Genomic DNA, 288,358 nt, shown 5'->3' with positions numbered 1-288,358 from the left:
GGCTTTGGATTGTTTGATTAGATGTTAAAGCATGTCCTCAGGCAAGCTGTTTATTATCTCTAAGAATTAACTAACCCTAGGAGGGGCATCCTCTCCTCAGTCAGCAAGGTTCCCAAGACAGCAATCTATAATAATATACAGAAAATTTAAAAAAAATGATTAATACAAGGGCCATAGATATCATCTTAGAATTCCATCTACCAGAATTTCAGATCAAATTTACAGTAGCTTGTTATGATAATTGAAGCAAAGCAATATTGTTCACTGGAAAGATTATGAACAAGAACATTTAGCAGGGTGTACTCCTGAACAACAGTCTTTATTAAACTGAGCTTTAATTTCTTTATCTGTAGAATAAGTCTAATTGAACATGTATCATAAATTTGCTGGCATAGAATGAAAAACAATGTTTCAAGCATTTACCATAGTATTTGGCACATAGTTTGGCTACAAGATTATAAATATCATTATCATTATACTTATTTTATTTTGTAAATTTGGTGATTTTAAACAGATCTTTTTTTTTCTTACTATCCATAAATTCCTATATTAAGAAAACAGTTGGTTTTATTACATAGATGCCTGGACTTGTACTCTTTCTGATTTATGAAGTCAATATTGTGGTTTCCTGACATTCACACTAAGCAATATTATTTTCAAAAACACCTAAAATATGTGATGTTGCTTTATCAGGAGGGCAGCAGGCACCAGAAGACAGACCAGACAGGAAGAGTAGAGATTCATATGCTGGGCAAAAATTCTGGATTTGCATATGGCAAGATAATAGAGGAAGGATTTGGGCAGAGGAAAGAAATGTCTGTTTTCCAGGCTAGAATGAAAGGGAACAGAGTTCAGAATTCATGGCTTTGAAGAGTTGAAAAGGCTACCTGATTTTGGTAACCTCCATTAAACTGAGAAGGAGGGAGAAACAGAAAATGCCACACACTGAGGTAAAGAATAAAAGGGTAAAATCATGGACTGTAATTATGTCTTCAAAGAACATGGTTATGTTTACCAACACCAGTAGTAAATATGGAGTTAAATATGACAAGAGAGTTAACCCACAGAGATAAACCCACGCACCTATGGTACAGGTTAGGGTACGACAACGGTTTAGGGTGAGTGTACGTGTTAGGGTAAGCGTTAGTGTTAGCGTACGGGTTAGGATTAGGGGACGGATTAAGGTAAGACTTCGGGTAAGGGTTAGGGTTAGGGTTAGGGTTAGGGGACGGGGACGGGGACGCTTTAGGGTACAGGTTAGGGTACGACAAAGGTTTAGGGTGAGCATACGGGTTAGGGTACGGGTTAGTGTTAGCGTACGGGTTACGATTAGGGGATGGGTTAGGGTAAGGCTTCGGGTAAGGGTTAGGGTTAGGGTTAGGGTTAAGGTTAGAGTTAGGGGATGGGGACGGTTTAGGGTACAGGTTAGGGTACGACAGCAGTTTAGGGTGAGCATACGTGTTAGGGTACAGATTAGTGTTAGCGTACGGGTTAGGATTAGGGGACGGATTAGGGTAAGGCTTCAGGTAAGGGTTAACGTTAGGGTTAGGGTTAGGGGACGGGGACGGGGACGCTTTAGGGTACAGGTTAGGGTACGACAACGGCTTAGGGTGAGCATACGTGCTAGGGTACGGGTTAGTGTTAGCGTACAGGTTAGGATTAGGGGACGGGTTAGGGTAAGGCTTCGGGTAAGGGTTAGGGTTAGGGTTACGGTTAGGGTTAGGGTTAGGGGACAGGGATGGTTTAAGGTACAGGTTAGGGTACGACAACAGTTTAGGGTGAGCACACGTGTTAGGGTATAGGTTAGTGTTAACGTACGGGTTAGGATTAGGGGACGGGTTAGGGTAAGTCTTCGGGTAAGTTTTAGGGTTAGGGTTAGGTTTAGGGTTAGGGGACGGGGACAGTTTAGGGTACAGGTAAGTGTACGACAATGGTTTAGGGTGAGTGTATATGTTAGGGTATGGGTTAAAGTTAGCGTACGGCTTAGGATTAGGGGACGGGTTAGGGTAAGGCTTTGGGTAAGGGTTAGGGTTAGGGTTAGGGATAGGGTTAGGGTTAGGGTTAGGGGACAGGGACAGTTTAGGGTACAGGTTAGTGTACGACAACGGTTTAGGGTGAGCGTACGTGTTTGGATACGGGTTAGTGTTAGCGTACGGGTTAGGATTAGGGGACGGGTTAGGGTAAGGCTTCGGGTAAAGGTTAGGGTTAGCGTTAGGGTTAGGGTTAGGGGACGGGGACAGGGACGGTTTAGGGTACAGGTTAGAGTACGACTACGGTTTAGGGTGAGCTTACGGGTTCGGGTACGGGTTAGTGTTAGCGTACGGCTTAGGTTTAGGGGACGGGTTAGGGTACTGCTTCAGGTAAGGGTTAGGGTTAGGGTTAGGGTTAGCAGACGGGGACGGTTTAGGGTACAGGTTAGGGTACGACAACGTTTTAGGGTGAGCGTACGTGTTAGTATACAGGTTAGTGTTAGCGTACGGGTTAGGATTAGGGGTCAGGTTAGGGTAAGGCTTCGGGTAAGTGTTAGGGTTAGGGTTAGGGTTAGGGTTAGGGGTCGGGGACAGTTTAGGGTACAGGTTAGGTTACGACAATGGTTTAGGGTGAGCGTATGTGTTAGGGTATGGGTTAGAGTTAGCGTACGGTTTAGGATTAGGGGACGGGTTAGGGTAAGGCGTCGTGTAAGGGTTAGGGTTAGGGTTAGGGGACGGGGCCGGGGACGGTTCAGGGTAAAGGTTAGGGTACGACAAAGGTTTAGGGTTAGGGTTAGGGTTAGGGTTAGGGGCCAGGGATGGTTAAGGGTACAGGTTAGCATACGACAATGGTTTAGGGTGAGCGTACGTGTTAGTATACAGGTTAGTTTTAGCATGCGGGTTAGGATTAGGGGATGGGTTAGTGTAAGGCTTCTGGTAAGGGTTAGGGTTAGGGTAAGGGGACGGGGACTGGGACGGTTTAGGATACAGGTTAGGGTACGACAACGGTTTAGGGTGAGCGTACGTGTTAGGGTACGGGTTAGTGTTAGTGTACGGGTTAGGATTAGGGGACAGGTTAGGGTAAGGCTTCGGGTAAGGGTTAGGGTTAGGGTTAGGGATAGGGTTAGGGTTAGGGTTAGGGGGTGGTTTAGGGTACAGGTTAGGTTACGACAACGGTTTAAGGTGAGCGTACATGTTAGGGTACGGGTTAGTGTTAGCATACTGGGTAGGATTAGGGGACGGATAGGGTAAGGCTTCGGGTAAGGGTTAGGTTTAGGGTTAGGGTTAGGGTTAGGGGACGGGGACGGTTTAGGGTACAGGTTAGGGTACAACAATGGTTTAGGGTGAGCATACGTGTTAGGGTATGGGTTAGTGTTAGCGTACGGGTTAGGATTAGGGGACGGGTTAGGGTAAAGCTTCAGGTGAGGGTTAGGTTTAGGGTTAGGGTTAGGGTTAGGGTTAGGTGACGGGGACGCTTTAGGGTACAGGTTAGGGTACGACAACAGTTTAGGGTGAGCGTACGTGTTAGGGTAAGTGTTACTGTTTGCATACAGGTTAGGTTTAGGGGACGGGTTAAGGTAAGGCTTCGGGTAAGGGTTAGGGTTAGGGTTAGGGTTAGGGTTAGGGTTAGGGTTAGGGGACGGGGACGGGGACGGTTTAGGATACAGTTTAGGGTACAACCACGGTTTAGGGTGAGCGTACGTGTTAGGGTATGGATTAGTGTTAGCGTATGGGTTAAGATTAGGGGACGGGTTAGGGTAAGGCTTCGGGTAAGGGTTAGGGTTATGGTTAGGGTTAGGTTTAGGGTTAGGGGACAGGGATGGTTTAGGGTACAGTTTAGGGTACGACAACGGTTTAGGGTGAGCGTAGGTGTTAGGGTACAGGTTAGTGTTAGCGTACGGGTTAGGATTAGGGGACGGGTTAGGGTAAGGCTTTGGGTAAGGGTTAGGGTTAGGCTTAGGGTTAGGGTTAGGGTTAAGGTTAGGGTTAGGGTTAGCGTTGACCATAGGTGCGTGGGTTTATCTCTGGACTTTCTATCCTGTTGCATTGATGTACAGTTCAGTTTTGGGGCCAGTACCATAGGGTCCTGATTACTGTTTCTTTGTAGTATAGTCTGATGTTGGGGAGCCTCATTCCTCCAGCTCTGTTTTTCTTTCTCAATATTGCTTTGGCTATTCAGGGTCTTTTATGTCTCCATACAAATTGTAGAAGATTTTTTCTAATTCTGTGAAAAATGCCATTGGTAATTTGATAGGGATTGCATTGAATCTGTAGGTTGTTTTGGGTAATATTGTCATTTTCACATTATTGATTCTTCCAATCCAAGAACATGATATATCTCTCCGTCTGTGTCATCCTGAATTTCTTTCATGAGTGTCTTATAGTTTTCTGAGTACAAGCCTTTTACCTCCTTAGGTAGATTTATTCCTAGGTATTTTATTCTTTTTGTTACAATGGTGTATGGGATTGTTTCCTTAATTTCTCTTTCTGATCTTTCTTTGTTAGAGTATAGGAATGCAAGAGATTTCTGTGCATTAATTTTGTATCCTGCAACTTTACCAAATTCATTGGTAAGCTCTAGTAGTTTTCTGGTGATATCTTTTGGATTATCTATGGATAGTATCATATCATCTGCAAACAGTGACAGTTTTACTTCTTCTTTTCCAATTTGTATCCCTTTTATCTCTTTTCCTTTTCTGGTTGCCATGGCTAAGACTTCCAAAACTGTTCTTAATTATAGTGGCAAGAGTGGACATCCTTGTCTTGTTCCTGATCTTAGAGGAAATGCTTTCAGTTTTTCACCTTTGAGAATGATGTTTGCTGTGGGTTTGTCATATATGGCCTTTATTATGTTGAAGTAGCTTCACTCTATGCTCACTTTCTGGAGAGTTTTTTATCATAAATTGGTGTTGAATTTTGTCAAAAGCTTTTTCTGCATCTATTGAGATGATCATATGGTTTTCCTCCTTCAGTTTGTTAATATGGTGTATCACATTGATTGATTTGTGTATATTGAGGAATACTTGCATCCCTGGGGTAAATCCCACTCTATCATGGTGTATGATGCTTTTAATGTGTTGTTGGATTCTGTTTGCTAGTATTTTGTTGAGGATATTTGCATCTATATTCATCAGTGATATTTGTCTGTAATTTTCTTTTTTTGTAGTATCTTTGTCTGGTTTTGGTGTCAGGGTGATGGTTGCCTTGTAGAATGAGTTTGAGCGTGTTCCTTCCTTCGCAAATTTTTGGAAGAGTTTGAGAAGGATGGGTGTTAGCTCTTCTCTAAATGTTTGGTAGAATTCACCTGTGAAGTCATCTGATCCTGGATTTGTTTGTTGGAAGATTTTTAATCACAGTTTCTATTTCATTATTTGTGATTCGTGTGTTCATATTTTCTATTTGTTCCTGGTTCAGAATTGGAAGGTTATACCTTTCTATGAATTTGACAATTTCTTCCAGGTTTTCCATTTTATTGGCATAGACAATAAAATGTATTGCTTTTAGTAGTCTCTTAGGATGCTTTGTATTTCGTTGGTGTCCATTGTAATGTCTCCTTTTTAATTTTTAATTTTATTGATTTGAGTCCTTTCCCTCTTTTTCTTGATGGGTCTGGCTAAAGGTTTATCAATTTTGTTTATCTTTTTAAAGAACCAGCTTTTAGTTTTAATGATCTTTGCTATTGTTTTCAGTTTCTATTTATTTCTGCTCTGATCTTTATGATTTCTTTCCTTCTACTACCTTTGGGTTTTGTTTGCTCTTCTTTCTCTAGTTCCTTTAGGTGTAAGGTTAGATTGTTTATTTGAGATTTTTCTTGTTTTCTGAGGTAGGATTGCATTGCTATAAACTTCCATCTTAGAAATGCTTTTTCTGCATCCCATAGGTTTTGGATTGTCATGTTTTCATTGTCATTTGTCTCTAGGTGTTTTTTGATTTCTTCCTTGATTTCTTCAGTGATCTCTTGGTTATTTAGTAATGTATTGTTTAGCTTCCATGTGTTTGTGTTTTTTTTATATTTTTTCCCCTGTAACTCCTTTCCAGGTAGAGTAATCTTGTTTGTAGTTTTTTCCCTTTCATCACTTTAAATATATCATGTCACTCCCTTCTGGCTTGTTGAGTTTGTGCTGAGAAATCAGTTGTTAAACTTATGGGAGTCCCCTTTTATGTTATTTGTCATTTTTCCCTTGTTGCTTTTTTCTTTGTCTTTAATTTTTGTCAATTTGATTACTGTGTGTTTTGGCATGTTGCTCCTTGGGTTTATCTTGCCTGGAACTCTCTGCACTTCCTGGACTTGGGTGGCTATTTACTTTCCAATGTTAGGGAATTTTCGATTCTTCAAAAATCTCCTTGGGTCCTTTCTCTCTCTCTTCTCCTTCTGGGACCCCTAGAATGTGAATGTTGGTGCATTTAATGTTGCCCCAGATGTCTCTTAGGCTGTCTACATTTCTTTTCATTCTTTTTTCTTTATTCTGTTCTGCAGCAGTGAATGCCACCTTTCTGTCTTCCAGGTCACTTATCCTTTCCTCTGCCTCAGTTATTCTGCTATTGATTCCTTCTAGTATATTTTTCATTTCCATTATTGTATTGTTCATCTCTGTTTGTTTGTTCTTTAATTCTTCTAAGTCTTTGTTAAATACTTCCTGCATCTTCTCAATCTTTGCCTCCATTCTTTTCCAAAGTCCTGGTTCATCTTCACTATCATTATTCTGAATTATTTTTTCTGGAAGGTTGCCTATCTCCACTCATTTAGTTGCATTTCTGGGATTTTATCTTGTTCCTTTATCTGGTACATAGCCCTCTCCATTTTCATTTTGTCTGTCTTTCTGTAAATGTGTTTATCTTTCCACAGGCTGCAGGATTGCAGTTCTTCTTGCTTTTGTTGTCTGCCCTCTGGTGGATGAGGCTATCTAAGAGGCTTGTGCAAGTTTCCTTATGGGAAGTACTGGTGGTGGGTAGAGCTGGTTGTTGCTCTGTTGGGCAGAGCTCAGTAAAACTTTAATCTGCTTGACTGCTGATGGGTGGGCTGAGTTCCCTCCCTGTTGGTTGTTTGGCCTGAGGTGATGCAGCACTGGAGCCTACAGGCTCTTTGATGAGACTAATGGTGAACTCCAGGAGGGCTCATGCCAAGGAGTACTTCCAACCAAATTTATTAGCTCATCTGTAGTGTATATTGTGATCTGCAGTTTTTAATATTCACCCCAAAGGTCTCCTCTAGTCACATCCCCACCTCAGACTTAAATACATTTGCATATAGGGAAGAGAGTATACTCAGCTGAAAAAAATATATACATATTTTGATCTGATTTTTAAACTATTGCAAAGCCTAAGCAAATGTACCACAGGACTCAAAATATTCTGAATTCAGCAGAACACTCTCAACTTTTGACAATCAGTTCTGTTACTTTTAATCCTTGATCAGAGTAGTGAGGAATATTTATATCTTAGACGGAGCAGTCAAAGCAATTTATAGGCCATAGGAAATTAAATAAAATCATAATTGCTAATATTTAAATACTGGTTAGATCCTGGCCTTAGGGATTTATGTGTTTCATTTTCCCTGATACATACAATATTCCTCTATATTGTACCAGGAAGTACTGGTATTGCTTTAATTTTTTATATAACAGCACTGAGGTTGAGAGAGTTTAAACAACTTGCTAAATTCCCACTTATCTTAATCTAAAGCTCAGGATTATAATCACCATATTATGCTGACTCCCTTTGCTTAAGTTTTAAATTTAAGTAATAATCTTATTCAATAGCTTATTTATTTATTCATTGAGTTTAGGATCATTGGGCATATATGGCATCTCTGTTATTGAACCCATGTTCATTCTTATGATTTTTCAGCCACATCCCTGCACATGTAAAATCTATCAGGAGTAATTCTTTGGCAATAGAGAAGCATAGAGAACACAAAGGTGAAGAAATACAGACACGGCCCTTAAGTGTCCAAAAACCAGTGGAAGAGACAGAAAAGCAATAACATGGCACAATGTGGTTCGTGTTGTAACAGGGGAAAGAAAGACTGAGGAACAGCAAAGAGTGAGAAGGTGAGCAGTGCCAGAAGCGGGTAGATAGACAGTCCCAGTGGAGCGGGTGGGAGAGTCTGCCTGCTGCAACTGCATTGTATATAATCAATATGCTTTTCAAAGATCTAGGGTGGGAACTGAGAAGGGGCTTGTTTAAAGGGAGCCATTCATTTCTGTGAGAAAAAAAAATATCCCTCAAATACAGCTGTGTTGACAAATGCATTCTGTGAATGGTCATTTTGATTACCAAGAGCTGAGGGAAAATAAAACAAGAATATTTGCACAGAAACTGAAAGCCTATGGATTTCCAAGCCTTGCCTCTGCTGCTTACTTGGCTCCATTTTTTTTTTTTTTTAATCTAACTGTCATCCTCTTTTTGAATAGCAGCCTGTCTCACCTTTCCAATATTCATTGTGACCTGGACAAGTTTCCTTTAGTGGCAGTGTATTAGTCAGATTCTCTAGGGAAGCAGAACTAATAGTGTGTGTGTGTGTGTGTGTGTGTGTGTGTGTGTGTGTGTACACACACACACACACACACATATATATATATATATATATATATATATATATATATATATATATATATATATATATATGGAGGCTAACACATCCCAAGAACTGAAAGGTAAGTCAACAAGCTGGACACCCAAGAGAGTTGATGGTGTCATTCCAGTCCAAGTGTGAGAGCAAGAAAAAGCCATTGTCCTAGTTTCAAGCAGCCAGACAGGAGGAATTCTCTCTAAAGCAGGGCAGGATCCGACTTTTTGTTCTATTACAGCCTTCACATGATTGCGTGAGGGCCACCCACATCAGGGAGAATGATCTGTTTTACTCTTTAGATGTTAATCTCATCCAGAAATACCTTCACCTTAGAATAATGTCTGAGCAAATATCTGGGCACCATGGCCCAGTCAAGTTAACACATAACCAATATTAACAAAGAATTTCTCAAAGTGTGGTCCTGGGACTAACACATCTGGGGACCTGATAGCCACCTTTTGAAGCCCCACCCTAGACTTATTGACTTTGAAACTCTGGGGGTGGGACAGAGCAACCTGCCTTTTAACCAGCACTCCAAGTGATTCTGATGCAAGCTAATGATGGAGAGCAAATATTAGTGATTCTCTCAGATGTAATTCACTCCCATGGAAACTCAGCTGGTCAGAGAAGAGATTGTAAGAGCATTCCCTTCAGCTTGTGTCTGCACTAGGACAATGGCATGGCTTTTCAGCTCAAGGAGTTGAAGTAGTTATACCTCAGAAGGAATAATTTTCAAGGTGTGTATTTAATATTGCCACTAATAGGAAGTTTTGAGGATGGTCAGTAAGCCACAGTGTTAGTACAATTTGTGGTAGAGCACATGGATTCTGAATTAGGAAACAGGGTACAGAATTCTCATCCCAGGACCACCACACATCCAGCTATGCTGCCTTGGGACATCTGTTAAACACTTTGAGCTTTGACGTCTTCCACAATCACTTCTACAAATAATGCCAGGCCTTTCTGCCTCAGATATTTGTTTGAGAATAAAATGAAAGAAAAGTAAATAAGCCAAAGCTTTTGACACCAAACAAACACCTAAGGAGAGACAGGCTAAGTTCAATGCTGTGGTATTTTGAAGAAGCAATGTCTCGAGAATTAGTGGAAAAGAAAGTGTTGGTGTTATACAAAGCAGCAGAAGAGGAATTGAGTGGCTTATTATTAATATTCCCCACATTTTGAACCATTCATCCTTGGGAAATTGAAGTAACAAAGGAACAAATAAGGAGATCTCCAAGTGGTCTTTAGTTCTGGTTATTTATGCATGACCAGAAGCAAAGAGATAGGAAGCCAGTTGATTCTTAAGAAAATGAATTAGGAGATTAAAAATAATCACACAGGCACACACAAAGGTCTGTAGTCAATGATGTTCAAACTTAGAAAAGCCGATTGCAGTTGAAGCCATGCAAGTAGAACTTGGTGTGAAAGCTGGACAGCCTCAGAGAAGGATATTTAGCTCCAAGGTCCAATAAAGATGTGGTTGTAGATTGTGAACATAAACTGTGGACAGGGTGCTCTTCCCAGAAAGCCAGAGTCTCCCAGCCTTCATCCTGAGGCACTGGGTCTCCTTTCAGAAATGAACATTTTCTCTCTTCCTGACCAGGAGAATTTACATCAGCCACAGATTCCTGTTTTCCACTCTTTTTTCTGAACAAGAGTTTTGTTGAGATTATTCTTTTCATGCTTCACCATTGTGGGGTTGATTGTCTATCGTTAAGCTCGTGAGACTGTATAATTATAGATATTAGACTTCACACTGGTGGCAAACTATATAGACTTCAGGGTTATCTTCTCCTTGGAGCTGTGAGAATATTCCATGTCAAGGGACAAAGGTTATGGAGAACTCTGACTACTTCAGATTTTTTATACTGAGAGTGATTCTAGAGGAAGAGAATGTTGAATTTTCTGAATTAGTTCCTGAATTTCTGGAATACATCCTCTAATCTGATTAGGTTTAAAGATGCTAAGGACTCTATTTCCAGTAGAAGAGAGAGCACTGATAATCCATGGATGTGTTCTAGCAATACAGATGCACAAAATATCTGCATTTTCTCCTAACCAACAACTTATAAGAAGCACGGAGCTGAGTGACTCTGGATCTGATATATCTGAACATTTTTTGAAAACTAACAAATACAATAATGTTGGCTGGTTACTCGTCATGTCTCTGGACAAAGTGGTGCGAGAAGAAGGTGAGCTCAGGGATTCAATTTCCCAGCTCAGGGACCACAGAGACGACCTCAAAACTTCTCTCTGACTCCTAGGAGACTTCGTATCTCTTGAAGTTTCAGGGCTTGCAATTACTGAAAATCAAATGCGAACTGTCACCCTGTGAATGGCTGAATTACGCAAAAGTTGAACTCCCAGCCTTTCAAGGCATCCACTGATAAAGTGAGGGCATTGTCTGGGAAAGACTCTGATCCTACAAATCGGGATGGTAATTTGCAGGAAGACCAGAATGAAGCTCAGGACACTGAGCCCCTGAATTCTGGTAAATCTTCTTTGCCAGTGGAAGAAGTCTCCCAACCCCCATTCCGTGATACTTGCTTCTCCATCTCCATCTGAAGGGATTAAGCTTGTGCTGTCTGAGGAAACTGTAGCGGCCGCCCCTGAGGCAGCTGTCTTGCAAGACACGGCTGATTCTCCTCAGGATCCCGCCCCCAACACCACCCCTCTGCTGTTACACATTCAACCAAACTCAGTCCCTACAGACATCTAAAGGTGAAGAACAATGAGGAATTGTGTTATACTCCAAAAGAACTATTTGAATTCTCTGATTTCTACAGACAGAAATCTGGGGAACCCGTGTGAGATGGATATTTAGGAATGGAATATTTCCTGCCATGTGAGTAAACAAAGGATGTCACAGTCATCAGCATCACAGCCCTCCAACATGAGCCCTGGGGAAACTCAGGAAGGAAAGAACACCTGCCATCTAGCAGCCATCAGACTGCAGCTACTCCCCATGGTGAGCCCTGAGGAAACTCAGGTTGAGAAAATACAAGATGCTGGCCCCAGATAGCTGAGGTGCATATCAAAGGAATGATTTCACTGATCCCAGACTCTTGTACTGGGTTGGCCAAAAAGTTTGTTTGGGTTTTTACATAAGATGTTGCCATACATAGAAAAGCACTAAATTCCTTAACCTGGGATATCTGGTTTTCTTTAGTTTACAATAATCTTCTGGTGTTCAGACGACCTGCCCTTTGTTGAAAAACTCCTATATATCCTGGCTTCCCCCTCGCCTACTTGGAGCAGTTCTCTCAGGGTTACTTGAGATGCTGCCTCCTGGGCTTGACATCTTAAAAATTCCCATCAAATAAAGCATAACTCTCAGCTTTTAGATTGCAAATATTTTTTTAAATAAATTTATTTATTTACTTATTTATTTTTGTCTGCGTTGGGTCTTTGTTGCAGTGCACGGTTTTCTCTAGTCATGGAGAGCGGGGGCTGCTCTTCATTGCAGTGCACAGGCTTCTATTGTGGTGACTTCTCTTGTTGTGGAGCACAGCCTCTAGGCACATGGACTTCAGTAGTTGTGGCACACGGGCTCAGTAGTTGTGGCTTGTGAGCTCTAGAGAACAGGCTCAGTTGTTGTGGCACGTGGGGTTATTTGTTCCGTGGCATGTTGGATCTTCCCAGACCAGGGCTCAAACTTGTGCCCCCTGCATTGGCAGACAGATTCTTAACCACTGCTCCACCAGGGAAGTCCATAGGTTGTGAATATTTTTTAAGTCAACAATACTAACAGTGTGGATTAATTGTGAAAGGAACATAAATTCGGATCAGGCCAAATTTATGAACATGGGCCCACTAAGCAGAGATTCTGAATTTAGCATTCAGCTTAGAAAGGGCTCTAAGAGTTTAGTTTGTTGGTTAACTGAAACATGGCCAAAAGGTGACCCTCGGTGAATTGGAAATGCCAGAGCTGCCTTCGTTTACTGTGGAAGAAGGGATTCAGATTCAGGGGCTTAGGGAGATGGAATTTGTCATGGGAGACATGCTCACCCACCCTGGGAGGGTCCAAAAGACATACCTTTCACCACAATTGTGAGAAAGAAATTTGGGAGGAGAACCTCAGCATCCCTGAATAGCTCCGGGATTGTTTTTCTCTGTAGAACAGACCTCAGTGAGAACTACTGTGAATTAATTGGGCAACATAAATGCAGTGGATGTAATTGGCTCCCAACGTGGCAGGGGTCAATTGTGGCACTGAACCACCAAAGGCAAGGCAGGTATGGTTATCATAATGGATTGCAGAGTTGAAGCAGCAATCAGAATAGTCTGAGTTCCAGAAACCTATGGTGCCTAGTTGATTATGGTGTTCCTAGTAGTGAAATAGATGGGGAGCTTACTAAATTATTAACTTGATCTGTATAAGCAGAGAAATTCTAGGTCAAGTGAGCAAAAGTCTAACCTGAATAAATCATAAAACAGAGAGTCATGATCTTTCAATTAATTCTTAGACTGGAGTCAGTTTATAGACCCAGAGCCTCATGAATAAAAGGGAGGCCAAGTCCCCCTGAGGAAGGAATCAAGCACACTCCTGAAAATGTATACGGTTAATATTTTCCCATCCTTCCCCAAATAGACCTATGACCTTTTACAGAGTACTTGTGTATTGGGGAAAAGGAAATAATCAGACTTATCAGGACTACTGGATACTGGCTCTGAATTGACACTCACTCCAGGAGATCAAAAAAGTCACTCTGGTCCTCCAATCAAAGTAGGGGCTTATGGAAGTCAGATGATCAATGAAGTTTTAGTTCAAGTCTGTCTCACAGTGGGTCCATTGGGTCCCAGAATCCATCCTGTGGATGATGTTTGGAGCCTTTGTCAGGTGTCTGTATGTGAATCACCACAGGGCCCATAAGATTTTGGAGTTAAGCCCCACCATCCTCCACAGATAACTACTCTCCGTTTGAGAACTAGCTCTTGGCCTGCTACTGAGTCTTAGTAGAGCCTGAATGCTTAACTGTGGGCCACCAGGTTACCATATATATATGACTCAGTTGCCCACCATGAGCTGAGTGTTACGTGACCCAACAAGCCATAAAGTTGGGTGTGCTCAGCAGCCCTCCATCACCAGATAGAAGTGGTGTGTATGAGATCAAGCTTGAGTAGACCCTGAAGGCACAAGTAAATTACATTAAAAAGTGGCCCAAAGGCCCATGGTCCCCACTCCTGCTACACTGCTTTTTCTCTTCCAGCCTCACCTAGGGTTTTATGGGGAGCTCCCTATGACCATTTGACAGAGGATGAAAAGACTTGGGTCTGGATTATGGATGGTTCTGCATGATACACAGGCACCACCTGATAGTGGACCAGCACTACTGCCCCTTTCTGGGCCATCCCTGTACAGTGGTGAAGGGAAATGTTCCCAGGGGGCAGGACTTGGAGCAGTGGACCTGGGTGTGCACTTTATTTGGAAAGAGAAATGATCAGACATGCCATTATATACAAATTCTTGGGTTGTGGCCAATAATTTGACTGAATGATCAGGGACTTGGAAGAAACACAGTTGGAAAATTGGTGACAAAGAAATTTGGGAAAAGGTATATGGATAGACCTGTCTAAATGGGCAAAAATATGTAAAGATACTTGTGTCCCATGTGAATGCTCATCAAAAGGTGACCCTGGCAGAGAAAGATTACAGTAGGCAAGTGGATAGAATGACCCATTCTATGGACCAGTAAGTCTCTTTCCTCTGCCACCCCTGTCATCACCCAGTGGGATCATGATCAAAGTGGCCAATAGCCAAGACATGGATGCACTTAGACACCCATCAACCGATGAATGGATAAAGAAGATATGGTACATATATACAATAATGGAATATTACTCAGTCATAGAAAAAGAATGAAATAATGCCATTTGCAACAGCATGGATGGGCCTAGAGATGATCATACTAAGTGAAGTAAGTCAGACAAAGACAAATATCACATGATATCACATATATGTGAAATCTAAAAAATGGTACAAATGAACTTATTTATAAAACAGAAACAGACTCACAGACATAGAAAACACACTTACGGTTACCAGGGGGAAAGGGGGGAAGGGATAAATTGGAATTTGGGATTAGCAGATACAAACAACTATATATAAAATTGATAAATGACAAGGTAACAAGGTCTTACTGTACAACACAGAGAACTATATTCAATATCTCGTAATAAACTTTAATGGAAAAAATATGAGAATGGATATATCTATGTCTATATCTATGTATATTTATATATATCTATATATCAATCTATTTATCTAGCATCTATCATCTTTTTTATCTATCTATGTATCTATGTATGTATGTATCTATCTATATTTGAATCACTTTGCTATACACCAGAAACTAACACAACATTTTAAGTCAGCCATACTTCAATTTAAAAAATGTAAAAAAAAATTACATGGCCATATGGTAGGTATGGAAGCTATCTGTGGCTCAGTGGAATAAACTTCCATTCAGCAAGGCTAACCTGGGAAGGGCCACCACTAAGTGTGCAACCTCCCAGTGGCAGAGACCAACACTGAGTGCGTGATATGGGGGCATCACAGCCCAGGGTCAATAACCAGCTAAATGGTGTCAGGTAGTCCACATAGGACTGCTTCCATTATCAAAGGGACAGCACTTTGTTCTTTCTGGAATAGACACCTATCCAGGATATAGATTTGTCATCCTTGCATGCAATGCTGCAGCCAAAACTACACTCTGTAAACTTACAGCACACTGTTAAAACTAGCCTAAAACTTTTAGTCATGTACATTTTTTTTTTTTTTTTGCGGTACACGGGCCTCTCACTGTTGTGGCCTCTCCCGTTGTGGAGCACAGGCTCCAGATGCGCAGGCTCAGCGGCCATGGCTCACGGGCCCAGCTGCTCCACGGCATGTGGGATTCTCCTGGACCGGGGCATGAACCCATGTCCCCTGCATCGGCAGGCGGATTCTCAACCACTGCGCCACCAGGAAAGCCCTTTATTTTTTTAAATGAAGTTATTTTCACTGCATTGACTAGGAACTTCAGTAACATATTTTAAAAAGATGTGTTTGTTGACATCCTCATCTTTCTCCTGATTTGTTAAAGATTGCTTCTCACATTTAATCCATGAGGATATGTGTTCCATAGGGTTGGGTAGATGTTCACATTTATAGAACTTGTTTTCAAGTAAGAAGTTCCTTTCAAATTATTTAATTTTTTTAAAAAATTACCATGAATTGGTGTTGAATTTCATTTAATAGTTAATTACATATGACAAAGTAGTTATATTAAGTCAACAAAGGTTAAATATATCAATTTTATTCAAACCTATTTTTTTAATATGCACATTTGATCATAGTATACAACTAACTATATACAAAGATGATATACTCTATATGCTAATATACTTGGTTTGATAATATTGTATTTAGAATTTTTTGCATTTATGCTAATGACTAAAATTGAAATACATGTTCTTTTCTTATACGATCCATACCAAGTTTTGATATTTAGGTTACACTATCTTCATAGAAAGAAATGGTATATATAAATCTTCAAAATTTTAAAATGTTCTGAGATTAGTGAGATATTCATGAATCAATTGTGATAAGTTACAATGTGCTAGATGATTTATTTATTATAGGTTTTTAAATTTATCAATTTAATGTAATTAGAATTATTTTATCTTTATAATCTCTGTTGTGTCCTTAACAATGCTCTTATTTTCATTCTTAATTTTGTTTAATTGAGCCTTCTCCTTTTAAATTTTTTCTTCTTCTTTTTAAATGTGGCACAGATTTCTCTTTTTTCATTCCTTCATTTTTATTCATTCATTCATTTGTTTATTTATATGAATATATTTAAATTAGTTATACAAAAACCAACTTCTGTCTTTTGATTCTTTTATAGATTAGTTTTCCATTTTATTAATTTCTGCTGTTATTTTATTTATATTCTTTCTTCTATTTTCTCCAGTCCATTTCTTTGTTCTTACATAGGTTGCTGAACTCATTTATTTCCAGTTTGTTGTTTTTTGATAAAACTATCAGCTATACTTTTCCTTTTAAATACCATTTTCACTGCATTCTTCTGTAATTGATGCAATGTGTTTTGATTATTATTCATTTCTAAGTATTATTTAGGTTTCAATTATGAGATCTTCTTTGATTCATGAGTTATTTACAAGTATGCTTTTAAATCTTCAATTTACACTTTAAATCTTCACTATATATGTACTTATTTATAAATTATATTAATTATTCACTATATATAAAGCTTATATATGAATAAGAGTATACTTATATCTCTTAAAAAATGCTCACTAAAAATGTTATTTTTTTCAGATTCTGCAACTCATCATTGTTTCATTTTTGTCCTATATCCTTCTCTAATACATGAGAAAACCTCTCATTTAAGGAAAATTAGTTTCTAAAATTTTCTGATTTTCATTATGTTAATCCACTTGGATTAATATTCTTCTAGGTCCTTAATATTTTACTCCTTTTAAACTTAATTTTCAGTCCACTGTGGCTATTAAAATGAGTCTAATCATTCTGGAATTTATCTGGTAAAGGGTGAAACCCCTCAGAAAGTTATCGTCACCAAATTTGATAACAAATGATTTATCATACCTTACTGTGGAACAAAGTGGATAATGAACTCAAAATAGCAATCTTTATATCTCTTCTCAATCAAATGATCATTCATACTACACAAAGGCCTGCTTTATGTACTACTACAAACAGAAATATTATAATTTTATTTATTTATTTATTTATTTTGAAATTAAACACTTTTGTGGGTGTACTCAAATACCCAGAGAGGTAGTTCACTTTCAGTCCCACAGAATTTATACCATGTGGATGATTTGGTCCTGGATTATATTTAGGACAAGTGCCACTCATTGCTCCTCTATACCAAAATAAATACTTATTTTTGTTTTTCAGTGCTATGTGGGTCCACCAAGATATGTCATCAATAAAACAGAATTCCAAATATAACATTGAGTTAACCTGCTGGATGAAGTTATTTCGTGTTGTACACGTTGATATACAATATATATTTCAATTCAAAGTAACTTTGATTTTGGAACAGTAAAATTTAGTTTTTCCTTCTAATGATAATGAAATAACAAATATAGAAGCTGTTTCAGTCTATGTTTAGTTCCTTATGTTAAAATAAGTTATTTACATTGAAAACTCTTCCCTGTTGACATGACAGGACACCAGATATCCATTTATCATTTACTGCAGAAGGATACAAATTTGCTCATATATATCCAGGTTGATTTTATTTTATTTTCAACATTTATAAAATAAATTTTAAGAATATTTAAAATAGGGTCTTGGCTTTGGATTTTTGTTAAAATTCATAATGCAAAGCAAAGTTAGGTTGCTAACCACAGGACATAATAATAAAAATTCTCACTTCATTCTCAATACAATGTTTGATAAAATATGAAGGTGAGGAAAGAAAAGCAATTCACACCATGATCTCATTCTTTCTGTCAGGGGCTTTACACACTTCATTTTACTTAATCTTTACTTTAACCATTTTATACTTGTAATATCGTTATTATATCCCAAATTAGAAAAATAAGCAATAAGAGTTGATCATTTCATCCAAATTACAGAATTAGAAGTGGTAGAACTGGTATCTGAATTAATAAACACTGTGTTTCAAGGCTGTGTTCCTCTTTTAAAATACTGCTTTCCCTTCACTGAGTCTGAGAATGTATCTTTTTATTGCTCTTAATGTATGTTAATGTTAATTCTAAAACCATCATGAGATTCTTGTCTTTCACAGAAAAATCTAATGGAGTTTAGAACAATCAGCTTTCCTCCCAAGAGAACTGACTGTGGGTCACCTTCCTTGAGGAAGATTTCTTACTGACTGTTCTCCTAAAATAGTTCAATAGCTTCTCAGAAGCTTTGAGAATATAGCTTTAAAATCACCAATTGCCCATTGAAGGAATTAGTGGCTCTGGAAATGGCATGATAGCATTTTTACAACAATTCTTGGTAATATTTCATGAGTTGGAATTCTTTGGAAAAAAAAATGAGCTTGTGCTCCTACTGAATTAATAAGAACAATTATTTTTCAGGTATAGGTGCGCACATACACACGCACACACATACACATACTCATATACATCATGGCTTTGATTTTCCTATCTAGTGATCATTTGATAAAAGAAAATTAGTCTAACGTATCTGGACTTTTATTTAGACAGCTTAGCTTCTTTCCATATCAGGGCATTTCTCTAAAAATACTCAAAATATTGATAATTGCTTTAGACTTTTGCCTAAGAATCACTTTAAGCTAACTTATAGATTTATGGCACATATATTTTTTTAATTAGAGCACTATTTTCATTCTCCTGTAATCTAACATATCACAAATTATCTTTACTTCCTTAAAATCCATCAATCTCACATCATATGATAGGAAAGTGATTTATCCTGATCCAAAGGCATTGCCTTATTTAAAGTAGAATAATTCTCTCAAGTTTTCTGAAAATCAGAGACATTCAAGGTTTGAAGACACCTTCAAGATCAACTGTCAACAACGTTTGAAGTCCTTCCATAGGAAAATATGGGATCTAGGTTTGATCCACTTCAGTTACAGGCAGCTCACTACTTTTATTCATGGACGCAAATTTGTGGAAGAATCGTCCTTATGCAGAAATCTGTCTCCAGGGCCACCCAAAGAGTGGCATTGTTGTTACTTTTAGCTCTAGTCTGAATAAAGCCATCTCTACATCTCCATAACTGTCTTTTTATATTTGAATCCAATATTATTTGTTCCCTGAATATTGTATCTCCAAAAATAAAATAACTTTTTAAAATCTTGTTTCTGAAATCATGACTTTATTTCCTCAATTCCTTTCTTCCCTCTGTCTTTATATGCACTCCATGCTACCTGTATGTTTTTTTCTGGATTTCTGAGTTTCAGCATTTTCAACTGAGGCAATATTTCTTGTATAGTAATATTTTATACTAACACATGTCATTTGAGATATTTTTCTAATCATTTATGTTTATTTACTATAATTTATTAACATTAATAATATAATATTGCTTATTTAATAACACTATGCAATTATGTATGTATAATATATGTAATATATAATAACTACTTTAATTTTTACAGCAACCATATGGGTAATGTTTTCTTATTATTACTATTGTATATAACTGATACAACTAAAATGGGGAAATTAAAAAATGAGTCAAAATAATCTGCAACATATAAGGCAAATTTATCTTCATAATAATCCAGAGGATGAGGTAACAATTTAATGTGGACTCCCTGCAGTGTCACAGCCAGCACGCCTTCTCCGGGTATCATGGGTTGGTCACACGCATGTCAGGACCCAGCAGCACACATGAACCAGCTCTGTCCACGCCCCACGTGAACAACTCCCCTGACGCTGTAGGAGGGTTAATGTGGTCTACCCTGGGGGAAAGTTCATATAGTCCCTGGGTAGACTTGAAGTCTTTTAGTCCTGGCATATTGAGTTCATGTAGACAGGGGAATATACTTTTTACATATGTGAAAATTACTTAGAAAGTGTCTATATTTCCTAAATTCAGAAGGCATAGTCTTGTCTATTTAACAATGAAAGTCTTTAACATAGTTTAATGTTTAGTGTTCATAGTACAACAATTTAGCTAACTTCAGAAGATATTTGGGTATTGTTTCATCTGATTAAGAACGGGTGTTCTGAAAAATAAGGTTTTATGAAGTTTGTCATTTTAGGACTGAATTTTAATACAATGGAAAGTATGAATTCTTACACTTTATTCAAATGAAAATTTGAAATTACTCTTGGGTTCAAAATAATTTCCTGGAGAAAAAATCTGTGATAATTCTTGTAAGTTAGGGCATAGCTTTACCATTTTTAAAGTAAAGCTACAAGGGTTTTGTGGGCAGGATAGGGCAACAAAGTTCAGGGCTCTGGCATTTACAACAGAAAACATTGTCTCTTCGATATTTTTTTACAAAGATGAGTATAGAACTGCTCTAACGTTTTCATCAAACACTATTGAGGACCCACTGGGTGAGACCTGAGTATGCAGATATTTCATAGCACTGATTCCTCCTCCAGAGCTGAGCTCTGAGGATGGGTAATTCAAGTCAACTTCTTCTCCTTTGCTTTCTCAATTGTGCCTCTGTTATTCCTCACTTCAAGTTTAGCTCTCCTGAATGATGGGAATGTTCTGGTGAAGGCATCACACTACAAGACACCACTAGTCATGGATATTTTCAAATCATGCAGAACACACACAGGTTTGCAGATAAAATAATCTTGTCTCTTGTATCCCATAAACCCAGGTTTATTGGTTTCCCATGTATTGTAACATTAAAAGAATAGTTGTCAAAGGCAGTAGGGGTATGTTTTCCAAGAGTTGAATTTGTTGTGCAACTGATCAGCAGGTAAGTTTCACCTGAGGCTCCGTCTCTTAAGACACGTCTGGTGCAGATGGCTGGGTCCACTGTCCATGCTATAGCTCTGTGTTGACTGGAAGCCAAAGCCCAGCTACAGCCATGATCCAAGCCTGGAGAAAAGTAAGAAAATATTTGTGAACACCAAAGCATTTAGAAAACATGGCTACAGCCTAAAAAACTAGAAACTTAGTTAAAACGTGAAGAGATACTAATAGGTGAGAGAAGTCTTTGGTATCTCAGGCATGCAAAACATAAACAAGAATACAGAGCTGCAATTCTCAGACTTTTAGTTTCCAAACAATAAAGTCAGGGTGCCTGGAAATAATACAGGCTCTTGAGCTCCATCCAAAGAGACCATGACTCAGTAGGTATGGGATCAATCCAGGACCTCCATTTCTGAAAGCATCTCCGGTCACCCTGACACACGTGGTCCAGATCACACCTTGAGAAACAATGAGGAAACAAAGAGATTGGAGTCTGGTGATGAGAGATAAGATCAGCAGATATATGGATGTCATCTCAGCTACTTTGCTCACTCAGGCTATTTCAAGTGAGTATTTCTTCTTATAAGTAATCTATATTTTGGTATTTCTTCTCTTCTACACATGCCTGGATGGTTATTTTGTGGAGGTGGAAAAGAGTGGGCATCAGATATATGTACATATATTCTTCTCCATTTCTTGAGCTTGGTGGACAGGTGTTGGTCTGGTCTGTTCTCTGGGTCTCTGTGAAGTGTGACCCAAGCGTCCCGAAATCCTGAGCCAGGCTTCTTTGTCTCTCACCCTGATAGTGCTGGTTCAAGACATGTTGCCTCCTATTGTGGAGAACCTGGCCATATGCTCTGGGGCTATTATAATATTCAGAGGAATTTCCTCTAACCCAGGCTAAATTGAGGCATTATAAAAATTGATATGCACTATTGACTTTATAATTATTTTCTAGATATTCTGTAATTTGGGTATCAATTTACTCTTTGAAACACAATTTTTTAAGGTGACTATGACTTGCCAATCTCTTTTATTCTTACCTTCTATTTTTATTTTAAGTATTATTACATGGACATAAACCAAATGTAATTTGTATCATAAATACTTTGGGAAATGCATCTTAGTTTTCCTAGCAATCTGATTTGGTCTTTGTAAAAAAAGGAAAACAAAATAGTATTGCAAGTGCTCTTGAAGTAAGACATTTTTACCATAAGTAAGATATTTTTACCATTTTTACCATTGTAGAATTTTATTAACAGAAATACCCCATACAGTGTCTCCCATGGTAATGTTTTCTCAGGATAGGGTCTCTTGGGTTCTTAATTCAACCATGCCAGTACATTAAAAACTCTCAATATGTGTTTCAGCCAGTGTCAATATAGGGAGACTTTTAAGTTTTATACAATTTTAAAATGTTTCATACCAAAACCATGTGTAATATGCAGAAGAATGAAGTTAGACCTTTACTTTACATCATATATGAGAATTAATTCAAAATGGAACGAAAACCTAAATATAAGAGTTAAAACTATAAAATTTTCAAAGAAAACATAGGGGAAAATCTTTATGACATTGAATTTGGTGATGTTTTCTTGGATATGGCACCAAAATACAGGCAAAAAAGAAAGAAAATAGATAAACTGGACTTTATCAAAATTAAAAAAGAGAAGTTTTGCATCAAAGAACACTACCAAGAGAGTGAAAGACATGCCCCAGAATAGATAAAATATTTGTATATTGTATAACCAACAAGTGATTAATACTCAGAATATATAAATAATTACTACAATTCAAGAGCAGCAACAAAAACGCAACCAATTTAAAAGTGGGCAAAGGATTGAATGAACTTTTTTCAAAGAAGACATACAAATGTCCAATAAGCACATGAAAAAATGCTCAACATCAGTAGTGATTAAGGAAATGTGAATCAAAACCACAATGAGAACCACTTTATATCCATTAGGATGCCTATTAACGAAAAAAAAAAAAAGGAAAATAAGTATTGGTCAGATGTGGAGAAACTGCAACATGCTGCATTGCTAGTGGCAAAGTAAGATGGTGAGCTGCTGTAGAAAACAGGTGATTCCTCAAAAATTTAAACTTAAAATTGCTATGTGAATGAGCAATTCCACTTTTAGGCATATAACCAAAGGAATTGAAAGCAGGGACTTAAAAGAGTCCATGGCAGCATAATTTACAGTAGCCAAAGGCTGGAGGTGACCCAGGTGTCCACCAATGGTTGAATGAGTAGACAAAGTGCAATGAAATATATTTCAGTCTTTAAAAGGAGTGAGGTTCTGATACACACTAAAACATGGATGCATCTTGGGAACATTGTGCTGTGTGAAAATAGGCAGGCAACAAAGGGCAGATATTGTGTGGTTCGATTTGTGTGGGGTAGGTACTTAGGGTGGGTGGAATCATGGAGACAGATAGTAGAATAGAGGTTTCCTGAGGTTGGTAGAGGGGGAAATGGGGAGGTGGGAAGTGTTCCTTGAGTAGAGGATTTCTGTTTGGGATGATGAAAGGGCTCTAGACATGGATGAGGTGGTGTTGCTCAATTATACAATTAAAATGGTTAAAATAGTGAATTTTATGTTGTATCTGTTTCAGCATAATAAAAAATACTGTAGGAAAAGGGTTGCATTAACATTCTGAATATGATTCGCGGAATGGCAAAATCCCTCACAGACGTGAAAGATGTGAATCGAGTGCACGTGGAAACAACCTACATGTCTATCAGTAGACAAAGGGATAGAGAAGTTATAATATACACATACACATCTGTAAACAATGAGGAACTCCTGCCATTTGCAGCAACATGGAGGGATCTACAGGGCATTTTGCTAAGTTAAAGTCAGACAGAGAAAGATAAATACTGCATGATCTCACTGATATGTGGACTCTAAAAATACACTTCCAGTTTTAAGATAAGTAAGTCCTGAGGACGCCATGCACAACATGATGACTACAGTCAACACTGCTGTATGATATATAGGAAAGTTACTAAAATACTAAATCCTAAGATTTCTCTTCACAAGGAGAAAACATTTTTCTTCTTTGTAAATTTTTATTGTAACTGTATCAGATTATGAATGTTAACTAAGCTTATTGACATATCATTTCATAATATGTGTAAGTCAAGCAAGTATGCTGTCCATATTAAACTTATAGAGTGGTATATGTTAATGATATTTCAATAAAACTGGGAGAAAAAAAGAAAAAAGACAAGAAAAAAGAAAAGAAAAGAAGAGAAGAGAAAAGAAGAAAAAAGAAAATGTCTCTAAGCAGTGGCTGCCACTAGAAAAAGCTTAAAGGAGCCGCTCATTGAGAACAGTCTCAGCTGTTTTGTGTGCTGGTCCTGAAGTGGCTTTCATACAGAGCTCTTGTTTTTGCCTCGTGTTATAAAATGAGTGATAGTAAGATCAGCAAGTGCTAAAGACAACTGTGCAGGAGGAAGGACAGTAAGTGAGAAAAGAGTTTACAATTGCAGAGGCCGTGTTATTGCAGGCAAGTACCTGCCTAGACCTATATGTTAGGTGACAAGGAGAGCATTGATTAAGCATCTTTTACCTCAACAGGGCAACTTGCTACTACTGTTATGTCATGGTTAACTGTTGTGTGTTTTCTAACTTCTTCCCGTTGAAATTATGGAAAATACGGCTCATATAGCAATTGTATGCATAATATTTGATTATCAAGAACAAATTATCAACATTTAGCATGCATATGTATTAATTTTAATCAGATACTTATATTATTTAGATTTCTACATCCTGATTCCTTTATGTGTCTATTTGATATAGTATGGAACATGATGTTTTAAAATTTATTTTTCAATTTATGGCATTTTTTCTTTATATATAAGATGCTTTTTTTGTACTGTTCAGTAAGATACATAAAAGTATCATTTAATTTATAGTCAGGAATTTTCTGTATTTTTACTTTCAAGTTGTTATTATATCTGGCTCTCATCACAAACATATTGCTGTATTTAAAAAGAAATAAAATCTGACTTTTTAAACATACGCAGTTAGGCATTTTAATCTTTTTTAATAGACTAGTTATGCTTGATCTAATTTTTCCTCATTTAATTTTTTTTCTTAAATCCTCATTTTTTCCCCTTTTATAGTATAGTTTGGGTTTCTTTCTTTTCATTCCTAAAATTTCTTCCCTTGGGCCCATTGCCTATGAAAGATTTTTTTAATCCTTATAGTGGTTTTGCCCTTAAGTTTCTTTTCTTTTTTTATTAAGAACTGTAAAAATAAACTAATATCTATTGGCGTTCTCTTTTAAAGATGAAGAGATTAACATTCTCTCCATTTCTTGCAAATCCTCCTCCGTGTCTTCATTGTCCGCAAGTCTTCATCATGCAGTTAATTCAAAAAAGGAGTCTCAAAAAACTGACTCCTGAATTTTGCATATTTGTGAACACCAGAGGGTTACCTTATTATGTGAGTGAGGACACAATTTGGCCTTAAGCAGTGCTGGGAAGAGTCTGATAGTGAACTGATTTTGTTCCTTAGGTTCTGCTTTTCTTGTCACCCTTTTTTTTAAACCAAATATATTTGTTTTTTAATCTGTAATGTTTTATAGCTTCAGTCTAACATAGATACATATTGGTTCCAAAATTGTTTTGAAATGTGTAGGAGTTTTCAATATGCAAGGTGAGATTTTCACTAATCTAATGACAGCTTTATGTATTTTTGCCTATTTGTTACTTTCTGTCTCATTTGTAATGGCCACTGCCTAGGGTACACCATCACTTGGTCTGGGGGCCTTCTTATATGCCCTCTATTATATTCTCCTTAATTGTGTTCAGCCCATAGGTAGTCACGACATAACTGTTAGGTGGTTAGGCATTAGCAGCGAGGAGGTGACAGAGGCGAAAAGACAAAAGGGGAATAATCAAGTCACATCCCAACCACCTGGGGACCCTCCCCTGACCCCACCCAGAATGGGTGAAACTATGGTCGTGTAGTGGGCAAATTATCTTGATAAAGAGAGGCACAATAACACAAGGGGACTTCCATGGGCTGCGCATGCTTAGACTAGACAGGCACCCAAACTCATTATACCACCATTATAATAAAATTTATATGTGGTTTTGCTCCCCCTCCCCATGGACGTTTCTTAGCCCATGGCTAAGAGGGACTGGAACCATGCCCAAGAGCTATTTAAGGTTCCACAGGCAAGACTGAGGTCTACAGATCCAGCTCTGCAGGCATGAATGACATGTCTCCTACTAGACCCCTAGGTGGGTTGGACTGGTACCTGACTGTGATTGGAGGGGCTGGAGCAGGATCTCCAGGAGAACAGATGACAGTGTCTCTCACTGGTTCTCTGGGCCAGTGGTATTGATCAGGGACTGTGGCTACGAGGGGCTGGACATGAGTATAGGACTCTTTCAGCATCTTAGGGAGCACAGACGGGAGTGTTTCCTACAGGATCCCAGGGCTAGCAGGTCTGATGGCAGACTGTGCTTTTGATGTGTTTGTAGCCAAATACAGGGCCCTTCAGGATCTACAGTGGTACAGCCAGAAGTGTCTCCTGCTGAATTTTTGTGCCAGCAGGGCTGTTCACAGACTGCAGTTGGGAGAATCTATAGGGCTCTTTCAGAATCTCTGGGGTTACCAGTGGACATGTCTCCCACTGGGACCCTGAACTTCAGGACTTATGTCAGATTGTGGCTGTCAGGAGTCTAAAGCCACTTATAGGGTTTTTTCAGGATCTCTGGAGACATAGGCGTTTCTCCAGCCTGGTCCCTGTTCCAGCAGGGCTGCTTGAGGACAGTGACTGAGAGGGGGCTGGAGTCATGTACAGGACCCTCTCAGGGTCTCTGGGGGCACAAATGGGCATGTCTCCTGCTGGTTCCTTGCTCCAGCAGACTGTTCACAGACTGTGGCTGTAATGGGCTGGGGCCCAGTTAAAGGCCCCATTCAGGATCTACAGTCTGACTGAGTTTGGTGAACTTACCTCCAAGGCTCTCAGACCATGGTTGAGAGTGACTGGAGCTTGTTCCCAGGCCATTTCAGAGACCACAGCCCAGACAGAGTTCTGGAAGTCTGTTACCTGATACATGTTGGGCATGAATCCTCCAGGTCTCTTGGTATATGTCGCTGGTGACAGGACCAAAGCCACATGGGGCTGTAGCTGATTCCTCAGGGGTTTGAAGCTGTTTCAAGCTCTCCAGTGAGGACCATGGTTTGTGGGTCTGTACTTTGGTGTGAACCTGCCCTCCCAAGATGTCTCTCCTTGGTCTTGAGATGCACCTGGGTTTCACAGTCTCTTACCTGAATCCCAAAGCTCCCACATCAGGACTTTTGCCTGTGGATGGATGCCAAATTGTTGTTATAAAGAATTCTCCCAATCATCCAACCACTCATTCTTTCTTCAGAAGAGCTTGCTTTCAGGAGTATGAATTGCTCAAACATTTACGAACAATGGATCCACAAAATTTTTCACTCAACCCCTTGTTTTCTCTCGGGAAAAAGTAAAAGATTTTCCAGAGTATAAATGGGACTGGGAAATTAGGAGAATTTTTCCAAAAAAACTTTTCACACGAATAAATGGGTATCATAAAATTTGCTTAGTTTATATTTTTATCCTCATTGCTTAGCATCACTATGGAAAAATATATAGTAATTAAGGAATTGTTCATTGATCACCTACTATGTACAGGTGCCTTTCTAAGGGCTGTGACATAAAATGAGATAGATCTCCACTCTTGTGGTTTACTTTCTAGCAGGGGGAGTTGGACAGCAGCAATAAAATAAATACATGGTATGAATAAATAAACAAACAAGTAAAACTATATAGTATATTTTAAAGAGACAAATGTGATGGAATAGGAAAATAAAAGCATAGAGCAGGGAAAAGGCATGAAAAGCCCAACTGAACTTTTAAATAAAGTGGTTGGTTACTGTTAGCCTCCCAGGGAAGATGAAACTTGATGATTAACTTGAGGAAGGTGAAGGAGCAAGTCATGATGATATCTGGGGAGAGAGTTTTCCCAGTGGAGCAACTATCCAGTGCAAAAGCCTTAAGGCAGAAGTGTGCCTGGCACTTTCCAGGAACAATAAGGAAGGATGCATGACCAGCGGAAGCGCCACTAGAATGGCAGAGGATGTCAAAGAGTTGATGGGTGCCCAGGTAACACGTGACTCTTAAACCAAAGTGAGGAATTTGGTCCCTACTCTGAGTTAAATGGGAAGCCATTGCAGAGTTTTGAAAGAGGAGTGGTGATCTGTATATTTAAGTTTTAAAAGTATCACTGTGGCCGCTGTGTTGGAAATGCTTTGTGTGTGATATGGCGGGAGTGGTAGGAGAGTGGAGACCAGTTAGGAGGTCAAGGTGGTGATCCAGGTGAGACAGTGATAGCCATGATCATAGGAGGGACCCGGGTCACAGACTAGGTAGAGCAGGGGAAATCAATTCTGGATGTATTTTGATGAAAGAAGTGACATTTCCTATCAGTCTTGGATTTGGAGGGCCAGAGAAAATGATGGGTGAAAAGCTGTGAGCATGAACAATTACATGAATGAAGGAATCGGGCACAGGCTTGGGGAAAGCTGGTGGGGGAAGCAGTGTTGGGATAAGATCAGAGTGACTCTTTGCACATGTTGTGTTTGAGACATCACACAGACATCTGAATGGCAGTTTCAAGCAAACAGATAGACCCAGGGCAGCATTTCAGGTAGATGTCTGGAACTGAGGTACAGATTTGTCAGACAGTAAATATCTCTTCAATATGACTTTGGTATTGGGAAGAGAAGGAAAAAAATCTAGATTAGTAGATTCAGGGGGAGATCCACATTTAAGCTCCATCATGTCTCAAAACAAAAGTTCATAAGAGTAAATGTATGTGGGAAGTAAAGTAGATTAAGAAACATTCTTCTTGATTTCACAGTTGGTTCCTATCTTCTTATACTTACCTTAAAAATATTTAAGATATATTTATAGTAATACATTCGATAGTACATGCCTTAATATATTTATTGAAATATTTCAAGAAAAAAATTTAATAAATGAGTGACCACTTGCTTTTCAGAACTTCCAAATGACAGTTATTTTCACCCATGAATAACCTGGATATATAAGTGGATTTGAGTTTGGTTTTTATTATCATATTACTTCCTTCAACAGTAACTTTCTAATTCAAACTATATTTTGTCCTCTATTAATTATATATTATGAGACCATAAATACAGAGTTTATTTCTTTAGAAAAAGTAATCTAATATGAAGTGTCTCCTGCCACTAAATCTGGTAAGAAATGTTGCACATGGTGAGCTTAAAGGAACTGAGAGGAAGTGAGAAAACATGGTAGACACAGGCTTGTGGCACTGTACAATTTTTAATCTGCTGGTATATCATTGGATTGCAAAAGTGGAAAACTAAAAACTGAAAGTGTTTTTCCTGTTATAGTGCTGCCAATTCTGTACTTCAATCTGGATATATCCGTGAACATAGAGGATTGAAGATTTGCACAACTGGAAAACGTGGACCCTCAGGAAGCAGAAACTCCTTTTGAAATCATAAACCTTCATTTTCCTTACAGTGGTGAGGGTGAGGTTACAGTGCCATATGCCACTGTTAGGTAGTTTCCAAGTCAGAGAAGTAAGAGGACTTCTAATCGCAGCTCCAATCATTCCCTAGAATGTGCCTCAGTGACCCCAGAGCTGAGTGATGGTAAGTAGCTAAAGCCAGGAAAGAACAAAAGAGCTGAGCACATTTTGTCATGAAAGGCAAACTCATCCAAGGAAAACTCTTGCTGGTGGTGACATTCCTGTCTATGCAGAGCAGGTGTGCCTGATTTCTGAAAAGGGCTTAGTGCTTGAAATTTTCTTTGAGCAGAATGTTTGAAATCTTGCAAGTTGGAGTGGCAAGTAAGGCAAAACCATTCCCCACATGTAGAAAAATCAGCAGAAGCTTTCAGACATATAACCACACAGCTGGGATTCTTTTTAATCAGTGTGTCAAGCTATTACTTAGAACACTGAAGATGTGGTTTTGCTTCCTGCTATGTTTCTCTGAAAAGCAGTTGAAAAGAATTGACTGGCTGCATTCAAAATATGGAGAGAAACATGAAAACTGGTACATACTATTCAATCAGGAATTTCTCTACTTTTGTTAAAACTTCAGACTTTATCATTAGCTAAATTACAGTTAAAACACTGTCACTTAAGTAAATCACTGAGGTTGTTAAGGCCCTTATGTGACACAAAGACATTGGAGACACTGCAAAATAGCATGGTGGACAGAATACAGTGTTTTGGGTCACAGAAGTTGGATAGTAGAACTTGCTGCACGACTTTCTAGATAAAAGAAATGAATTTCACCAACTTTAAATGGCCATAATGAGAATACAGACAAAAGAGTATAGATATATTATAATGAGTGAGAAAAAGTTTGTGAATATTGCTTTTCTGAATATTGAGAAAATGTAATTTCTCACACCCATTAGGATGACTTCTAAAATAAATGTCAGTAAGGATGTGGAAAAATTGGAAGCTTGTGCTCTGTTGATGGGAATGTAAACTGGTGCAGTTTCTGTGGAAAACAGTATGGATATTCCTTAAAAGATTAAAAATAGAACTACCATATGATTTAGCAATCCCACTTACTTCTGAGTATATTGCCGAAAATAATTGATAGAAGGGTCTTATAAAGGCATTTTTACACACCCATTTTCATAGTAGCATTGTCAGAGTAGCTAAAATGCAGAAGCAACCCAGGTGTCCAATGATGGATAAATGGATGAGCAAAATGTGACATCTACATACAATGGAATATGATTCAGCCTTAAAAAGGAAGGGAATTTTGCCATATGCTACATGGATGAACTTTGAGGACATTATGCTAAGTGAAATAAGCCAGTGACAAAAAGACAAATATTGTACAATTCCACTTACATGAGCGGCAAATACATAGAGAAAAAAATAGACTGAAGAGCCAAAATAGAATGATGGTTGCCAGGCACTGGAAGGATGGGTTCATGAGGAGTTATTGTTTAATGAGTATAGAGTTTCAGTTTGGCAAGAAGAACAGTACTGAAGATGGACGGTGATGGTGGTTACAAAATAATATGCATGTACTTAGTACCACTGAGGACTACACTTGAAATGGCTAAGATGGTAAATTTTAAGTTATGTGTATTTTACCACAATAAAAATTGGAAACCTTTGTAATATTTTATTAACATCACAGTTATTATTGCGGGTCATTCTGAAGAAAGTCATGGAGTTTATCACTGAAAATCGGAACCAACACATTGTTGTCAGAAAGTATTAAGAAAGGTCACAGGGTTTGAGGCATACACCAGCAGGATTCAAAAAACCAAAGATAAGTGGATGGAGAATTAATTGATGACTGTGGTCCCAACTATATTTGCTGGGACAAGATCAAGGTCAGGGAAAAAGAAACATAGTGAACATTTTTTTTTTTTTTTTTTTTTTTTTTTGTGGTACGTGGGCCTCTCACTGTTGTGGCCTCTCCCTTTGCGGAGCCCAGGCTCCTGATGCGCAGGCTCAGCGGCCATGGCTCACGGGCCCAGCCGCTCCGCGGCATGTGGGATCTTCCCAGACCGGGGCACAAACCCACGTCCCCTGCATCGGCAGGCGGACTCTCAACCACTGTGCCACTAGGGAAGTCCGGTGGACATTTTTTATCCATACAAAAGATAAACTAAAAGATTGAACCTATGAATAAGGAATTCCTAGTATGTTTATTTTAGAAATAGTTGCACACTCTCTACTAAGTAAATTTAATTTTCTTTTAATCTATTGTGCAGAATAGTATAACATATACATGGTAAAAAATTAAGTAGATATACAGTAAAATAGAGGGAAAAGTATGCTTTCCTCTTCATTTCTTCCAAAAAAAAAAAAAAAAAACTGTTACAGCTAAATGGATTTTAAAATATAGTTATTACTTTATATTTTGTTTGTCATAACCTGTTAAAAATATTTGAAAAGAATTTCATTCATAGATAACATAATGTATAAAGCATATAAAAGAGCCATGATAGCTCTACATAAAAAACAAAACAATAACAACAAATATTCAAACCAAAATACTACAAAACTCTACTAAACTTTAGTAAATAACTAATACATAGAGATGAATAGAAAGTTATTCCACATACTTTAATTGAAATGATAATTAAAACTATAAGATGTAAATATGTAAATGCTATATTCTATTGAATAGAATAGAAACAAGACCCATGGCTGCCCACATTCTACTCAGGGAGATTACACAATTGTGTGGATCACTGGGAATCACCTTGGGGTGCATCCGCCACACCTGGAAGGACATATACTATGAAAGTAAATGAAACAAACAATACAACTTGTGCATATGGAATAATGTCAACCATAAACACATACTTATCAGACAATATCTTGGGCTGAAATAAATCCACTACCAAATTTTAAGAAATGGTAATACATAATTTTTGACTTAAAAATTCCTTAAAACAGAAAGGAGCACATTCTAGAAGTAGTGAGGTGAGTTTTAGCTAAAACAAACAAAGGAATAGCTAATTGCTATTAAATGTAACCAGAAAACTTAAATGCACCATATTTTTATTTTATCCTCATATACTTAGCACAGCCTCCAGACCTTGATTTCAGGATTCTGTATTATATAATGAGATTTTCACTTACCACATATTAAATCCAGTTTCAGAGACAACTTAATATCAGAGGAATTTACATATGTCCAAGGTTTTCCAGTGACCTGATTCCCCTTTTAAATTTAAATTCCCATAACTAAAGAAATGGACGTTTCAAATCCAAGGTGAGTTATCAGAATACTTGAAAATTTTCCTGACTACCCTTCTTCTTTGCTAAATATTTCTTTTGGTATCAGCTATCATACCAGATGTGAATGTAAAACAATTTTTTTAAAATAGATCTTTATTGGAATATAATTGCTTCTCAATACTGTCTTAGTTTCTGTTGTACAAAAGACTGAATCAGGCAAAATGTTAAATGATCTTCAGACTCTAGCAATAAGATCATCCAAATAAGCAGCAGAAGTAAAGCAAGAAACAAACAAGCAAAACATTGCCATTTTATTTTGGGGGGTGGGGCAGGGGAAGTATTCCATGGGAAGTTTCTATGAGTTCTGCCCAGGAACACACCATGTGAGGCAGTGAAGCTGTTCTCATCAATCTTGAATCAACCTTTTTATTAATTCCAATCATTGCAGATAATATTTTTGAAAAATGCAATGAAAATTAAAATGTCAAAGACATATAAAAGTCCTGTTTTTAATATTACAACAAACATAAAATTACTTGGCCATAATTTCTAAGTTTCTATAAAATTTTCTAAATGGTTACTCTGAATTTTGTTCTTTCTCTAATCATGAACTGGTTACAAAATTTGGTGGATCTAAACCCCTGTGCAGACAAAATTATGAAGAGCAATGATACTGGAAAAATCTTCTTGATATAATTGCTAAAATTTATATAATAGAGATTTTATAGAGCTATTTATTGTAATGTTCCTTAAGGTAGGTATAGAATAATGCCAAATTAAATTTTAATAGCATACATTCTGTGAAGGACTAAATGTCCAAAGAAACAACTCTTTAATGGTATAGATTTAATCTAAGGATAAACTTTAGAATAGTTGAGAAAATGTTTCACTATACATTTATGTCAGAAAATTGTCTACAAGTGCTTCCCTAGTGGCGCAGTGGTTGAGAGTCCGCCTGCCGATGCAGGGGACATGAGTTCGTGCTCCGGTCTGGGAAGATCCCACATGCCGCGGAGCGGCTGGGCCCGTGAGCCATGGCCTCTGAGCCAGCGCGTCCGGAGCCTGTGCTCCGCAACAGGAGAGGCCACAACAGTGAGAGGCCCGTGTACTGCAAAAACAAACAAAAAAACAAAAAAAAAAAAAGAAAATTGTCCACAAATATTATTTCTCCAAACATATTATAATAATGATTGAGGAGCAGGCAGATAGTTTAAAGTTATGCTTTCTCTAAAGATCTTGCTTCAGGTAGATCAATATGTATTTTCAAACAATCACAGTCGGAAGTTCTAACATTCTTTTGAAAATCAAGCTACATTAATAAGCATATTCCTAAACAGAGAGCTACTTTACTTTAAAGAATGGATTTAAGGGAAAGAATATGATTTCATTCTAAGGATACAGTACAAGTTTGTCTCTAATAATTTGAAAATAATGATTGAAGGACTGAAATTCTGCATTATTGAATTTTCAATATTGCAATTGATAACTTTTGATTAAGATTGCCCATTGCAGTCAAACGCACATAAAGAAAACTGAATTAAACCTGTAGACATTGTCGCTAAGTAATTTCACTTTCCGGTGAACCCCAAGATGAATTATTTGATACATTTACTCTCAGATAACTTATAGATTTTATATAGTTTATGCACTTGTTGGAAAAATGCCAATTAAATATTGGATGACATCTGCCAAAATAAGTAATATGGTTTAAATATACTTGACATTGTGCCATTTTGCCATTCTGTTTGCAACTGATGAGGCTGTAGAGCTAATTGTCTGTTGAGTCCACTTTGACAGTATGAAAATAAAACCTTATACTTAGCACTGAAGAAAATCCATTTAATTTTCTACCTCACAGCAGGAAGGGGTGCTTTAAGTTCATTCAAAACTGAGTTTAAATAATTAAGGTAGGTTTAAGCCATTAAAATATGTAGAAATAATAAAGTAGGGTACAATGAACTATGTTAAAAATATTAACTGATGTATTTTGAAACTATTAATTTTGACCCTTTTTATTAAATACAGGTTCTATATCTATATAAAAATAATTTAAGGATCATGTTGACTTATTACATCTTTCCCTGTATCAATCTGTGTCCACAGAATTAAAGTTTGAATGATGAATGCATATTTTGATCTTACAAAATTCTAGGATTAGATCCTGAAAAATGATGGGAAGTATAACTATGTTCCATTAAAGAATAGCCATGCCCTGGTCCTCCTGCTCTATGTGATTAATGGTGACCTCAAAACCCACACATGCAAGCTGTGGAGGATTAGACTGGCATACATTTTAGTGTGAGTAAAATAATGGGTGCTCAACTGGGAGTGAAATTTGTAAGTTTTCTATTTCAAAAATGGGATAGATACCATTTTATGTCCAGCTAGTTGTGACAATGCCCTTGGTGTACTAAGGCCACACCAATATGAAATTAAAGGACTCTGCCAGTCGGGCTTCCCTGGTGGCACAGTGGTTAAGAATCTGCCTGCCAATGCAGGGGACACGGATTTGAGCCCTGGTCTGGGAAGATCCCACATGCCGCGGAGCAACTAAGCCCGTGCGCCACAACTACTGAGCCTGCGCTTTAGAGCCCGTGAGCCACAACTACTGAGCCTGCCTGCCTCAACTACTGAAGTCCACCCACCTAGAGCCTGTGCTCCACAACAAGAGAAGCCACTGCAGTGAGAAGCCCGCACACCGCAACGAAGACCCAACACAGCCAAAAATAAATAAATAAATAAATAAATAAATAAATAAATAAATAAATTTATTAAATAAAAAAAGAGAGAAGGACTCTGCCAGTCATAATAGACTTTTGGATGGGAGAAAGTGCTTCATGAACTCTATTTTAGAGGAGTGGCTTTCATTTATTTGTGTGCGTATTTATTTACTTGATTAAGTGATTAGTGATATGCAACAGGAGAATTAAAGGCATCTGAATTTCCCTTAAATTTTAAAGTTGAGAAACAATGTTTCCCATGTCTTAATCAGCATCTATTTTACATGCTACCTTTGCATTTGGTTAGATTCAACAATCTGGCCTTGGGAAGGAGCAGGTGACATTAGGTATCCCTAATGTTTCCTTAGGGATAATTACTACTATTTTTGCAAAGCTATCATCTGGGACTTGACTTAGTTAAGACTAGGTTGTCAACAAAGCAGAGACCGAGGTTATCATTGAGAACTACACTCCCAGGTAGCAGGAAAGAGGGACAGATTGAGGCAGGAAAGGAGAGAACCCATCCTGGAACGTATTATCCAGCTACTAACTGCTAAGTGAAACTGATCATTGGTTCCACAGCACATTTCCAGAGACACCTCATTAAAGGCATCCTGAGATCTTGTATGGTGGTAGGAAAAAAGGAGAATTTATTCACCTCTCCCATCTCCCGTTGATCAAATATTTTCCCCATGGGCTAACTCCAGTCACAAATGCATGAAAACATAGCAGAGAGTTCCTAGCATTCACACCAAAAAAGAAGCCACTGCTGGAGCTGGTCACTAGAGCAATGGCTGGAACTAGAAACTTGAAAGGAGATAATTTTAGGTTTTCATGAGAAGCCGTTCATTCAACCATACAAGAGTTATCAAATGTCAAACTAGCAATAAAAGATAAAATACAAAGTTCCCGTTAATAAATTATTTCATTTTAAATATGTTTTTAGTTTTAGTTATGCTACAGTTTTCTGTAAGTATAGTGCCTTCTTATTAGTTTATAAGGAAAAAACTAAAACTATCATTTTCACATGTGACATTTTATAGGTTAAAGAAAGTCCCAAAGAATCTTCAAATAACCCCTGGCACTAATAAGTCAGTATAGCTTGGTCAAGGGTAAAGTATTAATATACCCATATATCAGTAATAACAACTGGAATTTGAATTTGAAAGAAAATAAAAACACTTATAATAGTATAAAAAAAGGAGGAAGACTTAGTTCTTCACTAATTTTAACAAATCCACCACACTAATGTTAGATGTTAATACTAGGGAAAACTGTGTGTGGGGAATATGTGAACTCATTATCTTTCCAATTATTCCATAAAAATGTTCTAAAATTTATATATATATATATATATATATATGATAATGGTAGAAAATATATCCATTATGTGAAGTGGGCCAGGATTTCCAGGTGGTAGAGCGGGAATTATTGCCAGTTTGGGAGCATTTAGCCAACGTTATGAAACTTTATAAGATGCTTGATTCCTCATCTCTAAAAGGATGTGATTATCTATAAAACCTGAATTACTGCTTCTATCTTTAATGTGTGAAAATGTTTTACAGTCTCAACAAGTCCTGTTATTATTCAGTTTACTAGATAAACAATAATCTTAGTGTAGAGCTTTGAAATACTAGAATATACTTTTGAACATATGGTAAATTCTTAGTGGATGGATTGTCTGGGAGTTGAAGATTAGCAGAGGAAGGTCATGGATTAAGCAAAAAAATAATTGAAACAAAACTAAGCCTACACAAAATAATTTCCCCCTTGGCTATGTCTTCGTTCTATTTTCTATATAATACAGCACATACATATTCAATGCTGCACACATTTGTTTTTATTTTTCCCAGTTAGCCACCATCTTTTCTTCTTTTTATAAATGCCCTTCCTTGACTTGGTTTCATTCTATTTTGTGCAAGGAAATGTTAAATATTAACATTATTTAAAGTTCAAGCTGAGTTTCTTAAATCCCACTCCATTGTTTGAATTTGATTCACCACCCAGAAGTCCCACTCAAGCACTGTTCCATTCAGACAGCTTGAAAGGAAACATTGCTCCTTCAGTTCAGATGTGAGGACAAATGGGCTTTTCCTCTTCAGGTGCCAGCTGGACACAACTGGACAGCTTGAAGTTGTCTGTCAAGTTTATTTTATGCAGAGATTTTATTTCTTATTGTCCCCAGTTTCAGTGGGCTGTACTCTCTTGTATATAAACATTAATACAGAACACCATTTTTATAGCTGTCATGATTTACCTTCATGCCTCAGTTTGAAAGGCAAGCTGTTTGAAATCCCTACTCCCCCTAACACTCCACATTCTACCAACACTCCAGCTCACACATATTTCTTCTAGACAGTCAACTTTTGATATTATTTTTAAATTAATTTTGATTATCACAGATTTTGCTTTTATTTGGGCATTGTAATGTTAGGTGTATTGTAACTAAATATCTCTTCACTTCTGCCTTACAATGTGTGCACAGACAGGTAAATACTCACCATTGCCAGAGAATGATACAAATCATTTTTCTCACTGATCTGCTTTCTGGTTCATAAAAAAGCAGCCTCAGGTGGGCATGGGGTAACCCAGTCTCTTCCTTTGATCTTCCTCCCGGCTCTCCTGTTTGCTCCTCTGGCCTCCACTCCAATCTCCTGGAGGTCATGTGGGCTATGGCCTAAAATATTAGCCTTTTAAAGCTCCACCATGGGAAGAATCATACCATCTTGCATAAGGATTAATCACAGGTATTTGGACACTTTAAAGTTCAGATCTATTAGTCAAACTTATTTCTTTTTGGTACTTATTAAACAAAAACCCATCAAACATAAATTTTGATTCAAGTTGATGTTTACTGGTCAACTCTCTCATTAGGCATAAAGAAAAAAAAAAAAAAACAAGGTCAATGTGTACCCCTGCTCATGGAATATATTATAGTGTACATATACTTAAATGCTTAAACATGATTTAAGCATTTAGAAATTCATAAAATATATCGGTTATTTTACATCATAACATTGATCAGGAATAAAGCAGCTCAAGAAAACTCCTGAATATGTCATGGGGCTGTCACTTCAAACACATCAGTATTACTGTCAGATGCTCCATCTCAGTTGCTCAAGGATGACTGAATGGCTCTGCCACAGAGTTTACAAAACGTACAAGCTCACCCACCTGCTAGCTAATTCACGTCCACCCCTGTGATTCTTGAGGATACATCTGATTGTTATAATCTAGATGAAGTGTAAAACCCTGACCATTATGGAATCAGGAAAACTTGGCTTTTATTTTCAGATTCTTAAAGCAGAATATCATTCCAATGCTTCACAAGGGTCTCGTCAAATCTAACTCCTAATACGGTGGGTGTGGGAGCCTGACTTTTGCTGGAATTTTGGTAGATGAGTGTATGTAAATTAACATAATTATTATGATTTCTCACAATTTTGAATTGTTTTTATTCATATAACTTAATTCATTTCTTATGTCAAGTATATTTAAAAGCTGCAGTAGGCTTTGTTATTGGTTATTACAAGTAGAGAAGAAAAAAGACATGACAAACAAAAAGACATGCATTCACAAAATGTGTGAAATGGTAGATATAGTTGTTAGGAGAATAATATCTATTGTACGTATAGACTGTTACATATTTTGAAAATTGATCGAGAAAAAAAGGGCTTTTCGAAATAGCTTGAAGCTCTTTTCTGTCAGCTGCTCTAAGTGATTACAAGTGGTACCACTCATTGTGATGCCCAGAGGAGATTGTTTTGGGAAATGGGAATTGATATGATGAAATGGGATAAAATGTATTGTACTCAATTTTCATTTCATAGCCGTTATCCAAGCTGGGTAACAGAGGTTCTAAAAAGGTGGAGAGGAGAAGTCTGGGCTATGACAAATGGGTCCAATTTTTTTAAAACACACTGTGCTCCTGAAGCCAGCAGCCAGGAAGACCAGTGCCTCCCTCACAGATAACATACCATCAATTTCATTATGTTGGATGAAGTTTTAATCAGTATTTGAAGTCTTTCTGGAAAAGTTTCTACCCGACCAAAGAAATAGCTAACTGTGAAAATCTGATGCAATAATTAAGTTTCTGATCAAAAATGATACATTGGTTCTCCACATAGATGACTATGGGTGAGCCTTAAGGAATGGTAGAATTTGGATGAAGACAATATATATAACCCTTGAAGAAAACATCTCTGATCATGGACTAGGAGAAAGGAGTCTGTATTTCTCAATATTGCCAGAGGTATTGTCACAATTTTAAAAATAAATCTATGTATTTAAGAGTTCTATCAATGCTATGGATTTAAGAAAAAAGTTGTGTTGCAGATTGCAAAGGGCTTACTCAAATGAATAGTGTAAGAGTTGAACCCGGAAGCATTTTATTAACCCCCTCACAAGTACCACCACCACCACCACCACTACCACCACACATACACACACAAAACTATTTTCTTTTTTACTAAAACGGTAGGATTTAAAAGCATTTATATTTTTAAAACTAATACTCTTTCTTTTATTTTTTCATCAATAGTAAAAAGATGTCTTGGCCCATCTAAAAATAAGAACAGCACAGGAACAAAGCTCCAATGCTTGAGCCAATAGATCACATGCTGACCTGACCACCATGTGTTCTCCATAAAAATCCTGTGTCTTAGTTTAGGGATGCAATTGAGCTATGTAATTTACCTGCAAGGTCAGAAATGCAAATGAGATAACAGAGATTAAAGTGTTACCTAAGGACAACAAAAGATAAAATATTGCTATGTTAAAGCAAACACAAACTTATTGATGAAACGATCCTCAAAAAACTCTTGTACATTAATCAATCCTATCCCACCATCAATATGTACAAAAGAGTAAGTATTCCTTAGCATACTGTATTCTACATTATATGTGTTTGATTTGAGTAGGAAAGTATAGCAGAAAGTGCTGGAAAAAACAGATTACTCCATTTACATATTAGGCATTTCTGAACATCTTCCATGTGTCAAATATTTGGGAGAAAATCATGGAAAATAAGACATGATCATTTCTATGAGACTGTTATCTCCTGTAGGTGGTGGCAGAAATTTTAAAATTTCAATTAAAATGTGATAAAGTTTTGCCCACTTGCAGAAAATAAATTGTGTAAAATTATTCAAGTTTTTACACGAAGTTCTCACCAGTATGATGGAAATTCAGCATTCAGGCCTTCTTGTGATGGAGGGATGAGTGTGCACTCAGGTTACACACCTGCCACACACACATACACAGAGCTTCATGGGGTTCCATATTATTACAACACATGGTTTAACATTTAAAATAACAAACTTCCTGAGAATTCTGCTGGTTGTTGTTGTCTAAGAAGATGATAACCTAGCAGTGTTTATCAACTCATTGTCAGAACTTTTTCAAAAAGTAAGATCACCAAATTGTTATATTGAATAAAGAATTAGATTTATGAATTATAATTATATTTATAAAATGTTGATATGATAGGAAGTTAATAAAGAAAAACTACTAATTAGTTATAATCAAATTTTAAATTTTATCCAATTCTCATAAAGATGCAAATTAGGAAAAGTTTAATCAATGTATAACAAAGTCGTGTCAAGATATTTCATATATCAGATATGCGTTAAGCGCCTATTTTTTGTTTTGCAAAATTCAGAGGCTGTGGATAGATAGTAATTGTGTCATAGGAACTAGTCTCAAGAAATGCACAGTATAACAGGGAAGAGAAGATGAAAAATCTAAGATTACACTGTGTTATAATATCCCTATAGTAAATGATTATCAGGGAGGCTTTTTTATTTTTATATTTTTTCCTCAGAGGAAGAGTATCCAAATCCAGTAGAACTTGTGATTCAGGGAATGACAAAAGGGCTAATGTTTGAGAAAGGTCCTGAAAGTATTTTGGAATTGGAAAAATGGAAAAGAATGGAAAGAATAGAATAAAAATCAATTGAAATTTGAAGAGTAAAACTAATTGATAAGCATGGAGTAATAACTCAATGAAAGGTCATGATAAAGGTGCAGATGGTGAAGATGTCAAAGGCATGGAGTCACTGTATAGTAAGTAAAATAATCAGAATTTACTCTAGAAGATAATTTGATAATATTGAAGGATTTGATCAGGGATGTGACATTATTAGCTAGATATTAGAAAATTCATTCTAGTTGAAGCATGAAGTATGGGCTAGAGACAATACTTGTTATCTATGGGTTTTTTTTGATGACAAGCATTCTGATGTGTGAGGTGATATCTCATTGCAATTTTAATTTGTATTGGTCTGATGATTAATGATATTGAGTATCTTTCCAGGTACCTGTTAGCCATCTGCATGTCTTCTTTGGAAAATTGTTTATTAAAAACTTCTGCCCAATTTTTTTAACTGGGTTGTTTGTTTTTATGATGTTGACTTGCATGAGCTGTTTATATATTGTGGATATTAACCTTTTATTAGTCATATTATTTGCAAATATTTTCTCCCATTCAGTAGGTTGACTTTTTGTTTTGTGGATGGTTTCCTTTGCTGTGCAAAAACTTTTACATTTAATTAGACCCCGTTTGTTTACTTTTGATTTTATTTTCTTTGCTTTAGGAGAAGATCCAAAAATATTGCTATGATTTATGTCAAAGTGTGTTCTGCCTATGTTTTCCTCTAGGAGTTTTATGATTTTGAGTTGAAGGAGCAGCCAAAAACACCCATCTCCCAGATTCTTCCTGAAAGGAGATTGACTGCATAGTTTACCAACTTTGTCTGGGGGCCTGGCTTCCAATCAGCCTGTATTCAGGTGCTCACTGGGATCTTCCTGGGAGCCCAGCAAAACTGGTGGATACTTCCCCCACATTTTCCCTCTGGTTATCTCCAACAAGAAAACCAGGTCTACAGCTTTTCACTGGAAGGAGCTTGTCCACACAGCTAATTGACTTTTGAAACTGCCCCCTGAGAGGTAAGCCCCTGAGTCTCCTGGCTCTTATAACCCATGGGACTTGGCATTTACAAGTTCCACAGGACCATATTAAACAAAAAAGTCATTTTTTAAATGGGTGTGCAAGCACTTCTTAAAGGCTCAGGATGGAGGAAACAGGCAAAAATTACCCATTTCCCAGTTTCTCCCTAGAAAGGATTTGACTACACACTTCTCTCCTGCTGCCAGAGGGTCTGGCTTCTAATCATCCTGAATGTGATTTTGACAAGGATCCTCCAAGGAGCGTAAAAGAGCTGGTTGAATAAGTCTCTTGCCATTTCCCCATGGCTCATTTCAACAGGCAAGTCTCCAGCTACTCCTTGCAAGGAACTTGTCCAAATATTTAGCACCCCAGCTACTGTGGCTGCCACCAGGGGGACCAGCTCCCAAATCAGTCCCAACTGAGTAACTGACAGGACTCAGCATTCATGAGTTCACTGGGATAACACAAAACAACAAGGTAGTTCTATTTGGTTCATAAGCATTTGCAGAGACAATATCTCCATGACTCAACAGAGTGAGTAGGTAAAAACAAAAACAAAACAAAAACACCCTTCCTAAGAGGGCCCTTAGAGGGACCAATACTTCATACCTAACATCCTGACTTTCTCAGCTGTGGCCAAAATGGCAAGTTCTAATTAGCCTGCCTCAGGGAGCTGAATGGGCAGGCAATTAGTAATCTTCTGGGAGCCTGAACAGGCAAATGTGCCTTTGGGACACTGATGGGTACACTCTCACTTACTGGGAACCAATAAGAACAAAGATGGCAGCTTGAAAAATCACAAAGATTTCAATGGTAAATAGGAGCTCAGGCTAGCCTGGTTGAAGAGGTTCTTCTCTTGTATAGGGTAAATCTTTCAAAGCTGGGAGAGGAGGCTATTTTATCTTATTCCCAGAAAGGAAGACAAGAGTCAAGGAAAATGAAGAAACAGGGAAATATGTCCCAAACAAAAGAACAAGATAAATCTCCAGAAGCTAACCTTAATGAAATGGAGTTAAGTGATTTACCTGATAGAGAGTTCAAAATAATGTTCATAAAGTTGCTCATCAAGGTCAGGGGAGAAATTTATGGACAAAATGATTCTTCAGCAAATATAGAGAATATTAAAACATACAAAAGAGATATTATAGAGTGGAAGAATACAATAACTGATCTGAAAACTTCAATAAAGGAGTTCAATAACAGACTATATCAAGCAGAAGAAAGTGTCAGCAAACTTGAAAACAGGGTATTGGAAATTGTCCAGTCAGAGTAGTAAAAAGAAAAAGGAAAAGAGTGAAGATAGATTAAAGGACCTTTGGGACATCAAGAAGATCAATAAACAAATTATAGGGGTCTCAGAAGGAGAAGAGAGAGAGAAAGGGGCAGAAAGCTAGTTCAAAGAAATAATGGCTGGACAGTTTCTTAACCTGGGGGAAAGAAACAGACATCCAGATTCAGGGAACCCAAAAATACCAAATAAAAGGAATACAAAGAGGTCCACACTGAGACATGTTGCAGTTAAAGATGAAGAAGGAATCTTTAAAGCAGAAAGAGAAAAGCAACTTGTTACAAAAGGAAACCCCCACAAGACTATCAGTAGAATTTTCTGCAGAAACTGTACAGGACAGAAAGGAGTGGGATGTTATATTCAAAATGTTGAAAGAAAAAAACAAACAAACAAAAAGCCTCAACTGAAAACACTCTACCCAGCAAAGTTGTCCTTCAGAATTGAGGGAGAGATAAACAGATTCCCAGATTAAAAACAGCTAAAGGATTTCATCACTAGACCTGCCTTACAAGAAATGTTAAAGGGAGTTCTTTAAGCTGAAATGAAAAAATGTTAATTAGTAACATGAAAATATATGAAAGTATAAAACTTGCTGGTATAAATAAATATATAGTTAATTTCAGCATACACTAATATTGTAATATTGGTGGATAAATCACTTATAACTCTAATGTAAAGGAAAAAGGACAAAAGTATTAAAAATAACTATGAGTACAATAATTTGTTAAATGATACACAGTATAAAATGATGTAAGTTGTGACATAAAAAACATAAAATATGGAGCTTTTGTATATGTTTGAATGTTTGAATCTGAGCTGTTATCAGTTAAAAATAAACTGTTATAGCCATAAGATGTTCTAGATAAACCATATGGTAACTAAAACAAAAATCTACAGGAGGTACACAGAAGATAAAGGGAAAGGAATCAAAGCACCCCACTGCAGAAAATCATCAAATAACAAAGGAGGCAGGAAGAGAGGAAGAAAGGAACTACAAAATAACAAGAAAATATTGAATAAAATGGCAATGGTAAACTCATGTCTATCTATAATATTTTTTAATATATGGAGATTAAATTCTCCAATCAAAAGACATAGAGTGGCTGAATGGATTAAAAACAAAAATAAACAAACAAGCCAAGAACCAACTCTATGATGCCTACAAGAGACTTAATTCAGCTTTAATGACACACATAGAATCAAAATCAAAGGATGGGAAGGATATTTCATGTAAAAAAAAAAAGAGAGAAAGAGAGTAGACATAGCTATATTTCCATCAGAAAAAAATGTATACTATAAGATAAAAACTATAACAAGAGAAAAACAGCAATATTTTATTATATAATAGTAAAGGGGTTAATTCATCAAGAAGATATAGCAATTATATGTATTTCTTGACCCAACATCAGAGCACCTAAATATATAAAACAAATATTAACAGATCAGAAGAGAGAAACAGACAGCAATTCAATCATAGCAGGGAGTTTAATATCCAGCTTCCAAAAATGGACAGATTAACCAGACAGGAAATCAATAAGGAAATATTAGACTTAGACTACATGTTAATTTAGTAGTAAATGGACATAGCAGACATATAGGATATTTCATCCAACAGCAGCAGAATACTATTATTCTCAAGCACATGTGGAACATTCTCTGGGATATATCATACGTTAGGCCACAAAAGAAGTCTTAATAAATTTAAGGCTATTGAAATTATATAAGCATATTTTCCAATTACAATAGAATGAAGCTAAAAATCAATTACAAAGGAACAGGAAAATTTACAAATATATGGAGATAAAGCACATACTCCTGAACAACCAATGGGTCAAAGAAGAAATAAAAAGAGAAATCAAAAACATCTTGAGACAAATGAAAACAGAAACACAACATATCAAAACTTAAGAGATGCCACATCAGTAGTTCTAAGAGGGAATTTTATAGCAATAAATATCTACATTAAAAAAGGAATATCTCATAGAAACAACTCAGTTAGTAGAAGGAAGGAAATAACAAAGGTCAGAGCAGAAATAAATGAAATAGATGTTAAAAAACAATAGAAAAGATCAATGAAACTAAGAGCTGGTTTTCTGAAAAGATAAACAGAACTGACAAACCTTTAGCTAGACTAACAGAGAATAAAAGAAAATTCAAATAAATAATAACATAAATGAAAAAGGAGATACGAGAACTCATAACACAGAAATACTAAGGATCATAAGAGCCTACTATGAACAACTATATGCCAACAAATTGGATATCCTGGAAGAAACAGATAAATTCCTAGAAACAGACAACCTACAAGGACTGAATTATGATAAAACAGAGCATCTGAACAGACCAATTATTTGTAAGGAGATCAAATTATTAACCAAATTCCTCCCAACTAAGACAATTCCAGAACTAGATGGCTTAACTGGTGAATTCTATCAAACATTAAAAAAAATCCAATCTTTCTTAAATTCTTCCAAAAAATTGAAGAGGAGAGAACAGTTCCAAGCTTATTTTATGAGGCATGCATTACCCTGATACCAAAGGCAGACAAGGACACTAGAAGAAAAGAGAACTATAGGCCAGTATCTCTAATGAACATAGATGTAGAAATTCTCAACAAATATTAGCAAACTGAATTCAAAAGTACATTCAGAAAATCATACACCATGACCTAGTGAGATTGATTCCAGAACGCAAGATGGTTCAACATAGGCAAATCCATAAATATGATATGCCACATTAATGGAATGAAGGATAAAAAATTATATGATCATTTCAAAAGATGCTGGAAAAAAGAAAGACATTTAACGATATCCAACATACTTCCATGATAAAAACTCTCAGTAATGTGATTATTCCTTGTATAATTTGGATATTAGCCCTTATCAGATATATGGGTTGTAAATATTTTTTTCCTATTCCATAGGTTCCCTTTTCTTTTGGTTCATAATTTTCTTTGCAATGCAGAAAACTTTTAGTTCACTGTAGTCTTACAGGTACATTTTTGCATTTGTTGGTTTTGCTTTCAGTATAATATCCAAAAAAAAATGCCAAGAACAATGTCAAGGAGCTTACCCCCTATGGTTTCTGCTAAGAGTTTTGTGGTTTCAAGTCTTGCATTCAAGTCTTTCATCCATTTTGATTTGATTTGTGTGTATTGTATAACATAGGGGTCTGATTTTATTTGTTTGCATGTATATATCCATTTTTCCCAACACCATTTAATGAAGAGATTATCCTTTCACCATTGCATATTTTTGGTGTTTTTGTCAAAAAATAATTGACCATATATGCATGAGTTTAATCCTGGGCTTTCTATTTTGTTAACCTATATATCAGTTTTTATATCAATACCATATTGTTTTGCTTAGTATATCAAACTACATGTAATATAGTTTGAAATCAGGAAGCATAATGTCTACTGCTTTGTTGGTCTTTCTTAAGTTTGCTTTGGTTATTTGGAGTCGTTTATAGTTCCATACCAACCTGTGGATTTGTTTTGATCTATTTCTATGAAAAATGTCATTGGAATTTTATAGATATTGCATTAAACCTGTAGATCACAATGGGTAACAAGGACATTTTAGCGATATTAATTATTCCAATCCATGAACATGGGTGATCTTTGTATTTGTCTGTGTCTTCCTTAATAAATTAAAAACAGAAATACTATATGATCCAGCATTTCCACTTCTGAGTGTGTATCAAAGAAATAAAATCACTATCTGAAAGACATATCTATACTCCAATGTTTATTACAGAGTTTATTTGCAATAGCTAATGAATGTAAGCAACCTAACTGTATGTGGATGGATGACTTAATAAAGGAAACGTGGTATATGTGTATACACAAAGAATATTATTCAGCTATACAAAAAAGGAAACACTGTCATTTGCAACAACATGGATGGACCTGGAAGGCATTATGGTAAGCGAAATTAGCCAGGTAGAGAAAGACAAATACTACAAGGTATCATTTATATGTGGAATCTAAAAAAAAAAAAAAAATTATTTTTAAAGTTGAATTCATAGAAACTGAGAGTAGAATGGTGGTTTCAAGAGGCTGGGCATGAGAAAAATGAGGTGAGGTTGGTACAAAGTATAAAAATCTTTCATTTATAACATGACTAGTTTGAGAATCTGATGTATAGCATGGTGACTATAGTTGAAGTACTATACTGTACAACTGAAATTTTCTAAGAGAGTAGAACTTAAATGTTATTACATGCAAAATTAGTAAATATGTGAGGTGATAGATGTGTTAATTAACCTGATTGTGTCAATCCCTTCACAATGTGCATATGTATCAAATCATCAAGTTGTTGCACTTTAAATATATTACAGGGGTTTTGTTGTTGTTATTGTTGTTGTTAATTAGACCTTAATAAAGCTGAAAGGAAAAAAAATTGAAATTATAGTGAAAATTGACTATAATGAATTAACCCTACTAATATAACTTTATACATGTGAAATGACACATTTATTAAATTGTAATGTGTGATACTAATTGTAAGGTAGCAAAGCATGAAAATCTTAATTAATGGAACACACATAACTACCTGATGGTGCATCTATACAACAGATTCCTAAACATTTCTAAAGAAATACAATAAGTAAGCTCCAAGAAGAGAAAAGCATATAGGACTAATCATTGCAAATATACTGAGAAACTAATAAAGCCAGTTACCTACAGGTGGTAGGCATGGATGCTGGGAAATTGAGGCAAAAGAGAAATTTAATACATTTATTAACATATAATATATATAGAATATATGACACACATATATCTTCATGTCTATATTATGTATGTATGCATCTCTAAAATACTGGTAATTGAAAATTCAAAACTTGCTGGAAGTGAATGCAGATCTATAGTTTTCCTCATGCATTTTGTCAATCCTTATCTGCTCTGTTAAGTTACGAGTAACATAACCTAAACCAAAAGAGAGGGCAGAAACAGAAAAAGAGGAGGGGGAGTTATATTAAACTTATTTTACAAAATTAACATTGATATTAGTATATTATTTCAAATTTGGTTAAAGGGCCTTATGTTTTTCTAATTTATTAGTTTTAATCTCTTTATCTTCCTTTAAATAAAGATTTTTAATGGATTTTAAGGTGTTTTCAATTTAAAGAAAAAAATAAATAAAAACTTTTAACAAGTCAAAACAAGAGGAGTTGGAAAGATCTAAAATCCTGATATTAAAGAATATATATTTGGGGCTTCCCTGGTGGCGCAGTGGTTGACAGTCCGCCTGCCGATGCAGGGGACATGGGTTCGTGCCCCGGTCTGGGAAGATCCCACATGCCGTGGAGCAGCTAGGCCCATGAGCCATGGCCGCTGAGCCTATGCATCTGGAGCCTGTGCTCTGCAACGGGAGAGGCCACAACACTGAGAGGCCCGTGTACCGCAAAAAAACAACAACAACAACAACAACAAAAAAACTATATATATTGAAAAAAAGTCATAATTACTTACATCATGTAACTACAAGGTGTAATTCTAAGTGTTTTTCACTTATTTAAGCTTAAAAGTACACAGGTATATAGGTTAGTTTTGATAAAATATATATCTTTAATAATGAAATTATTCTTTTCATTGCATGTGAACACAATAAAAAGTTACATATCTAACCAATAATAGCTGCATAGATGATATTTCCTCTTTAAAAATATTTTGTTTCACAGCTCTATGTGCTTCTTAAAATATGTTTTGAAAGAAACTTATACCAAAAGGAAAACTTGTAGCATAATTAGAGTAAGAGAGCATATTACTTTTGTTGTGTAAATTAAGTGTATTCTATTGGTAAAATAGGGATAAAATTGGAAATGGATAGATAATTGGCAATGTCTACATAAGTAAATGTGTTAGTGCTGAGTTGCGTGTATGTGTGTGCGTGTGCACACACATAAATATATGACTCTACGAGATTTTTATTGAACTGGACAATGAGAAAACTCTCATTTGTTTATATCTCCATTTCCTTAGTTACAGAAAAGAATGAAAAACAAGACTATTTTATTCTAAAGTTTATTAATGATGAAGAAAGCTGCTGCTCCTAAAACATGAGAGATTGACATCAAATTACTTTAGTTACAGTAAGATCCCTTTGTTGTACATTGTATGACTTTACCAACAATACTGAAATACTATAAAGATATTATCACAAATCTTTTATTTTTGTTTTAGTATATGTTTCCCTCAATAAATAGATAAAATATGTATAACTCCATCTAATATTGGTTAGATATGTAATTTATTTTAGCCCTAACATCCAGTTAAATAAATAATTTTTATCACTAAAGATATATTTTTTAATCAAACTTAAATAATTTTGTTGACCTGGGTATATTTTTGAAGCCTAAATATGTAAAGGAATATGAATAGAACTATGTTTTGAGCCAGGAAGATCAGAAAGCCATCCCACAGGATAAATATTAACTCCACCTAGGCATTCAATATTCAGACTTCAGAAAACCAAAGACAAAGAGAAAATTTTGAAAGAAACTAGATGTAGGTGAAAACAAAAATGGAAACAAAAACAACTTACCTATAGAGGAACATGGGTAAGAATTAAGAATTATAGCACCTTCTCTTCAGAAATCATGCAAACTGAATGAGAACAGAGTAACATGTTTAATGTGATGCGAGGAAAATAAACACACCAATACAGGATTCTGTATCTATTCAAATATGAAGAATAAATACAGCTTTTCTCATATTTAGAAATGCATATTGCAAACTCTAGAAAAAGACCAACATATATTTTAAAGATCTGTGTAATCAATGTGCAAAAAGAGGAGGTAAAATAAGTAGAATTATACAAATAATGATTAGTTAAAAACAGAAGGCAGAATAAGAAGGAGGAAAATAAAAAAGAATACATGAAATAAATATAACACATTTACAAATATGGTAAATATTAACAAACTCTATACTCACTTTGTATGTGAACAGCCTACAGATCAATTAAAAGACCAGTGATTGTTAGTGTGAACAAAACACAAGAAGAAGTTATATGCAGCATGTAAGAAATGCCCTTTAAATATAAATTTAGGATACATTAAATAAAATGATAGAAAAAGATATGGAGTATTAATACTAATCAAAATAAAACTGGAGCATATACATTAATTTCCATAAAAAAAGATTTTAGAGCATGGAAATTTACCAGGGATAAGGAGAGGAACTGTATAATGATAAAGAGGTTAATTTTCCAAGAAAACATAACAATCCTAAATATTTATGTAGCTAACAATAGATCATCCAAATATGTGAGGCAAAAGCTGAAAAAAACTGCAAGAAGAAATAGACAAATATACCACTGGACACTTCAATACCTCTCTTTCAGTACTAATAGATCAAGTAAGTAGAAAATCAGTAAGGATATAGTTGGTATCAATTTGCTAAAATATCTTTCAGAAAATAGAAGCAGAAGGAATACTTCCTAACTCAACCAAAAAAGCTGGTATTATTCTAATTCCAAAACAAGATATGTAAGGCCAGCAGGTCCGGGGAAGGGCCTAGGGAGCCAGACGAAACCCCCGCCAAAGTGGCTGATGCAACTGACACCTGACATTACCACACCACTCGGCGGCACCCGTCTTCCCGCTCCCCAAGGGGCGGAACCAATGGCTCTGAGGCTGATGCAACCAACACCTGACATTGCCACAACACCCGAGAGATTACAAAAAAAAGGTTGCTTCACACAGTAAGCGCCTCCCCTGCGTCCACCCCTATAAATTTTGTTCATGCCCGCACCCGGGCGTGACTTCTCTGGCCCTTTTCTCTCGGACCAGTGAACCTCGCCCGGGAGCGTTCCCAAATAAAGCTTGTTTAAACTCTCCTCCATCTTTGGTGCCGTTCCTTACAAGATAAAGACATCATAAGAAAAGAAAAATACAGACCACTGTCTTTCATGAATATAATTGCAAAAATCTTCAAAAATATTAGCAAATCAAATTCAACAGTGTATAAAAAGAATTATGCACCACAACCAAATGGGATATGCAACATCCATTATTTCAATGGATGTTTCAACATCCACTATTTCAACTTTGGAAGTTCAGTTAGTGCAACACACTACATCAACAGGTTAAAGGAGAAAATCATATGATAATATCAGTTGATGTTGAGCAAGCATCAGTGGATACTTGGCAAAATCTAAAGTGCAATCCGGATAAAAACTGTCAGCAAATTGTGAAGAGTCTCAAATTCACAAAGAATATCGGCCAAAAAAAGAAAGAAAGAAAGAAAGAAGAGAAATCTAATGTGATAATATCATATTAATGATAAGAGCATGGAAACCTTCCCTTTCAACTGAAACACAGAAATAATGTCCTTTTCACAATTACACATTTATTCAAAGATCAGCAGTTTCCAGGGTGAAGAAGTGAGGGTTGATTAGAGGAAGCACAGGAGATTATTAGAAGGGGATGAATGATATTGTAATAGTGGATACATGGCACTATGTATTTGTGAAAATCTGTAGAACTTTACAGAACAAAGAGTAGACCTTGACAAATGTAGATTAGAAAACTAATTTAGAAACTTCAGGCATATTGGGTTGAAATGCAGACCTGACATAAGAGTGTAACTGTATTAAAAATATAGGCAGTAAACCTCACTGAAAGGGGTGGGGGAAAATGATGGTGATCTCAGTAACTTTGGAAATTGCTGGAGACTGTAAGACTAAATGCAAGAGAACCTGTACATAAGCACTATGCTCTACTACATAGAATGGTTTCCCAGAGGGAAATTTGTTAATTGTGAAACAACTGTACAAGCATACTGGTTTAAAACAGTTAAGTAAATTGTTGATTGAAGGTGCAAACTAGGCTTGCTGTAACTGGAATAAGATACAGATAAGAAAGGGGAAGAGGCTAGAACAATCCATGTGCTACTGGATTAGAGTTGGAGGGGTAAGAATGAGATCATATTTAGATTAATATAGATATAGATGGTTAAAGATAGAAATATTTATAAATACAATATGTGCAAATATATGTGTTAATATAAACCTGTTCTGGCATTTCAGTTGACAATAAAAACAACAGGATTCCATGAAGAAATGACTAAATCTAGGGTCATGGCAAGAAGTATGCATGATAAGCCTGGGGCATCTTACAGGCAAGTAAAAAATTGTTAAAAATAAAACAAACAGAAGAAACAAACAAAAAACAACAAAAAACCAAAATGGTTGGGAGAAATCAAAGGGACACAGGAACCAAGTGAACAAATTGCTAATGGTCAAAGCTGGACCATTTGAGCAACAAAATTAATAAATAGTATTTGATTATAATACAATATATGAAATATATATCTATGAAACTATACTGATAAAATTAAATGACTGAGTGAATAAACAAATCTGGGAGAATAGACAAATTTCTTGTGAAAAAGAATTCCAAATAATTTTTGCAGATACTCCAACTTGAAGGAGATGAATATAACCTATAACTCCCCACTTCTTAGGGGTGGATTGCACGTAGTGATGAAAATAAATGTGTATTTAAAACAAACAAACAAAAACTTCATTGAGTAACAATAATAAAACCACAACTGTAATAGAAAATCAGAAATTTTACTTTCTGACAATCAAAACAGAGAAAAAGTATCCTTTAATATGAATTTGGATAGGATATAAATTAATAGTATGATGGACAACATTAATTGATAAAATTTGAAAAAGAGTAAATGGAAGCATAAAATACATATCTCCAGTTTAGTTTCAAACCTCTTTTTCACTGAGAAGATGCATTATACATGTTTAAAATGATCTTCCCAAAATTCTCTATAACATTTTAAAGAATAATATAGATATTAATCTAGAGAATATTATAGATGGGAGGAACGCAGTGGATCAGAAACTATGAATGTCCGAAACATTAGGAACTGAACCACAGAGAAGGATTGATTTCAAATGTGGGTAAAAGGAAGCAAATCACTTAGATGCATAGAGAATAAGAAAGAATTTTCTTTCAAATAAAGGTATGGTTGTTGTGCAGGGGCAAATTTATGGACATGCACTTTCCCTAGTGTTTGTCTTAATTCTGGAAGTTCCTGGGACTTCTACAGCAGTGCTGGGCTGAAGGAAGAAAAGCACAGGCATTTGATGAATGATTAGTATGTGGGAGGACTTCTCACATTTGTAACTTTAACTAATAACCCCAAAGACTTTGTGAAGAAAGTATTATTCTTTTTTGCTACTGGTAACTTTATAACTAATACTACCAATAATGAAATGGTTAACAGCTCAGTTAAATTTAAGTTATACCAAAGCAGTCAGTTATTCTGAGATGTTAAACACTGGTTCAGGGAAGATTTGACAAGAGTTTGACAGTTTTAGTTATAGCAGGTTTTAATTTATTTTAAGGAAGATATTCTATTCCATTTACAAATTTCTACTTTTAGTGAAAGAGTACTTTTTGTTAAATTTACTGTCTATTATGCCATTAATGCAAGTCTGTTTTTGAAAAATAGGTAAACAAGGGCTTAGTAAAGGAATCTCTGAAAGATTCATAATAGGTTGGGGAAGGTCCTTTTCTTCAATTGACCTTCAGAAATTATATTTTAGAATAGTAAACTGTCTTCCAGTAAAGGCAAGTCTCATTATGTCTGTAGCAGTTTCTTTCCTCTTAGGCCAGGAGGAGGTTATTAGCATCCAAAGCATGGAACAGTCATGAGAGATGGTCATGTTAATATAGACTGGTTCAAGCCTCTTTTTGTCGTGAAATAATTACTGTTGCAAAATACCAGCAGGTGTTGAAAGAGCAGGATTAATTTGTAAGGGTTGAATGACATCATTTCAAATGGCTTATTAAACACTAATTAGATTTCAAATTGTGTGATTCTCCATATACTTAGGTTGGGAAAGTTTAAACATCTGCTTTCTCTATGATGGAGGTGAATAAGGTTACAGTTTAATTTTCCTAGGTGACAGTTTATCAAATGAAATCAAAATGGAGATGTTCTGCATCACATTTTATAGAATGAAGTGTATATCAAAATCTTCCTTGCTATTCTCTGAGTTCTTAGCCAATTAAGCAATCGTACAATTCCTTGATCTGCTCTTTGTGATTCCAGGTGTTTATGTAATGATATTACTTCAGATGTATTGTTGAATAAGAACAAGATGCTCCCGGATTGAAAAAAAACTTTCCAAGAGTGGTCAAACCCAATGCTCAATAATTCCACATTTTATCTTTATAAGTTCAGGCAACAAAATGTTTTGTTTATGCATTAATTTTTAAAAGCTGAAGTATAAATATAAAAAAAATATTTTAACAAATAACACTATCAGAGGGCATGGTATTAAACTGATGTAATGATTTTTAAAAATAACAAGAATGATTATAACCATATACATCATCTTTTAAAAAGATTTATTAGACTTCTACCTACTGGACACAAGATTATGCACTTGAATTCAAGTCAAAGATAATAGCAGATATATAGCAAAATATGTTACATTCTGAACTTACAGATAAGCTGTTGCTATAATCTTAAAATATGAAACAAAATAAAATAGCAGAAGAACACTGAATGTCAACTGACTTAGCATCACTCCTAGAGAAATCTCATTTCATCTTTACCCTCTAAATGTACTGGGGAAAATCACAAAGAGTAAGATCCCCCTGAACTCGTAACAGTGCCTGTCAGGACCCCTGTGTCTCCACCTTCTTTCTTGTGGCCTTTCACCTCAGCTGTGATGCTCCAGTGAGCTGCTGAGCCACACTGGACCCAGAGGCAAAGGGAAATGTGCGTGGTCACATACACCTATCAAAATATCCTTCCATATCTTGAACCAAGTGGAAGAATTCATAAAAGCTCTATGATCAAATCCCTCTGTTGCCCAATCTACTGTCCTGTCATCATCAGCCTTCATAAACCTACATGTAGAGGACAGTACAGTCATGCAGCTGGAGACCATGTCTGATGGGAATGCATCTACTTTGCACCATAACAAGGGTTATGAGACAAATAATAACAGCCTGTCTTTATAACATTTTAAAATTCTGTTCATCATAGATATTTAACATTAATGTTCTCTTTATGTTTTAAAATATTGCACAAAAATATCTATCTGGATTACTGAGTTTTTTGAATCTCCTTAAATTTTGCTCCCGAGGCAAGTAAGCACCTCAGTTTCCTCAGCCTTATCACAGCCCTGACTTTGACATTCCATAAATATTCCAAGTTTGACCTCACACAAGGTGGGCCTTTTTTTTGCATTTGTTTTCACATTCATTCCCAGATTATCCTGTAAAATCTCCTTCTTTTCGGTCAAGAGTCAGCAAAGATATAACATCTGAAATTACATTATTGATTTGCTGCTTTATTATCTGTGTCCGTTCCTTCCCATCAGTTTGTCCACTGAAAAAGCAAGTTCCATCAAAATAGGAACGTATCTATCCACTTCCATCAGCTTTCCTGGCACATCATAGATGCTCAATGCTTATGTGCTGAATGAACGATTGTATAAGGTCTTACAGGGGGGTGGGGCATGTAGTTTTTGGGAAAAAAATATAGTTATTTCCCTGGCAATTTATCAGTTATCGTTACTGATATCATTACTATCATGATATTTAGTTGTCATTTCCCTGAACTTTTATCAATTATCATTCTATTTATTCAACCAAAGACAGAAAATGGAAATTATATTTGTCCATAATCACTTATAAAACTCTGTTGGCCATTTGATAAAAGAGTGGAGGGAAGAAATTCCATGCTGAAATTAGCTTAAGCACATAAGACCCCCACTGGATGCTATAAACGGTAGGGGACCCAGCGTGCCTTAGGTAGAGGCTTTGTTTTGGAGTCATGGTGGAGGTGGAGTCCTACCTCTCTGGCCTCAGAGGTGAAATGTGTTGTCCGCCACAGTCAGAAGTTTGTCATGTAAGCAGAGAGATTAGTGAAGATTTTAAAGTCCAGTATCTTTGTATGAAAGGTAATTTACCTGCTGTGCAGAGGACTTGTGGAAAAGGTCTTCTCTGGTAGTGAGGACAGTAAGGCCGTGAGTCAGCAAGGGTTTCCGGTTGCTTCTCAGATGGAATATGAACAACAGAGACTGGTCTAGCACAAAAGCAGCTTGAAAAGATTAGATGGGAGAAATCTCATCCTTTCCATCATGATAGATCTAAAATTGGTTCACTGTTAGACCATATACTTATTTGAAATATTGTGTCATTTTGTAACAAGTCCTCTTGCATTTATTGACTGATGATTTACTCATTCACTCATTTTGAAAATATGCATTTCACAACTTCTATGGGCATGACATTGTCCTAGACAGTGGGGACATAAAATGAATGTGATATTTTTAAAATGACCAAAGATATGAATAAACAAACTTTGAATAATGAGCAATAACCTAGTTCAAAAGATAATTGAAATGTGACTAGAACTCAGCTAAGGACTAAGCCACTGTTAATATGGAGTGGAAGTTTTCAGAGGATGAAAGCAAAGGATCACTCATTGTGACATATTTCTAAGAGAATAAGTGGGTGGCAAAAGGACAGAACAGCTACATTTCTGTCTCTAATAAAAATAGAACATTGGATGACAGAATGTTGCTGTGACTCTTTTGTCTATTGCCCAGACTAAATTTTATTAACTGCATGATCTATTCAATTGGCTGTGAAAAAATCAATTGTTAAGGACTGATGAAAGCACTGATTGAATGAAAAATTGTCCCGTAGCAACAAGTAGCAGCGACCAATGTCTTAGTCCACATAAGCAAAATAAAGATGTAAAATTGAAAGATTTTACAGATCTAATGGAAAGATAAAAATAATTTAATAATGAAATATGTGCAGCCAAAATGTCTTATATTTTGGCTTCATTTTTCAATTCAATTTTTATGGTAAAATAGACAATGTTCCTTATAAGAATACTAACCAAGCATTTTCAAATTTCTATTTAAAACCCTGTTTGGTGAATCAGTATTATCTGTTGACACTGACTCAGAAACAGCATTAAACTCATGGCAGGGCACCACTAAGATTAGTGTAGTGGTTCTGATTCCCGACATTTTACTTATGTCACAATCCTTAAACACTCCAGGTCATGAATAGTAGTGACCTTCTCAACATAAATTTATGCTCTTGGTTAAGTTGTAGTTGTCTTTATCTTATGTAACTTTGATGGCATGATATTTAATAATAGTGGTTAAATATGCAACTCAAATTCTTGACTGTTAAATTTCTATATTCAGGTTAGTGAGAGCATTAGTTACTGAAAATACTAGTATAATTGAATGACAATAAAGTGATTCTGCATTAATCTATTGAATAGCCTCTTGTACAGTGTTTTGCTGGCCTCAGGTGTTTTATTATATGTTTATTTTCATTTTACAGTAGTTGAGAAAAGTTTTATCTTGGAATTTTCACTATTTCAATTGCTACCCAAATCCTTTTATGGAATGTCAGCCTTATGAAAATTGTGCTCTATCTAAAAAAATTATATTAAGTTGTCCATTCCATTTATCTATCTACATAGAAAAACTTGTAAGTTACAAAAAGGTACAAAACATTAAACTTACTATCACTATCATTTTAGAGGTAAGCATTGTTTGTATGTTGATGTGTCTAACCCAGGCCTGAAATATTAATCAAGTAATTCTATGTTAATAAATTGTATAAACTTACAAATCCCTTTAAATTTCACCTACAACCCTAGCATAATTTCATTAAACAATATTTCTACTACTGGGCAAAATGATTATAACTTTCCTCTTTAATATACAGTGTTGAACTGCACTTTCTAATATAGTAACAGCTAGCTCCCTGTGGCTATTGAGCAATTGAAATGTGGCTAGTCTGAATATTCACACACACACACACACACACACACACACACAACTGTAGATATAGTAAGTGTAAAATACACTCCAGATTTCAAAGTCTTGTATGGAAAAAAAAATAGCTCATTAAAAATTTTATATTGATTATACATTGGAATACAAATTTAATAGTAGATAGAATAGCATTAACATTAAATTTCATATACCTTTTTACCTTTATAAATGTGACTAGTACAAAATTTAAAACTGCATATGTGGCTTAGATTATATATTTATGGGACAGCACTGCTCTAGATTGATTGCAGATAATAGAAATGGACTTGAACCTTCATCTATTAAAACAGATGATAAGGTAACAACATGAAATGATGTGGAAATGGCAGAATAGTTTGTTCAGCTGATTAAAACAATAACCCAGGACAAACTCTAGTGTGTATATGAGAAAGTCTTATTTTAATATAATAGGATAGTATATCAAGAATAACAATTATATCACAATGGGGTAGCAATTTATTAATGGTTTAGCAATATACCCATTTCATCGTTATTAATCTTTTGATTAATAACATAACATAAATAGTAGAAAATAACATAAATAGTAGAAAATAATATATTGATAAATTAAAACACATGAAAATTACCAGCTGTCTTAATCTGCTACCCTGCCAGAGTTTGTATGGCTTATACCACATAAATTTATTTTCTTACCATGCTGGAGATTGGGTTCAAGATTAAGGTCCAACAGGATTTAATTTCTAGTGAGAGCTCTCTTCCTGGCTTGCAGGGAGTTGCCTTCTTGCTGTGTCATCACAGGTGGGAAAAGAGAAAGAGAGAGAGAGAGAATAGAGAGACAGGAAGCTCTCTGGTATCTCTTCTTATAAGGACACTAATCCCATCAGATCAGGATATCACCCTTGTAACCTCATCTAACCTTACTTATCTTCCTATAGGCCCTGTCTCCAAATAGTCACATTGGGCATTGGGGCTTTATATGAACCTGGGGACAGTGGGGCACAATTCAGTCCACAGCACCAACTTTATGAAAAATTGGTACAATAATAAAAAGGCAAATGGGAAATCATAGACAAAGTAATTTCTAGCAGTAGTATAGAAAAAAAAATCAAAGAAAAACTACCCCTAATATACTAGCTAATTAATAAGTAAAAGGTAACGAGGGAAATAAAAATGTTCAGAAACTGCTGTTGGCGCTCACATTAGTATAATCAATCTGTTGAGTAATTTAGAATACATGTGAAATCTAAAAATGTGTGTTTAAAAGTTTCTGCATGTAAAATAATTTCTAGACATGACAATGATTTTCCCCTTGACCAAACTCTAGCTGGGCTTTTCTCCACAAGGCCTGCCTCTTGGCTTTTGAGAACAAACACTGACATAGTTTCTACCAGCTCAAGGCTGCATCCCTAGGGTGGCCCCAGCCCCTCTGAAAGTGCCTGCCTGAGAAAACTCAAGGCTGGCAGAGAATGTACTAGTTCAGTGTTTGTTCCAGTCAACACCTGAAGAGTGGACCCCTTATCCTAACCTCAGGGGAGGGAGCAACCTAACTTCCATGCTCCCCTTAGCAACCTGGGTGGGTTTCACATGGACCAACCTTCTCTTACCACACTTGGTAATCTTTTTAACTCCCTGACTGCGCATCCCCACCAATCCCCCTCTCACTTCTCCCTTTAAAACAACCAGCCGCCTCTGCACAAATCAGAATGAAACTCAGATTTTTCTCCTACTGTCAGTAATTTCTGAATAAAATCTGTTTGTACTGCTTTAACTATTTTCTGCTCTTACCTATGACAGGCATATGATAAAATATGTTACACATATATGTGTATGTGTGTGTCTAGCCATCATATGTGTGCATTATATATATATAAAACACCTAAGTACACCTATGTGAGAGGCAGGCCCTACACACATCACCTTGGTGTGATGACATTTATAAAGGGGCCATGGGGGTGGTAATGGAGATGCAGTGATACTGTACAGATTCACTACCAACCACACATGGGGTGATTAACAGTGAATGATGGAAATACACCCATGTGAGACACAGTTCCTGTACACATCACCCCGGTGTGGTGACATTTATAAAGAGGCCATGGGGTTGGTTATGGAGACAGAGGGATACTTTATAGATTAACTACCAACCACACATGTGGGTAATGAACAGTGAATGATGGAAATACATGTGATTTTTTTTCTCCCATCTCCATTATGTATTTTATTAAAGATATTTCTCTTGTAAATTCAAGAAAATGGAGAAGAATAAAAACTAAATCAATCAAGCCCTCCAGAACTATGGGTAACTCTTCAGTGATTGAAGTTTTCTTTCATGTTCTTCATTTTATCATCACTTTCACTGAGTTGCATAAACAGACTTCCGGTTAAAATGTTATTTGCACGCAAGTATTTGGTGATGTGATAGCTTTTCTACAGGCAAGTTTGTTATGATTCCTGCATTATTAGAAGAACACAGACTCTGAAGACTGTCTGGTCTTAAATTATAGCCCTCAGGTGTTGGCTCTGTGACCATGAACAAGGGTGTGGCACAACATGACTTTTCTAATAAAGAGAAAAACAGAACCTAAAAGCAAATTCAGATTTAGGATGAAAACAAATCAGAAAATGTAATTTAAAGGAGGAGAATGACATGACTTTGTCATTCAGTAATGTCAGTTTAAATTAAACATGCAACACAGACAAAAGTACAAAACTGCTAGTATAAAGAATAACTGTCCTTCAGTATAAGTGTGGATATGAAAACATCGTGGTGATTGAAAAAGAGTAGACAATGGGAGACTGATCCATTGTCTCAAGAAGCAGAGGTACAAGACAAGCCCATGGCTTTGGAATCAAAGACACTGACTGAAACAGCACCATGCGGAGAAGAGTGTTATAGGACACAGTTGATTCACTACATTAAGAGCAATTATGTGAAAACAGTTAAGTATAACTACATGGTAATATTATAAATCCCAATAGTCTATTCACTGGAGTTTTCTGAATGCAGCACAGACTAGAGAAATGGCTAGTTGGTTCCTCTGGGTGGCCAGAGCTGCATGTTCCTTTTGATGGCAGGAAGGTAATACCTGACTGTAAAGGAGTGGATTGCAACTGAGAGAATGGGAGAGAAAATGGAGAAATACTATAGTTGAAAGTAGTAGTAGCTGCAAGAATAATTATATCCAGTAAAGACAGAGAGAGACTGATGAAAGAGTTCTGATAAGAAGGAAATAGGCAACCAAATTTATGGTAGGAGAAAACTCGAGAAGCACAGGATCAAAGGAAAGAGTCTGTGTGTCCTGGGCTATAACTTCTTTGAGGGCAAGGACTAAATTGTTGGTGTATCTCCATCATAATAGGGGACGCTCAATCAATAAATAATGAATGAATGAAAAAATGCCATTGAGATAAACTATACATCATTTTTAAAAAGAAAAAAAATATTTCTTAGATTGGTTTGTATTGGCATTATTTTAAAATATAGATTTCTTTTAAAGTGTCATTAATTATAAATTGAGTAAGTCATTATATGACAAAATGTATATTAACATACAATTGTAACTGATTTTTCTAGAATAATGTCAGTCTTCCTTGCTTTTTTTTTTTGTGTGTGTGTGTAACTTCTCTATTTCCTCCCATTCTTTACATTTAAATTATCCACAATGTACATTCCTAGCAAATATATTTTAAGTCTCACCTAATTTATTTTAAATGAATCTTCTGCCCTGGAGAGTCTAGACATACACTTATATAATTAAATTCAGATCCTGTTTCAAATGGGAAAGATAGAGTTTTACTTACAAGAATGTGAAATTACCTAATATCTTTCAATTCTTAAATGTGGTGAATTTTCTAGAGTGTTTTAATTGCCTTCACAAGATGAGATTTTAAGCTTTATTTCCATGGAAAAGTTCAAAATAATCATGTTATAATTGCTGAAAGTGGGATTCATGGTGAAAATGTCTCTCTCCCCTTATGTTCCAGATAATACATTAATGCCCCAATTTCTGCCAAAGCAGGCAATGCTCCTAATACTAAATCCCAAAATAAATGATAATGAAATTGAAGTAATTAGTTTCAAATGTCTTCAGTAAATAATAATTATTTCTAAAATGTTAAGAGTTGACCTTTTAGAAGTAGAAGGTGCTCAATGAAAGGAAGTTAATTAAAATATTATTATTATTGAAATAGTTGTTTCTCTTTTGAAGCATGATCAATACAGAAAAAGACATTACGAGTCCAGTCACTGTGTTGCATATAAGTCTGATTAACTTTAATCAAAAACCAAGTATAAAACATTAAAAAAATTATATCTACCTGTAACGCAGAAGAGATTGTATTTAATTACATATTTCCTGAGGGAAAATAGCACTGTATGTGAACAACATTGTCCAGTAAAGTATGTGAAATAAATTTATACAAGCGCCCCAGCAAAATATATTGTTGTTTTGTTTTCATTTTTTTATAACTATTTAACTTGTCAAAGCAGGATAGTCTATAACATTTGATTAGCAAACCTTGCTATAAATTTTTGATTTTATTTCTCCATATGCTGGTAATTTAGAGATTTTAGTAATTTGCATAATGTATTGCACTCAGTAAGTGTTCAATAAATATTTTTCAATTTTATCTGAATGTAAATTTCAAAGGACAATACCAAAGTTCAGTGTAGAAATTGAAAATCTAAAATTCACTGAAAATAGTCTGCAGTGTGAAATAAACTTCACTATCCTGCCATATCCTTTCCTGGGTGCCTCACTAAATTGGTGTGTCTTTTGATTCATTAATTGATGGATGTATAATCCTGCTTGCTGTATAATTCCTGGTTGCTTTTTATTTGAAATAACTACTTTGACTCAAAAAATGTCCAGGGGTCCAGGGCCAATATGTCAACCATATTAGAGTTAGACCATGTATGTATACCATACATATCTTTCTCAACATAGCCAATCAGAATAAGAACTTTTTAAGTAAAAATGACTTTAAGTAAAAAATTTCAAATAGATAGCTGCACGATACATTTAGTTAATGTTCTGAACAAATTCTAGTGTTATAACCAACACGTCAGAACTTCTTCAAGAAAGAGCCTTTCAGATTCAGTGCATCCATGCTGAAATTCTTCTCTGGCATTTTCAGGATTAAAGGGTCCTGGGCAGACTGTCTTGAAAATCACAGCCTCTTTAATGATAGAATATCAGATTACTTCATCAATATGCCTTTCTCAATATATATATATATATATATTTATCTCCGTGTAACTTTGAATAATTCTTTGCTATTAATGTCACATTATGAGCTATTTCTCACATGTGTTATAGTGTGGTGGAAATAATATACAACTGGGAATTCAAAACAATTGCACTTTACTCCTAGCTCTATTGGGATCTCTGTGACATCAGTGAAGTTACTTTGCTCCTTTAAAATGTGGTTGTGATTAAATGGTCCTTTATAGTTCTGTTTCCCAACATTCAGAAGAAGATTACATTTATTTATTAGGTTCTTTCTCATGGTTTCTACCTTTGATTTCTCCAAAAAAGTGAAATTCCTTCATAACTCTATTTTTTCCCAATATTTAATATGAACATTTATATTAACATCAACTCATCTATAACAGATCTATGTGAACCGATTATCAGGTGACAATAGAGTGAACTGGTAAACAGCAATGAGTTGTGAACTGACATCCCCTGGTTTCACATGAAGTTCTACATTCACTAGTGACAACAGGTAGGCTTCTCAATTCCTCAATGACTTAGTTTCTTTGCATATAAAATCACAAGCATGATTTTACCTAATCAGAAAGATATGATAAGGAATAACTTACCACTATATTCATTACAATTACTGTTAAAATTATCATCAGTATTATAAAGGTATTCCTCAAAATGAAATTTTATCATCTAAGGAGGACATTTAACTCTGTTTCATTTATACACTGGAAAACTAAGTGTTCTTAAGGCTATTAAAATTTAAGAACTGTGAAGATATTACACATACAAGCACACAGCAACATGCAACATATCCAAAGGAAGAGAAGAAAATCTTCATATTTCAACTATTAAAATTATATTTATATGGGAAGATATATTCATTAATTTATGGAATTAGAAGTTAAGAATGTCTTCCCTGGCACAGTATGATGTGACATATTCATGGTGGCTGTAGCTAATTGAGAGGGAGGAGAAAGGAGAAATAGTATAAGTACTAGAAGAAGAAGTTAAATTTTATCTTAATGAAAAATATTGTATCTGAAACAGACACAATAACCAAAATATGATGAAGGAAATATAATATAAATAGTTCTGAAAGTTGGGCAATGTAAACCTAAACTAGTAGTTTCCTTATCAGACATACCCAGCTAGGAAAATAGAACTCAACCATCAATTACTTTGTGAAAATAAAACTTTGTAAAATAAAACAATTGTCAAAGTAAAATAATTACAAATGAATGAAACATTCAAAGTATGTATACAACTGTAAAATTATCATAACATTCAGCATAATGAGCACATCTATCACCTTTAAAATTTAGGGTCACGTAAGTAACTTATAATTACATTGGAATCACTGGCTTTTACCCTGTTTCTCTCCTGATACCAGGCAACCCGTAATCTGTCATTAAGAGTGAATTGCAGTTTCTACAGTTTCCACTCAGCATAACTATTTTGAGATTCATCCATCATGTAGCATGTGTTAATAAGTCATTCATTTTTATTGCTGAGCAATATTTATTCTGTGGATATACTGCATTGTGTTCATCTGTACACCTGTAACGGACATGTGGGTTGGTTTCAGTTTTTGTTTACTAATGAAACTGCCATGAACCATCTTGTACAGGTATTTCTATAAACATTTGCTTTTATTTCTCTTGGGTAAATACCTAGGACTGGAACATCTGGAACATATAGTAGGTGCACATTTCCCTTTTTAAGAAAATGCCAAACTATTTTCCAAAGTACTTGTGCTACCATATTACCCTGTGTTCCGTAGTGTAAGAGATTTCTAGTTGCTCCACATCTTTGATAACCCTTGGTTTGCTCAGTCTTTGTAATTTTAGCTCTCCAATTGGTATATGAATGTTTTTAATTTGCATTTCCATACTTACTCATGATGAGCAAGTTTGTATGTTCTTATTTTCCATATGTACATCTACTTTGATGAAGTGTCTGTTCAAATTCTCTGTCCATTTCCTTATTAGTTTTGTCTTTCCTTATTTCTGTGTACTGAGAATTTTTGTATATTCTACATGGAAGTCCTTTATCAGATGATTTGCAAGATTTTCTCTCAGTCTGTGTCTTATCTTTTAAATTTTTTTAGATATATCTTTTGAATGAAAATAGTTTAATTTTGATGAATTCCAATTGGATGTTAATTTTTTAATGGGTCATACTCTTGGTATCACATAAGTAATCTTTGACCTAAAGTTGCAAGTATTTGTTGCTAGACCTTCTTATAGGTGTTTCATAGTTTTAGCTCATATTAGCTTTATGTTCTATTTTGTGTACAATCTCTTAAGAAAATATCACATTTACATATCAAAATGAATAGCATATGATACTATAGTTTGATGGGCCTCATATGTGCCAAAAAATTAACTGTGATATAGAAATGAGGAAAATATTATGGATAAGATAATTTATAACATTAGAGATCATAGCAATTTACACAGTTTTCTGTATTTGACGTATGTAGGTCATCTAAAAAAAGTAAATTAAAACTCAAAAGCTAAAAACTTTCGTTATAAGATGCATTGGTAAACTGTGCAATGTTGCTTGGTATAGATTAGCAATAAGTGTAAATTTTTTTCACATGCACTTTGTTTGCACTTTCTGGTTCTTTTGGCCAAACTCTTTTAAAAACATGTATTTTTTTGAATAAATAGATTTACAAAGACTCATAAAAATAGTAGAAAGTACCATTCGTCCAATTCCTCTAAAGCTAACATCTTACATAAGTATAGTACTTTTGTTCAAAACATTAATAAATAAACTACTGGCTTTATTTTGATTCCACTAGTCTTCCCACTGATTTATTTTATTCAGTTCCAGGATCCAATCCAGGATATCACATCATTACATCCAATCAGCATTTCTCTTTAATCTCCTCTAATGGCTGGTTCTCAGTCTCTGTTTATCAGGCACCGAATATTTTCAGGAGTGCTGGTCAGATATTATGTAATATGTCCCTAAATTTGGTCTGTCTGCTATTTCCTCATAATTGCACTGGGGGCATGGGTTTGTGGGGAGAATAACACATAGGTGAAGTACCCTTTTCATCACATCATGTCAGGGGAACATATCAATATGATTTATTTCTGACAACGTTCAGCCTGATTACTTGGTTAAGGTGGAGTATACCATGTTCCTCCTCTATGAAGTCACAATTTTTCCCCTTCCATAATTTTATTATTTGGAGGTGAGTTACTAAGCCCAGCCAACATCTAAAGGGACTGATTTATTTATTCAGTTATTTCTATCAGTATGGATGTGCACATATTTATGTTATACTTTGGTTGCTTCATCCAAACTTCCGTAGCCTGAATTATTGTTATAAGCCAATACCACATTGATTATTTTTTTGCTCAAATTGTTTTAGTTTTTCCATTGTGAGATCTTTCTGGATGGGCTGTATTTTCCTTTGGTATATCTCCATCATTTTGTTTATTTAACACTTCCTCTTCCCTGATTCATGGCCTTAAAAATATCTTTTAAACTCATATTTTCCCTAGAATAATAGAATAAACCAGTTCTCCAGGGAACACTGATTACTTTTATTGGTGAATGACATTTAGAAACCAGGATCTGGTATGGGGTGCACTCATTCCTACTGGGGTGTCACTACTTCCAGGCTGTCTCAATAAACAGAGCTGGGTATTGTACGTATTATACTAGCCCAGGTATACAAATATATCTATAATTGTTTCTGCCCCTATTGATACATACACACATATATATCATCACATATGTATATATGTCATATATAATGTGACACATATATATCACATATATATGTGATCTGTATATCACATATGTGTATATGTCACATATAACCAGTTCATGTTCATTTTCCTGACTCTAATATAGTAGCACAGGGTTTATTCTAGCCCTCCTTCCCTTGCTTATATATTACTTCACTCTCTCCTACAGTGAGAAATTTGCTTTCTACCATTGTCTATGCATACACTTATTTTTTCAATCCCAGTATACAGGCACAGCCATTTTAAAACTGCTAACCCATAGCTCTATAAGAAGCCCCTGTTTCCATGCAGGCTGCTCATTAGGGTCCACCCTGAGCTGCTAGAGGCCTCTCTCCAGTACTTACATATGGGACTGACGTCTGTGAGTCAGCAAAGGCGTGTTGCTTGGGGGGTTGGGGATTGATGGGAATCTGGCTGCTTCTGCCACATTTCTCTTGCCTCCAGCCAGAAAATTTTCTGCTATTTAAGGGCTCATGTGATTAGATTGAATCCACCTATATAATCCAGGATATTCTTCCTATTTTAGGATCTATAATCTAAGTACATCTGAAAAGTTCCTTTTTCCATATAACATAACATAACATAATATAACATAACATAATGTAATATAATATATTCATAGATTTCAGGTTCTAAGTCATGGACATCTGTGACAGAGGGCATTATTCTGACTAACACACTAGCTAAATCTTCTTAACGGTTTATATGGTGTGTATATAGTTTCCAAACAAGCAAATACCCAGGACCTTACCTGTTTCTCTTTGTAGATTCCTGTCTAGATTTTGAGTTGATTTTTTTTTTAATCTTGTAACAACATTTCTCTGAAGAGTTCAAGAAAAATTGCTACTTTGTATTTGTCCAGCCTTTTTTGTTATAACTGTGAGAGTGATGCCCATTTCTATTCTGTGAATCAGAGCTGAAACTAAAAGTCTAGGTCATTTCTCATTAATATTGATGTTTTAACTATATTCAGATATCCTATGAATTTACATTAAAGTTTACATCACAGTCTCAAACTGGTATCACTTATATCTGCCCTGTGAATAAAGATGAATTTTAAAATTATAATTATACCTGGGGGGTTAATTATATGAGTAGAGATTTTCATAATGTCCTTCTGGCTCTCAGAGTGATATTATGGGTAGTGTAGTATATCTTCACTAATGTTTTCACAATTCCATTATCCCAGTATGTTTCTAATATAATTATAGTATCCACTCTAAAACTTTATCAGTGAATTAAGTTGGATACTCATACATAAACCCTGATATTTAAACTGTGTAATATTTCATCTCTAAAAGCTAGGCATTCAAGATACAATACACATTTCAGCTTTTTCAGATGTTTCAGGAGTCGCAAAATGCCATTGATTATGAAATGTTTGTTTGACAAAGTGATCCAATTTCAAAAATTTTTTCTCTGCAAAGAAATTAAGATTGGTTAATTTTTTCACCTTTCTTTGTAATGTTCATTTTAAGGTATTGTTGCTCAAAATTTATATTTGCTTTAGGTTCAAGAAATTCTGGTAAAATACATAAATTAATTCCTTTTCTTAAAATGTAAAATATGTGATATGAAAAGGCCTGCTAATACTCCTCAATGAAGAAAGTCTAAAACTGTGAGAACTAGATAGGACTTTAAATCTGGGAAATATTATGGTTAATTTCTGACCTGAAATATACTGTATAAGTACCTGGAAACCTTCAAACAATAAAACTCCTGGTGCAGTGCCCAAATCTTGGCAATTAAGGGAAGCCTTTCTTGAAAGACCACAGAAACTTATTCCTAAGTGTGGGACCTTGAGAGATGAAATTCTGGGATAAAGAAATGAGGAGAAATAATTACTGTCTGGTAGTGTGAGTGATAAAGAGGGAAAAATCTATGCTTGCCAGGAAGAAACACATGCTCATAAGAATTTTCAAATATCAGTAGTGTCAACAGATAAATAATTATACATTGCTCACATTTCTTGCCTTTATTCCTCACTAGAAAGGTAGAATCCAAATGGTTACCAACCCCCTCTCCTGCTTCCTGTTAGGAGTGCAGAATGGCTAAAGTCGAGAGTATTTGATTTTGACAAAGACTGTCTCCTTGACCCAACTTGAGTGAACCTTCTAGCAGTCTAAAATCTAGTCCCTGGGAAAACCCAGCTCCCCTTCACCTCCTGTCTGGAAAAGCCCAAGGCTCCCCAGTAAATTACCTTTTGTGCTGGTCAGCACTCTGAAAATAGGTCTGTGACCTCCCTTTCTTAGAGCATCATGAATCCTATGATAAATGATAAATGTGTCCTCTGTCTCTTCCAGGTGATATGTATCTCTTTGAATCCAAGGACCCAAAAACCATGTCTCTGAAGTTTCTCCATCAGGAAGGATAGTTTCCCTGTCTCCCAGTCTCTGTGGGAGAGGAGGACTCTAACTTTGATAAATGCCAGTGACCAGACCTGGTTGGCTTAATTGCAGTGACATTGACAAGCCCTCTTAGCTGTCTTTTATCGTTTTTCACTTCCCTGATTCTACTTGAGCCCCCACCCTCTCCTCTCATATTCCCTCATTCTCCCTTTAAAATGCCCTTTCACCTCTATGCAAATTGAGGTTGAGCTGAGTTCATGTGAACCCTCTTCTTTGCTTCAGTAGTTACTGCCTTTGACTAGGATCTCACTGTGTTTATCTCTGACAGTGTCAGCTTCCTAATGAGTCTGACCTTGGACTGGATAAAATAAATATTCTGTGAAAGAATAATGAGTGGATAGTGTTGAGGAAAATAAGAGAAATGGGAAAAGTCGGGGGAAGGCTATGGGTTTTCTGAGAAAATTAAAAGATTTTACAAGGCAGAAGAAGTGAGGAGCCTGAAGAATCTGGATGAGGCATGGTGGCTGACTACTTGAGGAACTTGTAGAGGAAGCTGAGGGCCAGAGAGGGTGGGGCATTAAGGGACCCGGGTGTGTTGTTGGTACCTGATCAGGGTCCCACCTGTCTCCTGGCTCACTCCCAAGACTCTCTTGGTGGGTAAGATCCCAGTCCCTTGGATTCACCTGAAGCTAAATGTCTCACCAGCCTGGTGGGATGGGGATATTAGTTAAAATTAAGATTATTTATATAAAGTAAAGGAGTAATTTTTTTTTATGTTTTGGTTGAAGATAGTAATTTATCCCTGTCTAAATAGTAAATTACATTTGTGAATTTACTAGGAAAAAAGAGAGAGAAGGTTGAGGAACTAAGTTACTTTTATATTTTGAAAACTAGCCATAAACTATGCATTGCTGTATCTATGATACTAAACTTGATAAAAATATGTTTTAATTAATTGGCTTTAGTTGAGTGCATACAACCTGGTGCTAAATGAAACAAAACAGGCCCAAAATAGTCACTTGTGCTAAGCCCACATCACAAAACTAAGATTTAATACCCATCCTAGCAGCAGTCTCAACCCCTCCCTCAGGAATGTAACCTTTAATGAGTCAACTTGGATTACCTGGTCAACACCAAGTGAGGTAACCTGCCCATAGGTCCCTTCCATTCCACCTTGCCTAAAACAACACCTGTTTGCTAATAATTTCCCTTTATCACCGCTTCCCACCTTTAAGAATATATTCTACAGTTTGGTGGAGCTCTTTTCTATTTGCTAGATGGGATACTGTCCAATTCATAAATAATTTATGAAGCCAATTAAGTCTTTAAATTGTACTTGTTGAATTTAGTTTTTTAACAGATTTTGTGGCAGTGATGGGATTAAAAGAGGTTTCCTATGGCTTCAAGGACAATGAGAAATATGGGCGTGGTCCTTACAAACCCCTCATGGACTTTGCTGTTTCTGACCACCTGCTGTGGTAACTTCCCTCAGTTCTGAGCTCCAGTCACTTTGCATTGAGCTCTCAATCTAATTGGCTTCAAGGGCCAAATGGTCAGCTTGAGCTGGCAGACGATTAATCTGGAATCCAAGTTCCTAGACCTTGGTTCAGTGTACCATTCCCCAGTCTTTTAGAATCCCTTCCCAGTTCCAGTTCACAGTCCCCATGTACTGGGTCTGCTGGCTTAGTTCATGCTGGGAGTTGCTGGTGGTATTCATGGCCTTATCTTGGCCAATTCACAGTAATACCTATTGGTTATTGCTGGTATGTTAAAGTGCATGTTTGTGTGTCTTGTTTTATGTAAATAAGCATAGTGGGCACATCTTACACACCCAAAGGCAGTTGGAGTGCTTGCCACCTAACTCAAAGACTCTTGTGTTAGGATAAGATGGTCATCAAATGGGGTAGACTGACATTAGGTCACCCGCCCCAACCTCAAAAAAATTTCTGTGCAATGAAGTACACTGTTAAAATGCACAATCCCCAAACTAGTGGCACAACCATTTGGGGTATTAATTCAACTCTGAGAAACCCATAGGCTTAGCTAATGGGATCCTTAATTTCTAGAGTCAAGCGTGCCACCTTCTGTGTAAAAACTATGGTCTCAGAAGCTAAAAATATCTACCAAAAATGGCCAAAATTTTACTAAAGACAACAGAAATTTGGCTTGGTACTGGTTAGGTTGGGGACCCAAAATTAACTAGGAAGAGAAGTATTTGTTTAGGCTAATTCCACCAAGACACCATATCAAGAGTTCATATTTTAACTAACATGAAAGGCTTCCTTCTTCTATTTCTTTCCATTACTCTGGCATTGGCCTAGAAAGACAACATCCTCATCTGTACCTCCTAATACATTACTAAGGGGAATAACCTCTAGAATTTAGAACAAGTATGTATTTCAAGCCAGAATAAAACTTAGATGACCCCTGGCTTAAACAGACAAGTGCAACAATCCCTTTGAATGAATCCATTAGTGACACTACCTCAGTGGAAATGGTTTGTGCCCCAACAGGACTTTTCTCTATCTGTGGTGATTATCATTTCCCTGGGCCTTCAAACACATAGATGGCTGGCGCATAACTTGCCACTGTCATGTCCTTAAGTTTCCACAAATGAACTAAGACACCTCATTAGTTTCCTCCCCTGAATTTACATCACCAAATAAAAAAGTAATTATGAGGAGGTATTCATGATTCAGGAATTTCATCCTTTGGCAGGGCCCTATATCTCTAGTTAGAAGTAAACACAAATGAGGTTATAATCAGGATCCTTTCTTTAATTCTTGAAAATATTACAGAATCTGCTGCTAAAACAACAGTTGCTCAACAAAATTCTTAGACTCCCTGGTCAAGGTTGTTCGATAATAAGACAGCTCTTGCTATCTTCTAGCTGAGCAAGGAGGTGTTGTGCAGCGGCCAACACAACCTGCTGCACTTGGATTGACATTTCTGGGGAAGTTGAGACTCAATTACATAAGATTTCTGAGAAAGCCACTTGGCTTAAAAGGTGATTCCTTCAGCAGGTCTTTCTTTGACTTATTTGTTTTGATTGGTTTGGGTCCTGGGGTCCATGGCTCTCAAGTATACCCCAATATTGGGAGTTATCTTGTTGATAATGTGATAGTCATAGTGATCTCCCTGGCATGTTGTATTTTCTCAAAGGCTTTAAATGCATGCTCATAGCTGCTAACCACCAAACAAATGATCTCCCTAAGACAGATGTCAGAAAAGGGTCAAAGAGAGAAATGGAACAAAGAGACCAACTTAAAAACTTGCGAGCCTGAAGTTGTGGCTTATGAATATCACAGAGATTATGCAAAAACGTTATGACCTGTGCTGTGTGAACTACAGAGCAGTATCTGGGAGAGGCACTAATGCCCTAAATTTTGAGCACATCTTTCACTTAAGCTGAGAGTCTGATCAAAAGCTGGAATTATTAAAAAAGAGACACACACTCAAAATGGAGTCACTTTACTAAGCCCTCGTCACCAAACCAAGTCTTAATACCTGGTTAATTAGACAAATTAAGGCGACCTTGCCTGAAACAATACATTCTTTACTAATAATTTCCTTTTCTGCCTCTTTTCTGCCTTTAAAAACCTTTCCTTGTCTACATCTCAGCAGTGTTCCTTTCTATCTGCTGAATGGGATGTTGCTTGATTCAGGAATCATTTAATAAAGCCAATTAAATCTTTAATTTTACTAGGATTAATTTAATTTTTTAAGCACTGGGCATGGGTGAAATACTGTACTCATTTGATTTCTGCTACGATCTCTGTACAATCTATTTTGGGATTCTTGGATTATCATCATCTTGTCTAATTGAGACCATTTAGCAATTATCAGAAATTATTTCTTTTATAAAGCAGAGAGGAAAAAAAAAAGTAGGTTAAATCATCAATGTGTATAATAAAAAAATTGGCTGAAACTGAGAACTAAGATTTTGGAATCTTATCAAAATGGTAAAAGCCAGGAAGTATTTGATTAGATATCTGAATTTTTCTGTTCTGGATAGGATTGAAGAGTTGGGTTCAACATAAACATTGTTCCTTTGCTCTGGGAAAACCATGAACATTTGCCATTGAGTTATTCAACTGCAAAGCAAAGACCCATTCTAGCATGAGAACATTTGAAAAGTTCAATGGGAGTTTCTCTGATGCTCAGAACAACTGAATTATTTCATGTTATAAAGGTTATCTGTTTTTAGAAGTGTCAAAACTCTTTGAAATAACTTTTTTCTAAACATAAATTTAGGCCAAGCTCTGATTGCAAACCACTGTTGATCCTAGCAAAGGTGATGTTACTATTCAAGCACTTGTTCCTGAGACCAGGAATTAAGTCAAGACTATGGAAAGAAGGAGCCTCACAGCAGATCTTCATTCCTTTCCAGAGAAGGACATTAAACTTTGAGGAATGGAAGAGTAGAAATGGACAAAAATGGGTAGTAATCAGAAGGTTATAAATTCTCTGTAAATATAAGTTTTAAATGAATACAGGAAAAAGAAAGATAACATATGGATGTACTGTATTTAACTTAATTCAGACATTGTGATATACAGTACTTGGTACATGTATGCCACTTCTTGCACAAGTTGTAGGCTTCCAGAATAAAAAAGAAATGTGTAGATAACTAAACTTTCTCCTGAATGATAGAGAAGTTGTACATGGGTCTTAGTCCATTTGGGCTGCTTTAACAAAATGTAGATTAGGTGGCTTATAAGTAAGAGACATTTATTTCTCACAGTTCTAGAGGTTGGAAGTCCAAGATCAGGGCACCAGCCTGGTTAGGTTCTGATGAGGGCACTCACAGACTGCCAACTTCTTACTGTGCCCTCACCTGGTAGAAGGGGCAATGGAGCTCTCTCAGACCTCTAATATGTCAGTAACCATGTTAACTTCATTCATGAAGTTAACTCATGATCTAATCACCTCCCTAAACTCCCACCCCATATCCTAATCCCATCACACTGGATGTTAGGATTTCAACATATGACTTTGGGGAATCACAAACATTCAGACCATAGCAGCATGGTATCCAATTAGAGCCAGAGTGACAGACAATGTCCTGGACAGTGTAGGTTTTTAAACCTTTCTCCATGGTCTCAGTTAAGTGGCTGCACTTTCTTATGACCCTCAGCAACCTGGACATCCTCTGTGGGTAACTCAGCAATATCTAAACAGATGTGCAATAGAACAAAGGTCGATATGACTGTATATTGATGTTTTACATCTGGTGTAACCTAAGTAACCCGCCTCTGAAGGACATATCCATGTTGGGGTAATGAACTTTGCTGTGATTATCTGCCTCTGTCTGTGTGGCAAAGATAATGGGATTGTGGTTATGGAGAATGGGTGTTTTCACCTGAAGGGAATATACATCCCTCACCTTAATCAATAGAAAAGACTGATAATTAGAAATCAAATGAGGACTCTGACAACAGCCATTTTATTGGGTTAAAGAGCTTTTCTTTGTTAACCTTTTGCATCTTGGTGCTTCCTTATAGACAAAAAAAAGTAAAATAAAACAAAATAAATAAATAAAATAAAAGAAGCTTCGAGGTACTCTGCTGTTGGGGGTTAGTGAGCCTCTCTTTGTTCACCTAAGCCAGATACTAAGTAGGAAAAGCCTCCAGGTCCATGCATGTCACAGTAGGATCAACGATAAGTTTCTTTTATTATAAAATGTCTTCTTAGCATTTCTAAGGTTTTGAATTTCTTGGTAAAATGTTGCAGACTTTCTTAAGGCATGTAGCAGAGAGTTAAAAGTGAGTTTTGGAGAAAATCCTACATGAAGCTCTGTTTCTTCCCTTCTTGTGAAAAGGTGTTGACAGCTTTTGTTACAGGCATTCATGTCAGTGATATATAGCAAACGTCTTACAAGAAAATGTCTCCCTCCTAGGCAGAAGACAAATTGTTTCCTGACCAGGATAAGGAAGATAATACTTCCCTCTAAACTGAAGGTTAGGCAGATTTGCCAGCAGCTCCATTATAAGATTGCGGGTTTCCTAAGTTCTGGTTTCCTAAGTCTGTATGTAGGCAACATCTACCTGGGCCACTCAGCATCTCCCAGAAGGGACTGATGCAAGGAAACCAGTGTAAACATGAAGCTTAGACTGCCTGTTGGGCCAGGCATAATAGAGTCTTTTGTCTCTGACTAAGATTCTCAGGTCTTCTGCCAGCATCTATGAAACTGTGGCAGACTCACTTGTTAGTTTATAAGTAGGGAAAAATCTCAGAGACTCCACAATTCTGGAGAGTCGGGTACTTGACAAAACTTTGGAGAATAGTGAAAATGGAGAGTCCTGTTCACATCTGAAGAACCCACAGTGATGCTGGCAACACAAGGGAGGCCTCTACATCTGATCTGGGAGAGAGGGTTGTGCAAGATTTTATCTTTGATGAGAGCAACCCCTGTTTCCAACACACACATACATTATTCAAAATAAAAGTCATAAATTATAAACTACATGAAGTATAATAATGTCCAGCAAGATCTGGTTTGTCCCATGATGACAACTTTGATGCTTTCCAAAAACTAATTGTCAATATGTACAAATATATATTTTCTCACCGTATTGATGACAATGCTTCGGGCTTATAATCAGTGTCTATTCTGACAGCAAGATGTGTGGGCTATACTAGCTGTAGTTGGAACATCATCCCTGATTGTCATCAAAATATCTGTAAATTGGTGAGTGACTTAATTGTTATAATATATTATTCACATTTCCATTTCTTTCTTCCTCAGTTGCAGGCAAATATTAATAAAACATCCTATTAAAATATTTTGGCACTGTGTTTCTAATGTTACCCCTTTGTTGATGACCTTCTAATTTAACTTTATTTGTATCAAATATCTTCTGTTTTCTCTCATATTATTCACATTTTATATTAATTTGCTCTTCAAGCTCAAAATGTCCCAAATGAACACTTACTTCACCTATAAATCTCCTTTTGTGATTCATTCCAATCTACCCAATTCAATTATATATATATATATCCTTGACCTGTTGCAACTCACTATAAAATGTCCTTTAGAACCCTTACTATTTTCTTATTTAACTAGTACAATAGCCTGGTGCCTAACTTCAGGCTTAATCGCTGACTATGCTCTTGCCTCTCAGGTAGCATTTTCCATGTTGTAGCTTCTATCACTCACCATAATCCTCAGCAAAAGGTTCAGGTTTTGTCCTGGGGTAGCCCGGCACTGACTCTAACTTCAGTATACTTCATGGGCCTTTGCTTTAGCTGCACCTACACACAGATCCCTGACACACATATACCTTGAAAGCATGACACGTGAGCTTTTCTTTTGCCTGGAAAGCACTTTGCTCCATCGTCAATTTGGCTAATGCCAATATGTCATTCAAACCTAGCTTCTTCCTGTGAGTGTTTTCAAATTTATCCCACCACCTGGAGGGGATCCCTGTTCCAGATCCCATGTCAATTATTGTATATGTCACAGTTTGTAGGCTCTTTGAATTGTGGTAGGCTTTTTTGTTGGGTGGCTGACAAGTGACGGGATGAGGGCCTTGGAAGTACTTCAATGTTATTTATTTTTCATATTTCTACTACATCCTAAATGAAACTCCAATCACATTTTATTCATCATTCATCATCTTAACATGCTCTACTTCTCAATTGTGTTTGTGGGTGGGTAGATGGGATAGGGGCCCACTATGGATGGTAAAATTTTGTTTTGAAATTTCATTAGTATTTAATATTATTAAAATATAAACATTATCAACATGGAATTCTGATGGAAAAAATCCTGAGTATATTTGGTTTAAATTGTGAATACCTGATCATTTTATGTTATCTAGGAAGTAGCTTATTGGAGAGACACCACTTCCTTTTGGTAATGGTGCAGCACTGTAACCAGAGGAAGTGATTTCTCTAACAAAAAGATGTTTAATACATAAGGCTGTCAAAGAATGAATACACAAGGCAATAGACACAATGATGTATTGACACATTCCTTAATGCTTATTTCCTGTTTTTCCACTTCTGGAACTTACTTTCTGGCAGAGGATTTTTTTGTTTTCTTTTGTTTTTCTCTTATAAGTAGAGAAAAATAACATATTTAGCTTCCTCCACAGAACCAAGGAACAAAGAAATCAGGAGTTAGTATCGTGGTAATTATAGCTGAGTCAAAGCAGTGACAGGAAGAATTTGTGGAGACTTTCATTTACTTTTCTGGAAGTGTAACATTCCATGTAAACACCACTTTACAGATTGATTTGATATATCATATTTGTGTTTATCAGGGAAACAGAGATATTTATTTTTCCACTGGAAGTTTTCCTAGTTTACCAAAAGAAATGTAATTAATCAAATTAGTATGTTTACTTATTTGTCAGCACCTTGTTACAAATATAATCTTTATTTTTCCATCTCTTACCATAGTGTGATTACCTAGGAGATTGCTATTAAAGAAATTTCCACTCTGCTGAGTTAGTCTATATTGAATAGCTTAATGTTCCATACTGCTAACCTTTTAAGTATTCTTATAACATAATTGAAGGTGATTAAAATATCAGAGACTATGTACAAAATAATAAATATGCATCCATGTACCATATCTGATAATTGAAAAGAAAAAACAAAGCAAAGCAATTCCTTTTCTTACCTGCTTATGATTACATCCGCATGTGTGTGTGTGTGTGTGTGTGTGTGTGTGTGTGTGTGTGTATGTGTTTTCATAAGTCTTATGGTCAGAACTGAGAGTATATTCCTATGCTAAGAGAACTATGATAATTTCTAGTGAACTATCTGTAATGATGCTTAATCCTATGATAAATTAGAGCTATTTTTTCGGAACACTCTTTATCATCCTACATTTTATTCTTTCACTTCATATTTTACTGGACATTCAATTAACTTTTGGTTTGGCAAACATTTGTGCTATACATAGGGGATACATTATAAATATTGGAAAAATAAGTAAAATTCAGGACCCTCAAGAAATGCATTGTTTCCTATGAAAGGTAAGCAAATAACTTAAGTACATAGTATATGTACTTATATGTAGTGTTTTGGATACAAAGAAAAAGTTTCATCTGATGAAAAGTTATTGTTGGAATTAAACAATCAAAAAAAAAAAAAAAACAACAACAACTGCAGAGCAGAGATGATGGCCATGCTAAGAGTTGAAAAGTAATTGCAATTACTGGGTAAGTGAAGGAACTAATAAGAAAATAAGTACAAATACACGGAGGTATGAGATAGTGTGTTATAGTTCAAGAATGGCAAATAACTTTATATACAAAGAAAAAGAGAAATGGATAATCAATGCATCTTGGAGGAGAATTAGAGGTCAAATTAAGAACAAGTATGTCATGGTAAGAAGTTTAGGGATACCAGCAAAAAGAGTTGTTAAGTATAATAAATACAGTATTTTTATTTTACTAAAAATCGGTTTACTTCAGTGTGAAATCAAATTTAGAAAAAGTGAGGAAAGTTTGGTGCCAGTAAGACCAGTTATGAAAGCGACATAAGAATATAATGGTTTTGAATATAGGCATCAACAGTGGGAAGGTATCTATAGAAAGTAAACCTGTATTTTTAAATGTTTTTAAAAACATATTGGTTTATTATATTTTACCAGCTGTGTGTCTGTTTTATAACCACACACTCATGTATTCTGTGAAATAACCATATTATCATTGTCAACCATTTTCAGATGAAGACACATACAAAGAGAGCTTAAACCGTTTTCTTAATGGTACAGACCTTGTGAAAGGTAGAGTTAGGATTTGGATCCTGGTAGCATAGATCCAGAATCCATGCTCTTAACCACAAACCATTCTGTTTCTTATGTTTAATCTTGTTTATAAGTGGAGGTATAGCACAAGAGGAGAGAAGGAAGATCTTAGGTTAAACCTCTGGTATCTGATTGAGCAAACAGACACCAGATAGCTATTATTAACTGTGATAGAGAATCCAACACATAAACTAGGTTCAGGATAAACTTCATATATACATAAGAATCTATAACAGCACTATCATGTCTCTTTTTTATTGAGATAAAATTGACAGCATATAACATTGTATTAGCTTCAGATGTACAACATCAGTCCATATACGTATATGTTGCTAAGTGATCATTGCAATAAGTCTAGTTATCATCTATCATCACACATAGTTAGTTTTTTTTTTCTTGTGTTAACAACTTTTAAGATCTATTCTCTTTGCAAGTTTCAAATATACAATACAGTATTTTTAACTAGAATCTCCACACCGTACATTATATCCTTGGGGCTTATTTTTTTAAAAACCAGAAGCTTGCCCTTTCTGACCACCTTCACCCATTTTACTATGCCCACCTCCCCAACAAGTTAGACCTTATAGTTGGTCATAAATTTGGAAGAAAATTTAGAAAAGTAAAAGTTTGATCAGGGTATACAGTTTCAAAAGTTGCAATTTTATTCAATTTAAAAAGCCCCAAAGAAACAGTATTAATACTAGGGGAAATAAGTATATGTTAGAACATATGCTTCTAGCCAAGATGGAGTAACAAACTGAATTTACCCTCTAGCCATAAAAAAATTAAAAATCTTGACAAAATATTTGAAACAATTCTTTGTACAATGAATAAAATTGTTTTGTCTAGAGCCATCCTCAAGTTCATGGAGTAGGAGAGAGAATCTAAGTAAAGCACAGTGGCTGAGTGATTTTAGGGGCTGGAGCTGAGCTGTGTGGGAGATCAAAATGGCTGCAATTTGTGGACAGGGCACCAGAAGAGGAAGCTAGATAGAGAATAATTCTAAACATCTGCTTGGGAGTCCTCTTAAATATGTGATTGAGTAAAAGCTACTCATGCATGAACTGAAACTCCAAAGCCTGGGCAACATGGATGGCAGAGATTTAAGCTAAAATTTCCCCAGTTCACACAAGGCTGGAAGACATTCATGACCCTACCAACCAGAAAATAATTTACCTGGTTGAACACTTGCATTTAGCAGAGAAGCAAGAAAGGTTATGTCTTAAGAGTAGGACAAAACTACCTTAGAATAAATATTAACACAAAATGACCACGATAATCAGAAAGCAAATCAACTGCCTGTTAGAACAAACTTTAACACCCTTTAAAAGAAGACAAAAAATGCAGCATATTCAAAGTATTTGGCATCCAATCAAAATTTTCTAAACTTACAAAGAAGCTCCAAGATGTAATCCATAATTAGGAGAAAAATTAGTCCATACAAACAGACTCAAAAATAAAAAAGATGAGACAAGATTTTTTTAATAATTATTATAAATAGACACCAGGATTTATAAACAAATGTAAACATAGTAAGGATGTGAAAATGGAATTTCTAGATCAGAAAAAAATTACTGAATGTGAATAACAGTTGATTGGAAAATACAAAAGAAAATAATCATGTTCTGGAAGAAATAGTAATAAAAAGATACAAGATGAAGCAAGGAGAGGGAAACAGACTAGAAATAAGAAAAACAGAGTCACAGTAGCCTGTGGAAATATATCAAGAGATTCAACATCACTAACATTTTATTAGCACAACAAATGATATATAAAAATTTATGTACCATGACAAAGTGGAGTTTATTCTAGGAATGAGATTGGTTTGACACTCAGAAATCAATAAATGAAATTCACCATTAACAAAGTAAAAACAGGAAAATCATGTGATCATCTCAATAGACTCAGATAAAGAATCTGATAAAATTAAATGTCCATTTATGACAAAAATCTCAGCATGTCAGGAGTACAAGGAAACTTATGCAATGTGATAAAAAGCATCGGCAAGATACCAATAGTTATCATCATATATAGTGACAAAGACTGAACATTATTCTTATAAGACAGGGAAACGGCAAGGATGTTTGCTCTTACCTCTTCTAATCATAGTGTTCCAAAGTCCTATGTAGTGTGATAGGGAAAAAAAATAATAACAACATACTGATCAGTAAGTAGGAAGTAAAAATGGCTTATTTACAAATGGCATGATTTCATACATAGAAATTTCTAATTGCCTATAAAGGAGGCATTAGAAAATTTAAGTTAATTTGTCAAGAAAAAATAATACAAGTTCAATAATCAAAAAGTAATTATAGTTCCATATTTTAGTAAAAAACTTAGAAAATTGAAATGAAATAAAACAATAAACATTACAAAAGCAACAAAACATGAAATACTTAGGGTGAAAATCAAATACGTATTTGACCTGTTTATTGAAAACAAAAAAAAACAGTTGTTGAGAGATTAGAGAGAAGTAAAATTGCCTTTATCCTTAGATAAAATAATCCTTTGCATAGAAAATCTCATGGATTCCTCAGAGTGATTTCTGGGATTAATCACTGAGTTTTTCAAAGCTAAACATTATAAGAATCATATAAATAACCAACATCCTTTAAAAAAAGTTGAAGCTTTTCTGTCAGTCAATTGATTTACCAAACAATTACAAATTGTTTTGGGCTGGCCAAAAAGTTCATTCAGTTTTATTCTGTAATGTCTTACATTTTTCAATACTTTGAAAAATTTCTATTTAGGATGAATAGATGGAATATAGACATTTTTAGGGCAGAAAAGTTGCTCTGTACAATACTATAACAGTGGACACATGTCACTATACATTTCCAAAACCAGTAGAACATGCAACACCAAATAAACTCATGTAAACTATGGACTTTGGGTGAATATTAGGTGTCAATGCAGGCTCACTGATGGTAGCAAATGCAGACTCTGGTGCAGGAATGATGATAGTGTGGGAAAGTCCTGCATGTTTGGGGACAGAAGGTACATGAGAATTTTCTGTACTATCTGCTTGATTTTGCTGTGAACATAAAATTACTCAAAAAAGATTATTAATTTTAAAAAATTAATAAAATTGCCATTTATAATATCACTAAAAAACAATACATCTAGGGACTAATTTATACAATAAAGGCAAGATTAGGACATGGCTGACTATAAAACATGGCTAAGAGAAATTGAAGAAACCCTAACTAAATGAAGAGAGATACTATTTTCATGAATGGGGGAAATCAATATTTCTAAGATTCTTCCCAAATTTATTTTCAGAAATCAATGCAATGAAATGCAAATCAAAATCCCATCAGATTCTTTTTTTTTTTTAGGAAAAAAAGAAAACAGATTATAAAGCTATTTAGAAATACAAATGAGTTAAAATAGCTAAAACAATTTTGAAAATAACAGAGTGTTATGACTTAAAATACCTGATTCTGATTTACTATACAGCTACAATAATCAAGACAGTATGTTACTGGCAAAAGGATAGACACAGAGATCAGTGGAGTAGAATAAAAAGCCTTGAAATAAATCCACATTTATATATGGCCAATTGATTTTTGACAAATTTATTCAATGGGGAAAGGCTAATCTTTTCAATAACTTGTGTTGGGAAAACTGGATATCCATAAGAAAAAATAAACCTCAATCTTTGCCTCTCACCATGTACAAACTTGACTTGAAAAGGATCAAAAACTTAAATCTATAAGTAGAAAACTTCTACAAAAAAAATTCACTAAAATTTTTTGTCGTGAGGGTAGCTGAATTTTTCTTAGATATAATGCACTCCATAAAACTAAAGCACAAACGTTCCCCAAGTGTTCATAGACACATATTGATAACACTAAACTGATGATTTTTAAAGTGTAGACTAAATATATGACATTTTTAGATAAAGAAATTAATAAAATTAACCCACCAATGATAGAAATCTATACCAAACAATGAAACAAAGTGGAATAATTAATGTAAAAATGTTTAAATAACAACAGGTAATATCCAGAATATTCTGAGAAAACTCTTTAAGGAACCATAAAATTCTCAGGTTATAAGCAAAATGTTCTGTATCATTGAAATAGTTGGAAAACTTCCTAGTTCATTAAGGAATACCAGAATAACCTTGATATCAAAAACTGACAGGATGAACAATGAAACTCCAGATATATCTCACAGCCAAATATAGTTGCCAACATCTTAATTTAATTCTAGCAAATCAAATTCAGCAGTATATTAAAAATTATGACAAAGTACAATTTATTCTAGGAACCAATGCCTGATTCCACATTAAATTTTTTTTGTAATTTACAGTTGCAACTTTCAGCACTTTCTAAAGTCCTTGCACTCACAAAAGAGCATTTATATAAGTGAGATGTATACACTGACTAAATTTCTTTATATTTTAAAAACTCATAAAGTAAAAGAGGCCTAAGAATAAGAACTAAGTAGAAAAACCTTTTCATTTCTTCTGGGTTTTCCTGCATCTTTCTTGCAGGTGCAATTATATCCCCTTATTTTGGATTACCAGGTAAACATCACCTTATAATCTTTGGTGCACAATTTCTCCATTTCCAGAGTTCCTCCAGTTAAAGAAATAGCTGTACATCCCCCAGTTAAACTAATATTAAAAAAATAACCTATGACTACATTGTCCTCTGTCTATTCTGTACAAATTCTAATGGCTTCATTGTGTAGTGCACTCATGTCTCATGGGCCCAGCAAGAATGCAGATTAAGGATGAAGAGCACTGCTGTTGAAATTATTTTAATTATTTCCCAATGATTATATTTTCCAGTAATCTTCTTTAGAAATAAAATTCAATTTTAACCCTGAATTCATTTTTAAGAGTTTGCCTATTGTATTTTTAAACTGCTTCTTTTAAAAACAGATTATGAAATAATTCAAACATAGCAAAAAATTTGAATGCCCAATTTAAGACAGATCACACATATTTGTATCCCTTTGTCTCTTCCTCATCAGATTCTCCAATCTACCTCAGTTCTCCCCTAAAGAATCAATAGTTCACTCTTGTGGGCATTCTTTTTTTTAAATTTTTTCACTCCTTTGAATACATTACAATCACATATAGAATTATTTTACATAATTTTAAAATTTATATGAATACCATTGTATTGCATGTTTCATTTTGCAATTTGCTTTACTTTATCCCACGGGGCTTTTACTTTGAGATTTTTCTATATTGATACTTATAGCTTTACTAATTCATTTTCACATTACATAGTACTTCATCATATAAACATTTAAAAATATTGACTCACTATCAACAGTGTAGGGCATGTAGACTTTTAGCTACTATGGGAAATGCTACAAGTGATCATCCATGTATATGTTGCCCTGGACACACATGAAAGAATGTTTTAGCAGTTTCATTGCTCAACCGGTGGGAATCTGCATCTTCAGCTTTGATAGATATTGATGAATTTCTTTCCGTAGAAGTCGTGTAATTTTTATAATCATCAGGTGTATTTGCGACGAGATTTCTCTTGACAGTATTTCTCTTTATGGAATACAAACTGCCAGTCATTCGTCACTCCCAGGAATTCTTTCCTTCCAGTGAGGGCCATCCCAGGCTCGTCCTGGTAAGATGCTGCACCATGATGGGAGCAGGGTTCCCTGTATCAGTGGGTGGGAAGCATGAGCTGCAGACTCAGTCCAAGGTACAAGTGATTCCCCTTGGGGTGAAGTCAGGATGTCAAGGTGGGAGCTTTACACTCCCATTCAGAGCCATCTATCAAACTACAACACTCTGGACTTAATCATTTTAAATACACTGGCTGTTCAAATTCAAGAGTCTCGCTATAGCATTCTGTCACTCTTTCTTGTAAACTTGATAAGCTGCAGTATCCTTTCACTCATGGAACTTAGCTGTCCACTCACGGTAGAATTACAGCCACACTGTAGTACTTGTGCATGTAGAGATGTTTACTTTGACCAAGTTTATTCAAAAACTCATAAAGTAAAAGAAGCATAAAGATAGGAACTCAGCTCTCAGATTTTCTACATTTATGAAAAGGATAAATTTTACCTTCATATTTACCTGCATTACATCTTCTGACTTAAACTTTTATAATATCACATAATGTTTTCACCGTAGTTCCTTTAAGTTGTGAACTATAATAATTGATTAATATAACACCTTTACATTGTTGTAGTTAATATCTCTTACACACACAGTGTATTATATTTCCATAATATATTTTTGTGATCTTTTAGATAATTTTGTATAGGATTGTTGCATTGAAATTCTTATGATATTTTGGTCTTGTGCACGTTTGGTTTTGTGCCCTTTTTTTTTTTAAATAAGATTGAGGTATGTTTTCTTTGATACATAATTCAGAAACATCTTATTTTATTTTCTAGACAAATTTAGCAACACTGTGATTACCTAGTCTTTGAAATATTGGAAAAAATCCTTGGAGAATTAACCTGATTCTGGTGGCTTTTTGTGTGAGGTAATTCTTTATATCTTTTTCTATTTTTATCTATGGGGATTGGCATAGTTTGATGTTCTGATTACACTTGGGTCAGTTCTGGTAAATCAGATTTTACTTTACATTTTTTCTATTTTATGTGCATTTTCAAAATGGCCCCACTTTTTAAATAGTATCCTGTAATGATGATTATTTTCCTTGAAATATATTTTTAAAGTATTTATGACTTCTGTTTTATTAATTATTTTGGTTAGTGTCCTGGTATCTTATTGATGTTTCAAAGAAAAATAAATATGAGTTTATATGTTTTACTTTTCTATTTTTACCTTTATCATTTTCTGCTTTTATCTTTGTATTCTGAATTATTATTTTTCTAGATTGTTGAGGTGTGGATTCAATTTATTCATTTTTATTATTTATATGGATCAGTGTAAAAATTTAAAGCTTGGCATTTTTCTTTGAGAGTTGCTGCAATTGTTTTCTGTGAATTCTTATAGGTAGTATTTCATCATCATTATTTCTTAGAAATTCTACAAGTTAGCTTATATTCTCTCATTTACCAAGGAGTTGTTTAATAAAGTTTTTTCCCCAATTTTCAAACAGGATAATTTTTATTTTTGTATTTTTGCCAATAATAACTAGATTTACTGCACCATGATAAAAACAGTTTGTATTATTCCTAAATTATGGCATTTTGAGCTTTTCTTATTGTCTTGATATCTTGTCATTTTTTTTGTGACTTCCATATGCAGTTTAAAGAACTTGTATTTTCCATTAAAGTTGTTAATTAATGTTATAGGTCTATATTTTGATTAGATTAGTAAAATGTTATATAACCACACTTATTCTTGTTATTTTGCCCTTTTGTATACTAAAAGTGGTATGTTAAAATCTACCATTATGAATTATTTTTCTATTTCTCCTTTCATCTTCTGTATTTTCTTTTTCATTTCTCTCCATAAGTTTGGTTGTATGTGATTTGGCGCATAGATATGCATCAAATAGAACTGTCACTTTTAGCATTGGTGCATGTCCTTTTTTCTCGTTTAATGCATTTATAATGTAATTTTAACTTACATGATATCAGGTATCTTGTGAATATTGCTTACTCTTTGCATGATAAGCATATTTGTCCATCTGTTTAGTTTGAGTGTCTCGGAATCATTTTTCTATGGTTAATATTTTACATACAGCATAATTGTTTAAGCAAATTTGAAAATAATTTACTTTGAATAAAAGAGCTATGTCAATTTACATTGATGGATATGAATGATATTTTAGATCCCTGTCATAATATTTTTAAATGTTTATTGAGGTCTAATTGACATATGCAAATTGATAAGCTTTGATTTATACATACACACACACACACACATATATATATATATATATATTCACAATATATACTGTCTTAAAATGATCCTCACATTTAAGACAAAGAACATAGCCATCACTCCAAGTTTCCTTATGTCTTTTCACAATCCTATCTTCCTGTTCCTCCCATAAATCCCATTCCCAGTCACTTATGGCTCTATTTTGTCACTCTAGGTTAGTTTGTATTTTCTAGAATTTTATAGAAATGGGGTCATAAAAATCTATGCTTTTTTTCTCACTTACTTCATGCAGCATAATTATTTTGAGATATATCCATGCTGTGAATACCAATAATCTATTCCTTGTTTACTGCTATGTAGTATTCCCTTGCATGAATAAATGACATCTGTTTAATCATTCACTTGTTGATGAATAAGTTGGTTGTTTCTAGTTTGTTTTTTTCTATTACAAAGCTTTATCTAGGATAAATATATAGAGGTAGAACTGATGGATCATATGGTAGGTATTCATGTAACATTTAAAGAAACTCTAAACTTTTCCAAATGGTTGTACCCTTTTACATTGAGAATACCAGCATATAAGAGTTCCAGTTCCTCCACATCCTTTTCAATATTTGAGATTGTCAGTCTTCTTAATTTTAGCCACAGTAGCTATGTATTGGAATCTCATCATGGTTTTAACTTGCATTTCCCTACTGATTATTGTTGTTGGATATACTTTCATGTACTCATTTGCCATCTGTATATCTTTTCTTGTAAAGTGTCTATTCAATACTTTTTTCACATTTAAAAAATTGGTTACTATGACTATGATTATGATCTTTGTATTTTGAGAATTCTTATGTATCTAGATGCAAGTCATTTATAAGCCAAATGATTGGCAAATGGCTTTATCTGTGATTTATCTTTTAATTCTTTTAGTGGTTTTTTGAATAGCAGAAGTTCTTAATTTGATGAAGCTCAGCATAACTAATCATGTTCTTCATCTCATGTCTAAGAAATCTTTATCTAAACTAAGATTATAAATATTTTCTCCTATGATTTCTAACTCTAAGGTTTTACATTTGGGCCTCAATTAATCTTTTCATATTGATTGAAGAAATTTTTTTCTTTATTTTTTTTTTTGTTTGATTGCTTGCATGTGAATATCCAATGGTTCCAGAACCATTTATTGAAGAAACTACCATCTTTTCACTGAACAAAAATTAACACCCATGTGAAAAATCAGTTATTCAAAGCTGTGGAGATCTATTTCTGGACTCTCTATGCTGTTGTATTTATCTATTTGCATATTTTTTTATTGAGACCACATGCTCTGGATTACAGTAATTTTGAAATCAGGTGGTATTAGTGCTCCTAATTTGTTCTTCTTTTTCAAGTCTATAGAATTGACTGACTATTCTATTATATAGCATTTGTATTTTCTTATATACTTTAGCATCATTTTATCAACTTCTACAAAAAATGTGCCAGGGTTTTGATGGATATTTTGTCTAATCTATACACCAATTTTGAGATAATTGATATAACAATAGAGTCATGTGACTCATTGACCTGGTAAATCATGCCAATGATTTAGATCTTTAAATTCTTTCAGTGACATTTTCAAGTTTTTAATGTACAAGTTTTTCATAACTATTCTCAGATTTATGTCTCCATATTTTATATTTGACAATATTATAAATAACTGTTTTTATTTTGAGTTCTGATTGTTTACTATTATATAGAAATATTGTTAACTATTGCTACCTTTATAAACTCAATGATTATTTCTTATAGCTTTTTTTGTAGATTCTATTGAATTTTCTACCTAGATTAACACATTAGTTATGATAAAGACAGTCTTATTATTATTATTTTTTAATCTGGATGCATTTGACCTTTTCTCTCTTGCTTTACTTAATACATTATCTAGAACCTCTAGCACATTTTGTGTAGAAATGGTGAGAGCAATTGATTTTGATTTTAGGAGAAAATAATTAAGCCAGGTACTATTCATCTCTTAGGTGTTGGTTTTTAGTAGATTCCTTCTATCATTTTGAGAAACTTCCTTATATTCCTAACTTATTGAGAGCAATGATTAGAAATGGATGTTGGATTTTGTCAAATGCTTTTTAGGTATCTATGGTGAAAATTATGTGGTTTGGATTTTTTTAATTGTTAAAAATAAATTATACTTATTGATTTTCAAATGTTAAACCGTACTTGCATTCCTACATAAACTCCAGTCAGCCATGCAATGTTATCTTTTTCATATACTCTTGGATTCAAATTTCTATTTTTAAATAACTTTTGCATCTATGTTCATAGCTTGTATTCCCAATGTAAAATGTGTTATTATTCTTATATTTACTCCTTTGCAACACATTTTTTTGGTCTGCTTTAATGTTTCTCTTTATCAAAGGTTTTCCATAATTTCGTTGTTATGTTCCTTGGAGTTGTTTTCTTTTTCTTATATGCTTGGAAACTTTTGAGCTTCTTGAATTTTGGTATATGTTTTATAATATCTGAAAAAACATAGCCATTATTTATTCAATTTTTTTCTACATTCTCCTTCTTACTGTACCTTAGGAAATCTAATTCCATATATACTATGCTGATGCTTTTTTCTTATTTTCAAGTGTTTTTCTCTATGTATAACAGATAGTTTCTATTGCTATGTATTTTAGTTCACTAATCCTTCCTTCTGAATCTTCCAAGCTACCGTTAAGTGTTTATATATATATATATATATATATATATATATATATATATATATATACAGACCTTGTCATTTTCATGTCTATAATTTTTAAATGTATTTTGAATGCTGTTACTAGAGTTTTTGAACATATGGACTGAAGTTATAAGATTTTTTTTAATATCCTAGTCTTCTAATTCTAATGTCTGTGTCAGTTTGGATTAGTTGTAATTAAATTTTCTTCTCATTATGAGTTGTGTTTTCCTGTTCTTTTTGCAAGCCTACTAATCTTTGATTGGGTGTCAGACATTGCTGGATTTTAGATATTATATATTTCTATAAATATTCTTTCTTTCTTTCTTTCTTTTTTCTGAGACGCAGTGAAGTTTATGGAGACAGCTTGATCCATTTTTTTCTTTCTTTTATAAAATGACAAGGGCTTTGGCACAGTGTTCAATCTAGGACTAATTTAGTGTGGATTATTCCATACTAATAAGAAAAGGCTTTCCAGATTACTGTACAATATAACCCCCCAAATCATGAGATTTTCTATTTTGTTGGTGGGCACAAGTACTATTCTCAGTCATATGTGTATTGTAGACACGGTAAGTTTTAATCATTTTGAATGGTTCCTTCCCCCAGTGGAGTCCCCTTACACCAATTTGCTCACCCATACTCTACTACTAGACCACCAGAGTGAGTATTTTTTCTCTGTAGCTCTTTTCTCAGCGTTGCTTTGTCCTGTGAATTCTAAGGCTAAGCTACATTATTCTCCCTAGACTCTCATCTGCATCTCTAAACTCAGAGTCCATTGTACTCTGCTCAAAGTTACCTATATCTACACAGCAGCCTATGACCTCAGGGTTGTAAACTAGCAAAATCAGAGGGCTCTCCTCTTTGTCTCCCATCTCTCAAAGGTCTTCATCCACTGTTGCCTGATCAGTGTCTACAAAACCATTTTTTCATATATTTCATCCTGGGTTTTTTTTGTTGTTTTTTTCAATCTGAAAGATAAATCAGATACGAGTTACTCTATCTTTAACAGAGCTATATCTGTTCAATATTAATAAGAAATTCCTTTTTTGAGCATATTTTTCTGAATATACTTTACAACCATGTTTGTAGAAACGTATATATGCACTGGTTAATGTGCACCCATGTTATTTTTTTTGCTCTATCAGGTTACAGGATTTAGAGGTAAGACTATCAAATAACAAAAATCAGATCCAACATTCAGATCCTTTTTAGTAATACCAGTCTCCAATAAAAGAAAGCAGATGCATTTTCCCTGGTTTCTCCAATAGTTTATTATAGGGTTGGGGCAAGAAATGTCTGAAGTGAGTCTGGGTCATCTTGTGGCACCAAAAATTAAGCAAGTCTTCAAGCAAAAACAATGTTGGGGTACATCAAAGACAGAAAGGAGTCAATTGAAAGACCTCCCAGTGGCCAAAGCTGAAAATTTTGAGCAAGAAAATAAATAACATAGTACCAGATTATAATATCCTTGAGTCCATACTAATATAAACAAATGTTTGAACTAATCATTAAATAAATGTGGGAGGATAGACAAATCTCCCATGAAGAAAAGTTCCAAAGAGTTTATATAGACTCTCCTCATCCAAGAGATAATGTCTATCTCCTACCACTTAAGTGTGAGCTGTGACTTCTTTTCAAAGAGTATGGTAGGGAAAGGGAGGGTTGAATTAACTTCACAGTATGAAAATCTAACAATGGGGACAGATTGGGAGTTTGGGATTGACATGTACACAGGGCTATATTTAAAATAGACAACCAGTGAAGACCTACAGCATAGAACAGGGAACTCTGCTCAATACTCTGTAATAACCTAAATGGGAAAATAATTTGAAAAATAATAGACACATGCATATGTATAACTGAATCACTTTGCTGCACACCTGAAACTAACACAATATAGTTAATCAATTATACTCCAATATAAAATAAAAATTAAATAAAATCTAATAATCAGTGCCTCAGCTTGGTAACCAAGTTAGCACCATCTGTGATGAGTCATATTGATGGTAGGTACGTGTGATATCATGTGAAGAAAATGACTCTTTCAGTCTATAGTCTTCCACCTAATAATTTATAAGAAATTATAAATTCAATCTAATTATAAGAAATTTCAATCTAATTATAAGAAAACCCTAGACAAATTCTAGGATCATTCTACAAAACACCTAAGAAGTATCCCTCAAATGTTCAAGGTCATCAAGAATAAGAAAAATTCTCAGAAATTGTTAAAGCCAAGAGTCTTCTCAGGAGACATAATGACTAAATGTAAGTGATACCCTGGGTAAGATACTAGAACATCAAAAGGGCATTAGATAAAGACTAAGAAAGCCTTAATAAAGTATGAACTTGGCTAAGTAATGTGTCAAGTTGTTTCATCTGCTGTGCCCAATGGATGATACTCAAGTAACATGTTAATAATGGAAGACACAGAGTGTAGGTATATGCAGTTCTCCAGCTACATTTGCAAATTTCTGGTTTAAACTATTCCAAAATAAAAATGTATTTAAAAACAAAGACAGCAATGCCAAATTCTTCCTACCCCACATTGCTTATAATACAGGATTGTCATCTCAGGAAATTCTTCAAAATTGCTTCTCAATGGTGTTAATAAATCTGTATATCAGACAGAGTTCACTAATATTTGTGTTTCAGAGTCTCAATCGAGCTGATTTATGGAGTTAACATTTATATGAGAAAAATGTGTTAGCAAGATACAGAAAAGCCCCTAAGTTTCAAAGCACAATATATCTTCAATGAATGTCATAATGTACAGGACTGTCTCCAAATATATACGGGTAGCCTTTTTTTTCTATATGAGGTTTTATGTTCAATCTTATTTTTATATGTTATGCATTGAGACTTCTTAAACACCATATTGAAGAATGACTTAATGATTAAAACTAATTTAAGCCATCATTTTATCACATTTTAGATATTTCCTTCCAGATAGTAACCCATTTGTTAAAAATTATGTTTATTTATTAATTATATAGTGGGATTGTTTCTTTAGTAATTTGAATATATTTTACATTTCCTTTATATATAAAACTGTGTAGAACATACGAAACCAAAGTAACCTAGTGTGTGTTCATTTGACTTAAGTTGGTCCACCTTGAACTTATATGGAAAAGGGCAAGATACAACAAGTAAATACATGAAAATTCTATGTGAAGATGAATTATTGATAATTACATCATCTTGTATCATTAAGAACAGAAATAAAGACACAGAGTGAAAAAGAGATTTGGAGATATACAAAGCTACTATTTAGTATATATATATATATATATATACACACACACACACACACACACTCACACACACACACACATATATATGTATGTATAACTTTTGTAGGGTTCTCCCTTAATCGGAACATGGCCCACCCACACTGAATCTGGGATAAGTGGTCTAACTCTGCAGACAGGAGAGAAGAAAGAGGGATTTGGGGAACACATAGAGCTCTCTGCCACAATGGAATTGACAATTTTGTTATAGTGAAACACCTACTCACTGACTGCTTAATTTATAGATTCAACTAACACACACGGAGCACCCACTCTGCTTAAGACACTGAGAACTTCCTGAGGATACAGGTCACATTCCTGCTATTTAGGACTTTACAGCAAGAAAAAAAAAAATTAAGAATCCCTCCCTAAGTGTCTATCATCAGATGAATGGATAAAGAAGCTGTGGCACATATATGCAATGGAATATTACTCAGACAAAAAGAAATGAAATTGAGTTATTTGTAGTAAGGTGGATGGGCCTAGAGTCTGTCATACAGAGTGAAGTAAGTCAGAAAGAGAAAGACAAATACCATATGCTAACCCATATATATGGAATCTAAGAAAAAAAAATGTCATGAAGAACCTAGGGGTAAGATGGGAATAAAGACACAGACCTACTAGAGAATGGACTTGAGGATATGAGGAGGGGGAAGGGTAAGCTGTGACAAAATGAGAGAGTGGCATGGACATATATACACTACCAAATGTAAAATAGATAGCTAATGGGAAGCAGCCGCATAGCACAGGGAGATCAGCTCGGTGCTTTGTGACCAACTAGAGGGGTGGGATAGGGAGGGTGGGAGGGAGGGAGATGCAAGAGGGAAGAGATATGGGAACATATGTATATGTATAACTGATTCACTTTGTTATAAAGCAGAAACTAACACAACATTGTAAAGCAATTATACTCCAATAAAGATGTTAAAAATAAATAAATAAATAAAATAAAATGAATTCAGTGAGAAAAAAAAAAAAAAGAATCCCTCCCAAGAGCAACTTATTCTACTTGTAGCATTTCTATGGGATCCAGGAAAGGAGAACTGGTCTGTTTATAAATTTGTCTGTGATGTTTTGTGTTTATCAAGGAATTTTCTTTCTCTAATGTAAAAAATGGCTAAAAAATCCATCAATGACATTATTATAGTAAAACATATAAATTAGATCACTGAACTCTCTTGCTTGGTTAATTTGACATTTTCAGTTAAAGCACTCTACAAAGTTTCCTTATGAAGAAAGTTCATCATTTATTTGATTTTGAAATCTTTCTCAATTTTTGCATATTTACTTAGGAAAGAGTAATTTTCTTATATATTTAGTACACTACATAAACTGTTAAAAACAATGATATTGCAATATTCTCTAACGGTTAAGAATATAAGCTTTTGAAACAGGTTTGGGTTTATGTTCTAGACTCTGATATAATTGAACTATGTAACCAGGGAAAGTTACTAAATCTTTATGTGCTTTACTTTTCTTTTTAATTTTTAAAATCAAGATTAATAGGATTCTTTTGTGAATTACATGATGTAAATGCATAAAGCTTTTAGCATAGTTTCTGGCAGGAATAGTGCTCAATATCAGCTTTCATTTTATGTAAAACTTGAGAATCTTTTTCAAAGGGTAATTTTTAAAACTAAAAAAAGAAGATTTTAGAGAAAAAATGGGTAAATGAAGGTCATACAATGTAAAATTTTACCTATTTATTAAATACAGACTCTTGAGGATAAGTGATATATGAAATGTCTCAGTGGAATTTTCACAAACTTTAAGAAATGAAAACAGTATGGTAAAATCATTTCATAGCAGTCTTATTAAATTAAAAGAATAACTGCTTTCTCATGAGTTACCTAGATTTTGCCCAACTTCAAAAATGCCATCTTCCTTTTTAAATAAACATAACATTGCTCAGATTGATTACATGAATCATGACTACCTACACCATGATACATTGTAATAGTTCATCTTATTCTAACAATGGGTTGAATTTTACATATTACTTTCAGCTATTATTTAGTCACTACTAGAAACATTCAAATAAATAAAATATCTGTGTCTTTTATGTAGATAGCATCAAAGAACATTTACTATGCTATATATTATTTTTGTAATTTAACATTGGGGCAAAAGTTTTTCCAGACAAGACCAATTGCATAATTAATTTCCCTTTTTCTTCTGATTAAATAAAATTCATAGCCAAACTTACTTCCAAATGCAGTGCACGCATTTTGGAGATTTTAAAACATGTCTTTGTGTATATATAAATTCGATTTAATAGTTCTGAGTATACGTTTTTGAGCTTGTTATAATCCGGGTCACATTTTGGAATAGGGATATACAATCGTACATCAATCTGTAATATAAAATAGAACATCAAATTTTCCTTTACCATATGCTTTATGTGGATATGCTTATGAGGGCACGAGTGAATGCTTATTAATTACATTTTCACAGCAATATCCTCAGTATTCATTTAAATAGAAAGATGTGTTTTATAGTTATCATTTAAGTATGATACAAAAATTTATATTGTGCTAAATTGGCTCTTCGTGGTTGATCAATCAAGCCATTTCTATGAACTAAAGCACAGTATAACAATTCAGCTTTGAAAATATGAGTTTCATGAACACTTGAAGTTGAAATAAAGATACTGCAGAAAGATAGCATGAAGCTTGAGGAAATGTGAATTATTTAGATCATTAAATCACTAACTGCGTTTTCTGTTTCTTTCAAAATAAAAAACAATAACTCACATTTTGATTTGTGACAATCCTCATAACAGATTGTTGTTCTTTTTATTATTTTTACTGTTTAATTTCAATTAATCTTCAGGTGGATAGGATGCTTCACAAGATTCACTGAAAACTGTGTTCACAGTACTGGAATTATGTGCCTGCTCTCTACAGCAGCTCTGTTTTAAGAGTCTGCAGCATCTGGAAGATTTTTTTTTTCCCTTTTTATTTTTAGTTTTATAGCAATGCTATGGTAGCATTGGGAAATGTGTTCAGAATGTTTATAAATAAGTGCAGGAAATAACTTTGAAATCAGCAGCTGTTCAGACACTTGCCTCTGTTTAAGTGAATAGATGAATATATCTCTCTAATAAAAAGGGATTTTGAATATAATCCAAGTTCTAAGTGTTAAAACAAGACATTACCTGTTTTTAAATGTTAAGCAAATTGCTATCAAATGTGCCCAGCTGGTCAAACCTTTGCTACGTGAGAACTGATTATTGTTAAAGATGACACGAAAAATAGTACCCCTTATAATAAAGCTAATTCACTCAGTATTTGCAAATCCTTCCGCGTGATTAAGCAATCTGCCTCCCCTTTTCTAACATCTGTACATGTCAACATATAATAAATAATCTGATGTTTGAATGTTTCAAATGATTTGTTTAAAAATATAATTTGAATTCAATATTACTTTTAGGTGTAGGTGAGTTCATGCAGTTTTAGCCGAAAACCAAAATACTTGCAAATATGTTGTTGACATGTCTGTGTGTGGGGTTCTGATGTGGAGTGCAACGTGAGCAGAAGAGAAATCTCTGAAGAATCAAGAGGTTAGTAGTGAAATTTGTGGTAAGAGACATTCCCCATATTTGTGAAGAACTGGGGCTGCAGAGATGTGACCTGAGGAGAGAAGCTTTGGTCCCCTCCTGGTTGCTGAGTTGAGCATTTCCAGATGTTCATGGTTGCTTTAGTCTCCCAACTTGGGAGACTAAAGTTGCCTAGTTTTACTCTGAAGCACCCGAAGCTGATGGGCCAGTAAACAAAAACACATCAGTGTTAACTGGATCACTGCTGCTCAGAGGAATGACAAACACTAGGCAGTGCAGCCCTGCCAGGGATATCTGAAAGGTGTGACGTCATGGCACCAGGAATGGCCAGAGTCAAAAAGGCTAGAGTTGCTAAACAGATAATACAGAAGCAGATCACATAAAAGGCATCCACCATCCATGGCAGTTGCCGTCTTGAAGAAACACTCCAAGCATAGAGATTCCCTTCAACAGGGGTCCCCAACCCTTGGGCTGCAGACTGGTACCGGGCCGCACAGCAGGAGGTGAGCAGCGCGCGAGTGAGCGAAGCTTCATCTGCGGCTCCCCGTCGCTCCCGAATGCTCGCATTACCTTCTGAAACATCCACCACCGCCCGCGCCCCGTCCGTGGAAAAATCGTCTTCCACGAAACCGGCCCCTGGTGGCAAAAAGGTTGGGGACCACTACCCTAGATCACGGCTGAGGCTGTGGAGTCGGCATGGTAGCATGCAGATTTGGGCAGCTGCACCAGAGACGATGTCCCCAAATAATAAAGATCATCTGGGCTCACACAGTACAGTAGGGAGCGAGAAGTCGGAAGCTTCAGGGAAACTCAGAAGAGGTAGGGTTTGGGATTTCAGAACTTTTTCCTCCATCTCGGCATAGAGAGAAGACTGCAGATGATTCTGAATATCCCATGCTTTTTACAGAAAAGCTAAATCCGTATGTTTATTCATACCATAGCACTGCAGTTTAGAGGTAAAACTAAGAAGGATTTTTAGATAAATTAGGTTCTAAGGAGGCCGTAAGAATTGAAGGTGTCATGAGAGAGCGACCAGATGTTGAGGTGATCAGCCAGGAAAAGGGGAGCAGGTGAGAGGATCACCTCGCTGCTGAAGAGGCCCTGAAAAAGAGGTGCCTGCATTTGTTCGGACCCACCGTCTGTAAGAAAGAAGAGGAGAAAGCACTGGGATGGAAAAGTACTCAATCAAAGGGGAGAAAAGTGTCTGCAAGCCTTCCAATAGGGAAGACTGGGATGAGATGCCATAGAAGGGCCCCAGCTGAAAGCACCTTGACTGGGAGGCGTCTGAGCTAGGAGTGCAGATATGCGTAAGAGCACGTGCATCCTGGGTCTCCGGAGTCCTAGACTGCAACGCGCCCCAGATGGCACACCAAGCCCTGACTGAGGAGGGCGACTGTCCTCCATGAGCCATGCCTCCTAAAGCCTTGGCCGTTGCCTAAGGTGGGTCCTGTTGGATCATACATAGATTTTGGTCTGGAGTTTATTACTGAAACTCCTCAGAAAGTTTCGGCAATATTTGCCTTCACCATTAAATAGACAAATACATTTTAAATCAGCAATATATGTGTATGAAATTTAACTGAAATTAACATGTGTCTAGATGTGTTCTGAAAGCCCTGAAATGCATTTTAAGTTGGCACCAACAATAGAATAGCTACATTGCCATATTATTTGATAGTATCTATTAACTCTTTCCAAACTGGTATTTAGGGAGAAAGTTGCCAGGGTATATTACTAAAGTTAAACAGGAAAGGTCTCTGATACTTAGATTATTAATCAGTTTAATAATTAATATGAAGAAACACTTATGGAATGGTAGAGTATAGACACCCCAAAATCTGCTCCTCCATAGAAATAATTAGAACACTGACAAAAATCATCAAATCTACTTTTTCATAACTCTGGAAATTAACTAAAGGCATGCAACAACTGAGGGGGGGTTATTTTGAAAAGGACTAAATTTTTGTATGAATGGTGAGTTATGTGACATTTTACCTTGCCTGATTTCTAGCCTTCTCTCCTTGAAACTAACAGCTTCCAAACTATGTCAGCTATGAAAGACAGCAGCCTAGCAGGATTAAAATTAAAAGGGTTGAAATAATAAAATATGTATTAGCTAAACACAATGGAATGAAATTAGAAATTAATGACAAAAAATTTGGAAATCCTCAAATGAATTAAAATTATACTCCTAAATAGCCAATGTCTCAAAGGAAAAAAAAATCACAAGTTAGAATACAGAGATAAAGAAAATGAAAATACAACATACAAAAACTTATGATATGCACAAAAATAGGGTTTAGAGGGAAATCTAGTTGTAAAAGCCTATATTTAAAAGAAGAAAAAAAATATCTTAAATAAAAAATCCACTATTATACCTTAAAAAACTAGAAAAAGTTTTGACTAAACCAAACTAGTGGAAGTAAAAACTAATAAAGATTAGAGTAGAAATAATTGAAATAGAGAATACAAAAACAATTGAAAAATCAACAAAAGCAAAGTTAGTTCTATGAAAAGATCAATAAAATTGACAAACCTTTAGCTAGACTGGCAAAGACTGAAAAAGAATATTTAATTAGTAAAATCAGTAATGAAAAGAGGATATCACTAATGTCTTTACGAAGTAAAAAGGAATATAAGGGATTGTCATGGACAATTATATACCAACAAATTAAATAATCTAGATGCAAATAAACAAAGGCTTAGAAGACAAAAGTTTTCAAAACTGAATCAAGAAGAAAAAGAGTATTTGAATGTAAAGTAAAGACACTGAATTTTTAATCAAGAAACATCCTACAAAGAAAATCCTAGGACACACACTACAAGAAAACTAGAGATTGATATCCTTTATGAACGTAGATTAAAAAAAAAGAATGTTCAAACCAAACTCATAAAAAATACACATAGAATTTTACACCATAACCAAATATGATTTATCCCAGGAATGCAAGAGTGGTTTAATATATGAAAACCAATGTAATACATTATACTAATATTATAAGGGATAAATTAACATGATCATCTCAATAGTCACATAAAAACATTAGACAAAAATCCAATACCATACAATGATAAAAAAAACAACAAAAAAAAAAACAAATAACTAGCAATAGAAAGTTTTCTCGGCCTGATCAAGTGTATTAAAAAAACCATAGCAAGCATACATCATACTTACTAAGAAAGACAGAAAGGTTGGCACCTAAGATCAACAACAAGACATAAATGTCCACTCTTTCTACTTTTATTCAACATTGTATTAGAGGTTTTAACCAGTGCATTTAGGAAAGAAAAATAAATAAAATAATCCAGAATGAAAAAAGAAATAAATAAAACTATCTCTGTGGGTAGGTGTCATGTTTTTTGTTTATAGAAAACCCAAAGCATCAAGCAAAACAAAACAAAAAACTACTAAAGCTAGTAAATGAATTCAGCAAGATTTTAGGACACAAAATAAATATTTAAAAAATCAATTGTATTTCTATATTATCAGTAAACAATCAGAAAATAAAATTAAGAGAACAATTGCATTAGCAATAAAAATAATAAAATTAAGATAAAGGAAGTGCAAAATTTTTAAACTTAAAACTATAGGGCTTTTGGAGCAAAATTTTTAAAGTGAAATAAATGAAAAGACATCCCATAATCATGGATCAGAAGGCTTAATATTGTTAAAATGGCAATGATTTCTAAATTGGTCTACAATTTTAACACAATTACTATGGAAATCTCAGCTCCAATTTGTAGAGATTAACAAGCTAATGTTAAAAGTAATATGGCAATGTGAGGAACTCAGCCACGATAATCTTTAAAAAAGAACAAAATTGGAGGACTCACACTTCCTGATATTAAAGCTTGCATAAAAGCTACAGTATCAGGAGAGTGTAGAACTGGAATAATGATACAGATGAATCAAAGGAATATAATGAAAAGTACAGAAATAAAACATCACATTTATGTTTAATTGATGTTTAAGAGGGATACGAAGGCCATTTAAAGGGGACAGGAGGTGAAAAATTATTTCAAAAAATTGTGTTCGGACAACTGGATATCCACATGTAAAACAATGAAGTTGGACCATTTTGTACCCCACAGACAAAAAAAAACCCTCCATATATATCATATAGCTAAATGTAAGAGCTAAAACTATATAACTCAGAAGAAAAAATAAGTAGAAAGCTATGTAACAATGGATTAGTCAAAGTCTATTAGATACAACACCAAAAGTGAAAGTGACCAAAGAAAAAAACAGATAAATTGGAGTTCATCAAAATTAAAATATTTTCTGCTCCAAAGACGCTATACTCCTTCCCTGTCATTCAGTCCTTCTTTTATTATTTAGGAAATACATTCTGCTTGACACTGTGAGGGAGGTGATAACAGCTACAGAGGCTTTAATGACAGTGTGGCAGTTGACCATGCTGAGCCATGGTGCCCAATTATTTGGTCAAATATTATTCTGGATTTTTCTGTAAACACTTTTTTTTTAATAAGGTTATTTATTTTACTTATTTATTTTTGGCTGTGTTGGGTCTTCGTTGCTCTGTGCAGGCTTTCTCTAGTTGTGGCGAGCGGGGGCTACTCTTCATTGTGGTGTGAAGGCTTCTCATTGCAGTGGCCTCTCTTGCTGTGTAGCATGGACTCTAGGTGCTCAGGCTTCAGTAGTTGCAGCACATGTGCTCAGTAGTTGTGGCGCACGGGCTTAGTTGCTCCATGGCATGTGAGATCTTCCCAGACCAGGACTTGAACCTGTGTCCCCTGCACTGGCAGGTGGATTCTCAACCACTGTATCACCAGGGAAGACCAACATGTTTTTTTGGATGAGATTAACATTTAAATCAGTTGACTTTAAATGAGGCAGATTGCTCTCCACAGTGAGGGTAGGCCTCATCCAATCAGTTGAAAGCCTTAATAGAACAAAGACTGACCTCTTCCAGCAAAAAGGAATTATGTCAGCAGGTGGACTTGGACTTGAACTTCAACATTGGTTCTTCTCTGGGTCTCCAGCCCAGCAGTGCACCCTACATACAGACTTTGGACTTGACAGCCTCCATAACTCATGTGCCAACTCCTTAAGATAAATATCTCTGTCTCTCTGTGAGATTATGTATATATTCTAATAAAATCCTACTGGTTCTGTTTCTCTGGAGAACCCTGACTAACAGAGATTTTGGTACTAGGGATGGTTCCAGAGGAAGAGAATCCTGGATGAGTTTTCTGAATTGGTTCTAGGGTTCCTGGTGTTGGCTCTCTAATCAGATTAGATTGAAATACATTAATCAATCTATTTCCAGTAGTAAAGAGACCACTTGACATTTTTGTTTTACTGTTACTGTTTTTAACACCTTAAACAAATATTCTATATTTCAGCACCATATCTTCTCATATTAGAGCATCAAATTATCAAAAAGAGCATTTGTTACACAATTACAACAGTACACTGTACTATCTTTGGGCTTTGCACCTTTCAAAATACCATCACATTAAAGTGAATTAAAGTTTACGGCTGAGAGCATATGGGAGATAAAAAAAAAAGCAGATATAGTTCTAAATAGCATGAATACTTTTAAAAGATCAAATTCAGAAATTTTATCAAGTTAATTTAACAGTAATGAGACACATCACTGTCCTAAAAAATGTGCATGGACTGTTGTGGTAAATAGAGCTCTACAATATATTGCCACTGGATACTCCTAATAAAACAGTTATAAGAAGAAAGGATCTGGGTAATTATACATATGATAACTTTGAACACCTTTGTCAAATGAACAACTATTATGAGATTGGCTGGTTGCTCCTAATAAAATTGGACAAAATGGGAAGAAATGATGTGTGTAGGGATTCAAACTGCAAGCTTGAGCACCACAAAAATGATCTGTAAATTTCTATGTATGCCCTGAAAGAGACCCTTCCTTCTCTACTGTACTTGCAAGGCTGAGATTGCTAAAAACTAAACTCAGAATTCCATTATGTAAGAGGCTGAGTTACAACACAAATGGAATTGCCAGCCTCTCAGGATGTCTCTTGTTAAAGTGAGGGCACTGAGAGCAGGCATAGGATCCTGAAAGATGGAATGGGGATGTGTGAGAAGACTCTGATAAAGGGGGGAATGTTAAGATTCTAAATTCTGATAAGTCTTCTTTGCCAATAGGAGCAGCTCAGCCTCTGTATGAGAAGATTAATCCTGCATTGCCTAAGGAAACTTTAATGGTCTCCTCTGAGAAAGCTCTTGCTAGACATAGTTTATTCTCCTCAGCAGCCATCTCCACCACCCATCTTTGTTTCTAGAGTTAGAGCTAGACTTAAGTCTAAGCAGGACCTTAAAAGTGAAGTACAAAGTGTGACCCAAGAGGAGGTATGCAACACTCTAAAACAACTACCTAGCAAATGCTAGGTTATACATACAGAAATCTAGGGAACGTGTGAGAGAGTGAATATTAAGGGTGTGTAATCATGGTGGAAGAAACATAAAGTTTAGTCAGGTCAAATTTATTGATATGGGTCCACTAAGCTAAGATTCTGCAATTAATTTTGCAGTTTGGAGAGTAAGAAAAGATTCTATTAGGTTGTGTTGTTGGCTGAAACATGGAAGGGAAAGTGGTCAACATTTAATCCTCAAAATGCCAAGCCACCATAATTTAGTGTAGAGGAAGGATTCAAAAGTTTGGAACGACTGGAAGGTTAAAGTAGATTTGTCATTTAAGAATTAATCACCCTTCCTGAGAGGGCCCAGAGGAAACATATTTCATTATACTGTGAGAGATAAATTTTTGAGAGAGGTAAATTTTTGAGGAGAGCCTCAACATCCTTGAAGAGCTCAATGAACCCTCTTCTCTATAAGCCAGAACTTATGGTTGGAATCACTGCCACTGTAGTGGGAAACTTTAATGCAATGAGAGTAATTGGATCTCAGAATGCAGGGGCTAAGTGTTGGCATTCAACTGCCAAATGCAAGGTGAGCACAGTTATCATAATAGACAACAGAGCTAAAGCACCAATCAGAATAGTCTGGCTGGTGTAGACCCATGCTGTTGGCCATGTAGTATTGCATCATGTTGTTTCTAGAAGGGAAATAGATATAAAGCCTACTAAATTCTTACATGGTCTATATGTGCAGAAATGTTCTAAGTCAAGTGAACAAAAATCTAATTTAAATTTTTAAAACTGAGAGTCAGAGCCTGTCAATCAGTTCCCAGATTTGAGCCAGTTTATAGACATAGAACCCTGCTAATGAAGGAGAGGCCAGGTCCCCTTGAGGAAGGAACTCAGTACACTGCCAAAAATTTACACTGTTAATTTTTACCTCCATTTTCCCCAAAAGAACCTATAGCCTCTTACCCTGCAACTGTGGATTGGGGAAAAAGGAACTGATCCACCCTTTGGAGACTTACTCAACATTGCCTCTGAACTAACAAATTCAGGAAACCCAAAACATCCCTGTGGTCCACCAGTCAGAGTACAGGCTTATTGAGCATAGGTGATCAATGGAGTTTATCTCAGGTCTGTCTCAATGGACCCAAAACCCATTCTGTGGTGATTCTACCATTTCTAGGATGCATAATTGGAACAGACATAGATAGCAACTGGCAGATTCCCACATTGCTTCCCTGATCTGTGGAGTGAAGGCTATTATGGTAGAAAAGGTCATGTGGAAGCCACTGGACATGCTCCTACCTAGAAAAATAGTAAACCAAAAGCAGTACCGTGTTCCTGGAGGGATCTCAGAGGTGAGCATAACTAGGGACTTGAAAGATATAGGGGTGGTGACCCCCAAAACATCCCTATTCGACTTGTCTATTTGACCTACAAGGAAGACAAGCGGATATTGGAGAATGACAGTGAACTGTTGTAAGTTTATCCAGGTGGTGACTCAGTTTGCAACTGTTGTACCAGATCTGGTTTTCTTGCTAGAGCAGATTAACACATCCCCTGGTACTTACTATGCAGGTATTGATGTAGCAAATGCTTTTTTTCCCCTCCATCTGTCTTAGTAAAGTCCATCAGAAGCAGTTTGCTTTCATCTGTCAAAGACAACAATGCACCTGCACTACCCTACCTCAGAGGCACATCAACTCTCTAGCTCTATGACATGATTTAGTTTGCAGAGATCTTGATTATCTTCCCCTTCTACAAGATATCACACTTTTGTTCATTACATTGATGGCATTATGGTGACTGGACCTATTGAGCAAGAAGTAGCCACAACTTTAAACTTATCAGTAAGACATTTGCAAGCCAGAAGATGGAAAATACTTCAAACAAGAGTCAAGGTCCTTCTACCTCAGTTAACTTTCTAAGTGTAGAGCATGTTGAGATATCCCATCTAAGGTAAGGATAAGTTGTCACATCTGGCCCTTTCTACAACCTAAAAGAGGCACAATGTCTAGGGGCCTCTTTGGATTTTGAAGGCAATATATTCCAATTTGGGTGTGCTTCTCTGGCCCATTCACCAAATGACTCCAAAGCTACTAATTTTGAATGGAACGTGAGTTAAGAGAATGCTCTGCAGCAGGTCTAGGTTGCCATGCAAGCTGCTCTGTGGCCAGGGGAATATGACTTAGCAGTGCCAATGCTGTTTGAGGTAGTAGTAGCACATAATGATGCAGTTTGGAGCATTTGGGAGATCCTTGGGAGTGAATCACAGAGCAGACCCTTAAAACTTTAGAGCAGAGATCAGTACTGAACCTCCATATGGCACCATTCCTCAGGCTGATCAACCAGCTGCCTGGTGGCAGGTTGATGAAACTGGATTACTTTCTTCAGTGGGGAAGTGACAGCTCCTACTATAATAGACACTCACTCTGTATACAAATTTGCCTTTACTGTATGAAGTCCTTCCTGCAAAACTACCATCCATGGATTTTCAGCATACCTTAACCTCTGTCACAGTATTCCACACAGCATTACTTCTAATGAAGAAGCTCAGTTCATAATAAGGGAAGAGCAGCATTGAACGCAGGCTTATGGAATTCACAGGACTTACCATGTTTCTCACCATCCTGAAGCAGTTGGCTTGACAGGAAGTTAGGATGACCTTTTGAAACTCAGCTACAGAGCCAGTTCCATGGTAATGCCTTGCAGGACTGAGGCAAGGTTCTCCAGGAGACTGTATATGCTCTGCCTCAGCATACCATATATGTGCTGTTTTTTCCATAGCCAAGATTCACAGACTATGGAATCAAGAGATGGGAATGGGAGTGATATCACTCACTGTTAACCCTAGTGGCCCACTAGTAACATTTCTGTTTTCTGTTTTCCTGCCTTTATGCTCTTCTGTACTAGAGGTCTTAGTTCCAGAGAGAGGAATGCCTCCATTAGAAGATACAAAAATAATTCCATTGAACTGCAATATTAGGATTGTCACTCAACCACTTAGGGCCCCTCATGTCTTTAAATGAATAGACAAAGTTACTGTGCTGGCCAGGTGCCTGTTCTTAACTACCAAGGAGACATTGGACTTCTATTGCACAGTGGAGGTAAGAAAGAGTATGTCTGGAGTACAGGAGATTTCTTAGGGTGTCTTTTAGTATTGTCATGCCTGTGATTAGGTCAATGGAAAACTACAGCAACCCAGTCCAGGCAGGACTACTAATGGCCCATACTCTTCAGGAATAAAGTTTTGGGTCACCCATCAGAAAAAGAACCAAGAACAGCTGAGGTGTTTGCTGAAGGCAAAGGGAATGTGGAATGGGTGGTTTAAGAAGGTGGCTATAAACGCCAGCTATGACCATGTGACCAGCAGTAAAGATTGTAATGTTTATGAGGTTTTTTTTTTTCTTATTTTGTTACGGATATATATGTTTTTTTATTTATTAAACAAATATCTTTATTTTCTTCCTTTGTTTATTCTAGTATCATGGAACATAACATGTATGTCATAGTGTTTAGGTATCGTTAAGCATGGTTTAAGGAGATGTGTATTGATGCCAGGTTGAAAATGAGTGGATATGTGATGGTTAATTTGGTGGTTAATGTGATGGTTAATAAGCACTACATGCTTGTGATCAAGTACAAGGCAAGGATATCCACAGTAACCATATCTATTTATTATTATATTGGAAATTCGAACTAATGCAATAAAACCAAAAAAGTAAATAAAATTTGGATTAGATAAGAAGAAAAACTAATAAGCAATTATACCAAGGTTGAAGCATACAAGGTGAGTATACAAAATCATTTGCTTTCTTACATAGCAGGACTGAACAGTCAAAATTTTAAATTATACACACAATACCATCTACATTAACACTAACAAAATAAGATGCTTAGATATAAATCTAACAAAATATACATGAGATATATATGGAAACTACAAAAACTCTGATGAATAAATCAAAGACCTAACTAAATGAAGAAATATTTCACATACTTAGATGATAATTCAAGAACATCAAAATGTCAGTTCTTCCCAAATTGCTCTATAGATTAATTGCAATTCCAGACAAAACCTCAGTATCTTCTTGTGTGGATATTTATTCACTGATTCTGAAGAGTATATGATAAGCAAAAGATCCAGCATATCTAGCACAATATTAAAGAAAAAGAACAAAGTCAGAGAATTGACACTACCTAATATTGAGTTACTATAATGCTACAGTAACCAAGACAGTTTGGTGTCATTGAAAAAATAGACAAATAGATCAATGACAAAGAATAGAGAGCCCAGACATAGACAGACATAAATATAGCAAACTGATCTTTGACAAAGGAACAAAAACAATTAAATGGAGAAGAATAGTTTTCAACAAGTGATTATATAACAACTGGACATCTGCATACCAACATATAAACCTAGAACCACACCTTACACCCTTTAGAAAAACTTCACTCAAGATGAATCATAGACTTACATATTAAACAACAACAACAACAAAACTATAAAACTCCTAGAAGGAAAAATGTAGGTTTCTTTGGTTATGGGCAATAACTTCTCTGATGCAACGTTGAAGCCATGATGCATAAAAAACAAATTTGATCATTTTTATTATTATTACTATCATTATCAATATCAAAATTAAAAATCCTGCTTGGAAAATACATTGTTAAGAGATTGAAAAAAATACCTCCATTTAATAGAAAATATTTCTAAACTCATATAAAGAACTGGTATCCAAAATATATTTAAAAAAATAGAAAACAAATAACCCAATTAAAACATGGGCCAAAGATCTGAACAGACACATCACGTGAGAATATATACAAATTCTAAATAAGCATATAAAAATATTCTCAACACTATGTGTCATTATGGAACTTCAAATTAAAACAACAATAAGGTAACACTGCACAACTATTATTAGAATGGCTAAAAGAGGAAACAATGACAACAGCAAATCCTGCTGAGGATGTGGGGCAAAACAGCCTCTCATTTATTGCTGGTGGAGTTGCAAAATTGTGCAGCCACTTTGGAAGACAGTTGGCAGCTTATTACAAAAGTGAACATACTCTCATCATATTATCCACCAAAAGCACTCCTTGGTAGTTACCCAAACAGTTGAAAACTTATGTTCACACAAAAGCCTGTACATAAATATTTATAGCAATGTTATTCAAAATTGGCAAAACTTGGAAGACACCAACATATCCAATAGGTAAATGGAAAAACAAACCATGGTACTTCCACAAAATAGTAATAAAAATAAATAATCTGGAGTGTAATATCAGCAAAATGGCAGACTAGGAAGTGCCAAGTCTTCATCCCCATGGAAACAACAAAAACCTCTGAAACTTGCTGAAATAACTTTATAGGAGCTAAGAAAACAAATCAAAGGTCTGTAGCAACCATATAAACCTCCAGTGAAGAAAAAGCCACATTTAAAATTTAGAAACTTTTGTATTGTCTTAACTCACCTTTGCCCTAGTCCCTCCCAGGCATGATGTGGTCTTGGTCTGGAGGTGGCAGCTGTCTAGTTCTCAATTTCCTCCTTGAACCAGAGGGAGCAGATATAACCTTCTTTGCAACAATCCAAACGGTCAGGAGTCTGCCTGAAGGGCAGGTCTCTGTCTCTTCTAGCTTGGAACTCAGGTGGTAGATGCAGCAGTTCATGGAAGCTATATACATGAGGATTAGACACCCGCAATCACTTGTGGCAAGAAATTATGGGTTGAGACATTTAATAGACCATCTAAGGCCTGAAGAGAAACAGGAGTGAGATTTTGTTACATTAAAATACTCAAAAACAGCCTTAAATATGGGGGAGTAAGAAAGCTACACAAAAGTACAAGTTAGGGCTTCCCTGGTGGCACAGTGGTTGAGAGTCTGCCTGCCGATGCAGGGGACATGGGTTTGTGCCCCAGTCCGGGAAGACCCCACATGCTGCGGACCGGCTGGGCCCGTGAGCCATGGCTGCTGAGCCTGCATGTCCAGAACCTGTGCTCCACAACGGGAGAGACCACAACAGTGAGAGGCCCGCATATGGCAAAAAATAATAATAATAATACAAATTAGATGCATACTCAAAAGAAAAACCAGAGAAAAAACATATGCTTTTACATAAGGCTGATACTTAGGTTCAGGAGAGGCCCAAAGCACAGAGGCAGTCTGCAAATACTCAGAAAGTTGCCTATTTTTTCAAAACCCCAGTGTTCAGCCCCAAATCACAAGGCACTTAAAAAAATAGTCAAACACAAATTATTCAAAGAAAGAAAATAAGTTGGCAGAACTATTCATGAAGAAATACAGACATAAAAATCATGAGACAAAGGCCTAAAATGAGCATCTTAAATACATTTGAATAGTTAAAGGAAAACATTAACACAGAATGAAAGAAAATCAGGAAAATGATGTGTAAATAAAATGGGAATATCAAAAACAAAAGACAGTAATTATAAAAATTAAACAGAAACTCTGGAGATAAAAATATACAATAACTAAACTGGAAATTTCCTAAAAGGGTTCAATAGCAGATTTGAACGGAAAAAATAAAATCTGTCAAGTTAAAGTAGTATATTTGAATTATTATGTCTGAGGAACAGAAAGTTAAAAGAATAAAGAAAAATAAACAAAACCTAAGGGATTTATGGGACACAATCCAACGAATAAATATACAAGTTTTCAGAGTAAGGAGAAGAGAGAAAGAAAGAGAATAATTATTTGAAGAAATAATGGCTTAAAACCATTTAAATTTGGTGGAGTATTTGAATCTACAAATTCAAGAAGCTCAACAAATTCCATATACCTTATACTCGTAGACACATACAGCAAAACACATTATAATCAATCTGTTCAAAGACAAAGAGATAATCTTGAGAGCAGGAAGAGAACAGTCAATCATCACATACAAGAAATCCTCAACAAGTTTATCGATAATTTCTCAGCATAAATTTTGGAGGCCAGACACAATGATGAAAACAAAATAAAACTAAAAACCTCACAATTGACATTTCTATACCTGTCAAATCTTTCTTTCAATAATGAGGGACATATTAAAACATTCCCAGATAAGCAGAAGTCGAAAGACTGTACTGCCACTAAATTTACACTACAAGCAATGTCATAGGTGATGTTCAAGTGAAATGAAAGTAAGCTAGACAAGTAACTTGAAGCTGTATGAAAACAAAAATATTTTCAGAAAAAGTAATAGCATGAAGAGAGGAGCTTCAAGATGGCAGAAGAGTAAGACTGGAGATCACCTTTGTCCCCACAGATACATCAGAAATACATCTACATGTGGAACAGCTCCTACAGAACAACTACTGAACATTGGCTGAAGACCTCAGACCTCCCAAAAGGCAAGAAACTCTCCATGTACCTGGGTAGAGCAAAAGAAAAAAGCAAAAACAGAGACAAAAGGATAGGGATGGGACCTGCACCAGTAGGAGGGAGCCGTGAAGGAGGAAAGGTTTCAATGCACAGGAAGCCCCTTCAGGGGCAGAGTGCAGGGAGAGGACTGGTGGCGTGAAAACAGCCTGAAGGGGCTAGTGCACCACAGCTAGCCGGGAGGGAGTCCGGGGAAAAGTCTGGACCTGCCGAAGAGGCAAGAGACCATTGTTTTGGGGTAAGTGAGGAGAGGGAATTGAGAGCACCCCCTAAAGGAGCTCCAGAGATGGGCACGAGCCACGGCTATCAGTGCGGACCCCAGAGATGGGCATGAGATGTTAAGGCCACTGCTGCTGCCACCAAGAAGCCTGTGTATGAGCACAGGTCACTATCCACACTTCCCCTCCTGGGAGCCTGTGCAACCCGCCACTGCCAGGGTCCCAGGATCCAGGGACAACTTCCCCTGGAGAATGCACGGTATGCCTCAGGCTGGTGCAATGTCATGCCGGCCTCTGCCGTTGCAGGCTTGCCCCACATCTGTGCCCCTCCCTCCCCACGGCCTGAGTGAGCCAGAGACCCTAAATCAGCGGCTCCTTTAAAACCCCGTCCTGTCTGAGCGAAGAACAGGCGCCCTCAGGAGACCTACACACAGAGGCGGGGCCAAATCCAAAGCTGAACACCGTGAGCTGTGCGAACAAAGAAGAGAAAGGGAAATTTCTCCCAGCAGCCTCAGGAGCAACGAATTATATCTCCATAATCAACTTGATGTACCCTGCATCTGTGGAATACCTGAATACACAATGAATCATTCCAAATTGAGGAGGTGGACTTTGGGAGCAATTATATATATATATATTTCCCCCTTTTTCTCTTTTTGTGAATGTGTATGTGTATGCTTCTGTGTGTGATTTTGTCTGTATAGCTTTGCTTTTACCATTTGTCCTAGGGTTCTTTCTGCCTGTGTTTTTTGTTTGTTTGTTTTGGTTTGGTTTTTTTAGTATCGTTTTTAGCACTTGTTATCATTGGTGGATTTGTTTTTTTGGTTTGGTTGCTCTCTTCTTTCTTTCTCCCTTTTTTTTTATATTACTTTAAATTTTTTTTTGGTAATTATTTTATACTTTTTATTTTAATAACATTTTATTTGATTTGATTTGTCTTCTTCTTTCTTTGTTTCTTTTTTTTTCTCCCTTTTATTCTGAGTCATGTGGATGACAGGGTCTTGGTGGTCCAGCCAGGCATCAGGGCTGTGTCTCTGAGGTGCAAGAGCCAAGTTCAGGACATTTGTCCACAAGAGACCCCCCAGCTCCACATAATATCAAATGACAAAAATCTCCCAGAGATCTCCATCTCAAAGCCAAGACTAGGTCGACTCAACCACCAGCAAGCTACAGTGCTGGACACCCTATGCCAAACAACTAGCAAGACAGGAACACAAAACCATCCATTAGAAGAGAGGCTGCCTAAAATCATAATAAGGTCACAGATACACCAAAACACACAACCAGACGTGGACCTGCCCACCAGAAAGACAAGATACAGCCTCAACCACCAGAACACAGGCACTAGTCCCCTGCACAAGGAATTGTACACAACCCACTGAACAAAACTTAGCCATTAGGGGCAGACACCAAAAACAATGGGAACTACGAACGTGCAGGCAGCAAAAAGGAGACCCCAAACACAGTAAGTTAAGCAAAATGAGAAGACAGAGAAACATACAGCAGATGAAGGAGCAAAGTAAAAACCCACAAGACCTAACAAATGAACAGGAAATAGGCAGGGTACCTGAAAAAGAATTCAGAATAATGATAGTAAAGATGATCCAAAATCTTTGAAATAGAATGGAGAAAATACAAGAAACATTTAACAAGGACCTAGAAGAACTAAAGATGTAACAGTGATGAACAACACAATGAATTACATTAAAAATTCTCTAGAAGGGATCAAAGCAGAATAACTGAGGCAGAAGAACGGGTAAGTGACCTGGAAGATAAAATAGTGCAAATAACTACTGCACAGCAGAATAAAGAAAAAAGAATGAAAAGAATTGAGGAAAGACTCAGAGACATCTGAGACAACATTGAACACACCAGCACTTGAATTATAGGGGTCCCAGAAAAAGAGAAAAAGAAAGGGACTGAGAAAATATTTGAAGGGATTATAGTTGAAAACTTCCCTAATATGGGAAAGGAAATAGTTAATCAACTCCAGGAAGCACAGAGAGTCCCATACAGGATAAATCCAAGGAGAAACATGCCAAGACACATATTAATCAAACTAGCAAAAATTAAATACAAAGAAAAAATGTTAAAAGCAGCAGGGAAAAACAGCAAATAACAAACAACAGAACCCCAATAAGGTTAACAACTGATCTTTCAGCAGAAACTCTGCAAGCCAGAAGGAAGTGGCAGGACATATTTAAAGTGACGAAGGGGAAAAACCTACAATCAAGATTACTCTACTCAGCAGGGATCTGTCAGATTTGACGGACAGATTAAAACGTTTACAGACAAGCAAAAGCTAAGAGAATTGAGCACCACCAAACGAGCTGTACAGCAAATGCTAAAGCAACTTCTCTAGGCAGGAAACACAAGAGAAACAAGACCTAAAATACAAACCTAAAACAACTAAGAAAATGGTAATAGGAACATACATAATAATAACTACCTTAAATGTAAATGGATTAAATGCTCCAAACAAGACATAGACTGGCTGAATAGACTGAAAAAATAGACTTTAAAACAAAGAATATTACAAGAGACAAAGAAGGACACTACATAATGATCAAGTGATCAATCCAAGATGATATAACAACTGTAAATATTTATGCACCCAACATAGGAGCACCTCAATACATAAGGAAAATACTAACAGCCATAAAAAGGGAAATCAACAGTAACACAGTCATGGTAGGGACTTAAGCACCCCACTTTCACTAATGGACAGATCACCCAAGATGAAAATAAAAAAAGAAACATAGCTTTAAATGATACATTAAACAAGATGGACTTGATAGTTATAGGACATTCCATCCAAGAGCAACAGAATACACTTTCTTCTCAAGTGCTCATGGAACATTCTCCAGGATAGATCATATCTTGGGTCACATAACAAGGCTTGGTAAATTTAAGAAAATTGAAATTGTATCAAGTATGTTTTCCTACCACAATGCTATGAAGCTAGATATCAATTACAGGAAATAATCTGTAAAAAATACAAACACATCAAGGAGAAACAATAAACTACTTAATAATGAAGAGATCACTGAAGAAATATAAGAGGAAATCAAAAAAATATCTGGAAACAAATGACAATAAAAACATGATGACCCAAAACCTATGGGATGCAGTAAAGCAGTTCTAAGAAGGAAGTTTATAGCAATACACTCCTACCTTAAGAAACATCACAAATAAACAAAGTAAGCTTATACCTAAAGCAATTAGAGAAAGAGGAACAAAAAAAACCCAAAGTTAGCAGAAGGAAAAAATCATAAAGATCAGATCAGAAATAAATTAAAAAGAAATGAAGGAATGATAGCAAAGGTCAATAAAACTAAAAGCTGGTTCTTTGAGAAGATAAACAAAATTGATAAACCATTAGCCAGACTCATCAAAAAAAAAGAGAGAGAAGACTCAAATTGATAGAATTAGAAATGAAAAAGGAGAAGTAAAAACTGACACTGCAGAAATACAAAGGATCATGAGAGATTACTACAAGCAACTATATGCCAATAAAATTGACAAAATGGAAGAAATGGACAAATTTTTAGAAATGCACAACCTTCCGAGACTGAACCAGGAATAATAGAGAATATGAACAGACGAGTCACAGCAGGGAAATTGAAACTGTGGTTAAAAATCTTCCAATAAATAAAAGCCCATGACCAGATGGCTTCACAGGTGAATTCTACGAAACATTTAGAGAAGAGCTAACACTTACCTTTCGCAAACTCTTCCAAAATATAGCAGAGGGAGGATCACTCCCAAACTCATTCTACAAAGCCACCATCACCCAGATACCAAAACCAGACAAAGATGTTACAAAGAAGGAAAACTGCAGACCAATAGCACTGATGAACATAGATGCAAAAATCCTCAACAAAATACTAGCAAACAGAATCCAACAGCACATTAAAAGGATCATACACCATGATCAAGTGGGGTTTACCCCAGGAATGCAAGGATTCTTCAATATACGCAAATCAATCAATGTGATATACCATATTAACAAATTGAAGGAGAAAAAACATATGATCATCTCAATAGATGTAGAGAAATCTTTTGACAAAACTCAACACCCATTTATGATAAAAAAAAACTCTCCAGAAAGTAGACATAGAGTGAAATTACCTCAACATATAAAGGCAATATATAACAAACACACAACCAACATTGCACTCAATGGTGAAAAACTGAAACCATTTCCACTAAGATCAGGTAAAGAAAAGTCTTCCCACTCTCACCACTATTATTCAACATAATTTTAGAAGTATTAGCCACAGCAATCAGAGAAGAAAAACAAATAAAATGAATCCAAATAAGAAAATAAGAAGAAAGATGTCACTGTTTGCTGTTGACATGATTCTATACATAGAGAATCCTAAGGATGCTACCAGAAAACTACTAGAACTAATCAATGAATTTGGTAAAGTAGTGGGATACAATGTTAATGCACAGAAATCTCTTGCATTCCTATACACTAATGATGAAAAATCTGAAAGTGAAATTAAGAAAACGCTCCCATTTACCATTGCAACAAAAAGAATAAAATACCTAGGAATAAACCTACCTAAGGAGACAAAAGACCTGTATGCAGAAAATTATAAGACACTGATGAAAGAAATTAAAGATGATACACATAGATGGAGAGATATACCATGTTCTTGGATTGGAGGGATCAACATTGTGAAAATGACTATACTACCTAAAACAGCCTACAGATTCAATTCATTCCCTATCAAACTACCAGTGACATTTTTCACAGAACTACAACAAAAAATTTCACAATTTGTATGGAAACACAAAAGACCCCAAATAGCCAAAGCAATCTTGAGAAAGAAAAACAGAGCTGGAGGAATCAGGCTCTCTGACTTCAGACTATACTACAAAGCTACAGTAATCAAGACAGTCTGGTACTGGCACAAAAACAGAATATACATCAATGGAACAGGATTGAAAACCCAGAGTTAAACCTACGCACATATGATCACTTATCTTTGATAAATGAAGCAACAATATACAGAGGAGAAAAGACAGCATCTTCAACAAGTGGTGCTGGGAAAACTCAACAGCTCCATGTAAAAGATGAAATTAGAACACTCTGGAGCACCATACATAAAAATAAACTCAAAATGGATTAAAGCCTTAAATGTAAGGCCAGACACTATCAAATTGTTAGAGGAAAAAATAGGCAGACAATTCTATGACATAAATCACAGCAAGATCTTTTTTTTTTTTTTTTTTTTTTTAGTGGTATGTGGGCCTCTCACTCTTGTGGTCGCTCCCATTGCAGAGCACAGGCTCTGGACACACACTTTCAGTGGCCATGGCTCATGGGCTCATCCGCTCCGCAGCATGTGTGATAATCCCGGTCCGGGACACAAACCCATGTCACCTGCATCGACAGGCAGACTCTCAACCACTGCACCACCAGGGAAGCCCAAAATTCTGGGTTTTCTTTTTTCTTCAATATCTTTTTTGACTCACGTCCTAGAGAAATGGAAATAAAAACAAAACTAAACACATGGGACCTAATGAAACTTAAAAGCTTTTGCACAGCAAACGAAACCATAAACAAGACAAAAAGACAACCCTCAGAATGGGACAATATATTTGCAAATGAAGCAACTGACAAAGGATTAATCTCTAAAGTTTACAAATAGCTCATGCAGCTCAATATCTAAAAAACAAACAACCCAATCCAAAAATGGGCAGAAGATCTAAATAGACATTTCTCCAACTAACACATGAAAGAATGTTTTGGATTGCCAACTAACACATGAAAGAATGTTCAACATCATTAATCATTATAGAAATGCAAATCAAAACTACAATGAGATATCATCTCACACCAGTCAGAATCACCATCATCAAAAAATCTACAAACAGTAAATGCTTGACAGGGTGTGGAGAAAAGGGAACCCTCTTGCACTGTTGGTGGGAATGTAAATTGATACAGCAAATAGTGAGAACAATATGGAGGTTCCTTAAAAAATAAAAATAGAACTACCATATAACTCAGCAATCACACTCCTGGGCATATACCCTGAGAAAACCATAATTCAAAAAGAGTCATGTACCACAATGTTCATTGCAGCTCTATTTACAATAGCCAGGACATGGAAGCAACCTAAGTGTCCATCAACAGATGAATAGATAAAGAAGATGTGGCACATATATACAATAGAATATTATTATTCAGCCATAAAAAGAAACAAAATTGAGTTTTTTGTAGTGAGGTGTATGGACCTAGAGTCTGTCATACAGAGTGAAGTGAGTCAGAAAGAGAAAACAAATACCATATGCTAACACATATATATGGAATCTAAAAAAGAAAAAAAATGGTCATAAAGAACCTAGGGGCAAGACGGGAATAAAGATGCAGACCTACTAGAGAATGGACTTGAGGATACGGGGAAGCAGAAGGGTAAGCTGGGACAAAGTGAGAGAATGACATGGACATATATACACCACCAAATGTAAAATAGATAGCTAGTGGGAAGCAGCCACATAGCACAGAGAGATCAGCTTGGTGCTTTGTGATCACCTAGATGGATGTGATAGGGAGGGTGGGAGGCAGGGAGACTAAGAGGGAAGAGATATGGGAACATATGTATATGTATAACTGATTCACTTTTTTATAAAGCAGAAAATAACACACCATTGTAAATCAATTATACTCCAATAAAGATGTTAAAAAGAAAAAAAAGTAATAGCATGGACAAATATAAAAACAGTGTTTTTTATATATATATATATATATATTAAACTGGGGTATAGTTGCTTTACAATATTGTGTTAGTTTCTGCTGTACAACAAAGCAAATCAGCTGTATGTATACATATATCCCCTCCCTCTTGGACCTTCCTCCCTCCCCCGCATCCCACCCATCTAAGTCACCACAGAGCACCAAGCTGAGTCCCTGTGCTGTACAGAAGGTTCCCACAAGCTATCTATGTTACACATGGTAACCAAAACAATTTTGTGAAATAAAAATGGAGCTGCAGGGATCAGGCTCCCTGAGTTCAGGTTAGACCACAGAGCTATGATAATCAAGACAGTATGGTGCTGACACGAAATCAGAAATATAGATCAATGGAACAGGATAGAAAGCCCAGAGATAAACCTAGACATCTATAGTCACCTAATCTATGACAAAGGAGACAAAAATATACAATGGAGGAAAGACAGCATCTTCAATAAGTGGTGCTGTGAAAACTGGACAGCTACATCTAAAAGAATGAAATTAGAACACTCTGTAACATCATACAAAAAAAATAAACTCAAAACAGATTAAAGACCTAAATGTATGACTGGACACTATAAAACATATGAACAACACTCTTTGACATAAATCACAACAAGATATCTTTTGACCCACCTCCTAGAGCAATGAAAATAAAAACAAAAATAAGTAAATGGGACCTAACTAAACTTAAAAGCTTTTGCACAACAAAGAAAACCATAAACGAGATAAAAAGACAACCCTCAGAGTGGGAGAAAATATTTGCAAATGAAGCAACAGACAAGACATTAATCTCCAAAATATACAAACAGATCATGCAGCCCAACATCAAAAAAAAGAAAAACAACCCAATCAAAAAATGTTTGGAAGGCCTAAGTAGTTGCAATTTTCGTTTGTAATAGAGTTACAAAGTAGAGCTTTTTATTTGTTATGTTATTTAAAACATGCAATCCACAAGGTAACCACAAAAAAAAATTATATAAAACATTCACAAGAGGATATGAAAATGGAATTGAAAACTGTCACTACAAAACATCAACTAAACACGAAGGAAGGCAGTAATGGAGGAATTGGGGGAGGAGGGTTGTAAAGCCATAACACATAAAGAAAACAAATAATAAAAGGCAAAATTAAGGTTTCTCTATCAGAAATTACCTTACATGTTAGTGAATTAAAGTTCTTAATCAAAAGGCATATATTGGCAGAATGAGGGAGGAAAAAAACAAGTTTATTGGCTTGCAAGATACTCACTTCAGATCTAAAGACATGCATAAGCTGAAAGTGAAACATTGGCAAAAGATATATTATGTAAATGGTAATCAAAAGAAAGCTGGGTGGTTTTCTAATAATAAATCAAATAGACTTTAACTCAAAACTCTTATAAGAGACAGAGAAGGACATCATATATTGATAAAAGGGTCAACCCACTAAGTAGAAATAGTAATTAAAAACATAAATGAACTAAACATCAGAATTCCAAAATAGATAAGGCAAACATTGACATAATTTAAGGGAGAAATGGACAGCTTTGCAATAATAATTGGAAACTTTAATTCTTCACTTTCAATAATGAATAGAGCAAATAAAAGATCAATGAGCAAATGAAGGACTTTAAAACAGTATAGATTAACTAGCCCTAATAGATATTTACAGAACACTTCACCCAGCAACAACAGAATACACATTTGCCTCAAGTGTGACATTCTTCCGAATAGTCCATATACTAAGCCACAAAACAAGTCTTAAAAATTTGAAAAGACTGAAATCATACCAACTATCTTTTGTAATCACAATGGAATAAAATTATTTCTGTCTGCAGATGACATGATCTTATATGTAGAAAACCCTCTAGATCCCACCCCTCACAAAAATTACTAGAATGAATAAACATATTCAGCAAAGTTTCAGGACAAAATCAATGTATTAAAATCAATTGTGTATTTGTATGCTAACAGTGAGCAATCTGAAAAGGAAATTAAGTAATAATTCCATGTATAATTAAATTGAAAAAATACATAGGGTAAATGTAACCTAGGAGGCAAAATACTTTTACATTAAAAACTGCAACACACTGCTGAATGGAATTAAATACAACATTAATAAATGGAAAGACATCCCTTGTTCATGATTAGAAGACTTAATATTGTTCAGATGTCAATATTACCCAAAGAGATGTACAGATTCAATGAAAAACCTCTCAAAAGCCCCAATTTTTCATGTGGAGATTAAAAAGTTTATTCTAAAATTTGTAGGAAATATCAAGGGACACCCAAATATCCAAAACAATCTTGGAAAAGATATATGAAGTTGAAGGCATCATGATTCCTGATATTAAAACTTAATACAAAGCTATAGAAATCAGAACAACATGTGTGGCATAAAGACAGGCACATAAACCAATGGAACAGAATGGAAAGCCCAGAAGTAAACCCTCACATATATTTTCAAATAATTTTTGACAAGATTGCCTAAACGATGCAATTGTGAAAAGACAGCGTTTTTTCAGCAATGGTGTTGGGAAAATGGATATCCACATGCAAGAGTGAAGTTGAAATCTTACCTTCTTCCATATACAAAATGTAGCTCAAAATGGATCAAATTAAACATAAGAGCTAAAATTATAAAAGTTTATATAAAATTTTATACAAAAATCTTAGAAGAAATTTTAAGGGAAAGCTTTATATCATGGGATTTAGCATTAATTTCTCAAATGTGACACCAACAGAACAGATAAGAAAAAGAAGTGTAGAAGTTGTATTTCATCCAAATTACAAACTTCTGTGCATTAAGGGACTCTGAAGAAACTTGAAAGGTAACCTGTAAAATTTGAGAAAATATTTGCAATTTAGATATAAAGCATCAATATCCAGACTATATAAACATATCCTTCAACTCAACAACAGCAACAAAAACAGAAACCCAATTCAAAAATGAGCTAAAGACTTGAATAGACATCTATCCAAAGATGACATACACATGGGCAATAAGTATGTGTAAAGATACTCAACATTACTAATCACTAGGGAAATGTAAATGAAAAGCAAAATGATATACCATTTCACTTCCATTAATATGCTCTTATGGAATCAAACTTAGGTTTGCTTGCCCCTGGGCAGTAAAGCCTATCTTCTGACACTGGGTTGTGGTGAAGGAAAGTACAGTGTTTATCGCAAGGCACTCAACTTGGGGCCAAGCATGTAGAACAAGCAGCTCATGCTCAACAGATTGAACTCCCTCATGGTTTTCAGGGGAAGCATCTTTAAAGGCAAGGTGAAGGAGAAGGGTGCATAGTGCCTGATCAGCTCAAAGACATTCATTCTTCTGACTGGTTTGTGGTGAGGTAATCAGGAGTCAACATCATTAACCTTCTGGTTCCAACCAGTGTGGGTCTATGTGTTTCTGGTCAGCATGTAATTAACTTCTTCTACCTGGTAGGGGTTTCAGGGTCTGTAAAACAACTCAAGAATCTGGCACAGAATATTACAGCCTTTGAAGAGGAAACAAAGGTTCTTGACTTTGTTTCATATCTAAACTATTATTATTTTGTTCTACTTGATTGTTTTCCTTTGTTTCTGCATTTCCTCGTTTCTTTGATAAAATCTGCCCTTTGGCACTCAAGGAAGATCTAAGAGGCTAAAGCTTTGCTACAAACAAGAGGTGGGTAGAGGATGTGAAGGGTCTGTCCCTGGGAAGGCCCCACAGTGTCCTGACTATTCTAGCAAAAAAACAACAACCAACCAAACAAAAAAAATTAAAAACACAGAAAATGAGAGGTGCTCACAAAAACTGTGGAGAAATTGGAACCGATCTGGTAGTGTGAAAGTAAATTGGTGTAGCTGCTGTAGAAAACAGTACAGTGGTTCCTCAAAAAAAAAAAAAAATCAACATAGAATGATCATACAATCCATTTATTCCACTTCTAGGTATATAATCAAAAGAATTGAAATTATAGACTCAAACAGACATTTGAACACCATTGTCCATAGTAGTACTATTCACAGTTGGAAAAAGCTGGAAACAACCTAAAATTCTATTTACAGATGAATGGATAAACAAAATGTGGAATATACATACAGTGGAATTTTATCCAACCTTAAAATGTGGGATGGAATTCTGATACATGCTATAACATGGATGCACCTTGAAAACATTATGCTAAGTGAAATAAACCAGAGACAAGCAGAGAGAATGTTGTATATTTATGCTCATGTGATTGCTGTTCCTAGAGTAGACACAGTTATAGACACAGAAAATAGAATAGTGGTTACCAGGGGTTGGGATGAGGAAGACAAGGGAGTTATTATACAATGGTAAGAATCTCAAAATTTCAGGTTGAGAGGACAAAAATTTCCAGAGATGGATAGTAGTGACAACTGTCTGATAATGTGAATATATTTAATGCGCTTGAACTACCACAATAAAAAAGGGAAACAAGCTAAATAAAAAAGAAGAAAAAGGGCTTCCCTGTGGCGCAGTGGTTTAGAGTACACCTGCCGATACAGGGGACATGGGTTTGTGCCCCAGTCTGGGAAGATCCCACATGCCATGGAGCGGCTAGGCCCGTGAGCCATGGCCGCTGAGCCTGCACGTCTGGAGCCTGTGCTCCACAACGGGAGAGGCCACAACAGTGAGAGACCCACATACTGCAAAAAAAAAAAAAAAAAAAAAGAAGAAGAAGAAGAAGAAAAGAAAGAGATGATCCCATGTCTTTTTCCCTAGATGGGATCATATATGAACATAATACTTGAAAATGCTGCAGTAATTTCACAGTCATGAAAGGAGACACCCTGGGGCAAAGTTGTCTCACAGAGGATGCCAGAGGGAAGTGATGGAAGGAACCTGGATTTGTAATGATACCATGGAGCTAAATGATGGTACTATGCCTGGAACTTGATCAAACCCTGGACATCCAATTATGCAAAATGACAAAATTCATTATTATTCTAAGTAAAGGAAAAAAAAAAGAGCTATCAAGCCATGAAAACACATGGAGAAATCTTAAATGTGTATTACGAGGTGAAACTGTATGACATTCTGAAAATGGTTAAACTACAGAGATAGTAAAAGATCAATGGTTGCCAGAGGCTCATAGAGGAGAGAGGGACAGGGAGGAATAGGTGGACCACAGTGGATATTTTAGAGCAGGGACACTACTCTGTGTGACGCTGTAGTGGTGGATACATATCGCTATACATTTATTAAAACACACAAGACTGTACAAGACAAATCATGATGTCTGATGTAAGCTCTGGACTTCAGTTAACAATAATGTATAAATATTTTGTCATCAATTGTAATACGTATGCCATATTAATGCAAGATGTTAATAGGGAAAATGGAGAGTGAGTGGATATATGGGGACCCTCTGTACTTCCTGCTCAATTTTTCTGTAAACCTAAAGCATCTTTGAAAAGTGTATTAATTTAAAAAGTGGCTATTATTGACATTTAGGCATGACAGCACCCGAAAAGGAGAGCCAGTTTAGGATAGGAGGTTTTTCTCCAAATCATTTACATCTGGGGGTCACCGACTCTGACCTGGTTGCTAAGTGATTTAAATGACCTGGCTGCTAAGTGATTTGTCCTTGGATAGGACACTGAGTTGACACATCTTATTGATACTTATGGTCCTTAAACAAGCCCTTGTCTTTGGGGTACAGCACAGGCTTTATAAACTGGGAATCAAGGTTGAAAACGGCATGACACCTAGATTCCTGCAAGTGACTACTGCATATGATAGGCTCACTAATATGTGTTGATGATTTTTGTTACAAATGCTGGAAAACTCTGACACCAATAGCTATACTTCAGCTTGATTTATTTATTACATTTGTGTGAACTTACCTTACACAATAACATTGACCTAAAGGAAAATAAGCTGAGAAATATGGATCATATTTTCAGCTCAAGTTTTAAATGAGAGGTAGAGTTAATGGTACATTCTATAGAGCTCCAACAGCATGAGTTTCTCATACACACATTCTCTCTCTCTCTCTCACTTTGATCCTAATTTTCTCATTTCAATTTACTATTCTACACAAAACTTATAGTTCTTACAGATTTGAGCATAGATAAATGTTTTTATGGTTTATAGTTAGGCATGGGCTGAATCTTCTTTGCCATTCTTTCAACCAGGTATGGTGGATGATCATAAGTAAATAAATAAATAAATAAATATCTGTTATAAAGAAAACCTACACTTGAAACCATGAATTACAAAACTTGAGTTTAAGTCATGACTGAGCCACTTATTAGCTCTGTGTCTTTTAAAATTTTATCTGTAAACTTGATTGCCTTCCCTCATTCTTACGTTATTATACTTTAAAATAAAGAGGTTAATTATAGCTTGTAGAATATTAAATAAACACTGTAATTATATGATATATGCGAGATAGCATCATGAAAAATATAACTGAAATGTTCATGTAATTACAATGAATTTAAGCTGAGTGAAATGCAGAGGCTGTTTTTCTGTGGCTATCAGAAAGAAAGGAAGAAAGAAAGAAAGAAAAAGAAAAAGGGATTTAATGAAGTGAACTTAACTTCCTTCCTTCTTGATTGCCATCCCCCCCACCCCCTGCCTTCCTAGGGACAACAGCAATGTTAGTTGAGTAGCCATTTTTCATTGGCAAGTCGATGTGACAAGTTCTGTGATCAGAATGAAGCCAGAAAGAGGTTTAAAGAAACTTAGAATACAAAGAGTGACACAGTCAAAACTCCTAAAATCTCAAGTCAGAAAGTTAGGAATTTTTTATGTAGACCCTGAAAGAGATCTTTGAGGTAATTTGATGTGTGATGTGTCAAATACACTTAATTTTAGACATTTTAGGAGAGAGGTGCCATTCTTTCCTCCATGATCAGTGCATCTGCTCTGCTCTGTACTCAATTCCATGACCAAAGGCATCACGTCTTACTTCTATCTAACAGCAGGTCAGCTGGGCACGATCTGGGTATAAACCTGATAAGCAAATTAAAAGAACTGAAAGGGGACTTGGATATTGATATCTCAGAAAGGACTAGAATGCACTAGAAAATTGTGAAAGGCAGGATTTGCTGAAGCCAGAGCCATGATTACAAGAAATTCAAGGGCAAGAAGAGCCTTTCCTTTACCCTTAAAATGGAGTTAATCTCTCAGATAGAAGTCTTACTGCCCCTTGAGCTGTGATGGGCATGTGTTGATGAGCACACAGAAAACAACTTGTTCCTGGTCTGTGCTCCCAGAGAAAGGAAACACCATTCTATAGAGATGCAACTAGACGATTTGTTAGTCTAACCTCTGCATGTTCAAGTAAGGACTGTGGAAGATGGATGCTCAGGGTCTTGCCTAAGGATATGCAATAATGAGTTTCCAAGGAAGGAACAAGGCCTCTCGTCAAGACTGTTCTGTGTTGTTCAGTCTCTCTAAGGAAAGGCCAGACTCTTAACTAATGGCTTCTTTGCATCTGAAAATTGGTCACAAGAAGGAAAGTGCCATAGAAATTATTCACTAAATATACAGGTTCACTTTCAGCCCTCACCAAGCTTTCCAAACAGCTTGACAAAAACAAGGCAAAGAACTATCCTTTCCATTTGCTTTAAAGGAATGATATTTGATTAACCCTACAAACTAAAGTCATCAAACTGAAATCAGAAATTTGCAAATAATTATATTCTCTTTGTATTCTATACTGTGTGAGTTTCATTCTCTGAATAGACTATCTGTCTTCACTAAGCTAAGTAAGTACTGACTAGTCATAACTACTAGTCCACTGAGCTGAGGAAAACAGCTTAGATGAGAAATGAAGAAAATTATATATTAGAAAAATTAACCTAAAAATACAAAAATAACCCCAAATTGAAGTGGATTGGGAGTTTACAAATTTCCAGAAATTTTATTTTAAGTCAACCTTCAGAAAACCCTCCTATTTCTTCAAATTAAAATTTTGTATGCAACAAATATTCTGTTTTTCACTCCAGCCCACATACTGCTTTGCATTTGAAAACAAGATTTCTACCCCCAAATTTAAATTATTGATATATATATTCAATACGTTATTAATTTGTTCATTTTTACATCTTAGAACCTTAACAAATATAACCATATGTAGCCTTCAGGTGGAAAAATACCATTTTGTACATGATAACATAAATAGTATTTATGTATAAATATTATAAGCATGTTCCTAATACATATATGTTTATATATACTTGTGTATACTTATATATTCTTATGTTCTGCATGTATAATGTGTGTATGTGTGTGTGTATAAAAATCCAAACTATTCTCTTTTTCCCCAAGAATTTCTTACAAAATTATAAATTATTACTTAGAAGAATTTAACCTTTAACTATAATTTAAAAGCCCAGAAAAATACTTTCATGTTGAAACACTTTGAAGTCTGGATTTATTTTAATTTACCTAATAATCAAACTTAATTGGCATATTTAGCTAAGTTCACTTCCCATTGAGTAATATATTTTTAATCACTAAAGTCAAAATTCTTTATATATTTTTCAATCAGTTATTTCTTGTTCCAAAATTCTGTAAAAGCTTTTAAAATGCCAACTGCTTTGTGCTTGTAGAAATTGCTGGAAGAATTTAAAGACTTTAAATATGCATTAAAGAGAAATTAAAATAGGTATATGATGGACCTAGGAGAATATTTGATCATAATATGTAAGATTAATGCTTTAAATAAAAAGTAAAATATTGTGTATTTCTTGTTCTCTCATCCATCAGAAATTGCTGTTATTCAGACTAACAGCCTTGTCTTCATTCCTGCCCAGTCCTGAGTGTCCTGGAATTGGAAAGCTGGTGATAATTTACTGTCATTACAAACTAACTGGTTATGGTTAACATCATCTCTTCAGAAGTCCATACATTTAAAATGTCAGTCACATTACTTTTACATCTCTCCCTTTAGAATAGTAACAAAAAATGGTTTTATATCAATGTCACTCAAAATGGCACAAAACCCTGTGCATGGGGATTTAAGTTTAATTGTTTATTGCATAATTTAAGAGTAATCCTTGAAATCTATGACCTTCCTGGCTATGCTTACTGTACAAGTTAGTTCAAATTATTTAACCTAACTGTTCTTCAAGCCCAAATTCTAGAACTTCTTTTTTCAAATCAGTATCAACCTCAGATCAATACTTTAAGCAAGTTTTTTTTTTTTTTATGATATGTTTTGTTGTTCCACCTAAGTCTAACCCATTTCAGAGAGAATTTAAGAAATCAAAAAGGCTGTTTATTAGAGCACTCCTCTTGGTGTAAAAGTTCACACATAATCCATTTGTAATTGTTATTCTTGTTGATTTGCAGGAAAAAAAGGGAGAAATATGCAACTATGAGATAAAATACTATACGCTACTCAGAGCTTGAAACTGAAGACATGAAGGGCAAATAAAGAGGGTGAAGGAAGGAGGAAAAAGAAGACACGGAGTCCTATGGGTGCTGTATGGTAACTGGGAATCACGTTCTCTGTTCACACTTCTTCCACTGTCCAAACCTGGTCTTCTACGCTTTGAGGGCACATCTGTCATCTATGTAAAGAAGGGCTGTCCTGTGATCTCCAAAGTCACCTAGGTCTACCATTTACCCTCAAATATTTGCTTTTTTTTTTTGTTTTTTTTTTTTCAGGTTCTTTATAGGTTCATCTGAGCTGAGGTATATGCTCTGCCTTCCTTGCAGTACACACATTTAATTTCCCTAATTATGCTCTTTATTTTGAAATTCTTTTTTTTTTTTTTTTGCGGTACACGGGCCTCTCACTGTTGTGGCCTCTCCCGTTGTGGAGCACAGGCTCCGGACGCGCAGGCTCAGCGGCCATGGATCACGGGTCTAGCTGCTTCGCGGCATGTGGGATCTTCCCGGACTGGGGCACAAACCCGTGTCCCCTGCATCAGCAGGCGGACTCTCACCCACTGCGCCACCAGGGAAACCCTATTTTGAAATTCTTACAAGTGGACAGGCCAAGTTTCATCTGCTAATGATACAAATAGACTGCCTATAGGCTATTTTGGAGGTATGAGAAAGTCTTAGTTTATGAAATATGAAGACTGAGTCATGGGAGAGTGTTATAGGATGATCCATAGTATGGATGCAGAAAACTGAGGCCAACTTTCTGGAGTGATACTTTCCAAAACACTGCCTGGGTATAAAAGGAAAGAAAGAAAGAAAAAAAAGAAAGAAAGAAAGGTCTTTGCTGACGTTGATGTTTACAAATAAAATATTGTGAAGGATTTTTTTCAAAGTATGAATAACACTATTAATCTGTTGTACAGGCAGAGATTAATTAGGGAGAAAGAATTCTAATTTTATAGAGAAGGCACTAGATGCTTGCATTACAAAATTGGCAAAAGTGTTAAGATAATGATTAAAATAAAACTTGGCAAAACTTAAACATGCCTTCTAGTCTAAAAGTCCAGTTGGTTGACAACCTGGGCTTTTCAGGGAGAACTTAAGGTAAAAAAAATGAAATTTGGCAGCAAAGTGATGAATATGGATGACATGATTTGGAATAATAAAGGAACTTCTAGAATGGTCAGAAGGGAATTTACCAGTGTATGTCATGGAAGAGAGGATGACAATCTATTTTCCCATCAAATTAGGTAACTGACAGGTGGGTTAAGTATGTCAGAGGAACTTATAATTGTTTTAAGTTAAAATTTAGAAAAAAAGAGGTGAGAACTCTGGAAATAAATAAAGGACAGAATTTATTTAAAGAAAACTCTACTGTTCTAAGATTACTCTGTGAATAAGGAAAAACAAGTTGAAATGTACTGTAACTGAAGGATGCCATATATGAATAAATAATTTATTCACACGAATAGGTCAGTTTTGTACTCTTCTTGAAGGCCACTGCATTTAGAACCATCTCCGTTGTGCGAAATCAAGTTAATGAAACCCACTTATAAACCTCAGGGAATGATTTCATTTAAATGAGTTTTAAGACAGAGTCAAGTTATAACCAAAGTCTTTTTACACGTTAAAATATTTTAAATTAAAAACCTCTATTAATATGTGACATTTTATATTAATTTATATAGATTATATGTATTCTCCTCTTCCTTCCTTCAATGGCCAATCTCTGGATACTATACCCTCTTGAATTTGTAAGACTTGGGTCTGTTAATCCATCTTTCTCCTGACCATTAGCCTTTCACTTTATTGAGTGATTTGCTTTACATATAAACTTTTTCTAATATATGGCCCCCAACCAAATAGAAAACATTTCTCAGATCCCACATCCCTCTGTTAGCTGATACAATTCCACTTATTTACTTACTTTCTCAGCCAAACATTCAGAAATTATCCATCCACCCATACTGTCTCCAGTTGCTTATTTACCTTTTACTCTCTTTATTTTATTTTTAAAATACATTTTATTCCAGATATGCATATTGCTAAGTGTACAGCCCGATGATTTTCCACTAAGAAATTCTTGTGTATACAACTCCCTCTGAAAGAAATAGTACATTACCAACACCCCCAAATTCCCTTTGCAGTTAATAATTACTTATCTTTTCAAGGGTAACCATCTGACTTTGAGGTTTTTTGGTTTGCATTTGTAAGTTATATAAATGGAGTCATATGCATACGTACTTTCTGATTTGGATTCTTTCCTTCACTGTTATGATTGAGACATGGACCCTGGGAAGTATTTAAATCATTTTTATTGCTGTATACTGGTTCATTGTAAGAAGCATACATTTAACTTACCTATTCTCTCACTAAATGGGCATTATTCTTTTGTTCAGTGTTTGACTAATGCAAATAAGCCTGTTGTGAACATCGTTTTGCATGAGTTTTAGTGCATACATATATGCTGAGAGAGGAATTACTGGATTTAGTGCATACATATATGCTGAGAGAGGATTACTGGAAGGCATATATTCAGCTTCAATACATATTGCCATATTTACCAAACACTACATATTTGCTGCCTCTTTAATTTTATTCTCTCTGGAAGATGTGTAGAGAGTGCACATTAAATTATAATTTCATTCTCCTGATGTCTAATGATGTTGAGCACCTTTTTCATGTATTATTGTCAATTTAGGTATCTTCTTTAGTCAAGTGGATTTTCATGTATTTCATTCACTTTCTTTTTTACTGGTTTGTTGAGTTCCTTATATATTATGGATACAAGCTCTTTGTCAATTTTTTATATGCAAATAGTCACTCTCACTTCACTCTGTGGCTTGCTTAATTTTATGCTTTTTACAATGAATGTAATTTCTTGATTTTAATAAATATAATTATTTTCCTTATGGTTAGTATATTTTCAACCAGATTTAGAAATCTTTATCTCCTTCACTGGCATGAATATATTCCCCTACATTATCTTCCAAAAGTGATATTTTATTTTATTTAGATATACAATCCACCTGGATTGACTTTTTGTATCTTGTGGATAAGTAATAAAGATACTCTTTTCTACATAAATATCCAATTGATCTAGTATAATTTATTTAAAAGACCATCTATTTTCATTGTTGTTCTTAGGATAAAACAAATGTCTTTTTTCAAAGCCTTTTATTCTGTGTTGCTTAGTCTCCCTAAGGTAAATCCAGATAACCACTGGAATGGATTCTTTACGTCATTTCTATACATCAGGCATTTCTCTACATATGCCAGTGTCTAAATCTGGACTACATTTGAATTATTTTTTCTGTTGCTCCAATATGACACTCACTTAAATATTATATCCTTATTTTAACCATTGATATCCTATAATTTTATTATTATTAATTTGTTTTTAACTAGGTTAATAGATCTTTTATGGTATAGGAATGTTATTTTTGAAGTGGTGACGTTTAGAGAATTTCCCTTTGTATACTACATATATAGAGTTCTATACAATTTATATATAAACTAATACATTTAATATCTCAAATTACCTAATGAGGTAGGCATTATTACTGTCCCCATATTATGCATGAAGAAACAGAAGCACAGAAGTACAGGCACAAAGAAAAAAAATATGAATGTTAGTCACCTAACGCAGTTAGTGATTGGCAAATCTGTCTTTGAATGCAGGTATCTGGCTTCAGCATCAGTGCTTTCAGATGTTATGCTATGCTTTCCTTTCAGAGACGTCTTTGTGTTTCATCTTGAAGTACTTGAGGAGACAGTTGCTGAGACTGGGTTTTAGTTCTAGAGCTTGGAAGATTGGCTAGGTTTAAGGATATTCTTATTTGAGCATAGTAAATAGGATTTACTGTCATATTTGTATATAGTATTAGAAGAAAATAAAAATCCTGAGTGATAATTAAGTTTGCACCATGATAATAAATAGATAGAGGATCGCTTTATGGAGATAGGAAGCACTACGGGAAGTATATTTATAGGATGGAATGGAGAGGTTTGTTAAGTTGGAGATGCCTAAGAGACAACTAAATACAAGATTCAAGTAGAAATTCTAAGGTGTATATGTGATATGTAAAAGCATGAAACTGATGAGATCACCTAGAAAGAGAATGCACATAAAGAAAAAAAAAGAACTAAGAATAAAGTTTTAGGACAGGCCAAATTTAAAGTTCTGAGAAAGGAGATCAAGACAGCCAAAATATTAGGAGGAAAACTAGGTGAGTGTGGGTCATGGGAAGTGAGGAAGGAAGTAATCAAGACGGGAATGGTCAACTTTGCCAATTGTTGCTGAGACACTGAGTACAATTATGGCAGAAACTTGACCAAAGTTATTGGCAAGTTATAGGCAAAAAGGGCAGAAGATGGGATGAAATACAGATTGAAAAGAGTTGAAGAGAAAATGGATGCTGAGGAGTTGGATGTAGGGGTAGAGAAAGCTTTTAGAGATGTTATGCTCTAAGTGAAAGAAAAGAAATAGAAGGTAATGGAGGAACTGAGGGCTCAAGACAGAGTATTAAATATATATGATATGAGGCTTGTTTTTATAGTGAAAGTAATAATCCCATATATAAGAAGACTTTCATTACAGTGACAAAGTCCATGAAAGCTTGAGAAGACAGAAGAGCAAAGAAGTAAGCTGAAGGACTGACCTAATATAATTATAATTCCATGGGATATTGTCCTTTTAATATTTAGGTTTTTATGTATTCGGAAAATAAGTGGGATGAATTCCAAAGCAAATTCTATTTATTTTTCACATAAGTAGTCAATATTCTAACACTATTTAGGGAGAAATATTTTCTTTTTTTTACTGATTTGAAATATTTTTATCACATTAATACAGATAAATATGCATATAATACTATATATACATTCACAAATATACAATTTAACTTTTTGTATATTTCTGAGCTATAACAAATTATTTTAATTATGAGATTTAATGATATTTAACTCCTATACATTTGCTCTGCTTTTAAAAATATTATTGTTTTATTCTTGGGTATTTATTCTTCCATCTCAATTTTAGAATCACATATTCAATTATAATTTTATTAAAATTTTACATGAATGTGAATGAGTTTGACATTTTTATAATAATATTACATTTATCATTAATGATCTTGATATAGTTCTCCATTTAATCACGTCTTCAGAAAGGTCCATACTATTTTATTACACCAGATGAACATAATCATAATACATTAAGGAGACAGTGACCAGGTATTGAAAAGTCTATAAATCATGTCACAAAGACAAATGAATGTGTTTAGTCTGGAAAATAGCAACTTGAGACATTTATAGTAAAATTCCCAATTTTTGAGGGTCTCTTGTAAAACAAGAATTGAACTTTTTTTTTAATTGAAGAAGACAGAAAGGAAGAACAAATATGGAAGTGTAAAATTTTCATCAATCTGAAGTATTTTTTTTTATTAAGTTGACTATGTAATTATGTAATGAGTTCTTTATCATTACCCCAAACTGGAATTTGGAGAGAATAGAAAGCATTCCTTCCCTGGTGAAATTGATCCTTCCTAGGATGAGAGGAGATTCCATAGATGGCTCATGTATCAGCTGGACCTTAAAAGAAGTCAATATTTGATAAGATGTGAAAATATGACATGATCACATACCAAATAAGAGCACAAAAAACGATATGGAGATGGAAATATACAGAGTATATTCAGGAGACATAAAATAAACAAATAAGGATGAGTGTAGATTTTAAACGTCATGGTTGTCTGGAGTTAAATTGGGAAGGATAATGGTAGCAACTGTGGATGACCATATATATCAAGCCATAGGTTTAGGATTTTTTTTTCTGTTAGCTATAAGCATTGCATGGTTGGGTTTTGGATAAAATTGTGAAGATCATATTTTCCAATTTTTGTGAAATTGGAAGATGTGAAATATTTTCAGAAATGAAATATTAATATAATTAATGGATATATTACATTTTGTTAGGACCTGGAGTATTAAAGCTTTATAGAGTAAATTAAACCATTTTGTCAGGTAAAATCATAAATATGGTGACAATTCTATGTAGTTACATAAGTCTTATTTCAATGGCCTCATGTTGTCCTTGCCATATATCCATCATTGGACCACACAGAGTCCATTTATCTGAGCCAACAAGGTATTCCTTTGTTCTTATTTTACTTTCTGACTTGAAATGTTTTAGGAATCTTCTTTGTTTAAGGCACTGTAGGAGAAAATATAAAGATATTCTTTACAATACTGTTTATACTCATCTTATTTGCATAATTAATTCAAATCAATTTGTAGACTTTTGCTTAATTTTAGTATACATTTTATCAAATGTAGCTGAATAAAATTTAATCATGGGCTAAAACTATCTTTCCCACTACCATTAGATTAATTTACCAATAGTTTTGATACTGCATTTTATTCATATTTTCTGTCTTAATAAAATTTCTTCACCTTCTTTACATATTCACATAATATTATATCCTATCAATCACACTTAGTATTACTCTTATGCTGAAGGCCTTCTCACATTTTCTCTAACAAAACAAATTATTTTCTCCTCTGAAACATAATTCAACATTCATTTCATACAACTTAAATATTCCTAGAATAGCTTAGCTTGCTTTCCACAATCTCATCCCTACATCAAACCCAGAAATGTGGGTATACATTTATTTGTAACAAGCTAACAATTGTTTTAAAATTGAATCTGGAAATTCCTTGATTTCTAAAAATGAATGGTATACTGGTAAATTCCAGTTTATGTAATTATCCTGCAGCCTTATTTAGCCCTCTAGAAAAACCTGGCCGTACCTATTATAAATAGCTGTACTGTTGTGGCATTGAGAATTTGGGAGGAAATTGATGAATCTTTCCTTCTTTGAGACAATTCTCACATAGGGGCTAAGTACCCCTGAGCTTTGAATTGTTCTTTGAATGATCTATTAATAGAATGTAACTCATGTTTGAACACCTAAAACATACATATTCATTATCTGTGTTACTCTGTTCTTCACTACCTACTCAAAAGTCATTTGCACATGATATGAACTTTAATCAATTGAAAAACATTATAGTATTTATAGATTTTGGGGGGCTTACCTAGTCCAGCATCAACCCCAAGCACTTCTCACGACAAACTAGATTTAATGTACCGTGTATTTAGTTTGGGATATAGAGGGGAATATTAACAAATCCTTAGTTTTCATCATTTTGCTGAAAAGAGAAAAATGACCTAAATAGGTAAATTGACTTCACCATTATTACTAGTTCTAATTGAGGAAATAGCAACCATTATCCAAAGGCAAAGAAAGAAAGCAAAGAGGGAAGCAAGAATGAACTGCAGTGTCTGAGTTGGAAATATGGGCAGGAAATGGACTATTATAATTTCTCACTTAGTGTTGGGCTTAATTCTCTTGTGAAAGATGTGTGAAATGCTGCTTTAATTTATAAAAAGAGAGGAATCTACAGCTCTGGAACCCCTACCATCTGCCAGGCATGCTGAAATTAAAGACTTCCATATATAATTTTTCTCTATAAACATTATAAAAATATTTTTTGTACATTTGGGTTTTTATTTGTTTTTAATATTCCATATAAACCAATGCAGTCAAAATTATAATGTATTTATTGTGTACATGGTATTTATATTGATGTTTTCAACATCCCGCAAGTAATTTTGCCATCATTGTCCTGGCTTTTTAGGAGCTAAGACAAAGGTAAGACATAATTATAAGTCTCCATATTATTATATTTATAATAAATAATTTCACAGAAAAGTATTTTTCCTCGTCTCTGCTTACTATGTATTATATGAATAAATGAAAACAAGAGGCAAAAATAATTGAGAAAAAATGTTGATAAATGAGAATGTTTAATAAATATAAATGTTTTGAATTACCAGCCACCTTGAACGCTCATACAAACTTCCCAATTTCAATTAAATTTTATTGATTGGAATGAATGTTTTCTGCATTCATTATTAACATTTAATATCACTCTTAAATAATAAACTTTAGAAACATGGTAGTGAATGAAAGAATTTTGATATTACATTACAATCTCTGGTGAATTTTCAGCAATTTATATGTGTTTTCAACTTGAATTTGTACATGTATTTTAAATGCATAGATATCTCAATTATGTCATATAACTTTTTATAAAACAGAAAATATATTTTAAAACATTTTCAAAGATGTTAGTAGCAGCTGAGAAAAATATATGAAATATGTTCCAACCCCAGGGATGTTCTTGCCCAGAGAGAGTGTTAATATGTCAGGGACGTTTTAACTTCATGAACAACTTTAATCAACTCAAAAAGCTTAGTGCAGCAGAAGGCATTCGGAAGGCAACTACATTTTATTTTAAAATTATGTGGTCCTTAAAATATAAATCCTAAGTATAAATGAAAGAAATTTTGACTTTATCTAAATGCAGAAAGAAAAAACATCATATTTCTAACATAAGGAAAATAAACAGACTTAGCCACTTCTCTTCAACTTTTATTTAGTTAGCATTTATCACAGACTCACTGCATCCTTTAATATTCACCAAAGAGTAATGGAAGTTACAAAATAAGGTAAACATCTCTATCTTTAAACTTGCATTAGAAAAATAGCTGTGAATAAGACACAGAGATCATATTAACACTGGCAATATTGTGGCAGTCAGTATTTAAACATTTTTAAAATCACAAAGAAAAATTTTAAATATCTTGAGACAAATGAAAGTCAAAACCACAACCTACCAAAACGTACAGGATACAGTTCAAAGAGAAAAAAAAAATATAAAGCTGTAAATTTTTATATTAAAAAAAGCAATATCTCAAATCAACAACCTAACTTTACTCCTTAAGAAACTAGGAGTGGAGGGAAAGAATGAACAAAACTCAAATTTAACAGAAGGAATAAAAAATAAAGATTAAAATAACAATGTAGAGAAGAGAAAAACAATGGAAGAAGGCAACAAAACCAAGAATTTGTTCTTTGAAAAACATTTTTTTTAATGACAAACATTTAGTTAGACTGATTAAGAAAAAAGAGTGAAAAATCAAATAAAAATCAGAAATAATGTGAGGATATGACAACACGTTTTGCAGAAATTAAAAGAATCATAAGGGAATACTGTGAACAGTTGTATGCACCCCAAATGATAACCTAAATAAAATAGATAGATTCCTAAAATCACAAAACCTACAAAGACTGAATCATGAAGAAACAGAAAATCTGAACAAACCTATAGCTATTAAAGAGATTGAAAAAGTAATCAAAGCCTGACAAAGAAAAACTCAGGAGCAGATGGCTAATTAATAAATTATACCATCATCTTTAAAAATACTGAAACAAATCTCCCTCAAAGCCATTCAAAACATTGAAGAAGGCACTTACAAACTGATGCTATGAGGCCAGCATTACCCTGACACCAAACAAAAATAAAAAAAGAGAAAATCATCACAAGAGAAAAAAAAATACTATAGACCAATATTCCTGATGAATATTCATGCAAAAATATTAAACAAAATTCCAGCAAACAGAATTCAACAGATCATTCAAAAGATTATATACTGTGACTAAGTGGGATTTGCTCCTGGAATGTAATGATAGTTTAACACATGGAAATCAATCAATGCAATACACTATATTAACAGAATAAACAATATTCTTTTGAAAAACATATTATCTCAATTAATGAAGAAAAGGTTTTTGAAAAGGTTCAACACCTTTTCATGTTAAAAAGACTCAATACACTAGTAATAGAAAAAACTATCTCAATGAAATAAAGACCATATGTAAAAGGCCCACAATTAACATGATACTCAGTGGTGAAAGACTGAAAACTTTTCCTCTAATCTCAGGCACAACACAAGGATGTCCACTTTTACCACTTCTATTCAACATACTACTGGAAGTCCTAGTCAGAAAAATTAGTCAAGAAAACATAAATAAAATTATCTAAATTGGAAAGAAAATAGTAACATTATCTCCATTTGCAGGCAACAAGATCTTATGTATAGAAAACCCTAAAGATGTCATTAAATATCTGTGTTAAATAATGAATGAATTCAGCAAAGTTGCAGAATACAAAATCAATACACAAAAAATGAGTTGTGCTTACATAGTCTAACAATAAACAATCCAAAAGGGAAATTAAGAAAATAATTCAATTTAAAACAACATAAAAAGAAATAAAGTATTTAGGGATAAACAATTTAAAAAGTTAAAATATTCTACAAAGAAAACTTCAAAACATTTCTGAAAGAAATTAAAGAGGATGCAAATAAATGGAGAACCACCTTGTGCACATGGATGCGAACAATTAATATTGCTAAAATATTATACTACTCAAAGTAACACATAGATATAGCATCATCCTTATCAGAATCCTATCAGCATTTTTTTCAGAAATAGAAAAGTCTATACTAATTTATAGTCTAGACTAAATTATATGGAATCTTAAGGGATCTCTCATAGTTAAAACATTGTTGAAAAAGATGTTTAAATTTGAAGATCTCACATTTCCTGATTTCAAAATTTATTACAAAGATGCAATAATCAAAACAGTGTGGCACTGGCATAAGACAAACATATAGAATAATAGAATAGAAAGGAGAGTCCAGAAATAAAATGCATACATATATTAAAATTATTTCAACAAAGTTGCCAAAGCCATTCGATGGGAAAAGGACAGTCTTTTAAACAAATGGTATTGGAAAAGCTAGATATTTACATGCAAAAGAAGTTTGACCCTTACCTTACACAATTTACTAAAATTAACTTAAAATAGATAAAAGATTTAAACATAAGATGTAAAATTATACCACTTTTAGAAGAAAATATATGAGATATCTTTATGACACTGGATTTAACAGTGAATTCTTTGATATGACACTAATAGATTAGAAAACAAAAGTTAAAAAAATAAATTGGACTATATCAAAATTTAAAACTTTAATACATTATAGGATTCAATCAAAAGAGTGAAAATGTAGCTTATAGAATGGGAGAAAATATTTGCAAATGATATATCTGTTAAAAGCTTACTATCTAAAATATTTTAAAATACACAACCCAACAAGAAAAAGGTATAACATATTTAAAAAGTGGACAAAGATCTTGAGTAAACATTTTTCCAAGGAAGATATACCAATAGACACCAATAATCTAAAAAGATGTTCAACTTCACTAATCATTAGGAAAATGCAAATCAAGACCACATTGAAATATAACCTCATATTCATGAGAATGGCTACTATCAAAAACCAGAGGTAAGAATGTGGAGAAATTGGAACACTTGTGCACTGTTTGTGTAAATGTAAAAAGATGCAGCTGCTATGGGTAACATTATGGTGGTTCCTCAACAAATTAAAAATAAAATTACTATATGATTCAACAATTTCACCTCTTATTATAAATCCTAAAAATTAAATTCAGTGTCTTGAATAAATATTTGTATATTCATGTTAATTACCATAACAAAAAGGTGGAAGCAACTCAAGTATCTATCAACAGAAGAATGGATAAACAAAATGTGGTCTACATATACATTCAGCCTTAAAAGTAAAGAAAATTCTGACACATGTTATAACATGATTAGACTCTGAAGACATTATACTGAGTGAAATAAGTAAATTACAAAAACACAAATACTGTATAATTCCACATATATGAGATATCTAGAGTAGTTGAATTAATAGAAACAAAAGAAAAATGGTGGCTGCTAATAGGGGAGGGAGGAATGGAGAATTGTTTAATCAGTAGAGAGTTCAGGAATAAGTTGCAGAACTATGTGAATATTCTTAACAATAATAAACTTACACTTAAAGTTGGTTAAACTATAAAATTTGTTTTTATGTTATGTGTATCTGACTACAATTTTATAAAAAGAAGTCCCTTGATGAATCAGTGAAATATTTAACTGCATTAAAATTATACTATGATATTGATTTCCACATTCTTTTTAACAAGGAATAAAAATTGTTCACTAAGTATGATGAAGCAAAATCTCTTTTGACATCTTATTATTTTACTTTCTGTATATTTGGTTAATCAGCAGCACCTAGTTTTATTCATACAGGGAATCTTTATTCTTGCATTCTGTATTAACTAAAACTTCAGATAAAAAAAAAATTTACATTATGTGTTAATTTTTGCAAATAAATATTATTATGGTTAATATATATGTAGAATAAATTGTAACTTGTCTTAATCTATATCTAAGTCTCAAGTAGTTCTTTGGGGACATTTTTAAACATTAGGGTTAAAGAATCTCTGTAGGTATTCTTGTATATTCATATGTATAACAGTGGAATCTGGTTGATAATTTTAGTCACAGTTATGTATGCCAAATGTTTAATCAAATAAATATTAACCGGTTTTACTGAAGCATTTTTTAATTACAGAAGGTACCTTAAGACTCAGTGGTGCACAGTAGAAACTCAGTAAGTATATTCAAATCAACTTAATAATTGTAGTCAATAATATTTTTATTAAAATATAAAATCCTCAAACTCATTTTCTCTTAAAGGTCAAAGTTTAATGATTTAAAGAACCCATGAGGGCTTCCCTGGTAGCACAGTGGTTAAGAATCTGCCTGCCAATGCAGGGGACACAGGTTTGAGCCTTAGTCTGGGAAGATCTCACATGAGGTGGAGCAACTAAGCCTATGCACCACAACTACTGAGCCTGTGCTCTAGAGCCCACGAACCACAACTACTGAGCCTGTGTGCCACAACTACTGAAACCTGTACACCTAGACCCCATGCTCCACAACAAGAGAAGCCACCACAATGAGAAGCCCACACATCACAATGAAAGAGTAACTCCCACTCGTTGCAACTAGAGAAAGCCCGCGCACAGCAACAAAGACCCAACACAGCCAAAAATAAATAAATAAATAAGTTTATATATTAAAAAAAGAAACAAGAGTACCGTGGTAAGGCACAAAAGAAACCAGAACCCATGAGCCCTCAGCTGACCCTGGATACAACCCTAGACCCAGAACCCACAGGACCCTGTAGTCAGAGACCCTGGGACAAAGCTCCACCAACCAGTGTGCAGGCACCAGCCCCAGAATCTCCTGGTTCCCAACCCTGCTCACTAGAGAGCCTGCTCTAGCCTCTGTATTAGCCTCACCCACCAGTAGGTGGACACCAACCTTGGGAAAATCACAGCCCCGCAACCTGTGGACCAAGAAACTTCCCTGAGACTACATGGACCCTTGTTATGCCCATTAGCAGGTGAACACAAAATTCTAGGCACACTAGGTCCTGCAGCCAACTGTGTCATGAACCAGCCCTACCCATCATAGCCCTACCCAGAGCAGGGATATGTAATGTGCTGTGGGTCCCCAGGGCCCTGCAGCCAGACCTTAGGAAAGATGCTGCCTTCCAGTGGGTTTTCACTAGCCCCAGGACATGGCTTCACTCATCAGTGGGTGGGCAACAGCCCCCAAATCTCTTATGCCATGAATCCACCAAGCAGTGAGCCAGTCCTAGCTCTGGAGCTTTCCACACTTCCTCAGTCAGCTACCTCGTGACTTGGTCCCATCAAACAGCAGCTGACAGACTCTGCACAAGGCAGGGCTTGGCATCCACCAGATTAGAGGTAAATCAAGCCTACAAGACTGCCCACATAGTCAGCCCACCCCAACAGAAGGATCCATCCAGCCATCATGAGGGAAACTTCTAGAGCATGTAGCTTGGAAGATGAGAGAGGAGTACACTGCAGGGATCATAGGACTCCTCCTACAGAGGGTTACTTCCCTAAGGTCTGGAGATGTAACAAACATACCAGATTAGCAGAAAAAACAGCAAGTTAGGCAAAATAAGGTGACAAAGGAACATATTCCAAATGAAGGAACAAGGTAAAACCCCAAGGGAAGAAATATAATAACTATTAGCAGTGATTGTAAAGATGATAGAAGTACTCAGGAGAACAATGTATGCACAGAGCTGAGAAGTTAGGCATTTTTAACAAAAAGAAAATATAAAGAACACCCAAACGGACATGAAGAATACAATAACTGAAATTAAAAATACACTAGAAGGAATCAATAGTAGACTGAATGATATACAGAAATGATATACAGAAATGGATCAGTGAGCTGGAAGACAGAGTAGTGGAAGTCACTGATGCTGAACAGAATAAAAGAAACAAGAATAAAAAGAAATGAGAGCAGTTTAAGAGACTTCTGTGACAACATCAAGTGCAGTAATATTCACATTAGAGGGAACCAAAAAGGAGAAGAGAGAAAGGACCTGAGAATATAGTTGAAGATATAATAGCTGAAAAATTCCTTAACCTGGGAAAGAAAATAGACTTCCAGGTCCAGGAAGCACAGAGAGTCCCAAACAGGATTAATCCAAAGAGGACTACACCAAGACACACTGTAACTAAAATGGCAAAAGTTAAAGACAAAGAGAGAGTATTAAAAGTGGCAAGGGATAAGCAGCAAGTTTCATACAAGGGAACTCCCATAAGACTGTCAGTTCAATTTTCAGCAGAAACTCTGGGGGGCAGAAGGGTTGGTATAATATGTTTAAAATGATAAAATATTCTATCTATCAAAACTGTCAGTCAGATTCAATGGAGAGATAAATAGCTTTACAGACAATCAAAAGCTAAAAGGGTTCATCACCACCAAAAACCAGCTTAACAACAAATGTTAAAGGGACTTTTATAAGTGAACAAGAAAAGACTACAACTAGAAACATAAAAATCTCATTGGTAAAGTCAAACATACAGTAAATGTAGGAAAACATCAACACACAAAATTAGTAGGAATATTAAAAGACAACAGTAGTAAAGTCATCTATATCAACAATAAGCACTTAAGTGACTCAGAAAATAATTAAATTTAAAATATGATGTTGAAAAAAGTAATCATAAGGGGAGGAGAGAATAAAGGCCGTGTTGTTAAACTGCACTTGAAATTAAGGTATCAGCAACTTAAAACAATCATAGATGATAGATAGATAGATATAGATAAATAGACAGATAGCTTTATAAAAACCTCATGGTAATCACAAAACAAAAATGTATAATAGATACACACACAAAAAGAAAAAGGAATCCAAACATAACACTAAAGATAGGCATCAGATCACAAGAAAAGAAGAAAGGGAAAAGGAAAAGAACTATAAAAACAACAAAAACAATTAACAGGGCTTCCCGGTGGCGCAGTGGTTGAGAGTCCACCTGCCGATGCAGGGGACACGGGTTCGTGCCCTGGTCTGGGAAGATTCCACATGCCGCGGAGTGGCTGGTCCCGTGAGCAATGGCTGCTGAGCCTGCGCGTCCGGAGCCTGTGCTCTGCAATGGGAGAGGCCACAACAGTGAGAGGCCTGCATACCACCAAAAACAAAAAAAAAAAAAAATCAGTTAACAAAATGGGAATAAGAACATACATATCAATAATTACTTTTAAATGTAAATGAACTAAATGCTCTAATCAAATAACACAGAGTGTCTGGATGGATAAAAAAACAGGAATTTTATATATATGCTGCCTACAAGAGACCCACTTCAGATCTAAAGAGACACACAAACTGAAAGAAAAAGAATGGAAATTTTAATTCTATGCAAATGGAAATCAAAAGAAAGCTGGGGTAATAATACTTATATCAGACAAACAATCTTTAAAACAAAGATTGTTACAAGAGACAAAGAAAAGCATTACATAATGATCAGGAGGTCAATTCAAGAAATTAAAACAATTGTAAATATATATGCATCCAAGATAAGAGTACTTAAATGAAAGAACAAATATTAATAGAAATAAAGGGAGATATATAAATTAACACAGAAATGGTAGGGGACTTTCATACCCCACTTACATCAATGGATAGATCATCCAGACAGAAAATCGATAAGGAAACAAAGACCTTAAATGACACATTAGATGAAATGAACTTAGTAGATATATAAAGAACATTCCACCTAAAAGCAGCAGAATACACATTCTTTTCAAGTGCACATGGAACATTCTCTAGGATAGAACACATGGTAGGCCACAAAACAATCCTTGGTAAATTTAAGAATATTAAAATCAGACTTCCCTGGTGGTTCAGTGGTTATGAGTCCACATTTCAACTGCAGGGGGTGTGGGTTTGATCCCTGGTCAGGGAACTAAGACCCCATATGCCATGTGGTGTGGCCAAAGCCCCCTCCCAAAAAAAAAAAGAATATTAAAATCATATCAAGCAACTTTTCCAGCTACAACTCTCTTATACTAGCAATCAACCACAAGAGATAAACTGCAAAAAGCACAAACACATGGAGACTAAATAATATTCATCTGAACAACCAATGAATCACTGAAGAAATCAAAAAGGAAATCAAATTATTCATAGAGACAAATGAAAATAAAAATACATTTGGCCCAAACTGTAGGGGACACAGTGGAAGAAGTTCTAAGAGGGAAGTTTATAGTGACAGAAGCTTAACTCAGGAAACAAGAAAAACCTCAAATAAACAACTTAACCTTACACCTAAAGAAACCAGAGAAAGAAGAACAAACAAAGGCCTAAGTTAGTAGAAGGAGCAAAATCATAAAGATCAGAGCAGAAATATTGATAAAAGAAATAGAGACTAGGGGATTTCCCTGGTGACACAGTGGTTAAGAATCCACCTGCTAATGCAGGGGATATGGGTTTGAGCCCTAGTCCAGGAAGATCTCACATGCTGTGGAGCAACTAAACCCATGCACCACAACTACTGAGCCTGTGCTCTACAGACTGTGAGCCACAACTACTGAGCCCATGAGCCACAACTACTGAGCCCATGAGCCACAACTACTGGGTCCATGTGCCACAACTACTGAAGCCCATAACCCCAGAGCCCATGCTCTGCAACAAGAGAAGCCACCACAATGAGAAGCCCGTACACCACGATGAAGAGTAAAGCCCGCTTGCAACAACTAGAGGATACCCATGTGCAGCAACAAAGACCCAACACAGCCATAAATAAATAAATAAATAAATAAATAAATAAATAAATAAATAAATAAATAAAATAAAATGTATTAAGGAAAAAAAAAGAAATAGACAAGAAAAAGCAATAGAAAAGACCATTGAAACTAAGAGCTGAGTCTCTGAGAAGATAAATAAAATATACCTTTAGCCAGACTCATCAAGAAAACAAGAGAGAGGACCCAAATCAATAAAGTCAGAAATGAAAAGAGAGAAGTTACAACTGACACCACAGAGATACAAAGGATAATAAGAGACTACTATGAACAAGAACACGTCAATAAAATGGACAAACTAGAAGAAATGGACAAATTCCTAAAAATGTACAATCTCCCAAGACTAAAGCAAGAAGAAATAGAAAATATGAACTGAGTGATTTCCATTAATAAAGTGGAATCATTAATTTAAACACTTCAAACAAACAAAAGTCCCGGACCAGGTAATTCACAGGTGAATTCTACCAAACATTTGGAAAAAAGTTAAAACCTATCATTCTCAAACTATTCCAAAAATATTCAGAGGAAGGAATGTTTCCATATGTATTCTGTGAGACCAGAATCGCCCTAACATAAAAACCTTACAAAGATATCATGAAAAAAGAAAATTATGGACCAATATCACTGATGAACATAGATTCAAAAATCTTCATCAAAATATTAGCAAAATGAATCTAACAATACATGAAAAGGATCATGCAGCATGATCAATGGGATTTATCTCAGGGATGCAAGGATGGTTCAATACCCACAAATCAATCAAGGTGATACATCACATTAATATATTCAACTATAAACTGTATATAATCATTGCAACAATTGCAGTAAAAGCTTTTGACAAATTTCAACATTGATTTATAATAAAAAAAAACCTCTCCAGAAGCTGGGGTTAGAGGAAATATTACTCATCATAATAAAGGCCATTTATGACAAGCTCACAGCTAACATCATACTCAACAATGTAAAGCTGAAAGAATTTCCTCTAAGACCAGGAAAAAGACAAATTTTCATTCTCAACACTTTTATTCAACATAGTATTGAAAGTGCTACCACAGAAACCAGACAAGAAAAATAGAAGGAAGGAATCCAAATTGGTAAGAAAAAAAAGAAAACTCTCACTGTTTGCAGATGGCCTGATACTATACATAGAAAATCTTAACAACATCACCAAAACCACTACTATGGTTCATCAATGAATTCAGTACAGTTACAGAATATAAAATTAATATACAGAAATTTGTTGCACATCTATACACTAACAGCAAAATATCAGAAAGAGAAATTAAGGAAACAATCACATTTATAATCACATCAAGAAGGATAAAATACCTAGGAATAAACCTACCTTAGGAGTAAAAATCTGTACTTGGAAAATTATAAGACACTAATGAAAGAAATTGAAGATGACACAAACAGATGGAAAGATATACCATATTCATGGATTGGAAGAAATAATATTGTTAAAATGATAATCTACATTTTCCATGCAAACCTTACCAAAACAGCAAAGGCATTTCTCACAGAATGAATGTAAATAATTCTAAAATCTGTATGGAAGTATTAAAGACTCTTAAGAGCCAAAGCAATCTCAAGAAAGAAGAACAAAGTTGGAAGTATCACATGCCCTGATTCCAAAATACTACAAAACTACAGTAATGAAGACAGTATGACACTGGCACAAAAACAGATACATAGATCAATGTAACAAAATAGGCAGCCAAGAAATAAACCCACACTTTTATGGTCAATTGATCTATAACAAAGGAGGTAAGAATATACAATGGAGAAAAGTCAGTTTCTTCAAGTGGTGCTGGGATAACTGGACAGCTCCATGTAAAAGAATAAAATTAGAATACTCTCTAATACCATATACCAAAATAAGCTCAAAATGGATTAAAGAGTTAAATGTTAGACCATAAACCATAAAACTCCTAGAGGAAAACATGGACAGAAACCTCTTTGACATAAATTCTAGCAGTATTTTTTTGGATCTCTCTCCTAAAGCAAAGGAAACAAAAGCAAAAATAAACACATGAGACCTAATTAAACTTAAACGCTTTTGCACAGCAAAGGAAACTATTGATAAAACAAAAAGACAACCTACTGAATGGGAAAAAAATATTTCCAAGTGATAAGATCAATAAGGGTTAATATCTAAAATATATAAACAGTTCATACAATTCAACATCAAATAAACAACCCAATTAAAAAATGGGAAGAAGACCTGAATCAACATTTTTCCAAAGAGGATATGTAGATGGCCAACAGGCACATGAAAAGATGCTCAACATCACTAATCATCAAGGAAATGCAAGTCAAAACCACCATGAGATATCATCTCACATCTGTCAGAATGGCTATCTTCTAAAAGAACACAAGGAACAAATGTTGGCGAGGGTGTAGAGAGAGGGGAACTCCTGTGCACTGTTTTGGGAATGTAAATTGGTGCACCCTCTGTAGAAAACATTATGGAGGTTTCTCAAAAACTAAAAATACAATTACCATATGACCCAGCACTTCTACTCCTGGGTGTATATCCAAAGAAAACAAAAACACTAATTTGAAAAAAATACACACACCAAAATCTTCATAGCAGCATTATTTACAATTGACAAGATATGGAAGCAACATAAGTGTCCATCAACAGATATATGGATTAAAAATGTGAGCCATAAAAAAGAATGAATTTTGCCATTTGCAGCAACTTGGATGGACTTGGAGGTAAAATATTCACAAAATAAGCATATGATAACTGATCTGTATCTAAAATGTTCAAAGAATTCTTAAAAATCAACAATAAGAAAACAACTCAACATAGGCAAAATTTCTGAATTGGCCCTAATTTAAAAAGCTGTATAGAAAGCATATAAGCATATGAAAAATGCTCTATGTTATATGTCATTAGTAAACTGCAAATTCAAACAATGAGGTACCACTATACAACTATTAGAATGGTTAATATCCAATATACTTACATCACCAAATTCTGCCAAGGTTATGGAGAAACAGGAACTCTCATTCATTGCTGATGAAAATGCAAAATGGTATAGGCACATTGGAAGACAGTTTGACAGTTTCTAACAAAGCTAAACATAATATCATGTGATCTAGCAATTGCTCTTTTAGGTATTTACACAACTGATTCTAAACTTACATCCACAAAAACTTGTTTGCAAAGTTATAGCTGCTTTATTCATAATTACCAAAAAGTAGAAGCAACCAAGAGGTCCTTTAATAGATGAATGGTTATTCAAACTTGTGTGCATTCGTATAACTGAATACTATTCAATGATTTAAAACAAAATCATGCTCTGAAAAGACATGGAAGAATCATATTTCTAAGTGAAAATATGATTTTAAAAGCCTGCATTCTGTATAATTCCATCTAGATAACTTACTATAAAAGACAAAACTTTAAAGGCAATAACAATATCCCTTATGTTCAGGGTATGTTTGTGGAGAGTAGGGAGAACAGTTGAACAGATGAAGCACAGGAAGATTATTTTAATAGTGAAACCATTCCTTACCATAGAGTAATGTTGGATAGGTGACACCATGCATTGCTAAAATCTTTACAGAACAAAGCATTAACCTTAATGTATGAAAAACTTTTAACTGTCACATAACAGCTTAGGGGATCTGAGGACTAAATATTCACTGTAACAAAATAGTCTAATTGAAGTAAAATGGATGAAATAATTTCACTGAAGTGGGTGAGGGGAAAAGTGTGGATATAAGCAACTTTGAAAATGAATGGAGTGTGGAAAACTTAAAACAAAGGGAACTGCACACAAGCAATGCACTTTAGCTGGTAATGGTATTTTCTGTAGATTCATAGGTTAACAGTTCTGAAACCAGGACATATGTATAATGGAACTGGACAATTAAGAGAGTGGACAGTGGATGGCAAGAACTTGATTTCTCACTGATGGAGGAACAGGTTACAGACAAGCATGGGGCAGAATGATCATGCAGATTTGGAGACATCAGTATGTATTTTAATACACACACTGATAGATATATCCATATAAATAATAATAGGTATGTGTATATACATAGGTTAGTACACACACATATATTTCCTTGCTCTGTCAATTAAGATGAGCCAGAAGTTTAACACCACTCCAGAAGCAAAGAGCACACCAGTGCCTAGATCTTATTCTCTAAAACCCTTCTCCCATAAGTGGAACCAGGATTCTTGGAGAAATGGCTGATTCTACAACTGAGGCAGAATTATACAGAATGATACTGGAGTATCTTGTAGTGTCAGAAAGCAAGGAAATGTTCAAAATGAAACAAAACCAACAAAACAATGACGAGTATATGTCAAAGGACAGAGGGAGACAACTGAAAGTGCTCCCAGTGGCCAAAGCTCAAACCATTTGAAAAACAAAATAAATAAAATAGCATTGTTGATAATTTAAATAAACAAATATCCATGAGTCCATATAGAAATACATTATGAATAACTAAACAAATGTGGGAGAATAGATAAATATCCCCTGCAGAAGAATTCTAAATAATTTATGTCTCCCCATCTAGGAGGTTAAGATAACTCTCCACTCTTTAAGTGTGAGCTTCTTACAGTAATTTTCCCTCTAAAGAACACTGTGTGGAAAGGGGAAATGAAGTAGTTTACAGTGGAGAAACATAACAAATACTACTTCAGCCAAAGGATGAAGATTAAAATAAATAGGGATTTTCTATTGATAATATGCTCAACTTACATCTGTTGTCTTACTTTACAAAACCCATAACATTAGTCTAATCATAAGAAAGACATCATAAAAATCCAAACGTGTGGACTTTATACAAAATACCTGCCTGTACTGCATACCAAAAAGTTGTCCAAAACAGGAAAATTCTGAAAAACTTTCACAGTTAAGAGATGCCAAAGAAGATACGATGACTAAATGCAATTTAGTATCTTGGGTGGGATCCTGAAAGAGAAAAAGTACATTATGTAAAATAACTAAAGAAATCTGAATAAAATATGGATAATAGTTCATAAGAATTCATTATATTGATTTATTAATTGTGATATAGGTGCTGTATTAATTCAAGATGTTAATTAGAGGAAATCCTGGGTGTGAGACATATAGGAACTTTCTCTACTATTTGGCAAAGTTTCTGTAAATCTAAAACTATTCTAAACAAAAACTTTATTACAATGCAAAAGCAAAGGGCATTCTTGAGAAATAACAACAGTGGCCATTTTAATAAAGAAATAAATGTCTAGCATCTTGGCAGAGAAGCTCTGCTCCCCAATGACTGGAGCCCTTCTGGGCCTCACTGAGAAGACATCTCACAGTCTCCTCTATTAGCTGGACACCATGAGTTGAGGTTCTGTCTGATAAATCATGAGCAGAAGTGGTGTGCACCTCAACTAAACCTAACCATAAAAACCTCATGTGTGATTGTCATTTTTATTTGTATTTTTTAAATTTTTTTGTCTTCATTCCTTGGATGAACAGGTACAGACAGAAATTTTAAAAAACTGAGACCTTGAATTATTGCTGGAAGTAGAAATCCATACACTCCTCTTATATTAATGAGACCAGGACGTGTACAAGAAATATATTTTAATGATCCAAACATGTAATTTCAGCATTTATCAGCTAACATATTTTATTCCTAATAACGCAAGTGTCTTCACCAAGAGAAACTCTGAGAGATTTGAGAGAAATGCACCTTGCAAGTCTAATCTTAACCTGAGTTGAGAACTCAAAAGAAATTAAGTTTGAATGGACATATGATCAAAAAATCTACAAACAATAAATGCTGGAGAGGGTGTGGAGAAAAGGCAACCCTCCTGCACTGTTGGTGGGAATGTAAGTTGATACAGCCACTATGGAAAACAGTATAGAGGTTCCTTAAAAAACTAAAAATAGAACTACCATATGACCCAGCAATCCCACTACTGTCCATATACCCTAAGAAAACCATAATTCAGAAAGAGACATGTACCACAATGTTCATTGCAGCACTATTTACTATAGCTAGAACATGGAAGAAACCTAAATGTCCACTGACAGATGAATGGATAAAGAAGATGTGACACATATATACAATGGAATATTACTCAGCCATAAAAAGAAATGAAATTGAGTTATTTATAATGAGGTGGATGGATCTAGAATCTGTCATATAGAGTGAATTAAGTCAGAAAGAAAAAAAAAACAAATACCTTACGCTAACGCACATATATGGAATCTACAAAGGTACTGATGAACCTAGTGGCAGGGCAGGAATAAAGACGCAGACATAGAGAATTGACTTGAGGACATGGGGAGGGGGAAGGGTAAGCTGGGGGGAAAGGTAAGCTGGGACGAAGTGAGAGAGTGGCATGGACATATATACACTACCAAATGTAAAATAGCTAGTGGGAAGCAGCCGCATAGCACAGGGAGATCAGCTTGATGCTTTGTGATGACCTAAAGGAGTGGGATAGGGAGGGAGGGAGGGAGGCTCAAGAGGGAGGGGATATGAAGATATATGTATACATATATCTGATTCACCTTATTATACAGCAGAAACTAACAGAACATTGTAAAGCACTTATATACCAATGAAGATATTAAAAAAAAAGAAATCAAGTACATTTGTAATTTATGTTGAATATTCAGAAAATATAACAAGTATCAATGACTGTTTCAATGATAGTGAGTTTTTTTGTCGATTATATAAAAGATAATGACACATGCTTTGTCAGAGCTAAGATAACTTTTCAAAATGTTATTTCATGATTGTACCAGGATTTCACAAACTTTTTCATATTTAATCCTATTAGGTATGAAATATTTATGAAAAGTTTTCAAAAGCTAATTTACTAAATTTAGGACAATGGTATTTTGCAAGACAGTGGAAAGCTGCTAATGGGCAGAATTGTGAATTGCAGCCTTTGCTGCACTGAAATGATGACCTTATCAACTGGGAGAAGAAAATACATATTATTTGGCAAACATTTTCTAGTTAAATTCTGTATTATGTATGTTACTACATTTAAATGATAAAATACTTACATTTAAAAGAAATAGAAAGGAACTAGACTTTTAAAAAATAAAAGGGGCTTGACTAGCTTGCATCCCCTTAGGATATCTTAACTAGAGAAAATCTAACCAAAATTTGTCTAGCTGTACATAAAATATAGAGATGTAAATCAGAGCCTGAAGAAAAAGAAATGACACAAAATATGCCAAAATTTGTAAGGAAAATAACAAGGAAGTTGTTATGATAATAAATAATTGAAAGGAATGAAAATAGAGAATGAACTCTAATGAATGAGGAAAGTTAAATTAATGATGTCTCTCAAGATAAGAAATGCATATGTTTAAAAGTTTGACATAAGGAGAAAAAATTGGAAGAATTGTTGCAGCCATGAAGCAACAAGGACAATGTAAACACGTTTAATAGAATTTATTATACATTGTGTCCCAAATAACATCTATTTAATTTCAGTAACTAGGTGAAATTCTATGTTGTAGGATACAGGTTATCTGAAAAATGTGTTGCTCTCTCCCTTGGTTCTGTCTACCTTCCCATCGCCCCACACCCTTCTACTTCCCTTCTTTCTTTCCACATTTTCTCTATCTATTAGTTCAGTGTTTTTTGGAAGGCTAACACTTACAAAACATTGTATGGGGTGTTATGGGGATAGAAAATGAAAAGCTTAAAAATAAAGTTCTCAATAGATAAAATATAAAGTATTATCAATATAACACAAGGTACAATACAAACTAGTTTTACAGGAGTTACAAAAACAGGTAATACCTATTGGATGAAATCAGGGGAAGCTCCTAGAAGCCATGAGATTTGGAGTAAATCTTGTAAAAAATTCTAGTGCATGGAACTGGTTGGGAGGAAGATATATGTTTATTTCTGCTGATGAATTACATTTTATGTAAATATGTGAAGAAGTTTAGATATTGAAAAGCTAATAACATCTAATATCCCCTCCAACTTTTAAACCTTACAATTAGAGCACCACAGAATAATCCTTGCTAAAATGTGTTAATGACTTATTTTTTTCTTTTCTGGATAATGGCCAAACATCTGACTTTGGCTCCCAAGGCCCTGGTTAATTTTCAGCCACCCTTCACTCATCAGCTCTGCCCAATGCTCTTAATGCTAATGATGTTGACTCACTATAGGACACTGTGGTCCATTCACTTCCCTCTCTCTCTAGAAAATGCTTCACTTCTTGAGTCTCATCTGTCTGTATACCGTCTACAAATTCTTCATCCCTTAGTCAAGATGGCTCTTACTTCATCATATATTCTCTGAACAGCCGAGTTCCATGCATCCTGATGTACCCAAGCAGAGAAATCCTCCTGTGCTGTTTGAACTGCTCTTCTGTCTCCTTCATTCTAGTCAACCCTTTGAGGTCAAAGACTATGCTTGTTCATATCATTAGTTTACCTAACAGCAGCAATCAAAATTCTCCCACACGCTAAGTGACTGGAGCCTGGACGTTACGTCTCAGGGGATGATAGCTTCCGATGCCCATACTCAGTCTTCTCCAGGTGACTGACAGCTTCAGGCAGCTACAGGGTGGCTGGTGCCAACAGGAAGTATCCAACTCTTCTCCCCACTGTCAGGTAGAGCTTCAGGGAACTTCAAAATCTTGCTCTGGCACTTATGTTTCTAATGGAGGTAGCTGGTACCATTTCAAAGTGACTCAAAAGAAGAGAAGCTTCAATGAGATTTCTTGAAATCCTCCAACCTCTATATCCTTTTACATTTCCAGGAACTTATATAAAACATCATGGGGAGAGGAAAGGAAGAACAACGTAAATTTAATCTAGTAGAGCAATCACAGTAGTTACACTTTGTTGTATATGTCTACTTTTTATCATATTTCACAGAAACTAGTTCCCCACCAATTTATAAGCCAATCAGTGAATTTGATATTAGATGGAAACCCTTTTCTAAGAGAGTTAAGACCATAATCCCAAATCCTCATTAGCATTTCTCTTTATTAACTACTCTCAGTAATGAAAGTCATCAACCAGTGGAAGGAGACTTTCATTGTAGGTCATAAAAGAGAGGAAAGATTCTTGGAGCCAGTGTATGCTAATGATTTTAATTTTCATGTCCTGATTCTAGCAAAATAAAAATTTAATAAATTTTCATTATTATTACAGTTTTTACTTTATTATTACTTATTATTACAGTTAAGGCAGTGTCCACAGAACATTTTATGTAACTATAATACAGAGTGGAATAGATTTAATGAGGCATACTAAGATGTTGTAAATTTTTTTTCTGTGAAAAATCTAGGTAGTAACTGGAGGAAACCTAATAAAATCTTTGTAATTAAAAGGGGTGACATTAGATGGTGGATCAAGCAGCAACACAAACAGAGCAAAATGATGAGACTGCTTCCTAAAATAAGAGGCTGGTGTGAGCAGGCAGGCAAGCTTCCTCCTGGATCTGATGGCCACAAGTAGAATAGCAGATGGTAGCAAGATGGTGTTGTTATGGTGCAAAGCACCTGCACCATCACGACACTTCTAGAGCTTAGAAAAATAGGAAAAAAGCATGCAAGGAAATGTTTGATTCTGAGCCAGTATCAAAAGCCTATTGAAATCCCCTGTGGAGAAATGTTCTCCTGAATTCCATAACACAGGGAAACCTTGTGGCTTATGATATCTTGGAGTTCAGACAGAAAAGAACCTCTCTGAACATCAGAGGGACTGTTCTGGTTTACACTTCGTGAAATGGATGGCAAGGATGCCTGGCCTATCAGCATAATGCTGACTGCAGGATACCACACTAACGACATCAGAGCTTTCAGCCTTAAGGAGAAAAAGCAATTTGACAATAGGAAAATTACAGTAAAGAAAAGCCAGAAGTTTCTTTGTTCATATTTTTTCTTTAGGCTGCATTGTTTTTCCCACTATCCATTTTTCTCCATGGATAGCTGTTGTCTTTATCTGGCATATTCAGTAAGTATGGGTGTTCTTATGTACTCTGTTTATTGTGCCCTATCCAGAGCCTGCTGCAGTATCCAACACAGAGCTGGTTCTCTCTCTCTCTCTCTCTCTCTCTCTCTCTGGATAGATAGGTAAGTAGATAGATAGGTAAATAGACACACACACACTTGTTACATACATCAACAAAGAGCTCAGTGAGACGAAGAGAGGTTAAGAGCCTGCTAAGGTCACACAGCTAACAAATAATTTTCCACTTTGAACACTACATGAGCGATAAGTTGTCCTGTTATTGCAGGTAACCAACTTAGTTTGCATTAAGAATTCAAGTCAGTAAAGCAACAGCCTCTGCTCAAATACTTAAGGTACCTGAACCAATGAGAGAGAAAGAGAAGTTACTGGCAATGATGACTGAATGACACGTGTGATTGATTTGATTTCCATGTTTAATCTCAGGATGAGGAGACCTGAAATGTAGCTTATTCATAGCACTCTCTTCATATCACTCTTCCTGGCATGGTCTTGTAATTTTTCATAAAGAGCAATTGATTGAAGAACAGACTTTTTTTGTTTGTTAGAAACTAATTTCTATAGAAGCAGGGAGAATGACTGAGAACCAGTGAATATAAGAATCATCAGATTTGATTTATTAAGAAGGTAATTAATTTTAAACTCAACATTATTTAAGGTTTATCATACACCTCACATTTAATGCAAGTTTTTGTGAATCTGAGCCCATTAATTTGTGTGAACACCATAGAACCAGGGACAAATGACTTCACATAATTATATCTACATGACTGAAGTAGTTTTCTTCTGTTATCCCTAATACCAAGTTTTAATTGGACAAAGAAGACTTCATACTTTTGGTATAAGTGTTTTACTCCTTTTTCCTTTCAAATTAGAGATTACTTTTATACTGGGTATTATATGGACTTATTGGTGATTAGATGGCATTTGATTTTTAAAGAGATTTTATTGCAACCAGCATTTAATTAAAAACAAAGAATGGTTCATTGCTCAAAGGGTTAAGGACTCTTATTTTTCTCTAACAGATAAACTAATTTTAAGTGGTTTATGAAAACAGCCTGTGTGTTCCATAATGCAGGTATAAAGTGTAAGATCAATTAGAGCTTCTATTTATTTTTCATATTATTACTGGAGATTAAGCATTTTTATAGGATTGGTTCAATGGGTATTTGATTACTGTTGAAACATGTAAAGTTTATGATATAATATTTTCAAAAGTTGATTGTTTCATACTTCTAGGATTTGGATAAAAACTGAATAGTGATCCATCCCTTTATCTCACATATGTCTCTTACCAAATGACCATTCTGTAAAATTATCAAACTCTTATAAATTTCTAAAAACTGACCACTTCTTCTAAAAGTATTTCTAAAGCATCTTTTATAACTTAGAAACTTAAGAACCAGAGATAAAAAAAAAAGAGGTAAATAAAACAGGTAAGGATTAATTAAAGACGAACATGATATTATTTTATAACATTTAATTTAAACAACAAAACAACCTTTATAACACTAAAAAATATGTTTTCTCTTTCATCATACAGTTACAGATAAAGAAAAGTAATTTAAATGATAACAATAGTACAGATGATCATCACAATAAAAATAATTCATAATATTGTGTGAACCTTCCAAAAATATTGCATGAGATTTGACTTATCTGCCTTCTCAAAAGACTGCCAATATCCAGAAAGATTGTTTTCAGGCTTATGATAAAGTTTCTTCTTTATTCTATTTGACAGAATTTTTACGTGTTATACAATATGCTTAGACTTTTATTTTTATACTAAGAACATGAAAATAAACAACTTTTTAAATGAAACAGTCATCAAAGATCCCATGGATTACTCAGAATGCCTATACTCTTTCCTTGATTCTCATTCCCACATGATTCTAGGAGATTCTCTGGGCTTCTGGGGGCAAAAAATCAAGCGTGCATGTCCTCTTAGCAGTTCTTTGATTTAGAACAGAATTACTTGACATTGTTTTAATAGCCTCTCAAATACTTATTGCCAATTCAAGTAAAATATTTAGAAACTGTCAGAGAAAAAGAAATTTTCCTCTACCTTTCAAGGTTCTTCTGGCTAGTCTGAGAATTTAATTGACATGACACAGATTAACAGGAGAATATCAAATAAAATTTTAACATCGTGTACACATGGGAGAGACCCAGAAAAACTGAGTAACTCACCAAAACTACTGAAATCCTCACCTTAAGTACCATCTTCAGCTAAAAACCAAGGAGTATGTTGGGGGTAGTTGTTTGGAACTTCAAAGTGGAGGAAGTCAATTTACCTGGAGATGGAAAAGCAAATGCTTGGTAAACAAATGTTTGCTGGGCCTGCAGAGACAATGGGACACAGAGAGGTGCTTTAAAAAACAGACTTTGCTGGGTTCCTCCCTGTCTACACGCCTAGTTCATACTACTGGTGATCTATGGTGACAGCTCTCTTCCTGGACCAGATCCTCTACCTACATTCTTTAGGCAGATGGGGGAAGGTGAACAATATCTTTGAGTCTTTTGGGCCTTTATTGTTGAAAATAATCCACTGTCCAAATCTTGAAGTGATCCGCATGCCAAAGAGACATTTTGGGGTGGCGAATTGTGTTCCCCTACAAAAGCATACATTAAAAATAAATAGAAAATAAGAACAGTAGGTCTTCCATAATACTTAACAAACTTGAATTAGAAAGGGTATTTAGAATTCAATCTTTCCTTAAATAAACAAACAGACAAAAAAAAATTGTGAGGTAAAAACTTAGTTTACTACCTCAAACAATCCACAAATTCAATTCCAGATTGATCAAAACTTAAAGGTTAAAAAAAAGCATAGTTATAAAAAAAAAGAAAAAGAAAGGGGGAGGGGGTTTAAATGTGGGTTTGTAATCCACTCCTTAGGGACACTGCAGCAAGCTTTACCTTCAGTGAAACCTCTTGAAAATGTTTTGATGGCATTTACTTGTTAAATGATCGATGAGGGCTCTTTTTTTTTTTTTTTCAATGTCTCCACAGTTTATTTTAGCAGATTGTTTTTTAAACAAATATGAACAAGCCATTACAAACAACCAAACAATAAAAGAAAAATAGCTTCTAATTTGTTTCAAGCCAAAAAAGTAAAGCATACCCTCCAGAGATATTTCACCTGATAGTTTTCTGTGCTGTCTTATACCATTCAACTCTTGCTACATCAATGTAACAAAAATACCAAGGAAACCCTATGCTGCTGGTATTAACAGAAACTTCAAAGTTAAGAAGGAAAAAAAACGTGAAGAACAAATATATAAAAGCTCTCTAACTCCCCAAATGGAACAAATGGTTTACAGAACGTTTTGCTCAATAAGCAGATTGCTCAGTAATCTGGTTCTTGACAGATGAACAAAATGACAAAATAGCAAAATGTAAAAATTGTTACTGTTCTATCAAAAAGAGAAAAAGAACATTTAGTTAGGTCAATAAACTTAGTCACCTAATAAGTCATTGTTCACATCTACTTTCAAGGCTCCCAAAGGTTCATTCTCTTTTATCAAGAGAATCAAACAAACTAATATCCAACAGTGAAACTTCTAAGAGATTCATTTTTAGTGAGTCATAGGACTCAACAGTGGACATGACAGTATTATTTTTGTTAAAGCTGTTAATACATCCAACAACCTAGAAGTCTCTATGTAGAATTTTTTTTTTTACATCTTTATTGGAGTATAATTGCTTTACAATGGTGTGTTAGTTTCTGCTTTATAACAAAGTGAATCAGTTATACATATACATATATTCCCATATCTCTTCCCTCTTGCATCTCCTTCCCTCCCACCCTCCCTATCCCACCCTTCTAGGTGGTCACAAATCACCGAGCTGATCTCCCTGTGCTATGTGGCTGCTTCCCACTAGCTATCTATTTTACGTTTGGTAGTGTATATATGTCCATGCCACTCTCTCACTTTGTCACAGCTTACCCTTCCCCCTCCCCACTACTGGGCATATACCCTGAGAAAACCATAATTCAGAAAGAGACATGTACCAAAATGTTCATTGCAGCTCTATTTACAATAGCCAGGAGACGGAAACAACCTAAGTGTCCATCATCGGACGAATGGATAAAGAAGATGTGACACATATATACAATGGAATATTACTCAGCCATAAAATGAAATGAAATTGAGCTATTTGTAATGAGGTGGATGGACCTAGAGTCTGTCATACAGAGTGAAGTAAGTCAGAAAGAGAAAGACAAATACCGTATGCTAACACATATATATGGAATTTAAGAAAAAAAAATAAGAGGAACCTAGGGGTAAGACAGGAATAAAGACACAGACCTACTAGAGAATGGACTCGATGAGAGCTTTTCAAGAAATTTCTATGTGCTGATCACTCTTCTAGGAATTCTAGAATGTTGCATTTACTTTTGTGATGGAGAACATTTTTCTAACTGTGAAACCAAAGCTAAAAATCAAAAATACTACACCAGTAGCTTTTTACTACATGAGTATTTTAAACTTCTAAATGTCAAACCTCACACACACAGAAATACTCACACAGCAAAACAATAGCAAAAAGAAAAACAACTAGGAAATATTCTTACATATTTTATAATGGATACCCCACTAGAAGTAAAATATATTACCATTTTGCCAACAAATACAGTAGGGTAGAAAGAATAATGTTTATGTTATATAAAATGTTCAGTTTTACTATGAATCAAAAACATACAAAATGACCTGATTTTTAATCCACAAATTGCTTATTTTCAAATGTGTTACAGATATAGTCTAAATTACTAAGAATGTTTAAAACTGAGTTCCAGGAATACTGCTACCACTTTATTTTATTTGTCTTTTCCACATTCACTAAAATTTGTTTCCTTCTGTAATAGGAGAAACATTCAGACAAATAATTTTTTATAGCTTGCAGACATAGTAACATATTTATTAAATATTTTATTTTGTTTTCCCAATGCTTTATTGTGCTATGCCCATGCAGTGAAGTTAATGGCTATAAACATTCAAGAAGGTTTTAAATGCCTCTGTAGGAAAAGAGGAAAGCCATTTTGATCTATGACAAATTGCTTTGCCACTTATTCAAATTTACATCAGTCCTCAAACATTTTGCTAATAAAAGGTGATTCTAAGGTCTACACTATCTGAATTGAATGAAATGGAAATATCTTATGGCCCAACTAGTATACAGCTTTTCAAATCCCTTACCCTCTGAATTAGTCATGCAATTTCTACACCTGTCAACTAAATTTGCTTAGGAATTTCAAAAGAATAGGTAGTGCTAATTTTGTTATTCTATACCTGAATTAGGACATTATGAGTTGAATTGTAAAGTAGTAGAAACCACATGTCATATGTAAAATAGTTGAAACTAAAGGTAACTGTTAAGGAAATAAGTATAACATATCAAGTTAGAAAATAAATGTTAACAAGGCTGTAGTGTTTAGTACGAAATTACCACTTATACTCAGTTCTCATTGTCTAAGTATTCAATATTTATGCAAACCCCAGAGGTGTAGTTTCACATGAATTTTTGTAAAATTATTAATTCAAGATGAAAGGTCCTAGCCACATGGACCTCTTTACACTATGGTAACTTACTTCTTGAAAGTCAACAGGAAAAGTATCCCTGTATTTTACTACAACAGTCTTATATAGCATGATCTATGGAAGAGGGTGCCTATCCCACTATACTCATATTTTCTGCCAACACTCAGGGGGAGGGGATTATACAGGCATATATACTAGTGGGTAGTGATTTGGGGGTCATCTTAGTATTCAGGCTTCTGCAAAGATAGAACTTTCCTTGGGCTAAGAGATATTATATGGTTCCCAAGGTCAGGACAAATATAGTCTATGCAAACATGGAATTAAAGCACTCTGTGTCACATAGGGTATTTTGAACTCAAATAAGAGAATATTGAACTAAAATTATACTAAATGATAAGAATATGTATTCAGTTGTTAGGGACAGAGTAGGATAATTAAATAGATAGTTTGGAAATCCCACTAGGGGATTAAAGACAGAGAAGGAATTTTAAAGGAGTTTGGGAGACTGTTATAAGCTAAAGACCACTCAAGAAAAGAATCTGGTAACCTAGCAACAATCTACATTACCTTGAAGGAAGGCCAGATGCATTCAAGCACCAGGCACACTCAAGCCAGAAGTCCTGATAGTTCAAGTCCAAGACAATAGATATGAGGCTTACATCTTGTTCCATGAAGTCAGGGAGGTAATTGTCCTTGAAGAGTAGCATTTCTTCATGTAGCCAAGATAGAAATATGGGTGAAAGGGGACAGAAACTAGGTGAGAGGGGATGTTATACCAAAACCTGAGATGATTTACTATATTTTAGTCTATGTTACCACCCTTCTGGTGATATGCATATGATTTAAATAGTGCCATGGCAGTCCTGGTTAGACCATATAGGGTTAAAGAGGAACTAATGATGTAAGCCTTGATGTCTACCCAAAAATGAGGAAGAAGGCAGTCTTATCCCCTCCCCACTTTTTTTTTTATTATAAAAATGTAGCCGTGGGGCTTCCCTGGTGGCGCAGTGGTTGAGAGTCCGCCTGCCGATGCAGGGGACACGGGTTCATGCCCCAGTCCGGGAAGATCCCACGTGCCGCGGAGAGGATGGGCCCGTGAGCCATGGCCGCTGAGACTGCACGTCCGGAGCCTGTTCTCTGCAATGGGAAAGGCCACAACAGTGAGAGCCCCACATAAGGCAAAAAAAAAAAAAAAAAATGTAGTCATCTTTATTCTCGGGGCTGTGCTCCTTTGCCTGCCCATTTCCATCTCTCACAAGCATCCTACACCTGCCACTTGGCCTCACGCTGAATTCGTTCTGCATCAAGTCAAAAGCACCTGAGCTTCAGTACATCCTGACACCAGGTGAGTGGTTTCAATTAAAAGACAGTGGGTTTGAGTCCCCTCCTAAATCAGGGATCATGGGTTCAAGTCCCAGCCTGAGTTTTGGCTGGGCTTGAGTTCCATCTGAGAAGAGTGAGGTTTCACAGTCACACTGTAAGAAATCTGGATGTAGAGTGGTTGTAGTATTGATAAATTCAGCTGCTCATTGATATTAACGAGGTGAAAATGCTTTCCATCTATCTTTCGTGCCTCAGCATAATGTTTCTAGATACTGGACTATTAGTAACTACATTTTGGCTTATTTCACTAGCTCTGCTTGTCATTATGTTCTGGGTACATCCCAGATGACAGATCTTAATAAACTACCCCTCATTGGTGGATTGTTTATAAGGACAGAACAGATGTGTTTGCTGCAGGTCCAATGAGTGCAGCAGTCTTGGTTCTCTGCCCCTCTTCCCTGGTGGGATTCTCAGGCATGTAGCTATTGGTGGAGGGGAAAAGAACGAACACAAGAAGTATAATACTCTCTTTTGTTTTCTTAGATTTCAGCAGGTGAACGAATGTTTACATTTGGATTCCTATAGAGGTAATATCTCAAAATTTGAGAGGAAGAGTGGGCAAACAATCTGAATTAAAGAGGGAGATTAATAGACTACATGTAATTGAACCTAGAAAATGATCCCCAAAGAAAAAGTGATGGGGAAGAAATGAATTCTCAAATGAAAAGATTTAGGTTTTATGATGCTCAGGTTTAGGACATGGGACTACAGTGCCCTGTGCATGAGTAAGATTGTCTGAAAATGACACATTTTGTACCTGTATCATGGATGAACTGAAACTTGGAAATACCTCTGACCAGTGGGAGGGGCCATTCCCTTCTCAGTGTTGCATGGAATTCTTAGCTAAATTATATTTATAAAATACTTGAGGCAGTAAAATATACATCTTTTCAAGTCTACATATAATATTCACATAAAACGCTCTTCAATATACTTAAAAGAATTGAAATCATACAGACTACGTTCTCTGCACAAAACAAAACTAACTTATAAATTAATAACATAAATATTTGTTTTAGAATCTACAAATATTTGGAAATTAAATCACACACTTCTAAATAACTTGTGGGTCAAAGTAGATTAGAAATTATTTTGGTTGCTAAGTGAAAATAAAACATAACATATCAAAATTGTAAAATGCAATTTAAGCAGTCCTTAGAGGGAGTTTTATTACTTAAACACTTATTTTAGAAAAAGAGAACCAAATAATATGAGTAAAGCAAATTCAATTAAAAAGATGAGTAGAGTCAAAGTAAAAGATTGAATTAACAAGAGCAGAAAATGGATAAATAGAAAATACAATAGGAAAAAGAAAACAAAAAGCTAGTTCTCTAAAATTATTAAAATAATTTAACATCTTACTAGACAGATCTTGAAGACCCTAGAGAAAACAATAGAAACAGCACAAATTACCAATATAAGAAACAAAAGTAGTGACATCACTACAGATCCAGTAGAATGAAAGTGAGATAAAAAATATTTTAAACAGCTTTTTACCAATAATTCCCCTATTCACGTGAAGTGGACATATTCCTAGAAGGACACACATTCTCAAACTTGACTCAAGAAGAAACAGAGGTTTGAATACTAGTGTTGCGTGGCACCAGTGGGCAAGGCATCATAACCAATCCAATAGTAACATACAGAACTGTCACACTGACTCCAAATAAATACGGAATGTCTGATCCTCTCATGGAAGGCAAAGCATAATATTATTTTTAATCCTGACTCTACTTTCTTATTATCTTTTTATTTTAGCATGTATCACACTGAATTATTTCAGTGATTATTTTTATTAATATATTTCTCTCCCAATACATTAAAATTCAATGATAGCAGGATGCATAACTATTTTATCACCAATTCTATTCTCAGTGCCTGGAACATATAAGGCATTACATTAAAAGGTTGAAAAAAAATGGAGGGCTTCCCTGGTGGCTCAGTGGTTGAGAGTCGCCTGCCAATGCAGGGGACACGGGTTCGTGCCCCGGTCCGGGAAGATCCCACATGCCATGGAGCGGCTGGGCCTGTGAGCCATGGCCACTGAGCCTGCACTTCTGGAGCCTGTGCTCCGCAATGGGAGAGGCCACAACAGTGAGAGGCCCGCGTACCACAAAAAAAAAAAAAAAAAAAAGGATTAATTGGAGAAATTGCATTGTTCCATATATTATCTTCCTTGTATGCATCCCTTGAACTGGTCTGAGACCTTACCCAATGTGCAACCAAACCATGCTCAACATCACCTCCTCTCTGGAAAACATACAATATGCATTAGCCAGACTGGTCCTTTCACATCTTGTTAGTACTCCCTTCATATTCTTGTCTGAAAATTTGTCCTACATAAACTATTCAGTCCTCATATCTGCCACTAACAACTCTCCCTTTTCTTAAAGTCTGACAGCAAATGCTATTTCTCTCAAAAATGTTTTTCCAGTTTATCAAAAATAGATGTTATTCCTTTATTCTGAAACAATTGACTTGTATTCATTTAAAAATATTTTTCATTACCTACATTTGACTATATCTTGAGTATATAGATTATATATTTACAGTTGTACCACAGACAACTTTTTAGAGTATGTTTTCCTATAATTTTTTTTTTGTTGTTGTTAATAAAAGCAGGGATAGGAAAAAGCTATTGTATCCAAGAAATGTTTTGATTCGACCACAATCTCAGGCAGACTCAGTGTCCCTGTTCTCAGCAGAGAGGATTTCTCAGAGATTCTGGTCACATGGGGTGTCTAAGAACCTGGAATTTTTCCAGTCCTTCACCAAAGGTAGAGTGGTCCCTCCCTCCTTCCTTCTTTCCTTCCCTTCCTTCCTTCTTCCCTTTCTCCTTCCTTCCCTCATTTCTCTCAATCTCTTTTTCTGTCTCTGTCTCTTTTTATCTCTATCTTTCCCCTTACCACAGGGAGAATAGATTTTCAATGGGAAGAACAGGTTTGAAAACCTCCCCCAACAAGCTTTGGGCTTTTGTGTCTTGGGAGAGCTAGGAGTGATGGACCTTAGTGGGGCTTTGGTTTTTCCCATAAGTCCTGCTCATCTCTTCCTTGATACCTGCACACAAGACAGGTTTCCTTTTATATCTAAATCTGCTTCCACTCTTTCTCGTGAGGTAGTGGTGAGGTGTGTGGAAAAAGACTGAGAATATGAATTCCCCTGTGCAGTGCCTAGAATTTCTACACTCTCACCTTGACCCCCATCTGGCCTTAAGTAATTCAGTATAAATTTTAGCAGAATTCTTTTTACCAGCTCCCATATTGTCCAGTGTCTGCTCCAGGTAAGCAAATGCTTGCTTCTGTGTTTCCTTGGAGTCTTTCCTTAGTTGATTGTCCTGTCCTTAGCCCTCTAACAGACTGAAAAAAGTTGTAATTTTGTAGATTATCTACCATTTTTGTTGTGTTTATATAAGGATGTTCCAGCTTTCTATATTCTAACTAGAACCTGGAGGTGCTACAGATGTTTAAAACCATGAAACAGAATTGAGTTAAGCCCGTTGTCAAAGAAAAATATCACAGTTTCATTTTATTTGCATACATGCACATACAAACTCACACACATTTTATGTCTAATGTGTCAACCACTGAGATTCTCTGTTATTTTCTAGATCCAGAGTTTGATCACATTGAATGTGTTTCTATTTGCTTCCCTTTATGAGAATTTACGTCCTCCAGGACACCTCCACCCCACACACAAACGCACATACACACACACACACTGTGATGTCTGTAAGAGGGATGTTTGGGGTAGGAAATGTCTGTGCAGAAGCTGTAGGCATTATGTTAGTAGAATTTAATTTTGCTACATTCAATGGGGATGATTTCTTCTTGTTCATAGGGGAAAAAGACCCACGGCAAGGTGGAAGAAGCACAGTGAAAGAAAGAACCACTGTGCAAATGGGCTGTGGATCTCTGGTGTCTGTGTTCAATGAAATATAAGTTAACAAACATAGTGGTTCTCATCTATGGCTTCAGAAAAAAAAAAGTATTTTAGCTGTTTTGGGAGAGAGCTGGACACAGAAACACATTGGGAAAAATATAGGCTTTTTGGATTCAATTCAGAAAGTCCAAGAGAGACGTGTTTCTAGAAAAGGTGTTGGGCATTGACTGCGACTTATCTATGAAGATATAATACACAGGCAAGATATAATACACAGGCAAAACAGAGCCTTCTGAGCCTTTGTACAACACTGAGTTATAATGAATCATAAGCTACTTATAAATACTTATGAGTCTTGTTGCCACTGTGAGGGTGTATGTGCATAATTTGTGTTCATTAATCAGGGATGAGAAAAAAAAGAGGAACAGATTTAGTAGGCCAAGAGAGGAAGAAAGACCAATTAATTAAGTTCAGGTAAATGGTGCTTGGGAAGTCTGGGGTTGAAATAAGTTTATTCTGTGCCTTCAAAAGCCCTCAAGGAAAGGATCTATATCCAAAATCCATATTCTTAGATGAGAAGGAAGATAATCCATTGACTACTTTTATGGAAAAAGGAGAATATAGTTTCCCATGATTTTTTAAGTGCCATATAATTGGAGAGGAGAGAGCATTTTATTAAAAATTGATGTTGGCTAAATAATTACAGTATGTTACGTGCTGGCCATTTTCTTTATATTCAACGCACCAGAACTAGACTATGTGGGGAACATTGTTTTACATATATATATATACTTTTTTTTTTCAAAACCTAAAATTAAGAAAGGGGACATGGAAACTAATATCAAAAAAAAGAGGGAGGGAAAATGGACTCATTGAATTTAAGATGTGGATGGATGATAAGAACAGCCATCTTGGTGTATCTACTCATGTGTATCCGTGATGCATCACCCACAGGTGGATACAGCTATGATGCACTGTGGGTACATCATACATGATCCAGGAAATGCTGGAAAATGAGATTTGAGACTAGAACTTCAGAGAGTTCCAGCCACAAATTTTTCAGTAAATAATGAGAATAGAGTTCTGACTTTTACCTGAAGCTTAAGAGTTGCCTCTGTACCAAGTCTGCTCTCATTTGCATAATATAACTTTAAGAAGGACAATTCACAAGTTCTATAATTAATAAAAACACAGAGAGCAGTTTGCAGAATCTTACTGCAAGTTAGTGCTGTCTGAATTGCAATGACCTCATCTATGTGCTGTACATGGTTATATATTTACTAAAGAGTTGTATTGAGAAATAAATAGAGTGATGCTTGTAAAGGTCCCTAAACATGATAGATGATCAAAAGGAGATACAGCAAATATAAGTTTAAAAAAAATTAAATTAGAACAATCCACAATGGATGAAACAATTGACATATTTTTTTGAATTGTGAGCATGAGATTTAATCCACATTTTTCTTTTGGAAGAAAAGATTGTGGCTGATGAATTATGTGGAAAAGATACTTATGATTCACTGGCTACAGGGCAAGAAGAAAACTACCTACAATAGGAAAGGAAAAATGAGGAGAGCTGTGGAAGGAGTTAGGGTTCTGAATTTTAATGTTAATAATAGTGTACTTTAAACTAGGGCAGAATTCTGGATGTCTAACTCAGATTCAGTTTACTCACACAGAAGCTACATGTGGAGTAGCATTGAATTGTCAAGGGAGAGATCTGGGCCTTGCCTTCACTGGTCTTAATAATGGGGCAGCTGTATGTGTTTCTAGCCAGCCATTTCCTCATAGTTAAAGTGAAGGAGTTTAGATGATTTCTAAAGACTCCTTAACATAATTGCTTCTACATTCTAATATATTTTTCTCTACTACTTACAAGAAGTTTGATAACTTTACTGCCTGGGACTAATAGAATAAGAAATATATATTCATGTAGATAAATGAATGCTATATATTATATTAAAAATTTCAAACAATCAAACTTAATTTTACTAACATGAAAAATGATTAACTAGAGCTTGACTTTGGTTGCTTTTGTCATTTTCAATCATTCACATATACAATAAATATTTATTGGCTCCCAACAATATGCAAATAATCATGCTGTGTACTGGGTATATAATAAGGAGCAAATGTACCCTCTATAGACGTACATTCTAGGGGAATGGATAGTGACTAATTAAATATTAGTATATTCTGTAATTTTGAACTTTGATTAGTGCAATGAATGAAAGCTACAAGGATGTGAGGAACAAAATAATACAAAAGGCATAGGATGGTATTTCTCAATGAGAAGGATTGATCAAGAACAGAGACAGAAAATGATAATAGGAACACAACAGTAAACTACTGATGTGGATCCTGAATGCCGGAAAGAACTGTGGAGAGAGGGGAAATTAAGTGACAAAGAGAGCAACAGAAGAGCAGAAGCAAGAAAAATTACAATCCTGCAGCCTGTGGAACAGAAACCACATTCACAGAAAGATAGACAAGATGAAAAGGCAGAGGGTTATGTACCAGATGAAGGAACAAGATAAAACCCCAGAAAAAACAACTAAATGAAGTGGAGATAAGTAACCTTCCAGAAAAAGAATTCAGAATAATAATAGTGAAGATGATTCAGGACCTCGGAAAAAGAATGGAGGTAAAGATCGAAAAGATGCAAGAAATGTTTAACAACGACCTAGAAGAATTAAAGAACAAACAAACAGAGATGAACAATATAATAACTGAAATGAAAAATACACTAGAAGCAATCCATAGCAGAATAAATGAGGAAGAAGAATGCATAAGTGACCTGAAAGAATGGTGGAATTCACTGCTGTGGAAAAAAATAAAGATAAAAGAATAAAAAGAAATGCGGACAGCTTAAGAGACCTCTGGGACAATATTAAATGCAAAAACATTCACTTTATAGGGTTCCCAAAGGAGAAGAGAGAGAAAGGACCTGAGAAAATATTTGAAGAGATTATAGTCAAAAAATTCCCTAACATGGGAAGGGAGATAGCCACCCAAATCCAGGAAGTGCAGAGAGTCCCAGGCAGGATAAACCCAAGGAGAAACATGTGGAGACACATAGTAATTAAAATGATAAAAACAAAAGAAAAATTATTGGAAGAAACAAGGGAAAAATGACAAATAACATACAAGGGAACTTCCATACGATTAGCAGCTGATTTCTCAGCAGAAACACTACAAGTGAGAAGGGAGTGGCATGATATATTTAAAGTGATGAAAGGGAAGAACCTACAACCAAGATTACTCTACCCTGCAAGGATCTCATTCAGATTTGACAGAGAAATCAAAAGATTTACAGAAAAAAAAGCAAAAGCTAAAAGAATTCAGCATCACCAAACCAGCTCTACAACAAATGCTAAAGGAAATTCTCTAAGAGGGAAACACAAGAGAAGAAAAGGACCTACAAAAACAAAACCAATAACAATTAAGATAATGGTAATAGGAATATACATATTAATAATTACTGTAAATGTGAATGGATTAAATACTCCAACCAAAAGACAAAGGCTCCCTGAATGGATACAAAAAAAATATCCATATATATGCTGTCTACAAGAGACCCACTTCAGACCTAGGTACACATACAGACTGAAAGTGAGGGGATGGAAAAAGATATTCCATGCAAATTGAAATCAAAAGAAAGCTGGAGTAGCAATACTCATACCAGGTAAAATGGACATTAAAATAAAGAATGTGGGCTTCCCTGGTAGTGCAGTGGTTGAGAGTCCATCTGCCAATGCAAGGGACATCTTCCTAGTTGTTTGGTATAGGGTGTCCAGCACTGTAGCTTGCTGGTCATTGAGTAGAGCTGTATCTTTACTTTGAGATGGAGATCTCTGGAACAGATTTCACCATTTGATATTACGTGGGGCCAGGATGTCTCTGGTGGACCAGTGTCCAGAACTCAGCTCTCCCACCTCATATCCTCAGGCCTGTCACCCAGCTGGAGTAGCAAGACCCTGTCAGCCACATGGCTCAGAAGAAAAGGGAGAAAAAAAAAGAAAGTTCGAAAGGAAAAAATAATTTTTTTAAAATAAAAAAAATTAAAGATAAAAAAGTAATTACAAAAAAAGAAAAGAAAAGAAAGAAAAAAGAGAGTATCCAAACCAAAAAACAAATCCACCAATGATAACAAGAGCTAAAAACTATAGTAAAAATAAAACAAAAAAGTGACAGAACCTTAAGACAAACTGTAAAAGCAAAGCTATACAGACAAAGTCACACAAAGAAACATACATACTCACAAAAAGTGAAAAAGTAAAATATATATATATATATATATATATATATATATATAATAAAGGAAGAGAGCAACCAAATCAATAAGCAAATCTACTAATGATAATAAGTTGTAAATACTAAGATAAAACAAAAACCAGAAACAAATTAGATGCAGAAAGCAAATCCCAAGTCTACAGTTACTCCCAAAGTCCACTGCCTCAATTTTAGGATGATTTGTTGTCTATTCAGGTATTCCACAGATGCAGGGTACATCAAGTTGACTGTGGAGTTTTAATCCACTACTCCTGAGTCTGCTGTGAGAAATTTCCCTTTTTCTTCTTTGTTCACACAGCTCCTGGGTTTCAGCTTTGGATATGGCCCCTCCTCTATGTGTAGGTCTCCTGAAAGGTCTGTTCTTTACTCAGACAGCTCAGAGTTAAAGTAGAAGCTGATTAAGGGGTTCTGGATCACTCAAGCCAGGGAGAGGGAGGTGTACAGAATGATGGGTTAGCCTGCGGCAGCAGCTGCCAACGTGATGTTGCACCAGCCTGAGGTGCACTGTGTGTTCTCCTGGGGAATTTGTTCCTGGATCACGAGACCCTAGCAGTGGTGGGCTGCATAGGCTCTCGGGAGGGGATGTGTGGATAGTGACCTGTGCTTGCACACATGCTTCTTGGTGGCTTCAATAGCAGTCTTATTGTCTCATGCCTGTCTCTGGGGTCCATACTGATAGCCGCACCTTGCACCCATCTCTGGAACTCGTTTAGGTGATTCTCTGAATCTCCTCTCCTCATGCACCCTGAAACAATGGTCTCTTTCCTCTTAGGCAGTTCCAGACTTCTTCTCAGACTTCCTACTGGCTAGCTGTGGTGCACTAGCCCCCTTCAGGCTGTGTTCATGCAGCCAACCCCAGTCCTCTCCCTGGGATCTGACCTCCGAAGCCCGAACCTCAGCTCCCAGCCCCCACCAGCCCCAGCAGGTGAACAGACAAGCCTCTCAGGCTGGTGGGTGCTGGTTGTCACCAATCCTCTGTGCGGGAATCTCTCCGCTTTGCCGTCTGCACCCCTGTTGCTGCATTCTCCTCCATGGCTCCAAAGCTCGCCCCCCCCACCCCTGTCTCCACCAGTGAAGGGGCTTCTAGTGTGGAAACCTTTCCTCCTTCACAGCTCCCTCACACAATGCAGGTTCCATCCCTATTCTTTTGTCTCTGTTTTTTCTTTTTTCTTTTGCCCTACCCAGGTATGTGGGGAGTTTCTTGCCTTTTGGGAAGTCTGAGGTATTCTGCCTGTGTTCAGTAGGTGTTCTGTAGGAGTTGTTCCACATGTAGATGTATTTTTGAAGTATATGTGAGGAGGAAGGTGATCTACACATCTTATTCCTCTGTCATCTTGAAGGTCTGCACCTATTTTTTTTTTTTTTGTCAGCTTTTCCTTTATTTCAAAATCCTCTGTGGAAATTTTTACTTCTTATAATTTTGGAAGTTCTTTAGTAGGATTAATTTCAAAGTAAACTCTTAATTTTTTTGTCTGAAATTATCTTTATTTTGCTCTAATTTTTTAGAATATTGTTTTGCTACACATTTTTGAAGTGACAGTTATTTTCCATCAACACAGTGAAGGTATCTTTTCACTCTCTCCTGACTTACAATGTGCGCACACACACACACACGTTCATATTTATTTATTGTAATTTTTTTCTCTAACTACTTTAAAAATTGTTGTTTTCCTCACTTTCATTTTGTGTCACAATTTTCAAATTTTTCATTGATGTGTTGTATATGTTATGCTTCCTGTGTATGTAAATTCAGTTGGTCATTCATTCTGGACATTTATCAGCCATTATGCTTCCAAATGTTTACTCTGATAACTGTTCTCACTTACTGCAGAGCTATGTATAACACTTCTATCCTCACCTCCATATCTCTTAGCCTCTATGTCTCATATTTATCTTCTCTTTATATCTTTGTGTTCCTTCTGACTATGGCTTGATCAATACTCCAGCTCAACAAATCTCTTTTAAACTATGTATACTCTCACATTTATCCTTTCCACTGAGTATGTTTTGATTGCTATTTATTAAAATTTTGTGATATGCAGTTTTCATAGACTCAAGTCAAAGATTTTTGCTAGAATAATCTAATATTCTAATATTTTTAAAAAGTCTAAGACTAGACGTTAATACCAGGAATACTATGAGGACATTTCAACTGTGCTCTAACAGAAAGAGGTAGAGTGTGTTTGTTTGTTTGCCTGTCTGATTGATTTGTACCCATTCTTTTTATTTCAGGATGTAACCCCTTCAAATGGCCTAAATTTATGTGGATGTCTCAGATCTGGTGATCTTTTCTGTGTTTTGAGAATTAAAGCTAAACCTCTATTATTCTTGGGCTTTTGTCCTAAAGATATCCAGGTCTCTGGTTTCATATTAGTATTGATCTCCTACCCACTTTGATATATGTTTTATATTCCTGAAATCTTAGCTATGCATTCAGATGTTTGTTTCATGTATTTTATCCAGCAGTATTTTTAGGATAAAGACTTTGGGACTCTGGAAATACTATTGGAAGCTGAAGTCCATTTTTTTTTTAATTTGTTATAGATCCTGGTCTTTAGGGACCCAACAACTGAATCATTACTTTCATGGAAAAGAAATGAGACTTTTTTCTAAGTACAAACTTCCAACTGTGATTGAAAAAATATAATATCTCAAAATTTTAGGATTTTGTTTATTATTGTTGGTCCAAGGTTTCACACAGGTAAACATTGTTCAGTCATAAGTATACATGTTGACATTACGTACCTTATAAGATAATTTCAGAACAGCTTCTAGATAAAATTTGCAACACAATAAACATTAAGGAAGCTGTGCACTTTCAATTTTCACAAGAAAATCAATTTCAATCTGTAAAGGATCAAGTTCCTGGATAATAAACAACATAATTAAATCAAATTCTATGAATTTAAGTTTAGATCCACAAAATTTCAAGACTAAATATTACTTGTAATAAGAAATGAGAGCTATTTTATCATTTCCTGTAGCATAGTCTAATAGAGTTTGAAGAACATACATTGTCAAATTGGCTTTTATGTCGGAAATGTATGGAATCTTTTAAGCAAATGCACTGGAAAAGGAATCAGTACATTAGACAGGAGCCTCAATTATTTTGTATATGGTTATTGAGCATAAGATATTATTAGAAGCCATTTTTTTAATGTCTGGGATGCAGGCTTACAGTTTGAGTCTCTTCTTGGCCTATTTCAAATGTTCAAAATAATTTTTAGTTCACATATTTGAATATAAGAAACTATAATAAACAGTAAACAATGGAAGGCAATCAATCCTTTGATATGTATTTTAAGAAATTTCTAAAATAGCAGTTTTAGAGTAAGTGTGATAAAACTATGCAAAAATAGCAATTACTTCATTAGTTTGTTGATTGCTTATATTCAATGCTGAGGACTTCCCAGATATCACCTGTTTTGATTGTAGCTCTTTTTATGGAGTGTTAGAAGAGCAGGAAAGATTAATTTTGGACTTTAGAGGTAGACCTTTAGACTTAGCCGATTTGGGAAAAGATGAGATATATAATTATAATTTGGAATGAACAAGGCAAAGTGAAACAAATCTATATAATTATTTATATTTTCAAATTTCTACTTACTGATAAAATATTGGGATAAATAGTCCTACATAGGCTTAGTTTTCATTCTTTTGTCTGAAAATGTAGACTGACTCACAATGATAGTAGATTAAAATAAAACATAAGGAACTACTAATTATATATCTTTTAGTGGTCAAATATGGAGCATATGTCTCATTTACAACTTACTATTGATAAATTATAAGGATGCAATGCATGGATTTCAGCAAATAAATATCATAAAAGAATAAATATGATTTCTAAGTAAATTATGTTCATTAAGATTATATGCAGTTTTCTCTCAACATTTTTCTTTGCATACAAACAACATTTCTTAAAACATTAGAGAACTCTCTCCTTATTGAGAAAAATACGGTTTTCCAAAATTTTAAGATTCTTAGAAGAACCATAAGTAACAGTTTTACACCCAAAATAAAATGCTTTCTCAGCCTGACTTTTTAATGTGATATTCCTTCAATATAAAAACTATTTTAGAAAGAGAAAAATGATTTTCAAGGGGTGCCACCTCCTTTACACATATAATAACAATATAGGCCAAATACACTGAAAATTTCTGAGGCAGAGTTTATTAGTTATTTGACATCTTAGTAAACAATAAATGCTACCTTCATGTTTTCTTATAAAAAAATAAATTACTCATAAGGTTAAATGTTTATTTTCTCCTTTAGTTTAGTTTTTAAAGTGAAAATGAACAGTGTATCCAATTTTTCTCTAATAACTCATGTTTTCTCCAATACAGTGGTGGTTGGTCAGGTACAGCCACAAAAGGAGACGTAGGAAAGGCTCTGGAAAACATATCTTATTGCATTACAGGTCCATGGACACTACAAGACTCTCCTCTGGTCTGGGTTGACTAGATCAGTGATGGACACTCGAACCAAGTTGAGTCAATAAAATTCTCTTTCCTGGCAAAAACAAAACAAATCAAAAGAAAAAAACAAGCAAAAAAAAAAAACACAGGAGAAGGTAAGGCATGCCTGCAGAGCCACATGGAGAAGCACTAGCATTGGTCATTAGCCAGAGGGAAAGGATGGAGGGGATAGCCAAGGCTAAACCTGTTTTGGAGTTTTCTTGGGAAAGGAAGGCTGATAAACGCCTTATGACTTGCTAGTTTGAAGAGTTTCAGAGGGCTCTAAGTCATGGGCGTGCTCCCTGTTTGCTTGATATCTGCCCCTGGAATGATTGAGGCAGAGGAATATTGTTTCCTGGAGGGTATGGGCCAAGTATGGGAGGTCTAGCTCCAAATTGGTTAGTTTGTATATCAAAGGGCTGCTTCTTCTGAGCACTTTGATGTTTCTAAGAATTGTCTCGTCTTCAGAGGTACAGTCTCTCTCCAGCTAGAAATGTTGTAAAGATGTCAAAACACAATAATATAAAGTAAATAAAGAATATATAAACAGTACAGTGTTTTATTATTTTTTATTGATTAATATAGGGCATGTTATTTTACATTTAATGTGAAATAATTTTAATTCACACTGTGCAAAGTATAGAACACAAAAATGCTATTTTATTGTGCAATGTTTCCTTCTCTTCAGCATATTGAGTAGATAGAGGTGTTAGTGTAGGAAATTCAGAGATGCTATGTGTAGACACATATTGTCGTGGGGAAAATGTTCAAATTAGAGCAGTTGAAGATTTGCCCTGATTAAGGCAGAGATTGGTGGATCTAAAAAATTAAATAACTCAGAGACAGGATCTCCAAGCAAGTGTTTAATAAATACATGTCCAAGGGCCAAACCCTTAGAGCTTCTAATGAGAAAGAATTATGATTGGAGCATCTGTTGCTCAGTAACTGAAACAACATTGTCAGTAAAAGGCTGTAAGCAAGCTGTCTAGCTCTGATCACATGATGCATCGAATCCTGCCAGTAAGAAAACCAGGGCAAGACCTTAACCTTGGAGTGGATACTTTCCAAGAAATTCCTGGGGCACTAGGGACCTGGAGAAATGGGAGAAGGGGAAAATAGTGCAGAGATGCTAGCATAGCAAGAAACTCCAGAGTTTCTGCTGGTTTGCCTATAGCTACAGCAGAGATTTTCCTTGACTGCTCAACATTCCATGTAGTGTGAAGAATCACAATTACATTCTGTGACAATTACAAATGGATAAATATTGGTTGGCAGATTGTTCTAAATGAGAACTTCTCTCATTCTAATTGTCTCATGATTGTATCCTTGAATGTCATCTGCAAAATCTTAGCATTGGGATAAATAACAGTCAATCCAGTCATTATAACTGTATAACCATAAAACTGTGTGGACCCATGCATGTATAGTCCAGTTCTGGCCAAAGCATCATTGACCAAAAAAGATCTGTACACAGTAGATAAAGAATTACTCTGAGTTAAACACCAATTCCTTCATGACAATTACCCTAAAAGTTAAATACTTAGTAAATCAGGGCATGAGAAGATTTAATATGATCCATGAAAGTCATAGGCTGTAAAAAGAGTTTAGTCAAACTGCATGTGAAAGCTTATAATTTATAATTTTACTGCATCTGAGCTGAAATATTCATGACAATATACAAAGATGTAGAATCTACTGCATGTTGCAATATTATTCCACAATCCATCAAATTATTGGGATACTTAAAATAAAGGCTTTGTATGTAGTTCTGAGGCAATTATAGTAGGGGTGCACAGTGGGAAAAGGTAAAAAATTTGTATTCAGTAGTTTCCTGTAATAATAACATGAGCAGTATATAGTTATGGAATTCTTATTATGTGCCAGGCATTGTGTTAAATGCATTATCTTATTCAATCCTCTCTTAACCCAATTAGGGAGGAACTGTTATTACAGTCAATCTACCAATGAGTAAAGAGAGGTTAAGAAACTCACTAGGATGGTACACCAAGTAAGTTATAGAACCAGAAACTAAGCATCTGGCTGTAGAGCTCACAATTAGAAGGCTAACACACAAATATAGGCATTCGCCCTCCAGAGAGTTTTGATGCCTGTGCTACAGTGGAAAAGGGTGCTTTTCTATTAGTCCAAACAAGCACTCTCTTCACTTTCCACAAGACAACCATTTGATGGAATGTCGTTACCTGTGTGCAAAAGTGGACGGAAGTTGCTCTCAAAAGTGTACAACTGGAAGCAGACTGTCTCTAGAAAAATGAGAGAGAATATTTCTTAGAGATTGGTGTTTCATTTATTGACTTTAGCAGGAAGAGAGGTGCTTTTTAAATTTTAAAGTAGATGTTTTGTTTTGTTTGTTTTTCCATAGAGCATCTTTTAATCTTCATTAACTTTTAAGCCAGAGGCTTGCTTTCCTACCTCCGTAGAAGCAAAATCTCAGGCACGGAATATAATTTCTTCCAATTATGCACCTGGCCATGAGCCTATTTAGAATGGACATGGAGAAGGAGGTGCAAGCAAATTTCGTTCTGGTAAATGATGTCTGGAAAGACATCAAGCTTTTAGAGATAACAGTGATGAGTGTTTTGGAGGTTACATTGCATATCCACAAACAACACAGTGACACAGTTCTACCTATCAGGTCAGTGTAGGTCCTCCAATACCCCTATCTGCAGATGCTTCTTATATTGCACTTGTCTGTGGGGCTTCTAAACATGATTCATATACATCAACCAGGGCTTCCATTAGCAATCCTAATATGTATATACTTTCTGCCTTTATCTGATAATTTTGTTGTTTGCAACAAAACATCCTAATTGGCCTGCCCAAGAATAAATTCCTTAGCTTATAATAAGGCACCTGTTCACAGATATTTCCCAAAGAACTTATTGAACACCTGCTATGTGTCAGGGATGTTATTGTATTAGTATGAGAGACAAAGATAAATAAAACAATGATTGTTTTAAGGAATTTAGTAGAAAATAGATATAAAAGTCAATTTTAGGAAAATTAATTCAAATGTAAGTAGGAGAAAGATAAAGGGGATGCTATGAGAACATATAGGAAGTTCAGAAAATCAAGTCCCAGGAAGGCAATTTGGAGTCAGAAAGACACAAAACAAAACTTTGTGGGAGAAGTGACAGAGAGTTCTGTGAATTTATACTTTCATCAGGAAAACTGGGAGAGGAGAGTTTTAGTCAGATAAACACACAGGTGCAAATCCTTAGAGATGAGAGAAATCACAGCACTTTCAGGGAGCTGGTAATGCTTCCAGAATAACTCTTACCTAGATAGTGAGCGGGGGATGCAAAGAAATGGAGATGCAGAGTTTTGCAGGGGCCAGATAATAAAGATCCTTATGAGCTGCTAAGGTATTTGGAAGAGGAACGAGCTTTATCAGACTAGGGAGCAATGTTAGCAGACAACCCAGGATGCAAAAACATGTAAATGAAATAAAGGGTAGGAAGCCAACAGAATCTTGGCTACAAACTGTGCACATCAGACATAATTTCAAATTAAAAAATAGGAAGATTTAATTCTCTCAACAACCAAGGGGAATTTTAGAATTGGCTCATTTAATGGCATTAGCAGTAAATTCCAACACTAGCTAAAGCTCCAGAAAAACGGTGAGCACACAGGAAAAAATGACATCATTTTTTCCAACAAAATGCAATGAAATAATACAAAGAGAAAGAGAAATTTTCAATATAAAGTTTTGCTTCAGGTAAAGGAATTACATTATAGAAAACATCTACTTTGTAATCTTGCTAGGATTCAGGGAGAAATGAACTCTACCCAAGGTAAGAATGATATGCTGATTATAGGTATTTGTAAACATCTCTAAGAAATATATGACAACCCTAATAGGAAAATGGTTTTTCAGTGACTTGGTGTGGGAGTATTAGATTTCCTATTATTCCTTTTCTTCCACACAAAAGTCAAAGGCCTGGCAAGAATTTCAATTCTGCAAGTATGTAAGCCAGATAACATTGGCCTCAAACACTTAGAAATCAAAGACATTTACAATAAAAATAAGATGATGTTTACCTTCCGTCCCTATTTATAAGAATGATAATTTTCAGGGGAATAATCCTTCTCATACACTCTATGCTGACAGTAGCAATTTAAGTTAGGCATATTTGAAAGAAAAATTGTTTATAACAATAAAATTATTTTTTATTTAAAAATTATTTTAACAAACTCTTCCATTTCTTTGAATATATTAACAAAAAGTTATCTGTAAGAATGTTTACCAATGTAGTATTTTAAATTATAAAAATTGGAAGCAATTTAAAATACAACATGGAAATGGATTAAATAATACATTATATGTACTTAGGCAAGAGCAGCTCTCAAAACACAGGTAGTGGAAAAATACACTATACAATCCTTAGACCTTTATATTGTCAAGTGAGGAGAGTGATTTCAAAGTTATATTACAATATAATTTCAAATATGTAAAATCTTATGTAACTGTACTACTGACTTCATCTGTGGTTTTACAATAGACAATTTTAAATTTTGTCCAATTTTTGGCATATTATCAATATATGAATCACATATATAGTCAAAGTATATATTACCCAAAAGTTTCATTTGATGGATATTTGTTCAACTTTTACTTCATTTTACCACAAAATTATTTTATGAAAAAAATAATTACAGGAAAATTGAAGGGAATTCCACCACCATTTAACACTGAAATGAATCAGAATGTCTGCCCACTGTTCCACCTTCCAACAAATTCTGATTTATGTGAAAAACATCTTATAGGAACTTCTGTGTCTCGCTGTGGTTACTTTATTTCCATGCCTTCCAGAGAGATGTATGCTTCCCTGCCAACAAGCTCTTGCAAAAAGAAATACTGATTTTCTTGTATTGTTTAAATAACATTACTTCTAGAAAGCTCCCCCTTTCAAATCCAATTGACTGCCAATAATTTGTGCTGAGGTATTTACAATTATTATTAATTTTTAAATTCTCCCAAGAGATGGAAATATCATTTCTTCTCATTTTACTTCACCTAATGTGTCCATGGGAGTTTCAGGATGAGCTTCCTGGACCTCACAGTTCCAATAGACTTTTCCTGGCAATACTTCACACAAACGCAAGGTAGAATGGAAGAAATTTGACTGGGATATCTGTTGGCTTGATGGCTGAATATCTGAATCACTTTTAAAAATAATTATTAACAAAAGTTTATGGGATTTTAAAAGAACATGAAGAATGATGTCGGCTAGATTATTATTTTTAATGATAGTTAGAAACCTTAATAATCCCACAAATGTTTGTCCTAGGGAAAAGTTATTGTAAGAAAAAAGTACCTGATAAGTTCTAATGGAATTTTTTTTTAAAGTTTCATATAAAATGCCTCTAGATTATATAGTAAAGGTAAAAGTGTTTTTATTGGCAATGAAGTTTTGCAAGGTTCAGCACTGTTTTTCTCACCTCTTCATGCTCCCAGTCCACTTAAACTTTATTTTCTCTTCACTCTCTCCTGGCCCCAGCACTGACTGCATGCTCCTTACTTTCTTACTCTTAACAGAGCTCCCAGCAAGATTCCACCACCAAGTCTCCCCACTTGTCAGCACCCTAACCATCACGTTAGCTCCCTCTAAGAATGATCTCTCCTTTAGGCACTAGCTCCCAAATCTGCTTGCCTCCAAAAGGGATTGCTTCAGCATCTCCTCCCACCTCTCTTTCCCACAACATCAGTTTTTACTTCTCTACTACTAATTCCCAAGTGTATACAACATTTTGCTACTTCCCCCATCGTGGAAAAAATAAATGAAGCAACTCAGTTGACTACACTTCCAGCATACAAATAGCATGCTGTTTTTTTGTCCTTCAGTTAGAGCAAAACTCTTGAATTTTTGAATTATTTTGAATTGCCTTCAGTTGTCTCATTGTCTCCAAACTCACAAATTCAATTTCCTCTTAACCCTATTAAAATCAGTGGTTCAAAGGTGTCATCCACTAAATCTATCTTACCAGGCTGAAGCTGGCCAGTGACTCTCTCCTTTTGTCTTACTGGATCCGTTAACAACACCCGACCCAGTGGATCATTCCCTGTTTCTAGAAACCACATTCACCTGGCTTCTCTATTGTGGTTTCTTTTTCTTGTTCCTCATTATGCCCTGACCTGCATTGCCCCAGATCTCAGCCCTTAGGACTCTTTACTTCTCAGACACTCCTTGGTGAGCTATAGAATCCCATGCTCGAAACATCATCTGTGCTCTAAAATGCTTATTTCATCTCAGGTCTCTCCACCAAACTTCAAATCCATACATCAAACTTTTCCAGGCATTGACATTGAACGTCAGACTGCTCAGCCTGAGCACAGCACCAAGATCTGCCCCACCCATGGTCTTTCCCTCAGTTCCTTTAAACTAAATACCACCAATTTCTGTTGTGAAAACATGTAGAGTTTTTTTGTTTTGTTGTGGTTTTACTCCTTTAATATATTTATTTTCCTCACACACCCAGGAGATTTGCCTTCCCATCTTTTGAAAGTACAACCTGACCATTATCACCGTGCACATCCTCCATTGCCGTTCACCTAGCTCCAGCCTCCTCTCTCTTGACTGACCACTGCAGTGTCTCCTACTCGGCCCTGCACATCTATTCCTCCCTTTCTTGCGTACATTTCTGGCAGAGCAGCTGAGTCAACTTTACAATATATGGCAGTTTATGACAATTCTCTGCTGAAAATAAACTCATGGCCTCCTCCCTCACCTTAGGGAAAACGCAACTCATCTACAAAGGAATTCAAAACCTTTGAAAACCCGGTGAACCATTAATTCTGTGACTGCATCTCTTGTTGCTCTCTACCTCACCGACCCATTTTCATGACATTAGTCTCCTGGCCTTTCCTCAAACACACCAGGCCTAGCTACCTCTGGACATTTGTGCTTGCACTTTCCTCTTCAGGAGCACCTTCCTCTGAGGATATTTCCAACAACCTTAATTGCAACTTTTCTTAACATGTCTGCTTTATTTTTCTTCATAACATTTATCATCATTGAATATTCTCTAATTTACTTATTCATCTTGCTTATTGCCCATCTCCAGCAAAATAATAATAAATGCAGAAAATTTGTATTTTTTTAACTGCAGCAATCCATGGTTTGAAAATTATATAAGACCTAATGTGTACTCAGTAAATATTTGCTGCCTAAAATAAGAATGCAAGCTTTAAGAGTCTTTTCCAAAGTATGTATGTTCTTGTGTATAGATGTTCTGCTTAAAGATGGACTGTCTACTGTGGACTAGTTAGATGGTTAAGCATGGGTCATCATGGTACACATTGTGTTGTCTGGAATCAGATTCCCAGGTCTTTCCCAGATCCAATAGTCCCTGACATTAGGTCTCAGTTTTTTCCCTATAATAGGGGCATAACAGGACCCAAGTCATATGGTTTTGGGGAAAATTGAATGAGTTACTTTAAGTAAAAGCAGTTAAAGGACTGAGTGAATTTTACAAACTTGTTGATTGTCACAAATTCCATTAATCTTTCAAGTGTTATTTTCTCTGCCAAAATTGTGCTTGAAAAAAAGATTTATCTATATTTAAATTTCAGTATAATACACATGAACACAAAAGTAGATAAAATTCTATAATAGAACAGAAGTTAAACTCAGTTTGCCCATTGTTAGCTCATGAATATTGGAAAATAACTTAGCTTCTCCTTATCTGTGAATAGAGACATCTATGTCTCATGGTTGGTGTGAAGAGGAAAAAGAAAATGTAAGTAAGACATGAGTATTATGTTCAATACGGCATTAAAATATATAAATTAAAGTGTACATATCTATGAACATACACTAATTATCTGCATGAAGTGTCTACTACACATAAGGTCAATGGAGTCAAATTAACCACAACATTCACTGAATTTCCAAAAGAAAAAAAAAGGAAAGCAGTCCATCTTTCCCATAATATCTCCTTCTTATCACACAGAATGTGTTTCCCTAAAAGCCTGAAAAATGTGACAACAATCTGTTATTCACGATTAAATTTTTAAAGATAGTATGTCATATTAGAAGTCATATTTTTCTTGATTATAAAATAGCACAGGTTTCCATTTAAAAATAGAAGATGAAAACCTTTTCTTCTCCAGTATTACATCTGAGAGCAATCAAAAACAAAACAAAAAATAGAGAAGAAAATTTATTTCCAGGGACCCCAACCAAAAATATCCAATTGCCAACACAATCTTGAGAAAGAAACAAGAGAAAAGGCATCATACTTCTTGATCTCAAACTATATTACACAAAATATGGTTTGTGTAATATAATAGTAATCAAAATAGTATGGTACTGGCATAAAAACAGATAAATAGTTCAATGGAGCAAAATACAGAGCCCAGAAAAACATACACACATATATAGTTAACTAATCTTTGACACCAGAGCCAAGAATACTTAATGGAGAAAGTATAGTCTCTTTGATAAGTGATATTGGGAAAACTGGATATTCATGCATAAAAGAATGAAACTGGATCCATATCTTATACAATACACAAAAATTAACTAAAAATGGTAAATTGTGACATCATTTAAAGACTTAAATGTAAGAGCTGAAGTCATAAAACTCATTGAAGAAATCATAGGGAAAAAGCTCCTAGACATTGGTCTTGGTAATCATTTTTGGACATGATGTTAAAAGCACAGAAAACAAATGCAAAAATAAAGAAGTGGGATTAAATGAAACTAAAAATCTTCTGTATAGCAAGGAAAACAATCAACATAATGAAAAAGCAGCCTGTTGAATGTGGGAAATATTTGCAAATCATATATCTGACAAGGGATAAATATTCAAAAAATATAAGGAATCTATCCAACTCAACAGCAAAGAAAACAGAAAAACAACAAAAATAAATAAACAAACAAGAGAAAAGCAAAACAAAACCCTAAATAACCCAATTTAAAAGTTGGCAAAGAACCTGAATAGACATTTTTCTGAAGGAGACATACAAATATCCAAGAGTTATGAAAAGGTGCTCAACATCACTAATCATCAGAAAAATGCAAATCAAAACCACAATTATTTATCACTTTACACCACTTAGGATGGCTATTGTCAAAAAGGCAAGAGATAACAAGTATTGGCGAGGATGTAGAGTAAAGGGAGCACTTGTGCACTCTTGGTGGGAATGTAAATTGGTGCAGCCACTTGGAAAACAGTATGGAGGGTCTTCAAGAAATTAAAAATAGAACTACAGTATGATCCAAATATCCCACTTTGGGGCATAAATTCAAAGAAAATGAAATTGGTGTCTCCAAGAGATATGGGTACACCAAAATTCATTGCAACATTATTTACAGTAGATAAGATATGGAAATAACTTAAGTGTCTATTGAAGGATGAATGGATAAGGAAAAGGTGGTATATATATATATATATATATATATACACACACACATATAATACCATATATATATACATATAGTACCATGTATAATAATAAACAATATATGTAAATATAATATCTTCATAATAAAATATTTTTCAGCCATATAAAAGAAGGAAACCTAGCCTTTTGTTACAAATAGATGAACTTGGAGGTCATTATGCTTAGTGAAATCAGCCAGGGACAGAAGGCAAATACTGTATGGTATCACTTATATATGAAATCATAAAAAAGGCAAACACATAGAATCAGAGAATAGAATGGTGGTTTCCAGGGGCTGGGGAGGTGGGAGAATATGCAGAGAGATGTTGGTCCAAAGGTACAAACTTCCAGTTATAAGATAAATAATTCTGGAGATCTGATGTACAGCACAGTGATTACAGTTAATAATACTATACTGCTTACTTGAAATTTGCTAAGAGAGTAGATCTTAAGTGTTCTCATCCCAAAAGAAAAGGAAACTGTGAAATAATGGATATATTAATTAATTTGATTGTGGTCATTTCCCCATGTATTTGTATATTAAATAACCATATTGTACACTTTCAAAAATCACATCATGCAATATAAATATGCACACATTTTGTCATTCATATCTCAATAAAGCAGGGGCAAAATTTAAAAAGAAGAAAAAATTATTTTTACAGGTGAAAATTAAAAGATAGTCTCAAAATTGGTGAAAAGTGCCCCAGAAATATGGCTAGGGAATCAATCTCCTCCAGCTGCACACAGATTTCTGCATGGATCTGAAGGACCAATTGCTGGATCACCCTCATACAGCATGGAGACATCAGCTCATGTGGGCTACAGAGTTCACCAGAACTCTGAGAGCAGAGGAGGCAGTGGAATAAGAAGCATCATGTTTTAGAAGCAGGCTGGTGTTTTTCAGGGTGGTGGAGACCTTGGGAATAATCATCTTATCAGCTGATAACTCAGATAACAGAAGAGAAATGTGCTAATAAAACTGTCCCTGTTAAGCACAGAACCCCCACCAGTGGCTCCCCTCCCCTCCTTGGGATGTGTCTGATGACACCATGTGTGGGGAGCCCTAGGGTGACTGGGCAGGACTGGTGATGCTTTGTTCTGATGTAATTCTACATTTGAAATGCTTGCTGTTCTCATGTCACTTCTCTGCATAGTCCCTTTCCTTATTCACCACACACACCTTTTTTTAAGTAATTTTTGACCCAGATAGAGAGGTCCTTTCTGATCTTTCATAAAACCATGGCTTTATGCCAATGAACAAAAATGATAAGAAAAATATAAGTACCACATAATTTAAAACAAACAAATAACAACAGAAAGGAAAATCATTTAAAAAAAGACTTGTTGGACATATCCTTTCCCAGAATGGGAAAGCATATATCTCAGAAGTGAAAGTTCAAAGATTTTAGTCAAAGTACAAGGGAGAGGTGACCTGGCAAAGTTGAGGAAAAAAGCAGAAGAGAAAACTAAATACTTTACAGAAATAAAAGCAACATTAGATAAATCAAAATGGAAAGTAGATATTGCCAAAAATAAAATCAGAAACATGAAAGATAGGCATTGCTAGAATCAGGTGTAAGGAAATGGGAAAGGGAAGCAAGTGATGAAGGAATTAGAGTAAATATGGAAGATATGAAATGTGGTCAGACATGATTTATTTTCCTAAAGAAAAGCAGCAAAAGGAAAAAAAACCCCACAAAATTAAAGGTAAAAGAAAAAGTTTTCTGAAAAATATTATGGAGTCAATGGGTATACTCATTCTGGATGCATCAATAATGAGATATGTCTTAATGAAGCTATTATTGTCTAATTAAAAACAAAAAAGGAAGGAAATGCCATTATAAAATAAAATACCTAGGAATAAACCTACTGAAGGAGGGAAAAGACCAGTACTCAGAAAACTATAAAAAACTGATGAAAAAAACCAAAGGTGACACAAACAGATGGAGAGATATACCATGTTCTTAGATTGAAAGAATCAATATTGTGAAAATGCCTATACTACCCAAAGCAATTGACAGATTCAATGCAATCCCTATCAAACTACCAATGGCATTTTTCAGAATTAAAACAAAAAAAATGTACAATTTTTATGGAAACATAAAAGACCCTAAATAGCCAAAGCAATCTTGAGGAAAAAAAAAAAAAAAGGAGCTGGAGGAATCAGGCTACCTGACTTCAGACTGTACTACAGACTATACTTCAGACTATACTACAAAGCTATAGTAATCAAGGCAGTATGTACTAGCACAAAAACAGAAATATAGATCAATGGAAGAGGATAGAAAGCCCAGAGGCAAACCCATGCACTTATGGTCACCTAATCTATGACAACGGAGGCAAGAGTATACAGTGGAGAAAAGACAGTCTCTTCAATAAGTGATGCTGGGAAAACAGGACAGCTACATATAAAAGAATGAAATTAGAATACTCCCTAACACCATACACAAAAATAAACTCAAAATGGATTAAAGACCTAAATGTAAGACTGGACACTGTAAAACTCTTAGAGGAAAACATAGGAAAAACACTCTTTGACAAAAACCATAGCAAGATCTTTTTTTTACCAACCACCTAGAGTAATGAAAATAGAAACAAAAATAAACAAGTGGGACCTAATGAAAGTTAAAAACTTTTGCACAGCAAAGGAAACCATAAACAAGACAAAAAGACAACCCTCAGAATGGGAGAAAATATTTGCAAATGAAGCAACTGGCAAGGGATTAATCTACAAAACATAGAAACAGCTCATGCAGCTCAATATCAAATAAACGAACAATCAAAAAACAGGCAGAAGACCTAAACAGACATTTCACCAAAGAAGACATACAGATGGCCAAGAGGCACATGAAAATATGCTCAACATCACTAATTATTAGAGAAATGCAAATCAAAACTACAATGAGTTATCACCTCACACCGTTCAGAACAGCCATCATCAAAAAATCTACAAACAATAAATGCTGGAGAGGGTGTGGAGAAAAGGGAACCCTCATGCACTGTTGGTGGGAATATAAATTGATACAGTTATTATGGAGAACATTATGGAAGTTCCTTTAAAAAATAGAAATAGAACCACCATATCATCCTGCAATACCACTCCTGGGCATATACCCTGAGAAAACCATAATTCAAAAAGAATAAGTACCCCAATGTTTATTGTAGCACTGTTTACAATAGCCAGGACATGGAAACGACTTAAATGTCCATTTACAGATGAATGGATAAAGAAGTTGTGGAACATATATACAATGGAATATTAGTAGCCATAAAAAGGAATGAAATTGGGTCATTTGTAGAGATTTGGAAGCACCTAGAGTCTGTCATATATAGTGAAGTAAGTCAGAAAGAAAAACAAATATATATTAACACATACATGTGGAATCTAGAAATATGGTACAGATGAACTTATTTTTAGGGCAGGAATGGAATAGAGACCTAGATGTAGAGAACAGACATGTGGACACAGTGGGGGAAGGGGAAGGTGGGACGAATTGGGAGATTAGGTTTGACATAAATACGCTACTATGTGTAAAATAGATAGCTAGTGGGAACCTGCTGTATAAAACAGGGAGCTCAGCTCAGTGCTCTGTCAAATAAACGAACAGACATTTGGGTGGGATGGGGGATTGGGGTGGGAGGGAGGCCTAAGAGGGAGGCGATTTATGTATACATATAGTGATTCATTTCACTGTACAACAGAAACTAACACAATGTTGTAAAACAACTATACTCCAATAAAAAAAAGTAATTAAAAAATCCTAGGCTTTTTTCTCAAATTTCCATGTAATGTTTACCAAATTCACTAGGTAAGTGAATATGACTCTTGTAAAATGAATACCTTTGATAGGCTATCTTTGAAAGACAAAGACTAAAATTAGAAGTCTATAGAATAAGCAAAACTTTATGTTGGAAATGATATTGGAAGGATCAAAGTTGTATACAACAAATAATAACAAAAGCACAATTTATAATACCTAAGTTTGTAATTGCCTATCATGATCTAATTTAAATAGATCTTAATGAAGAAAATATTGACTCATTTGAGCAAAATAACTTTTACATAATTATAAATGCAGATATCTTTTTTCCTGGATGCAAAAAGTAATCCTTGTAAACAAAGATTTTTTGATGTAAATACTTGGTTACATCTCTTTAAATCTATCTAATTTTTTTCTAATAATATAACAGCAGATATTTTTAATCTTCACATTTTTTTTCTAAAAGTCATATGAAAAATTAGATGTTGGAGAATAGCCAAGAGTATTTTTAAAAAACAAAGGATTGACAGGGCACTAACATCAATAATTAATATATATTAAATTTGCTGTAAGAAAAGCACCTTATGATTTGCATATTAATAGAGAAACTAATGATAGGAATAGTATAGTTATGAGTAACACAATAATTTAGTCCATGAAGAGAAAAAAATATCAATGGGGAATATGCCATTTGAAAAATTGAATTCTTTTTAAAATTAAGATATAATTTTCATGACTAAAATCATCCTCTTCCATGTACAGTTAAATGAGTTTTAACAAATAGATATTGTTACTTAATCACAACCACATTAAGATACAGGCCAGACCCTTCTCCTCAAAATCTTTGATCATTATTCTCCCTCTCTGAGCTCCTGGCATGACTGACCTGGTTTTCACCTCAAAAGTTTTGACTTCTCCAGAATATCCCATAAATTGAATGGTAGAGTATGAGTCTGGCAAGAGTCTTTGTGATGTTCTATGTACATGATCATGTCATCTGTGAATAAAGTTTTATTCATTCCTTCTAATCTACATGTTCCCTTTGTCTCTTTCTTGCATTCCTAGCCTGTCTCAGGATGCTGAGTTCAATAGGGATGGTGACTGCACCTTCTTGACTTCCCTCCACACTAAAAGGAAAGAAATCCAGGCTCCACCATTAACTATGATGTTAGTTGTAGATTTGGGTAGTTTCTTTATTCTAGTCTGAGGACTTTCTGTTTCTAGTTTCTTGATAATTTTTATCATGACAAGATAGTGAATTTAATAGATATTTCATCTGTCTCTATTGAGAGATACCCTATGGATATCTTCTTTAAAATCTATTTACATAGACAATGACATTCATGGACTTTTGACAGTCTGACCAGCTTTGTATTCCTCGTATTAATTCTTGTTGGTCATATGTTATCCTTTTTACATATTGCTGAATCTCGTCTTCTAAGAAGTTGTTAAGGATTATTTGTGTTTATTAAAAAAGGATATTTATGTCTGGTTCTATTTTCTTATAATTTTCTTTTAGTGTTGGTTGCATAGAAAGGCTGTCCCTATGAAATGAAGTATTCCCTTTTTTTAATCTTCTGGAAGATTCCGTGTGAATTGATATTATTTCATCCTTTAAAGCTTCACTGAACTTGCCAGTGAAGTTATCTGGGAGTAGAATTTTCTTTGTTGGAAGTAATTTAACCACAAATTCAAATTATTTAAGAAATATGGAACTATTCAGGTTATATTTTTTATTTCTTCAGTGAATATTGGTACTTAGGGCCTTTAAAAGAATTTGTTCATTTAATATGAGATTACAAAAGAAAGAAAATAAAAAGTATTAGTTACTTTTCATAACTAATTATATTTCTGATATATTCAAACAATACTGAAACTTTTAGAAAAATTGAGCTACTGTCAATATGGAAAACTTTAGTATGAAGGTATAAGACATATAATCCATATAAACTGTATAAGTTACAATTATATTATACATTGGTACATATTAATGCAAATGCAAATGACAATCTAGAAAATAGCTTTTTGACATCTATGACAAAACAATGATTTCCTTGCATATAAAGAAATTTTACAAATCATTAAGAAATAGAGCAACAATGAATAGAAACAGCGTCCGAAATATGAATAGGCAATTGACAGAAGACACATTCAATTTTACAAAAACATATAAAAAGTTGTTAATTTTCTCTCCAAATTGAATGTGACATGTCATAGTAGCAAAGAGATATTACTTTCCACTTCTCAAGTGGGTAAAGCTTTTGTATTGTGTTTATAATTTTTATTTTGAAGATAATACACAATACTAAAGGTCAGGTTGTAGGTAACATTCAATATTATTCATTCTTTTGAAACTATAATTTGTTGTACTACCTTTAATGGTACATTCTTGGAATATAATAATGAAACAAATGACACATACCTTGTATCTCAGTATCAATAATAAATTTCTGGGAGGATAAAGGCACATTTTAATGCTGTTTTCCACAGTGTAATTGGATTACAGTTTTGAGAAAGTAAGAGGCACATTTGAAATGTTTGATGTTTTATAGTTTTTCAATGTGCATGCATTCTTTTCATAATAAGAAAACAATTTGTAAATTTTCCTACTTGTGAAAATTTATTTTTAACTCCCAGATCAATACTCTTGGAAAGGCACAGTGGTGAGACTCTTCAGTCTCCAGATGTGCACATTCCCAGCTGAGGGTGAGCATCATGATGCTCTGTCTCCTCTCAGCCCTTATACAGTAAACAAGTGTCTTTCTCATGATCTATTTGGTATCACATTTTTTGCATTTTTGTGATTCTCACTGTGAGTTCGTTGTCTAAAATATCCCTGCTGGCATGGTGCTGAGGTGCTGTCTAGTGTTCCGAACAGCAGGAAGGCCGTGAGGTGCCTTATTGAGTAAATGTGTGTGTTTGAAAAGCCATGTTCAGGTACGACTTGGTGTGAGTTCCATGTTAATAAATCAACAATATGTATATTACATAAGGTGTCTTTAAACAGATACACATAAAACAAGTTTATATGTTGATCAGTTGACAAAATGTTGTGATTAGAGGCTCGTAGGAATCTAATTCTGTATTTTGTCTAGGAGCAATTGTTCAATATTCACTAATTCAGCGTTCATGAGGACCTTATAGAACACAACTACTGCTAATAACAAGAACTGACTACATTTAAAAATTACATCATGAACATTTTTCCATATCATTAAAAATAATATTTGTCTAAACAGGAATTCATGCTTGAAAGACATTTGTTCATTGCTTACAAAATGACATTAATAAACTTCTCTACAGACAAATCTCTTTCAAAATTCAAAGTGACTGAGCAATATCAAGGCAACTAATATAAAGGTCCCAAATTTTAACAATTTAGTGTCACATCTAAAGTTTATGGCAGCTCTATTTTTAGTGAATTTTCTTCAACACTAGGTATTAATACCTTATAATTACCTTTTGATTCATGGGTTACCCTGTAGTGCTCATAAGAATCTAGGCAAAAAAAAGAAAAAAATCTCAAGACTAAAGTGAATTGAAATAGTAAAAACATGTTGGTATTAGAGACATGGTTGTGAGCCTCAGTAGAGCTAGTACAGAATGTCTACAAACCCTCTGTGTTGAGCTCCCCAAGAATACCGTCAAGATGAGCAATTAACTGGGACTGTCAAGACTCAGAAGTTCTTATAGTCATGCTTACAGTTTATTACAGCAAAAGCATACAGGGTGAAATTAGCAAAGGGAAAAGTCTCCAGGTGTGACAACACATATGAAGTGTTACCAACCAGAGAATCTCACCTGGTCCTTGATGTCCAGGGTTTTATGGGGAGTCAGTCATGTAGGAATCCAGCACCTCTGTGGCTGACCTCAGTTACCCAGGCTTTATGCTCCCAGAGAAAGGACAGGTATTCTTCATAAACTATATTGTTAGCATAGACTATCTGAGCATAAATTGTCCAACATGAAAACACTGTAATCGAACAGGCTGTTCTTGGAAATGCTCAGCATTCTTGCACCCAGGCCTGCCATGCTCACCCTTTCTTACACACCATCAAGTCCAGTTTCCATGTTCATGCTAGGTCTACAATCATATACACAGGTCTTCTTTTCCTTGTGTCATTTTTCACCTCATAATATGTGTGTTGCTATTGACATACCTGACAAAATAAATGTTCAAAAAGTTTGGCATTTTACAGACAGCCCTCTAGATTTATATCAGTTTTTTAAAGTCTTCATGCAATATGAATTAACACTTCACATCAATAGTATCATCTTCTCTAAAAGAGGGAAAATTGTATTCATCAGAAAACATCATAAAAAATGCCATTATCAAGACTGAAAAAGACTTGACTTAAAGAGCAAGCCAAGGATATTTCAGATAGGGAAGGAGAATAGGAGTTTGTACACAGTCTTCTGCTCAAGCTGCCTCTCTGTTTGAACTTCCTTATTTGATAACCTGTCTCTATGCTCTGGATTATTTTCTATGACCATTACTTTTAATTTTGTATGACACAAAACTATGGTGCCTGGTAATTTACAGATATTGTATTTGAACTTTGGAATCTAAGACTTAAATTTTTTACTGGGAATTTAAAGACTTAGCTCTTGGCTCATATGTAATTGAATACCCATATTCACTATGATTCAACAATTGAAGGTATTTTAAAGACTTTAGTATAAAATGTCTGATAATCTATTCATAACTTAAAATGGCTACCAACATTTTCTAGTGAATAACTATCATTTTGCTCCACAAAACCAGATCAAGCAATATGCAAAAAGTTAATTTCATAGATAAATGAGCAGTCATAGTTTTTGAAATAAGTTCAGTTAGACCCCCAAGAGTTCTATTCAGTGTGAAGTCTTTCACAATTCAAAACTAAGCAAAACTTTTTCTAGTACTAATTCTGATATATGTATATATATGTATGTATATATGTATGCATATATATATAACATTTTTCTGGATTGCTGAAGCAGTGGGTTCTTCTTCAGTAGTAGCCAACTTAGTATTTTAAATTTGATTCATAAGTATGCTTATTTTCAACAGCTAAGAAAATACTAAAATTACAATAAATAGACTAAATTAAATACTAGTATTTCAATAAACAGCAACAACTGTTTAAATTTAGAATTTCAAATATATAAACCTTTACTCTCTTTAAAGAACATTTATCATTCTCATAAAACAGAATTTTTCATCAAGAAACTTTACACCCTGTGGTATTCTTATGATAATTCATGCACTGGGTCCTCTCTTGACTATAAGAAAAAGGTAAATTTGTTTAATGGTATATTAGAAAGAGTTATCTGTGTTCCCATCAGTCATTTGTATTCAGCTGCTTCCAGTGACACACGCCTCTTCCCCCAGCCCAGGAGGAGTTGCTAGGAAAGGCATGGCAGAAAAATTGTTTAGCTATAGTGAATTGAAAACTAATAAATCCTCCACTGATGCTTTTCTCACTGCAACTTCTCCTCAGCTGTTTCCCTTGGCATTAACTCTGAAGTGAACTGGCCTCACCATAGACCCGAGAGAAGGGAGAGAGAGTTGCAGTAACTTAAGGGAAGTGTCTGAAGAAAATAGGCTATCTTCTGTCATAGGTGGAGATATACCATGAATATGAATAGGAAAATGCAGTATTACATGTACATGTGAATTTTATATGAAGATAACTTTTCTTAGGGTAAATCAGAAAACAGAAATATCAATACTTATATTTTTTTTAAAAAGGTTTTGTTGTAATTAACACTACAGAAACACACACATATACACACCCCACAAACATACATACAAAAAATAGACTCACCTTTGTCTTAAGGATAGTCTTCCTTAATTTTTGGCTTATTATACATGTTTCATAAAGGGCGAATATAGTGTTAAATACATGTGAAATAATATCATGTGCCCATTTCAAATGGTGACATAAATCTAGGTTGCATTGGAATATATTCATAGAATTATATTTGTGATAATACTGTTTCAAAAGAGATGTCTAGTATAGTTTCATTTTACTAAATCATGTATGTGTGGATACTTACGAAAAGAAAAAAATCAGAACGAAGTTAAGAGTGAAATTATGGTTGAGTTGTAGGAGTTTAAATTTGTTTGTAAATTTGTTCATCTGTTTTTACTAAACCATGTAGTTTCTTAGGTTAGTAAAAATGATAATATGAAAGTACAAGTTAATGATTTTTAAAGAGGGTGTCAAAAGATGAGGCATGTTAAAATTTTCAGGAGGTTATTTGAACAGACACCTGTTTGAACCGGACAGTCCCAACCTGAAAAGACTTGGGAGCATTCCACCAAGAGGAGCTGGGGGCCAGGCTTTTATAGAGGAGACACCCAAGCAGATCAAGGATGCAATTTGATTGGCTACAGCTTAAGCTGTTGCCTCATCTGGAAAAGCTCAGTTGGCTGTTTGTAATTGGTTTCCTTCTCAACCTTGAGGGGTTCACAGGAAAGGACACTGGTTTATGTTTCAGTTTGCTTTACTTAGGGTAGGAAGCCTTTAGAGCCACCTCAGGCTAATGGTTTCCTGGTTTAATTACTTTAACAAGGGAAAAGACATCAAAAGGAAAAGGAGGTCAAAAATGAGTGGCATATTTATACTTATAATTGCATTATTCATAAATATAGTATAATATCTATAAATCTATCTATCCATCTATCAATCATCTGCCTGACTATGATCTTTTAGCCAACAATGGCAGAATACACACTCTTTTAAGTGCTCAAGGGACATTATGAATTTAACCAAAATATGGCCCATATAAACCAAGTCTCAATAAACTTCAAAGAATTAAATTAATTCTCAGTATTTTATTAGATCATAGAGGGATTAAGACAGAAATCGATAACAAAAGTAACTAGAAGATTTAAACATTTCAATATCTTTTAATATGTTTGTCTTTTTAAGTGATTCTCATATAGATTTTTTAAGTGCTAAGTTCAATCTCAAAACCTGTATAAAATATCAGGATACTACACACTTGCTCTGCCAAAAGACTGAGGTGAAGCAAAACACAGTAGCTGGGCAAACTTTTCCTCCAAAGTTTTTGTCCTCTTAATGTCTGCTTCTTGATGTTTAGATTCCGTGTCTCTTTCCTGTTCTAAAAGGTTTACGGGAAATAATATTATTCTATATAATATATAAATATAGACATTTTTGAGTGTGGGGTGTCACACAGATGACACATGGCTATTTATTTCACCCACCACAAATAAAACTATGGAATTATTGGAACAGCAATAAATGAAACAAAGGTCATATTGGTGGGTATGAAATGGACTTTGAAATTACGTATACAAATGAAGGAATAATTATACATGATATATTTGGAAAATTACCAGTGTTTTGTTATTTGTATATTTTAAAATCTATAATATTACAGTGTAGTACCCATACGTGATTCATGTATAAGAGATTATATACAATGAGATGTATGTGTATATATGTGAGATTCATAGAGCTAAAGGGACATAGAATTTAGTTCATCAAACGTGTACTTTAGCTCACTCACTGGGAAATATTATGGTCCATTCAATATCTCACCAATGTCTCACATTTATACTATTTTAAAAAAATCTAAGTGACAATGCATTGTTATCTTCTGTTACATACTTAGAGAAATTCCTATTTTAAGGCCTTTTGTGATAATTCTTTCTCATTTATAATCAGCATGCAAAGCGTCATCTGTATTTGTAAACCTGATATGATGTTTCAACTTATTTATTTATTTAAATTTTCTTTTTATTTATTTATTTATTTTTGGTTGCTGTTGGGTCTTCGTTGCTGCACGTGGGCTTTTCTCTGGTTGCGACGAGCAGGGGCTACTCTTCGTTGTAGTGTGCAGGCTTCTCATTGCAGTGGCTTCTCTTGTGTGGAGCACGGGCTCTAGGCACGCGGGCTTCAGTAGGTGTGACACACAGGTTTCAGTAGTTGTGGCTCGTGGGCTCTAGAGTGCAGGCTCAGTAGTTGTGGCACACGGGCTTAGTTGTTCCACGGCATGTGGGATCTTCCCAGACCAGGGCTCGAACCCATGTCTCCTGCATTGGCGGGCAGATTCTTAACCACTGCACCACCAGGGAAGCTTTCAACTTATTTAAAAAAGGATATGGTGATTCACTAGTCAGTGGTATAAAAAATTGACCTACCAATTATATTCAAGGTAGCTTTACATCTATTTAATAGACAATATAAATGAATTACTAATAAAATCTTAGAATATTATACCTTAAGTATGCACCGACCAACCCAGCCAGGCAAAATTAATTCTTATGTAATTGAAGCCAGCAGGAGTAAAACATTGGCTATTAGTCAATTTCTGTGAGAAAGAGGAAGCTGGGCAGTCCCCAGCTGCTGTAAGTAAATCCCTTTTCACTATTTTTTCTATCTTTGCTGAAGCTAAATGAGCAAAAGACAAAAGTCAAATACACACAAACTATGTTTCTCTATGTCATCCTATTTGTTCTCTGAAACTAAGAAATTGAACAGTGAGGCCTGCTGCTCAGGTTATATCTTTACTTCTAAGAGTAAATGAAAGAAAAAGAAAAGTCCTGAGCTCAGGCCAAAATGCATAAATAAGTGGTATTTTACTAATATTGATATTTACCTAACAATTTGAATTTCCTGTACTGATTAATTATGTTATTAACATTATAGAAATTCATCTATCAAATTCACAGTAGGTTGTGAATTAAAATGGAAATATCTTGGACTTTCCTGCTGACACAGTGGTTAAAAATCTGCCTGCTATTTGTAGTGAGGTGGATAGACCTAGAGTCTGTCATACAGAGTGAAGTAAGTCAGAAGGAGAAAAACAAATACCGTATGCTAACACATATATATATATATATATATGGAATTTAAGAAAAAAAAAACTGTCATGAAGAGCCTAGGGGTAAGATGGGAGTAAAGACACAGACCTACTACAGCATGGACTTGAGGATATGGGGAGGGGGAAGGGTAAGCTGTGACAAAGTGAGAGAGTGGCATGGACATATATACACTACCAAACGTAAAATAGATAGCTAGTGAGAAGCAGCCGCATAGCACAGGGAGATCAGCTAGGTGGTTTGTGACCACCTAGAGGGGTGGGATAGGGAGGGTGGGAGGGAGGGAGACGCAAGAGGGAAGAGATATGGGAACATATATATATGTATAACTGATTCACTTTGCTATAAAGCAGAAACTAACACACCATTTTAAAGCAATTATACTCCAATAAAGATGTTAAAAATATTAAAAATTAATAAATAAATAAATATTAAAAAAAAAAAAGAATCAGCCTTCCAATGCAGGAGACACGGGTTCAAGCCCTGGTCCGGGAAGATCCCACATGCCATGGAGCAACTAAGCCCGTACACCACAACTACTGAGCCTGCGCTCTAGAACCCATGTGCCACAACTACTGAAGCCTGCGTGCCTACAGCCCGTGCTCCGCAACAAGAGAAGCCACCACAATGAGAAGCCCACCACCGAAACAAAGAGTAGCCCCCGCTCGCCGCAACTAGAGAAAGCCCATGTGCAGAAACGAAGACCTAATGCAGCCAAAAATAAATTAATTAATTTAAAAAAATAACAAAATAAAAATAAAATAAAATGTAAATATCTTGGAATGATTTAAAAGAACTAGATGGATGTGGATCAAACGGCAAAGTTAAATGTATTTACCTATCACCTATGTGCAAGTAGATTAGGTCTCCTCAGCCTTGGTACTGTTGATACTTTGGGCCAGATCATTTTCTGTGGTGGGCTGTCCTGTGCACTGTGGATGTGCAGCAGTGTCCCTGGTCTCCAACCAATAGATGCCTGTAGCATCTCCTCCCCCCTCAAACATCTCAACTCAAAACATCTCCAGACATTGTCAAAGGTCCCTGAGAGAGAAGCAAAATTGCTTCTGTTTGAAAACCACTGCTCTGGGTATAAGCATTGTCTGAGTCAGCAGAAGCTTGGGTTTGTAATATTTGCAGTTCTGCCAAATTCATTTCTGTCTCTCTTTCTTTCCCTCCCTCCTTCCTTGCCTCCTTCCCTCCCTCCCTTTCTTCCTTCCTCTCTGTCTTTCTTTCTCTTTGTGTCTCTCCTTTTCTTTCCTTCTTCCTTCCTTCTTCCCTTCCTCCTTCTCTCTCTTTCCTCCCTTCCTTCCTTTCTTCTTTCCTTCTTTCCTTCCTTTCTTTCTTTCTCTCTTTCTCTTTCTTTCTTTCTTTCTTTCTTCCTTCCTTCCTTCCTTTCTTTCTTTCCTCCTTTCTTTATTTCTTCCTTCCTTCCTTCCTTTCTTTTCTTTCTTTCTTTCTTTCTTTCTTTCTTTCTTTCTTTCTTTCTTTCTTTCTTTCTTTCTTTCTTTTTTTCTTTCTTTCTTTCTTTCTTTCTTTCCTCTTTCTTTCTTTCTCTCTTTCTTTCTTTCTCTCTTTCTTTCTTTCTTTCTTTCTTTCTTTCTTTCTTTCTTTCTTTCTTTCTTTCTTTCTTTCTTTCTTTCTTTCTTTCTTTCTTTCTTTCTTTCTTTCTTTCTTTCTTTCTTTCTTTCTTCTCCATTCCATTTTTTAGACTGACATTGATATTAGGGTCATCTCAATTTAAGGCTTCATTTCATACATGGTTTGCCCTGTGACCAACCTTTACTTCACTCTGTATAATTTTTTTCCAGCCTACTGCTTAAGTAAAAAAATTCATATTCCTCAATTCTACCTTCAGAGGCCTAATTTTTCAAGCATCTCACAACCCCTGGGGCCTGCACAGACTGGACTTTGCTGAGGATCACAGCCTGGTATGTCTCATGCATGGAGCATCCCTAATGCGCTGTGGGGCTCTGACCTCCCAGAGTCCCACGGAGCCATTCATCTGCCCTTCTTTGCCATGTCTCCTTGCAGTAGGCATCTTGCTTAGGCCAGTGGTTCTGAAAGTTCAGCATGAATCAAAATCACTGGGAGGACTTGTTAAACACCAGGTTACTGGATCTCAAGCCCAGAGCTCTGACTCAGTAGGTCTTGGGTAGACTTGACAATTTGTGGAACTAACAGGCTCCCAGTGATGCAGACACTGCTGCCCTTTGAGAACCACTGGTGCAATCAGACCCTTTGCAGGTGGGTGGGTGGATTATTTCTCTTGATAGGGAACATGAATATTACTTTTAATAATTGATTCCTTCAATGGTTAACCTTCGAGTAGAAGTTACATCTGAAATGATATAGTTCAACTAATCTCTGAGAAGCTACACTGAGATTTAGACTTAAGGGAAAGTCTTTTTTTTGAAGTAGGACAATTACAGATTAGGCATGATATTAGTAATTAGTATAAACACCTTACTCTGAGATCTGGGACTTATGTCCAGGATATTTCTGGCCCTGGAAGCAGGGGCCATCTGCAGTGTCTCCTCTCATGAAGTAAGACCCACCTTGTGTGCCCTGGGATTCTCAGGGGCTTACGACTGCTGGGTTCCAGAAAGGACTTGCCAATCTAGGTGCTGTAACTACAACTAGCCTGCTCTTTGTACCTGCACACTTATACTGTCCATCTAATGTGTAGTTAATGCACACTGCAAACCAGGAACTTTGCCTTAACCATTTAAGCAACAAAATGTGGTAGATATTATTATCATTATTACTTTTACAATTTTGTTTTGAAGAAAAATCAATTTAGGCTTGAAAGATCAGGCTACACACACAACTCTGGTCATTAACTTAACTTCTAAAAGGGGGGCCATTTTCCCTTTAGTTGTTATGTAAATGATAATATCCATTGGAACACTCTTCTATTTAGAAACTGGTAATCTGGTTACTAAAGATCCAATTAATGTGAGCATATGAGCTATTAGTATACCTGTGCTCACTTTATCTTTCATGAAATCTGTGTAAGATCTGTGAAAAGAAGGTCAGTCACATTCTTGAAGACCATTCTATACTACCCACTTTCCCCTGGATCTTTGTACAAAATATCCATAGATGAAATAAACTAAAATCATAAGGTTCCCCCCGTTCCCCACACACACAATTTTCAAATGTCTTTTCATATTGAAAGAGAAAAAAGAGAAAGACAAATAATGTCAGGAGAATGAATGAATCAGTAGTCAGTCCCGTCACACGTGGGGTTCTTTCACACCCCTCCCCCTGTCCCCCACAGGGCACCAGGCAGCACTGATTTCCTATCCTTTCCCTGTACTGCCCCAAAGAGAACCCCAACTCTGCTCATTCCTCCTTAAGTCGCAAGACTAACAGTATATATTGTACTTCTGTGACATTTTAAATGATATATTCACCACCATGGCAATGGTAGGGGTGGGGAATCAATAATCTTATGTCCCTTCTTACATTTACTTTCTGGTTATAATGTTCCCGACAAAGCAGTGAGATGTGGATATTTCCTTTTGGTTTTTGTGTCAACTCTGTGTGTTGGTGTTGTTCTGTGAAATATACAAATACTGCCTTGAATAGCAGGTGAAGGTATCAGACGAAAGAAATGGAGGAAGTTGTTAAGCTCACTCTGGAAACAAAGCTGCTTAGTCATCTAGACAGATCATTGACAGGAAGGAAGTTTGAGGCTAATCTAAAGCTTTGCATCTGATGCACTTAACAGCGGAAGATAATAAGCCAGATAGGTGGGTGTGGGTGGCCTCACAGCCTGTCAGGCTGAAAATATCTGAGCCATATAGAGTCCCATTTCAGCTTACAAGGTCCTTTGATTCTCCCTCTCCTTACTTCTTTCTCTATTAAACATGGATTTTGTCTTTAAGGAGTTTGCAGCCTGGCAAGGCAGCAAGCACAAGCACGCTGAATTTCTACGCAGAGCCTCAAAGTATCCGTGGACACTGCATTCTTCCACTCCCCCTGCTCCAACCACACTGGAGCCTCAATTTTCCAAGTGTACCTTGGGGAGTCTGAGGTCTCCAAGAACTTTTCCAGAAGTCTACTAAGGCAAAACTACTTTCAAAACAACACGGTTTTATTTTTTTTTCTCGTTCTCATTCTCTCACGAGGGACAGTGACATTTACCAGAGGCTATAATGCATGCTGTTTCAACAGATTGGCTGCAGAAGCAAAGTTGAGAATCAAGTTATCTTTGATTCAGCCAGATTTTCGAATTGTAAAGCAATGCTATTCTTCTCAATATATGTTTTTTACTTTGGCCATAGAGCTAATTTTTATAAATTGTGCTATTTGTGCTCTCCTTTAATGGGTTTATTATTATTTTAAAACAAATTATTGCATGCATGCAGTCTGAATTTTTCATTTTAATTTCTAATATGGCTAATTTTGATGGACATATCCCTAATTTTTTTTTTTTCGCGGTAGATGGGCCTGTCACTGTTGTGGCCTCTCCCGTTGTGGAGCACAGGCTCCGGACGCGCAGGCTCAGCGGCCATGGCTCATGGGCCCAGCTGCTCCGCGTCATGTGAGATCCTCCCGGACCGGGGCACGAACCTGTGTCCCCTGCATCGGCAGGCGGACTCTCAACCACTGTGCCACCAGGGAAGCCCATTATTTTTATATTTTTATCATCTATGGAACTACATTAAATGTGTTTATGTCTTATTTCACCCAATGTATGGCATATGTCACTGACGTCGTGCTATTCTAGTGTATGAATAAACAACAGTTTATTCTATTCCAGTGTTGTAGGACATTGAATTGTACACAGTTTCCAGCTATTACAAAGAATATTGCTATGAATATGCATGTTCATATATTACTATGCATATATACCCTGTTGTACAACTGCATGAGTTTGTCTAAGGCAGTGGTTCTCAAGCATTTTGGTCTCTGCACCCCATTATAATTTAAATGTTACTGAAGACTTCAGAGAGTTTCTGTTTGTATAAGTTGTATGATGTCAATACTTGCAAATTAAAAATATCAATAATTTAAAAATATTTATACATCCATTTGAAATAATAAGCTCATTATATGTTGATATAAATAATAAACTTTTTATTAAAGCTATTATTATATTTTCCAAAAGAACAACAAAATTATTTTATCTAGAGATTTTGCAAATCTCTAATGTTTGGTGTAATAGAGGCAGCTCTATTCTGCCATCTTCTTCTGCACTAAATTCCCTATAATATGTTGTTTGGCTGAATAGGAGAAAACCAGGTTTCACACAGATATGTAGCTGGCAAATGGAGAACCATCTTTTTTGAACATTTTGTTTTATTGAAATATAATTGACATACAGCACTGTATAAGTTTAAGGTATAGAACATAATGACTTGATTTATATGCATCATGAAAGACTATCACAATAACTTTAATGAACATCCATTATCTCATATTATACAAAATTAAATTTAAAAATATATATTTTTTCTTTGTGCTGAGAACTCTTAGGATTTACTCTCTTAACAGCTTTCATATTTAACATACAGCAGAGTTAACCATATTTACCATGTTGTACATCATATTCCTAATATTTATTTATCTTATAACTGGAATTTTATACAGTTTGACAGCTTTCTTCCAATCCCCCTCCCCCCACACCCACCACTGGTAGCCACAAATCTGATCTTTTTTTCTATGAGTTTGTTTTTGAAGTATAACTGACTTACAACACTATGTAAGTTCCTTTTATAGAACTAGTGATTCGATATTATTTATACCTTTCAAAATGATTACCACAATAAGTCCAGTTACCATCTGTCACCAAAGATATTATAAAATCATTGACTATATTTCCCACACTGTACATTTCATACCCTGACTCAATTTATTTTGCAACTGGAAGTTTTTATCTCTTAATCTCCCTCATCTGTTTCCCTCCTTCTCCACCATACAATCCAGCAATTTCCCTCCTGTGTATTTATCTGAAGAAAACAAAAACACTAATTAGAAAATATATATGCACCCCTATGTTACTTGAAGCATTATTTACATTAGCCAAGATATGGAAGCAATCTAAGGGACCAACAATTAATGAATGAATAAAGAAGATGTAATATATATACACAATGGGATATCACCCAACCATAAAATGAATAAAATCTTGCCATTATGCAACAACATGGATGGACCTAGAAGGTATTATACTCAGTAAAGTAAGTCAGACAGAGAAAGACAAATACTGTGTAAGTTCATGTATATGTGGAATCTAAAAAAAAATACAAATATGCAAACATAATTAAAAAGAAAGAGAGTCACAGATTCAGAGAACAAATGGAGAAGTATCTCAATATCTTTTTAATAAAATTATGGGTATACTTTGATATTACACTATACTAGGCAAGCAGTTACTTCCCAAAATTTAATTGTAATATGGGATTAGCGAACATTTCAGTCTCTGTTACATTAAAATCTATTGATCTATCTTGAACTTTGAATGACCTTTAACCCATTCATGATTTTGTAAATGCATATGTTGGTCATTTGGAAAAAATACTGGCTCATCAAGTAATTCAGCTCTTCTAAGTGTTGATGCCTTTTATTGAATGATATTTTTAAAAGATCAAATTTGTTAATATCTCTACTGATCTCATAAGAAAAGTCTTTATGTGTAGGGAAGCTATCAAGTTCTTGATGGTGGATATACAATTTAAAAAAATGTAATTATCATTTGAAAACTCACATTTTATCATGGCAACAAATACTATCAAATGCTTTTCTTGAATGACAGGCTCACTGTGTTCAGTTGTATGTAAATATCTGCTAGGGCATTAGTTTGCCTGTCAGTCATTCCTTCAAGTAAAAACAATATTCCATAAAAGAGTGGTTAGTTCAGCTTGCAACACAAACAATTGCATCTTGAGGCACATAAGACATTAAAGACATAAAATCAATGGTTAAGATTTAATGAAATTAATTATTTTTGCTTCCTCATGTTGGAAATTCTAAGTGAAACTGGCATTTTTTTTTCCAACTACAAGTGTGGTGGAGAATAGTACAACTAGTAGTACAGATTGGTGACAATGCCTTCATTTTTCTTAGATGTCAGCAGTGTTACTCACATTGCTTTTGCACCATGAGTTCAAATGTTAGCACAGTGAAAAAACAGAGTAAAATATCTTTGTGCTACTGTGCAAACAGCTTTGAAATCATAGTTCCCACATTAGAAAGGTCTCGGGGACTCTCATGGGCGCCAAGACCACACCTTGAGAAGTGCAGCTTTAGGACATGCATTGCAATTGTCCCTAATGTTTTACAGGGAATGTATAATTTCTAATTCACAAAATTGTGCCAAGCTGTTCTTTGCAAAATGATTATATACCAATTTATGTTAACTTTTTTATCTACATGACTGATCATGTTGTAACAGAATAAACTCCTACTATATGATTTTGTTGGTTTAAAAAATATCCATTTATATTTTTTGTTAGATGTTGTCAAACTATGTTGCAAAACGATACTTCCCAATATAAAGTTTTAATCAAAGGCCTATGAATGACTGATTCTCAAAGTTCTTTCCAAGGTTATATATAATTAATACATTTTTTAAAAAATTGACTGATTAAATAAACACAAAAAGACCTTAATTTGCCATTGTTTTAACTCGTTGCAGAGATAAAGTAATTCATCTTATTTTCTCCATTTGCATTTTTTCCTCTGAATTGAATGGCCATACCCCTTGTCCATTTATTTCCTTGGGTTGATTATTTTTTCCTCACTAATCTGTAAGGCCCTTTAAGATACTGTGGATATTAATTCAATCCATATTTTTTCTACTGCAAACATTTTCTCCTATTCCTTTAAATTTGTTCCTAATTTCTTATATCTAACATAATTTAAAATTGCCAATAATTCTGCTATTTCTCCTCAACTTTAGCCTGGTCCTCAGAAAACTCTATGAATCCATAGATTTGAAAAAATTATCTCACACTTTCATCTAACATTTTTGTATTTTTTCCTCGTCTTTATATTTAGCCTACATAGTATTTATTTTTAAGTATAGTGTGAAATACTCTTAAAGGATAGACTGTCAAACATTTTGTTGTGCAACATCTTTTTATGCATTTTCCACATAATGTTCTGTAGAATTACATTTTATCTTAATAGAAAAGGGAGGGGAGGGGAGTCTTAAAAACGTAAAACTGCTGAAAATGACTTAGTCAATTGGAAATGCTAAGTTTAAGTTTTCTTCTACCAAGGGGGGGGGAAAAAAGGAAAACATGGAATAATTTGAGTTCAGATGGCAAAGAATGAAAATAAAAAAAATTCACCAATAAAGCCTGTTTACTTTTAGTAGAGAGTGGGATTTAGAAATTAAGATTAAGAAGTAGAGGTGTTAGGCATGTGGAATGTCATGATATCTTTGTTGGCTTTTTCGGTGAGCCATGCCATTTTTCGGTGAGCTTTTTCGGTGAGCCATGCCATTTTTCGGTGAGCCATTATCATAAATTGATAATAATGTGTGAATTCAAATATACTATTATCATGTTTTTCAGAACCTTTTGATTTTATATTTTCTAGCTTTTCTCCTACAGTGAGACCTTGATTTCTAACAAAGCTGATGCATTTACTTGTGTGCTTTATCTTTCAAAGTACATCGTTATAATACTAATATAACTCTCACCAGTAGACCTTTGGGGTGAAATGTCATATTAATTTGCAGGTCTTCTTATGCTTGGAACATGCCTGTTAAAGATGGGCACTGTGTTTACTTCCTTAGAATCATTCTTTTCTCTGGGTAGGTATGTTGATTATTTGATTTACTGTTATGGTCACTCATTTGTGTTTTATTTTAGGATTTGCTGTTGTATATTTTTGAATATATCATACATTTACAAGTTTCGAAAGCCAAAATTCTATTAATTGTCATCCCTGGAGTAGTTTTGCTTTTATACTTGTCATTTCTATTCCATCCTCCCCTAGTATGTAATTGTATCAGTTAGCTTGTATGAAATCTTCATTATTTTTAGCAAAAAATAAGCATATAATTCTGAGCCTTTTTATTTTCCATGGTTTCTTATATAAATGTAAAATACTATCTTCCCTTCTTCCATCTGCATTTTCTTTAAACTGCTTAGTGAAATATCCTGAATGGAAATAGTTCTCGTATTTCTGAAGGCTGTGAAGTACTCCATTGTATGAATGCTCTTGCTTTATTGGGGAGTTCTTAATGGATGGCCTTTCAGGCTGTTTCCAAACATTAGTTATTACAAATAGATTCTTCATCGCACTGGGATGGTACCCTAAGCTAAGCCTATTTTTTCACTCATTTTTGATGCATCAGTGGCAGTTTTCTGTGTGCTCTGCCTCTCTACAGAAGAAGGCTCTTTTCTTCTCTACGGTAAGAGTCTGTCCTGATGGCCAAAAACTTAGTTTCAGTCATCTCTAGTATAGTTTGGCTTATTTATCATAACTATGTAGCTTTTAATTTTTTTTTATTTTATATTGAAGCATAGTTGATTAACAATGTTGTGTTAGTTTCAGGTGTACAGAAAAGTGATTCACTTATACATATACATGTATCTATTCTATTTCAAATTCTTTTCCCATTTAGGTTATTAAAGAATATTGAGCAGAGTTCCCTAAGTAGCTTTTTGAATCAAAAATAGACAACAGATATTACTATATCTTCTTGTGTAGAAACTTTTGGTTTAAATTCATTGTGAAATCACAAATCTATATCCCTTTACTAAAATCATTTAATCCTACATGTAGAGAATATCTTTATTAAAATTTACATAGATCAGTCTATCTCAGTTATTGCTATAACCTGCTCAGATTACTTTTATACACATTCATCGACCATTTTCTCTTGAAAACATGTTAAGTCTCATTCATTAGAAATGGCCTTGCATTGGGCTAAGATATGCACTTTGACCTATCCAACCATACCAATTCTATGCAAATGGAAACGTCTTCCTGATTATAAAAATTGTGCTCCATTCCCTAGCTGTTTACACTGCAGATTCATTTAAAAATATTTTGTGTAACTAGTATATATCTCAAAATTATGCCATATTTTAAGATATTTTGTAGAGCTTTTCCAGGCATTTGGAAATGTTAAGAATTATCTGAAGAGGTTAGAAGGTAGAGTGTGAGAACTCTAGCTGTGAATGGAAATGTCATTGTGTAGGTGTATTTTGTTCAGTTTAGCTTTTATATATTAACAATTATGTGTGTTGCAAAAATAAAGTACTCTTTCTTTTTAAAAAAAAATCTTTATTGGAGTATAATTGCTTAACAATGGTGTGTTAGTTTTTGCTTTATAACAAAGTGAATCAGCTATACATATACATATATCCCCATATCTCCTCCCTCTTGTGTCTCCCTCCCATTCTCCCTATCCCACCCCTCTAGACACTCACAAAGCACAAAGCTGATCTCCCTGTGCTATACAGCTGTTTCCCACTAGCTATCTATTTTACATTTGTTAGTGTATACATGTACTTGCTGCTCTCTCACTTCCTCCCAACTTACCTTCCACCTCCCCGTGTTCTCAATTCCATTCTCTATGTCTGTGTCTTTATATCTGTCCTGCCCCTAGGTTCTTCAGAACCATTTTTCTATGTTTATTTTAGATTCCATATATATGACTTAGCATACGGTATTTGTTTTTTCTCTTTCTGAATTATTTCACTCTGTATGACAGTCTCTAGGTCCATCCACCTTACTACAAATAATTCAATTTCATTTCTTTTTATGGCTGAGTAATAACCCATTGTATATATTTGCCACACCTTCTTTATCCATTCATCTGTCGATGGACACTTAGGTTGCGACCATGTCCTGGCTAACGTAAATAGAGCTGCAATGAACATTGTGGTACATGACTCTTTTTAAATTATGGTTTTCTCAGGGTATACCCTGGTAGTGGGATTGCTGGGTCATATGGTAGTTCTGTTTTTAGCTTTTTAAGGAACCTCCATACTGTTCTCCATAGTGGCTGTATCAATCTACATTCCCACCAACAATGCAAGAGGATTCCCTTCTCTCCATACCCTCTCCAGCATTTTTTGTTTGTAGATTTTTTGATGATGGGCATTCTGACCGGTGTGAGATGATACTTCATTGTGCTTTTAATTTGCATTTCTCTAATGATTAGTGATGTTGAGCATCCTTTCATGTGTTTCTTGGAAATCTGTATATATTCTTTGGTGAAATGTCTATTTAGGTCTTCTGCCCAATTTTGGACTGGATTGTTTGTTTTTTTTGATATTGAGCTGCTTGTAAATTTGGGAGATTAATCTTTTGTCATTTGCTTCATTTGCAAACATTTTCTCCCATTCTGAGGGTTGTCTTTTCATCTTGTTTATGTTTTCTTTGCTGTGCATAAGCTTTTAAGTTTCATTAGGACCTATTTCTTTATTTTTGTTTTTATTTCCATTTCTCTAGGATGTGGGTCAAAAAGGATCTTGCTGTGATTTATGTCATAGAGTGTTCGGTCTATGTTTTCCTCTAAGAGTTTTATAGTGTCTGGCCTTACATTTAGGTCTTTAATCCATTTTGAGCTTATTTTTGTGTATGGTGCTACAGAATGTTCCAATTTCATCTTTTACAGGTAGCTGTCCAGTTTTCCCAGCACCACTTATTGAAGAGGCTGTCTTTTCTCAATTGTATATCCTTGCTTCCTTTATCAAAAATAAGGTGACCATATGTGTGGAGGTTTATCGCTGGGCTTTCCATCCTGTTCCATTGATCTATATTTCTGTTTTTGTGCCAGTACCATAATGTCTTGATTACTGTAGCTTTGTAGTATAGTCTGAGGTCTGGGAACCTGATTCCTCCAGCTGCCTTTTTCTTTCTCAAGATTGCTTTTGCTGTCTGGGTTTTTTTTGTGTTTCCATACAAATTGTTAAGTTTTTTGTTCTAGTTCTGTGAAAAATGCCATTGGTAGTTTGATAGGGATTGCACTAAATCTATAGATTGCTTTCGGTAGTATAGTCATTTTCACAATATTGATTCTTCTAACCCAAGAACATGGTATATCTCTCCATCTGTTTGTATCATCTTTAATTTCTTTCACCACTGTCTTATAGTTTTCTGCATACACGTCTTTTCTCTCCCTAGGTAGGTTTATCTTAGGCATTTTATTCTTTTTGTTACAATCGCAAATGGGAGTGTTTCCTTAATTTCTCTTTCAGATTTTTCACTGTTAGTGTATAGGAATGCAAGAGACTTCTATGAATTAATTTTATATCCTGCTACTTTACCAAATTCATTGATTAGCTCCCATAGTTTTCTGGTAGCATATTTAGGATTCCCTAGGTATACTATCATGTCATCTGCAAGCAGTGACAGCTTTACTTCTTCTTTTCCTATTTGGATTCCTTTTGTTTCTTTTTCTTTCCTGATTGCTGTGGCTAAGACTTCCAAAACTATGTTGAAAAATAGCGGTGAGAGTGGACAACGTTGCCTTGCTACTGATCTTAAAGGAAACGGTTTCAGGTTTTCACTGTTGAGAATGATGTTGGCTGTGGGTTTGCCATATAAGGCCTTTCTTATGTTGAGGTAAGTTCCCTCTATGCCTACACTCTGGAGGGTTTTTGCCATAAATCGGTGTTGAATTTTCTTGAAAGCTTTTTCTGCATTTATTGATATGATGATATGATGATATGGTTTTTCTCCTTCAATTTGTTACTGTGCTTTATCACATTGATTGATTTGCATATATTGATGAATCCTTGCATTCCTGGGATGAACCCCAGTTGATCATGGTGTATGATTCTTTGAATGTGCTGGTGGATTCTGATTGCTAGTAATTTGTTGAGGATTGTTCATCCAAAATATTGGCCTGCAGTTTTCTTTCCTTCTGACATATTTCTTTGATTTCTTCAGTGATCTCTTGGTCATTTACTAATGTATTGTTTAGCCCCCATGTATTTGTATTTTTTACTGATTTTTTCCTGTAATTCATATCTAGTCTCATAGCGTTGTGATCGGAAAATATACCTGATGCAATTCAATTTTCTTAAATTTACCAAGGCTTGATTTGTGACCCAATGTAAGATCTGTCCTGGAGAATGTTCCATGAGCACTTGAGAAGAAAGTGTATTCTGTTGGTTTTGGATAGAATGTCCTATAAATATCAATTAAGTCTACCTTGTTTAATGTACCATTTAAAGCTTGTGTTTCCATATTTATTTTCATTTTGAATGATCTGTCCATTTGTGAAAGTGTGGTGTTAAAGTACCCTAGTATGATTGTGTTACTGTTGATTTCCCTTTTATGGCTTTTAGCATTTTCCTTATGTATTGATGTGCTCCTATATTGGGTGCATAAATATTTATAATTGTTATATCTTCTACTTGGATTGATCCCCTGATCATTATGCAATATCCTTCTTTGTCTCTTCTAATAGTCTTTATTTTAAAGTCTATTTTGTCTGATATGAGAATTGCTATTCCAGCTTTATTTTGGTTTCCATGCATGGAATATCTTTTTCCATCCCCTCACTTTCAGTCTGTATGTGCCCCTAGGTCTGATGTGGGTCTCTTGTAGACTGCATACGTAGGGGTGGTTTTTTTTGTTTCCATTCAGCCAGTCTATGTGTTCTGGTTGGAACATTTAATCCATTTACATTTAAGGTCATTATCGATATGTATGTTCCTATTATCATTTTCTTAACTGTTTTAGGTTTGTTATTGTAGGTGTTTTCCTTCTCTTGTGTTTCCTGTCTAGTGAAGTTCCTTTAGCATTTGTAAGCTGGTTTGGTGGTGCTGAATTGTTTTAGCTTTTGCTTGTCTGTAAAGGTTGTAATTTCTCTGTATAATCTGAATGAGATCCTTGCTGGGTACAGTAACCTTGGTTGTAGGTTTTTCCCTTTCATCACTTTAAATATGTCCGGCCTCTCCCTTCTGACTTGCAGAGTTATTGCTGCAAGATCAGCTGTTAACCTTATGGGGATTGCCTTGTATGTTATTTGTTGCTTTTCCCTTGCTGCTTTTAATATTTTTTCTTTGTATTTAATTTTTGCTAGTTTGATTAATATGTGTCTTGACATGTTTCTCCTTGATATTATCCTGTATGGGACTCTCGGTCCTTGCTGGACTTGATTGACTATTTCCTTTCCCATATTAGGGAATGTTTCACCTATAATCTATTTTCTCAGTCCCTTTCATTTTCTCTTCTTCTTCTGGGACCCCTATAGTTTGATTATTGGGACCTTTAATGTTGTCCCAGTGGTCTCTGAGTCTGTCCTCAATTCTTTTCATTCTTTTTTTCTTTTTTCTGCTCTGTGGTAGTTATTTCCACTATTTTATCTTCCAATTCAGTTACTTGCTCTTCTGCCTCAGTTATTCTGCTATTGAATCCTTCTAGAGAATTTTTTATTTCATTTATTGTGTTGTTCATCATTGTTTATTTGCTCTGTAGTTTTTCTAGTTCCTTGTTAAATGTTTCTTTTATTTTCTCCATTCTATTTCTAAGATTTTAGATCATCTTTACTATCACCACTCTGAATTTTTTTTCAGGTAGACTGCCTATTTCTTCTTCATTTGTTTGGTCTGGTGGGTTTTTATATTCCTCCTTCATCTGCTGTGTATTTCTCTGTTTTCTCATTTTGCTTAACTTACTGTGTTTGGGGTCCCCTTTTTACAGGCTGCTTGTTATAGTTCCTGTTGTTTTTGCTGTTTTCCCCCAGTGGTTAAGGTTGGTTCAGTGGGTTGTGTAGGCTCCCCGGTGGAGGGGACTGGTTCCTGTGTTCTGGTGGCTGAGACTAGATCTTGTCTTTCTGGTGGGCAGTACGGTGTCTGGTGGTGTATTTTGGGGTGTCTGTGACCTTGTTATGATTTTTGGCAGCCTCTCTGCTAATGGGTGGGTTTGTGTTCCTGTCTTGCTAGTTGTTTGTCATAGGGTGTCCAAAATTGTAACTTGCTGTTCATTGAGTGGAGCTGGGTTTTACCATTGAGATGCAGATCTCTGAGAGATCATTCACTGTTTAATATTACATGGAGCTGGGAAGTGTCTTGTAGACCAATGTCCTGAACTCGGCTCTCCCACCTTAGAAACACAGGCCTGACACCTTGCTGGAGCTAAAAGACCCTGTCAGCCACATGGATGCTAAGTAGTACCCCTGCAAGTTGGAGGCCCAGGAAAGCCGGTGGTGTAGTTCCAATCCAAGACCCAAGTCTGAAGGCCAGGAGAAACTGGCCATAAGCGAGTTTCCAGTGTAAAGAACAGTACTCTTTCTTTTGCCCCACAAACTAGATAAAGTTTGGGAAAATTATTTTTTAAAGGGCTACAAGTTGCTTTATCAGAGTCCATTTTTACAAGTTCTTCTAAGTGTTGCCCAAAATGATATTCCAAGAAACACTATTTTTCCAGAACTGAATAAACATCCTTTTACAGAAAAGCCCAGTTCATTGTCAACAATTTTGTAAATGCTGCTACTCAGAGGGTTATAATGCCCTAATAACTCTTAGAAATCCTTTAGTAAAGGCCTCTGTATAACTTTATTTGACACACCTCAGTTAAAACTATAAGTTCTAAGTGATTTCTTTCAAAGCAAAACTACTTAGATGATTTATTTGTATGAAAAATAGACACTGAGTTGTTATGTATACATTCTCTTGCTGTCTTCATCTCAAAATACAGATTTTTATTTATGTCAGTGTGAAATTTCATCCAAGGACTAATACGAAAGCAATAATAAACATAAAAATAGAAAATAGAACAACTCCTAAATATATGACCCTAAAAATAGTTCAAAATATTTATTGAAATTTTAACAATTATATGTTTAAAATTAATCTGGGGATTTTCAGTATCAAGGAAGTTGTCTTTCCTCTACTATACACACAAAAACCACTTTGTTTAATGATCATGAGGTAGAGTTTCACTTTCTTTGCTATTGCTAATTATGCTTTCCCAAGAGCTGTATATATTTCTTCTAGCTTCTGTGAAATTACATATTGCATAAGAGTTGAAGGGATTCTTTCCCTTGGCTTCTAGAAATCAGATATTCCTCTTCTGCATGCAACAGAAAAGGTATTGAAATATTCAAAGATTCTGCATACTTCAAAGCTTTGTAGAGGTGAGGTATTTCATGCTGGTATTTGGGAATTACCATATCAAAAATATTGAAAATCAAACTGTAGAGTTATTTTTTTTCTTTCTGCCTGAGGATAAAGAAGGAATTTTAAAGTAAAATCTTAAATATTGTGATTTTTATTCATTATTATTAATAAATCCCATTATGGCACAACTTTATCCAGAATTTCAAAAAAATAAATAACAAGTAAAAGAATGGGTATGATTTTATAGTTAGAACTCAGTTATATGGCAATGTACCTTTCTTTTTTCTTTATAAATAAACTGATTGTTATGAGCTTCTATTTTTCCATGAGCCAAAACTGTGCTTGGCCTTTTCTAAGAAAATTCAGTCAAACTTGGAGATTTCTCTGCTCTTTCATTTGCCTGAGGATATCCACCTGAATCTTTCATCTCTCCAGGTGTCACCTCACCACTTGTAGGAAAGATCTCATCCACTTCCTGTCTGAGAGGTCTGGATCCTCTGCTACCTTACTCCTCCCTATAGAAGTTGACTTATGTGGTCCTTACATGTATCAACAGTATCTCCTCAGAGATAATTGAATCATTGGGATAATCCAAAATATCCCTCCCTATCCAATATTCCCTTGTCCAGTCCAAGGGATCATGTAAACAGTTTTGTCTCAGCTAATCCCAGAGTTACAAGCCACAGGAAGGACACTGCCAATACCTTCTGTGTTAACTCTTGACCACAAGTGAGGGAGCTATCTCCAGTCCTCACAGAACTAGACCCTCACATCACCATTCCCACAATGTGTCTATAGTGCCCCCCTTGCAAGGGACCTCTCCTCTTGGATTTCCATCTGCTGGGCCACTCCAGTAACTAAGACCTTCTCACACTTTCTTTAAATCCAAAGAAAGAGAGTTCTGCTGTACCTTTCCCCAGGACCCATCACTGTCATGACAAATGCCTGGAGATCTCACTGTGTACCTTGACCTTCTTCTACAGGTTCTCCCTGGTTCATTCCCTAGCAGACACACTCAGTCTAGGAAATCTGAAAAAACAAATTAAAATTACCTTTTATTGTATGGTATCACAACTAGTTCTTAAATTATTTTATTTTACTGCTGTACCCACAGATTTAAGCTTCAAACATTAAAATTTAATACCTTTGTTTTCTAGTCACCCTCTTATATTTCCTATCCTGTGATAAATAATGGCCCAAGGGTCCATAACACAAGTTGACAACAAGGTGAAACAGTGCAGATAGAAGGAAAAAAATGTATTCTTACAAATTATCCACAAAATATAGTATAATTATTGCAGCCATAGAAATTGACAGTAAGAAATTCTGTGTGTTATTCTTGACTCTTCTGTTTTCTAATAGTAAGCCTTTGGTGTTTTACATGTCTTCAGCTTTAGATTTATCATGTATAAAATAATTATATTAACTAATGATCATTTCTATAACTGTTACCTCTTCTTTATGTCGTATAATCTTGTAAGAACCCCAGTGAGATGGGTATAATTGCCCTCATTTTGTAGGATTTATGAAATAATTCACATAAAGTGTTTTGTTGGCACATAATAGAAGGCATAAATGTTAACTATTCACAAGACAGTGAAAATAAAACTTGACTAGAGTTCAACCTAACTCTTAAAGCACGTTTATTTGAACAATGTTTATTTGCCTTGATAAATTCTAAAGAAATGATATCTATTAAACTTATTTCCTAGGACTAACTCCATCTATAAATGAGTTATAAGTTAGTTTTTCTTTTTTATCTTTTGTTCCTTCTTTTAGATGCTTGTGATTAAGGATTCATTAGTATTAATGCATAGAATAAAAGGAAATTTTCATTAAAAGTAACTAATTATTGGACTTCTGCAATTTATTTTGGGAAATTTATTTTTCCTAAGCTTTCCTAGTGGAGAACAATCTTATTTCTATATTTTCAAAAAAATCTCCCTAAGCTTGAAACCATCGAAGTCTCTTTGGTAATCATAATATCATTCCTCTATCATTTCTGTGGAGGCTAATGCAAACACTGTTTTTTGGCCCACGTAGGATATTGTAAATCCAGAAGCAGTAATTTTCTAGGAACTGAACCATTAACAGTGTTGTTGGCAAGGCATAGAAGGATAGGGTAGGGTGTTGGAGTAGAGGTCAGCTAAGGGAGCTTCTAACTAAAATGTATCCAAAGTGCTGCGAGTGCTGGAAGGGATGTTAAAGGTCTGTAGTCATGCACTAAATCAACACCATGGGTCAGCAAACCAGAATATTCAATGGAATGCAAAGGGGGCTGGATGAAGTCACACCACCATGTGTGCTCAGGCAGAGGAAAGTTTCCAGGCTTCCTTCAGGACTTACTTCCTGATTACTGACAAAACCAGAACACGATGTAGAAGAGAGTCAGTAAATCTAGGGTATGAGGTGGGAGAAACCTCATGAGTTTTTCTTATATTTTTTGTGATGTAACCAGCTCTGGTCTGCACATTTACTCCACTTTTTGCATTTTGTAAGTGAGTGGCCTTGAGGAAAATAAAGGATCTACAAGAAAGTGAAAGCTTCTGACATTTCAAATCTCCCACACCTCTTCCTCCCCACACTTTCTTTCTCTTGGTGACATATCACAAAGCTCAATGAGGAGCCCTTTTTGCCAGCTCCCTTCTATCTATGGCTGGAAAACAATCATTTCTTATTATCCAATCATGGCAATGTTGTGTAGTTTGCATGGGAATAAAATGAATTAGGCTGAGCTCTTCATGCAGGTGCCTTGTAATGATTTCATTAGAGTCCATACAAAACCTCCAGCTAGTAATATTTCCAATGAGTTCCCAGTGCAGAGTAAGTGTCTTCAAAACTGACAGCACTAAATGAAAAATATCAGTGCGTTACCCCGGTGTCAAAGTTTGGCTGAACTGAAGATGTATTACAGTTTTACTTCCTTCTTCTCTCTTCTCCTCTTTTCTCTTATATGACTTCACACACTAGCATAGAATAGTCTTAATGTAATTGATGCAACTATCATAAAAGACAGGTTAGTACCTAGTGATGATTCTAAATGTTTCAGTGTATACATTATATGTCTATAGAAAATAATATTTTATTTGTTCAGATTTATTTGGAATACAATTTTTGGGAGAATGTTATCTGTTTGTCAGTTGCTTAAGTTTAACACCAAATAAAAACACCAATGCTCTTATTTGCCAGTGGAGCCAGTAGACAGAGAACAGCACAAGTGTGTCTGAAGTCAGCTTCTAGTGAAGCAAGTTAGATTTGATGAAAAGTATGGTTGTGTCAACATCATCAGAAGGGCTGATGTTTAATTGACAGCTCTGGCTGTGAAAGTTCTGATTATGTAAACAAGATGATAGGGACAGATGTTGGAAGATAAACATTATGTAGAATATACCTCATTTCACTATTGTCACACTCTGCAGTGAAAAATAAGACAAAAGTGGGTAAGAAAAAAATTATGAGAAAGAATCAAGAAGGTAGTTTTAGAAAGAGTCATCATTAAGTAGCAATAGTCCAGCCGTAAGCCCAAGATTTTAAAATAGAAAATTGGTTATTTCAAGATGGTAGTAAAGTCAAAAATTAGAGTAATAGGTTCTGGGCTCTTAGAAAGATGACCAAGCCAATTACCTCATAGATGGAAACAATGAAGAAACCATTTATAGAGTTTCTATTTGACTCAGGAATTTGGTCACAGATAAAAAAACAGACTACTTTAAGTCTGAAATGCTTGGGCATTTCATTTATAATCCTATCATCCGAAATCTCCATCTGCCTATAAAGTTAGGACATGACACAGGATGGTTTAGGGGCATGACTCACAGATAAGCCAGAATGACCTTGGCTGCCAAGAAAACAGAATCAAGCAGACAACTGGCAGGACATGATGGCTATGAGTTAAAACTGCTCTCTTATTGTTGTAAATGAATAAAGGGAAGTTTGATGATTTTGGAAACATCAATTTTAGGTTTATATATGAAAAATAAGTTACAGAGTAGCATAGCTCATTGAAAAGGAGTTTTAGTTAAGATAAATGAAATTATGGGTTTTGGAGTTATTCTCTAAGAGACTAATATTAACTAAGCCTACATCTTATTATGTTCAAATTCCAAATTAAAAAATAAGCTGACTTAGACTTCCTTGTAATCAAATGTGTAAAAAATGCACATGACCTCTAAAGGGAATATGTTACATCATAGATGCAAATTTAGATATATTAAATATGTCAAAAATGTGAGTTAAGTTGAATTACATAGTATGTGTTCATGGAAGAAGCTTTTACATCATAATTAATTGTATTTTATAATTTCTCTCTAGTAAAAAACCAACACATTATTGTATCTCAGCAAGTCTTTGTTTCACTGAGTTTTCTGGTTTACAGAGGATTTTCTGGAGTACTAGTGAATGTTTATTGAGGTGTAAATATCTCTTTTACATCAAATAGTTAATTTGTCACATAGTGTTCAACCAGCCAACAGTTGAAATATTTTGAAGTTAATGCCTATTACCACAATAAAATTATCACATTAGGATCGAGAATACAAAATAGACATGTTCTCAAATTATTCTTAATTTATGTTGTAATGCACATTGTCTAAAGTGGAATATGAAACTTACTTTTACTTTTGTTACTGAAGATATCTAAAATATAGAATAACAGGTCAACACTTTTAAGTCAACCAGCTGGCGTTCTCATCCATCATTTTCAGTTCTAAATTGTGATCAGTATATTTAGAAAATGAAGAGAACAAAGCACATGTATTTCAGTGTATCACTTGGTATGTTGTCATCAGATTTTAGGGAACTCAGGGTGTCTCAGAAATGTGGCTTAGCAAAAAGCCTTTAAATATAGTCTAAGTGAATGATTATAGCAGACATTATATTAGCTCATCAGGCAGGGTGCAAGAGAGATCACATTACCAAAGCTCATTTTCTCATTTTTTATTAATATCTGGGCTGAAGAATAAGAAGCATATTAATAAAACATGTCAGTGCTTTACAAATTGTTAAGAGACATGATATCACCCAGCCCTGGTTTACGGAGAACTCATGCTCACCACGGACCTGAGGGGCAAAATTAAGTGGCGAGAAGTCCAACTGTTTCTTCAGGAAATGCTCTCTATCACTTTTAGCCACACAACTTTGAAAAGGTTCATGACTTTCAACTTTCATAAGCCTGATGAATCTCAGAATCTCAAGCCCTGTCAATTTGCTCTTTGCTCCTGTATCTTCCCACAGGAACATTTGATTTTCTCTGTTGCTGTTTATTCTTTTGATATCTTTGACCTGAGAAGGTTAAGCAAAGGTTCTGAAGTGAACACTTCCCTTGAGGAGAAAGTCATAATCCATTAGTGAGGCTGCAGAAAACCAGGCTAAGCCCAGACATTATTCTTTAGAGCAAAATGTCTCAATGATATTTGTCTGTTGCATTTTTTTTAATAAACAGAATTTAACTTTTATATATATAAATACCCAAAATGGTAGGTTCCATAAAGCTTAACACTCCCAGAACAGTTTTTATTCTTGTTTTTGAAAATCCATTTTCCCCATTTCTCTACTAGTTGAAGTTATTTCCCTAAAAGTTTCTCTCTCATTTTATCCTTCTATTGGGTAGAAGTCCACTAAAAAAGGAATCCTGAATCCAAATTAGAATCTACTATAATAGCAACTCCCCTTGGTAGCTTTTCAATTATAGTAGGCGTTTTGGAATTTGAAAATAAAGGAAGGGATTTTAAAAAGATTATATATTGTAACTATTTAATAAATACCAGTACTGTGCATGGTTGGTGCTTGAAAAAAAAAAAAAGAAAATAACTTAAATTCAGGCACAAACTCTGATACTCAATTTTTGGGGAAAAATTTCCATTTATCTAAATGTATTACCCAAAATTATTCACTTCAAAATGTTTATTCAAATCCTTTTTATTATTTTCTTTAACCTATTTTTAAGACCAAGTTAGCAGTTGTAATGGAGAGACCTTCAATTTTTCCTCAACTTGATTTTTAATGTTATTTCAGTGCAAACAACTTCCGAGTGGCAGTCATCTGACTTTTTTTTTTTTTTTACTTTAGCATTAACAATAGCTATGACCTTGAACAAAACAAATATTTCTTACTCTCTAACTTATGTGTCACATTTAAACCACTAACAATAAGATATTGGATTTAGCAGTGACCACTGCATTCTCACCAGATCAGATAATCCCTTTTGAACAATATGAACAATAATCTTTCAATTTTCTTACAACAAATTCCTAACATCATAGTATTATGGAATGTGTAATGTGTGTAATACTGTACAAAGTTTTATTCAATAATTTGTCTGGAAAGTTGAATAGAAACATAGAAAATCATAAATTCATTACACTACTTTCCATGAAAACCCAAAATAAATTGTAGATAATGTACAGGATTTGATCTATAAAGAAAATAAACTTTGTTGTTAAATATTTTCTCTAATACTTATATAGCCTGTCTAATATCATGAAGGGAAGAGAGCATTAAGACTGAGATTTATAGATCTTAAAAAATAATTTAAATGTTATTTTTCAAAACTATATGCAACTTTAAAATGCAACAGATCTAAATTTGTGGATATTGAAAAACTAATACCAAAACTGATAGGTAAATAAAAATAACCAAGAATGGTTAAGTAAATGTTGGAGAAGAAATATGAAGGAATTATACACCTTTTATTAATACTTATTTGAAATTGCAAATAATTAATTACCAATTAAATAATTGGTAAAGAATAGAAAAATAGACAAATGGAATAAAATAGAAATTTTAGAAATAGTCTTACAAATATACAATCACCTAATTTACCAAACAACAACTGCAGAAACATAGTAGGTATCACTTACCCTCCTCAATTGAAAATAAATACCAGAAAAATAATTGGGTTTGATCTTGAAGCAAAGGGACAGATTTTTGGTTCACAGGGTTTGCAAACCAGGGTGACTTTTGGCTGTAACAGAAAGTCCATTCTGAGGAAGAGGTGAAGGGCGTAAGAAATTTTTAAAAGTAAAAACCACAGAAACCTCAGCTCGGAGATTTGTAGGAGGACTGGATGGCCCTTGCAGCCTGGCCACAAGTCCCTGCAGCATGATTGCAGTATTCTGTGATTGGTTGTCATAGGAAATTTTCCAGGTAGGACTGTAAGGGAGTAGGACCCTATGGGGCCTTCCCCAGACAGACCCCCAACCCCAACTCATATCCTCCACCTGCCTATTCTCTGTAGAAAAACTTTAGTCAAAGAATAAATTTAATCAAAGAAGTGAGAAAATGCAGAAGTAAAGGAAAATAGTCAAACAGACAAAATAATAATAGTTTACCCATTACACAAAGTCAAGGACCTTTAGTTCCTCCTCAAGGGCTATAGATAATATTCTGAGCCATATCCATTGAGTTGTTTCATAGATACTGAAACCTCCACCAGGTGGAAGAAGTTAACTACATGATGACCAGATGGTAGCCATGATATAAGCTGCCACAATTCCAAGAACTGGGCTCAAGGAAATGGAAACAAACCAACCCTGGAAATGAAGACTAACTGTACTTAATACAATTAAGATGACACTGATCAGACCACCACATGACCAATGTCAAGATGATAGTCCAAGCTGACTGTGATGTTTCTACATGTAGCTCCCTACCTCCACTTATACCCCTGAAACTTCTCATTAAAATATCTTCCCACTGATCAGCAGGGAGGGAGTTGGCCTTTGGACACAGAATCTGCTTTCTCCAAGGTTGTTGACATCCTGAATAAGACAAACTTTCCTTTCCTACAAACACCTTTTCTTCAAGTATTGGCTTTCAAGCAGCAAGCAGCCAGATATGAGCTCAGTAGCAGAACTCTTAGCAGAACCAGAAGTCCTCATAGTTGTCTGTTTGTGGTTTCTCTAAGAACACAACGTATGTAACTGAACCCCAGGTCTTCCATGACCACCTGGTTCTATTTTATTTTGGGTCCCTGTTAGCCACACCAGGTCCATTTTCTATGTCCTTTATTTAAGGAATTTCTCTTATTTTTATGTTTCCTTAGAGGATTTTAATTTTACTTTTTACACACTGCAATGCAATAAGAAAGGGTGGATGATCTTTTCAGTAAATGTGATGGACCAACTATATATCCACAGGAAAATTAAAGGTGACTATTGTCCCCTATCTCACACCAAACATAAAACCAATTTGAGATGAATTATTATAGAAATAATTGTGAAACTTTCAAGGCACAGAGCTGAAGAAGACATTCGTAATACATATAATTGTCAAAGAATCCATAGTCAGAATATATGATAACATTTTCACATGAATAAGGAAAAAGCATAAAATCTCATAAAAAAAAGAGGTATCCAGAATCCTGCAGCCTGTGGAACAAAAACCACATTCACAGAGACAGATAAGATGAAAAGGCAGAGGACTGTGTACCAGATGAAGGAACAAGATAAAATCCCAGAAAAACAACTAAATGAAGTGAAGATAGGCAATCTTCCAGAAAAATAATTCAGAATAATGATAGTGAAGATGATACAGGACCTTGGAAAAAGAATGGAGGCAAAGATCAAGAAGATGCAAGAAAAGTTTAACAAAGACCTAGAAGAATTAAAGAGCAAACACCTATAAGAATTAAAGAACAAACAAACAGGGATGAACAATACAATAACTGAAATGAAAATACACTAGAAGGAATCAATAGCAAAATAACTGAGGCAGAAGAACGGATAAGTGACCTGGAAGACAGAATGGTGAAATTCACTACCATGGAACATAATAAAGAAAAGAATGAAAAGAAATGAAGACAGCATAAGAGGCCTCTGGGACAACATTAAACATAACAACATTTGCATGATAGAGGTCCCAAAAGGAGAAGAGAGAGAGAGAAAGGACCCGAGAAAATATTTGAAGAGATTAGAGTCGTAAACTTACATAACATGGGAAAGGAAATAGTCACCCAATTCCAGGAAGCACAGAGAATCCCAGGCAGGATAAACCCAAGGAGAAACATGCTGAGAAACATAGTAATCAAATTGAAAAAAGTTAAAGATAAAGAAAAACTATTGAAAGCAACAAGGGGAAAATGACAAATGACATACAGGGGAGCTCTCATAATGTTAACAGCTGATTTCTCAGCAGAAACTCTACAAGTCAGAGAGAGTGACATGCTATATTTAAAGTGAAGAAAGGGAAGAACATACAACCAAGATTACTCTATGCAGCAAGGAGCTCATTCAGATTTGATGGAGAAATCAAAAGCTTTACAGACAAACAAAAGCTAAGAGAATTCAGCATCACCAAACCAGCTCTGCAACAAATTCTAAAGGAACTTCTCTAAGTGACAAACAAAAGAAAAGAAAAGGACCTACAAAAGCAAACCCATAACAATTAAGAAAATGGTAATAGGAATATACATATCGATAATTACCTTAAATGTGATGGATTAAATGCTCCAACCAAAAGACACAGGCTCGCTGAATGGATACAAAAACAAAACCCATATGTATACTCTCTACAACAGACCCACTTCAAACCTAGGAACACATAGAGGCTGAAAGTGAGGGAAAGGAAAAAGATATTCCATGCAAAAGGAAATCAAAAGAAAGCTGGAGTAGCAATACTCATATCAGACAAAATAGACTTTCAAATAAAGACTATTACAAGAGACAAAGAAGGGCACTACAAAATGTCAGGATCAATCCAAGAAGAAGATATAACAATTATATATGCACCCAACATAGGAGCACCTCAATACAAAAAGCAACTGCTAATAGCTATAAAAGAAGAAATGAACAGTAACACGATAATAGTGGGGAACATTAAACACCTCACTTGCACCATTGGAGAGATCATCCAAACAGAAAATTAATAAGGAAACACAAGCTTTAAATGACACAATAGACAAGATAGAGTTAATTGATATTTATAGGACATTCCATCGAAAAACAGCAGATTACACTTTCTTCTCAAGTGCTCATGGAACTTTCCAGGATAGATCATATCTTGGGTCACAAATCAAGCCATGGTAAATTTAAGAAAATTGAAATCATATCAAGTATCTTTTCTGACCACATGTTATAAGACTAGCTATCAATAACAGCAAAGAGTCTGTAAAAAATACAAACCCTTGGAGGCTAAACAATACATTACTAAAAAACCAAGAGATCACTGAAGAAATCAAAGAAGAAATCAAAAAATACCCAGAGAAAAATTACAATTAAAACACGATGATCCAAAACCTATCTTTGTAGACAAAGATACTACAAAAAAAGAGAAAATTACAGACCAATATCATTGATGAATATAGATGCAAAAATCCTCAACAAAATACTAGCAAAGAGAATCCAACAACACATTAAAAGAAGTGTACACCATGTACACCAAGCAGGACTTAACCCAGTGATGCAAGGATTCTTCAGTATATGCAAATCAATCAATGTGATACACGATATTAACAAATTAAAGAATAAAAACCATATGATCATCTCAATAGATGCAGAAAAACCTTTTGACAAAATTCAACACCGATTTATGATAAAATACTCTCTAGAAAGTGGGCAATAGGTATCCTACCTCAACATAATAAAGGCCATTTATGAAAAACTCACAGCAAACATCATTCTCAATGGTGAAAAACTGAAAGCATTTCTTCTAAGATCAGGAGCAAGACAAGGATGTGCACTCTCGCCACTATTATTCAACATAGTTTTGGAAGTCGTAGCCACAGCAATCAGAGAAGAAAAAGAAATAAAAGGAATACAAATTGGGAAATAAGAAGTAAAACTGTCACTGTTTGCAGATGACATGACACTATACATAGAGAATCCTAAAGATACCACCAGAAAACTACTAGAGCTAAGCAATGTATTTGGTAAAGTAGCAGTATATAAAATTAATGCACAGAAATCTCTTGCATTCCTATACACTAATGATGAAAAACCTGAAAGAAAACTTAAGGAAACACTCCCGTTTACCATTGCAACAAAAAGAATAAAATACCTAGGAATAAACTGACCTAGGAGACGAAAGACCTGTATGAAGAAAACTATAAGACAGTGATGAAAGAAATTAAAGATGATACAAACAGATGGAGGGATATGCCATGTTCTTGGATTGGAACAATCAATGTTCTGAAAAAGACAATACTACCCAAAGCAATCTACAGATTCAATGCAATCCCTATCAAATTACTAATGACATTTTTTACAGAACTAGAACAAAAAAATCTTAAAATTTCTGTGGCGGCACAAAAGACCCCAAATAGCCAAAGCAGTGTAGAGGGAAAAAAAATGGAGCCAGAGGAATCAGGTTCCCTGACTTCAGATGGTACTACAAAGCTACAGTAATCAAGACATAATGGTACTGGCACAAAAACAGAAACATAGATCAATAGAACAGAATAGAAAACCCAGGTGTAAACCCATGCACCTAGGTCAACTAATCTATGACAAAGGACGGAAGGATATACAATGGAGAAAATACAGTCTCTTCAATAAGTGGGGACAACTACATGTAAAAGAATGAAAGTAGAACACTCCCTAACACCATACACAAAAATAAACTCAAAATGGATTAGAGACCTAAATGTAAGACTGGACACTATAAAACTCTTAGAGGAAAAATTAAGAAAAACACTCTTTGACATAAATCACAGCAAGATCTTTTTTGATCCTCCTCCTAGAGTAATGGAAATAAAAACAAAAATAAACAAATGGGACCTAATGAATCTTAAAAGCTTTTGCAAAGCAAAGGAAACTACAAATAAGATGAAAAGAGAACCCTCAGAATGGGAGAAAATATTTGCAAACAAATCAATGAACAGAGGATTAATCTCCAAAATATATAAACAGCTCATGCAGCTCAATATTAAAAAAAAAAAAAAAAAAAAACAGCCCAATTCAAAAATGGGCAGAAGACCTAAATAGACATTTCTCCAAAGAGGACATACAGATGGCCAAGAGGCACATGAGAAGCTGCTAAACGTCACTAATTATTAGAGAAATGCAAATCAAAACTACAATGAGGTATCACCTCACACCAGTTAGAATAGGCATAATCACGAAATCTACAAACAACAAATGCTGGAGAGGGTGTGGAGAAAAGGGAACACTCTTGCACTGTTGGTGGGAATGTAAATTGATACAGTCACTATGGAGAACAGTATGGAGGTTCCTTAAAAAACTAAAAATAGAACTACCATATGACCCAGTAATCCCACTACTGGGCATGTACCCAGAGAAAACCATAATTCAAAAAGACACATGTACTCAATGTTCATTGCAGCACTATTTACAATAGACAGGACATGGAAGCAACCTAAACGCCCATTGACAGTTGAATGGATAAAGAAGATGTGGTTCATATGTACAATGGAATATTACTCAGCCATAAAATGGAATGAAATTTGGTCATTTGTAGAGATGTGGATGGATCTAGAGTCTGTCATACAGCGTGAAGTAAGCCAGAAAGAGCAAAACAACTGTCGTATATTAACGCATATATGTGGAACCTAGAAAAAAGGTACAGATGAACCTGTTTGCAGGGCAGAAATAGAGACACAGATGTAGAGAACAAACATATGGACACCAAGTGGGGAATGTGGCTGGGGTGGTGGTGGTGGTGGGATGAATTTGGAGATTGGGATTGACACGTATACACTAATATGTATAAAGTGGATAACTAATAAGAACCTGCTATATAAAAATATAAAGTAAATTATATTCAAAAAAATATATATCCATGCATCTGAGAAACATATGTAAACATGCTCAACCACACTAGTCACTCACAGAAATGCAAGTTAAAATCAGCTATATATATCCATCCAGAAGTTTACAAATGTATAGTTACATACCAAGTGTGAGGGTGTGGAAAAATGAGAAAATTTGTCACTGTTGGTGGGAGTTTAAATGGATACATCTACTTTGAAAAACTGTTTTGCGGCATCTACTAAAGTTGAATATGCACAGATACTCTTTGGGTCACTCTTAGGCACACTTCCTAAGGAAATGCATGCACATATCTACAAGAAATTCTCTACGGGAATTGTAATAGCAGCAAGCTGGAAAGAACTCTAGTGGAACAAAGATACCTCCAACACCTCTGGACAGAGATGTCCTTTTTTTTAACCTACTTCTGTCCAAACAGAGCAGAACCTTAAATGCTACATCAAGCTCTGAAGGCTTCTTCCCAAGACCTGCTTCCATCTTTCTTAAGCTTCCTTGCTGTTACAGGAAACTTAAAGTCTTGTTCTTTGAATATCTCATCAAAATTTAGTGAAATATACTTTAAGTGCTGTCATCTCCTTAAAATCCTCTTTATTTATAAGTAAAGCTTTATTCTACATGACAATGCTCAAAGAAAATCTCACAGAGGGAGCTGCTTCAATGGATACTCTGTAGCAGAAACAAATATGTTTTCTTAGCCATTTCTCGAGGAGGTACCTAGTTTATTGTTCACTATGCTGTCAACTTTAAAAATGCACAACGTGAGAGTGGTGAATCAAGTATTATTTGGGGCAAAATGAGGACAATAGCCCAGGTGACAGCATTTCAGATAGCTATGAGAAACTGCTCCAAAGAGGTGGGGAGAATGTCAGTATATATGTGATTTTGGTGTATGGGGAGTACATACAATCAAGCACATATTTTTTGCAGAAGGTTTCTTCTAGTCATGAGAGCAGTCAACACCATGAAGGATTTTAGTGGTTTTCTAGATATGAGGAGATACAGGGCTCATAAATCTGCTCCTGAAAATATCTAACTATCTGAATATCTGTTCTGACAGTTTTTCCCAGAGCACAGAGTGCCTCATTTCTGCTCTCTACCCTGAACTCCTTTCAGGGGGTATTTAAAATCAGCAGCTGCAGCAGCACATGATTTAATCCTTGTAGAGGTAGATGGCAAGTGCCAATTTGTCGTTGACAATGTCATTAAAGAGAGCCCTGGAAGCACAGCCTACCAGTCTTCCCGACATCTATACATGGAGAAAATGCATGAGCTTTAAATCACTTTATGTAAATTTAAGTTACAAGAGAAAGGTAACAGATAACCATTATAAATGTACTCTTAAGATTAAAAATATAATTCAGAGCTTCTCTGGTGGTGCAGTGGTTAAGAATATGCCTGCCAATGCAGGGGGCACAGGTTCGAGCCCTGGTCTGGGAAGATCCCACATGTCGCAGAGCAACTAAGCCTATGTGCCACAACTACTTGGCCTGTGCTCTATAGCCTGTGAGCCACAACTACTGAGCCCGCATGTTGCAACTACTGAAGCCTGCATGCCTAGAGTCCATGCTCTGCAACAAGAGAAGCCACCACAATGAGAAACCCACACACCACAACGAAGAGTAACCCCTGCTCGCCACAACTAGAGAAAGTCACGCACAGCAACAAAGAACCAAAGCGGCCAAAAGTAAATAAATAAAAAATAAAATAAGATTAAGAATATATTAGAACATTGTTTAATGAAAACAATTAGTAAAAGGAATTTACTAATTCCTTGAGTTAATTTCATGCTCATAAATTACACCTTTGTCTGTTGGAGTTCTTACCTACATGAATGGGATCGTGTACAAGAAATATCTTAAAAGCATTTATTTAGTAGCTGCAGATTATATGTTCCCAGTGAATACTTTTGGTTTTGTTCAAGAATGTTTATTTCTTTGCTCAGTCTTTTCATTTTCCATTGTCTGTGTATTATATTGTAGTTATGAAATAGTTAAGTTTAATCATTTATTCCTTCCACTATATAAGCAAGGGGTTGAAATTCTTGGTGGCATTAACAACACTGGCAGACAAATCAGAGTAGGCTTGTGTGTTCCTTGAATTGTAACAAGAAACATGATGGAGGGGAGGCAGAAAAGAAACACTAGGAAGATAGAAAGTAAAATCCTTTGAGTTTGGAACCATCATTTAAAATGTCAACTCATTTCATGTTATCTATCTGCAAATATTCAGTATTTGTTGATATTTTCATAGTATTAGCCTCAGAGAACTAATTGCAGCATTAACTAATGTGGGTAGTAAACTGGGTATTTTCTTTCACTAGATTCCATCTGTGGCAGTGAATCAAAGGGAAAGTGAGCAGAGTATTGGGAATGGGGCAAAGAGGGCAAAGAATGTCACCTCTGCCCCGTGCCACAGTCAAATAAGAGAGGCATGGAAGCCCTGCAGGGCTCAGCACCGGTGAGTAAGACCACCTGTGATTGTCTCTGATGGCATCTGTGCCCAGGCTGGCTAACTGCCTTGACCCAGGTCACAGTGTGAATTACAGTCATGATTACAAGACACAATTTCTAGCCTCACAATCAATAAGCTTTAAAAATTTGTATTTGTTTCCTTGTCTGTTTTTTTTTTCTTTTCTTTTCCTTTTATTTCCTACTATATCACTCTAATATTAGTTCAACTGCCTTGGAAAAAAATGAGAAATTCAAGTAATAATTGCATATATCCCAGGGTCTTTATCTGAAATTACTCTATTCTCCCTTACAATATACTACAGAGGGTTTAAAGTTTTACTTTTTAAAATTGCCTACTATTTTAGGGATCATTTTTTATTTCTTCATTACCATTTTATTTATAGGTATTTAATTTTAAAAAGCAGGTATTAGATAAAACTCAGCCTGTAGTTTTAATTGTTAAAATAATAATGATGAAATGATACCTCATTAACATCTTAAATATCATATAATTGAAATATTTGATTTTAGCTATCTACCCTGTGTATAAATAAAAATTTGTATTTAGAAGATTATTACTTCAACATTCTCCAATTTTCAACCCCCTTCTTAAAAATTGAAAAATCTCTGGTATAATACTATAGGATAAAAAAAAAAAATCAATCCTTCATGACTTTTAATAATCAATTTCCTGCAAAGAACAACAAAATAATGTCCCTTTACTGCTCTGCTTTCATGCTGGGCTGAGGTCACAGAATACCTGTAAATACGCCTGTAGTTGTAAAGCCATACTTTCAGCTTTTTCTTGGCTTCAGGATCTACTATGTTCTACATTTTTTTTTTTTTTTGCCATAATCTAGCATCCCTGAGTTTCATCTTGAATCTAACTCTCTTAACTCATAATTGATAAGATGAGACATTTGGAGACCTGTCCAGAAAGCAGGGCTACTGCACAGCAAATGAGAAAGAACTTGATGTAGGGCTGAGATGAGGACCAGGCTATAGACGCTGTAACTGAGAGGGACCCTACAGGGCTTCCCAGGACAGACCCCTCCGCCATATCCTCCGCTTTAGCTCCTCTCTGAAGTACCTAGATAATAATATCTTTTGCACATTTCCTGAGTTGTCTTACAGATGCTAAAGCCACCACCAAATAAAAGATGTTAATTACTAGATGATCATGAGCACATAGCACCCAGGCCTACTGGGACCTGAGAATAGATAACGTTGACACCACTCTGTTACCTCACCATTAACCAATCAGAGAACTATGCATGAACTGATCACATACCCTGTGACCCCCCTTCCTCTGCTGGCATTTAAATGCTTTGCTGAAAGCCACTGGGGACTTTGACTATTTTGAGCATTAGCTGCCTGGACTCCTTGCTCAGTGCCCTGCAATGAAAGCTGCACTTTCCTTCATCACAACCTCATGTCAATAGATTGGCTTTACTGCACTAGGGTGAGTGGACCCAAGTTAGGTTTGGTAACAGAGCAATGAAAGAGATGTATTTGTCCTCACTCTCTGAACAGTCTTTTTGGCAGAGTCCAACAAGCCCATTGATGCCTTCCACACTATTGTACATTGGAATGGCTTCAAGCATTCACACAGCTGGAAGAGAAGGGTCTTTGGACTTTGAAGGACCTTACTTCTCTCAGTGAGTGGACGTTTACTGGATAGAATATTATTATTATTTACTAGCTTGCAGGGCTGTGGAACCTACCTCCCTGGGAAGAAGTCCCTTTCCACATTCCACAATTTGTAGTTCAGTGTGCTCATTTGTGAAATGGACACAAAAATATGACCTGGTTAAGATGAATGTGTATTTTAACCTCCATAGTCTAAGATGGTCTTTGCTTGCTTTGTGGAGACCTGGTTGATTGTGTTGTCTGTGTAGGGAGTAGAAGGCTGGAAGGAGCTGGTTGGTTGCATGGCTGTGCATGCAGCAGCTGCAATGGAGAAGAAGTGTGCTGTGTACACCAGAAAGGCATTAAACACATCTTTTATTATAAGGAAGACAAAGTAACCAAGACCCAGAAAGATTAATTAAATTTGTAATAGCCAAATAGCAAGGGAGGAACAGATTAGGATGCTGGCTTCCAACATTTCAACAATGAAATGGTATTTATTATTTATTATTTCATTATATATATATAATTTCATTACCAAAAGGACCTTTTGTCTCAGACAGGATTGGAATATTCCTTGGTACCTGTAGTGTTGGGCTACCCTTTCAAATCCTTGCATATACATGATACTTTTTCCTGGAATGCCCATTGCACCACATGGTAAATTGCTATGTTAAAACAAATACAGTTATATGGTAGACTCATAACAATCCCTGGAACATTTAAGATAAAACAAAGTGTTGAAAGATATTTTGCTCTTGGGAATGCCAGCTTAGATTTTAAAATTACTGTCTGCCTTTATTGACAGAAGGAAAAGAAAATATAATGAAAATTGTTGTTCTCACTCCTACATAACTGCACTGACTTGAGATGTATACTGAATTAAAGCCAGGAGTCAGATTCATGAACAGCCTGAGCTTAACTGAGATCCTGGCTCCCTTAGGCACACAGATATTCAGAAACTTTTAGGTTGCCTAGTGTGTTTCTTGCATCCTGGTTTTAAATACTCTTTTGGAGGAAAATGATTTTCTATTCAGCTCACCATACACCTTTCTCTTTCTTTTGTAGAAAAAAATGAACAAAATCTTCCTATAGTCTTTGTGATGTTTAATATGCATTATAATTTCTTTGAATATTCCCTTCTGTACTCTTTCTTTTGCCTTGTCTACTTAAACAAGTGTGAGCTATGATGCTGAATTCTAGCACTTTAAACTCTGTATGCACCAATATTTTATATCACTTTCAAGGTGTTTTCATCTATTTTTCTCAATTTTTCTTCTACTTGTTTGGTCATTTATCTGATCCATTCTTTCTCTCTCTGTTCCTCTGTCTCTGTCTCTGTCTCTGTCTCTGTCTCTCTCTCTCTCTCTCTCTCTCTCTCTCACACACACACACACACACACACACACACCCTTCTCTCTCCTTTCTGTCTGAGTATTTCCACCCTATACTCATCTCGTTATTGTCTGAAGGAAAAGTCAATATATTTACAAGATGGTACTATGATTCAGAGTTAAGACTGTATTTTATGAGTTCCTGAGGCTTTATAGAGCAGAGATTTGGGCTACAGAAGGCCAAGATTAAAGGATTCTCTTGAAACCTGTTAATCACTTTCCAGGTATGGACACATAATTATTCTCATGTTACATGCTTCTGGTTCAGCTACTATGGGCAGATTATTGTATTTTTTGATACCACCTGTGTTGCTGGGTGAGGTGCATCTTCATATCGCCCTTGTAAAATACCTGTAATGGACAATATCAGCTTTGTAAAATTTTAATTTCCCTCATCCATTCTTCTACATAATTTTATAGAAATTTATTAAATCCTGACCCTAATATAGAGTTGGCATAGAAACTCCTCTTTCAGACTAATCCAGTAAAACAAAGCATTGCATCTTTTTATTCTTCCCTGTCATTTTGCTAATACAGAGATGTAGAAATCAGGAGAGACAAATTTGTCCAAAGACAAATTGGACTTAGGTCAAATAAGTGACCTTTTCTTTGTGGCAGCTGATTTACTTACCAAAGCAAAATCATCTCTGCTGTGACAAAACTGCATTGAGTTAGATAAGATGCCTTAAGTCTTTTATAAACGTCTGGTGTGTATTCTTTTCATTTCCCAATCTTTCCATCCCACAGACTGCTTAACAGATTGCATTGTGAAGCTCACGCTAAGTATTATATTTATTACATAGGAGGAGTGCAAAACCTTACAGGATTTCCATGTGGAAAAGAATACATATAATTCACCTACACAGTAGAATAAAAATGACATTTGCTTTTCAATAAAGCTTATTTTGTGCAAAAGCAAACACCATCAAAATGATACATTTCTTGAATTCCTCAAATTAGAATATAAAAGTAATATTTTCATTTGCAATTTTTATTGTTGTTATTCAGTTGCTAATCCTGAAAATGTTAATCTGGAAGGCAAGTAGAAAACCTCCTAATTTTTAACAGCCACTGGGATAATATAATTATATTTATAAATCTACAGTAAATATTTTGCTTAACCCTCCTCTCATGTAGACAAAACTCTGAATTTTGATGTTTAAATGCTTTAGATATAAAATGAGATGTGCTCTGATTTATTTAAGAATGATATCTGCTTGGGTACACATACTCTCCCAGTTGATTTTGAGAAAATGCACCTCAATGAACATAGGAAATAAAAGGGAAATTTTTCTAAATCTGAGAGTAGACTGTTTTCCTTAGTGGCTTTGCTAAGAGGGGAGATACTCAGCAGTGATGGGATGATGCAGTTTCTCAGTTTACAAAACATGGCATTATTGATCCCAACTTTGTTTCTACTGACAGTCTCTGAGAGGGTGTTTTGTTTAGTTCTTTTGTCATGCTGCTGTAGGTTTTAATGGTAATTTCCCATTGACTAATCTCCTTCTTACTGACGCAGATTCAGGAAATGTTAATTTCTGGGAAGAAATTCTGACAACCTATCTGTTCATGGGTGTCAAAAATGGAAGAAACTCAAGAACGAAAATCCTATTGGCAACAAGAGCAAATGCTTTGCACCTCTCAATATTTCAGGAAATGCCACACTTGATTTTTTTTCCATCTAGTTTATTCAGATCCTTATTCAATTAACTGACTTTCTTAACTGATGACCTATAAATTAGCCTATTTCTCTTGACCAGATATGCTTAAGACCAAAACCTGAATCAGAAAAAGAAAAAAAAAACTGGAAATATCATGTTTTAATTGGTTTTACATCATTTCCTTTGTCTCTTTTCATTCAGAAATACTGACCCCAGAACATACATGCGTATGATGGATGTTGCCTTTCTTTATGAAATAGCCCTTTTCACATGAAGCAAGGACTGTTGGATGACCAACAACAAAAAAAGCCTAAGAGTGATTCCAATTAATTTTGTCACTGATCTACTTTGTCACTATGTATTTAGCAAATGTGGATGAAACTCTCCAAAGGAAATAAATGTTGCCAGAAGGCTGGTGATCAGCAAACCTGGCTGCATTAATATTCTCTCCCATTTCTCATTTCAGAATGAACATGGAGGAGGGTGTGGGGAAACTTAATGCATAGAAAGCAGAAAGACATAGAGGAAATTGGTTCTGAAAATGTCATTAATCTTTCATTGTCTATATCTAGAAATAGGCAAAATCATCACAAATCAACAAATCATATTTCTCTGCATTATGTTTTAGTAATCTTTTCTTCATTCAAGTAAAATTAATCAAATACTCATTATGTTCCAGACACAAGGATAAGTACACAAGATATACAGAAGCTAAAGATACAATTGTATTAGTTCCATACAAAAACAAAAAGTAATTTTGACTATGAAACTGTAAGCAAAAGCTTATTTTGTCTAGGGCAGCAATGGGAAAAGTGATGTGTCTGTACTTTAATTAGGCAACAGAAATCCATGAGATTGCCTTCACTTGGCTTTCAGCTGTTTATTTTGCATCAGGAAAATCCATAGACTCTGAAGAAGAGCTCAACCGTAATTAAAAGTGTTATTGAACTAAACACAATTACCAGTGTTTACCTCATTAAATAATACTGTTGGCACCAGAAGCAGAGTTCAAACTAGTTTTCTTTCCTGCATTCTTGTTAGACATGGTTTCAAAAATGTCTAATTCAATTTAGGAATGATCAGTCCCAAAATCAAATTTGGAAAAATTGCTGACTGGGGGATCAAGGGACCAGGACTGCATCACATGCCAAGTTCCTTTGAACCAGAAAAACTCCTACCTCAACACTGAAACATTGATGCTCTTTAATATTTTAATTTGGGGTTTTAGCTTCTGAAGCTTTATGTTTGCACTGTGATTAAAAACAAGGAGATTTGGGAATTCCCTGGCGGTCCAGTGGTTAGGACTCAACGCTTTCACTGCCAAGGGCCAGGGTTCAACCCCTGGCTGGGGGACTAAGATCCTACAAGCCACATGGCATGTGCAAAAAACAAAACACAAAAACAAAACAAGGAGATTTATCATTTATAGTAAAGTAAGGACAGTAATATAATGTCCTCATTTTGTGAATATAATTACAGGCTAATAATAACTTTATCAAAAGACAAATACCTGAATAAAACAAACATGGCACAAAAGATAGACTTCTAATTTTTTATCAAATAAAATAAAAATTTAAAGTAGTTAATATATTAGGTGTCACATATTTTGAATAAGAATAGGAAAGCAGTTAATAAGGCTAAAATAATCATGATCTGATTAAAGAACTTTTTGGATGAGTAGAGAAAAGCATAACACAGTCTGTATGTCTATAAGTTAAGTGCATTTTGTTAGGACATTTTCCATATACTTCTAAACACAGCATGATGGAATAAACTGCATAGGTTTATTTTTTATTCATTTAGATCATAAAAGGCCACTAATAATAACTGGAAAGCTGGTTCAAACCTAACAATTTACATGTCTGAAAATGAAGAAAGTGTAACTTCTCCTAGTCTCCTGAATTCTTTGATGACTGTCTTGACCAGACCACCTGCAGAGTCCTGCAGACATCTGCCTCTTTCTTTGAGGGCCTGCTTATATGCCTGTAATCCTGGCATGCCCAGCACCTTTTCACCATGTGCCAGGTAAACACCTCCTGATTTTTGATCTTTACAGATCAAAACTATCTCCCCTATAAAGATTATTTTCATCTCCTAAGTGGCAATCTTAGCGATTCCCTCCTTCAGATTTTGTCTTTTGACTTACTTTTAAAATTTTACCACTAGAAATTTACATCAATTATTATTATTATTATTTTTTACATTTACATTTCTGTCTTTCACTAGATTGTGAGCCCTTGTGTTTTCTTTGTTCTTTGACACCTTATACTTTCTGGCATAGAGCTTTATAAGATTTTAGTGAATGAATGAATGAGGCTGCATTTGCCTAGACCTGTTAAATCATCATTCACTTATTAAATTCTAAGGTAAAATATCGCATGAGTGCCCATGCACATGCAACCTGGTTATTTAAATTAAGGAATGTCACTCAAAACTAGTAACTATTATGTTTCTGTCAGTCTTCTAGGTACTGGTAAAGTGGTAATGGAAAAAATGGATGATAATCCCTGTCCCTGTGGCCCTTACATGCAATGTAAACTCAAAAGTGAAATATAATGCTTACAATATATACGATTAATTTAATTGTAAATTAGAAAACTGCCTAGATCTTTTAGGAATATCAACTAAGTATTGGGAATTCCATTCATAATGAATTACACATTCATTTAAGGTTTATACCTGTGGTCACTTTCTATGAGTGTTTAATGTAAAAATGTGTGTTAGAAAGTTATTCCTCCACTGTGGGATTGTTTTATCTAAGTTAGGCTGGCTCAGGAATACAACTTTGCAGTCCTCTGAATCAAAACCTGATTTGTATATGGAAAGAGTTCATCACCTGACATAAGTCTCTATGGATTTCAAGGATATGAAATTCAGGGTTTGGATACTTCATGGATTTTCTAAGATTTTGCAAGCTGTTTTAATATCATTTGCATTATTCATAAGGCCTGAGCAGTTCTGCATGCATGACTATAATTTGCTCTATGTGCATTTAAATCATAATCTTGAATATCTTAGTCCAGAAATAAAAATGATTTGACTTCCCTAGTTCCCAAAAGAACCAGTATTCCTTCTGACACTTCATGCTTCTCTCTGCCTGTTGTTCATCTCACCATTTTCTTATTCTTTCAGTGTTAGTTACTGAGCATCTACCGTAGGGCTGCCCTGCGCTAATTGCCCCATCTGGTGAAAAATACCAAAGAGTTTGTAAGCAAAAGAAGAAGATATTGAGTTTACTATAGTAAGTGGAATATATATTGAGATAAGATCTCTGAGAGCATAAACAGAATTCTGATCAGTTTGGGGGATGTTTCGGGGGGGGTTCATTAAGGAAGTTACATGAAATAAGATATGAAAGATGTATTGAAGAATAAAAATGGAGTCATTAGAAAAGAGGAAGAAACATAAATGACTTTTATTACAGGCAGAGAATACAGCTGGAACAAAGGGAAGACAAACATACGTGTCAAGTTTAAGTGAAGGTATACTCAAGGCTAAACTGTATAGAACTTGAAGCCTGTTATGAATCTTTCTGACCTTTATACTTAAACAAATGGTAAACCATGAAACATTCTAAGAGGCTGGTGATATGTATGTTGTTTAAAGTTCACTCTGGCTTTGTGTAGATTAAAAGGGCAAAATGGACGTGAAGGAAACAGTTAAGACGCATGACACTATTTCAGGTTAGAGATATGAGTGGTTTGGAGTAAAATGGCATCATTCGATATGGAAGTAAGGAAAGAGAGTTAATAAAATGTAGTAGATAAAATCTAGAGCACTTTTTTAAATATAGGGACAGTGGGTACGGGAGTAAGGGGTCAAGAGTGACTACCAGAGGTTTGTTTCACATGGCAGATGGATGATGTTACCATTCACCGAGAAAGGGACCTCTGCACGAGAGCCAGATTTGAGACGAAAACCATGGCTTTATAGACTATTCATTTTCAAAGTGGTGGATAAGCTATTAGAAATATGTGCCTGTGGAAAATAAAAATTTGACTGAAGGTACAAATTTTGTATATATATATATATATATATATATATCTGTATATGTGTATGTATATATATACACCCATATATATCTATCAACATAGGAGGTGACACAAGCAACATACTATGAGTGCAGACTATGAATTTGGAGGTATTTTTTAGAAAACCCAGGTATCTCTACTTCAGTTGTTTTGGTGACTGTGAAAGTAACTATCCTTTTTTTCTTTTTTACCTTAAGGTTATGAGATGATATAACTGATGAAGTAGATGGATATCTGTCTGGCCTCATATGGTTCTATGGGGCATGATGCTTATGTTTATGTGGTTGTCAGTTTCCCTAGAGGGAACATCTTCAAAAGTAAACCTAGGGTTTAATCCCTTGGCTCATGTTCACTGCAGATATACTTGGCACATCCCCTGTAGTTTTGTCTGGAGTAACAGGAATTTCTTTTTATTCCACTTCACAGATCTTAGAAATGAACAAGTCTTACAGTACAGCAGGAATCTTCAGCTATCAGGGTTACCAAACATGATGTAACTTATGTTGACTCTTTCTGAATAAAATTCTAATAGATTTTGAATCTCATGAAGGTCTAAAGCAGTCTTTTATTACGATGAATCTGCATGAGAGAATCTTCATTTTCTAATAAAATTTTAATCAAAGCCAGGCAGAGGTGTGACTGAAATGGTCAGCTATACCATTTATATACCAAGGTGGTAGCACTCACTTTCCTTAAAACCCAGGAAGTAAAACATGTTTTCATGCACATAGTAGGCAAAATATGTTTCAAGTTTTTGTTTTCTTTTTAACCCCTGAAGAATGACTGAAGATGTTGTAAATAATCCAATAACATCATAAAAGGCATCAACATTATGTGAAGGAGGCAGAAAAAGATCCTATTATGTTTTATATATGGACCCCAAAAATATTATATCAATAGAATGAAATAAGGATTTTTTTTTTCAGGATTCTTAATAGTTTTCTCTCCAAGTTAGATTAATGTATTGACTTCTTCTTTTTCTTCTTCTCCCTCTCCCCCTCCTCCTCTCCCTCCCCTTCCCCCTCCCTCTTCCCTTCATCCCCTCCTCCTCTTTCTTCTTTTCTTCTTCTTCTTTTTTTTCTGCTTCTTTCTTCTTCTTCTTCTTCCAATTTACTACTGGATTGATATCTTAAACACCATCACTAAGACCATTAAATAAGTTAAAATGTTATGTTTAAATAATTCCTGTCCTTACTGAACAAATGTTTCATGAACTTTTCCCCAGATTTTTCCTTAGAACAATCCTGGGTCTTCCAAAGATGCAACAATTTTCATGGAATGTTTCTCAGCTGAGAGGTCAGGGACTTGGTCCTGTACTCAGAGCCTGTGTCCATACTGCAGATAAGTGTCCCTCATATTCCAGGTCATAACATTCCAATTGTTACCACTGCACCTCCAGACAGATGCTGGAATTGAATTTCCACATGGAAACTGTGAACATGTTACTCAGTCACTGAGAAATTGTCAGCAGTATCTTAAATAGTAATCCAACTGAAATGACATATTGACTGAGGAAATGCCTAAGTTAAAGTAAGTCCTTATTCTCACTGATTCTAAGTTAAAAGGATATTTTTCCAAGAACTTGAAAAAGAGGAAAAGATGATTTCCCTCCTGTGTTAACCTTCAAATTAAAGCAAAGTGGATTAGTGACCAAAAATTAATAAACACCCTGAAGGACTAAATGACTCAGAAGATACTATAAATTGAGTACTTTAAGAATTGAATCTATGAACCCATTTAAGGAAAGAATATACACATCAGAAATGTGGGAATTAGTAACCTTTCAATTTATGAGAAAACAAAAATGTAAAAATATATATTTGGCAGAGATTTTGTCCAGGGGAGAGAGAGCTTTGACTCTAAAATTCAAGTATTCCCCTTTTGAATGAGAAAAGGGAAAGAAAAGATATTGTCTTATCTAAATTGTTAGAACTGGTGACTCACATATTCCAATTCAAATTATCTCATTACGGTAGTATAACATGCATGCATATTGTCACCTAGAGCTCATTTGTCTCCCCATGCAAGGAGAGAATTCATTGTCACACAAGTTCAGCAGCTATTTCTCACTAAAAATTAATAAGTTGTCATTTAACTTAACCTGTATGTTAGCTACAGGGAGAGACTGGGCTGATCTTGACAATGTGAGCATTCTGGTTCTTTTGACAGGTACATTATTCACTGTGAATTAATAAAATAGCATCATGGGACAGACAGTTCTTTAATGGTCCACACTCAAATTGCTGACAAATGAAGGTCTCTGTTTTTCCAAGCCTGAGTTCAAAGTTTTAAAAACATAAAGAGTGTTTCCATGGCAGTCACTGAGGGAGCAGCTCTTGGCCTCCAAACTCTACAGGATAAACATTTAAAGCTCTCTTCCTACATTATAAAATGTTACATTATAAACATCACCACCTACTTTCTCTCAGACCTCACCACGTTTGAAATTTCCTCAGGCATGCAGGCACTCTGAAGGGTCTTAGCACAGTGGTGGACAATAATTAGCCCTAAATTAAATGCTGAAATAGGCCTACTTAACAAATATCAAAAGCAGATCCAAAAGGATCAAACCATTTCCAACTAATTCAACTGTGCTCCAAGAGAAAGCTCAGGAATATTTACAAAAAAACACATTGGAAAACAACACCAAAAAAAGTAAAGTTCATGATACTTGCCATCCGATCTAATATTACCAAGCATACAAAGGAGGAGAAACACATGACACATTGAAAAAAAGGGAGAAACCAATCAATAAAACTGACCCCAAGTTGACACAAATGTGAAATTGAATAAACAGAAAATTAAAACTGTTGGTATAAATGCATTGCTTGTGTTGAAATGTTAAAAGTAAATGCAGAAGATATTTTAAAGAAAAGTCCAGTAGCACTTTTACACAAAAAAACACTACAAACTCTGAGGTGAAAATTACACTGGGTAAGATTAATGGCAGGTGAAAATTACACTGGGTGAGATTGTCAGGTAACTTTGCAGAAGAGGGGAACAGAAAGTTGAAGACATATCATGAGAAACTATCCAAAATAAAGCAGAGAGAGAAAACTAAATTTAAACAAAATAAGATCTTCAGTGAGCTGTGAGACAATTAAAAGGTGTGATAAATGGGAAATTTAGATCTCTTGGATGGGGGTGAGGGAATAAAAGATGTTTAAAGAAATCATGGAGGAAAACTTTCCAAATTTGATGAAAACTATAAACTCAGACATGAGAAGCTCTGCAAAACACAAACACAAGAAATATGAGTACAACTACACAAAAGCACATAATAAAAATGCTCAAAGTAATGAGAGAAAAATCTTAAAAGTAACGGGTAGGTGCACATTGCATACAGAGGAAAAAGATGTAGAAACAGTGCAAGTGAGTAACATCTGAAAAATACTAAGAAAAAACAACAACAAACTGTAAACCTAGAACTCAATATTCAAGACATATGCACCGTGCTGCAGGCTCGGACTCCGTGGAACCAGAGAGTTGGCACTGCATACAACACCTTTGTGGACTGTGTGCTCCTTGAGGACAAAGAAATCAAAGCAGAGCAAAGTGCCTGGAACATACCGTGTGGCTGACAGGGTCTTGGTGCTCCAGCCTGCTGTCAGAGCTGAGCCTCTGAGGTGGGTGAGCTGAGTTCAGGACATTGGACCACCAGAGACCTCTTTTCCCATGTAATATCAATTGGCGAGAGTTCTCCCATGGATCTCCATCACAACATTAAGACCCAGGTCCACCCAATGGCCAACAAACTCCAGTTCTGGGTGCCCCATGCCAAACAACTAGGAAAACAGGAACACAAACCCACCTATTAGCAGAGACGCTGCCTAAAATCATAATAAGTTCACAGACACCCCAAAACACACCACTGGACATGGCCCTGCCCACTAGAAAGACAAGATCCAGCACCGCCCACCAGAAGAAAGGCACCAATCCCTTCCAACAAGAAGCATACACAACCCACTGAACAAAACTTAGCCACTGGGGGCAGACACCAGAAACAACGTGAACTCCGAATGTATAGCCTTAGAAAAGGAGACCCTAAACATAGTAAGTTAAGCAAATTGACAAGACAGAGAGACACACAGCAGATGAAGGAGCAAGGTAAAAACCCGCAAGACTAAACAAATAAAGAGGAAATAGGCAGTCTACCTGAAAAAGAACTCAGAGTAATGATAGTAAAGATGATCGAAAATCTTGGAAATAGAATGAAGAAAATGCAAGCAACGTTTAACAAGGACCTAGAAGAACTAAAGAGCAAACAAATGAAGATGAATGACATAATAAATGAAATAAAAAATTCTCTAGAAGGAATCAATAGCAGAATAACTGAGACAGAAGAACGGATAAGTGACCTGGAAGATAAAATAGTGGAAATAACTACCACAGAGCAGAATAAAGAAAAAAGAATAAAAAGAACTGAGGACAGTCTCAGAGACCACTGGGGCAACACTAAATGTGCTAACAATTGAATTATAGGGGTCCCAGAAGAAGAAGAGAAAAAGAAAGGGTCTGAGGAAATATTTGAAGGGATTATAGCTGAAAAATTCCCTAACATGGGAAAGGAAATAGTCAATCAAGTCCAGGAAGGGCAGAGAGCCCCATACAGGATAAATCCAAGGAGAAACACACCAAGACACATATTAATCAAACTATCAAAAATTAAATACAAAGAAAACATATTAAAAGCAGCAAGGGAAAAGCAACTAATAACATACAAGGCAATCTCCATAAGGTTAACAGCTGTTCTTGCAGCAGAAACTCTGCAAGCCAGAAGGGAGTGTCAGGACATATTTAAGTGATGAAAGAGACAAACCTACAACCAATATTACTCTACCCAGCAAGGATCTCATTCAGATTCAATGGAGAAATTAAAAGGTTTACAGATAAGAAAAAGCTAAGGAAATCCAGCACCACCAAACCAACTTTACAACAAATGCTAAAGGAACTTCTCTAGGCAGGAAACACAAGAGAAGGAAAAGACTTATGATAAAAACAACCAAAAAATTAAGAAAATGGTAATAGGAACATACATATAGATAATTACCTTAAATGTAATTGAATTAAGTGCTCCAATAAAAAGACATAGAATGGCTGAAGGGATGCAAAAACAAGACCCGTATATATGCTATATAAAAGAGACCCACTTCAGACCTAGAGATACATACAGACTGAAAGTGAGGAGATGGAAAAACATATACTATGCAAATGGAAATCAAAAGAAAGCTGGAGTAGCAATACTCATATCAGAAAAGAAAAGACTTCAAAATAAAAACTATTACAAGAGACAAAGAAGGACAGTATATAATGATCAAGGGATCAAACCAAGGTGAAGCTATAACAATTATAATTATTTATGTACCCAACACAGGAGCACTTCATTACATAAGGCAAATGATAACAGCCATAAAAGGGGAAATTGACAGTAACACAATCATAGCAGGGGACTTTAACACCCCACTTTCACCAATGGACAGATAATCCAAAATGAAAATAAATATGGAAACACAAGCTTTAAATGTCACATTAAAGAAGATGGACTTAATTGATATGTATAGGACATGTCATCTAAAAACAACAGAATACAGTTTCTTCTCAATGCTCATGGAACATTCTCCAGAATAAACCATACCTTGCGTGAAATATCAAGCCTTGGTAAACTTAAGAAAACTGAAATCATATCAACTATTTTTGCTGACCTCAATTCTATGAGACTAGATATCAATGACAAGAAAAAATGTGTAAAAAATACAAATACATGGAGGCTAAACAATACACTACTAAATAAAAAAGAGATCGCTGAATAAATCAAAGAGGAAATCAAAAATTACCTAGAAAAAAATAACAGTGAAAACACGATGACCCAAAACCTATGGGATGGAGCAAAAGCAGTTCTAAGAGGGAAGTTTATAGCAATAAAATCCTACCTCAAGAAACAAGAAACATCTCAAATAAACAACCTAATATTACAGCTAAAGCAATTAGAGAAAAAAGAACAAAAAACCCCAAAGTTAGCAGAAGGAAAGAAATCATAAAGATCAGATCAGAAATAAATGAAAAAGAAATGAAAACAATGCAAAGATCAATAAAACTAAAAACTGTTTCTTTGAGCAGATAAACAAAATTGATAACTGTAAGCCAGACTCATCAAGAAAAAAAGGGAAAAGTCTCAAATCAACAGAATTAGAAATGAAAAAGAAGTAACAACTGACACTGCAGAAATACAAAGGATCATGAGTTGTTACTAACAAGCAACTATATGTCAGTAAAATGGACAACCTGGAAGAAATGGATAAGTTCTTAGAAAAGCACAACATTCCAAGACTGAACCAGGAAGAAATAGAAAATATAAACAGACAAATCACAAGCACTGAAATTGAGACTGTAATTATAAGCCTTCCAAAAAAAAAAGCCCAGGACCAGATGGCTTCACAGGCGAATTCTATGAAGCATTTAGAAAAGAGCTAACACCTGTCATTCTCAAACTCTTCAAAACTATAGCAAAGGGAGGAACACTCCCAAACTCATTCCACAGGTCACAATTACCCTGATACCAAAACCAGACAAAGATATCACAAAGAAAGAAAACTACAGTCCAATATCACTGAGGAACATAGGTGCAAAAATCCTCAACAAAGTACTATCAAACAGACTCTAACAGCACATTAAAAAGACTATACACCATGATCAAGTGGGGTTTATCCCAGGAATGCAAAGATTCTACAATATATGCAAATCAATCAATGTGATACACCATATTAACAACTTGAAGGAGAAAAACCATATGATACTCTCAATAGATGAAGAAAAAGCTTCCAACAAAATTCAACACCCTTTTCTGATAAAAACCCTTCAGAAAGTAGGCCTAGAGGGAACTTACCTCAACATAATAAAGGCCGTATATGACAAACCCACAGCCAACATCCTTCTCAATGGTGAAAAACTGAAACCATTTCCTCTAAGATCAGGAAGAGCACAAGGTTGCCCACTCTCACCACTATCATTCAACATAGTTTTGGAACTCTTAGCCACAGCAATCAGAGAACAAAAAGAAATAAAATGTATCCAAATCAGAAAAGAAGAAGTAAAACTGTCACTATTTGCAGATGACATGATACTATACATAGAGAATCCTAAATGTGTCACCAGAAAACTACTAGAACTAATCAATTAATTTGGTAAAATAGCAGGATACAAAATTAATACACAGAAATCTCTTGCATTCCTATGCACTTATGACACAAAATCTGAAAGAGAAATTAAGGAAACACTCCCATTTACCATTGCAACAAAAATAATGAAATGCCCAGGAATAAACGTACTTAAGGAGACAAAAGATCTGTATGCAGAAAACTATAAGACACTGATGAAAGAAATTAAAAATGTTACAAAGAGATGGAGAGATATGCCATGTTCTTTGGTTGGAAGCATCCACATTGTGAAAATGACTCTACTACCAAAAGCAATCTACAGATTAAGTGCAATCCCTATCAAACTACCAATGGCATTTTTCACAGAACTAGAACAATAATTCACAATTTGTATGGAAACACAGAAGACCCCAAATAGACAAAGCAATCTTGAGGAAGTAAAACGGAGCTGGAGGAAATCAGGCTCCTTGACTTCAGACTCTACTACAAAGCTACAGTAATCAAGACAGTATGGTACTGGCACAAAAACAGAAATTTAGATCAATGGAACAGGATAGAAAGCCCAGGGATAAAACCCCACATACAGGGCTTCCCTGGTGGTGCAGTGGTTGAGAGTCTGCCTGCCAATGCAGGGGACATGGATGTGCCCCAGTCCTGGAAGATCCCACATGCCATGGAGCAGCTAGGCCTGTGAGCCATGGCTGCTGAGCCTGTGCTCCGCCATGGGAGAGGTCACAACAGTGAGAGGCCCACGTACATATATATGGTCACCTTATCTTTGATAAAGCAGACAAGAATATACAATGGAGAAAAGACAGCCTCTTTAATAGTGGTGCTGGGAAAACTGGGCAGCTACATGTAAATGAATGAAATTAGAACACTCCCTAACACCATACACAAAAATAAATTCAAAATGGATTAAAGACCTAAATGTAAGGGCAGACACTATAAAATTCTTAGAGGAAAACATAGGCAGAACACTCTTGATATAAATCACAACATGATCCTTTTTTGACCTACATCCTAGAGAAATGGAAATAAAAACAAAAATAAACAAATGGGACCTAATGAAACTTAAAAGCTTCTGCACAGCAAAGGAAACCATAAACAAAACAAAAAGACAATCTTCAGAATGGAAGAAAATATTTGCAAACTAAGCAAATGACAAAGGATTAAACTCCAAAATATACAAGCAGCTCATGCAGCTCAGCATCAAAAAAAAAAAAAAAAAAAGACAACAATCCAAAAATAGGCAGATCTAAATAGACATTTCTCCAAAGAAGATATACAGATTACCAACAAACACGTGAAAGGATACTCAACATCATTAATCATTAGAGAAATGCAAATCAAAACTACAAGGAGGTATCACCTCATACTGGTCAGAATGGTCATCATCAAAAAATCTACAAACAGTAAATGCTGGAGAAGGTGTGGAAAAAAAAAGGAACCCTCTTGCACTGTTGTTGGGAATGTAAATTGATACAGCCACTATGGAGAACAGTACGGAGGTTCCTTAAAAAATTAAAAAGTAGAATTACCCTATGACCCAGCAATCCCACTACTGGGCATATACCCTGAGAAAACCATAATTTAAAAAGAGTCATGTACCCCAGTGTTCATTGCAGCACTATTTACAATAGCCAGGACATGGAAGCAACCTAAATGCCCATCGACAGACGAATGGATAAAGACGATTGATACATATATACAGTGGAATATTACTCAGCCATAAAAAGAAATGAAATTGAGTTATTTGTAGTGAGGTGGATGGACCTCACTGTCTGTCATACAGAGTGAAGTAAGTCAGAAAGAGAAAAACAAATACCATATGAAACATTATATATATATATATATATATATATATATATATATATATATATATATAATCTAAAAAAGGAAATAGTTCTAAAGAACCTAAGGGAGGACAAGAATAAAGACCCAGACATAATGTATGTACTTGAGGACACAGGGAGGGTGAAGGATAAGCTGGGACGAAGTGAGAGAATAGAGTTGACATACATACACTACCAAATGTAAAATAGGTAGCTAGTGGGAAGCAGCTGCATAGCACAGGGAGATCTCTGTCCTTTGTGACTGTCTAGAGGATTGGGATAGGGAGGGTGGGAGGGAGATGCAAGAGGGAGAGGATATGGGGATATATGTATACATATAGATGATTCACTTTGTTATACAGCAGAAACTAACACAACGTTGTAAAGTAATTATACTCCAATAAAGACGTTAAAAAAAGTAAATTACAATATAATCTATGAATAAAGGCAGTTTTGCATCTTCAAACAACCATACAAGGCAATAACTTTCACAAATGAGATAAAGACTTTTAGATATAAAAAGCCACATCAGCCAAAATCTGTACATAGATGCTGAAATCCCTTATATAAAACAGGTTCATAGAGTCAGCCCTCCATATCTGTGGGTTCCACATCGCAGCTGATTGAATCCACTGAACCCACGGCTGTGGAGATCTGACTATTTAGCAGATGGAAATAGGCAGCTACACAAAAGAATGAGAATTAAGAAAAAATATCCAAATTGGAAAATAAATAATATTTTCCTTATAATTTAAACATTTTTAGATGAAATGGAAAACTTTATTTTTAAAGTACAACCAGTTAAATCTGACAAAAGAAATAAAATCTAAAGAGCCTTATATTAATTAAAGAAATGAATTCATTATCAAAAATCTATTGAGAACTCCAGGCCCAGATGTTTTCATGTTTGGCTTAAATCAAACATTTAAGGAAGAAGTCACAACCGTCTTCACAGGCATTTTCAGAAAATGATAGAAGAAGGAATAATGAACAACCTTTTTCTTTTTTTTGAACTTTAGAATTTATTTATTTTTTTATACAGCAGGTTCTTATTAGTTATTGATTTTATACATATTAGTGTATATATGTCACTCCCAGTCTCCCAATTCATCACACCACCACGACCCCTGCCCCTTTCCCCACTTGGTGTCCATATGTTTGTTCTATAATTGATTGAAACAAAAACAAAGTATTGTACAGTTTGTAATACATGAAGAAGTAAATCAGATGGAAATACCATAAAGTATGAGTGGGGAAAAGTGGATATACAGTCCTGGAAGTTCTTATACTACATGTGAAGTGGATATATCACTTGGAGGTAAACAGCAAAGAATTTATTTAAAAAGTTAAATATAATTAGCCAATTAAAGAAATAAAATGTAATCATAAAATATGCTCAATTGGAAAAAGACATCAAAGAGAAAATAGGGGACAAAGAACAGATAAGAGAAATAAAAACTAGTAGAAAGATGATAGGTACACAAAATAATTTAATTAATCATATTAAATATCAATCATAACACTGCTCCAATTAAAAGGTAAATTAGATAAAGAGCAAGTTACAAATGTATCCTGCTTATAAGAGACACATGTTAAAGACATGAATGGTTTAGAAGTAAAAGCTTATGAAAAACGTCCTAAGTGCTATAGTATATTTTAAGAACATATTAAAAGAAAGTAGGACATGCATATTAGGATGACCATTATAAAAAAATAATAAAAGAAAAATTGTTGGAAAAGATGTAGAGAAATTGTAACTTGTGCTTTGCTAGTGGTCGGGGATGTAAAATGGTTGGGCACCTGTGGAAAACAGTATGGTAATTTCTCAAAACATTAAGCATAGAATTATCATATGATCCAGCAATTCCACTTCTGCATATATATTCAAAAGAATTAAAAACAGGGACTTTAACACAATATTTATCATAATAGTCAAAAAGATAGATGCAATTCAAGTGTCCATTGATAGACGAATGGTTATGAAAATGTGTTATGTACATAGAATATTATTCAATCCAGAAAAGAAGGAAAGTTTGACACATGCTACAGCATGGTTGAAACTTAAAGACATTATTCTTTTTTTTTTAATTTTGGTAAAATGCACTTACTCAAAATCTATATCATATTTGAGTCTGGTTATGATGCTTGTTTAGTTTCTTCAGACTGTGCTTTTCCTTGCCTTTGGCATGCCTTGTGATTTTTTTGTTAAAAGCCAGACAAGATGTATCAGGTAATAGGATATGTGGTAATTAGAATTTTAACATCAGGTTTTATGTAAATCTGGCTGAGAGATGTGCTATGTTTATGTTTGTTGCAGCTTTTGGAGCCCGAGGCTTAAATTTCCCCTAGTTTCATTTTTTTTTCTCTCTCTCTACTGTTGTCTTTGGGTTTTGTTAAGAACTCCTTCCTAAATTGGGTCTGAATCTTGTAGTTCTTTTAGCAAAAATCCACTGTTATCACACCGGAGCCCTTTTGATGTCATTGTAAGGTGCCTGAAGGGCTATAAGTTTCTATACAAATATGATTAAATCTCATTTTTTAAAGAAAAAAAATTTTTTTATACAGCACGTTCTTATTAGTTCTCTATTTTATACATATTAGTAGATACATGTCAATCCCAATCTCCCAACTCATCCCACCATCACCACCACCCCTGTCACTTTCCCCCCTTGATTTCCATATGTTTGCTCTCTATATCTGTGTCTCTATTTCTGCCCTGCAAACTGGTTCATCTGTACCATTTTTCTAGGTTCCACATATATGTGCTAATATACATTTGTTTTTCTCTTTCTGACTTACTTCACTCTGTATGACAGTCTCTAGATCCATCTACATCCCTACAAATGACCCAGTTTTGTTCTTTCTTATGGCTGAGTAATATTCCATTGTATATATGTACCAATCTTCTTTATGCATTCATCTGTCGATGGGCATTTAGATTGTTCCCATGACCTGGCTATTGTAAACAGTGCTGCAGTGAACATTGGGGTGCATGTGTTTTTTGAATTATGGTTTTCTCTGGGTATATGATCAGTAGGGGGATTGATGAGTCATATGGTAGTTCTATTTTTAGTTTTTTAAGGAATCTCCATACTGTTCTCCATAGTGGCTGTATCCATTTACATTCCCACCAACAGTGCAAGAGTGTTCCCTATTTTCCACACCCTCTACAGCATTTGTTGTTTGTAGATTTTCTGATGATACCCATTCTGACTGGTGTGAGGTGATACCTCCTTGTAGTTTTGATTTGCATTTCTCTAATAATTAGTGATTTTGAACAGCTTTTCGTGTGCTTCTTGACCATCAGTATGTCTTCTTTGGAGAAATGTCTATTTAGGTCTTCTGCCCATTTTTTGATTGGGCTGTTTGTTTTTTTAATATTGAGCTGCATGAGCTGTTTATGTATTTTGGAGATTAATCCTTTCTCTGTTGATTTGTTTGCAAATATTTTCTCCCATTCTGAGGGTTGTCTTTTGTCTTGTTTGTAGTTTCCTTTGCTTTGCAAAGGCTTTTAAGTTTCATTAGGTCTCATTTGTTTATTTTTGTTTTTATTTCCATTACTCTAGGATGTGGATCAAAAAAGATCTTGTTGTGATTTATGTCAAAGAGTGCTCTTCCTAGGTTTTCCTCTATGCGTTTTATAGTGTCTGGTCTTACATTTAGGTCTCTAATCCATTTTGAGTTTATTTTTGTGTATGGTGTTAGGGAGTGTTCTAATTTCATTCTTTTACATGTAGCTGTCCAGTTTTCCCAGCACCACTTATTGAAGAGGCTGTCTTTTCTCCATTGTATATCCTTGCCTCCTTTGTCACAGAAACAGATGGAGAGATATACCATGTTCTTAGATTGGAAGAATCAATATTGTGAAAATGACTATACTACCCAAAGCAATCCACAGATTCAATGCAATCCCTATCAAATTACCAGTGGCATTTTTTACAGAACTAGAACAAAAAAATCTTAAAATTTGTATGGAGACACAAAAGACCCCGAATAGCCAAAGCAATCTTGAGGGAAAAAAATGGAGTTGGAGGAATCAGACTCCTTGACTTCAGATTATAATACAAAGCTATAGTAATCAAGACAGTATGGTACTGGCACAAAAATAAAAATATAGATCAATGGAACAAGTTAAAAAGCACAGAGATAAACCCATGCACCTATGGTCAACTAATCTATGACAATGGAGGCAAGGGTATAAATCTCATTTTTAAATGGCCTCATTCCCTGGGGTCTGACCTTCAGAAGCTCTTCTTAGCCTTTCACCCCTTATGTGAGACAGGAAAGTATAGCACTAGAGTTGTCTCGTTCAGTTAACCAAGGTCAGATAAGGCCCCAGGAGGCAGCAGTTTCCTTCGAGGGCACAATTTTGCCATAGAGAAAACTGCAAGTATTTCTAGTGATGACTTTTCCCCTTCCCTGATCAGAAGAGGAGGGGAATTTTCTCTCATCTTTACAATGAAATCCTGATGGTGATCCTATGGGGGTTAAAATCTATGGAAGTGTGCTTGCTTCTCCCTGGACCTTCCCACTGGACCCCCAGGAGTTTGTAATTCTCAAAGTGGTCCACACTCAGCCTCAGAAATTCATTGACAGTATCCCATTAGCGTTCTTACCAGTTGCTGGCTCCAACCTGTTTCTGCCCCTGATAAGCTGATCTCAGCTGCAATTCTCTATATTTACTTATATGTTAAGTTTTGTGGGTGATGGGTTTACTCAGTGACCTCAATTCTGTGGCCAAGTTGTTGATTTTTTAGTTTTTTCAGCTTTTTTCTTGTAAGGATGCAAGTGACAGTTTTCAAACTCTTCACATGTCAGAGCTAAAAAGCCCCTCCTTCAATTAATTTCTATTGTGTAAACTAAGCATTACTCTTCTTGGCTGTGCATCTATCTTTCCTTTATGTACACCATGTTAAAACATAATTAACTATCTCTGTACTTTTCTTTAAGTCAGAAAACCCTGGCTGTCACTCAAACCTTGGTGCTAATCAGGGTGTGTCCTTTGTTTCCTACTGTTCAGCTCTGCACCTTTATCATACCTCCTGCTACAAAGAGCCTATCTCCCTTGTTTATCCCCACATCTAGAGATTAGCAAGCACTAAACCTCTTGATGATTATGATGTTCTTGTCACCGGCGCATTCTTTACCATTTTAGGGAGCAGCGTGTGTTCTTGGATCTCTCACAAAACACAGGTAACTGGGTTTTCCCATCTCATGTAACAAAACTATGCTAGCATGGCAACTTCCCTAAGACTTCTTTTGATTCTTTTCCTCTGCTACCTTTCCTGAAAGTTCTTACATTTCCACTTCACTTTATCACTCCATACATGATTCCTAGCCCTCCTAGCCTGTACTAGCAGCATCTTCTAGGACTCTTTGTAAAGGTGTAGAATACTCATCTTTGTTCTCCGTCTACTTTGATAAAATCTCCCTTGTTTAGATTCGTATTCCTCAGGCTTGTGGCATCATATTCAGGACCTAGTCACATATTTAACTGACTGCTGCTGGATTAAAAATCTTCCAAAAAACAAAAGCCCAGGACCAGATGGCTTCACAGGCGAATTCTATCAAACATTTAGAGAAGAGCTAACACCTATCCTTCTCAAACTCTTCCATAATACAGCAGAGGGAGGAACACTGCCAAATTCATTCTACGAGGCCACCATCAACCTGATACCAAAACCAGGCAAGGATGTCACAAAGAAAGAAAACTCCAGGCCAATATCACTGATGAACATAGATGCAAAAATCCTCAACAAAATACTAGCAAACAGAATCCAACAGCACATTAAATGAATGATCAAGTGGGGTTTTTTGCAGTTTTCTTCCTGTAATTGATTTCCAGGTTCAAACCCTTATGGTCAGAAAAGATGCTTAATATGATTTCAACCTTCTTAAATTTATTGAAACTTGTTTTGTAGCCTAGTATTTGCTCTATCCTGGAGAATGTTCCATGTACACTTGAGAAGAATGTGTATTCTGTAGCTATTAGATGGAATGTCCTGTGTATACTTGTTAGGTCCATTTAGTTTACAGTGTTATTCAGATCCACTAATTCCTTATTAATTTTCTTTCTGGATGATCTATCTATTAATTTAAGTGAGGTTAAAAAAACCCTTATTCTATTATTGTAATACAGTCAATATCTCCCTTTATGTCTGTTAATATTTGCTTTATATATTTAATTTATTTGCATAAATATTTGCAAAAGTTATATCTTCTTCTTGAATTGACACATTTATCATTATGCAATGCCTTTCTTTATCTTTGTTATAATCTTTTTTTGAAAGTCTATTTTGTCTGATATGGGTATTGCTACCCTAGCTTTCTTTTTATTTCCATTTGCATGGAATCTTTTCCCAACTATTCACTTTCAGTCTGTGTGTGTCTATGGATCTGAAGTGAGTCTTTTAGACAGCATACAGATAAACTTTTTTTTTTTTTTAATTCATTCAGCTACCCTACATCTTTTGATTGGAACATTTTTATCACTTACAATTAAAGTTATTTTGGATAGCTATGTACTTATTGCCACTTTGTTAATTGTGTTCTGGATGTCAAAGTAATTTATTATTAAAGTCTTATTCCAAACTTTAATGTTTTCCACTGTCCATAAGATACTTCAAGATCCTGCTCTTTCTGCTTTGACATCAAGACTTCTCTATTTAGTAATGATGCTCCAGTCACAGTGGTTTTCTTTTATTCTTGCATAAACCAAGACATCTGCCATCTCAGAATCTTAGCAATTAGTATGCCCTCTACCAGGAATCCTCTTGGTTTTATCATTCTCATGCACATTATTAGGAAAATTTATCCTGTTTTTATGAAACCCCAGCATTAAAAGCAGTACTTGTGACATTTAAATATCTGTTAAATAAATAAATAAATGCAGGATCAGATGAATCACTCTTGAGAATAAATTACAATAGCAGGAGTCTGGTATAGAATTTGAGGAGACTATTTTCCAGTCAAATATTAAATATGTGACTCACTCATACCTGTGTTTCCATGAAAGAACGTGCAGGAAAATGAGTTAGTTGTGGAAGAGAGCATAAATGCTTCCATATGCCTATATAAGACTGATCACATGCAGATGGTATGTTTGAGTTTATAAAACATGAGTTGATTATAGTATCAGGTTTATATAGAGAACAATGTCCACTATTTAAATTTGATTCTCAATGATGAAACATCCCACTTAGGTGCACATTAGAATAAAAGTCTAATCTTAACAAAGGTACTATCCCCAAAAACATTAAATTTTATCAGCAATATACCTCCCTTTTTTATTTTCCTATTAGGCTGCTCTTCATGGGTTCTTGATGTCATTTTAAGTGACCTTTCTTCTAAACTTAAAATGTTACTCTCATCAATTATAAAATGGCCATAAGCTTATACAGAAATGTTTATTCTTAATGAACTAGTAGAACCATAAGAAAATTCATCTAGGAATCACACATTACCATAAGCAACAATTTACCATGCTGTAAATGAACCGGATCTGCCTGCATAAGAGGTGACAGATTAATATTAACTTCTCTCACATAAATAAAACCCTGGCACTGTCCAAAAATACTTAAAAACACAAAGCTGTTTTTCTGGAGAAATGACAAGGTTGGGAAAATTGATGTAGGAGCCATTTGCATGAAGGGCATAGGATTGAGTGGAATGACCAAGTCAGGAAGTTTAGAGAAGGAATGTAAAGGAAGGATAGGAAAATTGGAAACCAGGTTTGAAGTGGCAGGATAACCTAACATCTTCTCTGGAACAGTATAAGAGTTTTAATCAAAGGTTTATGCAAAAGATGGGAAGTGAATCAGTGTCCCCACAAAAATAATAATGCTAACCAAGAACAAACAAGATAGATGAGTGGTCCATTCAGAAATGGAGTGGGTAAGACCTTACTCTGGGTCAAGGAATTTACTACCAAACAGAGCACAGAATTCAGCTATAATTTCATGCCACAAAAATATTCATTAAGTGCGGTAGAAATTTGAAAAAGGACCCCATAGTATAACAGATTTGTAAAATACTTTAACTTCAAAATTCTACAGGGCTACCTTCCTTGTTCACATATCTGTATGGTTGCACCACATGTTGTTTGGTCCAGAATTCTAATTGATAATATACACCTTTTTTAATCTTTAAAATTGGAAGACCAAACACCAGTAAAGATGGTGTAAACCTTTTGACCCTTTCTACTCTATGCTTTTATTTTGGGTGAATAGAAATAAAGAGAAGAAAGAAGAATGAAATCTTCTAATAGATGCAAAACCTTTTGCTTTGTGATGATTCATGTTTATACAGACTTTGGAGAAACTATTATGTTACTGAGAAGGATAAACATACCTTAATTGATGTTTTAGAATTCAAATCAAAGACAGTCTTCAAAATATGGTCTACTTTTTCAAGTGTTACTTGAAATTTCAGGTAATAAGTGGCTGAAAAAAAGGCCTCTGGGCATAGTGATCAGAAAACATTGATGGAAGTATTTTCAGGAGTATGGTGAGTATGGAAGCCAGATTGCAAGGGTAATTGAATGAATGGATATTGAGTCTGGAAAATTAATGAAAATAAATTACTGCTTTCAAAAAATTGGGGAGTGCATATGTAGAGGTCTGCAGGGATGAGAATAAATTATTATAGAATTCTTTTTAAATGCATCTCTTTATAGTATAATGTAAGTTAGAAAGAGTAAACATTGAAGGTGGGTTTTTTGTTGGATTATAAAGTCCCAAAGAAAAGGAAAATCAGAAAATTTGGAATTTGCATTGTAGGTTGGGGGTTCTGTGTCTAGAAAGATGGTCAGCTGAGAAGAGAAGAAATGCAAGAATTTAGAAGGGATAGAATTAAGCATTGATCTACTCAAATAATATTCCCTGAAAGTCTGCTTTGTGTATAAATCTTGTCAAGGAATATTGAGCTATATAAACTTATACTTCCTACAGATTATGGTTTTATCACAATTTATCATCTGAGAAGTCAAAATAATAACAATTAGGTAGATGATAATACCAAACAACTATATTAATAAAGTAGGCTCTGTTGATATAACATGAGAACTCAGACTCTCAAGTGTTTAATATGAAAGACAAATAAATCCTGGGCAATCCCTCTTTGTCACTATAGGTAAGAATACTGTTGCATTAAGGGACAAAAGGAGGAAGGATATACACAGCCTCTTAACAGCCTTGGCCTGAAAATGATATACTACACATCTGCTCAGTGTTCTGCAAGAGGCTAGGAAATATAAGAGGGCAAAAGACGATTCAGTGAGCACCCTGACACAACATCCATTTCCCAGAAGTGTATGTACATAAACCTGCACAATTATATAATATAAAATGTGTCTGTATATCTGTTTATAAATACATATGTATATATGTACTACACATATAAAAGTGTGTACCAATTGACTTCAACAGATATTAAGAATGTTATACATTTAAAGAAAGAATAACATATTAATGGAGAAACTTCTATTAAAGGCACCTTTGCTGGTCCTGGGGATACAGCAAGCACTAAAATGAAAGAAAAACCTCTTTTCCTAATAGAGCTTATGTTCATGTTATGTTTTCTAGGCTCATGGCATAGGGCCTTTAAGAAAGGGTGTGATTTGCAGGATCACAGATGGTCCTACTTAAATGGACACACAAAACATAATATTCTAATAATAATCAAAGCTGATGATGAATTTGATAAAGTATGAGTGTGCCTGTGCTGTTATTTTGTTCTCCCTTCTATTTCACCATTACTTTTTAGTTTTGGTCACATAAGAATTTGAATTAAAAAAATGTTTCATCTCTTTTAACTTATTGATTTTCTTAAAAGTGCTTCTCTATTTTTTTCCTGATAGATATAATGATACTTTTAATTAGGCTATTTAACTCAACATGCTATTTGTATATGATTAGATTCAATTTTATACACTCTGTAAAATGGATGTAAGGTTTATTTTATTGTTCTAGACATAGCAATACTTATTTAAAAATTAAAATGATTTTGAATGTTATTCAGTATACTTCTAAATGGTTATCTGAATCATTGTGTAACTCTGAATATTATAGTCCCACAACTGCTTCTACATTTTCATTGTACATCTTTAAAAGGTACTCTTCTCAAAATTACTGGCTATGGGCAAAAAAAAAAAACAAAAAAAAACACCCAACTTCTTATAATGATGGGTACCTTGCACAACTCAAAATTTATTGTTGATAAATAAGTCTTTTCTCAGCCAAATAATGAGCTGCAATAAAGATAAAATGAGAATGTTGAAGAAAGAATAAAGGTGTTTATAATCTTTTTTTAACAGGAAGACATAAAGAATGCAATTTCGCTAAGCAACATGATTTCTCAGTATTATGTGTGAATATGATCATTATTTTTATCACTTCCACATCTTCACTCTTTAAAATTTTCTTTGATGTAGTCTTTTTTAAGGAGTTTATTTGTGTAGTGATAATCTGATAATTAATGCTTGATGACTAATGAAATGAATCGACCTGTCTGAATAGCAAATAAAAAAATTCACAACTAATTTAACCACTTCAGGGAACACCTGAGGGGAAAATGCAAAGGAGTTTTTATCACTCCTTTCCAAGTGGTCCTCAGAAAATCTCTGGTAAAGTGCACCAAACTATCCTTTTCATGAGGATGATGTAGTGATCGAATCAAAAACTGCTACAGCTATAAATTTTGGTCAACAAATTTTACCTTTTAGGTACAAATGAGCTGTCTTTAAGTAAAAACAAACCTATTGTGATACTTCAAGAACACTGTTTCTATTAAATGAGCCAAGTATCACTAGGAGCCCACTCCTGACATTTAAATTATGCTCTGCTTTCAAAATGAAGTATAGGGCTTCCTTGGTGGCGCAGTGGTTGAGAGTCCACCTGCTGATGCAGGGGACACGGGTTCGTGCCCCGGTCCGGGAAGATCCCACATGACGTGGAGCGGCTGGGCCCGTGAGCCATGGCCGCTGAACCTGCGCGTCCGGAGCCTGTGCTCTGCAACGGGAGAGGCCGCAACAGTGAGAGGCCCGCATACCGCAAAAAAACAAAACAAAACAAAACAAAATGAAGTATAAAGATGTGTTACTTAAAGTCTTAGTAGAAATGCCAAGAAAACTATAATGCCCTAAAAGGTGCAGATCTACATTATAGGTTTGTAAATAATTGTGTGTGTGTGTGTGTGTGTGTGTGTGTGTGTGTGCACTTATTCCCTACTATGTCTTACAAGCATTTATTTATAAATGGTGTTATTCGGAGGTATACTGAAGTGTCTAAAGGTCTACATTAAAACAGCCTAAAGTACAAGAATGCATATTTAGACAAGTTCTACATATACAACATCTTTCAACCACTGAATATTGTTCAATTTGACAAATGCTGTATATTAGTGCTTCTCAAATCTGAGTGCACATGAGAAGGAAGGACAAAAAGATTTGCTTCCAATAGGCTAAATTTTCACAGGAGTTGTTTTTGTACTGTTCATGAGCTGAGAATATTTTTTGGTTTTTGATTTTTGCATAATTTTAAAGTTTAAAGAAAAGTAGAACACATGACAGGGACATAGAGGCATTTGTGATCCCCAAAGTCTTAAATATTTATTATCTGAATGTTTACTGAAAAAAATCTCTGATCCCTGCTTCAACTAGGGAAAATGGTTTCCTATTACCTAAATATTATTTATAAAAGTCTTCGTCTAAAAAGCCCAGGAAAATGGCTAACACATATAACAATTAATCCAATACAGTTTAATAGACATTAATTCAGTGCAACAAATTAGTTTCAATTACTATTTGCAAGGTACACAGGTAACTTAGAAATTACAGTAAATACAAAGATGAACACATTACATTTACAGAGAATACCACTTAAAAAGAGAAATAAGACAAATGAATTGATAATAAGAAAATAAAAGGTAAAATGGAGGTGATAAAAATATTTAAATAGTCTTTGGTAAAAAGATGGTAGGAAAAAAGACCAATGAATATCTAGATATAAGAAAAGCCATATGGGATTGAGACATTACTTGAGATGGACTTGGTAAAAAGTATAATTTTAGTCTACTACAGATGAGGCAAAGAGAAGACATCCCTGCAGAAGAAATTTGGGTGAAAGTTGAAAAATGTGGGAAAGAGCAGTTAGGGCAATATGTACAGTAGAGTTCTGAAATAATGGATTAGTGCTATAGTGTACAATAGAGGTTGGCAAACTTTTTTGTAAAAGTACAGGTAGTAAATATTTTTGTCTCTGCAAGCCATGCTGTCTCTGTTCTAATGATTGAACTCTGTAGTTCTATCAGGTAGGTTGCCATAGACGTTATTAAATGAATAGGTGTCCTGTGTTTGAATGAAATTTTATTTACAAAAACAGGTGGTGATCTGGGTTATAGTTTTATGAACCCTCATGTAGTCAACCATAAAAAGACAATGAGATTAGTTGGGCAATAGGGATTTTTTTGAAAATTTCTGATCAGGACCATAGTACATTTTAGGGATACATGTCATCAGTAATCCTTACAATTGGGAATACAGAAACATAAATCTATGTTGTCTCACCTTGTTTGCACATAGAAGTTTATTAATAAACTATTTTAATCATAAAAGAGACAATGTGATACGATGTCAATATAATTGACAATTGTTAAGTTAAAGGACAGTACAGTGAGTGCTATCTGTGTTCAGAAACAAGAAAAAATTCTGTGATGGTTAATATTATGTGTCATCTTGGCTAGACTATGGTGCCCAGTTGTTTGGTCAAACACAAGTCTAGATGTTGCTATGAAGGTATTTTTTGCATGTGATTACCATGGAAATCAGATCTGCTTTGAGTAAAGCAGATTACCTTCCATAATATGGGTGGACTTTATCCAATCAGTTGAAGGCTTTAAGAGCAAAATCCAATTTTTCCAAAGAACAAGTCTTTTCCTGAAGACTGCAACATAGATACCCTGTCATTTTCAAGCTCTGTGGAATCTGGACTCAAGGCTGCAATGTGAACCCTTCTCTGAATTTCCAGTCTGTCAGCTTGTCCTGTGATGTTCAGACTTGCCAGACACTGCACAATCCCATGAGACAAGTCTTTAATCTTTCTTTCTGTCTCTTTCAATAGGTAGATGATAGAGATAGATGGATGGATAGATATTAGTATAGGTAAAGGTATAGACATAAAGATATAGGTATGGGATATATATATAGGTATAGATATAGGTATATATATGTAGGTATAGATATAAGTAAAGGTAAAGACATAGATATAAATATGGTTATAGAGATATATATATATATATATATATATATATCTCCCTACATATATATGGACATATATAGGTATAACTATACATGTACATGTAAGTATAGATATAGAGGTAGGTATAGACATAGCTATAGATATAGGTATATGAGTTTTTGACAAGTGCTAAGATCTTTCAAGACCGAATGATAGTCTTTCCAAAAAATTGTGCTGCATAAACTGGATTGCCATATGCAAAGGAATGAAGGTCATCCCTTTGTCATACCATATACAAACATTAACTTGAAATTTATCAAAAATTTAAATATGAGAGGAAAAACAATAAAACTATTAGGAAAAAGTCATAGAAGTAAATCTTTATGATTTTGGACTTAGCAACTGATTAGGTATGACACGAAACCCAAGACCAACAAAATAAAAAAAAAAAAAGATAATTGGACCTCATCAAAATTAAAAAGTTTTGTGCTCTAAAGAGCGCTATTGAGAAAGTGAAAAGATAGCCTACAGAATGAGAGATAAAAATTCCTAATCATATACCTGATAAAGGACTTGTTTTAAAGGACTTAGAATTTAAAAAGAACTAAAACAACTCAAAAATAAAAAGAAAATCCAATTTAAAAATGGGCAAAGAATCTGAATAATCATGTTTCCAAAGAAGATATACAAATGATGAATAAGCACATAAAGAAATACCCAAAATGATTAGTCATTAGGGAAATGCAAATCAAAATCACAAGAAGAAATCATTTCAAACCCACTAGGATGGCTAGAATCAAAAAGTCAGATAACAGGGAATATAGTCAATAAATTTAATGTCTTTGTATGATGGCAGACGACAACTAGACTTATCATGGTGACCATTTTGAAATATACAGCAATACGGAACAACTATGCTGTGTAGATGACGTTTGAATTAGATGAAGTTTGTCAAAAGGTACAAAGCTCCTGTTATAAGGTAGATAGGTGCTCTGAATGTCAGGAACAACACGATGACTCTGGTTAACTCTGCTGTATAATATACAGGAGAGTTGCTGAGAGAGTAAACCCTAAGAATTCTCATCCCAAGGAAATGTTCTTTTCTGTTTCTTTAATATTGTATCACATGAGAGGATGGATGTTCACTAAATTCATCGTGATAATCACTTCATGAGGTACGTAAGTCAAATCATGCTGCTGCACACCTTACACTTATACTGTGCTCTATGTCAAATGTATCTCAATAAAACTGGAAGAAAAGTCAGATAATTACAGTGGATAGGAAGAAGGATCCTGGGAGAAAACCCCTGTTCACCTCCCAACAGCCCCAGTTTAAACAGTAGAGGTTTCTGCTACAAGGACCATAAACCAAATTTATGCAGCTACTGCCTGAGGTGGAAAGAAGGAGGAGAAATAACCACTAAGCACGTAATCAGAATCTGTGCCATTGCCCAGTGACTTGTAACCCCACCACTTGAATCCTGCACCTTCAGTGGAGACCTGATGTTGAACTGGGAATATTGGTGGGGAGAAGGTCAAGGAGGTCTGAACCTAGAGAAAGGGTGGAAAAGCCATCAGAAACATCCACACACAGAGGGGAAGATTCTAATTGAGATAAAATTATAAACTAAAATTTCAAAAGGTTATAAAAATTACATTGTGAAAAGTATGAAAATTCAGCAAAGAATATATATTCTGAAGGAACTTCAGAAAAATACTTTAAAATTTAGGTATTGAAAATTCTCAGATGTGTCTACCAACCTTCTCTCCTTCTATGCAGAGGTCAAGCAGCAGCCACAGCCCTCTTGTCAGAGCAGTAACTCAAGACAAGGAATGCACCTCTACTGACCAGAAACACTGGATTTCTGCCAGCCCACAGCTGGAGGTTGCTACCACTCCCCCCACCCACAGCCTCCAGTGGGACTCCACTCTTCATTGGATGCTACGTCATAGGGATCTCATTTGGAAGCTCTCCCTCCAGACATTCTGCCTTAGAAATGTGTCAGTTACAGAAGGATCATCACCAAATGTCACACATCCGTTTTCTCACACCTTCTCCCAAATCCTTCAAAAAGATGGATGGCCACAATAACAATCTGTGTCCAAAATCATGAAATAAGGGCCCGCTTCATCACTGCTTTATTTACATATCATGCAGTGTCTTCATTCCAGTGTCTGTGCAACCTCAAAATGCTTCCTATGAGATGAGAGTGAAAAGAATCCTCAAGGAGACAAAGCAAAGCCAAGAAATTATAAAAATAAATGTAAGAGGGTATGAGTCAAGAGACTCAGAGTCTGTCATACAGAGTGAAGTAAGTCAGAAAGAGAAAGACAAATACCGTATGCTAACACATATATATGGAATTTAAGAAAAAAAAATGTCATGAAGAACCTAAGGATACAGGATATTGAAAATGTTGATTTTTAAATTAAAAACCCATTAAGTGAATAATCTGAGGATGCCTAGACAAGCCTGTGAACCCAAAGGCCTGACCATCCTGCCAACCACACAGGGACAGGGAGCAGCCAGAAGTCTGCTGTCCTAGTTCCTTTATAAGAGGTACGTAATGTCCAGAAAGTGAACAGATGAAAGTGTAAGATGCAGGAGAATGTTTATACTTCGCCTTGTATTGTGAAAACACTCCTTCTTGTGTCTTGTCTGACCTTTTTAAAGGATGGGAGGGGACATGATTTTCACTTTTATAAGTATGAAAATAAAAAGTGTATGTGTATACCCTTACTCTCAGCCATCTTGGCAGTTTGAGGCAAAAGCAATAAAAAAGCAGGATGATGGTGGTCTGTCTGCCATGAGGGCACTGGGTAAAATTGATTTCCTAGTTTTGCGCAAATGTTTCAGATATTTGAGACCTCAGATATCAATAATAGAAATCTGAGGAGTTAAGCGGAGGTATATTAGTTATCATTTAATATAATTTGAATATAAAATAAAGGGTTTGTTTTGGAAAGCCTTTTGACAGATGTCTGTCTCATTGACTTCTGAAATGTTTCCCCCCTTTCTTATAAAAAGAATCTATTATCTAATTATGGGCTTGGCAAATATCAAATTTTTGCTGTTTGATCAACTCCCTTCCAAAGTATTTAATATTCTGGTGCACTAACCTACCTGATGGGTGTGGTGACCAAACACTATAGTGTTCTTACCCAGCCCTGTGATCTCCACCCCTTGGTTTTACACCTCTATATCCTTCCTTCCTCCTGAGTATTAGAGGGACCTCCAGCTTACTTCTCATCGATAGAACACGGCAAAGGAATGAGATTTCACTTCCGTGATTATGTGACGTCCATACAAATCTGCCAGACAGCTGACTCACTAGAGAGCCTCTTTCCCTAGCTGACTTTGGAGAAATAAGTGGTTATGTTGGAAGGCCCACATGGCGATGAGCTGGTATCCAGGAGCTGGGGGCAGCCTCCAGCTGACAACCAGCCCAAAAGTGTGCTCACAGTTTTACCACTGCCAGGAAATGAATTCCAGCAACAGATTGAGAGGGTATGGAGGGGTTGCCCCACCAAGAACCTCCACATGAGATGCAGCCTGGCTGACACATTGGCTGCAGCTTTGTGAAACCCTGCTAAGCTGTGCCCAGACTCCTGACACAGTACCATGTGATAAAAATGCATGCTGTTTTAAGCCAACAAGTGTGAGGGAATTCTTGTGTGGCCATAGATAATTTACACAATAAGGTTGTGAAAGAACCTGGATCCTAACAGGCTCTTGAGTAAATGTGAAGTTTGCTTGTTTTGGGTAAAACATGTTTCTCCGATATGTCATTGATAATAATTTAATTCTTGCCTTTTCTTCTTTTTTTTTTTATGTGTGTTTCATTATTTTTAAAATGTGGTGTGCTCTGAAGAGATGCTCTAAAATCCAAAGGAATTGTTCAATTTTCCCTTATGGAAGAAAACTTCTAGTGGCAAGATTTGAATAAAATGCACATATTAGTCAACTATGGAGTTATCGTTGGAATTTTTTAAATGTTGTAAATAGATCAATATTACACATATTGGGGTTTGGAGTTAGGATCACAACATATTACAGGTGAAAATAACACTGGTTACAGGGAAGCAGAGTTAAATGTAACAGTTTTGGCAGTACTCATGTGATTATTGTAAAGAGCTGCAGAATGTGGTCATGAAGAAATTTCTAATTGTCTTTCCTTTGTTGAACCAGTCATATTTAAATGTAGAAAGAGAGGTGAATATGTAAAATGCGACTTAAGCAATATTCATCATCTTTGAAGTGAGGAAGTTAGGAAGGTAGAATAAGCTCTTATCACGAGAGTAAACCCCTGATAGGGATGTTGTGTTTGGGACTTGGAACACCGGGTCACTGCCAAGACAGAGAGGTCAGACTCTGCTTCTTCCTTTGTTAAAGTTTATTTAAACTTTAACAATTAGATCATACTGTCCAAATACACATGCCATGGTAAATGAAAAACTTCAGAAGTAAGGCTACCACAGCTAATTAGCAAATGATTTAAAAAATTCTGAAGTTCACTGAGGCATCCTTGTTCTGGCTTCAGTGTACAATCAAATGTAATTGGGACAACATTGATTGTGCAAAGGGACGTGATTGAAAGAAAAAAGAGGGAAGATAGCTTAATTAGACTGAAATGGTAAGAAGAAAACTTAATGAGAAGGTCCCTAAAAATTAATAAGCTTTGTTTCTATGAGTAACAAGCATGGAAATTTGCCCTAAATTGGATGTAAGTAGGAAAACTCTCCCCATGGTAAACTGTAAAGACAGGCTTAAGAATTTTAGAACAGAGGATTTCCATGTACCTGCCTATATCCAGATCATAGCTGTGCTCCAATTTCATACTGAAATTATTTCTTGACTCTATTCCCCCAAACTAACAGACTGTTTGTATAAGAGGCTTTTATTTAAATGGCTAACAGTAGGTGCTCGGTATAGTCATATTACAGTAAGTGCCTTACATGCAAACCTTCAAGTTCTGAGCTTTCAAAGATGTAAATGTTCCATCAACATCAGGTGTAAGTGAAATTGTGGTTTTCCCTCCATCTCCTGTTGCTGATGATCCTTCAGCTCTACCATCTCCCACCTCCTCTCCTTCCTCCAGTCAGTAACTCTTCTTGCCTGTTCATTCGATGCCAAACCCTGGATGCCAGCTCTTGTACTGTACTACTGTAATTTTCAAGGTACTGTGCTGTAAGATTAAAAATGTTTTCTTTATTTTTGTGTTTGTTTTTTATGTATTATTTGCATGGAATTATTATGAACCTATTACAGTATAGTGCTATATAGCTGATTTTGTTAGTTTGGTACCTAGGCTAACTTTGTTGGACTTATGAACAAATTGGACCTAATGAATACACTCTCGGAATGGAACTCATTTGTATGTAGGGGACTTACTATATTTGGGTGAGTAGAGTATACTTTTTATAGAGTACATATACTTTATATAGAGTATACTTTGCAAGACACTTAAAAAATGTACATGGCAAATGTCAAAGCATGGGACTCCTTCACTCCACCATATGAGAATGTAAAAACATGATTAGACTCTAGGAGAACTGAACAAAATCACAGAAAAACATTGAGTTGGGGGAAGTAGGGTTTGTCTGTTTCATATTTTATGTCTTTTGCTAGTCAGATGGGCCAGTCCAAAAGGTGGATAGGACATGGAGTCTCTTGTCATCAATCTGCCTAACAGGGTCTTATAAAGTCTGCAATGTATCGATGCAAAATTGCCAGGAATTTTTTTTCTTGTTCTGTTGGGACCAAGAATTCCTCTTTTCTCTCTTGCTAGAGAGGTGGTATTGTGTCCCCATAAAAAGATATGTTGAAATTCTAACCTTCATATCTTAGAATGTGACCTTATTTGTAAATGGGGTTGTTGCAGATATAATTACTTAAGTCAAGGTCATACTGAAGTGGTGTGGGCCCTAATCCCACATGAATGGTGGAACTTCTAAGAAGATGGCCATGTGAAGACACAGAGACCAAGGGAGAATGCCTTGTGATGACAGAGGCAGAGACCTGTGAGTGAAGTAATATCAAAGCTTGCTGGTGATACAGAAGCTAAGAGAAACGTCTGGGCCGTATTTTCCCCCAGTGTCTTCCAGAGAGCTTGGACCTGCTGACACCTTGACTGTTTGTTTATAGTCTCTGAAACTGTGAGACAATTATTTTCCACTGTTTTAAGTCACCCAGTTCATAGTACTTTGTTGTGGCAGCTCAAGGAAACTTATAAAAGGGATGTTCATTTTTTTCTGAATATTATGTTCCAATGACATCAGAGTTTATAAGGACTCTGTACTTTAGAAGCCATACAGGCCTATAATAATACTGACTATATACTAAATGGTTATAGGAGTAAGGCCACTCAATCATTTGAAATTAAGAAAACTTTACTTTGTTTTCCTTTCCAATATAGCCCTCCAATCTTTTTCATTCTGATAACATTATTGTTTTTAAACATTATTTTTCCAGAATGGCCCCAACCAATGAATGTGTGTGACTTGAAATTCATAATTATGGTGGGAAATCACATAACTTGTTGAACATCAAATAATGCTTTGTTGAGTTGTCTGGGCCAATGAGTATCTCTCATGACAAGAGAAACTTCATTAGGAAAGAGTCCATGTTCACTTTTATTTTTCCAAAGGATTAAATTACTTTAGTAATAATGTTATAAAAGAAATGATAATGTATAACATATAGTGGGTACTTAACTGTAAGATATTTTTGAGTGCTTTTTGTGACATATTATGAATACACTTAAAAACTTATGTTAGTATTATAAGGCAGGTTCTATTATACCATTTTAGAATTTCAGAAATTGAGGCACAGTGGGTTTAAGTAACTTGCTCAAAGTCACTGATCTTAAAAGCAGCAGACCTGGGAACTGATCCAGGTGCTATGACTCCAGAGCCTAGAGTTGCATCCACTACATTGTTCTCTGTAATGAAACTGCCTGTGTATCAGTACATGAGATACAATAGGTTTGCTTTCATTGCTTAACCCAAAGGCCTTAGACTCCTGTGCACAGCAGGTCCTATGAAATTATCCGGCTTTGCTTTGAGACGAGTGCCACCTTGTCTCCCTATACTGAGGTGGACAAAAACTGAATAATTCTAATGCTGGGTCAAACGTGTTTAGTCAATTTAATTAAACCCACTATGCTTATTATTCGTGCTCCTGAAATGGCTGTGAGCTAAAAGGTTATGGAGACTCTATAATAGTCCTATCTTATTGGTTTAATAAAATGGTGCTCTTGCAGGAGTCAAAGCTGATCCTGTGACTCAACAAGAGTGATGTGCTATTTTAGTTTACAGGTCATGTTAATCTGGCACTACTGATATGGAAATCTCTCATCTTGCACTCTAGGGTATGTTAATCTAAGAAGGGGAGAGGGTAGAATTGGATATTACTTGTAATGGCCAACAATATAAATACCAATTAAAAACAGATTTAATACTGTGAAGGATGGTTTCTGAGCTGTAAGTATAAAAACACTCATTCCTGGAAACTTAGCCCTTCATTTCCAAAATCAATGTCAATATTTGTCTGAATTTTATGGTTGCTGAGTCTGAAGGAAACATCTCCTGCTTTCATTTATCTTTCAAAAATGGAAGGAATGAAATGTTTCTGTAACATAAAGAGAATTGCATACATATGTTCTCACTTGGGAGAAAAAAATCAAGGGGTGAAATTTTCAACCTGAGAAAACTCCACATAGAAGAATAAAAGCTCATCTATTTGACGTGTGAAATATGAGGAACGTCTGGGAGTCCATGCATATAGAAGCTTAAAAAAATCCTACTTACATGAGATGTTTTATGTAAATTTAAAAAGGAAGGAAATTAAAATATGAGATCTTCTGTGGTATGTCTGTCTTACATCAACTGACATGAAGATTTTTGTCATGGGTGCCATGTTTTAATATCTCACTTGGGCCTGCCTCACAATGCATTCAGTGAGAAAAAAATATTACTGAATATAATACTGCCAGGGGGTCCTTCAATTACCTGCTGCTGTATATCACACCTTTTCAACATTTAGTGGCATAAAACAGCAAAGATTTATTATTTTTGCAACCCAGTGATACTGACTGGGTTCAGCTGGGCAGTGCTTCCACACCATGTGCTAGTGCCAAAATCACCTGTATTTGCATTCAGCCAGGAGCTCAGGGAAGAGTGGAACTTCCAAGAAGACATTTCAAATCCAAGATTTGTCTATACATAGCCTCTCATTATTCACTAGTTGAACCCCAGTTTCTTTACAGGATGGCACCTGACCTCAAGAGGGGATGTTCTAAGAAAACAAGTCTCAGTTCACAGAAACCATTTGTCCTCTGCTTGTATCACTCTTGTTAACAGCAACTTTGCCAAAGTAAGTCAGAGGGCCAAGCCCAGGGTCAAGGTGGGTAAGGACTAAGCAAGGGCATGAATATAGGGAAGTTTGGCTCCTTGGGGGGGTCACCAATGTAGTGGTCTACCCCAAGGGAGAAACAATGACCCATCACACACAGAGTTTGACAAGTGACTAACTTCTCTCAACTTCTCTTCCTTTGGAGGAGGAGGCTCCCTCCTTTCTGCTCAGACTTTTAAAATAGGTCAGGAAGGCAGATGTCACCACTAAGGAGTCATAAAGTGGTGTGAGTATCTGATTGTATCTTTTTTTAAAATCCATATTTTATTTGTATTTCCTTATTTTTTTAAGATTTTTTTTGATGTGGACCATTTTTAAAGCCTTTATTGAATTTGTTACAATAATGCTTCTGTTTTATGTTTTGGTTTTTTGATTGCGAGACATGTGGGATTTTAGCTCCCTGACCAGGAATCGAACCCCTCTGATTGTATCTTAACATAATTTTATATAGAAAATAAATGAACTATGTCAAAAATATTTCAACTAAAATGATGGCATTTTGAATCTTTCTGTATCAGACTTGAAAGAAAGAAAGAACGAAAGAAAGAAAGAAAGAAAGAAAGAAAGAAAGAAAGAAAGAAAGAAAGAAAGAAAGAAAGAAAGAAAGAAAGAAAGAAAGCACAAAGAAAGGAAGGAAGGAAGGAAGGAAGGAAGGAAAGGGAGGTCTAATTAATTTGTAATTTTACAAGGAGACAGAGTGCTCATCTAATTTTGTCCATTTATCCCCTAATAATGTTTCCTCAAAGTTATCCATGTCCTAATCCCTGATCCCATTGATCTATTCCATTACATGGCAAAAGAGACTTTGCAGATGTTATTAAATTAAGGATTTTGCCATCATAAGATTATCTTGGATTATAAGGTTGGCCTACTGTAATCACATAGTACATAGGAGGGCAAGGAAAGGCAGAAGAATCAGAGACAGAGGTGTGGTGATGGAAGCAGAGGGTCCAGATGACACAATTGCTGGCTTTGAAGATGGAGGAAAGATACTGAACCAAAAATAATGCAGGTATCTCTGGAGCCCAGGAAAGGCAAGACTCTCCCCTTGAGGTTTCGGAAGGAACCAGCCCTGCGGACACCTTGACTTTGGTTGTGTGAAGTGTTTTTTGAACTTCTGGCTTCCAGAACTTTAAATAACAAATTTGTGTTGTTATAAGGCACTAAATATGGGGTAATTTGTTACAGCAGCGATAAGAAACTAATTCAATCCCCTTGGAACAATCAGTTCAATGATAATCTGGAGAGAGGTATTGATATTGAGCTGGAAACAGTACTGAGTTAAGTATCCAGCATGTGCCTCAAACAAATTAATTCATGGAAAATAAGAAGTTTAGAGATATAGAGGAGAGCTGGAGAACTCAGGCATCCTTCTCAGGAGAGTTCTTGCATCAGGGGATTGAGAGAAAGACAGAGGCAATCTATGAAGAGATAAGGTGTGAGAAATTAAAAGTGCCTAACAACAAGACTCAGTTCAAATATATAGCCCAGAGAAACTACAGAGCGATAAGGATACAGAGAACATCCTATGAGACCAGGAACAATAGACACATAGCTGTGAAGCAATGATCATCTAGCCAAAGGTGGATTTCCCAATAGCAACAAGAAAAGTTCTTGGGAAATAATTTGGCGTGAAGCAAAAAGTAAACACAAAGGAAGAAATGGTATGAAAATATAGTTTAGTAGAGATTTTAATAAAATTATTTCATAATCCTAACCATTGAATTAAAACAGATACAAAGTTTTAAAATTATTAAGTTTATTATGTTAAAATAGAGGTGAATTAAAATTCATTTTATAAAAAATAGGAAGAATTAAGAGAAAAGACAAATCAAGCTGAGCTTGTCTTATTTATGAGAAACACAGATAATTCACATAACTGTGCGTATCTTTAGCCCTTAGGAAAATGTAAAATACATATGGAATTTTGTAAGTAGCATTTAAAATCATTTTTGCATATGATAATTTAATGATGGTCTAAGGCAACACTTTAGTTCCCTTTGGAGGGAAACAATACTGGGCTGTTGCCATAGGTCATAGCAAAATAGAATCCAAATGACCCAAATCCGTTTCATCCAGTAAATATTTACTAAATGCCACGTGTATGTCAGACACTTTATTGTAGTTGGAGATAGAGGAAAGAGTTGCCACCATGTGTCAGAGTTAGAAGGAGAAATAAATACACTAATATGATACATAATATCATGGTATGATGGGACAAGATAATAGATAATGCTATGTACCCTGAAGAAAAATGAAGCAGGTTTAAATGCTAGGGGATGCTTGAGTGTGTTACTTTGTACAGGGTATTCAGGAACATTCTGTCTGGGGGCGACATTTTAGCACATACCAAGATGAAGTGATAGGAAGAATATAGGGATGCTTCTGAGAAAATAAACATTACTAGGAGAAGAAATAGAATTGTGTGAGCCCTGAGGTGGAAGTAAACTTGCCAATTTCAGTAGAAGCCAGATCAGTGTGGAGGAGTGGAATTGAAATGTGAGCAAGCCCCCGTGTCCTTTTCTTTTGTAGTAAAAGGTTGACTCAAGAGTGAATGATGGGAAATGTAAAGATGTATCAATAGAAACAAAGAAGAGCTGTTGGGCTGGGGAACTGGTAACAATTAAGACTATAAATCTGCCACATCACGGAATCACCGAACCCCCAGTTTTTGGAAAGATACAGATAAAGGCCTGATACATATTCCTAAGCTGTTTTTACAGGAAGCACACCCTCACCAGATGGAGATGTCAGACCTTAAGCACATGGACCCTAGGCTGGTTAGAACCAGAAAGCTTGGAACTTCACCTTGATGCCAACCAATCCGAGAATTGTCCATGAGCTGATCACGCCCTGCTCCTTGAACACTGTAGACTCCTCACTAACCCCTCCAGCGTGGGTCACGCAGTCTTGAGAGCATTAGCCCGCTGTGGCCCCCTTTGCCTGGAAAAGTAATAAAGCTACTCTTTTCTACTTCACCTAAAGCTCTGTATCCGCGTTTCTATTAGGCACTGGTGAACAGAGTCTGAGTTTTGGCAACAGTGTGAGAGAGGGGAAGTGTGGTGGGAGATGAGCTGGGGCTCTGGCTATGGCCCAGGTCCAATGGTTGGGCTCCCTTTGGGTTTTTTTTTACATTTTCATCTGTATGAGAAGGGGAAGGCACTGGAGGGTTTTGAGCAGGGCAGTGATGTGCCAGGGGGTTGTAAATATTTTACCCTGGAAAGCTATCACCTTGGATGACTCACAGAGTTCCTGTTTTTCTGGGGAGTCTCAGACGAGCCCCCCTCCTTCAAGACTCAGACTCTGTCTCCCATCACCGCCCAACCAGATAAATTCTAAACCCTACTACCTAGGTATCCCCAGAGGGCTTCTAAGACAACAATGGCTTTGCTAACAAAAAGCTCTCTAAGAATTATACTCTGAATGTGCCTCTGATTTCCGAAAAGTTTTCTTAATTTATGGAAAGCTCAACCATATATTTAAGAATCTACATGCAGAGTATAGATTCTTTTATCACAGAGTGTAGCAGTCATCTCAGTGCTGGATAGGCTGAGGAAAACCTGTAAAACAGATCCCTGTTTCCCTCATTCATGCAATGAAAGGAGTTCAGTCAAGAATATAAACTATTACTTCCATTTCACTCTTGCTGGGAACATTTTGTTAGACGTTATTTTATTTGCACAATTCTTTCCTACTTGACTATAATGAGAATGGTTCAATTTTCTCTTACAATGTAAATCATCTTTATCTTTGAATTTTTTTGCTTTTGCTTTGGATTGTCTCATAATTAATTTGTCCAACACTATATTTACTGTATAAGTGAAAGCCATTGGACTAGAGAAGAGAGGCTATTGGTGAACAGGAAAGACAGCAGCCTCTATCCTCACTCCCCTTACAGTCTAAGGGCAGAAACGCACATGATCACAAGGTGATTAATTGTTGGATCCTGAGAGAGAGTTTGATGGACCTGCCCAGGCCAAGTTGTTCAGGAGGGCTGACCTGAGGAGGTGAGTGGCAAAGTGACAAAATGAAAAAAATAATTAAGGAATGTCAAATAAAATGGTGATGGTAGTTAGGGAAAAACAGGTTGGGATATTAGGAATTGAAACCAGGCTAGTGCATTGGTAGCAGAGAGATCTGTGGGTGTGGGGTAGAGACTTTGGATCTGGAGCATCTGCTGTAAAGGTAAGATAGAGTATGACATGGACAGAGTCATATGAACGTGTTGTCAGTGGAAAAACTTGTGTCTTAACATTTAAATAAATTGAACATTTTCCACTTTTCTAATCTGTTTTAAAAAACATAAAGAATTTTTATGTACACATTTTTATTTTTTAAAGCAACTTTCAACATTTTTATTTTTTAAAGTAACTTTCCATTTTTTCAACATAACAAGATGAATATTTACTTCTAAATTTTTGTAAAATACTCTATAATAGTGTATTTTATGAAAAAATGTGTATCATTATTCAGTCTTTCATTTCAATCCTCATATCTTTGTGAATTATCATTCCAGATAAAATAGTCACCGGGGAAAATGTGCCACATTAAAATAACCAGACTAGTATATATCAAAAGGGTTAAACCAAGATTTTACAAATGTAATCATATTCAGTGCTTTTATTTCCATTAAAAATGAGATTGTTAGGGGCTTCCCTGGTGGCACAGTGGTTGAGAGTCCGCCTGCTGATGCAGGGGACACGGGTTCGTGCCCCGGTCTGGGAAGATCCCACATGCCGCAGAGCGACTGGGTCCGTGAGCCATGGCCGCTAAGCCTGCGCGTCCGGAGCCTGTGCTCTGTCCGCAACGGGAGAGGCCACAACAGTGAGAGGCCCGCGTACCGCCAAAAAAAATAAAAAGATTGTTAAAGTATTGCTTTAGTGTCGAGTGTTTATAACATTACTAAATTGTAAAATAAAATGAAATATGCTTTTGCTGTTAGAAATAGATTTTGTATGCTTTTTATAATTTACATAATACATCAGAGCAATGGTTCATGCATATATATCTAACATATCTATGTGTATGTATGTATCTATACCAAGGAACAAGGAAATATAAGGTAGATGGATTTTACATGATTTAAATTATCGTGCATACAGATATGCTCAAAGGAACAGAATCCACTGAATTTGGGCAATGATGTTCTCTTGGGGAGTAACTGGAAATGAGTCTCTGCCTTTCATGGTGTCAGAAACAGTGCCCAGTGTCCCTCTTCTGTGGCTGGACTCTCAGCAGTAGTGGAGGTCCCGATGTGCTGCACTTCACCTGGCCCTCTGCAGCACAAGGACTCTATTTTGCCCCCTAGCCATATGTTTCAGTATGTCTCTATCACTGTGGAAGCCAAACTCTGATATGCTTCATAAAGTTTTGGATGAACTTGCAGAATGTGAATTCAAAAATTAATGAACATGGATTAACACTCTCCCTGGTCAGTCTTTGTTTATGGGTTTAACACATTAGACCTCTGACCCTTTCAAACCATTTTCATTGCATTATTGTAAACCCCTGACCCAGACAGGTGCAGTGCAATTGGATAATGCACCATAATAAATAACACCATTGTCCTAGCCATCATTTACCTAGTCTAAGTATGGGAAACTCTGGGGCTGTGTATAAATAGAAGCTTACCAAATTAAATGTCAGTCCAAATTGTATTCTGACATCAGATTGAAATATTGTATTTAAAGTGATTACAGAATACAGAAAAATGCCCTTTAACATTTAAAATTAATAATGTAATAAAATGAAATTAAGTAGAAAGTAGGCAAACTTTTTAAATAGGATGCTGACGTAATATCTTTTTTTCTTGGTTTCTAGGGACTGGGAAGAGGAGGAAAAAAATACACATAACTGCATAGAAAGAAAAATTGGAAAAAGACACATTTGAATCTAGAAAATTATGCTGAAGTGAACAACAAACCGTCTTCATGTACAAGAATGAAATTGGTTGGTCACACAGGCCTTATGTAAACCATGCAAAGAATGCTGAAGTCAGGACTATTTGGTTAGTTTTTATATGACTATTCCAGGAATTTCCATAAGTCCACAGTTTCATCCAGGACCTATTGGGATTTGTAGCTTATTCGAATTTCAACAAGTTAATTGTTCAAGTTTCCTGAGGATTTATTTATGCTTGTTCTTGTGGTGATGGTAATATAGAATGGGTTATGTAATCATAGTGATGGGTAAGAAAAAATGTCCAACTAAATGGGACTATCTAATGGAATGACTTATGTTAACATCCTCAGCTTTATTCTGTTCACCGTCGTTATCAAATCATAGATGGTATAGATGACATGCTTATCCAATTATAGGAGGCCCGACTGGAACGTACACCTTAAAATACCTAAACAAGGTGCAAGGGTATTTTTCACGCTGAGTAAGCTTTGATTTTTTTTTAACAGAATGCCCCTTGCTCCCTAGAAAAAGCACTACACAACCCTAAATATCATCCAAGTTTCATAAGCAGAAAAAAAAAGAGCTATATGAAAAGGACTCAGTGCAGCAGAAACCATCTGGGCAATTATTTGCCTGGCTAACTCCTTGATCTCACATTGAATTAATTGTACCATAGATTTCAGAGTAAGAGCGATAATTCATTTATCACAAGATGGCTTCTAAGTGAAAAGGTTGAAGAAGACAGTTAATGTTGTTAAGGCATATATTCAGTACCATAATCACATAAATTTATGTGAGTTCAATCATTATTAAAACCTTCTAATTAATTCTTATTATTACTCAATAAAAATAATAATTTCTTATTCTTAGAAAATGTTTGTTTCTATGTTTGCATTGCTTTATGTTATTGACATAATAGGCCATCTAATTTGGTAGCCTGAGAGCATGATTTCTAAATTTCACATTTGTACTGTTGTTAAATTTTGGTTGTTTTTAAAATAAGAATTTCTAGCTGGAAGCATCAAACACTTGAAGAAAAAGGTTGTGAATAAGACTGCTTGTTTCCCTCCATATTCCTCTTCACGTATAAAGTACTCTATACGTGACTGTTCAGTTCTGAACTACCTATTTTAAGATGCTGCAGAGAAAATGAAAATTTCATTTTACCCTTCATAAGAAGTTATCAAATTTTTCCAAAACTTGGCTGAATATCAAAACATATAGCATTTCCTTTAGTCACAACTAAATAATTGTTTTCTAAGTTTTTGTTGTAAAAGAGAACATCAAACTTGCTAACATTTTTTTTTCTTCCATGTGGCTTGCTGTAAAAGAAGGGTGCTAGTTTTCTGCTCGTAAAACAAGTCACTGCTAAGTCAGTTGGGGGGGTGGTAAGGGCAATTATTTAACAGTGTCTGTAGGTCCCAGGTCCAGGCACAGGGTGTTTAGACTCTCCACAGGGTTTTAAAGTTTGAGACCAAGGTGCCTGCAGGCTGTGTTATCTGGAGCATGACGTGCTCTTCCTGGCTCATTCAGGTTGCTGGAAGAATTCAATTCCTTGCAATTGTAGAATTGAGATCCTTGCTTTCTTGCTGGCTGTTGGCTGTGGGGATGTTTTTATTTTTTAGAGGCTAAACAGGTTCTAGACAAATGGCCTTCTTACAAAGTCGCAGCTCACCTCTTGAAAGCAAGCAGGAAAGTGTGACCCTAGTCTCCTAAAATGGAGTCATATAATAGAACAGGAGCAACTATCCCATCATCTCTGTCTTGCTGTGTAACCTTGTTAAAGGGTGCTGTCCTATCATGTCTGCAGTTCTTGACACACTCAAAGGGAGGGGCAGATACACTGGTGGACTAGGATCTTGGCGGACATTTAAGAAATCTGCCTACCGCGAGATTTTGTTTGAAAACTCCCATTCTCTATGGAAATTTAGAGACTCTATTTTCCAGTTCTTTCACATGTTTATTCATTCCTTTAGTAAAGACTTAAGGTTGCCTCTTATGCTGCAGTGCAATTCCGACCCTAACTACCAAGAGACACATAGGGCAAAATTTGGGAGGGTATCAAACTCAGACCTTTTGAATCCTGTCCCCATAAGGACACTCTGATGGGGGTCCCCATCAGAACACTCACTCTTCTGGTATATGGATGTGTTCATCAACCTGTAAGCTCACACAAGCATCAATGTTTTTAAGTGGGGCTTCATTTTGCAGGCATGACCTAGTGAAACATTAGCCATGTGCTTGAACCCAATCTTTATCCCCTCCTTTCCCAGGACATTGGGCCAATGTCATGTGACTCAAAGCCCCAGTTCTCTAATCACAGGATTAGTCTTTATGGCATGAGAAGTTTCCATCTTTGAGTCATCTCCTTAGCATAAACTCAGGTATTTTCCAAGGATTTTCGATACATAACAAAGACACTCCTACAGCTTGGGAAAGTGGAGATTTTGGTGGAATATAGAGATGATAGGAACTCTGTAGACCTTCTTTAACAGATGTAGAAACCAAAGCCCAGTGGGGCCAAGCTACCAGCCTGATATCACATAGTGACAGGGTAATGACATAAATTTGTTATCTAACCCAGGGCATTTCTGAGAGTGAAAGGGGCTCTAGTAATAATTATGTTGGGACAACAGGTGTGGTGTCCTATGGTGTAAGAACAAACTCACAATTCTTTTTCCTTTTACGGGTTGGGGGAGGAGGAGGAACATGCAACAGCGTAATTGAGATATAATTCACATACAATACAATTTACCCATTTATAGTGTAAAATTCTATGATTTTTAGTCAGTTCACAGAATCATCACAATCAGTTTTAGAACATTTTCATCACTCCTAGAAGAAACCTTGTAACCTTAACAAGTATTCTCCTACTGTCTTTCCAATTTCTCTAGTCCCAGGCAACCACGATTCTCCTTTCTATATAGATTGACCTATTCTGGACATTTCATGTATATGAAATTATACAATACGTGGCCTTTTGTGACTAGCTTTTTTTCACTTACCATAGTGTTTTCTAAGATCATCCATATTGAACATGTATCAGTACTTCAGTTTTTGGTTTTTTTTATAGCTTAATAATGTTTCATTCTATGGATGTACCACCTTTGTTTATCCATTCATCATTTGCTGGATATTTGAGTTGTTTCTACTTTGGGGTATAGTGAAAGATCCTGCTATGAACATATTTGTGCATGGTTTGGTGTATACCTATGTTTGCTGTTAGGAATATACATATGAGTGGAATTGTTGGGTTCTATAGTAACTCTATGTTTAACTTTTGGGGGAAATTTAAATGTTCAGAATCTCCCTCCAAGAGTTCCCTGGGAAATATCAGATCACTTTTTTTTCTTTTCTTTTCTTTTCTCTTTTTATTTTTTATACAACAGCCTCTGGTGTGCCATTAACTGATCTAGGCTCTAAGACTATTATGGTAAACATGGTACACAGTGTTTTTTCCCTCACAAGGTAACATCTGATTAGAGAATAGCAAGAATTAAACAAGTCCTTTAAAAAGAAGTGTTATGAATGGAATAAAGAAAAAGATAAGCTATGAAAACACATATTAGGGGAAACCTTAACTCTTCAAGAGGACAGAGAAAGCTATCCTCGAGAAGTGAGATATAAACTAAGGTTAAAGAATAATAGAGTAATAAAGAACAAGGTCACATGGGAGTGTTTCAGTAAATAAATCACTATGTATAAAGCTTGCATGCAAGATAAAGCATAGAGCAAAAGAGAAAATGAAACAGCAGCACCTATTAAATACACAGTTTGAAGGTCAGAGTTGTTAGATGTAGCTTGGATAGTTAAGAAGGCAAAAAACAAAAAAACACCATGGAGAATTTTATGAGACAGTGAAGGAATTAATAGTTTAACACAGAAAATAGCATCTCACTGAAGGATTTTCAGTGATAGCCTGATCACCAATGTGGTCTTTGAAACCTCCTCTAGCTCCCAAGAGGAAACGGGGGTGAGGAAGAGAAGACATGAAGTTCATGAGTCTGTTCTAGCCCTGGTGAGAAATGGCATGGGCTGTTCTGTCTGTGGTTCTGGCAGCACAGGTAAAAAGAGGTGACTATACCAGAAAGGTATGTAAAAATAAATCTAATGGACAGTCATGATGAGTAAAATTAAAGATATGCAAGGAGAGGGAGGAAACCAGTATGACTCCCCTTTTCTGGTCTAAGAGCTAGGAGTGGATGGGGGACTGTTGCAGGAGACATTTAAGGACACAGAATATGAACTCAAGTTGGAAATGCTGAGTTGGGGTATTTTCTGAGTACCCATGTAACAATATTGGTAGAAACCTTGTTAAATCACAGGAGAAAAATGAGCAACATGAGATTGGGGTGAATCATCAGCATATACATGACTATGAAAGTCTCTGGAATTGAACTCATAAAGAAAGAATGAAAGAAGTGAATCTAAGAAAGAGTCCTAAAATATGCTAAAATAGAAGAGCAAAAAGAAGGAAAGCCCTCAAAGTTGATTCAGAAACAGTACCCAGAGAGGTAGGAGGAAACTCAGAGAGTGTGGTATCATGAAAGTGTTTAAGGATGTTTAAACCAAATATTTAGGTAAGATTAACTGAATCTATGAGATTGATTTGTTTGACTTGTGGACTCTATGCTGATACATTTAACTGAAAATTATTATTCTTGTCCTGGGGCAGGAAAATTGATGATAATAAAGAAGTATAAAAATCAATGGTCTAGGGGCTTCCCTGGTGGCACAGTGGTAGGGAGTCCACCTGCCGGTGTGGGGGACACAGTTTCGAGCCCTGGTCGGGGAAGATCCCACAAGCCGCGGAGCAACTAGGCCCATGCACCACAACTACTGAGCCTGTGCTCTGAAGCCCGTGAGCCACAACTACTGAAGCCTGTGTGCCACAGCTACTGAAGCCCATGCACCTAGAGCCTGTGCTCCACAGCAAGAGAGGCCACTGCAATAAGAAGCCCGTGTACAACAACAAAGAGTAGCCCCCACTCTCAGCAACCAGAGAAAATCCGCATGCAGCAGCAAAGACCCAATGCAGCCAAAAATTAAATAAATGAATAAATAAAAAAAAAAATCAATGGTCTATTTTTGTTATTTGTTAATGAGAATGAAAAAGAGGCCAACAAGACAGATAATACATGGAGAAAGAATAGAAAACAAGAAAGGAAGGATGTTACTCCCACAAAGCTATTACTTATTGACTACATGGCTATATGACACCTACAGTTCATCTCTTCTTAATGATGTTTCAAACTCTGATAAGTAATGGGAGGATTTTTGAACCAGAAGTTGATATATGCACTAAAGAGCTATATGCATCTACTAATATCTGAAGAAAGCAAAGGGAAAATGATTTTCACATATAAAGTGAATAGAAGTGGGCTTAACTTGAGATAAACCTTGTCTGTGTTGAGGGGCAGAACATAGCTAATTGCATGATGACCAGACTGTAGCCATGACATAAGTTGTTTCATCGTGAGCAGTACTAAATCTATGGCTAGCACAATTCCAAGAACTGGCCTCAAGAGGATGGAATTAACACTATTGCTCATAATAATCTACATCTTTGTGGGTATCAAAAAATTGTAGCTTGTTCTGCTTGTTTATGCAAACAGCCAACTACAACTATCAGCAAAGAGAAGCTACAAGTCAACATATTCCACCCTAAGAATACAGCACCCTATGTCAGCATGAATATACAGAAGACAGACCTTCGCCCATAATCCATAGAAATGGAATGATGCCCTGATAAGTGGGGATTTGTAAGCAGCTCTTGGTAGGAAGGAGCTCTCTGCCGGAGGCCCCTTTTGTCTTGTTACTAACCTTAAGCCAGGTGCCCCCATGCTCTATTCATCCCAGGCCCTACCTTAGCACACCTTTCAGATCTTTTGATCACACAATACCTTGCCTAATCTGTTGGTTCTTTCTGTAGATCAAAGTAGAAATGAAGAATACATAACAGATAGCCAGATCTCTTTGCTAGCTCTCCCTTCAATAATTTTGTGAACAAAGTGTGTGAACAAGATAGCATTTAAATAAAGATACAAAAAGTCGACCATCCTGCACACATTGGGGAATGACAATGACTCTGACCCCCCATCTCAATGATTAACTGAGATTACTTCCCTTTTTCTCTTTAAAAACTTTCATGTCTGAGCAGAATCTTGGGAGGTGATTTTTGGGGGACACTGAGTCTACCATTCCCCCCCCCCACAGATTGCTGGCATTCTGATTGAAAGCAACTTTCCGTTCTACCTCTCAATATTGCCCCTCTCAAATACTGAGTTTTGAGTGGTGAGCAGCCGGACCTGATTTGGTAACAGAATTATTATGTGTTTTTCCTCTTGCTCTCAGCTCTGTTTGCATTCATGTTTTAGCACCAGATAAAATGGATCTTTGTTAGTTATAGTATAATACACATATAGGCGTATTAACATCAAATGTGGGATAAAAACACAAATAATTGGATTTAGGAGAAAGAATCCAAGGGATAAGAATAGTAGAGAATTTCAGAAGACCACTACCCACTTAATATACAGAAGAAATGGATTCACAGTGTAAGAGATGTATCCAATGCCAAGGGCATGATATGGCCCTAAAGTACAAAATTTCTTTTAACTGATCTAGCTGCTTCTGAGAAAAAAAAAAAAAGTATGTACTTGTACTATATAGAAAATGGGTCATTATTTGCTACAGAGTCCTCAGTAAGCAATAATGATTTCTTTTTTCTTAATTCATTGTATTGAAGTATAATTGATTTACAATGTTGTGTTAACTTCAGCTGTACAGCAAAGTGATTCAGTTATAAGTATATATACATTCTTTTTCATATTCTTCTCCATTATGGTTTATCACAGGATATTTAATATAGTTTCCTGTGCTATACAGTAAGACTTTGTGGTTTATCCATTCTATGTATAATATCAATAGTTTGCATCTGCTAATCCCAAACTCCCAATCCATCACTCCCTGACCTCCCTTTCCCCTTGGCAACCACAAATCTGTCCTCTATGTCTGTGAGTCTGTTTCTGTTTCATAGATAAGATCATTTGTGTCATATTTTAGATTCCACATATAAGTGATATCATATGATATTTCCCCTTCTCTTTCTGACTTACTTAATTTAGTATGATAATCTCTAGGTCCACTGGAGTAGCTGGTGGGATTTTTCTTAGACTTTTGTTGTTAACATCTCTGGTCTACAGATGCTATTCTCAGTCTTCATCCCAGGTAAATGTTCTCCATACAATCTGCCTCTCCACCTGAGGTCTGTGTCTCTCTTGCCTGTGACTAGATTTTAATCTTGCCAAACAAAGCATGAAACCTGTCTCGCCACATCTGCACCTAACTCTTGACTTGTCCCCTAGTTTTCTAGACCACAGCCAACATACATTAACACAGGGTCATATCTGCCCCACTTCTAGACTTGTGTCTCAAAGCCAGGAATTGAGTTGCAAGAAGTCTCTGGAAGGTGTAAAATTTATTTTTATCCCTCTTGGAAAATATAAAAGTTGAGGCTGAGAAAAGGATCTGCTTGTTAATCATGTAATCACAGTTAACACAGATATCCGCGACTGAAACAGCTGTGCAAATTGTTAGAGCCACGTGCCATTAAATCCCATAGAGCATCTGTGCTCCTCTGTGCCACATACAGTGCATTTGTCATTTCTAATCTCACAATAATGCACAAAGAGAGGGATTATTAATCTCTTCCAACAGAAAAAGAAATTAATGGTGGTAGAGGTTTAGTACCTTCTCAAACTGAAGGGTGCTTGGATACCACTACTCCATGGCTCTCTTAGCCATTTAAGCAACTATGTTCACATGATTAATATCCTATGACAATTGGATAAACTAATAATGTTTTAACTAATATAAAGAGAACAGAAATGATATATTATTTCAAAATGATATTAGAGTTTATACTCTGTAACCTCCTATCGTGTTAGATTGCCCCAAAGAGAGTATATATAGGAAAGTAAACCTCCACAATGACTATTACCACTGGAAGAAAATCAGTAGCTGTGGTGTATGACCCCGTACTGAATGCCACAAGCCCATAGTCTTTTTCTTGCCATGTTTTATTTCTTAATAATTTGTAAAAATAATTTTCTTAGTCATTCTGTGCTTATATAATAAATATGCCTAGTGAAAGCAATTTGGCTATATGAACTTTCTTAAGGATATATATTAATCTCAATCATAAACTTTACTGGGTGTCATAATAATGTGTCTGACAACTCATTCTTATTGCTTCCCAGGTATTTTAATGAAAAAGCAGAAATGACAAATGATAATAGACAAAGAATTGAAGTTAAATGTGCCGTAAATTGTTACCAACATTGGGATTTTCCTCATAATTTAAAGAAAAACAATAATAAATATGATATATATGAAGATCTTATTCTTGCTCAATATCTTTGCTTTAGAATGTATTAATTTGAAAAATAAACCTCTAAATATACTCATAAATTATTCTGCCTTAAAAAGTGTCCTTGATCCAGTATGCCCTTTATAAATGATTCAGTATAGTGTTGATTACCTTAAAGGCAGCTGGAAAGATGAGGAGGTTCTCTTATCTCCATGGGACAGGATTTATAGCTCTGATGTCCTGAAACTGGCAGAGTGGCTTTCTTGAGGGATATAACAAATAAGATAGTGTCACTGGCATTTTTCCATGAGATGCATACAATTATAAAGTTATCCATCTCAAGATCCAGATTTTTGAGTTTTATGACCAATACAAAAAATGGAGAGTTTAAGGAAATACTGTACAGCTAATGTCTCATTTATTCTAGACAAGTCTCATTACTCTTAGTTTTTCCATTGATCTGATCAAAGGTACAAAACAACATTGTACTTTCATCAAATCCCTATTTACATGGTAAGCACCTTGGTAACTCCAGTGGCTTGTGTTCACCAAAGGAATTTCCTTGGACATTTTTTTGACCATCTGTGTGTAATATTCTAATTACATTATTTTATTTTTATTATATTTAAAGCTGCTTAATAGCTTATAGCTAACATTTGGAATGCATCTACATTTAACTTCAGCCAATTTGAAACACTAATAGAAATAGGAATTGAAATTTTCTGGAATATGTTCAAATCATGTAATTACCTTAGATTGGTCAAACAATTTTATTTATTTACTTATTTATTTATTTACTTATTTATGTTTATTTATAAAAATTGAAGTATAGTTGATTTACTATATTATATTCATTTCAGGTGTACAATACAGTGTTTAAAAATTTTTGTAGATTATCCTCCATTTAAAGTTATTACAAAATGATGCTTATATTCCTTGTGCTGTACAATATATTCTTGTAGGTTATCTATTTTATGCATAGTAGTTTGTATCACTAAATCTCATACCCCTATCTTGCCCCTCCCTCTTTCCCTATCCCCCCGGTACTTATTGTTTTCTATATCTGTGAGTTTGTTTCTGTTTATTTTGTATGCTCATTTGTTTTATTTTTAGATTTCACATGTAAGTAATAACATAAAGTATTCATCTTTCTCTGTCTGACATATTTCACTAATCATAATACTCTCTAGGTCCATCCATGTTGTTGCAAATGGCAGAATTTCATTATTTTTGTGGCTGAGTAATGTATATATATATATATATGTATAAAATACAGAAGATATGGTGTATATATATATATCTTCTTTATCTATTCATCAGCTGATGGATATGTAGGTTGCTTCCATATTTTGGCTATTGTAAATAATACTGCAATGAACATTGGGGTGCATGTAACTTTTCAAAGTAGTGTTTTTGTTTTCTTCAACTATATACCCAGGAGTGTAATTGCTGGATCATATTATAGTTCTATTTTTAGTTTTTTGAGGAACCTCCATGCTGTTTTCCATTGTGGCTGCACCTACTTATATTCGCACCAACAGTGCACAGTGTTCTGTTTTCTCCACATCCTTGCCAACATTTGAAAACATTTAAGCATATTTTATTATCTACATTTTCTACGCTTTGCTATATGTAACCAAAGCAATAGTATATACTACCTTCTATGAGGATGGGGGAAATCATTCTTATTTTACATTTTAAATGATTTCTGTTGAGCTTATGTGACTTTTTGTTTATTTATTTCTTAACTCATAGTTGATAATTCAGGCCATCTTTTATTATTTTTTATACTTTCAATGAAAGTTCTGGTACATTTCATGAAAGAAAAAAGCACTTCAATTTTGGTCAATGCAGAATAGAAGAAAATGAGCAAGAGAAGTTTGTTGATCATTAAAATAATGATGACCATTTTATTTGACCATTTGAAATGATAAAATAAATATTATCAAAAGAAAAATACATCTCGAAGAAGATCAGTTTTCCAGAGACTGTGTAATGTTATGGAGCTAAATAATATCTATAAATATTTTCATTTCTAATTGTGATTGAATGTACCTTGGACACAATTCAATCATTAAAACTACATACTATTAAAGTAATTTCTGAAAAAATATTTTCCCTCTACTATATTTTTACCTAAAGAATAATGCTTATGATATTTTTGTATTTCCAAACCTAAAAACTACTTATCATAATTCAGAACTCAAGAAATGTTTGTGAAATAATTATTTATTATAAAAATCAAGTGGAGTAATGTTAAGGATTGGTTCAAGAAAATCTGCTATTTTCAGGGTATTTGTACTTATTTATTTGTCTCCCTACCTTCCTCCTTCTTTTTCTCTCTCTCTCCCTCTTACTTTCTTTTTTTCTTTCTCTCTCTCCCCCTTTCTTTCTTTCTTTCTTTCTTTCTTCTTTCTTTCTTTCTTCTATCTCTCTTTCTTTCTTCCTTCTTTCTCTCTTTCTTTCTTTCTTCTTTCTCTTTCTTTCTTTCTTTCTTTCTTTCTTTCTTTCTTTCTTTCTTTCTTTCTTTCTTTCTTTCTTTCTTTCTTTCTTTCTTTCTTTCTTTCTTTCTTTCTTTCTTTCCTTCTTTCCTTTCTTCATCCTATTTACTTTAGTAATAATCACGCTGTATCTATGCTCCAACTTATAAACTATTACTTTGAAGAAGACATACATATCAACTTGCATATTTCTACCCTACTCCATCCCACAATTTTTTCTTATGTTGGAAAATAAGAGAACCAAAGAGAACCAAAATCATAACTAATATTTATTATTATATATAATACATATAATATTAAACACACACACTTACATATTTACAAATCGTATTGCAGGAATTGAGAGGAGGGAATCCTCACCAGCCAGAGACTGGGAACCAGCACCTACCATTTCCTCCTACATATAAATGGCAGGTTTCCTTGTATACCTGTCAAATCTACCTGTACAGTTTGTTCTCGGGTTAACAGTGAGGTGGGCCCTTGTGATACTACAAGGTGAAGATGAGACCCAATGATTCAGCAAGGGAAAGGAAAGTGGATATTGCCATTAGTTAGAAAACTTCACAAAGGCCATTGGGGAGGTTTAATGATGATATATATTTACAAGAAGTTCCAACATCTGTCTAGTAAAACTTGTAGGATCTGCAAAAGGATTACTGAATTTTCCTAGGAATTTGAAATATAGAATATCTTTACAGGGATATACAGTAAGTGTAGAGGAAGGTAAAAAATAAGAATGTCTTAGATGGTTCAAATATTTCAATTTTAAGATTATGTGACATCTTTTTTTTTTTTAATTTTGTACTGAGAGGCTAATTTCCTTATCAACTTCTATATCAAATAAATAGTATCAACAATTTTGCATTTTATTCATTTGAGTGAGATATATATATATATATGTATATTCATATATATGTGTGTGTGTTGTTATTTTGAGCAGTTCTGTTATAAATATTCTATTATTATCTGTTACAAATGTGCAATAATATTTCTTAAATATTCAAGTAGGAACGGCATGTTGTTTTACATTGTCTCTGAATTTCAATTTCACTAGATGATGGCAAAAATTTATGTATAAATTTATGTATAAATTCCACACTCTATCTCATACATAGTTTTAATAAACATTTTTATTTTTGCATTTTAATGAGGGCAAAGAGAATTACATTATGTGTTTATTTTCTTTGATTTCATTGAAAGAATGTTTTTATTTTTTTAATAAAAATATATAATTATATATATTTAAGGTCTACTGCGTGATGTTCTGATATACATATACATGATGAAGTGATTGGTATAGTCAACCTAATTAATGCATCCTTCTTCTCATATAATTAACTTTTTTTCCCTTTGTTTGTGTGACCTGAGGTTCATTTCCTTAGTAAATTTCCAGTATTATAATATAGCATTATTAACTATAGTCACCATGCTGTACTATGATCTCTAGAACTTATCCATCCTACATGATTGCAGCTTTGTACCCATGGACCAACATCTGATTTCACTCACTTCCTCATTCCTGGTAACCTCCCTTCTACTCTCTGCTTCTATGCATTCTACTCTTTTAGTTCCACATATAAATGAAATCATGCAGTATGTTTCTTTCTGCATCTGACTTATTTCGCTTAGCATAGTGTCCTCTAGGTCCTTCTATGTTGATAGAAATTGCAGGATTTCCTTTTTAAAGCTGAATAACAATCTATGATGTCATACACATATAGCACAATTTTTTATTCAAACAACCGTCAGTGGACGCTTAGGTTGCTTCCTTGTCTTGGTTATTGTGAATAACACTGCACTGAATAATGAAGTTATTGATTTCATTTCCTTTGTCTATATATGCTCAGAAGAGGAATTGCTGGATCATATGGTAGTTTTAATTTTCAAAGGCTTTCCTTGTAAACTGCTGTACCAATTTATAATCTCACCAACAGTGTACAAGTGTTCCCTTTTCTCCACACCCTCACCAACACTTTGTATCTTTTGTCTTGCTAATAATAGACATCCTAACAGATGTGAGGTGATATTTCATTTTGATTTTGATTTGCATTTACCTGATGGTTAGTGATGTTGAGTAGCTTTTTATATACCTGTTGGTCAGCTGTATGTCTTCTTTGAAAAAATGTCTATTCAGGTCCTTTTCCCATTTTTTAATTGGGTTATTTGATTTTTTTTTCTGTTGAGTTGTACAGGTTACTTATGTATTTTAGATATTAACCTTCCTTCAGATACAGGGTTTGCAAATATTGTCTCCTAGTTCATATGTTGCCTGTCTTCTTTCCATTTATTTTGTTGTGCAGATGATTTCAGTTTGATTTAATCCCACTTCTTTATATTTGCTTCAGTTGACTGTAATATTAGGGTCAAGTCTAAAACAATCATTGCTAAGACCGACATCAAGGAGCTTTTCTTTTATATTTGTCCTCTAACAGATTTACGGTTTCAGGTCTTTAGTGTACTTCATGTATAGTGTAAGATAAGGATCCTATTTTATGTTTTTCATGTGGATATCCACTTTTCCAAGCACCATTTTTTGAAGAGATTATCCTTTTCTCACTATGTATTTTTGGACCCCTTGTCAAATATTAGTGAACTTACACGCTTAAGTTTATTCCAGGCTCTCTATTCTGTTCCATTGGTCTGTATATGTGTGTTTATGCCAATACCATAGTGTTTTGATTACTAAGACTCTGTAATATAATTTTATATGAGGAAGTGTTATGTCTCCAGATTTGTTCTTATTTATCAAGATTGCTTTGCCTATTTGGATTCTTTTCTGTTCCATATGAATTTTAGATTTTTTTTCTGTTTCTGTGAAAAATACCTTTGGAATTTTGATAGAGATTGCATTGAATCTTTAGATAGCCTTGGGTAGTATGGATATTTTAACAATATTAATTCTTCAAATTTATGAATGTAGACCATCTTTCTATTTATTTTGTGTTCTTCAATTTCTTTTATCTGTGTTTCATAGTTTCAGTGTAGAGATCTTTCATCTTGGTTAAATTTATTCATAAGTACTTCATTCTACTTGATACTATTTTAAATAAAATTGTTTTCTTGATTTCCTTTTCAGATACATTATTGTTGGTGTAAAGAATTGCTACTCATTTATGTATAATGATTTTTAATTTTGTATCCTGAAGCTTTACTAAATTTTTTATTAGTTCTAACAGCTTTTTATTGGAATCTTTAGGATTTTCTATGTATAATATCATGGCATCTGGAAACAGAGGCAAATTTACTTCTTCCTTTCTGATTTGGATGCTTTCTCTGGCCTACTTTCTCTGGCTAAGACTTCTGGTACTATGTTGAATTAAGGTGTTAGGAGTGGTCATCCTTGTCTTGTTCCTAACCTTAGAGGAAAAGCTTTTAATTTTTCTCCACTGATTATGGTTTTAGATGTGGGCTTTTTATAAATGGTCTTTAGTGTGTTGAGGTAAGTTCTCTCTTTACCTATTTTTTAAGAAAAATATTTTTTTAATTGCCTTATGTGTGCATTGATAATAAGTGTTTATGCTTTAGGTAAAATAATAAATATTTGAGCTGATAATTTTAATAGGTAGATTTCATCTAACGAGCAAGAAGATATGATATCTACTATCTAGCAGTAAAGGCAAAGACTAGACTTAGATTTGCGCAAAAACTTTAGATTTGCGCCTCTTGCACCTCCCTCCAACCCTCCCTATCCCACCTTTTTAAAGATCCAATCTCTAAATACAGTCACATATGAAGATACTGTTGATTAGGACTCCAACATATAAATTTGGGGGGGTGGGGCACAGTTCAACCTGTAACAGACACCAGAGTCCTTTAACTATCACAGTGGATAAAAATGTAATATCAAAAAGGAAAATAAAGTTTTGTTTTAAGAAAATCTCAATCAAGGATGCCTTCTGGATAAACCGTAGTGCAACATATTGTATCTAACATGATCTTTAAATAAAATAGGAGCCATATTACAAGTAAAAATGTGAAGGATATATTCAGATATGCTGTTCAACACACACACACACGCACACGCACACGCACACACACACACACAAAAGGCAATTTTAATTAAATTGAATCAATACACAAAATGGCACAGAAAAAAGCATCTGCAAAGTTTAGCATATATGTACTGAAGACTAAAGAAGCTTTCTCTTTTCCCCTAAGACATTATCTTAATAATATTTATCCAATGTATTTTCAGTTTCAATTCCAGATTTCTAAAGGAAATCAATTTGTGGATGTCAGACTATATGCTTAGAAAAATAAATAAAACTTATTATAGATAAAATGGTATACTACAATTACTTATTTTTGTTTTTTAACAAGAATTCATACATATAATTAATATTCAAAGTTGCCTTATCCTTCTGGGTGATATTCTAAAGAAGTAGATAATTTTAATCTTATGTTACATTGGTTAAATGTGTATCAGCTGGATATTCCAGTAACAATTACTTAATATATATTTTGATAGAATAATATCAATTAAAAATATACATTCTCCTATTTATTCCTCCTCTTGAGAGAAATACAATTTTCCATCAAACACATATGCATATGATGATTTACCCTGGATATCTTTTATAAATGCCATAGCACAGTCAGTCTGTGTGTATGTATGTAGATAGAAAGATAGATAGATAGAGATAGAGATATATAGATATATGGATAATGTATATCTAAAATACAGTCTGTAAGCTGTTTTAAGATACAGAATTGAAGTAAGCATTCTAATAGTTATTATTCTCTGATAATATAGAATTCAGCAATAATTTCTAACCAATATAAAACAGATATTTTAGATTTATGGTTTGAATATTTTCTTAACTTCATCATTTACACTTTCAACTACTGATAATTATTTAAGAACAAAGAAGAAAAGCAACATACCTCTATTTTTAGAATATAAGAGAACTTGAAATTCCTTACACATGAAATAAAGTTACAGATGGACACAGATGAGAGAGGTTATGTAGGAAGGACCCGAGAGGACACACATTTTACAGAGAGAGAAATAAGTGGCGAGAATACCAAGTGGTGAAGAAACCAGCATAAATACTCTCCCTAAAATTGAAAGGCCCACTCAAGGTGAAAACCCTGCAACTGTTTGCAACAGGATGTTCAAAAGTGCATGGAATGAAAAATAAATAATAATAAAAGTCTATCTATAGCCTTGTAGCAGACTGGCACCAGAAATCATTTATTTATTTATTTTACCTCTGAGGAGAGAACAGTAACATTTTGTAGAAAGCAAAATAAGAAATGAGAGTAGTTTGCTTTGTGAAAATTCTACAACCTGCAATACTACTCTGGATTTCTCCTTATCCTCCAGCGAGATTGCCTCCAAAGAGTTGGACCCAGAAAATAATCCCTTTGTTTTAAAAATAATTTTTTAAAAGTCACAAAAAGAACACCCATATAACAATATCACAAAAGGAAGTGGGGGACAAAGTACAGGAAAACTCATCAACAGAACACAGTAAAGAAAAATTAGATGAAAATTAAAAAATTGAGTCTCAAGTTTAATAATGATGCAT

Source organism: Grampus griseus (genome assembly GCF_964374135.1).
Source record: "Grampus griseus genome assembly, chromosome: 9".
Taxonomy (NCBI): Eukaryota; Metazoa; Chordata; class Mammalia; order Artiodactyla; family Delphinidae; genus Grampus; species Grampus griseus.
Note: the sequence above shows the minus strand (reverse complement) of the source record.